This window comes from Opisthocomus hoazin, chromosome Z, assembly GCF_030867145.1.
Source record: "Opisthocomus hoazin isolate bOpiHoa1 chromosome Z, bOpiHoa1.hap1, whole genome shotgun sequence".
NCBI lineage: Eukaryota > Metazoa > Chordata > Aves > Opisthocomiformes > Opisthocomidae > Opisthocomus > Opisthocomus hoazin.
The window spans coordinates 64543382-64787634 of record NC_134454.1 but is presented as its reverse complement, the minus strand read 5'-3'; the positions used below and the strand labels follow the sequence as shown (position 1 = coordinate 64787634).

Sequence of the window (244253 nt, the reverse complement as noted above, 5' to 3'; positions counted from 1 at the left end):
CTCATCCTATCGCTAGTTACCTGGGAGAAGAGACCAACACTCACCTGGCTACAACCTCCTTTCAGGTAGCTGTAGAGACCTGTTGTAACGTCTCCCCTCAGCGTCCTCTTCTCCAGACTAAAACGCCCCAGCTCTCTCAGCCGCTTTTCATAAGACATGTTCTCTAGACCCCTCACCAGCCTCATTGCCCTTCTCTGGACACACTCCAGCCCCTCAATGTCCTTCTTGTAGTGAGGGGCCCAAAACTGAACACAGTACTCCAGGTGCGGCCTCACCAGTGCCGAGTACAGGGGCACAGTCACCTTCCTACTCCTGCTGGCCACACTATTCCTGACACAGGCCAGGATGCCAGTGGCCTTGGCCACCTGGGCACACTGCTGGCTCATGTTCAGCTGGGTGCCAACCAACACCCCCAAGTCCTCTTCCACCGGGCAGCTTTCCAGCCACTCCTCCCCAAGCCTGTAGCGTTGCACAGGGTTTCTGTGACCCAAGTGCAGGACCTGGCACTCAGCCTTGTTGAACTTCATACAGTTGGCCTCGGCCCATCAATCCAGCCGGTCCAGATCCCTCTGCAGAGCCTTCCTACCCTCGAGCAGATCAACACTCCCGCCCAACTTGGTGTCACCTGCAAACTTACTGAGGGAGCACTTCCATCCAGATGATTGATAAAGAAGTTAAACAAGACCAGACCCAAAACTGAGCCCTGGGGGACACCACTCGTGACCGGCCGCCAGCTGGATTTAACTCCATTCACCACCACTCTCTGGGCTCGGCCATTCAGCCAGTTCTTTACCCAGCGAAGAGTACACCCATCCAAACCATGGGCAGCTAGTTTCTCCAGGAGGATGCTGTGGGGAACAGTGACAAAGGCCTTGCTGAAGTCCAGGTAGATGACATCCACAGCCTTTCCTTCGTCCACTAGGCGGGTCACCTGGTCATACAAGGATATCGTAGAAGGATTGTTCAGTTTCAACACCAGCTGTGATATATAATCATTTATTATGTTACTGATCTCCAGGACCAGGTCTAAAATAATGAAACCTGTGTCACTACAGTACTTGTTTTAAGTATGCACTTTTCATGTTTTGTATTGAGAGATCAAACATGGCAAGTATATTAAAATAAGAAACGTAACTCCGTTGAAATAAATAGACCTACAACAGAGATTAATATGGTGCAACATCATAGTGAAGACAGCAGCTTTTTAATCATGATACCCATATGATATGCTTTGCAGGTTGTTTAGAAATCACAGTATTCTGGGATTGAAGCCAAACCAGAGACTGAAGTCTAAAACAAATTTTATGTACCAGGCAAAAAGCAGTTTTCCTCAGGAAAACAATACAAGATTTTAATAATAATTTAAATAAATTAGATGTATGTTAAGAAACAATATTAAAAAGGCACAAATCAACTGCTGAAGGTTGGCAGGTGTCCATGTAAATATCTACCACATTAGAAGCAAGATTCAAAAGTTTAGCAAGTAAACACTGAAGGAAAAATTAATACTTCTCTTAATTAAACAAATGCAGTATTTTTTTCCCCACTGTGCAGCATGCTAGTTCTGATGTTCAATCTTTATCTGGGTTCAGTGATGTTCATGTATGCCTTTATATGCTTTATTTAGTGCTTTTTAAGGGAGATATCAGTTGAAATTAAGTACAATATGCTTTTTTATCTATGTGTATGCGTAACATGTAATATACAGTACAGTATGAAATATAATTAATGTATCATAGGCACTGATACGAAAACATTAAGTAACTATGCAAACATGTATGTTACACCTATGAATTCCAACTTAAAATTATAAAGTACAGATTTTATAAATCTACTGGCTGATTTATTGCAAAATAAATATTTACATTTATATTTATTTGGGACAATCAAAAAATATGTCTACATATGAATAATCCCTGTGTCTTTTTCAGATGAGTTATTTGTACTGCGCCATTTTAGATTACTGTTGAAAATACGCTATTTGGTTTTGGTCAGAATTAAGGCTGTTATGATAAATGGTTATGCTGTGCACTGGTTAGATTAATGAGTATATTTGCTAGTAATTTCATTACTTCAGTGCTTTGGTTTTGTAAACTTTGTAATTAAACTTCTTTAAATACAGCTTGTTTTAAAGGAATGTCTAAGTTCTGGGTTTTCTTAAATTCTAATATTTTCTCTTTTGTGTGAATAGATACAAGTTTTAAAATAAATAAACAGGGTCATGTGTTTTGATTGAAAACAGTGGATGATGCCAATTAATTCTGCACCACTCCACAAAACTTTTTTTCACTTAGTTTTGTCTTAATCCATTGTACTCTTGGGAGCATATTCATGTTCCCCAAGTCCTAAATTAGTCAGTAAAGTTTTTGAAGGGTTTGCCTGATATGTCTGTTCCTGAGAGTTAGGTATTTAAGGAGGAATTTGATTATTATTACAAAGGTCTAGTGGATATTTAGCTGTGACCCAGTTTTTATCAGTGGCTGAAAAAAGTCAATTTAGGGTTAGTTAGTGGATCTGGAGGCAATACCTACTTGTTTCTTAACTTTGTGCATATACTGACATCCTCAAACTGGGTGACAGACAGATGTAAACTTTTTTCTCTCTTGAACTAAGCATTTTATACAGATGGTAAGTATTACCTCCGTTTTATTTACTTGACTTTACTAAATCAAGCATGCACTTAGAACTTACGAGTTCTCAACAAGCATATTGAGATTTGTACAAGTTGGGAAGGTCCTACTATGAGTTAATAAATAAAATATAACTTGCAACCTACTGTCTTTATTCCTGACGTTTCCTATGTGCACTGCCAAAAGTTGAGCAGAGTGCAAGAGCTAGCTGTTGGTGGTGAACTTAGTACAATTCTGTTGTATTACAATACAACTCAATACAATTCTGTTGTATTACATCTGTTTATTGTCTTCTTCAGGTTTATATGCCTGGTTCTGACTGCTTGCTTTTTTGTGGAACATGTGTCTGAACACCCAGTTTATTTGATTCAGGAGTTTTCCCATGCTTAAGAACTAAATTTCATCAGTTGGATGTAAATGATGCCAATAATTTATGGAAAAAAACTTTATGTAGTGGCTTTGCTGGCAAAGATGTGTGCCTATTGACTAAGAAATTCCAAAATCTTATCCCCTCAGAGCAGATTATTAAAGACATTACTATTCTGGGTATTACAAGTCTCCTTACACAAAATTATTGTAAAGTTTGCCAAATTTCAAACATATTTGGCAGCATGAGGAACATCTTCATGTACCATAAAAACTTTGAAATAAAATGTACTTGTGTTTAAGAGTTTTTACTCAAGAAATGAGAACATTTTTGTTAAGTTTAAAGATGACCTTAAACTTTACAATGTGTGTAAATGTGTTGTCTTCAGGGCTTTTCTGTGAAGCCTTACAATAGCAATAACTAAAAACATAGTTTTTACTTAAGTAAAGCAGCCTATAAAGAGTTGGACCTATGTACTTTGGTTCTGAAAACCCAGGCACCTCTCTGAAGTTGCTAGCAATTGTGTTACTCGTGAGCTATAAAAGTGACTTTCATTTTTAAATGCAGGCAGCCAAGACATGGACACGTATCTGTGTGCCCACACATAGTCGCTGAAGTCAATTGTGGGAGTCTAATCAAAAGTTAAATGTTCAGAATTGGAACAATTCTGACTACTGCAGCAGTAATCCACAGAGTTGCTTTTATTCACAAGTGTTTTTCCAGCTGCACTTGGTGTGTGTTCTTTAATGAGTTGTAATTCATATAAACTAACTTTTTCAATTTTACATTTGCAGACTTGTTCCTTCTTGCCTTCAGTTTTTATCTGGCATTTTTCAGGCCAGATAGTTTTTTAGCCAGTGTCAGAGAGGAAATGAAACAGGCCTCCGAAAGAAAGCTGCCAGCACTTTATCTATGAACAGGCTACCACATATCCATAATATATTACACCAGCTTGAGGCACATTCGGTGTTTGTTGTGAGCTATGTATTAGTACAGTTTCTTCTGAATAATTTATGATGTTGCTGTGCAAACTGGGTTAGTATTAGGAGCCCTAGAAATGTCAGGTTTCAGAATAATCCTTCTATTGGTAAAAGTATTCAGCGTGAAATACTATATTAAAGCAACACTGAAGCTAAGCTTTTGAAATCACAAAAGGCAGGAAATGCAGAGTTAAGGTTGCCATGGAAACAACTATACACCTTTAAGTAGGTAGTATGCTATGGTTTTAATTACTTCCTCTTTGTACAATTCTATATAGGTGTCCTTTTATTATGTGAATTCTAATTATATTGAATGCTACTTATAATACATATTAATTGCACTGGCTACTCCGCAAACATCAGAAATCAGGTGTCAGCTATGGCTGACTCTATCTTGCACTCTAGTATTAGAGTGACTGTATGATGTGTATCTAGAAAAGAATATTACGTCAGACTTATTGGCCAGGGTATTAAAAAGAGCTTTTTCTAAGTTAGGATTGCACAGTATGGCCTCCACATTACAGAGTATCATCACAAGAAGAGCAAACTGCTAGCAAACACTGGCAACTTACAGGAGGTAAACTAAAAATGGTACTTCATGGAAGTTTAACCAGGATGACGGTCCACTTCCTCAGCAAAGCATGAAAATACAGCATTAGTGCATTACAAATTTGCATTATTCCCTCCAGTACTTCATCTTGTACTTCACAGGACATAGCTCTTGCTCCTTCTCCTCCCATTTCCTACCCAACAGCTTGGTGAGCAATATGAAGCCTCTGGAAAGCTTGCGTTAGGCTACAAACCTGAAAATTCTCTGATACAATTCAGAATTCCTGTACCTGCCTGCTAAAGGGGAAGATTTATATGAAGTTTTGTCTTCTTTTAATTAGCTGTTGGCTGGACTGATATGCAGGGAATGCCCAGATGTTGAACATACGAACCTCAAGTCAAGAGACTTGGCAAGAAGCTGGCATCTTTAGTATGGTACCTTGAAAGATGTAGCAAACTGTATGGTAAGTTGCTCAGAAAAAATCCTCTGTCCATAAGAGCAATTCATGTGATGGCTGGGAGAATCTGTTGCAGGAGAGGGCACACTTGCAACTAAAATTTCCAGTATGTTCATTAAAGTTTGGAAGATTGCAGTCAAAATAGTATAAATAAAAGGATGCACTGTGAGAAAGAAGTTAAAGTAAGTGTCATTAATTTTTGTTTTTCAAACAGCTGGTAGCACTTTTAGCAGCACTCTTTGGGTAATAGTAAATATATTTCTAGAATTTATAAATACTACAACCAGTGAGCATGATGCTCATGTAAAGAAAAATCTCTGTATCTATCTACAGTATTCACTGGCAACCACTTGCTAGAAAGTCAAGAAATAGCTTTTAAATGCAAAAGACAGATTCTCACTGCCTCCTGACAGCTGGGGTGGTTGCCCCTCTGAGCTCACTGCCAGCAGGCAGAATTTCGTGGAGTGTGCTGTGAAATTCTTTAATGTACATGCTGCAACAGAGCCCCGGTCACCCACACTCTCCACGCCTACCCCTTCCAACCACCGGCACAGACCTGCCCAAGCACGCTGAGCATCTGTGGGGCCACCTCTCCCAAAGACCTGGGAAGCGGGGTGCCATGGACAGAGGCCATGCTGGCAGCCATGTCCCTGCTGGGTCCTCCTGCCGGCACCTCCGCACCCAGCCAGCTCCTGTCATCCTCCACCCTCAGCCCTCCCACCCTTTCTCCAACACTTCTCTACAACAGCAGCCCGACTCCTCCAGCCCTGAGCCCCGTGGCCGTGGCTGGGAGTCAGGAGGGGGTTGCTCTTCTCATCTGTGGACAGGCTGCCTGCTTCCCAAAAGCCAGTGCAGGTGAGTGAGGCCCGGCTGTTCATCTGCATGCCTTGCCTTGGTCTCCGTCAGGAAAGCAAAGCTCCAAACCCTGAGCGAGCATCCCGGGATTTCAGCAGCAATCCAGATGCACACTGCCATTCCAGCAAAGGACGCTTGTGCCACAGGCTGAAAGGCACTGCTTCCCTCGTGTCCAGTGGACCCGTCCCAGCCTCCTGCCTTTGAGCCTTCCTCCAGAAACCGTGGCATGAGCCCTGCACATTTCCAGAAGCCCCTGAACAACGGCTCAATGACAAAATGGAAACTAGTAATGAGTGGTGTCCTTCAAGGGTCCATACTGGGACCAATACTGTTTAATATCTTCATCAAGGATACAGAGAGTGGGATTGAGTGCACCCTCAGCAAGTCTGAAGATGACACCAAGCTGAAGGGTTCAGCTCTGCAAAAAATACCTGTAGTCCTGTAGTTACTTTATCCTAATGTGTATATATGTATACACACAGGGAAATTACAAAGTTTGCCTGTGCATCTGATGTCTGGCAGAAGGGCTTAGGTCACAGTGACACTGTTTAATTTAGGCCTGACTACTTTGTACAAACAATGTAGGCCTCACTAGTGACTATGCCCTTCAAGAGGAGCTAACAGACTGATAAAAGGGGAACATGCTGCCCAAAAGTCGCTGAAAGCTGGACGACTGCCAAAGATGCATGAAGTTAGCAAATATCTAGGGTCACTAGGAAAAAGGTAAAAGGCGGCAGGTGTTGATGCCATGTACTGAAGGGATATTCAAAGACATATATCAGCAGTGGCAGCCTGCTTCTAAGATGGTTTTAATTGTGCCTCTTCAGCTGTTTTAGTTTAGTTAAGCCAGGAAAATTGAAGGATGATAAGAGTGTATCAGTAATTTGATGGTCCAAGGCATATGAGCCAGCCATGTATTCTTCATTTTTCCTAAGAATAAACTTCAGATTTGTTCTCTTGCTGCTTGTTGTGAGGAGGAGGGAATTGGTAATCTGTGGTGTCTGTACTTTGTGTACAAAATTTGGGGAATTGTAATAGTAACAGAGCCAGGCTTTGAAGATTTGCAGTAGACCTCTCTTTCAGTTTAGACCTTTGGTAGGAGAGTCGTGCAGTTTGTGTCCACAAGGCATCTTCTGGATAAATTTGGTATTTCTGTGATGGGGGGAAAAGAAAAAAAGAGAGAGAAAAAAGCAAGTAACTGTATGTTGTGTTGTGCAGGGGATGAGCATCAGAAAGAAACTGCAAAAAGTGGATGGAGCAGGAGGAATGTCTGTATCTCAGCTGACAGAAAAAGCTGAATTGAGATGAAACAGAGAAAAGGAAAAAAAATGAGAAATTAAAAGATAAATACCTGCAGGCTACATTACTAGCCGCAACAATTGCAGGGACCTCAGCAAGAGGCAGAGGTGGAGGGTGGGGTTGGAAGCCTGGGTCTATGTCTGTTGTAAATCACCCATTAGGATCAAATCAGTGTGCATACCATAGGGAGGAAGGACATTGGAAAAATGAATGCCCAAAGAAGAAACCAGTTACCCAAGGGGGGTCTATACAGCAGGCTGATCTGATTATGCTGGGAACTTCAGATTCGGGCTGATGGGGACCAGCAGAGAACATTAAAATCTATATGCCTATTGTTGGGGTCACAGGAAAGCAAGCTTTGAAACCATTTCTGAAACTGACAGAATGTAAAACTGGAGGTAAAGTGCTTTCTCATGAGTTTCTCTATATGCCAGAGTGCCTCATTCCTCTTTTAGAGTGAGATTTTATTTGTAAATTAAGAGCACAATAACCTTTTCTGATAAATTGATACAATTACATCAACCAAAAGAAACTGCCTAGAAAGCACAATTTTGTTTATTGACTACGAAATAAGAGGAGGATCTCGACATCCTTGAGGGGATGCTGAATGCTATAATATCTACAGTATGGGCAACCAAGAGACAGGGAAGAGTGAAAAATGCTGTACTGGGAAAATTGAATTGAAACCCAGAGCACAGCCAGTAAGAAAGAGACAATATCCTATTAAATTGGAAGTCAGAACAGGTTTGGAGCCATTGATAAATGACTTTACTCAGTATGGACTATCGACAGAATGTCAATCTGAATATAATACTCCAATTTTGCCAGTCAGAAAGCCCTGGATAACAACTATTGGTTAGGGCAGGATTTAAGAGAAATTAACCGGATATCACAGAATCACAGAATCACAGAATCACAGATTGGTAGGGGTTGGAAGGGCCCTCTGTGGGTCATCTAGTCCAACCCTCCTGCCGAAGCAGGGTCACCTACAGCAGGCTGCATAGGACCTCATCCAGGCAGCTTTTGAGTATCTCCAGAGAAGGAGACTCCACAACCTCCCTGGGCAGCCTGTTCCAGTGCTCCGTCACCCTCAGAGGGAAGAAGTTCTTCCTCAGATTCAGATGGAACTTCCTGTGCTTCAGATTGTGCCCTTTGCCCCTTGTCCTGTCGCTGGGCACCACTGGAAAGAGTTTGGCCCCATCCTCCTGACACCCACCCTTCAGATATTTATAAGCATTTATTAGGTCCCCTCTCAGCCTTCTCTTCTTCAGGCTTAACAAGCCCAGCTCCTTCAGCCTTTCCTCATAGGAGAGATGCTCCACTCCCTTAATGATTGTCATAGCCCTCCACTGGACTCTCTCCAGTAGCTCTTCATCTTTCTTGAACTGGGGAGCCCAGAACTGGACACAGTACTCCAGATGGGGCCTCACTAGGGCAGTGTAGAAGGGAAGGAGAACCTCCCTTGACCTACTGGCCACACTCCTCTTAATGCACCCCAGGATGCCACTGGCCTTCTTGGCAGCCAGGGCACACTGCTGGCTCATGGTCAACCTGTCATCCACCAGGACACTCAGGTCTGTCTCCACAGAGCTGCTCTCCAGCAGGTCTGCCCCGAGTCTGTACTGGTGCATGGGGTTGTTCCTCCTCAGGTGCAGGACCCTGCACTTGCCCTTGTTAAACTTCATCAGGTTCCTCTGCACGCAGCTCTCCAGCCTGTCCAGGTCTCGCTGAATGGCTGCACAGCCTTCTGGTGTATCCACCACTTGTCTCAGTTTTGTGTCATCAGCAAACTTTCTGAGGGTACACTCTAACTCTTCATCTAGGTCATTGATGAAGTTGAACAAGACTGGACCCAGTACTGACCCCTGGAGAACTCCACTAGCTACAGGCCTCTAACTAGACTCAGCGCCACTGATGACAACACTCTGAGCTCTGCCATTCAGCCAGTTCTCAATCCATCTCACTGTCCACTCATCCAGCCCACACTTCCTGAGCTTCCCTAGGAGGATGTTATGGGAGACAGTGTCAAAAGCCTTGCTGAAGTCGAGGTAGACAATATCCACTGCTCTCCCCTCATCTACCCAGCCAGTCACGCCATCGTAGAAACCTATCAGATTGGTCAAGCATGATTTCCCCTTGGTGAATCCATGTTGACTACTCCTGATAGCCTTATTTTCCTCCACTTGCTTAATGATTACCTCTAGAATAAGCTGCTCCATCACCTTTCCCAGGATGGAGGTGAGGCTGAGCGGCCTGTAGTTCCCTGGATCCTCCTTCTTGACCTTTCTGAAGACTGGAGGTGACACTGGCTTTCCTCCAGTGCTCAGGCTCCTCTGCTGTCCTCCAGGACCTTTCAAAGATGATGGAGAGTGGCTCAGCAATGACATCTTCCAGCTTCCTCAGTACTCGTTGGGTGCATTGCATCAGGGCCCATGGATTTGTGGGTGTCTGGATTGCTTATGTGAGCCCTCAGAAAATCCTCCTCGACCAAGGGAAGGACATCCTTTCTGCGGCTTCCTCTCTTACCTCCAGGTCCTGGGATTCCTGAGGGCCAGCCTTAGCACTAAAGACTGAAGCAAAGAAGGCATTCAGTAACTCTGTCTTCTCTGCATCCTCAGTCACCAGGGCACCCGCCTCATTCAGCAGTGGCCCCACATTGTCCCTAGTCTTCCGTTTGCTGCTGATGTACTTGAAGAAACTTTTCTTGTTGTCCTTGACATCCTTTGCCAGATTCAATTCCACGTGGACCTTAGCCTTCCTCGTTGCATCCCTGCGTGCTCTGACAACATTTCTGTACTCCTCCCAAGCGGCCTGTCCCTCTTTCCACCTTCCATATACCTTTCTCTTCTGTCTGAGTTCTGCTAGAAGGCCAAAAGTTAGCTCTCCTGAAGTCCAAGGTTTTGATCCTAATTATCGCCCTGCTGCCTCCATGCAGGATCCTGAAGTTCACCATTTCATGGTCACTGCAGCCGAGTCTGCCCCCAACCCTCACATCCTCAACCAGTCCCTCTCTGTTTGTTAGTACAAGGTCCAGCAGAATGCCTCTGCTTGTTGGTTCCTCCACCACTTGCATCAGAAAGTTATCATTGATGCCCTGAAGGAACCTCCTGGACTGCGTGTGCCTGGCTGTGTGGTCTTCCCAGCAGATGTCAGGGTGGTTGAAGTCCCCCACGAGAACCAGGGCCTGTGACTGTGAGGCTGCTTTCAGCTGCCTGTAGAAGGCTTCATCAACTTCCTCCTCCTGGTCAGGTGGCCTGTAGTACACACCCACAATATCGTCACCCATATGAGGCTGTCCCTTAATTCTAACCCCTGAGGTCTCGACTTGTTCTGCATCTGCCCCCAGGCAGAGCTCTATACATTCCAGTTGCTCCCCCACATACAGAGCAGCTCCACCACCTCTCCTTGTTGGCCTGTCTTTCCTAAAGAGTCTGTAGCCATCCATGACAGCATTCCAATCATGCAAGCTGTCCCACCATGTCTCTGTAATTGCAATGAGATCTCTTGATTGCCCTGCGACCGCACGCAGATCTCTAGTTCTTCTTGCTTATTGCCCATGCTGCATGCATTGGTTTACAGACATTTCAGCGAGGAACTCAAGCATGCTGGATTCCCTGGAGGGGTGCAAGAGGATCTGCCATGTCCAAGCCCACCCTTAAGGTTCTTGGTCTTTTGCTTCTCAGCTTGGGACACAGCTGAGGAATATTTGTCCCTGTTCTGATTAGCCACTCTTAATCCCCAGCCAGATGGGATGGCTTGAGCATTGTGACTTTGCCCCCCACCCCCCAAGTCCTTCAGTTTAAAGCCCTCCACACCAGGTTGGATAGCCTGCTGCCAAAGATCCCCTTGCCTTTTCTAGACAGGTAGGTCCCATGCCTCTCTAGCAGGTTATAGTCATAGAAGGAAGTCCCATTCTCATAAAAAACAAAACCCTCACGGTGGCACCAGCCATGAAGCCAAGAGTCAATACCCATAATGCATCTGTTTCTAGCTGATCCCCTTCCTCCAACTGGTGAAATGGAGGAAAAGATAACTTGGGCACCAAAGCTTTTTGCTTTCAACCCCAGGGCTTTGAAATCTTCCTTAATTCTGCCAATGTTCCGACTCGCAGTGCCATTTGTGCCTGTGAAAGAGTAACAGTGGATAGCAGTCTGTGCTCTTTACAAGTTGTGGCACCCTCTCAGCCACACCTCAGACCTTAGCTCCTGGAAGGTAGCACACCTCACGTGCCTCCCTGTCAGGTCAGCAGATGGGTGCCTCAGTGCCCCTTAACAGGGAGTCGCCCACCACGAGTACCCCTCGTTTCTTTTTATGGTACCCGCTGTGTGCTGCTGGTTTAGTTTCCTCTTGCAGACCTTGCTCCTGGGTATCTACAGTTGTTAAAGTTGTTAAAGCCTCATATTTGTTTGTGGTAGGTATGCTGGAGTGTGGAGGCTGGAGCGGAGTCCTGCTTTCGCGAGTCACCAGGGTCCAAGGTGCCTCTTTCTCAGTGGTGGTCTCCACAGGAGCATGGATCTGCAGCCATGTATCCATCTCCAACTCAGCTCCTCTGATACTGCGTAGCCTGTTAACTGTTTCCGGCAGCTCAGCCACCTGACGTATCAGATCCTCAACCTATCTGCGTCTTGTGCAGGCACTTACCAGTGCTCCAGAAGAAGAAGGGTCTGGGCACTCGTTGCAAGCTGCAGCCTGCACTGACCGCTCCTTTGTTAGTAGTTCCATCTAGATGTCTGCATCACAGAGGCACTCACTGTGGGAGCTCTGGTTCTAGCTCTGAGGTGAGTGTCCACCATTACGGCAGAGACCTGGAGCTCTCCCCTTGGAGTCTACAGGAGGGCTGCAGGGCCCTCCCTGCATGCCCTGCCTGTGCCAACTGCTGCGTAAACCACCATGCCACGCCCTGTTTGCCCGCTCTGTTCACCGCGCTCCCAGCCACTCACCGTCCTTAAGGGCCGTTTAAATCCCCCACGGTTGCTGCTGGCAACTTCCACGCCAGCGTCAGCCCCGCTCGCTTGTGGGAGCTGCTGGCTCCTGGCAGCTCTTGCTGCTCTTTCCTCAGATTTCCCTGGCTCCAGGAACCCCCCGTGCACCTCAGTCGAGCACCCAGCCGCAGATTGGACCGTCATCACCGCTGCCTGTCTCACCGACTGAGTGCTGATGTTGATCAGTTGATGTGCATCAAGTAGTTCCCAATCCATATATTTTTTTATCATCAGTATCTGAGAGTAATGTTTGTCTTACAGTAATGGACCTGAAGGATGCTTGCTTTTGTACACTTCTGGAAGAAGAGACCCAGAAATTTTTCGCGTTCGAATGGGAAAGTCCAACTCTGCTGGACCGTGCTATCCCAGGGATTTAAGAACAGCCCTACCTTGTTCGATAATGTACTTGCCAAAGAATTAGAAGACTGGCAAGGTAGATGATATATTAGTAAGGACCACTTCAGTACAAGAATGCAGAAGAGCCACATTCAGTCTGTTAAACTTCTTGGGACTTGCTGGATACAGAGTATCACAAAAGACAGCCCAGGTTGTGCAAACAACTGTGGAGTACCCAGGTTTTGAAATTTCACAGGGTGAAAGAAAACTTGGATCAGAACAAGAACACGACTGTTTGCAGGTTATAGAACAGGTGTATTCCAGCTGACCAGATCTGAAAGATACACCATTGGAAAAGCCAGACCGGCAGTTGTTCACTGATGGCAGCAGCTTTGTGGGAGAATGAAAAGCTGGATACGCTGTAGTGACTTTGAACAGAGAAATAAAGGCTAAACCATTAATAGAGGCTAAGCTGTTCATACATTGGCACAGAAAGCTGAAATCGTTGCACTAACCAAAGCACTGGAATTGTCTGAAAATATGAGAGTGAACATACATACAGACTCAAAATATGCCTTTGGAATGATACATGCCCCTGAAGTGATATGGAAAGAAAGAGGACTGTTATCCTCCCAAGAAACTCAAACTAAACATGGGAAAGAAATTTAAATTTATTACAGGCCATTCTCAAGCCAAAGGAAGTGTCCGTAATGCACTGTAAAGACAATCAGAATGGACAAACAGGTATGATTATTGGAAATCAAAAAGCTGACGAGACAGCAAAAAGGGCAGCTGTGACAGCGTCTTTGGTGGGAGCTTTAACTCAAACTGGAAGAATCGTACTGGAGCCTCCAACATATTCAGAAAAGGACAGTTGATTAGCAAAACTTTTAAATTGTACCAAAACCAAGGATGGATGGTGGACAACTGATACTGGACAAGTAATAGTCACAACCCCACTAATGAAGGAATTAATAAAAAGACTCATCAAGAAACTTCTATGGGGGCAGACACAGTAGTAGCAAACATCAGACGATACGCTATAGGGTCAAAAATGCAACCAAGTGCGGATGCAATAATGAAGAAATGCCAGATCTACTGTGCAAATAACCCTAAGATCCAAAGAAAGCTACAGATGCGTAAAGTAGAAAGGGGAATAGCCCCTGGGAAGAACTGGCAAGTAGATTTCTCCGAGTTACCAAAATGTGGACAATATAAATACCTACTTGTTCTAGCAGACACATTTTCTGGGTGGCCTGAAGCTTTCCCTTGTCACAACAATCAGGCTAGGGAAGTTGTTAAAATTCTATCAAAAGAAATTATCCCAGGTTTGGGATCCAGGTTTATCCTCTGACAATAGACCTCATTTTATTTCAGAAGTAGTTCAGGGAGTGTTGAGGTTTCTCCGATTTAAGTGGGATCTACCTACCCCCTGGAGGCCACAGTCTAGTGGGAAAGTAGAAAGAAGGAATCAGGCTCTCAAGAGACAAGTTTCTAAACTTTGTCAGGAAGCCCACCTTACGTGGACACAAGCTCTTTTGTGAATTTGAATAGCCCCTAGGGTCAAGGAAGGAGTAAGTTGCTTTGAGATCATATAGGGAAAAGCATATCACACAAACATTTTAAATGTTAAGGGAGACCAAATGCATATAAAAGGACAGGCTGCAACTAAAGAATATATGATTTCTCTTTGGCAGACTGTGTCTTCACTACATAGGTACCTAAATCAAAAGGTTTCTTTTCCCTTGAATGCACCAGTTCAGCCATTTCAGTCAGGGGACACTGTTTATACACTGCCGAGTTTCAGCATCCATGAAAGGACAGGAATGACTCCCACACATTGATACAATGCACAGTCGATTCAATTTATTGCTCTGCTTGCGTGGTTATATACATTTTTCATATCTGCACACGCGATCACGCTTATTCGGATAGGCTACAGACATAAATCACGCGCTGTTCACGCACCCCATATTCCCTTATGACTGGTAACTATGCACTAACGCCAATAGCAACAGACTGCCTCCACGTCCTTGAACACATCTTGTTTTTGCTAACCCACACCATGTGCACTATCAGAACTTTCTCAATGGCTATTCTTAGCTGTCCTTTCCAGCAGCCTGTTCAGTTATGCTGTTTCGCTTAAGCGGCCCAGTCGTGCTAATTCTCAAGCTACATCGACCCCAACATCTCCCCCTTTTTCTTTTCAAAAAAAGCTATCTTATCATTGCCTTAAAAACATTTGCTCAATTTGTGTTAGTTGCATCACAAAAATTTTCTTCACAGTTGCCTCTAGTGCCTTTTGTGTTATGCGTATTATACACGGGACCAACATAATCACTACCATAATCATTACAACAATAAGAAATAACATTTTGATTAGTGACATTAACCAGCCAGAAATTCCCCATCTGTTTCCTGCTGCCTCAAATACTTCCGCAGCCCAAATAAATCAGAATGCAGATACAATAGTCTAAAGTCAAAAACCAGAAAACTCACCAAACCAGAAGATGCAAAGGCAGTTACTTAGTCCAGAAAAATCCATTAGATCACAAAAACCAAATCAGTCCATCAGGTCACATAAATACTGTTTTGGTTTCAGCTGCAGCCGGCAACAAAAGCGCCACGCGGCCGCCCCTCCCCCCGCCAGAGTGCGGAGGAGAATGGAAAGAAACAGGCAGAAACCGGTGGGTCGGGATAAGGGCAGTTTAACAGAACAGCAAACAGAGGGAACAGCAACAACAACGATACAGATAAGGGGAAAACACGACACAAACCGCACGACGTTCTCCCGGACAGCACCGTCGCCGCGCCCTCCCGAGCCGCGAGACAGTTCCCACCGCACCGCCCCCTCCACCGGAAACCAGCGTGATGGCACATGGTGTGGAATACCGGGCTCTGTTTGGCCAGGTGGGGGTTGGGTCAGCCCAACCGGCTGTGCCCCTTCCTGGATTCTGGTGAAAATTAACCCTGTCCTGGCCAAACCCAGGACAAATACAAACACCATAACATAAAATCACACATTTATGGTCACGACCACACACACACACACACACAGAGGCACACCCAGTTTTCAACATAAATCCAAATATTACAAAGACTTATGAACAGACAGCAGGCAGGCAACAAAAGTAATACTGGAAGAATGCCTTTGTCTTATTAATAGTCCCTACTCATAACTTTTTGGTACAGGGATCAGAGGTTCTCCCCGAGAATCCCTCGGTGCTGGCTGGAGGTCTTGCGATCCCTGGGACCATTGATGTTCAAGAGCAGGGTCCTACCTGGGTACCCAAACTCTACTACCAGAAAGGAGCAAAATAATTCACTCTCCAAAACTTAACCCCGGAGCCCTAGAAAGCAGGCACTCATATTGACACTCGTCAGATAGTACAGATAACAGCTATACATCGTTAGGATGTAGCATCTTTGTTACCCGGGCCCACTGTCTTTTTATCACCTCCCCTTCTTATTCCGTGTTCATTCAAGATGGGTTTCATCCATTTTGCCGGCACCCACTCCGTCTGTCCATTATGTGTAGAAATACAAGCATATCCCCTCCCCCAAGTGAGTAGTCATACTGGACCTTCCCAAACCCCTTTATCCGGGCGGAATACCATTACTAACACCACATCATTGTCATAGACATTTTTGTTTGTTCCCCTGTGCCGAACAGCTAGGGGGTCACTATGACCTCCTCTAACATTCAACCAATTCAGGACAAAAAGGGTTTTGTGTAGACAGTCTATCGGGGATTGCTCTCCCCCCTTTTTTAAAATATTTAAATGATCTTTTAGTAAGCGATGGGAATGCTCAACAATAGCTTGACTGGTGGAGTTGTATGGGATGCCCCGTACATGCTTAACACCCCACCGCTGAAGGAAACGGGCTACCACCTGAGACATGTGGGCTGGGCCATTATCAGTTTTAATTGTTCAGGTACTCCCAACACAGCAAAGGCTTGTGCCCAATGTCGTTGGGTTGCTTTGGCATTGGTAGAAGTAGCTGCTGTTGCCCAGATGGCAGCCGAACACGTATCGACAGAGACATGGATGTGTTTCAAACGCCTAAACTGGGGGAACTTGGTCACATTGTTTTGCCAAAGTTGTCTGGGCTGTAGACGTTGAGGATTTACACCACCATCCTGTATAGGAGTGAGTCTCGCACAGTCAGGGCAGGCTGCAACAATAGCACGCGCATCTGCTTTAGATAATGAAAACTGTCCTTGCAGCGCCGCCGCAGACTGATGGAAAAAATCATGTGCTGCTCGTGTAGCATCAAAGCTTGTGGACAGTTGTACGGGAGTGGCTGTCACTAGTTGGTCCGCACAGTGGTTACCTTCTGTTAGGCCCCCAGGAATGGAAGTATAACTTCTAATGTGAGCTACAAATAGTGGTTCTTGCCACTGTTGAAGCATGTGCCATAACAGAGTTATGGCACTGAACAGCAATGGGTTTTGTATCTTACCGATAAATGCAAAATGTAACCTTTGTACGATACCAACGACATATAGTGAGTCAATCACAATATTAAGAGGCTGTTGAGGCCACCGTTTCAATACTTCCACTACTGCTAAAAGTTCTAAAATTTGAGCAGATCCTTCCACCACAAGGGTGTGCGAGTACCAGTAGCCATGCAGTTGCCACACAAACCCAGCACGCTTCGATTTGCTGCTCGCATCCGTAAACACTGTCAATGCGTCTAGCAGGAAATCAGTCACAATATTCCATGGCAACAACCGTAAACATGTCTTAAACAATGGGTGATGCGGGTAGTGATTATCTGTTACAAACAGTTGGTTCAATACGGCCGCAGCAAATTCATCATTGGTTTGACAAAACTGTGCGACCAATTGGGATGTAAGTGGCATTATTACTTGGTGTGGTACAGCTCCAGCAATAATGTTTGCTCGTTGGCATCCTTTATGGATTATAGCCGCAATAGCCTCAATCCTTGTGGTCACAGTTCGTTTGAAATGGCTAGGACCGAAAATCCATACCAGGATGCATAATGGGTCTGATTGTTGCTCCCGCCATTGAGCCAATATCCCAATGATCTCTTCCTGAGAGTCATAGATATATAACTGGATCGGGGAGCCTTCAAGTATCCGGGAGATAGCACCGTGTGAAATCTTCTGCGTGACAGTTTGAAATGCTGCCTCTGCTGGTTGTGTTAATTGGCGTGGTTCGTGAAGATCCTTTCCGTCCTGCAATAGTTTATACAGGGGCTGTAAATCTGTATTGGTTATTCCACAAACATTCCAAATCCCTTGAAGGTCTCCCACCAACTTTTGGACGTCATTAAGGATTTTGACGTTGTCAGCACGTATAGTCAACTTTTGCGGCCTAATCACGGTTTCAGTTAAAGTCATGCCCAAATATTTCCATGGGGGTTGTCATTGAATCTTTTCAGGAGCCACCACCAAACCCCAATCTTCCAACATCCCCTTTAATTCAAGAACAATGTCATCTTGGATTGGACATCGTGAGGCCAATAATAAGTCATCCATGTAATGATACAAAATTAGTTCCTGGTGAGATTGTCGGAAAGGTTGCAGCGCCAAATCCACATACCATCGGCACATTGTTGGTGAGTTTTTCATACCTTGTGGTAGCACTACCCATTGGTACCGCTTCATGGGTGATGCTCTGTTAATGGCGTGTACTGTAAATGCAAACTTTTCACAATCATCTGGATGTAACGGGATGGTAAAAAAACAATCCTTCAAATCTAGAATCAGGATATCCCATTGTTCAGGTATCATAGCTGGCGACGGTAGTCCGGGTTGTAGCAGCCCCATATCCTGCATTACTGCATTAAGTGCTCTTAGGTCTTGTAAGAGTCTCCATTTTCCGGACTTTTTCTGAATGGTAAACACAGAAGTATTCCAAGGACTAGTGGACAGGACCAAGTGCCTCAACTTCACTTGTTCATCCACCAATTCTTAGAGATGGGCGAGCTTTTCAATAGACAGCAGCCATTGGTCCACCCAGATCAGCTTTTTTGTCAACCACGTGAGCTTCAGTGTAGGCCTGGATGCGCTCACTTCAATGGCCGCTGTCAAAAAGGCATCTGAATGACACAACCCCTTTGTGATAATAAGTCTCTGCCTAATAGCCAAATAATAGTATTCAAGACATAAGGGCGTGCTTGTGCCAGCAACTCACCATCTTGGTCTACAAAGGTAATGAACTCAGTACTCATTTGTGTCGCTGTTGCACCACCGATGCCTGTCACCATGCCCAACACTACCGTCAATGGCCATGACTCTGGCCATTGGGCCCTCGGGATTATAGTAACATCTGTTCCGGAGTCTAACAACATTTTCTGGTCTTTTAGTACAATGCTGTTCGGTCCTTTAATAGTGATCTTTCTTATGGGCTGTTCTGTGGAAAGAGATTGTACGAATGCCACCAAGGGGGGTCCACTTGAGCCAAAGGCATCACTTCCCCTATAGTTGGGGTCAGTTAGGGGGACCTGAGCAATAAAAGGAATCATTTGGGCAACTTGCTGCCTCGTTTGATCGTTAATGGTGGCGTGAATACCTTTAACATAATCCCTATTGGGCCTGTGAAATCTGCATCAATTACCCTTGGTAGGACAAAAATTCCCTGTCTAGATGCAGAGGATCGCCCCACCAACAATGCACTCAGCCCATGACCTAAAGGTCCTGTGGCTACCGAGGGGACGACATGCACCTTATCATCTTCTATAGTGATGTCTTGTCCCACAGCCAGATCGACTCCTGCAGAGCCGCTTGTGGCAGCTCGGAGCTCATCGAGACAGCCATAGCTGTGGGGAACTTTCTTGTCCTCGCGCCCCCCATCCTGGCGCTGCTCTGCCCGTTTCCCGACAAGGGGTTACCATACTTTTTAAACTGTGACCTGCATTGGGCTGCTTTATGCCCGAACTTGTCACATCCAGGGCATGTCCCTACAAATTCGTCAGCCACCACCTTTTGCTTCTTGATCTGAGGACAGTTTCTTTTGTAATGGTCTTCCTCTCCGCAAATAAGACAACCAGTTTTTGCTTTAACAACTCGATCCCCTTTCCCCATTTGCATGGCAGGTCGTAAAGCAGCGGCCATAGCAGCTGCATGTATTCTGGCCTTCTCTCTTTCCTCCGCTAAGCAAGGTGATCGGGAACAAGCCTCCACGTACCGACTAAGGGTAGACCCACTAGGTAGGGACGCAATTATCTGTTGACATTGAGTGTTGGCACTTTGAAAAGCTAAATCCTTTCCTACTGCACCTTTTGCTTCACTTGGCAGATTTGGTGCCGCATCTAATGCTTCCTTTAATCGGTCTATAAAGTGCATGTATGGCTCATCAGGACCCCGACGAATCTGCGTATAAGGTAATACAGGCTTCCCAATCTGTGGTAACTCAGTTAAAGCGGCCAGGGCTAAGCTCTGTGACTGTTGCAATATTGGAGGGTGTAGCGCTGCTTGAGCCGCCCCGTCGCGGAAAGCGCCAGTATCCATGAGCTGGTCTAGTGTAACTACACGTAAAGGACCATCGGCACCTAGCTGAAGGTTTTGTGTCATTGCAACCTCACATTTATCCCGCCACTTATCCTTCCACAACATAAAGGCAGTGGGGGGCAACACCAATTCTAACAAGGCTTGGGCATCAGCTGGCACTAACATCTGATTTTTTAAAAAGGTGGTAACCAGCGTCATAACTTGCTTGTTATCCAAACCATAGTTCATTACGGTTTTTTGCAACTGACTCACTGTTTTTCCAGTCAAAAGGAGCCCATATCCATTGATTCCCCTGCGTAAACACCAGGAATGCTGTTAAACTGTTTGGTAGCATTTGTCCTTCAATTACAGCATTTTCTATTACCCCCCTCCATCGTTGTCCCATATTAAAATTAGGGTCGCGTTTTGGGGGCGTCCCTTCTCCACTCTGACCTCCAGCAGCCACACCACCCCCCTCTGTACCGCCGGGTCCCTGCAGACCACACCCACTGCGTGCACAATCAGGCTTGTGAACACCGGATGCCCCCCCTCCTTGCTCTCTCCACTTCATGCCCCTCTTCCACACCTCACGTTCATCATCCCCCAGCCCCTTACCGTATTTACTGCGTAAATAGTGATCGGCGTCAACTAAGCTCATTTCCCCGTCTTCCAGCATGAGCCTAACCCAGTGCCGATGCGAATGCTCTGGCGGCGCACTTTCATTAATGCTTCCATTATCTGACCCCCCTGAAATCACTTCCCCCATTCTGTCTGACTCCCCACGTATCTGCTGCTCGACCGCTCGCAAACCGTCCGTTATGGCCTGGTGAGCCTTTCGATATGCCTGTTTAATCGTGGCGTTACGGGATCCTTTATCTAGTCGTTGCATCTCGTCCAACAGCTTTGTCATTTGATCCTGTTGCTTTCTCAATGTGTCCGTAAGTTCACTTTTATGAATCTTTGGATATAATAGCGATGTTGCTCCTTCGGGTGAGTCAGTATCCATTTCTTGAAAATCGGAGTCCAGGAGCGGCACATTCTCCGGCAGTGGTGGGGCTGTATGTGGCGCAGGTGCCCAGTCTCCCAATTCAATACTCAGTCCTCCCCAGAACTCAGTTTCACTAGGATGAACGGGATAAGCAGAAGGTGCCGTACAGGGATCTTGATACTCTCCAGCGGGCTGATTGATTGCATAAACAGCTCTCGTGGTGGCTGCAGCCACAGTAGCATTGTCCTTCATATCAGCAATCATATTTCTAACAGTTTGGAAAACAGGGGCTAAGGGTCACGCCTCTTTGTTTCCGACCTGCACAGAGTCCCACAAGTCCATCCCAACTCTGTGCCACGCATCTGGATCGAACAGCTGATCCATTGTTATCAGCCTTTGGCAGTGGCACCACAATAATAGTCCCAATATGTCTCCTTCAGTTAACTTAGCGTTGTTTCGATCTGCCAATTCCAACAGGCTTTTCAGCGCTGTGTTTTCTGACGCTGACACAGTGGAATCCATACTGCCGATGTTCATGCCCGCCCCGACGTGCCGCAGATCCGCTCCTGCCTCTCTTGGGCAGCCCGGCTTACCTCGCCAGCTGGCAGTCCCCTGCCTTCTTCGGCTGCGATAAATCCTCAGGGTCACCACAATGCCGAGTTTCAGCATCCATGAAAGGACAGGAACGACTCTCACATGCATTGATACGTTGCACAGTCGGATTCTTTATTATCCCGCTTGCGTGGTTGTATACATTTTCCATATCTGAACACACGATCACGCTTATTCGGATAGGCTACAGACATAAATCATGCGCTGTTCACACACCCCACATTCCCTTATGACTGGTAACTATGCACTAATGCCAATAGCAACAGACTGCCTCCACATCCCTGAACACGTCTTGTTTTTGCTAACCCACACCATGTGCACTATCAGAACTTTCTCAAAGGCTATTCTTAGCTGTCCTTTCCAGCAGCCTGTTCAGTTACGCTGTTTTGCTTAAGCGGCCTAGTCGTGCTAATTTTCAAGCTACATCGACCCCAACAATACATGGACCTGGAAAGCTGATCCATTGAAAGAGAAGTGGAGAGGACCCTATACCGTGTTATTAAAGACTCATACTGCAGTCAAGGTAGAGGGAATTCATTCCTGGATTAATGATACACGGATTAAAAAGGCACCAAAACCTGACAAAGATAAATGGACCTCTACACCAACTGCTGAAGAATTTGAACTTTGATTTACCAGAGACCTTCAATGAAATGTTAACTGTAAAATGGGACTTGCATATGTAAAAATTGAATACCCTGAGGCCAATTGTTTTTGTGTTCAGGATTAATAATTTTATTACCTATTGTTTTGCTGTTAATGTATGGAATGAAATTTTTCTCACACAAGAATAATTATGAATCCCTCCACCCCTCGGAAAACATTATTCATCTAACTTTGACGAAATGAGAATTGTGAGTATTATAATCATATGTTTAGTACCTGTTATCTGTAAAGGAAATTTAATCTACCCAGCCATTTTGGAGAATCCAGAACACAAGCAGTGTGACCGCCTATCTACCGTTGCCAAAATCAGTGGCTAGCCTCTTGCAATGGGGAATCTTAACTTTAGGTCTAAACCAAACATTTGAGGCCATGATAGGTAATGGAGCAGGAATCTTGTCTCTAGAAGAAAGTGGTGAAAAGGTGCTAGGACTAGGAAAGTGGGCAGAGGCTTTTAATCTGACATTTGAAAGGATAACAGATATCTGTTGGCATGTAAATGAGGCTCAGAATACTCACTTTGGAAAAGGGAGAGAATCCAGCCCAGGAAAAAGTGTACCTGAACCTTGTGAACGTTATTCCTGGGGAATGGACCTATCTCAGTTAAGGACCAGCAAAGAACAAGGTGAGTGGCACTATATGCAAAGCACACCTTGGTGTATTGAGTAGACTGGGGAGGAACGATAGAATCAAAAGGGTAGAAACATTCCAGATATTGAAGTATTGGCAAATATAATGACAAGAGTTAAGAAATCACAATATTTTGAATAGAACTGCACCTGAGTTTTCCATTGTTCCACAGACCGTTGTGGGATTCAACAGTTAGGTCCAGTTGCACGAGCCCTGCAATTAGGGTATTTCTGTAGCAATTTTTCTACCTATATCAATGATACTTGGACCGGTACTATAATCAAAAGCAAGTCTATTAATTGCAATAAAGAAACAGTACCTCCTATGGGTCATGCAATATGGGTCAGTGATGACAGCACCTGGACGACACAGTTGCCTCTAGGAGGAAACAATGGCAACTTACATTGAACATGTTAACTTTATGCCCTGTGTGGAGAAAGAGACCCGTAGGACCTCAGTTATGGGGAAAAGTAAGAAGGGATGAAGCAGATCCCTAGAGACATCCCTCTACAGGGACAAAAGTAGAGTGGATAACAGAGGCAATCTTGAGTCCCCAAAACACCTTACTTCAAAATCATGCATGGCTATACAATCTGACAGGACACATAGAGTTATCAGCAAATGCCACAAAGACAACACTGCAGGATTTGAACACCGAGCTACAAGCCGCATGTAAAATGGCCCTACAGAACAGAGTAGCATTGGATCTATTGTTGCTACAGGGACATGGAGTATGTGGATGTTTAACTTTAAATGATAAATATTGTTGTGTTCATATTCCAAACACTACTGAACATTTAGAGGATCAGCTCGACAAAATCAAGTAGATGGCAATGTCAAGTCGTGACCTTAAGGCTACTATGGAAATAGGATGGCTGAATAAAATACTGTGCAGGAGTTATGGTTTGGCTGCAGCCGGCAACAAAAGCGCCACGCGGCCGCCCCTCCCCCCGCCGGAGTGCAGAGGAGAATGGAAAGAAACAGGCAGAAACTGGTGGGTCGGGATAAGGGCAGTTTAACAGAACAGCAAACAGAGGCAACAGGAACAACAACGATACAGAAAAGGGGAAAACACAAAACAAACCCGCAGAACAGAGCCCGCAGAACAGAGCCGCTCTCTCCCGGACTGGCACCCGCGCTCCCGAGCCGCGAGTGAGTTCTCCACGCACCACCCCCTGCACCGGAACCCAGCATGACAGCACAGGGTATGGAATACCGGGCTCTGTTTGGCCAGGTTGGGTCAGTCTTGAAGGGCTGTGTCCCTTCCTGGATTCTGGTGAAAATTAACCCTGTCCTGGCCAAACCCAGGACAGCAGGCTTGGATTCTCCCTTATTGGATGGCTGGCAAATTTACTCGAAACTGTAATCATAATCATAGTCATCATAATTTGTATTGCTTTGAGTTGCCTCAAAAGGTTAATTGTACAAATGGCCACGGAAAACTATATGCTGTTGATGAAAAGAAATACTGAGACATATTTGACACATAAGAGATGGTCTCGTAGTCTCAAAGGGGGGAAATGATATTGGGCAGAAGGGCTTAGGTCACAGTGACACTGTTTAATTTAGGCCTGACTACTTTGTACAAACAATGTAGGCCTCACTAGTGACTATGCCCTTCAAGAGGAGCTAACAGACTGATAAAAGGGGAACATGCTGCCCAAAAGTCGCTGAAAGCTGGACAACTGCCGAAGATGCGTGAAGTTAGCAAATATCTAGGGTCACTAGGAAAAAGGTAAAGGGGCAGGGGGAGATCCTGACCACGGACTCGATTCAGAACCAAAAAGAATGCACGCCCTCCTGCAGCCTGCAAGCATGCGTAGTTAAAAAAAAGAAGGAATATATCTTTAAGATAAGTGTATAACGCGATGAACCAATCAGAATATAATGAGTAATTTCTTTGGTTTTGTAAGAGTGTATAGTCCTTGTGACTCTGCTAAGCAGGGTGTAGCTTTGTAGAATTATCACCTAGCACACATATCTGTGCAATAAAGACAATACCTCTGCTCTGTGTGTATATTGGGGTGTCACACACCAGGTAAACGAACCTACTTTTGGGACAACACCTCCTCAGTCGTGGAAATTCTAACCCTCAAGAGCCTAATGACACAACCTTTCAATGCAACCACTGAATGCGCTTAAAAAATTTCAACCATCAAAGACAAATCCCACCTTGCAGCATCATACGGTCCCGCGTGGACCACCAGCAAGATGGAATCATGTTGCTACTCAGCTAGTCAGGATAACTAGTACAATTTACAGTCCACCACTGTTACACAGACAGCACTGTGCAGGTGTGAAATGCAGATGGAGCCTGTGGGTTTCACTGCTGTGTCCTGATGGCAGAGGAATGACCTGCTGGGTCTTTCGCCTGCATCCGGAGGAAGCGCTTGCCCTGCTGAGCACACTGCCCATCCAGTTTCACTCAGGCAGCCACAAATCAGGCTTCAGATGTATTGATAAACTCATACATTTCGAGAGGGAGAAATATGCATTTTTATTTAACATTGAATGAACAATTACAACCCTCACTAAAACCAGTTATAAGGAAAAAAGAATTAAAAATTAGATTTTAACAAACAGCACTTTGAAGAAGAAAAAAAATACTTTGGAGGAAGGCTGACATCTTAAACCCCATACACACCAGTCAATCTAGTATAGAAGTCTCTTAAATACCACTGACTGTTCTTCATCAATACAAACAAACTTCTGCAAAATCATAACCTACAGAAGATCACTAATGTATTAGTGATTGATTTTATGAAGGGTTGGAACATGACTGCTAAAAGACAGAAAAAGAAAAATTCAGATTATTTTCTTGGTTTTGGCTTCTCTCTTTTTCAGGAAGATTTGATACTTCCTTAATGTAACTGCTCCAGGTGCTGGGGAATTACAAGGTGCAAGGATGACTGCGAGTGGTCAGGCTTGCAGGCTGTCCCTTCATAGCTTCTGCTTCTTCCATCTCTTTCTCCCATCTTCTTCCTTTGTAGATCTCTTGAGTTGGCCAGGCAGTGCACAGACGCAAGCTGACACCAGGACCATCCAAGAAGTGGCTAAGAATGGCACCTGCTTCGGGAGACCCTGAGGGTGGCGAGGCACCTGACAGCCAGCATGGAAGCTGAACAAGGGAGAAGACTGCTTTATCTGTAGCCACGAGCGTCCACGTACAAGGGATCCTCCATATGATACATCGGTGGAGATAGTCCTTCTCTAGGCTACTTTACTAGAAAGGGAAGGACAGCAAGTTTGTATCTGACCTCAGGCTACAAAACTGACTTGAGATGTGCTTTGCATTTCCAGTCCCGCAGTGATTAACATGGAATCACAGAATCACAGAATCACAGAATAGTAGGGGTTGGAAGGGACCTCTGTGGGTCATCTAGTCCAACCCTCCTGCCGAAGCAGGGTCACCTACAGCAGGCTGCACAGGACCTTGTCCAGGCGGGTCTTGAATATCTCCAGAGAAGGAGACTCCACAACCTCCCTGGGCAGCCTGTTCCAGTTCTCCGTCACCCTCAGAGGGAAGAAGTTCTTCCTCATGTTCAGACGGAACTTCCTGTGCTTCAGTTTGTGCCCATTGCCCCTTGTCCTGTCGCTGGGCACCACTGAAAAGAGTTTGGCCCCATCCTCCTGACACCCACCCTTCAGATATTTATAAGCATTTATTAGGTCTCCTCGCAGCCTTCTCTTCTTCAGGCTGAACAAGCCCAGCTCCCTCAGCCTCTCCTCGTAGGGGAAATGTTCCATTCCCCTCATCATCCTTGTAGCCCTCCACTGGACTCTCTCCAGTAGCTCTTCATCTTTCTTGAACTGGGGAGCCCAGAACTGGACACAGTACTCCAGATGGGGCCTCACTAGGGCAGTGTAGAGGGGAAGGAGAACCTCCCTCGTCCTGCTGGCCACACTCTTCTTGATGCACCCCAGGATCCCATTGGCTTTCTTGGCAGCCAGGGCACACTGCTGGCTCATGGTTAACCTGTCATCCACCAGGACACCCAGGTCCCTCTCCGCAGAGCTGCACTCCAGCAGGTCCACCCCAAGCCTGTACTGATGCATGGGGTTGTTCCTCCCCAGGTGCAGGACCCTGCACTTGCCCTTGTTGAACCTCATCAGGTTCCTCTCTGCCCAGCTTTCCAGCCTATCCAGGTCACGCTGAATGGCAGCACAGCCTTCCAGTGTGTCTACCACACCTCCCAGTTTGGTGTCATCAGCAAACTTGCTGAGGGTACATTCTAACTCTTCATCCAGGTCGTTGATGAAGAAGTTAAACAAGACTGGGCCCAGTACTGACCCCTGGGGGACACCACTTGTTACCAGCCTCCAACTAGACTCAGAGAGAAAAAATCATAGCCAGAATCTCCTATAGGTAAAAATTACTGTTGAGAAACAGCACCTGGGCAAACTGCAAAATGGGATTTTAGAGCATTAGCTGAGCACTGACAATATTGGAATCCCAGTATTCCAAAGCAGAGTATACTATTTGTAGTAGAATCTTAGGGCAGCATGAAGACCCGTCCCAGTCTCCTGCCTTTGTGCTTTCCTCCAGAAACTGTGGCATGAGCCCTGCACATTTCCAGAAGCCCCTGAACAATGGCTCAATGACAAAGTGGAAACTAGTAATGAGTGGTGTCCTTCAAGGGTCCATACTAGGACCAATACTGTTTAATATCTTCATCAAGGATACAGAGAGTGGGATTGAGTGCACCCTCAGCAAGTCTGAAGATGACACCAAGCTGAGGGGCTCAGCTGATACGCTTGAGGGAAGGGACGCCAACCAGAGGGACCTGGACAGGCTTGGGAAGTGGGGCCATGCAGACCTCATGAAGTTCAACACTGCCAAGTGCAAGGTCCTGCACCCAGGTCAGGCCAACATTGATACACACTGGGTGGTGCATGGGTTGAGAGGAGCCCTGCAGAGAAGGACGCAGAGGATACTGGTGGCTAAAGAACTGGATATGAGGCACCAATGTGCGCAGAAGGCCAACCGTATCCTGGCCTGCAGAAGAATTGTGGCCAGCAGGTGAGGGAGGTGACTTGCTGCCTCTGTTATGCCCTCGTGAGACCACCCTGGAGTCCTGCGTCCAGCTCTGGAGCACTCAGCACAGGAAAGACATGGACCTGTTGGAGTGGGTCCAGAGCAGGGCCACAAAAATGATCAGAGTGCTGGAACCCTCATCTCAGCCTCGTGCTTTTGCACCTTCCCCCAGAAACCCCAGCTTGGGCCTTTGCACATTTGCACAAGCCCCAGAACTTCATCCCAACTTCTGGGCACCCTCAAGAACATCTCCCATAAGAGGAAAGGCTGAGAGAGCTGGGGCTTCTTCCTGACCCCCTTCATCTGGATCACAGAATCACAAAATCACATTATGTTGGAGGTTGGAAGGGACCTCTGGAGCTCATCTTGTCCAGCCCTTGTGTTGAGTATCTTATCAATGTGTATAAATACCTGATGGGAGGCATTAAAGAAGACAGACACAGCCTTCCCTGAGTGGTATTCATTGACTAGACTAGATGCAATTGACACAAACTGAAATACTCTTATTTAGAGAGAGGAAGAAACGTTTTCATGGTGAGGGTGGTTGCACTGTTCTGCCATTTCTGAAAATGTCTGGCAGCTGCTTATGCCTATACGTATTCAACGTTCGTACACAAGAGACAAAGTTCAAATTTGTGGAAAGTATTTTAATCTTTGGTCATAATTATTCAATTCTCGATTATGTTGAAGATGCTAGCCTTCCTTTTAAGCTGAAACAGTTAAAGAAAAAGAGGGGGCATTAGTGCACATCAGGCATTTTGTTGCCCTCTCTGTCTGCTGACTGATCCTACATGCCACTGCAATTTCTACTGTGCTGTGTAGATCATCAGGAGAAAGGAAGGATTGTGCTTGAAAGGTAAGCTACAGAGAAAAACAAAGGAAGAAGTTAAAAAGGACACTTTAATTTACCTTAGGTTTACTTTCTCATTCAAACCTTAAAAGTGTCAGGAACAGATTAGCGAGGTCCTGAAAGGAAGAAATGGTCTAGCCATGTCTTCCAACCTTTTACTGTAGGGGAAGGATAATTGCCCTTTATCAGTTTTTTGTCTCTGCCCTGGTACTGAGGAGAGGAGCCACCAGTACTTTTTCTGTGGAATAATCCTGCAGATACTTTTCCCTTTTACACACACACTGCCCATCCAGTTTCAACCACCAGATTTCAACAGTTCTGTCCTCTCTATCACACCCTGTTTCACTCTCTCCTTTTTTGATTTCTTAAGCCTATATTATCTTTGACTTGCCACCTCCAGCTTCTAAACATCAGGCTTCTCTATTCACTGCCCTACCAGTCTGAAGCCTCTCTTCTACTCTTCAGCTTAGATTTTCCCCATCCTAGTTTTTCATTCAATCACTTTCCACACCTGTTAACATTTTTCAAGCTCATCTCACTGGATTTTAGCCCTGGGTCTGTATGTGATCTCTGTTTCATTTTTGATTCACTTGTTCCCACTCCTTTGCTGGTCCTTAGTCGTGGTTTCTACTTAGACTTCTGACTGTTTTCCCATAATGTGAAAAGCTGGTCTGACTTTTTTTCAAGGTGGTCCCAGTTTCAAAATCATCTTCTCTCTTAAGCCTGAGCTGCAGAATGGCACTGTAGCAATCTTTAGAGATTTGTAGGTAGCTTCCCAAGTGCGTGCAATATTTTTTTCACAGGCTAGCCTGTTGTAAATTGGACCAACCTGCCAGAGGAATGTAAGAAGACTAAAAGTGGGGAGAAAAAAAAAAAGGATAGTATATTTATGGCCAAATTCCAGTTTCTGCTTCTCAGCATGAAGATGTTAGTGCTTCTTGAAGCTTGGTCAAAATTTTCTCACATGGAGCATAAACTTTGTATATGCTATGACTTCATTCTCAGCAGCAGCTGAAGTCTAGGTGCATGGGAACTCTGTGGAAATAGTTGGAAATTCTGGATGGTCATCATGGAAAGATTTACAGAAATACAGCATAATTTTCTCCAAATGTAACTCATTGAAAGTCTCAGAAACACTCATGTCTAAGAAGGAAAACTCAGGCAGAAAATTAAGCAGTTTCTTCAAATATTCACAGATTCTATTGTTAGCATGTCTACAAGAACAAAAAATAAGTAGGGAAGATGAACTGCTAAAACCAGAAGCTAATTATTCTAAGGCAATCTCATATTCACTAGCGAATGAGTATTTCATATACTACAAGCTTTCAGACCCTGAGAAATAAAAATATTAACTTATTATTTCAAAGATAGGAAGAATCTGAAAACACAGACCATATAGTCTATAATGTAAAAATGACTGAAAAAAGTTTATCAGCATGTGGTTTCTCAGATGTAGATTCACAGAGCACACACTAGAAAAGAGAACTTATTGTGTGCAAGAACAGTTTTGCCAAGAAAGGAATGCTGTTGGAGAGATCCACAATGCCATTATCGCTACATTTCAAAACTCATAAGTAAAAAATACACTGGTTTGTTTCTTTTTTATGAAATATTTTCAGCATCTTCAGCTGAAACTGCAAAAATATCTGCAAGGATTTTGGGAAGCAAAGCTGAGTGATGTATCTAGATAAACTCAGAGTAATCAGACAGAAATGACAAGCTGACATAATTAGTCTACTGGCATAAACTGTGCTTTCTCTATGGACAGAAAAAACACTGGAGGAAATAAAAGCCACTGATAGACCTGACTAAGAAATGAAAGCATTACTCAGGGCTCAGTATCTTTAAAAAATTCCTGTAGGGGTTTAGTGCCACAGAGCTGTGTAGGAGATGTGCAATCTATTTCTGGTGATAAGATAATGAAATGTTAGAAGTGGGTGCCGGAAAACTAGCACTCACTGGCAACAGGACAGAGTTAGAAATATTGGACCATAAGGCATCTCAGGGAATTATGTCATACAGTTTCTTTCAAAAACAAATCTAGTCTTAGTTTGAGAGTACTGCATTTACTTGAGTATAAGGCAACACTTACGTTTCTTCATCTATTCCAGGATAAAAAATAGTGAATGTAAATTCCTCCAGAATCCCTCCAGACCCACATGATATGACAGTGAAGATTCCTCTAGACTGATAGAAATGCAGACAGAAACCTTGGGTTCAGGGAAGAGGATGCCATTTACCCTCTTCCCCTCTTATGAATTAAATGCAGATCCTGCAAGGGAAAATGATGGAGAAGTGATCCCACTCACTGAAAGAAGCATGTATGTGGGGAGGGAGATTTATGATGAGACAGGAGAAAGCAGGGCAAGGAAAAGGCCTAAAGGAGTAGGAGGAAGGAAGAGACACTAGACAGCAGCGATGGATGAGAAGTGAGGGAAGTGTGAGGTGCTGGCTCCCTCATCTTCAAAGGGAATAAATGTCCTCTGTTTCCGTAGGGAGTTTGGAATTTACACTCATCTGGTATTAAACCAAATGGCAGCAGATGTAAGGGAGCCCCAGCCGTACCCCAGCCCAGAGCTCCGGAAGAAGCAGTGTCTGCAGGCTCCAAGCTACCTTCACCTCCTCCCACGGAGGCACTGATGGCTGCCATCTGTGATTACTTTTCAGTCATTTTTTGTTTTGCAACCTGTCCTTATTTTGGAAGGCTGCTCTTGAAGCTACCAGCTTCTTGAAGATCAACCACCTTTGGGGTGCCAGAAAAAAATATTTATAGTGAGTTTATACTCATTTACTCTTTTGCCCTTTAATAGCTCTTTTTGCTCCCTTGCTTGTGTTAACCTCACCTAAAATGTTTGGAGAGCGTAATAGTACGTCATATTGGATTTTAGTCTGATAAACCAAACAAGCCATTTTTTATTTTTCTACTCCCAAATAGCAGCTCTGAGGTTCCCTAAACATCCTTAGAATTCCAGTCTGGCTTTGGTGCAGCTAGAATTCCTTTTTCTTTTTTTTTTTGTGTGCTGACTAGAGCTGACCAAGGAATTGCAGTTCAGATCCTTTGAGTGCTTTATCCAGTGAAATATGCTGTCCCTGTCTCTTAACAAGCATTTTTGTCCTTTCTGTGGGAATGGTAGCTCCTAAGCAACGTGCGATCAACCGGTACTGATCTGGTTTTGCATGGAGCAAACAGAGGTGCCATAGAAGGTTAGGCAGAATGCGGACCCTTGCGGTGCTCCTTACTTTTCCAGCCCCATTCTGCTGCTCTTCTAGGACTTTGGCCAGGCTAGTGGCCATGTCGATACTCAGCAGGCTTCAGATTCAGACAGCACAGCCATCTGGGTTTTTTCCATCTACGGGTATCCCAGCGGGAGGTTCAGCCCAACACTCCCTTCAGAGGTGTCGATAATGCTGCCAGGCTTACAGGTGTTGCCCCAGCTGGTTGGCCATTCAGGGCAAGGGTGTCAGAACAGGGTTTGGCAGCTCCATCGCTGGCTGTGAATATACGTGCCAGGAATATGCTACTTCAGAGCAGCATACAACAGCCTTTCTCCTGCACCCTTCTGTGCTTCGCCCTGCCTGAAGCCATCCATCTCTTGTTTGATTGTGGCATTGCTTGGAATCTTTGCAAAGCAGCAGCAGCCACTGACCTGCTGACAGTTCCCATCAGGCAGCACGCTCTGCAGCTCAAGACTGCCTCCATCAGAGTGCTCTGGGCAAAGAATTGTTCTAAAATAGGGGAAAAAACCCAAAACAACCAACTTAGAGCTGAGACTCTTGTCATCACTATTAAATTTCTCCACGTTATATTACTTCAGTCTTCCAGATGAGGTGATCCTGTATGTCCTGTTAATGTCTATGATTTAATCACCTAGCTTACTTTTTTTGTGCCTGCATGGACAGTTTGGCCTTAGCTGACGTGTCACTGTGTATTTGTATCATATATTAATTTGGGCAAGAAAGAGAAGTGATTTCAGTAAACTTGGCAAGCATAAATAAAGGGTTTTTTCCACAAGACAAGTAACATTAACTCAACCAAATCAACCTGGAAACTGATCAAAATCGTAAAAAGGTGTAATTGAGACAAAACTTAAGGCTTAGAGAAGCTCAGTCAGACCTGCAAGAGCAGTAACAATAACTATGGAAGTAATCAATTATGTGGACATTCTACACTCAACTGTAATAATCAATTAAGAGGAAAAAAAGATGAACCTTGAGATTTACTTGGAGAGATGCTTTCTTTGTCCCTACAGCTCTGCTCCCCCACCCGGGATGTTATCTGTCCGAGTACTCATATTTAATCACTTTTAGAGGAGCATGAAATATATAGGGCATTTCACAAGTCAGTGAAGACAGTCTTGGTATCCCACACAGGGCTGTTCCGGAGATAGCAGTATTTCTTTGCCCCTGAATGTGTTCACACCTGATTCTCAAGTGAACACGCAATTCTTTCCCCCAGGGCTCAGTATGTGTTTAGTTTCTTTCACATTTTTTCTTTTCTCTGCAGTCTTGGGGATTTCTGGTTTTCCACCCATACGGCGGGAAAACATACTTCACGCAAGCCAAACATGTGAACAAGTTGAAAGGCAGAGACAGATGGAGCCATCTCTGGGATATCTAAACAGAATACTGTGGACATAATGAAATACTAAAGCATTTGCATTAGCATGTGAGTTTGAGCTGAAAGAACGAAACCAACGCAGCAGAGTTACTCGTATGTGGGTTTAGAGCCTTAGTGTCTGTGCTCTTGACTGCATGCAAAATGTCATGCGGGACTTTTGGAAGCTAATGAATCCAGACTCCTCGCTACTTGGCATCAAGGAATACATTTATAAGCTGTGTGTCGTTTACTCTTGCCTAGTCTGCGTTCTTTTTCCTCATAGTCCCTTTCACTCTTACCACTTCGGTCACATGGGAGAAAGAACTGTTCCAGATCTTCATCTTTCTCCCACCAGCACTGGGGAGTGCCTCAGACAGTTTTACTGATAGAAGACTGTACATCTAACTCAATGTTTCGCGGAAAATACATAGAGCTTCACATGTTTTGGAGCCAGCACCTGAAACCCAAGCAAGAAATTACCATGGCGGTCCAGGAAAGTAACACCGCCTCATCATAACTGCGCGTGTTCCGAGCACTGCCCACAAATAACCTCAGACCATTGCCACTCAGTCTGAAAGTTCTTGTAGCTCGGTGCCTTTACTTGTGGTTGTGAGGCAGTGCATGAGAAACAGCAAACTGAGGAAGGTATTGTTTTCTCCCTTGTGAGACAGTCTGCCTCGCTGCTGCTGCTAGGTATGAGTTGTGATAGGTTTCTTACACTGGTTTTCGTTTGGAGAAGGTTTCCCTTGAGATTTGTCATCATCACTCTTCCCGTAGCTGGTTACTTTTATAGGTCAAAACGTGAAATAAAGCAACTTTTGAAAATGTCTGCCTTTACTCCGGGGAGATCAGATCGTTAGGTAAATCCTTTTGCTCTCATTCCAGCCTCCTCCTGGGATGCACCTGGTTGAAGAGGACGAATCTTTGCTTAAAGCCACAGCTGTGAGCATGCTATTGTTGGGTTTGTCACGTCTTACAATGCCGTAACATTGACTGGTAAAACTTGGGTCTTCCTCCATTTTTACGTGGGGATTGACACCTCCAACCTTACTGACATCTCCCTCTTACGCTCATGGGTAGTTTAATCCGCCTCTGGCGGCTACAGCACCGCTGAAGCAGGACAAGCCCGCAAAAATACCGAGAGCGGTGCTGGAAGCAGCGAGCATCCGAGAAGCACGTTCCACCCGGGGCATCCCAGCGCCGCTGGCGCCGTCTGCCAGCAGCTACACCTCTCGCCCACAAGCTCAGGGAAACCCGGAGAGCTGAAGGAAGCCTCTGCCGAACCTCCGGGGAAGCAGGCGCCCAGGAAGAAGGCGGGTGGGGCTGGAGCAGCCACCCGCGCTCCCTGTGTCAGGGCCGGGCCGGGCCGACGCCAGCGGGGCCCCGCCAGCTCCCGGCGCCGGCCGCCTCCCTGCGGCGCTGCGACCACGGGCGTGCCGGAACCCACATCCGGGGGCCGGTTTCAGAGCTACCGGTTCTGGGGCGTCGGCCAAGCAGGGGGGGACCGCCCGCGGCTCTCGGGAGCGACGGCGGTGGCTCCCCCCGCCCCCGCCGCAGGCGGCACCGGCCCGGGAGGCCGCACCGGCCCGGGAGCGCGCGGCGTTGTCGCGGAGACGGCGGGGGCGGGAGGAGGCGGTTCGGCCGCCGCCAGCGCCCCGAGGCCGCGCACGGAGGCGGCCGCGGCGAGCCCGAGCCCTCCCGGCCCCGCTCCCCCCCCCCCCCGCCGCCATGCCCTATTATGGAAGAGCTTCCGGCGGCGTGGACGGCTCTGACATCATCCCCCGCACCTCGGTGACGTCAGCGCCGGAGCGGTGCCTGACGTCAGTGCGTAGGGGAGCGCGGTGACGTGTGGTATTTAAAGCTCCCCGGGCGGAGGATGGAGGCAGAGGGCGCCGGTGCCGCCGCCAGCAGTACGGGGCTGGCCGCGTGCGGCGGCGTGCGCGGGAGCCTGTAGGGCAGGGCGCCGCGCGGCGGTTCGGCAAGGCCCAACCCGGGCCGGCCCGGCCCGCCGCTTCCCCCGGGAGGAGCGGGACGGCGGCGCGGGCTGCGGGCCGTGGCTGCGCCTGCCCACCGCGAGGGGACGGGCGGGCGGTGGCGGAGGTGTGAGGCGGGGGCGGGGGATGCGAGCGGGCGGAGGCGGCGGCAGCCCGGGGGCGCCGGAGCAGCCGGGCACCGCCTGACGCGGCCATCGCTCGCTCCCTCCCTCCGTCCGTCCCGCCGGCGGGGCTGAGCCCGCGGTCCCCGCCGCAGAGGAGCGCGGGCTCGGCGGCGGCGGCAGCCCCTCCCGCCGCCCGCCGGCAGCGACCGACCCGCCGCGCCCCCAGGACGATGCCCGCCCGCTCGCCGCAGCAGAAGGCGTGACGGCGAGGAGGGGGCCCGCCGCCGCGGGAAGGAGGAGCGGCTCCCCGCATCTCCGCAGCCGGGGGTGGGCGGGCGGGCGGACCGGGGGTGCCGGCGGGCGACGCGCGGCCGCAGTCCGCCGCTAGCCGCCTGGCGCCGGGAGCCCGATGCCAGCGCCGGTGCCGCGGCTCGCTCTGCCTCCTCGGGAAAATGCGTCGGTGCCCGCCGCGCTGCTGGCGGGGGTGCTAGGGGGAGCGGCGGCGTGGAGCCCTGCGCGCACCGCCTGCCCCATCCCGCTCCGCCTCTGAGACGCTCGGAGCCCTCGGCGGCTGCTCACCCTCCGGCCAGGAGCGCCGCAGCCGCCGCCAGCCCCTCGCGGAGAAGGCAAGCGCCCTCCCGTCCGGCCTGCAGGAGGGGACCCGTCTGTCCCCGGAGCCGCCGCCGCCCGGGGGCCGGAGCCGCTGCCTGCGGGCGCCCGGCGGTGCCGGCGGCCATGGGAGCCCGGCCCGCGGGGGGCGCTCCCTAGGGCGCGGGCGGCCCCGCTCGGCCCGGCGGCTGCGAGCCGGCGGCGCGGCTCCCCCCCCCCCCCCAGCGCCCGGGCCTGCGCGGCGCGGCGAGCCCAGCGCAGCGGCCGGCGCGGCGAGGAGCGCCCCGGGGACGCGGCACCGCCGGTGCCCGGCGCCGCCGGCCGCCATGGGGTAAGGATCTGGCGGGGGCCGCCGGGCGGGAGCTGGGGCGGGCAGGGGAGGAGGTGGTGGTGGAGGCGGCTGGAGGCGAGCGGCGGCGGGCGCTCCGCATCGGCCCCGGGGCGGGCGGCGGCGGTCTGCGGGTCGCCGAGGGGACGGTCCGTCGCGAGAAGGACCGCGCTCAGCGCGGCGTGGCGGGGCGAAACTTCGGGGCGGCCGCGGTTCGGTTGCACTCCTCCGCGGAGGGTGCGGAGCGACGCGTGAATCTCCCGGCGGAGGGAGGGAGGGAGGCTCTGAGGGAACCTGCTCTGCAGCCAGGTCCCCGGGTGCACCTGAGGCGTTAAGGCAGCGGGGAGGAATAAAATCTGTATTCCGATCACAGATGAATTAGGGGGCAGAGAAGTGACGTAGATACCTGTGAAAACTTCCCACGGGCGCATCCTGAGTAATTTGTATAGCGGGATGATGAAAAAATAATTGCTAAGGCCACGCTTGCCTGACAGCCTCTCAGTGGAATGGAAACCCATCCATGTTCGAGAGCAACAGAAACCTGGTGCGATCTGGCTAACTGCAAGGTGGAGGCAGGCTGTTGACGCGTTGACAAGGTGCCGGTTTTCTTAAGACTTTAAGACATGGTTCAGAGTGTAAAAGCTACAGATCAGGTCCTTTGTATTTTGGTCATTTGGGAATCTGAATGTGAAATTGTTATGTTAGTACGGAAGTTAGAAGTGTCTCTTTCCCCAAGCTGTTAAGGACACTTGAATTTCTCCAGTTTATTAACTTCCTAGCGTGTGGGTTGGCAACAGCTGCATCCTTGTCTTTGTCCTAGTCACTGGGGTTCACAGTACAAGATGTAGGAAGGAATGACTTCTTAGGCCAGCTTCTATTTTCCTGTTGTCTTCCCTTCCATTTAAAACAAAACCAAACTAGACCCAAACAGAATAAACCCAAGCTTGCGGCTATCTACGTATTCCAGAAAGTGATAATGTGCTTCAAAAACAATTTAGCCAAAAGGCTAAAGGATACTGTAATGTGTTTGGGCTATATTCTTGAAACTGCTATGCAGATGCAGAATTATGTAGCTTTTTAAATTCAAATAATGAAAAACATCTCATTTATTAAAATCAGTATTGTGTTTGTAGATATGTCAGTTAAGTGTATCATGTTACAAATACAGAGAACTGTTGGAAGAGGAGTGAAAATTCGTTCTCCAGATTTAAACTGAGCATTTCTGAAAACAAAACCCTGACTTAAACATAGAAGAGACTCCCCCATTTCATCGACTCCAGTACTGCTGATGTTTTAGTGTTGTAGCTTCTTAACAAACAATACAAATCCATATCTGTAGAGGGAGTTGAAATAATCCTAAATACTGAAGTTGTTGGTGTGATGAGTACTGTCATGGCACATTGAGGTCAAGAAGACAAAACTTGCTGGCAAAGACTTTGGATACTCTTAGGACAGTACGCATTGGGGTATGGCAATACAGAGTGCCTTTGCAGACCATCTTCTAACAAGGTGGACAAAACCAGAAGTGGGTGTATGTGTTACGGGCAGGCTCTCTGCTCTCTAAATGCGAGCGAGCACATCCAAGCCAGGGCCAACACCAACTGTGCATCTGTGGTTAAGTATGAGACATTTATTAGTGTTCAGAGCAGAGGTCTCGATTCAGTAGCCATTCTGTATTAGTATATAAATGCAGTTGCCCATGGATTTTCGAATATTTCTAGACCAATGTATACTGGACTCTTAACACTGCAGTTTTAAAAGTAGTTTTCTGATACTCTAGTAAGGCCTTAAAATTGAGTGCTCTAGAGGCACGCCATGAAACAGTTGATAATCCATGTACCTGGCCACACAAGGGTGTATGTACTAGACTTGGTATTCATTGCGTACTGCTATTCTGTGTAAACTTGTATACGGAGCTTGTAGTACCTGGCTGGTAGAGAGCTTACCTGTTCCAATGGTCAGAACACAGAAAACTTGAGATGGGGGAGAGGAATTAACTTGCCAAACCAGCAGTGGCTTTCTTAGTCTCGTGTGTTACAGTGAAGAACTGGCTGGTACCTGGGCCAGTGCTGCTAGTAAATACTTGGTTTGAGAAACTTGAAGCTAGAGAGTGGTCTATAAGGTGCAGTAGTTCAAGAGACTCTCGTCTTAGTGCTGTGTCCTGTATATCTGTGGGTGTCTCTCGTCTCATAGGAGCAGGTGAACAGATCAAGCCCTGGGGATTGTATAGGCCAGGCACATTGGATGTCCACTCCAGCTTCTCTACCTGCCAGTCTCCCTCTCCTCTCCTAGTTCCTCATCCCTGTTGCATAAAGACAAGTTCTCATCAGTAGTCACTGTTGAGTGATATAACCATTTATTTGTGGATTAATTCCTGGTTTATTAATGAGTAGTCTCTCTATAGCTACTTTCCTTTATGGCCTTCTGTGCTGTGGACAAGTATCCAGATTTATCTTACTAGCTTTTCCCTTCTCTCTTGCTGAATGATAAGGAATTACAAGGTAAAGGCTTCTGTCAGATGTGCTTGTCTCTGTCATGTCACGTTAATCGAGGTGTCTTTATAAAGACTTCAGCTTCTCTTCAGTTTTGTTGGACTATATTTAGTATGTTATCTTCATAAAGGTGGTTATAATATGTGTCAGTTTGAAATGGCAGAATTAGAATTCTAGGGTTCTTAAGTTGGCTGGAGAATATTGTGAAAGGTGAGTGTTTTAGAATGTATTTATTAGCATTCTAGTTGCCTAGAAAGAAGTATTTTATTTTAATTTTTGGTAGTTGGGAAAATATCTGTTGCTGATTGATCCACTCCTAGTTCTTACCCTTTTTGAAGGATGGGAAGTTAGTCAAATGCATTTGTTTAAAGCACTCAGGATGCAGGGTCCCATTTCGAAGAGAGAATACTGTAGCTGTAGGGCTAATTCTGAACTGTAGGATGTAATAATTTTTACAAATCCCATTTGAAGCTTTAAAATCTAAAATTCTGTGAAAGTCTATACTGTTTGAACATATGGGATAGACAAGTCTTGCTGTGGAATTTGCTTTTGGTTTGCTGCCTGGTGACTTGCTTTTTTACGTGTTTCCAAACCACAGTCTTGTCCTTAAACTTTTAAGTTTCCTTTCTCTAGCTGGGTGACAAAGACTCTGAGCAACCTGATCTAGTTAGCGGTGTCCCTGCTCGCTGCAGTGGGGTGGGACTAGATGACCTCTAGGGGTCCCTTCTGACCCAAAACTTTCTATGATTCTATGATTCTATGAAATACCAGCTATCACTTTTATGGGAATTTTGTTGGGAAACATTTATTCTTTATGATTGTCTCATAAGACTGTAATTTGATTTAAAGCTGTTAGCTGATTACCCTTTAAATCACAGCTTTCCAAATCTATGTCTATGCGTTAGTGGACTAGAAAGAGAAGAGCATTAGCTCATGATGTAACGCTAATGTACTCATAGTTTCTCATTGGTATAGGTGCCTGGGACATCATTTTAGCTGAGCCTGTGGTTTCCAGTGTATTCCAGATCAGTGACCATCTAAGAAATGCGAACACTTCATAAAGATTAGAAACTTAGTTCTTCTACTCTTTTAGGTATCTTTAATTTTGAAACTGTTGAGGCCTAAAGTGATTCCCAAGAACTGCTGTCTCTTCTAGTCCAGAAGTTATAGTTTTAAGAGGCAAGGAAGTGGGTGTGGTCTAGAGATACCCAATGAGGTTGAGACCAGACCTGGAACGGAACTCATGTGAATATGCATATATATGTGCACACAGAAATAAAGTGTGGTTGTGTTTTAACAATCTGCCCTTTGGATCTGAGACAGTCCTGCACTGGGGAAAAATCTCAGGCCTCCCCATATGTGTGGTTATAGTCTTAGTAACAGGAAACTGCAACAATGAACAAAGGGACAAAATATTCTGTATTATCTAAAGACAAAAATGTCCATCTCCCTTTTTTTTGTTTTTTTTTTTTTTCTTTTTTTTCCCCAAAGATGCCATGTCAGGTCGAAGTGTGTGTTTAAAAGCCCTACTTAGGTGAAAGCCTTCTGTAAAAAAAGTTTGCAAGAGCATGCCTTCTAGTTCAGGATTTTGTGCTGTTCTCCCTGCAAGGCTTTTTCAGATGTATTCAGCCTTAAAGGTAAGGTGCAGTGGGTGTGGAAGCATTGCACTATGAAAAATCCACTTTTAGGTCTAATTTTGATAATAGGTTTCTTTTCCCCATTCTGTTGTGACTGTTTTAGTTTTTGTTTTTTCCAAGACTGGGCCTTGTGTCATCCACCAAAATTAGTAGTGTGTTCAGGAGAGGGAGATTAGAGGGGAGAGGAGGCTAGAAGGAGCTGTGGTTTTATTCCACCTGGGCTCTGCACCACATGGTGTTGGGTTCTGTTGTGTCTACAGAAGAGCCCTAGCAGTGGTATTAATGTTGTCTGCTCCAGTCTGCAAAGTAATGGAACTGTGTTTGAATACTGTATAGGTTTTCTGGAACTACATCACAAATATGCTTCTGGCAACACACTGCATTCTGACACGCTTCTCTGGTGGCAAGCGGTGGTGAATGCCAGTCATCATAAAAAAAATTAGTCTAGGGAGACACTCTTTAAACATGCAATAGGTGATGCTGGATTGTCAGATACAAGCGTATATTTCCTGTATCTACTCATGGATTTTGGTGGGTGGGTTTTTTTTTTTTTAGCTACAGGTGTCAAGTTAGCTGACTTAAGGAGTCTGCATCACTTGTTTTCACTAATGGCTTTTATCTGAATAAAGAGGGAAGAACGTGAAATACATGGTTCCTCTCAGGTTTTTGTTATTCCTTCATGTACAGGCAAATGATTCACAGGCACTGTTTTGTCCATCTTTGTGGCTGTATTCTTTGTCAGCATCTTGATCGTTAAGTTTTCACTGAGCTTTCCACCAAGAAGTGGGAACAATGGAAGACGGAGGCTGCTTTTTCCTTTTGTCTACTGCAGCACAAACATTTGTGCAGTGAGCCACATCAGTACTCTGCCTTAGCTGACTGCATGGCTGCGCAACTGCAGGGGTTGGCACAAGGGGAGTGTCATTGCAGGTGGGATAGACCTACCTTTTGCTACAGCAGTGTCTATTTATTCTGGTGGGAAGCGTTCCAAAAGATTCAGAATCAGAGCTACCCCTGTCAGAGTTTTCTCCTCAGTTCTGAAGCTGAAGTCTGGAAGGGTTGTTTTGAGACTGTCCACTAGCTAGCTTGAGTCTCAGCTTGTTGAGAAATGGCATTTTTTCTGCTTTTGATAGTGTCTTGCATAGTAAATATAATAGATAATATTGCCGGGGTTTCGAATTTGGGGTTTTAAAATGCTTTTAAATTACTTATTCTGTAAATAGTATGCTATAGTCTTGAATCCACAGTTAATCTTGAAGCTATTCTTGTAACAGGACATATAATGAGATCTTCCTTGAATTTTGAAAACTGAAGAATGAGCTTTAAATGATCAACACTTTACAGTGAAGTGTTGGTGAAATAATTTATCTTTGACATGTATTCTTGCAGTTCCTACTTCTTGTGGCTGTTCATTTCCAACAGTCTTCTAGCCCTGGCTTGTCTGTACAGAAATCTAAAAGAATGTATTGTGTGATATTGGAGAAACCAATGTTTTCTCCAACACATGACTTACTGTGGAGTGTGCAGCCATGTCAGGGCTTCTTGGGATATGAAGTGTTTTCCATGCCAACAGAAACAAGCACATGGAACAATATATGCCGCGTAGCTCTGTTGTCAAATCATTGCATGCAGTAACTGAGGTCATCAGCAGCTATTTGGCCAATTGACTTTGAAACTGGAACACTTGTGCTTTTGCACTGGCCGTATTTTTCACTGACTTGTGTGTGACTAGAATAGTGAACCTGCAATTAAACAGGAACAATTTAACGTGGATTAACTTACTTTCATCTTCTGGATGCTGATTTCCAAGTGCTTTTGCGACATCCAAGAATATGACTGTCCAAAGTCAATATTTGTTCTTACTCTTTTACAGAACATAGAAGAATTTCCCTCTGCTTTAGCCAGCCTAATACCCAGGCTTCCAGAGCTCTCTGCATCTAGATGTACGTAGGAATGGTTTTCTTGCCAGGAGATGATTGGCAGTGCTTGGTAATAGGTGGTATCCTTCTGATTTGGGTCCTGTGTAGGCTTGGTTCTTTGGAAGCACTGCACAGCTCAGATGGCAGCATATCTACCTATGCACAATAATAAAACTCCCACGATCTTTGAGAAGTTTCTGAAAAAAGACACAGGTGCTGAAACACATGGTTAAATAGTGATCCATTTTGATGGGATTTCTGTGAAGTGCTAGACTCTAGATTCCCTAAGTTATCTGACATCTGAATGCAAATGCTGCCCATGTCTCTTACAACAGAACTTAGTGGGCCACTCAAAATCTGAGGTGGTTTTTGGTGGTAATTATGTATTTGGTGGCCTTAAATGTGAGGTACATATTTAAAAAAAAAATCCTCCCTTTTTGTCCACATTAATTATGAATTTTTAAAATTAGGTTGGAGCAAAAGCTAGAATAGTTCTGTTACTGGGATGGGTTGAAGGGCATTATAGGGGCCTTTTCTATAATATCTGTGACTTTTTGTTGTTAGCAGGATTTGAGCATTAATATTATTCTAGAGCAAAGTTCTTAGACAAAGGAAAACAGTCTGCTACTTCCCCAGTTCTTACAAAGAACAATTTTACTTAGCATGAAAATAGAGTAATTCTCTTCTGCTCCTTAGTAACAACCTTAAATCCTAGATGTAAAAAATAGTGCTGCTCTTGAGTGCGCAGAGGTGGACATGGTACTCTGCCAATCAGTTGCACTAATGCAGCCTTTACAGATAGGTCCCAAGTCTAGATCTTATAAAAGTTACCTTCTGTTACACCTTCTTGCTTGCCTTCTTGTCTTGCTATTTCTGCCACTGGCTATTGTTTTTGTAAAACTCAACACTTTGCTGACTCAGAGGACTTTGTTGTCACTTAAAGCAACATGTGTAGGGTGTTGCATATGTTTCTGGAATCATTTGGGAAAGAATAGCTGAACACCCTGGTGGGAGGATTCTGTCAAGGAAGAATATTATCTGTCCACACCATGTTCAAGTTCAAAGTCTTTTACAAAAGCCAGCTATTCAAACAGTTCTGCAACCTTGGAAAATGCTATTTATGTACCTGGAACAGAGGTTTGATTTGGTGTCCTGTATGCCTCTGGACAAATCCTAATGGGTCTATTTAGACCTTAAAAATCGCTGGCTTGATGATCCTGCAACTTGTGTATGACAGTACTTTTCTGAAATCCCTCAGGAAGAATATGGGTGGAATCTACCCTGTTATTAAGATACATACTTTTGTCTTCAACCTGTGCAAGTCCTGCTAGCTTCCTCAGTGTAGAGGAGAAATACTGGGAGGGATAGAATGTTAATTTCAGACTGTGGGTAAATTAACTGATTTTTGGAAAACTAGATCACTGAATGCTGCCTCATATGAGTAGTTGTTTTGCAGCAAAGTACATAACTGTGTGCTGCGGTTGAGAACTTGATGATAATGCACAGTTTCCGATTAGCATTGCTGGTTGCGATCACAAAGTGAAATTTGGTCTTTCACATTTGAAAAATGCATCTAATGTTCTTCTATGAGAAGCTTGTATTGAACAAGAAATATCTGTAGCCAGAGTGGCACAATAGCAATTAACCTTCTTTGTTGAAACTTGACAGTCATGGTGACCTGCTTATGTCACTTACACCTTAATGAAGGCTGTTGTGAAAAGGGAAAAAGGCAAGGATTCTGGTTTCAGATACTGTTATGCTTATGAACTGGTATGCTGGTATGTTAGAGGTTTGGGAAATTAGTGGTCGTGATCAAACTTCACACAGAGCCAATTAAGTGATGATTAAAAATTATATTTTAAACTTCACCTGACAGATACGAAATTTTACTTTAAATCATCTTGTCTTATGTGTATGCTGTTAATATTCCTGAAGAACTGTTCCTCTTCATTTGGTTGTAGACAATGAGATCTTTTTTGCAATTAAGGATGTTATTAGTACTTCATGGCATTCTGTTTACTAGGTTAAGCAGTGGTATATCGTAGTATGTATTTTGTTTCTAAACACACAACCTGTTACAGAGTGGGAAATGGCAGTTTCTGCTACATGGGCTTGCATTTGATGCTTCGGTTAAGCCTCTTTTGGAAATAAACATATGAGCACCTAAGTACTCCAGTTTGGGAAGACTATACCACGTTTAGCATACATGAGTAAAATTTTTTTAATACAGCTTTTTTTAAAACTGACTTTGTGATGCAAGTGTTCTGTAAGTAACTAATAAACCTGCTCGTTTCTGGCCACTGTTTATTTCATGGATACAGAAACACTAGGGCTTGGCTTCTTATGTTTAATATCTATTCTGATATTTATGCGAAGGAGTGGATGAGGGAGGCTTTTCTAGTTCTGGGTTCATGTGTAGGTTTTGAAGGCATTGAACCCTGTCAGTTCGTTGAGGTAGAGTGTAAGGAAGATCGTTCCTGTGCATAAAAAAAGGTCATAATGAAATAACTAACTAGCTTGTAACAAGCACTTGTTCCTGGTCTTTGATTAGACACTTCCTAACTGTAGTAGCACATATTTGTTGCTTGAATACTTTATTGAACTGTAGATCTCTAATGTAGGCAATTCCATGTAAAATACATAAGAAAATTCCATATTTTTTTTTCTGTCACACAGGCATTTCAGCCAGCACTTGTGCACAGACTTTATGGTGTGCATTTTGTTGCTTAGTTTGTCCAAATGCTGAGCAGTTTCATGAGATCTGATTTTTTTGTTTTAATTACACTTCCAACAAGGAAAGTAACTTCCATCTGGGTAAAGCCCTGGTACCTGCCTGCTATCTTGGGGTTAGAACTACAGTCAATGGAGATGCCTTTCTGAAATAGAAGCTACATTTTGAAGTATGCTTTGCACAGTGGTTGGTAATTTAGTTCCAGTACAACTAACACATAATACTTTGCCTTTGCCAGCCTCCACCAGCACACAGAAAGCAAGCGCGTGAGCCGTCAGTGAAGAAATGTTTCTTTACATTGTTTGGATAGCAATACCCAAGGGTAGTACTGATGCAGCCTTGTGTTTCCAGCACAGTTGTCTTCCCTATGAGCTGCTCATCCGTGAGACAGCCAAGTCCAGGTATGGCCGTTCCTCTTCAGCTGTTGGGGCCCATCCCCACGTCACAGCACTTGGCACAGTCCCTTGGCTGACATTTACTGTGCAGACCTGTGTGGCTGTTCCCATGTCGGCCTCTGTAGCAGACTGCAGTTTGCTCCGTATACAGCATGTGGTTGTACTGCTATATTTAAAACCAGATTGTGCCTTTTATGCTTGTTGTGAATCTCACCATTACGGTGGGAAGCTGCCTGACAGTGCAAGGCATGTCACTGGGGGAACAGTACTCAGGTGTCCTGCTTTAGGAGAAGTCTCAGAACGTGTTTGTTATATCTGTGGTGTGAACAATCATGGGAACTGAGATCTGTCACTTCCAGTTACAGCTCAATAAAGATGCAACCACTGCTTCCAAAATTCAGTAATGTTTACTAGGCTGTAAGTTATTGGAAGGGAGGGACTTGCTGGCATAGTAATGGCATGCTCAAAGTGAATTAAAGAGGCTTTATAGTTCCTGCGGTGCTCAGTGGGATGATTCAAATTGATTTGTTACTTATGAATATAAAATTAATTTGTTTACCTTTCTAGGAGTTTAATTCAGTTCCTTGATACAAATGAAATAATCCAATTCTCGTGTTGTGCACCAGTGATTCTTCTTTGAAACTTAGCATGCAGCTGTAACAGTCTGGATGGGACTGCGAATTGTTTGAAGATCAGTTGATGGTGATAGTGATGAAAGGCATGTTTATTCAGCCTGATTCATTCTGCTCACTTCATATGTAAGTTCTTATACTTCCACTGATGCTGATGGAACCATGACTTCAACTTTGCGGTATCTGCACTCAGCGTGCAGGTTGTGCTAATGATTTATTTCAGGGTGTTTATTTCTGAGGGTTAAGTGTAAAAGCTCTCAGAAATGACTGTTAATTGACAACTTCTTAATGTTGAATAAGGAGTTTGTGGGTTTTAGGCTGGAAATAAAAGAAAGGCAAGTGCCAGGCCCACTAAAGTAAAAAGCATATTCACATGCAGAAGCCATGTCCAAATTGGTAACTTGGAGGTGCGGGAAAAGGTGAGGCAGACCTGGTTGATGGGGTGAGGAGTAGTAAGGAGGTGTGATCATTTCTGTATGAAGACCTACAAGGAAGCAAAATGGAAGTTTAAAGCCAATAACAAGGATACTGGAAAAAAATTGGTAAGAAGCATTACAAGGAGGAATTGCTAAAGATTGTGGTACCAAGTGATGAAACCGTATTTTGCTACAGAAATAGGTTCAAGACAAATTCCAAGTGTCTTGCAATAACAAAGGAAGATATGTATTCCTTTGTTTTTCTGTTGTGCATAAGTTGCTGAGAGAGATAATCTTTAGAACAGCAAAATTGTGACCAGTATTAGTTGAGTGTTGTCTCTCAAAGTCAAATATGAGTGGAAAAACAGCAGTTAAACTTAACAGCATCTAAACCCACTCATTTTTAAATACTACCACTGTTTACCATATAATTGGTGATTATCTCAGTGGAAACACATGATGAATTGATTCTGTGATTCTGTCTTCACTTTATTCCTTTTTAGGTTCCAAAATTCTGATATGTCTCTGTGGTCAAATGCCCCAGCTTTATCTCTGTTGCCTCATACCTGTGAAATACAGCCATCGGGACAGAAATTCTTGTCATAGGCAATGATGAGACTTGATGAAGCGCATAAATTCACACTGAATGTCACCTTAGAAAATACTGCATTTACTTTGTTTTTGAACTCTGCTGTGTTTTATGGAACTTAAGCTAATGTAGGATTGCCACTCAGTTATTTCAGTGCTCTGTGTGACTGCATGTCCTAGTGCCAGCCCTCTGTTCTTGGTTCCTTCTTGCTGTGCTAGCTGTGCACAGGGACACTTGTCAATGCTGCTCAAGGATTTCATTACAGCAACTAAAATGATCTAACCAAACTTTAGAATAGGAGGTGTTGACTTATGGACAGTCTTGTGCTTTCATGTTGGTTCAAAGCAAGGATTTTCAGTCTGTTGATTGTTTGAATGTGGTACTCTGCATGGCACTTCTGCCACTGCTGTCACATGACCTTTATGTCCCAGCAAACATATGATTAACATCAAGGAGTCTTCAGGTGCTTGCAGGCTGCTGTTTTTCCCCATCTGTGCCTCAGCAGCAGCACCTAAGTTACCCTGTCTGATTTGGCTTAATTCTCACCTTGTTCAGTCAGCATCAATTGGTCTAATTAGTCATTTGTGAGTGGCATTAACAGCCCTTCTCACAAACTGATAATTGTTCTTCAGAGGTAACTACTGAACTTTAGATCTCAAAGAGTCCATGAACTAATATGAGGGTGTCTGTGAAACATAACAGGGAAAATACGCCAGATGGTAATAGGCTTGCATTCTAGAAATTGCAGTAGACTGAAAATCATGTCCCATCTGGAGCCTTCCTCCTCCTCCTCCATGCCCCTGGAAAGGCAAGCGCTGGGCCTGCTTGTAAAGCAGAGCACAGAGTCCTGCCTCACCAGTGGTGTCTCTGGATCCCAAAGCAACTTTGTGCTCTCACCCTCTCTGCTTCTGTTTTGGAGAGCTGTGCTTATTATGCTGGTAGAGGGATTTTCTTTCTTTTCTTTTTTTTTTCTTTAAAGCTGTGGGTCTTGTAATGGCTCTGAAGACTATAGATGCTGTCCCTGAGGACCATGTCTAGAAAATGCCTATTTATTTAAACTCAAGAAAACTGGTGGTGCAGAGGGCAGGAATCTGTAACTTACTTGTATGACTGTGTGTTAAAGTGCTCTGCAACACTTTACACTTACACTGTCTCTTACACTGTCACTTACACTGTCTCTGTAACAGTAGAAGTTCAAGCTGAATAGTTAAGTTCTTTATGTTCTCCCCTAAAATATTTGCATGAGTTCTGTTAATCTGACTGACACACAACTCCGTTGCACGGGAGATTTTAGATGTAGATTGCAAAGGAAAGATTGCATCTATAAACAGATTATCAAGGAACTAGGGGAATTAAAAAAACCCACCTGGTTGTCAATTGCTTTTGGACCTTTCTGAACTTTTTATCCTAACAGGTACGAATGACATTATTTCTTCCTTTGCAATGTATTGCTCTGTAGGCTTCATTCCTCTCATTTCTGTTTGTGTGGCAAATGTGGCAAAGTTGCTTTTCCATGCTGTAGAATGGAGAGAGATGAGTGTTTTTAGACCATTGCCTCTCTGTTTCTTTTTCCATATGCAGCTTAGCTTAGTTTACTGTATGTAAGGGCTGTTGCAAGAATGTTAACATCTAGACTGCTTTCAGAAATGGCTCATTAGCCTGTAGTTCCAGGGTTCTTTGTTCATGGAACATGACATCAGGTTGTTTTTTTGTTTGCTTCTGGTTAACACTTTCAGTGACTGGGTGTGGAAGACAGCTATAAATCTTAAATGTAATTGTCTAGTTGTAAAGACAGAAGAACTGCTCTCTTGACTTCCTTGACAATAATTTTTGGACAGAGTAAAATGTGGGAATAAACTATAACTTTGGATCCATTTTTGCTATCACAATTACTTAGTATTTTCACTATAGGTAAATATCTATCCTAAAATTCAACCTAACTTAGTTGAGCTGCTCTTACATTGTTAAAAGCTGATGATTAGTTCTCTCCAATCTCATAGTTTAAAAACAAGTTTAAGGTAGAAGTTGATTCAGAGGTACCCTTGTCCACTCACTTGCATGATTTAGCGGAATAATCACTTAGGGACCTAGAAAAATTCTGAAGATGCCTGTATCCCTGGAATAACTTGATGAACTGAAGTGAAACACATGAAGATAAAACTGAGTACTTGTCCTAGTTAATGCACTTCTTGTTATCTCATCTGACTCCCAAAGCTCTCATGTGATTCATGGTATGAAAATGAACTTTTACAGGTTAGGTGGAAGGACAGAAATGGAAAACCTTAGAGAGATGGACCTTCATGCAACTGTTGGAGGAACTTTCATAGTCAGTGATAAATTCTTGGTGTGGATGTTTCCTGTAACATTTTGTCTGTTTGCCTACCTCCAGAACTTGAGCAGCATGTAATAGCTGGGAGCACTGGAGAACAGGCATTTCTTAAAGCCCATGTAATTATAGAAGTGAAAGCAAATCCAATGTTTATCTATTTCTTCCTTTTTTTTAAAAATCAGTTTAACATTACACTATATATATCTTCCAGGTGCCTTTTTTTACTCTTTAGCGCAAGCAGGTCCACGTTCACTGACATTATACCAAAAATATAAGGGTTTTGTTGGGTTTTTTCCCTTGCTTTAGAATGTAAGCCTTAATTTTAAGTACTGTCTATTTTATTCTGAATATAGGAATTTGCATCTTAACTGACAGATGAAATTAAGTGTGTTCTGTTTTGATCAGGACTTCGAGTGCATGTTGACTCTGCTTGTTAGAGCTCAGCAGGAATGCCTTTACTGTCTTGGGAGCCACAGAAAGAATCACTGCTAGACTGCAAGCTGTTCTGTGCAGTTAGGAGGCAGACTTCTAACAGAGGTTCGGCATGGCAAGGACAAACAACTTGTGAGATACTAATTAGACAGCAGGATGAAATGCCTGAGCTACAGGTGCGATTGTGACTCACAAGTAAGCTGAATTTTACTGCAGAATCCTGTGCACCATGTCCTGTTCTTTCTCTGAGGAATGTGTGTAAATGCTCATGTTTCAGTTTTTGCTTTCTCCAATTTGTGAGAAAGCAAAACAAGAGTTTTTGCTGTTGATGTAGACATTAAGCGTATCTAGTAAGACCCATCTGATTTCACTGTATCATGGATGAGTACAACCCATTGCTTGTTTGGAGGAAAATGAGCGGACACTGTAATTCAGATTTTCACTGTATTCGGAGAAACAGTAATGCAACTAGAGAATTCACTTTAGTCTTCTCTACTGATATCTCAAATTTTCTCTGGAAGTTAAGAAAAGAAAAAATTTAAAACATCTGTCATGCAGTGAAGTTAACATTGACCTACCAATATAATGCATTCCATCAGTCTCATGAATTTTAACTTTAAATGTTATAGCCCTCCCCACCTGATGTTAGTCATGTGAAGATGGGGTAGACAAAATACAATTCTCAGTGTCTGAGCGCTTTTGCATTTTCTGGGCCTTATGATATGGTGAGGGCCAGGAGGGCTGCAAGGGGGTTGTTCCTAATGCAAGATATCGAGGGCAGAATCTGTTTGCTTGATGTACTCAAAGTATGCTAGCTGAATTAGTGACCATTTTTGTTATTAACACACTTTGTAATATCTTTGAGGAGGGTAGATGTGTGTGTATGTAAAAACACTGATAAGAGCATGTCAAAATGAATGCAATGTTAGATTCCTGAAGGCACAAAGGACAAAGAAGAGTATCAGAGACAAATATTTAGGGGACAGCTGTGTAAGAGACCCTATTCCTGATGGTTTGTAGAGTTTCACAGTCAGTCAGATGCCAGTGAAATAGGTTGAAAAAGTGTATTTTCTAAGAGGCAAGGTGCCAAGGAAGAGTTAATCAGGTCAAATGAATGACTTGCAATGAGGCAAGAAGGTAGGTCTGAGAGACGGATCAAAGCCAGGTCGCTTGTGTACTGGTCTAAAACTCACTCCATTCTCCTGTGCTTGGGTCTGCTGGCACAGGCAGTGTCCTGTCCTGCCGCCACCACTGTCCTGAGAATAAACTCATTGTGCCTGGCTTTTCTTGTCCTCTGTGGAGAGTGGGAGCCTGGACACTGGTTTGTCCTGTGCTGTGCAACTCTGCCAGCTTCCATCCTGTTGATGTTACTGAATTCGTGATACTGTAATCTCTGTGCTGTGCTACAGTTAATTTTAAATCTGTGCAGTGGAAGCAGCTCTTTACTATTCTAAAATTTATCCATAACTACTATCCTTCACTGGTCTTGTATGAATGGGAATCTCAGCCAGAAGAGGAATGAGTTGAAATTAACTTTCTCATTGCTCTTTGTAATTATGGGGGGTTTTTTTTGGTTTGGGGTTCTTTTAGTTTTGTTTCATAGCAAAAGCCTTATTTCCCAAGGTGTGGTGGTCCTAGCTCTTGCGCTTTTATATGATGACTGTAAATTTTAGGTGCTGTCTGCAGCTGTCTTACAGTGCCTGCTTGTAGAGTGCTCCTCTGCCTTTCTTCTCTGCTTTCCTCCTCTGGAAGGTCTCGTGTACGGTCTTCCTGAGCATTTATTTGAGATTAGCACATACAGAGTAATTTTTTCCCAAGTGGACTGTTTTATAGGATTACATGCTCATAAAGATGCCATCCACTTCAGTGGATGTGCCAAAGTGTTACCAGAAGGAATTGATTTCAGAAATGTTTTCTGACCTACATTTTGAAGTTACCTGCTTTCCTGACTTGCCTCCTGTGTCATATAGAAACTTTTATTCAATGATACAAATAGTTGTAAGTAGGCAGTTTTTCTACTAGTGAATGTCCATAATTGCTGACTTCTTTACAGTTCTGTCTACTTGTATGTGTCAAATTTAGCCTAGCTTGTATAAAACTACATTCTTTGCACCTAGCTGTATGCGTATGTGTTTTGCATATAATTCTCAGCAGGTAGTAAAATTTGGTGAAGTTTTGTTGTTTGTTTTGTGTTTGTTTTTTCTAAGCCTAGGGTTTTAAGGTATGCAAATACAGTGCAACTGTTCCACCTCCTCCCTGAATAGCTCTCAAATTTCAACTAGTCTTTGTAGGGACATTGACATTTCAAAGATAATAGGTTTCTGAGATTTTTGTGAAAATAAAGAGCCAGGTCATAAAGAGTGCTTGTTGAGGAAGCAAGAGCTCAAATCCTAATAGCCATAGAGGAATCTCTTGGATCAGATGTTCCCCCAAAATGAAGGTTTCAGGTGGATGTTCCCTCTTGTTAGACACTGGAGGTCCAGTTGTGAGTTAGAGTTTGGTTTTAGACCGATTTGTATTAAAACTATTTGTGCAAATAGTTAAAAAAACCCAAACCCAAACTTGGTAAAGAAGAGAAAAAGGGGTTGCTATCATCACCAACAGCTCATTATTGAATGAACAGAGTGTGAGACTGTGTGATATGCTATCTCTTTAGGATGACATAAAATGATGCAGATGTAAAATTGGATGAATATGAAGTTGTCTGTCACATTTCCACTGGAATTGGTACCATGGTATTTCTGTTCTATCTTGTTGTCTGCCCTTACTAAAAGTAATACCAATGCTCTGGAGTCTTTCCCTATACGCTGTTTTCCAGGGACTTTTACATGAACCCATCACAGAATCATTTCCAGTAGTAAACAGCTTTTACAACTTGGACGGTATCTTAGGGCGTGTTTTGTTTTCCCATTCACTGGACTAAAGCTATGAAGTCAGTTTGAGTTCTAAACCCATCTATGACTCAGTCCATTTAACATTAGTGTCACCATTGTGCAGTGCGGTTTGAGGGGAGTCCAGCAATGCTTTTGCTTGTATATGTTAGAAGCTGTTTCATTGATTCAGTGGTGGAGTTGTCATTATCTTTGAAAGTTATTTGACATCTAAGGAACTTCAAAAAGCTAATGCTTGAATAATTCTGCAGTATTTTCAAAGTCTGGTCTGTAATTTCACAGGATTGGATTTGCTTCAAACCATGTTCAGTATTTCTACCATCATTGAAACTTCTTTGTTCACGTTTAAGACTAGAGCTAGTGACCAAAGAGCACGGATGAAGAAGTACAGATTCTGCAGTGTGGACAAAGGTGGAGGGGAAGTGGCAGAGTTTACGGCCTGGGGTTTAAACCTTTCCTTCTGAAAAGTAGACAATACTGGGCCTCAGAATAGCTGTTGTACATATATAAAAATAATGTTAAAAACATAGGGTACAACTTACCCTTGGAAAAGCAATGTTGGAGCTGGCCAAGCTGATTAAGCCAGCAGGCCTGGCACCTTTTTTGTGGGCATATTAGCAAAGCTTTGTCTCCTGATCACCCATGACAAAACACTAATTTCATAGAAATGTAAATATGAGCAGATGACTAAGTGATTTTATTCTGAATTCCTGTATCTTATGTCCATTAAGTACTGTGTGATACCTGATTTCAAGCTGAAGCACTTCAGTTGTCAAAACTTCAGCTTCTTGAAAATCTAACGTATAATATGTAATGAGGTTTCTGGCAAAGGTAAATATATTTTTTACTTAACCTTATAGGTTTAATGAAAGGTTCTAGATCATTTTTCGCCCTGCAAGTCCTGAAAAATTGCTGGTGTTATTTGTGATGGTATGCTAGCTCAGAAGTGGTTAAAGATCTAATGCTAAAAACTTCCTGTTAAATGGGAATAAAACATCTTAGAGAAAAGCTTGAAGTCACTGCTATATCCAGTATTATGTAGCTATAGAACATATTCTTTAAAGTCAGCCATTGAAGTTTATAGGTAAATAAACTCATATATGTGTTCACTTCTAACTGAATACAGAAAACTTGCCAAGCTTTTTAGGAGGAACTTCTTAAGCTTTTGCTGACTTTGGGTAGGCCTGACTCAAACCCAAAATTTAATAGTGAATGTCCATAATTGCTGACTTCGTTACAGTTCTGTCTACTTGTATGTGTCAAATTTAGCCTAGCTTGTATAAAACTACATTCTTTGCACCTAACTGACTTTGGGTAGGCCTGACTCAAACCCAAAATTTAATAGCAAAAGCGGGTCTAAGAACGTAAGTGTAAAACTAGATAAACCAGTGGTAGTATGGGAGAGATTTTGATCTGGTTGCTGGATTGTAACTTCCACTTTTTTTACTATCTCAAAGCTTGGTTTGAGACATTAAAGTTGTTGTATGTGTGTATGTAATACCGAATACAAAATCTTAAGATGTACTCTTTTCACAAGTATGCTTAGCAAGTTTTGTTCAAGTACTGTATAATTTTAATTTTTATTTCAAGAGAACAGTTGTCAGTCACTTTCTATCCAGAAAAAGATGTTACTTCCCAAAAGTTTCCATGCAACAAGAAGCCAGTGTTATGCAATACTGTCTGACAAGCTACTGTGTACAGACTTCACAGAATTTTCCTTATTCCTAAAAATGCTCTGATTTTCTGGTGTTTTGAATTGTGTTTTCAGGGCTTGTTGACTCAGACTCCTGATAAACTGTTGGCCGTTTTTGGATGACATAGTTGACAAATTAGTTTTGACTATGGCTGCACTTTTAATCACTCCCATCATTTCTTTTCTGGGATCTCTCTTCAAGCTGCTTAGAGTAACAAAACTTGCTACAGCTTTAAAAACAAGCTAGGGAGAGTTTTTTTTAACACTGTAGCAGGGCACTGGAAGAAAGCTGTAGTCTTGGTATGCTGTCATTTTGACAAAGCAAAAAGATCTTTGTCCTATCCTAAATCCGAGGATAATCAGCAAATGCCTGATAGATGGTGCAGGGGATTCATGTTGACTGATAGGAGGAGAGATTACCTTGGATGACAGATGTTATAGAGGCTCAAAACTCACTATGTGCGTAATTACCACCTGCAAAAACATGCATGTGATGCCTGAGAGAGTCTGCAGTCCTTGGGACTGCGAGAGCGTGTGTGCTGAGCCTGCAGGCTGCTGTGTGGCAGGGTCCGTGGCTGTAATGGGCTGAGGGCAGCACGCTTTTTGTCTGATCTCTGCTGTGGGTAGGGAACTTGGAGCGTGACTGTACTCCAACTCTGAGCACAGGGATGTTGTCCTAGTTTTGGATGCACAAGGCATCATCTTCCTCTGAAACTCTGAGACTGAAATCTGAAGAGTGGGAGCTTGCTCTGTTTGCAGCTTGCAAAGATGATGAAAAGGACTTCCAAGGCATATTTTGTTGGACTTGCCTTGAAAACAGTCTTGTATGTGGACTCCATGTGCATCAAAACCAGTTAAGTCTGAATAACACAGTTTGGAGTTTTTAAGATCCATACTGGGGAAATAGAAATTGCTGAAATGATGGACATAAATATTAATTTTCATGGATTTCATTTCTCAATAAATTCTTCGGAGGTAGCAAAGCTGAGCTGAGTAGGAGGACCCTATCACACTGGACCTGCTTATTCATCCCCTTTTGTCCTGCTGGTGGTCCCTAGAGATTTAAAACTTTTAGTGTATTTGAAGACTTTGCGTATCGAAGAGGCTGTTATATAAAGTTTTAGGTCTGTTTTTTGTGTTTGTGGTAGGGAGGGAATGTCAAAACCATTTTGAATCAGGAAATTTAATTCAATTTAGTTTATTGCCAGTGAAGACGAAGACAAACAGTTAAATCAACACAGAAAACACACCTCGTCTTCCCTGTGGACACCTCTCCAACTCCTTCCTGGTCTCCCATCCCCTCACCACAGGTGGCCCTCAGAAAATGGTGGTCAGCATCTGTGGTGGCTCCTTTTTTTTTTTTTTTCTTCTGACTAAATTCCTTCATGGGCCACAGTCCCCTCAGTGTTATACCTGCTCCCGTGTCTGCTGTCTGCTCCTGTTTGGGCAGCGCTTTGCTCCAACCCGTGCTCGGATGTCATCTCCTGCGTCTTTTTTTTTCTCCATTCCCAGTCCTGCTCTGTTCCTGTATCTGCGCAGAGCAGTCCCTGGCCTTGTCCCACACAGTGCAGAACCCTCCCTACCAAAACCCTGTCAGTTTAGCCCAGTATGCAGGGGGGAAGGGGTGTGAGTGTGTGTGTAATTTTGCAATTTTTTTAGCATCATTAACACACCCTAAGGGGAGGCAAATTCTTTTCAGTGGCCTTATTATTTTTACAGTAACTAAAACAACAGAATCCCAGCCTTGAGAAGTTGTAGATATTATGGCAACGAAAATAACTTTGGAGTCATGGTAAACCACATTGTGGGGGAAGAAAGAAGAGGAAGGAGGTCTTCAGTGCTAGTGTTGGCACAATCTAGAAGTACCAGACACGTCAAAGAACAGAAACTTTTTTTAGAAAAAAAAAGTATTAGTTACAGATCAGTAAGGAAAGTTCTTTCTAACCTTCTGTGCTAACTTAAGCTTCTTTTGTGAAAGCCTTAATTAGTCTGACATACAGAAAAATGAAACATTAGGTTCTTATATTCAGTGTCTGCATTTTTTTGAAAAGGATGGGTTAAAATGGATAGAGTGGTCGAAGACACCGTTCATTCAACTATTAGGACGCAGGCTTTTCTCCTAAGCCTCGCCTAGGACTGATCACATCATGCATCAGTGAGTGGATTTCTGTATTGATGAAAAAACCTGGTGTGACTCTACCTGCTTAAGCGGTACTTTTGATGCTTCTTTAGTCCTCACATTGCCACTCAAGTCTGGGCAGACTTAGCACTTCTTTTTCGTCTGTCTTTGACCATTGTAAAGTTGCAGTCTAAGCCAATTAGGAACAGCAACATATTAGCCTTAATGTTTCTGCCACGCCTGAGCAGACATTTCTAATAGTCAAACTGTGTTACTATGGTATTCTTGTTAGTTTCTTTTCTTTTTGTTCAGCATCAGGATATTTCTGGAAAAATGAATGACTTCTCTTTGTAATAAGTGGTGAGTTCTTGTCTTAGTTCCTATTAGTGTCTTTAAGGAATACTAAATACTTTCTGGTAATGAACGAACAGCAAGAGAATGCTAAAAGAGGAAGAGAGGGAAGAGTAAGGAGCTGATGGGGGTATTTTAAGAGGTTGTTTTTTCTTATTTAAAGCACTTCTTCCTATCAGCTCTATATAGGCAAAAGTAGATTTAAAAATTTGCATATGTGTAAGGACAGATTATAAAATACAATATAATTTTTATGTGTGTTATTGTTTGGGCACTTATCAAGCCAAAACGAAAACTATTGTCCTATTTAACTAATACTGATACTCCTATAACTAATATTATTTCAGCTGAATTAAGTGAAACTTCCAGACTGGGAGGGCATCATGTCCTGTGTGGATAGTGGAAGTCTGAGTAAAGATTGGCTAGCTGAAGTTACAAATCTTGTATGTTTTATATATTACCTTTTGTTTGTTTCTGAATGTTCTAGCAAATGCAAAATTTAGCTCTATAGTACATTGCTACAGACAGGTACAGCAGCTTCGAAAGACGTCAGTGGCACATCAGTGACTGATTCTATAACACATTTAGTCCTGTAGACATAAGGTGCATAACTTCCATTTGTTTGAAGAAATAGTCATTACAAATATTCATCATCAAGTGTCAGAATGTTAGTCTAATTTTAGAGGCATCTGAAGTTTAGCATCTTTGTCAGAAAAAAATCCTCATTACCCCTGTAATCTGGCAAAAGCATGTTTTATCTATAGTTTTAACGAAGGGAGCTATGCTTTTTCCACAGAGTGTAGACAGCTTGTCATGCAGCAAAGCTGTAGTTTCAGTTAAAACATGGCAAGAAAAGACTGTAACTCTAGTTTGATCAGAAGCCATTAAAAAAGTGTAAGTAAGCTTCATTTTTCCTGTTCCATACCTAACTGTAACGTCTGTGCCAGACCTACACACGTGCCCTGTGAAGTGCTCTGGTTTGTCTTTGAGCAACACTGCCGAGCAGTCAGCAGGAATATGCAGGCCATCTCATCAAACAAATTGAGGGTGTTTAGCTGGGACTATGGAATATTTTTGTGCTGACAGTGCAGGAGAGCAGCAACTCAGGGCTGAACAATCGGACTTTTACTGACACTCACACTTGCTTTAGTTGTGTAGTTTTCGCCTACCTTTTACATACTAAAATTCTAACCTGTGGCATGTTGGAAGTACCAGTTGTGTGATACACTGTACTGCAACAGAACTCAGTACTGGTGCTGGTCAGATGTGTATTCATTAACCACACATTAACAGTTCGGATTCAGCGCTTCTTTTATCTGTTTAGTTAATGTGGTCAGAGCTTTTATTTTCTCCTTTCAATGTCAGTCTTCATCCAAATAATTGTCAGGCTTCTAAGATTTTTGTTTTGATGGGCTCTTTCACTTTCCAGAGTTAAAGAACTGGTTGCATAGTTGTAATATGCATCACATTACATTTGGATATGCTTAAATGGGAGGTAAATGCAAAATGTTTTTAATATTGAAGATAAGAACTGAAGTTTAAGTATGATTGAAGAAGTAATTGTAGCTATTTGGAAGAGCAATAGGAAATAGTGTAAAGATTCTGTTAAACAAAAGGACTATAAAAGTCACCTTTGCATAACCTTTGTTTGTGTGCAAGGGATTGGGATCAGGAAAACAGCTACCCAAATTCATATAGCTAGGTGATTTAGATGGAGAAGGTGAATTGGTGCTGAGGGTACACTGACATAAGTATGGGGAACTAGTATGTGCATTGATCCCCCTGGCCTGACTTGCTTCTCCTTTAGCTTTTACCAAAACTCTGTTTTGCTGTCTTGTGCCTGTTCTGTATACTTTCTGTCACTTCGTCGAACACCTACCATAGAAGAACAGCACATCTTCTGGCAGATGAGCTTCAAAGAGCTTTAACTCCCAGCTGAGTGATATGATTCTGCTGCTGAAAGCAGCTGGTCTCAGCTGCTCTTGCTGCCAAGCAGTAGAGATATTTCTGAGGGTTCGTGTGTACCCCTTTGTAATGAGGCCAGATTAAAACCCTTTGACTATGAGTACCCAAAATCCTAATTTTTTCTTTTGCTTTTATTTTGGGCAGAAAAATGTGTTAAAACTTACCTCTTAAAGGGAAATGAGGACAGGGACAAAGGATATGTTTCTTCACATCCTGGAAATGGGAGAAAACAAGAGAGTCCAGAAACTAAAAAGTTAATCTTTGGGATTTGATAACAACATTCCATGAAGAACACAGCCATCTTTTTGTCACCAAAGTGTAGCTAAATTTAAACTGACTAGCATCATGGTGATACTAAAATATTTTTAGATTTCTGTGCAATACTGTATGTCCTGGTAATGATCACAGAGAAAAGAAGTTGTAAATTCTGACATGCAGTAGGGTTTTTTACCTTGTATAATTTTATTTGCTAAGCAGTTAACTTTGAACCATGTATGTTATATATATTTAGCGTTGCTATGAAAATGTTCAGGTGTGAAGCTCTGAAGAGTGAGGGTTTCACAACTCATGTTCCTGGCCCTAATTAATGTTAGTTTTAGAGTAATTGCATTGAATCAGCCAGTTCAGTTTCAAATCATGGCCTAAAATTGGTTAGAATAACCAGAGTATTAAAAGATTTTTGAGAACATTGGAGTTTGAAGTCATGCACATTCTGCAGTGTGCAGTGTAATGAGATGAAGTTACACATGTATTAATGGCAGTTATATTAAAGGGTTAGGTGGAGGGTGAGGGCTGGGTAGATGATGAGATAGGGCTGAATCTGTCAGAGAGATCTGTCTTTGTCTGTACAGCTGGGTGCCAATTTTTGCCTTGAAAGGCTTGCATTTTGCTTGCATATGTGTATTAATGCACTTAATCTGCTCTATGCAGCAACGCATACAGAATCTCTTAGGAAAAGTTTATCATACAAAATGAAATGTGTACATCCCAGTGGGCTCAACAGGTAGATAACTCGTGTGCAACAATATTACATGCAAATTAATTCATTACTTTTACTCTTCGTCCTTCAGGGAACAACCCATCTTCAGCACCCGAGCTCACGTCTTCCAGATTGACCCAAACACTAAGAAGAACTGGGTTCCCACCAGCAAGCATGCTGTTACTGTGTCCTATTTCTATGACAGCACAAGAAATGTCTACAGGATAATCAGTCTGGATGGCTCAAAGGTAAGCTTTATTTCAGAAGACTTTCTTGCTTCATCAGTTTTTGTATTTATTTTCTAGTCTGATATCCGTGTATCTTCTCAGATGTTTTTGTCATTATCTGAGTAACAGATTACTGATATGTTAAAATGATGACGTTGTTGCATTACATGTTTTAAGTGCTTCATTATATGTTTTATTTGAAAATACTGTTTTCCATGTGTTCATATTTACTTTGATAAATCTGTTGCTGAATTTTAAGTGGTGACCTGTTACTTAGTTAATATTATGAGCAGGCTAAAAAGACATTCCCTGCTAGGTGCACTAAAAAATACAAATAGGGTTACAATAACCTGTTTTCATCTCCACATTCAATGATCTGCAATGTCATTGGCTTCAGCATTATGAAGGACATCTGTTCAGTGCCCGTAATCACTTAGTAAATCCTTTGTTACGTAATCTTCCAATTTTTGCTGTAGAGAATGTGAGGATTCCCTCCTAATAAAGCTTGCCATGAAAAGTTTTTATCCACACTCAGTTGATTGGGATTTGGGTTTTTTGGAAGTTTTGTTTGTTTTTTTTTTTAATTAGGAGGAATAATGTGTTGGACTGCTGTTGTAGGAAACCTTGTCTAAGAAATTAATTTGATGTGGAGAAAATACTTGACTGTTCCTTAGGTTCTACCCCAAGTAGGTATGAAAACAGTAATTTTACAAGCAGCATATCAGAAAACTCTGCAGTAAGGACATTAAAGATATACAGAGTGTAATCAAAAGTTGTAATCCTTTCAAGAGACTTTCAGCTTCTGGAGGTGCATGATATAATAATGGTTGGAACTGAAAAACTCTGTTACAGCATAGCAGTATTCACAGAGATTTTGTGGGTGTTTATTGAAAGCTGAAGAATAACTACCCTGCATTTCTTTAAAATACACGCAGTATTGCTATTTTACATGAGGAAGGAGAATTTCTGCCATTAAGGAGTATGTAGAAATAGAATTCATAGTCAGAGATCTCTATATGATACTACTTTAAGTGACTGAGACTGGTATCAAAACCTACCAGAATTCTTCGAAGCTTATAATTTTTTTATTTAAAACTTTATATATTACTTCTGTAAACAAAGACTTTGGGATGGGAACTAGATGCTCTATGAAATCAAGACTACCAGTTGTAATCTGTAGCACCTTAAGTGATCTGCACAGTTTACAAAATCCTTATTCTGGTATCCTCTGGGGTTCCTCTGCCTTTGTCCAAAGCTGCAACTCCTGCAAAGTGGCTGCTGAATTAAATTGTCAAGCAGTTGTCCATCAATTTATTTGTTCTTTGGTCTACTGCAGCGTTTCCTTTACATTTGCAGTACTATTGGCAAGGTATATTCATAGTGCAGTTTATCACTTTTATTTACTCTCTCTGTGATAGCTGCAATCCTAATAATGTTTTCATCCGAGTGTCAGATGTCTGACTAAGATCAAGGATCCCAATCATGATTAAGAATGACCCATAGTTTTAGGCATCACAACACTGCTCTGAAACATAAAGGTGAACAGCAGGTGGAACCATGGAAGAATTTCAAGGAAGTTTTTGTGTAATTTTTAGTTTTAGCTAAAGCTCCATTTTTTTTAACATGTCTGCGCATATACAATATAGTATGTACAAAGGGCTAAGTATAAATATAAAGCATTCTTAAGTTTAGAGTGCATCCAGATAGTGTCTCTGATACAAGGCATACAGCTGCGTGTCAGTAACTCTACTGGCATCTGAGCTTGTATTGTTGATTTGTCAGACAGAAACGTTAAATTTGCAAAGGAGAAAAAGCTATGCAGTTTAATTCTCCCATTTTAAGTTTTGAAATGAAACTGAACAAAGATGATTTGTGGGTTTTATTAAAAAATAAATTTTACATTGAAAATGTCTCAAATACACGTTGCCAGTGGCCAGCAACACTTGTCAAACCATACAGATTTTGAAGCTGTCATGCCCCCTCAGTTACAGTGGCTCAGGTGCTGAGCAGCAAGTCAGTAAGTGATGGCAACTCACACGTGTTCACTTAGACTGTAGTAAGGAGAGTTTGAGAGAGATGTACTTCAGATTTGAGTGATAATCCTATTTCTGTGTCATGCCCTTCCTCCTCTTTAAATCAGTGGTTTTCAGTAGGGTAGAGTATCATTCTTGGATCAAATCTAGCTTCTGTACTGATTGTTTGAAAGTCATTAAATCATTCTTCTTCAAAACAAAAGGACATCCCCCCACCTATGAGGGATGCTATTGTACATGGCAGATTCCCACTTGAATTTGCTTGGGGAGGTCTTTGGTGTATATTGAGAGAGAGGGGTTATTTTCTTCCTTCCGTATCAGTGGATCTATGAGCCAGATTCAGTCAAGACAGGTCCTATAGAAGCAAGTTCTGCTTATTTTTAATGCATTCTGTGGAATGTTTTGTGAAGCCACAGTCTGCTCTTAAAATACTGTGCACAAGAAATGATGCATCTCCCTCTAACTTGACTCCAAAAAAGGTTCTAGGACCATAAGGTGTTCAGTGTACAGGCCATATTTTATAGTCACGTGCAGTATCAGGAAAGCTGTTGCCCATGACAGGGAGATCCTGATGCAAATAATCTGATAGAACTGGAGGCTAGTTTCTGTAACCTCTTGAGTAAATATCTTTTATGCGACCTTTTTCTCCTACCACTCTAGGAATCAAGAGAAAGCCTGAAAAATAAAAATTATCATGCAATATGACATGACACTGTTGAGCAGTTGTTGCCAAGGCTTTCAGTTCTCATTAATCATATAGTCATTTCATAGCTCCTTGGAAAAATGCAGTTTACTACTTCTTTCTCATAGGTGAAGGAAGGAAAGAAGCCTTCACTATTTCTCCAGTGACAATGCAGACAGACACTAGGATTATTCCCAGAATCCCACTGGCTTTTCCGTTCAGTCTCTGGCAGTCACTGAGAAAAGAAAGGAGATCAAGTAACATGCTTCCTGCAGTACTAGTTAGCTCTCTGATAATTTTTTTCACAGATACAAGCTAGGAAAAAGACCCTAATAATTTGTCCTCATCTAAACCAAGAGAAGACCCTGTAGAAGAGTGATTGTCCAGTCTGTAGGTTCCATGAGCCTTGTATATATTATTTCTGAGTAAAGTCGCCTGTCAGTGTTAGTGCAATAGATGATCTTTAAATTTTAATGACTGTTGTAAAATAAACTAGTTACACATTAAAGTGATAACCTGTGTTTTGCTAAATACAGGTCTTAAGTAAGGCCTGTAAGCACAGGAAAGAAGGCTTTCTTTCCTCTGAAGGAGTAAACAAATACTGCATGTCTTAGTGATTATTGCCATCAATTTTAGCACAAGATAAAATCATATTTGACCACTGCTGTATATCTTGCAGCTGTTGGGTTTGCAGTCAATAAAACAAACAGCTGAGGACACATGCCCTATTTTTCATAGCTAAACTAATATGAGAGGAAAACATGAAAGCTATTTCATTATTCCAACAAAATCTAAAGATAACAAAGTCAGTTTTCTTAAAAAGCTGAATGTCCATCTGTCAGATTGACTCTGTACTGTTTTTAAGATATTCTTGTACATTTATACTAACAACATTCTTAAAAGTGGATGAAGTATTTGACACTTGTTATACTGGTAAGTCTACAGTGAAATCTGGCATAGAGGAGAGCAGTTAAAGCAGCACCTATTGGACGAGACAAGACAGGCGTAATTATAAATTCTAATTTAAAAAATAAGTATTTTTTTTAAGCTGAAGATATGAAGGACTCATATCTAGTATATTCCAGAAGTAGCTGACACTGACTGTATCTGTAGCATGCTCTAGCACTGCACTTTTTAGAAGTGTACTTAATTTAGCACATAAGAGATCTTGCATACTAATGCTTTTAGTTCAGAGAAGATTGAAAGCCTTGATTTCCTTGTAAAACTGGTAAATCTAATGAAAGGACTCTTTTTTTTATTTTTTTTTTTTTATTGCTGGGATCTGAATGTAGTCTTCTCAGTGAGAAACTTGCTGTCTTTGGACTAATATTGTCCACTGGAGTAGAGCATCCGTATCTTTCTCTGCTGGAAAATAAAGGGAGGAATCACTGAAACTCTTTCTCAATACAAATATTTGAAAAAAGTTTTCTTCCTACCTTTCTTACTTGCAAGGAAGCAATTTGACAGTCACTGTAACCCAGCCTAAATGCAGACTGCTGTCAAAACAGATATCCCATTCTAGTCGAGACAGCCTGTTCTGAGTTCTCTATTGTGCAGGCAGCCACATGGTCAGCTGAAGCGGTGAGCAGTCTCAGCTAAAAACTGGTTGGTTTCTCCAAGGTTTTTTGCTCGATTAATTTGCAGCGAGATATGCCACTGTCACTGCAGCAAATACCAGTCCTGCAGGCTTTAAACCTTGGAGGCCAGAAGTCCCTGTCCTCAGAATCAGCTTCTGCATTGAGGAAGTTACATCCATGACATAATATGCACACTCTCAAATCTGTGATGTAAGTTCAAATTAGTCAAGCAATGGATGGAACTAGGGCATAAGCAAGCTTGACAACATAGCTAGAGCTTGAGTTGGGAGGAAGACTCTTTTCTACACTGTCCCCCGGATATTTAATTTCAAACATGTTACTGTTGACAGCTTCCACAGCAAGAGAGACTGAGCATTAAGTGAACTTGCACAGCTCTGTTCTGGGCTTCTACCAGGTTATTGCAGAAGTGGGGTTCCAGGCTGCACAAGAAGGCAAGAACCATACAAGAAAACAAGAGGTCCAAAACACCACCTTTCCAAGAAGTCCAGCTCACTGTCTCACATTGTCTCTTCTAGCCTATGTGGCATAGACAGCTGTTTTCTGTGAGGTCAGTTTGAGGCCACAGTGCAAATGCAAGCCCGCTGGCTTTATCTGGGCGCCGAACCTTATGTCTAAAGAAAGGAAAATGATGTTTGAATTAACAGTGACTTCACTGACCAGCTTCTATATGCAAGTCTGACATGTTTTGTGGATAATTAATGCTGAAGATGGTTCTCCAGTTCTGATTGCACAGCAAATCCTGTCCTTGACCTGATGAGGCCTGTTTGATACCCTCAGCTACATCAAGATTTACTCTTCTAATTTAATGCAAGTATAGTGGAGCTGCCAAAGTCCCTGCAGAAGATGCCAGTTTTGTTAATCTGTGCTGCAGTATCTTTCCTTGTCTTTCTACATGTTGCGATACAATGTGTTCTTCTGAAGTTTCTTGCGATACTCCTCCACTTCATCTGAGAATCACCATATGCACATGGGATCTGTTTGTGGGCTTAGCTGGCTCCTCAGCTGTAAATTTTTCAGGCTTGTCCTGTAGAATTCAGAGAAAATTTTATGTTGGTGGTAGCTGTGCTCCAGTGCTACCCAAATCTCAGCAAAAGCAAAGGGTGCTAAGTAAACTCTGTAACTACTCACTTTAATATCCACCCAGAAGGCCATCTCACACGAGTAGCATAGACTGATTTGGAATTCTAGAGGGTCTTAGGCTTGGAAGAGCAGTACCTGGTCTCCTTCATGCTGAAGTTTCTCACTGTCGCTATCTTGAGAAAATACTGTTACTCTCTACACATCTTTACAGTTCCTGCTATTCAAAGAATGAAATAAAGCTTTTGTGATTCACAACAGAGAAGATGATCTGGACCCTGTGGATTTTGTTGCTGCTCTAGGATTCTTCAGTAATCACTGGTTTTAACCTGCCAGGGGTAAGGCAGGGATTATTGTTTCATGGAAGCAGGAAACATGCACACTGAAGTTCAGAAGATTCGCAACTTGGTACTGTAAGACAATTGCAGTAGGACACATATTGACAATAACCTTTGGAGCACAGTAACTGTCGTGTAAGAAAGATTCTTGCTGAATTGTTCTGCTCACAGTGTGTGCTATTTCCTGGGAAGTTTTAAGGACATTCATTTTCACGTGGGTGTTACAAAGCACCAGTGATTCATGAAAAGGGCTGTGAATTATTTAATAAATGTGACTGAAACTCTAAGTAGCACCAGACAGATGAGAAAGCGTGCCTGTATTTCACTTCAAATATACCCATCTTTGGGTTTATGGCTAGTCTTTCTTGCTCCTGTTAGCTGGTTATAAACTGTGCTTACCATCAGGTTTTAATTAGATGGAACCCATTTATGTCACTATTAGACTTTATCCTGACATACTTTAAGTCAGCTGGACAGTTCCATATTTCAGATTTAGAGTATGCTAGACAAACTATGGAGATACTGTTGAAATCCATGGTAAAACTTCTGTTGCTTTTAGTGGAACCATCATACCATCTAGTAGTTGCATATTTTGTTTACATTAGCAGAAGTTGTAAACCGGAGGGTATGCCTATTCCATAGATAACATATACCCGTATATAAGGATGTGCTTCTTCCTGCATATAAGAACTAGAGAAGAAAAATGATTCTAAGCTCTTCTTTTGTAGTCGACTTATCCCCCTGTCACTGTTAGGCATGCTTGCGTGTGTAGAAAGGAAAAACAGATTCTTGTAGTACAGAAACTTAAAAAGAAATTGTACTGCTTGTTTTATTGTGTATTTTCCAGTGAGAATCACATATGCAGCGGGGGTGGCGGGAATGCATCAGTGAAACTTACAGTGGAGCTTGAGAGGTGTTGCCTTAGGGGACAAAGAAATACACTTGTGAGACAAAAAAGGACTTTGCTAGTTCTTCTATTCTGCCTATTAGCCTAACTTCTATTCTTCATTAGCCTATGCAGATGCTTTAAAGGACTTCTCTTAGACTTGCTAACTAATAAATGAGTGCTTGCAATTGCAAACAGGCCAGTCCCCCCCAGCTTTTACTCCTTTTACAGAAAGTATGTGAAAATACGCTTTTGTAATTTTATCTGTGATCGAATTAGAAAACTGTTCCCTAGTTCCCAGTGTGTGTCTCATTCATTGTACGCGGATACAATATTGGCGTTTTCAATTTTGAAAAGAAAAAAGTGAGAACCACAAACCCTGTTTTTTACGACTGTTACTTTTTTTCAGGCAATAATAAATAGCACTATCACCCCCAACATGACATTTACTAAAACATCCCAGAAGTTTGGCCAGTGGGCAGACAGCAGGGCAAACACAGTCTATGGCTTGGGATTTTCATCTGAACATCACCTTTCAAAAGTAAGTATGACCAGCGGCAACTATTCAGCTAGTCGAGAGGCTTAAAAATATTTGATTCCTGCCTGTTGTATCTTGACTCAGTGCTCACTACAGTTGTTATTTAAAAATAATTTACAAAAAAAAGTTCTGTATTGATCCTTATAATGTAAAAAGATAAGACAAAGTGTGATACCTGCAAATTTTCTTTTAGCTGGTGGAGGAAAGGAAGGAGATGTTAGCTATCACAGTGTATGTTGTTAACATTTTCTAATTATTCATCTATTAGATTTCTTTTTTTTTTTTTAAACTTGTTCTTCCATTAAAGTTTTTATAAAGTTTTTTTATAAAGAAAGGAGGGAGATGTAAGCTATCACAGTGTATGTAGTTAACACTTTCTAATTATTCATTTGTTAGATTTCTTTTTTTTTTTAAAACTTGTTCTTCCATTAAAGTTTTTCGTGATAGAGCTTAAAGGAGGAGACAGTTTAGTGTTTCTTCTATATTTAGATCTTTTATGGTTGTTAGTAGTATTCAGGTGCATTTTTGTTTTTTAAGCTACAGTCACTTTCACTTTTCTACTATGTTAGTGCATCAAATTACAGATATTTTAATGTCTGCAGGCTTAAAGTAAAGCTAGCAGGAAATAGATTCAGTGTAAAAGAAAATTACATTTTCTTGTTGGAATACAAAAGTTGAAATGTTTACTAAAGAAACTGTGGCATGCATGAGGGTTTTTTTCTGGTCTACTTGTGCAGGAGGAAAGTACACCTTATTCTGAGGAAAGCAGTAACACCTATTCTCGAAGTGATGGTATAGTTCCTCTGAGCATCCTTTCTATGATACCTATTGCTGTTGATACTACTCTGGTAGATGAGTCCGTGAACCTGTACAAGCCAGTGTAATTTTTCTCCAGATGAGGAATTTCTGTTTGGTTTAAGAACATGTCTCTACATCAAGCAGAGAATTTTCATCTTTGAAATATACAAAAGATCTGGAACCCAAGTGCAATACAGGGAAGGTGTAGTACATGTTTAAGTAAGAAATAATGATTGGCTTGTTACTAAAAAATAATAAATTATGCCAGCCCTTTTTGAGAAAGTAATTGTCACTATCGAAGGGTAAGCATGGGCCACTTAGAAAATCATTAAAATGAGAACAAGTGCATCTGCTTTATTTGGACAAATGTTACACTTTTAAGATTTCTTCATTTCATAATCAGTTAGCTTTCATTTCCATGAAGCAAGAAAAAAACAGGAAACTCTGAATGATACTACTATTACATGTGTGTTTGTGCACCTATCATTGCTTCAGTGAACTTGGAAACTTTGTCACTCGCTTAAATTGGTGTGTGTGTCCTAGAGGCACTTGCTTACCAATGTGGTAATAACTTTTCTAAATACTTCAATGGATTAGCATAAATGCTAATTTAGTTTACCTCTCTCATAGACTAGCTTGTTTTTGTTAATTACAGAATGTTTCACTGGAGGCCAAGTATCATGTTGTAGTCAGGCATGCTCTGTGTTTGCCTGACTTTAAACGCTAGGTTGTCCTTGCCAGTGAAAATATTCTAGGTTCTTTATCTGTCCTATCCTTGACTCTTTGCTTGCTCTCCCCATGTGGTACTTGCTGTCTTCTTAATTGCAGTTATTTCAATCCCATTTTTTCACTGCCCTCAAATGGATGTCTAAGCGTTTGAAGTACACTCTTGGCTTAAAACTTTATATTGCTGTTGAAAAAATAATCTGAAAAGCTACAACAGATATTTTGATATTGAAGTATATGTATGATTAGCAGTTACTCAGATTGCTGTGTTTTATGTAGAACATGCAAATCTGTTCAGAAAAATACCAAGGCACAGACCTTTTCTGAAGCTTGTGGTGATGAGTCTTCAGGACCTTTTCAGCAAACCGTTCCTGTTGTAGTAGATCTTAATGATCAAACTGATATTCATGTGAGTTGAATCTGCTGATCATTGCTAGTAAAATTCATGAAGATAAAACTTCTTGTGTTATTTTAAAATTAACAAACATACTTAATGGGGGAAAGGAAACTTTTCTTTAGATTAGTCTGTTCAGTCACTGGAGTTGATAGATGTGTGATCTTGGAGTCAGAGAAGCTGAATTAGAAACCGTGGATCTGCTGTGTAGCTCTAGAGAAATCACATCTATATTCTTTTTCTTGTCTTGTCTCTCTACTCAGATTACTAACTCTGTTCTGTGATACTGGCATTGTAGTCAGGTTTACCACATCACTCTTTGCTACACTTAGCACTGTAGGACAGGATATCTAATTTAGGACTCAGGGTACTACTGGATATTAGTAACAGGGCCAACAAATAAACTGTATTAATTTTTTTTTCAGAAACAAGTTGCTTGTAGAGGTTACCCTAAAAATTTAATTTGGAACTTCTTTTCTGTATCTGATTTATCAAAATCCTGAACTGAACAGCCCTGTTGTACGTAATTTGTTTTGCAGTAGTGTTTCTGGGCCCCAATGAAATATTTGAAGTCCCAGGGAGCAAAAGACAGCCTTCAACCACAAAAAACTTAGTCTAGTCTGTGACTGATTTCAACAGGTTAATGAAGCAAAGAATCAGAAGAGATAGAATAAGCTGCTTATTCTCAGATCATTATCTGTTTAGCTTATAGTAAATGTTTGACTTTTGGACTATTTGTTTTTGGTTCATGTGCCTTTGTCCTCTGAAACTAATTACTAGGGTAGAGTGCAACAGCCGTGACTGCTTGCTGTACAATTATTGTGAGTGAGAATTAGCGGAGTGAGAATATCTGATAGAAGAAAAATGTCACTCTAATCAACTTCACATACAAACAATATGAAAGAAAATTAATTAGACATTTATGTATCTTCATTAGACCTTTTCTCAATAATTTAGACCACAAATCCACCTCAGGATTGTTCTGTCAGAAGTCAGTGATACCTGAAAGATGGTTCCGATGTTGAAGAACATTCCTTTCACAGGATCAGGATTTGCTAGCAGAGTCCCTCTTGCTGCTGAAGTAGGAGGAGCAGAATGTCCCATAATTTTCAGAAAAAAGAGACACCTTTCTCGTTCAGAATATAAGTCTGTGCTTTTGATAGTATCCTGAGGTATGAAAAGAAATACCCTTTTTCAAGTTTACTGTGTGTCTTACCCTTTGAATTAGTTGACCTGATTTATTCCATATAATTTAAGAGTATGCTGAATAGCAAAAATGCCACCACAGATACTTGTAAGAGTCTCTTGTGGTCTCCCTGCACAATTTTTCATCTTTCTTGTAAAATATTGATCCTCTGGAGATCCTTTCCTTCCATACCATAAGATTTCATCTTTGTTATTCAGAAATTTTATCATGAGATTGTTAGTATCCATCACCTGACTGTCTCAAGGAATTTCAGTAAATCTGTGAAAATTTCCACTGCATTAGCCTTGTTTCCTCTTTCTTAGAGTGTTATCTATTTATCTGTCGTATTTTTATTTTTACAGTTTCCTCCACTGTGATACAGATCATATTTACTACCTTGCATGTCTACAGCTATTTATTCTAAATCTTGGCATCATGTTTTCCATTTACCAATCCTCTGGTCTTAAAGCTGATTTAAATAACAGGTTACCTATCAGATTTTGAGATCTATGTACAAGTCTTAAATATTATCTAGGTCTGGGGATCTGTTGCCAATTTTATCATCTGTTCTGAGATGGTTTTTGATGCTGGATTAGCCTTTGAGGGTGGTATCTTTTGCCGCCTTCTATATTCAGGAAACGTATGCTTTCAAAGAACCTGATAGGTGAAATATAGGATACAAGTGGAGAGAAATGATATTTCCTCAAATACTAATAGCTTACTGGGAGCTTAAGACAATAAGGTTTTTTAGGTCTTGTGTGGCAAGTGAAGTTCTGATTGAAAATAGTTGAGGAGATGGTGTCACACAAAGGGCAGCCTTATACATGCAGTGCAAAACAATTTCTTTGTATGCTGCTGCAGGAAAGATTTAGAAGATCTTGGTGAAGCTGTCAGTGTTTTTTCAGAATCATTCCAGTCTTAAGCTGATCATAATAAAATAGTCTTCTGTATAAAAGCAGTAGGGAACAAAAACAAATGCTTGGCTACTATAGCAATTAGTGTAGTGTCAAGCTGAGATCTGTGAAGCCACATTTTTCTCCAGCTGGAGAAAGTAGGCCCTATTCTTAATAAATTGATTTAATCTCTCAAGTTTAAGGGTGCATGTAGTTCTATATTGCTGCTTTAGCTATTTTCTGGAAGAGATAGATGTAGCATAAAAATCAAGCTTCATACGGCAGTTGAATGTGCAATTTTTGAATTTAGTATTCAGTATACACAAGTGTCTAGTTCAATGAATTTGTTCTTTAACTTGATTGATGTCAATGAACGATCAAGAAATAAACTTAACTCAATATTTCCACTGCTGCTTTCCTAATTAGTTCTTGAAATTATGAATACTGTTAAAATTTGGGAATAAATCAGTGTTGTTTCAGTCATGAAAGAATGAAGCCCCTTGAAAGCTCTAGGCTAACAGTGACCGCAGTAGGCTTCAGAGCCAGATGCTTTGTTTTGAGGAGGAGAGTAAAACTTGAATCTGAAAGCAGCGGTGTAAGACAGCTTGTTATTAGCTATCTCTGAGGTGAGGTTTTTTAACACTATCAGCAACAGATCAAACTGTGTTGCATCATAATTTTCCTGACCTAGAAACAGTGTACATTATGTCTGAAAGGTACTGAAAGTTATATCACTGCGTAACTCACTTAATTGAATAGGGAGAAAAATTAAAAAATTCTTCTGACAGAATTTGACTTTGTAAAATGTTAAGTACAGCATTCTGTTCTGCATGTAATGTACTATTTCACGCCTACTCTTTTTCCTTTTTTCTTTAAACATATGTACCTTCAGTTCGCTGAAAAATTTCAGGAATTCAAAGAAGCTGCACGACTAGCAAAGGAAAAATCCCAAGAAAAGATGGAGCTAACAAGTACACCCTCTCAAGTGAGTCCTGTTGCCTGATTTGAGCCTAGTACTTCATGTCACCATTCTGTGATTCTGTGATCTGTGCTACTTACTGCATTGTATCTTACACACACATCTTGTATTGAAAATGAACGGGGTACTTCCCAGTTACCCTGAATCCTCTGAACAGTCAGCTAGAAGTGTCAAGAAGTGTTAGAATACATCTAATATGCACTAAAGAAGTGTCAAAAGGACTTGCTTTAAAATAAGATTGGCCTTTTGTTTATTCCCATTCCTTTCTTTGAGCTTTCCCCAGAAAATGAGTAAACATGGTGAGCTGTTGTGCAAGTAAATCTATAGAAAACACCTTTGTTTTTTTTTTCTTACAGTATCTATGAAACTTCAGGTGGTGTACTGTAGAGGACTTTTATAGAAGAATTGTTACAACACAGGTCAAAGTTAAACCAGCATACTATTTTTATTTATTTCCTGCTGTGTGTAGTATTCACTTGTGAAATGTGTTGGAGGAAGATGACAGATTCACATGCTGGTTCTGGAGTTTGGTTATAGTTAGCCATGATGTAAAAGAACACTTCATAAAAGGTATCTGAAAACGTGAACTGGGTTAATATAGGCCTAATAGGAGGATAAGTTAATATAGTCACACTTACATTAGTCATGCTTAAAATTAGTTTACTTGAAAACGAATACTGTGAATTTGCTGTGAAAAAATAAATTGCATGAGGCGTTTATGCCTCTCCATTCCCATCCCACCCTGCCCAGTCTTTCTGGCTCTGTATGTAGCTATTTGCTTTGTTTTAAGCAATAGTGAGACATAAGTAATTCCTTCTCGTGGAGTATGAAGCAGCTTTAAAACTGCAGCAGGGGCTCCCGAGTTGAGTGGGATTCATGCAGCTGAGTCTTCTTTCTTGAGACTTCATTCATTGAATCAGTGCATCTCTTGGGTGCTTTGCACTGTGATATTATGCTCTTGATCTTTGATGGAACAAGGATGGCAGGCAGTTTGCAACATGCGATACGAATAGTTTTATTGCTACCAGAGAGCTACATTTGGTGTCCTTCCAAGGGAAGACAGTGGAAACCACAGGAATATACACAATGAACCAACCTGATGATGTTTTCCCAGTAGGCATTTTACCGAAGTGCTAGGTTGGCTTTTGCTATTAACGGGAAACTGCTTGCTCTGCTTTAACAGGAGAAAAATAAGGCAGTCTTTTTTTATTAATTTTCTTGTGTGTCTCTAAAATTCTGATAAATTCCATAAACAGACACAGAGGTAATGGAAATAGATATTTCAATATTATAACCTAATATGTGCTTGGCTTTAGAAACAGTGAAGTACTTCAGCCAGGCCTCTAGTTACTCAATATTATAGGCAAAACAATTTCTCTGCTTCTCTTTGGCATGGTGATGAGTAGTCTGGACTCAAAAGTTAAATCTGACACTGTCTAATGGAGTGACTTACTGTTTGGCTTGGACATAAATTTGAACTACTCACTCAGGGACAAGATGCTTTTGCCTAGCAGCTGCCCAGGGTTAAAGCTTTTGCTTAAACTATATGAGCTGTTAATATTGTTCATTTTCTTATACAGATTTGCTTTTATACTTGGAACCTAACATTTTGTACAGTTACAGAAATGTTACTTTGAGTGATTCTAGAATGCACATTAGGAATTGCAGTTTAATTACTGCACACTTAGGAATAACTTCATATTTGGGCCTTACTTTTCATCTCTTGGCTTTTTGCTGTGTTGATAAGTTAGCATATTATTCTGAAAGATACAGTTAGTGCAAGTGCTGACACATCAGCATAATAGTCTTCACATACTTCATGCTTCTCGTTAGTTCCCCAGAGAGAAGGAAGTTGAATTAGGAACTTCAGTTTAGAGCAGAAGAGAAGCAATGGCTTCGTGGCAAACTACAGCACTTCCATGGCGCAGGGGCTCATTCAAAGAGAGTTATGATTGGGGGGAAGATGGGTGTGTGGTAGTGAGGAGGGAAGATGGGACCCCAGAGACATTTGAAGAGCACTTGCTGTCATTTTGATCATCTGTCAAAAAGTGGCTGCAAAGCAAGTAATTCAAGTGTTGTCTTTCTCAAGCATTTTACAGCTCTTCTTTCCCTTTTGCATAGTGTTCCTCTGCAGAGAGGTAGGGTAAAAGAGGAAGGAGATATTTTCAGTGGCCAGTCAAGACTTCACAGGAACCTGGAAACTTTTGACAGGGAAGGCATTGGGAGGTAGCGTGCAAAATGGTGAGCTCTGTAATGGTAATCCAGTTAGCTACAAGTGTCAATCCCTCTACTGTCTTGGACTTGCAGATGCACTACCTCATGAAATTCCTAATAGGTAGGAAGATACTGCATATCAAAACTGGAAAATATACATGTCAAACTTGAATGAAATGTTGTATTTCTCTTGGTACTGCTTAAATAAATGCCCTTATTGTTTACCAGTTAATTAAAGTACCAGATACAGTACATTGCTAACCCTCTCTGCTACACAATTCTAGAAGAGAAAAAGTACATGTGCTTTTTCTGCATCCAGTATGTCCCTACAGATTGAATCTGTATTAAAATATCTCTACAACTAGTGTAACAAAACCCCGCACAAGATGTTTGCTGTTCACTGTTGTTTGATGTAACCCTGCAAATACTACTGGTATGTGTGAGTTTCAATTCTGAATGTCCTGTGAAAACTTGCTGTGAAACTAAGGAGAAAGAGAAAACGAGATAACAATAGAAAAGTCTCAGAAATAGAAGATTTATTTGTAGTTCAAGTACTTACCAGGGTTAACCATGTTAAAACGTAGGAACAATCTTACCTAAAGTCCACTGCATTTAGGCTGCTTCTCTAAGGTGTTATGAGCTTTAGCAAAGTGTTGGTACTGTTTAGATGGCTATTTCCACCAGAAAAGTGCCTTAATGGCCAGGAAGTAGTAGTTTCATATCGAGTATTTTTTTAATATACTTTGTCATCTGATGGCTTGTATTCTTTGGCTTTTTTTGTGCTTGTGTGTATGTGAAACACGTAGTAGAAAGAAAATAATACATAGCCCAATTTGCAGTTACTTAATAGCAGGAGTTCCTTTTCCCCTAAGCTATGCTGCTGCTAATTTTAACCTTTTAAACTCTGCGTTTGTAACTGTTTCTTTAATGCTGCCTGCTATCCTCCTATTTACCAGCAGGTTTTGCTTTAATTTCCCAGAATGTCAGATAATGTATAAAATCACCGTTTACCTTGACTGTAGAAAGAACTTAGCTTGTCCAATGAATCACAAGAGAGATGCTGCTTTGTTATGTGTAAGTCCCACTGAGGGCATGGTCCTTTCTTGAAATGAAGAGGAAAGCATTGTTTTCATGTCAGAGAACTTGTACTTTTGACCCATCTTGATGGAAGTGGAAGAAAAGAAGGTTATCAGGAGTAGTCAGCATGGATTCACCAAGGGGAAATCATGCCTGACCAATCTAATAGCTTTCTAGGATGACATGACTGGCTGGGTAGACGAAGGGAGAGCCGTGGACGTTGTCTACCTGGACTTCAGCAAGGCTTTCGACACAGTCTCCCATGATATCCTCCTAGGGAAGCTGAGGAAGTGTGGGCTGGATGAGTGGTCGGTGAAGTGGATAGAGAACTGGCTGAATGGCAGAACTCAGAGGGTTGTCGTCAGCGGCGCTGAGTCTAGTTGGAGGCTGGTGACAAGTGGTGTCCCCCAGGGGTCAGTACTGGGCCCAGTCTTGTTTAACTTCTTCATCAACGACCTGGATGAAGAGTTAGAATGTACCCTCAGCAAGTTTGCTGATGACACCAAACTGGGAGGTGTGGTAGACACACCGGAAGGCTGTGCTGCCATTCAGCGTGACCTGGATAGGCTGGAAAGCTGGGCAGAGAGGAACCTGATGAGGTTCAACAAAGGTAAATGCAGGGTCCTGCACCTGGGGAGGAACAACCCCATGCACCAGTACAGGCTTGGGGTGGACCTGCTGGAGTGCAGCTCTGCGGAGAGGGACCTGGGTGTCCTGGTGGACGACAGGTTAACCATGAACCAGCAGTGTGCCCTGGCTGCCAAGAAAGCCAATGGGATCCTGGGGTGCATCAAGAAGAGTGTGGCCAGCAGGACGAGGGAGGTTCTGCTTCCCCTCTACACTGCCCTGGTGAGGCCCCATCTGGAGTACTGTGTCCAGTTCTGGGCTCCCCACTTCAAGAAAGATGAAGAGCCACTGGAGAGAGTCCAGCGGAGGGCTACAAGGATGATGAGGGGACTGGAACATCTCCCCTACGAGGAGAGGCTGAGGGAGCTGGGCTTGTTCAGCCTGAAGAAGAGAAGGCTGCGAGGGGACCTAATAAATGCTTATAAATATCTGAAGGGTGGGTGTCAGGAGGATGGGGCCAAGCTCTTTTCAGTGGTGCCCAGTGACAGGACAAGGGGCAATGGGCACAAACTGAAGCACAGGAAGTTCCGTCTGAACATGAGGAAGAACTTCTTCCCTCTGAGGGTGACGGAGCACTGGAACAGGCTGCCCAGGGAGGTTGTGGAGTCTCCTTCTCTGGAGATATTCAAGACCGGCCTGGACAAGGTCCTGTGCAGCCTGCTGTAGGTGACCCTGCTTCATCAGGAGGGTTGGACTAGATGACCCACAGAGGTCCCTTCCAACCCCTACTATTCTGTGATTCTGTGATCTATATTGAGATTGATTCATATAATAATACACACTTTATCTATATCTGGTATGTCTGCAGGCTTTGATCTAGAAAGAAGTTGTCTATTTTGGTACTTCTGAGACCACCTATGCACATAGGTACCCCAACTTGTGTCCCTTTAACTCAGTCTTAGGTAATAAAGCTTTGCAATGCTCTTATCTTGTTTATATAAAACTAAAGTACTGTCTCCCCTGTTGTGCCGCCTCCTATTTCCCAGACCTATATTCTATATTCTTTTAATATAGGAACTTATTTTGCTCATGTCAAACTCGCGGATGTTCCAGTGACAAGCCACCCATGGTCCATTTTCACTTACAAGCTTGCCTATGTATAAAAGAACAAGACTTCAGTCTGGAGTTCACTGAGCCGCATGAAGCAATAGCCTGAGAACTGTCACCCTCCTTCCCCTCTTCTTTTTTCAAACTCATCTTAATTAGGTTCAAGTACAGAACCAAACAGAGCGGTTTGTGCGGTTTGCTGTCTCACCCCATCAGTCTTACAACCAACTGGAGTCTGACCTCAGTTTTTCTCTAAGCGAGAATCTGTCCTCAGATATTTCTTTTGACCCCAGGCATTTGAGATTAAGACCTGTGTTTATTTCTGAAATTGTGTGGTGAGTAATTTACTGAAAAAAGTCTTCTCTGTGATTCTCAGGCCCTCCTAGGCAGACTGTTAGGAATAGCTATTGCCTGAAAAGTTTTAGAATTACATTTTTCAGTGCAAGGAATGGATTGGTTTTGGCAAAATGGTCATGGTTTATCACCTGTTGGCTTTTTCTAGAAGTACAAAAATTACTTAGAAAGCTTGTGGTAACAGTAACTTTCTGGGATATTATGTGACTTTCTATATTGAGCAAGTGTTTCACAGGTGTTACAGTATCTGAATCGGTCGCTGGCAGACTTATGCCATTGCCAGTCAGTACTGAACAGAGAATCACTATGAAGAACAGCAATGCAAGGGAAGTGTACGGAATACTTAATGAGAAAACAGTATAGTACTTAATAAGAAAACAAGCTGGAATTGGTTTGGTTTGTTGATGTTTTTAGAACCACCTCTTACTACTTTTCTTCTGTTCCATATTTAGTCACCATTAAAACGTGGCTTGAACTGTGCTGTGAAGTCTGCTTGTTTTACTTTAACGACTCTCTTGTGAGTGCATGCTTTTTGTTTGTAAAATTTTGAAATTTAAGGCATCTTTTGATGAATTCCCCTCGGTTACATTTAGTTTGTATACTGTGAGCGCTATCATTTTTATACTGCTTGACATCGCTGGAGTGCTGCATGCTCATTAGTAGGGGCAGAGCTCCTTTAGCCAGTGCAAATCTCTGACAAACTGCTAAGTAGCAAAATATACCTGAGTCAGACTCTCACATTTACTTGTCACGTAGAAAAATACTAATCCTCAAGTCCATGTGTAAGTCTTACTTAAAGTTCAGTATCCTCCGGAAACCTATATATGGTACAATAGTTGTTTTATACCACAGGAGAGCTGTTAATCCTTTCTTCTCAAGTGCACGAAATATCTGTTTGTAGCTGTCGTGAGTTAGAGATTTTAGGCCTTAAAATATAGAATTGATTTGCAGGAAGACTTAGCATTTTCAGTTTAAGCACTGTTTTTTCGATATAGTATCTATAAGTTGAGTGTTGGAACTAAGTTAACCTGCTCTGCCAGCTAGAAGGGAAGGATGTAAGTCTCTTTGTAAGCTAACCATAGTTTCTTCCCCAGCTCTGAAAAGTCTGGAGTGGATGTGTGAAGCTATAATGGTATGGAATAAAAACTTCGTTACATGTGAACAGATCGCAAAAATGTTTCTAAAATTCTTTTATTCTCTCGAATTACTGTCAAATGGGAGCATACTATCTGTAAACATTTGTAAAAATTTTGTTCAGTGTAAGTGCCTTTTTCTGTTATCTTCGGTGCTTTATTCATAGCCAGCTTCATTATAGTTGGCTGCAGATAAATTATTTATCAGGCAGGGATAGTTGTGAGTGTTTGAGAGCACTCATTAACCTGTATTATTGGTGGAAGAAATAAATATTAGAATCTGATGCTTCTCTTGTACGTGAAAAATCAGCCCATCGTGATTTCGCAGGCAGTGAACGTTTAGATATTATACAGGCTGTGATGTTTGTGTGCATTAATTTTTGTCACTTGATTTTCATTCACATTAGAAGTCTATGAAAGTGCTTTACTGAAAAATAAGCCTTCATGGAACTTGCACGTTTTGTTTTTCTTCCACTGAAATAATTTTTATGTATTCACACTTAAAACATTTTAATAAGTAGGCTTTGGCTTTATGTATCTAATAATAATGTTGTAGGAATTTTAGCCTAAAGATACAAGTCATGCAGATTTTGTAGGGTATGGTATGTATTTTTTTGTAATATCTAATGTAGTTTGGGGAGAGGAGGAAATAAAAGAGAAACTCTTGGGTCCTTAAGGTCTTTCGTTTAAAGTCAGTGGAAACTGATTATTGAATCAGAGGGTAATAATAGACAAAAACATATAATTTGTATAAAACAATTCATCTACCTGATTTTCTTGCCAACTCTGCTCTTCTTTCATACTTAATTTCAATTCAGTTTCAGTTCAGTAAAATTGTTCTACAGAAATCAAGATTTAATTTTGACTTTTAAAGTATTAACACTTAATAGTTTTGAGTACAAAATAACAAGATTCTTCCTGAAAGTAGGTAAGAATTTGCATATAATAAAATTACATTTATATTATAAATAACAGTTTATCTGTGGAATTAAATCAGTGTAAGCTAACTATTTCTGCTTTTTAATCAGTAGGAATCTAATAAGAAGGTGCAGAATGGAGACACTGGTGCATGTGCATTGTATAACTTGGTGAATGCTAGATGTAGTAGAACTTGAAGTCAGTATTAAAATGTTGGGTCATTCACTGATTCAAGTTGTAGAGTGAGATACATATCTCTCACTATATGAGAAATATGGCAGACTAAAAGCAAAATTTTGACAAATGTTGTGCTGCAAATGCTTAATGTAATTTAAAGTGCAATGAAAATGTTGAACAACAATTTTTTGGTGAAGGGACACCAGAAAGGTGTGGAAGGTGATGATGACAGCCAGATCTTTCTTTAAAAGAACTGAGTTTTTCCATCTAGTTAAGTCTCAGTCAAGGACAACATTTCCTGTAGATGATCAGTTTCAATATTGGCTTTCAAAAAGCCTTATCCTTGTAAACCTGCTGAAAGCTGCAAGTGCAGGCTCAAAATTAAACCATGATCTTGTAAGATCATGACTATCTTCAGATACTTTGCAATTCCTTCTGAGATTGCTGTTCTTTAGCTTCCTGTGCAGGGTGTCAAAGTTGGGAAGAGGAGCTGCTGGCCTTCCAGAGACTTTGCTTGTGCTTCAGTGTGAAAACATTAAATAGCAGTTTTATGTGTTCTCCATTAAGATGGTAGAAGGCTGTGTGGCCATAGGAGATGCTTAGCTTTTGGAAATAGCTGTAATTCAGCCAGTCCTCTGCTGTATGATGGCCCTTCCTTGACATCAGTTGAACTCTATTCGTGAAACTCTTCACTCTTAGAGCTAATGTTGCCACTTGATTACTGAAAGCCTACTAAGACTTTTTAAAATTGAGATGAGCTACTTAGCTTACATGACTTGCTTATCTCCTGCAAAAATCATTACTTGAATAAGAATATAATAGGAAAGAAAGTACCAAAATTAAACTGCATACAGGGACTAAAAAGCCTGTAATGTCCTAACTTAGTATGTGGGCTACAAGGGTGTACTTTTTTTGTATAAAAAAGAAGTACTTTTCTGTAACTACAAATTAGAAAATGGTGTTTGTTGGCAAAAACACAAATGTACATGTCGGCGTTATGAAGGGTGATTAAAACCACACCACTGCCGCCTGGTGGGAGGCAGCCATAAAGTTTTTCAGGTGTCCAGTTAAAGAGCAACAGCGGAAGCTGCCTGGGTGTAGCTGGAGCATTACCCTTCCCGGATAATACCGTGACCAGCAAAAGCTAGGCCAGGCTAATGTGCCTACAAAAGTTTTGCAAGGACTCCGCTCAACAAGTGTTGCTTACAAATGGCTTGTAGGTGAAACTGTGAACGTACCTCCAATGGCCCTTCCACTGTTTGCTGTGGTTAATAAGCAATATGAAAGCTGGATATTGAAACAAATATTAGAATTGTTTGTTTCACCATGTTAGAATGTAAAGTAAGAGACAAGAATCCTGGGTATCAATAGTTACCCATAGTGTAGCAAGGTGAGGACTGAATGTAATATCAGGTAAGAAAGAGGTCTGTAATGGGTAGAAGAGTGGATACTTGCAGATAACTCATAGGTCACTTGTGTTTTCTACAAGATGATGTGAATCTAATGGTAATATACTTCTAAATTAAATTCAGATAATGCAGCATGACCGTGAAGGATGCTGGAAATCTGAGCCTCACAGTAATACTGCCAAAAATTTGTGTATCATTTAAGAATGTTGGTGCTTATATGCTCATAGCCTTCCTGAGCAGGTCAGTTTGTAATTTTGATGTGTTGTTTGTTTTACTTAAGGAATCAGCTGGAGGGGATATTCAGTCTCCTTTAACGCCGGAAAGTATTAACGGGACAGATGACGAGAGAGCAACGCCAGAAGTGACGCAGAACTCAGAATCAAGGGCTGAACCAACCCAGAACGCATTGCCATTTACCCATAGGTACAGATTCCATTCCCGCATCCTGATTAAGTGATACCTGCCTCCTTCCTCGTTAAAGGGACCTTCTCCCATATTGTGTGGAAAAACCCCAAACCCACCCTCCCCACCATCCCCCCCAAACTGGACTGGCTTTCAGATTTACAATATAATCTTTTTTTAAGAACAAAACATGTATGAGAAAATCTCTTGGAGTAAGATTTGGGGGAACATTATTTTACAGTTCAATCAGCTTAATGTGAGCCCTTGAACACTGGTTAGTGCAGGTGTCCCTTTAACAGGAAGAATTATTTCCATGTCTGAGATCTTAGTAAAATTAACTGCTGCATAGAATATTCCAATTGAATTATTTTTGCACACATTCTGTAAATGACTGATAGGACTGGCTGTCAGCCTTTCATTGACAAGTTGTTGAAAGAAAAGGGACTCTTACAACACTTCTAGTGTATGAAGTTTAAACCAGCCTTTAACTGAACAGTTCTCTGACGGTTGAAAATATTTTTCAACTTATTTTCAAAATATGAGGGTAGTGTATTTCTGCTTCAGACTGAATTATAATTCATTGCACTAGGCATGCTGTGCTCTGTTCTTTAAGAAAGTTAGGACTTTTTATTTAATGATACAGCTAATGAGTTAAGATGGATATATCTCACCTATTAGAAATGATTGTAAATGGGTCATGCTCAATAAAACACAGAATATGATGAGACCGTGGAGAGTAACTGAAGCATTTAATAAATTTAGAGCTAGAAATACTAGATTTATTTTTTTAAATATTGTCTGATTCAGTTTAAATAGAGCTTAAGAGCTCTTCATCAAAGATTGGGGAATACTAGGACATCAGATAGGTCAGAATGATCAGAGAAGGAATTGGAATCGTGCAAGACTTCTCGGTTTTTGTAATCAAATAATACTATTAATCGTGTCTGGAAAAAATAATATAAATTTTCAAATGAGAAAAAATTATACTTTTGCACTAATTTTTTAACAGAGTTATTGTGTTTATTTTTATACTTCAGCTGTCACCAGTGCATCTATTATATGTTTTAGAAGAAAAGGTGGTTTGTAAGAGTGCTATGTGCATGTTGAAGGAGTATCACACATGTTGCACATCTACCAGTGTTCTGTAATGAGTTCATTTAAACTGTGTGTTGGAACTCTCTATTTTTGTGAAAAAGATTGGTGATAAATGGGACTGGTTTTGTAGAGGCGTTTCATGATACTCAGGTGGCAACTAGGTAGACATACCTAGCTACTTGTGCTGGTAGAAAGGGCAGGCAGTCTGCTGGCCTGATTTAAAAGCAAAAAAAAATATTTAAAGCCTTACACCGTTATCATTGGAGGCTCCCTGGCCTTTACATGTGTAAGGGGTACAGAAAGGGATTGTGCTCCTTCGTGTTTCCTGCCCTTCTGATGATGCTGTGTGTTGGTAGCACTCTATGTGCGATGGAGAGGAGCTGCTGAACTGAGGCAGTTTCCTGTGCACCCTGGTGACTCGTGTTGATCACTGAGCCTCTTCCTCCTGCACCCTGCATTTTGGCAAAGGTAAAGTTTAGCCAGTGCTTCTGGGTGAGGAGGGTGACACTGGAAGGGCATGAGTGTTTGTCTTCTGTGTGGCAATGCTTTTTACGTACTTGCCCTTACTCCAGGAGCTGTTGATCTGTCACTAGGTGCTTTTCAGAAGGAAAGGCATTGTGGTTTTTGCCCCAGTGAGTTCAGCGGTAGGGAACATGAGAGTCACTGAGGCTGGCTGTACTTCACTGAAATCACACTACCAGGGCAAGTTCAGTTCTTCAATAAACAGGAAAGCTACCTTCTGCTCTGGCATTGACAGTTCATACTTACCCTGTGAAGAACCAAAAGGAGTGGTCTTCAGTGCAGGCGGGAGCACAGGGAAGGCATGTGTGGAGCTGCACGGCAGGAGCCCAGGCAGCCATGGGGCAAGCGCTGGGGCTTCGTGGGCAGGATGAGGTGCGTGGCACTGCACGGCGAGCCTGGCTGGCGAGGTGGGAACTGCGTTGCTGCAGAGACGGTCGGCGAGCTCAGCCGAGTGCAGGTGTGTGTGTGGCAGAGGACAGGGGTAGAGGTTGGAAGGGGGCAGCTGTCAAAACAGGGATATAGCTATGAGGTTTTCATGTCTTTGTTTGAACTGGAAGGGTATGACAGGAGTTAACAGGGTCAGAAATTACAGGTCTGAACATCATGCTTTAGTCTCTATCTTACTACTTGTCATTTTCAGTCTGCACACCTGAAAAACGTTCAATTTGATTGTGTTGTAACACATCCTCGCTGGCCAGATGTGTCCTCTTCTGCAAGCGTTCTCTGCATGTTTTATGTCTTAGTGTGAGAAGTTGGGGCCTGTTATTTCAGCAGCCTAAGTGTAGACTACATCAGTATTTATAGTTATTGTCTGATCACTTGTACCCAAAAGCCGAAAACCAGCATTACTTAAGTCACCAGAGTTTTGTTATCAACACTCAAATTTCATACTATTTCAGTAAATAATTGTAAGTATTGAAATAAACACTCTCCGGTGTATGTCTAAAATCCCATTTATATCCCATGAGCATAATAGAGCAGAAGTCTAGTTTTTTCAATTTATCCTTGTCTGGAAATTCCTAATGCTGTTTGCAAGTAGTGGAACTCCAGTCAGTTGCTTGAGGGATAGGAATATTAAACAGTTACGAGCCTTGCACAGAAGATAAACTCTTGTAATTAAATATCTTGCCTTTTTTAAAACTATCTATGATGGTTAATGTTGAATTGTTGAGTAATATTACTTGGGAACTTCCATGTCCTGTAATATACTATAGCCTGAACACTGCTCTCATGAGTAAATGTTGCCAGAGCAAATGAAAGTAAAATGCAGCCTAAGCCTGGCATTAGAATTTTTAAAAATCTCGTCCGAGACACTGATCAGTCCTTCTCTGATTGATTGCTAGACCAGGAAGGCCCAAATGAAATAATACATAAGCTTATTCAGCCTTATAACAACAATTCAGATAGTAAAAGTGAATAGTGTATCCAGCGAACTCTGCGGTTGCCCCTTGGGGCTTTTTGGTAACTGTTTGGTGAACTTGCTCTTTCACCCTTGAAGAGAATACATTTGTTTATAACAAGATTTATTCCATTTCTGACGCCTTGTGAAGCTGATAAAACACACTTTCAGGAACAAAATATGAGAGGATTCTTCTGGGACTACTCTTGAAAGTCTTCAATTTTCTGTCAACTGTGGCTTGAACCTGTTACCTCATTTTTTCTTGTAATACATAAACTTGGAATTTCAATTACATAATGTTTTGATCAGACAATATATCTGTGTGTGTTTGTTGCTTGTTCGTTAAAATTCCTATTTTTGTATTCAAAGAAGTTTTTAACAGGGAATTTTTGACTCATTGCCTTAGTGAAAATGAACTTATTTCAAATCATGTTTATATCTTAGGTATGTTATTGTCTAGATAGCTTACCATTTAATAATGCTGCATGTAAATCCAATGCTGTACAACAAAGAAAAAACAAAAATCTTGCTGCTAGCTCATGTTCCTTCACTGAGTTTTCATTAAAAGTTGTATGCAGAAATCTGTTTAGTAGATTTTTCACTTTGTGTATTAAAACTGCTCACTTCTACAAGATTAAATATTTTAGTTACGTTACAGTAAAGGTACTTTGTGGATCATGATGAACTGTTAAGTTGGCTTTAAGGAAAACTCTTGAGTTAATGATTTTTGTGGAGTTTCGTTGATTTTATACTAAATCCTACTATTTGGATATTCTTTATGGGGTTATGCATAGCTTCCTTACCAAGTAGTCCTGGGGGTGTACGTTACATTTTCTTTTTTTAAATTCTTGGTCTTTAATATTATTTAACCTGCTCATAGGATAGTTTCTTGTGAGGAAGCTCAGAAGTTCTTTAATCCAAGCTCCTGCTCAAAGAAGGTCAGCTATGAGATCAGACCAGGTTGCTGTAAGCTTTGTCCAGTTGGGTTTTGAAAACTTTCTAGAATGCAGACTGATAAAGCCAGGCTTTTAAAAAAGATTTCTGTAGAACATAAAAGGCTGTAACTGTCTTCACATTGCACAGTACTATAACGAACTGTGACATTTTAGGGCACACCAGAGGAACTATGGTAAATTCAGTTTCTCTATTGAGAAAAGATTATTACTTTTTGAGGCACACTCAGAGAAGAAACTCAAAGGTGATATGTTCCTGCTGTGTCAATGTAAGCAAAGAACTGTTTAATATAGCAACTTAGACACAGGTCTTACTTCACCTTAACCAACGTTTGTTTAATGTTGTGAGGGTCGTAGCTATACTGTTCTTTGACCTCTTGTGCTCCACCAGCAAGAGCCTGGTGGTCTCTGGAAGAAGCAAGCAGGGAGGGATTGCTCTCCTCTCCTTCCCTGACCCAGTTCCTACTGCTTCCCGCACTCTTGCGCTTCTGCCTAAGCTGGGATCTAGCTCAAGTAGGCTATCCTTCAAAATAAAAGTTCTTGCTAGGAAATTATTTACTTGAAAGGAAAATCTTACCTTGTAAGGTGTTTGTGTATTTTTTTTCATGCCTCTGATTTTCCTAATTTGTGACAGTTTCTGAAAATTCTTGAAGGTATCTTTGGAATACATAGTAAACCATTACATGATTTTAAACCAGTAGCATGTCAAACACAGCATAATACAGCTCAACCTATAACATTTTCATAGAGATCTCTAATAATGGAAGGAGAAGTGGAGAGGACTTGTACCTGCTATTGGAAGAATGGTCATGCTGTAGGTGTTTCTTAGCTCTTCAAAATTGAGAAACTCTGCAACTAATAGAGCTAATTTTAGTGGCTGGGGGAATAGATGAGAGCCAAAACTAAAAGTAGCCTAACACTTAAGAGAGTCATTGCACCATCTCTCTTGTGCACCTAAACACTTTCTAGTTCGGAGCGTGTGAATTGCCTACTTCCTGCCATTTATTTAGTGAAAGCTCCAAGGGCTGATTCAGACTATGTGAGCTGAGTGTTTGAAATTAGATGATATGAATACCATCCTCAGGGACAAGTGAGCACTCTTGAAACTTGCCTGTCAAGTACGTTCATAGAAAATGAATGTAATCCTTCAGCAATTTCTATTTTAAACAAAACAAAACTGAAACACCTCAAAAACCAAACAAAACCAAACCAGAAACATACTATTTGTACTATGTGATTTTTTTTGCCGTTTAATCACATACATAGAAAAAAACAGCGAGTAAAAATGAAAAAAAAAAAAGGAACTATCTTGCTTTCTTTTTCTAAAATAAAACCGTTGTGTTCAACCTATCCAATGTAGGGATGACATTAAAAGATTGTTAATACTTCAGCAGCTGTAAACATTGACTCTGTGAATTGGGATATATGATACTTAACACTAAATCAGATTCTGTAGGGTGACTGGTTTTGAGGTTTTTTGGGTTGCATCCATTAATTCACAATCATTAATTTTGTTAGGTATTTTTAAGAATACAATTTTCTGAAATGTGTTATTCATTTTAGGAGTCTATTCTTAGCACACAGTGACTTCTTTTGTCATTTTTATGCATTGGTGGAGGAGCTATTCTCTTTATTGTAGATTTTCCTAGTAATTTAATTGAATAATGAACAACTTCTATTGTGTGTTTTGGTACCGTACCAGTGTGTCTGCTTGTTTAAATTTGTGAGCAGTGTCTGTGAGGTTTGTTTTATGGTATGGTTTGTACTTATATTATTTAGAATCTGCTGTTTTGTGAGTTGTAAGCTGAAACATACAATCATCTTTTCATCAAGAAGAATTAAAATTATAGTTGTAGAAGATCTTATGTAGACAGTTGATACGTTATGTTTTCTTTACTCCTATTTCCATCGGTGGTTTTGATATTGTTTAGTGTCATCATAGGAGACCTTTCAGCCAGTAAGTAGGGATAAGCTGCAAACTGAACTTTAACCTGGACACCATAAAGGAGTCCAAGGTATTGTCTTTAGTACACCAGAGATCTTTCTGGGTAGATTTTGCTGTAGTTAGGTCAGCATTTCCAACTATAACTAGTGTCTTTTCAAACATTTGTTTCAAAACTGAGAAGTATAATTAGTATCAAAGAGAGCAGACACCAAAGAAGTGCTGCAGGTCTCAATGCACTATACTCCAGAAAAAACACAATGAAAAATTTTGAGAGGATAGCCACTTCACAGAATCACTTTTTATTTTAAAATCACCTGTGGAAAGACTTCATACTTTGAGACTACAACTGTCCTGCCTTGTTTAGATTGGAATCCTCAGTGCGCACTTAACGTTTTTTTAGCCACCCATTAAAGAAACAGAAACAGAAAGCCAGTAACACCTGAAGTTGCCAGGGGAAAAAAAAATCCCACATAGGTATTGATCCGCTGAGTCTCAAATGATTATTTTCTAACATTCATGACCCTTGAGAGGAGAAGCCTTTTATGAGAAACAAAGGCAGAGGGGTATTTTGCAGGACAATCATATTTTTCACAAAGTCTGATCCCTCAAACTTCACTGTCTTCTCATTGTTGATTAGGAAAGCTGATGCATAAAAGTATTTCACAACCAAGATAATGTGAATCGTTCATGGCCATACCTTAAGCCTGGGATTAATTCTTGATAAGGAGGGGGGGGGGGGGGGGCTTTCTTCAGAGCCTGGGATTCTGCCTGTTTGTTACAAGACATCCCTGTGCCAGTCTGTTCTGCAGGTAAGAGTATCACACAGTTTGCACCCATCTGCACACACACGTATGCTTTGCCTCTCCAAAGAGACCTCCTCAAATTATGCCCCAACAGCCACTCAAAAGTGTGTATTTGAAGATAAAGGTTCTTTATAGCTAAGAACCTTTATTTCAAGTGCAAGTCTTAGCCCACTTGTCTTTACCAATACAAAATACAACACTCATGCAACCATCTATATGGGTAGACAAACACTAAAGAAACTTTTCCAGACTTGTTAATTTACCATTTTCTGTCTCTAAATGTACTCTGTAGTTATAATCTGCTTCTGTGAAACTGGAGAATAGTCTAGACTTGGGTTTCAGGATATGTATTCCCATCCACATAGAAACTATTGAAAAGCTTACACAGTTTTAGAGAAATGAAATTAAAGTTCACTTGTTGTCAACTTTGCATGATTTTGTAAAATCAGTATACAGAACATGGATGAACTTGTGTAACTTAACAGTCATTGTAGTCATGGTAGAATGCCTCTGTCATAGTCCTTAGAAGTAAAGGAAATTGAGGTGCTGCTGAACAGTTTTGAGTTCAAAGTCCATAAGCTAAAAAAACAGCTTTAAAAAAACTCAGAAAGCAAGAGAAGACTTGGCTTTTTCTCAGTTTTGGTGTTTTAAATTTGTTATAACTCATACCAATAATATAGTCTCAAAATACAGCCTTACTCTTTTGAAGCCCCCATAAACCTGCCCCCCCAAGCCATACTTCCTTGAAAATTCATGAAGTATGTGTTTTTAATGAAGAAACATCTCCAGTTGTTCAATTGCTGAAGTACTTGAATACCTTCACCCAGATTTTTTACGGTGATGGTGATGAGACACTGGAACATGTTGCTCAGAGAAGCTGTGAGTTGCCCCATCACTGGAAGCGTTCAGGTTGGATGGGGCTTTGAGCAGCCTCTTGTAATGAAAGATGTCCCTCCCCATGGCAGGGAGGCTGGACTAAATGAGCTTTAAAGACTCCTTCCAACCCACACCATTCTATGATTCTGTACCAGGAATTAGTTTCCTGCTTTACTTAGAAGATAGGAGCTAAAACTAAGTCACCTGAAACAAAAAACCAAAACAAACAGCTCCAGCAAAACAAAACAAAAAAACCAACCCCCAAACCTTTCAGTTAGTGGCTCTTTTCAAATGTGTTTCCAAGTCACTTGGCCCCTCTCCCCTGCATCAGGTATAGTGTTTGTTTTACCTGCTCCTCTGCTCTTTCCAAAGCTTGCTGTGTTGCTGTACCTCACCTGTCTGCTTTATTCTAAGAGAAAGGCTAAATGTTAACATTTTTTAGGCAGCAGGGCTAGATACAGTGGAATACTCAAGGGAAGCATTTTTTAAAAGAAAGGGGGAAAAAAGAAAAAAAGTCTGTAGCTGAGTACATTTTAGTGAAGGTGGAGGTCCATTGAATACATCTGATTGATGCCAGTTTCATCCTTCTTTTATGGACACCCACAAGTTACTCTGCCTTTTGCGTTATCTCAGGTGTAGTGGTGGGTCATGAGGTACAAGGACTTCTCGTATGATAAGCTGCGATAGATACCCACTTCTGAAATCTTACATATACTGTGTGGTTATGGTGTCACTGCTGTCTGGAATGCCTGATGATAAACACACAACTGTGAGGACAATATTAATGACTGAACTTTTCTTGAAACAGGGTAGAACTCATTTTTCTCAGACTTTCAAGCAGAATATAAATAAATATACCTTCATCCTTTAAGAACTCACATTGGAGATTAAGGGATCAATTTACTTTATGGATTTTTATATTCCTTTTAGTCTTTTCTGTATTACTCCCTTCTTAACTGCCCCCTCTCATTGGAGAAGAGGTACACTCTGGAAACAAATCAATCTGGCTAGCACCATCTTCTGCAGATGTTTAAGCTTGAGAGCCGGTCATTCATTTTATTCCCACTGTCATTTATAAGGATACTGTTGTGGGGTAGGGGAATTTACATTACACCTGACCTGAATTACAAGATGCCAAGCATCTAAAGTCGTGGTGAATTATGAATTGTGGATTTGCCTAAAATGCACTACAAGGATCCTTGGATTCATGGATTTTGCCATTTGTAAAGTGCTTAGATGGTGTTAATGATGTCCATATGGACTTAAATATTAGGTAATTTTTAATCAGTTACAAAACTTTCTCCTAGGGGATTGACCATGAAAGTCAGAGCAGTCAGAGCCAATGACAGCTGCCAACAAATATTTAAGTTATGGATCCTTTTCCTGTTGAAGATATGAGATATGTGTGCTACTGCGCCAAATTCTGCTTGGGTTAAAATGAAGCAGTGATGGCTCATGAGTTTAAGGTGGCTGCCACTCCTGTTCCTTTGCTACCTCTCTGCCACTGTAGTTGAAGCTTCAGAATTAGCAACTGTACCTTGAACAGCTGGTATGGGCTCCTCCAGCAGTCACACAGAAAGGACGATTGCATAGAGCTGCATGAACATTTCTGTCCCCTGGAATATTTTTCACTCCCAGGCGCATGTGGCATAGGAACTAACTGTGCTCTGTCTGTTCACTTCTGCAGTTCAGAGCTGACAAATAGTTGTCTGCATGGTGCAAAGAAATCGTGAACTTGATGAAACCACTTGCTGGTCTTAGGTATTTATCGACAGGATTCAGCTAAATGGATTACCTCTGCCCGTGTCTTGAAAGAATGCGTATTGAAAAACTAAACTTTGACAAAACAGAGTGAAGCAGTTTAGAAAACTCTTTGTATTAAAAATATATAGCATGAGTACAAAGTTAGTCTATTTTTTTAATCAATTGTTTCAAATTTAAATGAATCCCTTATGCAAAAAATAGCTTTCATCAGAGTTATTTTTTTCTAGACTTTATCTGGAATAGAGCTGACTGAAATTCATTAACTGTGTAGCTGTTTATTCTCTGAGGGCTCATTTTGCGTCCCTGCAAGAGAAGTATGACCAAGGACCAGGAGCTCTTAATTTTCACATGAAGTAAAAGCTTGGTTTCAAGTCTCATCCAGAAAATCCATGCTGTTTTGCTAATATGATACTTCTTGGAGTGTGGAATGAAGATTGCTAAACGTTTCTCCCTTATTTAGAGGTAGGCTTTGGAAGTAAACCTAGTTAATGCACTGATTCCTTTGGAGAACGCTGTGGCCTAGGTCCTTTGGGGGAGAACCAGCAAATTCTGCCACGCCCATGTGACACTGAGGTCAAAAAATTACACCTGAGGGTCTTCCGTAGTGCCTGATGCATTTCCTCCTACATAGGTGCCTGAGACCGATCAGATGAAGTGCCATCTCACGATACTGAACTTCTCATAGCTTTTGAACATCTAAACCTGGGGAAGATGGGTTTTGTTTAGAGCCCTCTTTACAAGGGCCAGCCTTAAATTGTGCCTCCTGCCAACGTTATGATCTAGAGTTGTGCTTCCTGTTTTCCATGGAGGCAACACAGCACCGTGTTTGCAGCATTGCTGACGTCCTGCCGTGGCTCCATGGTGGGCTGTTTCATTCACTCCCCCTACTTTCCAGGTCATGGCTCCTTCCCAGGTAGCGTAAGCCCCTGGAAGACTAGAGTAAAAGCTCATTGATCAAGTAAAAGTCCAAAGTTGCTTTATTGTAAGAAAGTGTCTGAATGCGCAGTGTTCAGGCGCCACATGAACAAGCTGTTATTGAACGTAATTGTGTCATGTCGATTATTTTCTGTTGTGTTGTAGTAGGCAGACCCCTTGCAGTGGAACTTCGATAGCATCGACCTACTTCCTGCAGACACAGGTAGAGGTTAGGGGCAGGCACACGTAAATACAGAAGTGGAATATTTTGTCTTTCAAAAATATGAAGTACTTAATACATTCTGTTCTTGGTGTAAGAGCTTGAAGAATAAAATGGAGAGTACAGCTACATGGAGATCAACATTTCCTGTAGTTTTCCATCAGCTTTATGCTCTAGGGAAGCTTTATGTACCCAAAAAGTAACATCTTTTGAGTTCCTTTAATATCACTGTAGATGCCAGCAACATTTTGTAGTCCAGGAATAAAGTGTTTTTTGTTGATTGGTGGTCTGATCATATAGCAGTGGGCTCTGCTGAGATGAATTTAAGTTGCTCAATAGCACTTTGGTGAGATGTGGACAACTGGCAATTCATAAGCATTGTCTGAGTATTTCACAGTGACACCAAACAGCCGTCAAGTTTTGTCTGTAATGAATTGGGTTGGCACAAGTCAGCAATGAACTAAAGTATAGAAGGGATTTTTTAATCAGCTCTTAAGCCATTTGGCAAATGAAGGAAGCTGGAGCTGGGTGAAGGTGCTGAAATAAAATGTCTGGGATGTCTAGGACTCTGTTTTCTCGAGTACATAATAAAAAAACATTATGTGTGGTCCATTTGTTGTGATGAACTTGAATTGTAGGGTTGTTGCCTTTGCAGATTTTACTCTGTGGCACTGTGGTGTAATGACGTTCTGTGTTCCTGTCATGAAATACAAAGGATTTGGTTCTGAAATTAAAGTTAGAATAGTGGAAACCATTCTTCTGGGAGACTTGAAACACATAGGAAATTAAGAAGTAATTTTATTTAAACAACATGGCTTAGACAAAATAAAACAAAACCAAAACCCTAAAACTGAGTTGACTGAATTGTAGCAAGTTACCCAACTCTGTAGTTTGCCAAAGGAAGGAAAAGGGTTTTTTTTCCCCTTACTATACTGAGAATAGGTATAGAAATAAGGTATGGCTTCATTGTCTGAAGCCAAGTGCTTTTTCATGTAGGCAATACGTTCAGATAAAGTTGGCTTGAATTTTAAGAGGATAGCTAAAATAGTTTCCTACATGCCTTAAGTGTGATCTTACTGATCACCGTATGAATGTGTCTTGCCTGTTCACTTTATTTAGGAAACACTCTGAAATTTAAAACTCATGTAACTGCATGACAACACTGATCATGTAGCACCTTCTTTCTACACTCTCCAGAGATTTCAGTATTCTTGTTTAACTCTGCGTTAGCACTTTAGGGATCGTTTGTGCTGGGCTTACGTTCAGCACAGTGGGAGGCTCAGGAAAACTTGCTTTTAAATGTCTTCAAGTCATGCTGTTTGCCCTACCCTTTTCCTAGTCTAGATGCCTTACCAGGGAAAGTGAAATAGAGCTCGCAATATTAGGAAACAAACGTGCTGAAACAGTGCTGTGTCACATAAACATAGCCTCGTGAAAGGATGGAAGCTGAGCATCTGTTCTGCTGTCTATGAATTCACAGCTAGCAAAACTCATGTGCAAGTTCATTTGTGACATGTTAAGCAAGGTGGGGTAGGAAGAGAAGTGGGGAGCCAAGCTTTATATTCTTGTTTGAAACCATTGTGTCAATTAAGTGTTGAATTGGGAATAGCGGGTCTATAAGTAATTATACTTTTAACTTCCAGCTGAGTTTTCCAGACAAATCATCTGACCTGTGCATTCTTCTGAAGAGAAGCTGAAGGAAACCTAAGATCACTTAGTCTAGACTGAATAAATAAGAACTAGCAACTATCAGTGAATTAAGGAAGGTTCCATGTTAGTTTTTTTCTTAAAAACTGAGTTTTTTTACAGTAGGGGAGAGAAAGAAACTTACATAGAGACTGGTTCTTCTGAGTATTAACCTATAGTTCATAGAAAAAGTGCCAGTGTCAGAGACTTTCCATGTATTAAATCTAATCTTTTTTTCATCCGTTTAATCTCTTTTTAGTAAATGTGAATCTAGGATCAACATAGTGCAAGAAATTCAGTCTTTTCTTGGATTCAGATTTGATTTAAACAAGGCAAATGTAGTAATTCCATTCTCTTAAAAAGCTGGATGGAAAAAGCAGGAGTTGCATATCCACTTAGAAGTGTTGCATCTTACGTGCAGTTGCTTTGTTCAAACCTATGCAGTCAATAAATGTTTTACTGTGATCATATAGTTCATAGGACTTACTGCTTGTTCTTCAGAGTACTTCTGACATCTCCATAGATGGTTTAGTTTGGGCTTTATATATAGGCTATTGACTCTTAAGTAATTGTATGGCTATCACAGGAGATAAGTGAAACTTAATTAAATTTGCTGTGCTCTCACATAGCTTCTGTTCCTTAATGAAATAAAATTATTTTGCTGTCAGCATGTAAACTGACAGTTCATCTCCTGTGCTAACTGTGTGATTAATGCATGTCATTGTGTTTACTGGGGTAAGCAAACTGGCAATTGTAATGCAAAAATGCATTGCACCGGTAGCAGTTACTTGAAATTGTAAGATAACCTAAGATGCTAGCTGGGTCGAGGCCAAATAGTCATAATTCAGAATCTTTTTGCAACTGCCTAATCACGTCAGTATTTCTGTAGGTCATTCTATAGAGTGTCTTTCTGTTGCTGGTAGTGGAGTTGTGAGGCCTTGGATCTGTGGTGATTGTTCTGCTGAGTTCAGTGTTTGCTGTGAAAGTACAACGGGAACCAGCTTTAAGGGGTCTTAGGGGCTGAGCTGTCTGGTGGAATCACTAACAGAAGGCTCAGCTAAGATCTAAAATAGGCACTTGCAAATCTTTCACATTCAGCCACTCGTAACAGCTGCTGTCTTCAGCAGAGGCACAGTACACTCCAGTTAAAGCTGTGACAGTACCTAGATATGCAGTCAGGGGCTTGTGCTGAGAATCTCCACCCCTTGCCTGTGGTGTGTGTCAAATTTACAGCCTTGGGAGAGGTCCCTTTAGACACCTCACTACTCAATGTGTGGCTGAAGTTCCTCAGAGCGTAGCTCTTGCTGTCTTCACTCTGTTGTTGCAAAGCTGAGAATCTCTGCTGAGCTCCACAGAACAGACCTGTAGCTGCAACAGCCTCATGGGCCACGTCTATATGGCTGGATAAAATGGGCCTTGGCACGGAGGGCTGTGCACTGAGCCATTTCCACATGGTGCAGCCGTGACGCTGGATCTCTTCTGCACCCATGCAGTCTCTTTGCGGCCATGAGACACAGCTGCTGTTTTGTGTGGAGTCCTTCTCCAGTTCCACACACCTGCAATGATTTGAGGGCTGCATTGGCACCCACCACAGTGGTATTCTCCTTGCATAAAAGTGCGGGTGTGCATTGCATGCCCAGAAGTGTTTCAGGTGGTCATGGGAGGGTTGCAGATCACATCAAGCTTTGGCAGACGGCAGAGATGGAAGGGCGCTAAACCTGACCGTGTGCAAACTGTGCTTGGCATCAGTCTGGCCAGCTGACACGGACTGGGGCAGTTTGCGGAGAGTGCCACCTCCCCAGTCCCTATGGCCTTCACTAGCTTGAGCGTTTCGGCCCTGTTTTACTCAGTGGCGGAGGTGTTGTCACTGGGACAAGAGTTGTTCCCTTGTCCTAACTACCACAGCATTTTTGTGGTGAAGCTAGGGAAATTTCTCAAACTGACCGAGGTGTAATTGAGAGCTTAGTTCAGTGAAACTCTTAAAATCAGAATAGCACTCAGTAACTGCGAGCCCAAGTGAGTGAAGAATACTCTCTTCTCTTCTGTTACATTGCTGAAGTGTGGACTGGTTCAATGGACACATAAATTGTTAGAGGCAGGATTTTTGAAAGAAACATAGGGTTTTGTCTAGCCAGAGGCCTCAGCAAAATTAATCTGTACTAATTCAATGTGTGAATTTACAGTTAAACTGCTTCAAATTCTTATGTGTACAAATGAGTTCCAGAATGAAAGATTGTTTTAGTGTCAGGGTCACTGTGTCCTGGTATCTGACTTGCTGACAACCACATCATCTAATTGCTTTCATAAAGTTACCAAGTGCCATAGGAGCCCAAGTCAATTTGACTTTCTTCGCAGCCAAATACCTAGTCTTTTTAGAAAATGAGATGTAAGATCCTAAATAACTTAGGTTGCTTTTGAAAATGTATTTTTGTTGGGATATTTGAAGTATTCAGCACCATAGCAACAGCAAGGAATAATTCCTAGTGCTTAATGCACTGAAAAAAACTTCATAAGTTGTGAAAAATAGAAGATACATAACAGGCGTGACAATAAACTACTTCCAGTGATACCAATAAGCAATTTCAGTAAAGGAACAAGGGCAAATCTTTTTTTACTTTTTCAGAGTATGTGATAAAATTATAGGTCTGCAAGGTCTCACAGGCATGAGAACAAAATACTTACAATGGTACTGATAAGCAATTTCAGTAAGGGAGCAAGAGAAAATATTTTTTAGTTTTTCAGAGAATGTGATAAATGTTAGGTCTACAAGGTCGTAATGTTTAGTGCAAAAAAAGCTAGAAATTAATTAGCTCTGCTTGCTCTTTCAAAGGGCTATAAGTTACAGGACAGAGTTACTGGTTTTGGTTTATGCTTTCTAGCCTTCATGAAGAGATAACCTAGTGTCTCTTTACTATGTAAAATTAAATGACTAAGACAAAAATGAGATCTTTTTAGAAGAATAAAATTATAATAAAAGTTGATCCTCTTCAGGGAAATCAGGGATTCTCTTAGTATGACTGTGATGATTCAGGTTAAACACAAGTCTTTTGCGTTGAGATACAGTGTACAAAAGACAGGCATAAAACTGTTTTTAATAGTGTAAATTTAACGAGAAACAGAGTTTACATGTCACCTATGTCAACACATCCAGCATACACAGACAATACAAGAAGCTTGGAAACTTGTCCCCCAGTTTATCATGGGTCATGATGGGCATCTAAGTCCTTGATTGATTAAGACCATAGCTGAAGCATTAATTTTGTGTTAATACCCAATCTTCTGCATCCCGCAAAGTGCCTTTCAGGAGCTCTTCTGTTGCCATTGACTCTCAGTGTTTCAGTAAGCAGTGAACACCACCATACTTGAACATGTTTTTCTCTAGCTCTGTTGTCTTCTGCAGGAATACCGTGCTGTGTTACCATAGAGAATATTTCTGTGAAATTTTACTTCCTTAAAAAGAATTTCATATCTGGTCTATTCCTCAGTGATAAGCTTTCATATTGAAAAGCGGTCGGTGTTGTGGTGTTTTCTGTGGGCCCTGTGATGAATGAAGGCTGTATTACAAAATACAGAACATGGATTTAGGAGGTGGGTCTAAATAGAGTATAGCCACCAATCTGCATTGCATAGTGGTTTGCTCTATAGTGGAAAGCATCTGTACCATTACTCAACCTCTTTGGCTATCTTCATCTGTCAAGTCTGCAAAGATACTGACCCTTCCCCAGAGATAAAGCTTAGCACAAGAGATGCCTAAGAACAGGTCTGCCTGTAACAGAACTGGAAAGACAACTCTGCTTCTGTCCATGGGCTGCACAAGTACTTTGGACAATTCAGAATCCAAGAGTGTGATCAAACTGAAAGACTACCTGAGTGAAAGATCATATATGAAACACCTTGAAAGAGAAATCTGTAATAGCTCCATAAGCACCCCTCTGCCCAATTTTGCAGAAAGAGCTTCTGCGTTCCTGTCTTCTAGACTGGCATAGAAATTGGAAGTTCAAGCATATTGTAGCTCTGAGTTGAGCAAAGGGATGTGCAGAACAAAGCAAAACAGTGTATCCTGGAGTGGGATAAACCTTCAACATTTGTAGAGAGCAATAGTCTCTCAGGAAAGTCATACCCTCACCTGCTGATTTCAGCCATTTAGCTGCCTTTCTCGCTTTTCAGTAGGTGTATGTGGCTTTGTTATTAGTCACCTCACTTACTTAAAGTGCGATGTGCTTCAAGGGCCTCCTTCATCTTTTTTGCTATGATCGAATTTGTCATTTAGGCAGTCTAAACAGCTGATTCACAACCATGTTTCGCTGGTTTTGTGCTGATGTAACTCCATTGAGATCATGTAGATATTCCTTATCCCAAAGGGAAGAACAGGTCTTTCATGCTTCGTTAATGTTCCTTCTTCTCTCCCCAGGGGACCTATCCTCCTTTTCTAAAAATTCTTTTGAATACTCTAATTAAGGATAAGGATCTCTTTGAATATTAATTAGTTTTTCAATGGCCTCATTCAAAATATTTAACTCAAAGCAATTTCCTGGTAATTATCTCTTGATTGTAACTTTGAGAGGATTTACCCTTTTTTAATAAATTCCAGTTTATCAACTAAGACTTCCTTTTGTATGTGTCCAGTTAATCACAGCTACAAGTAAGACAATAAGCAGTAGCTGTAACAAGGCAATTTTGTTTTGTTTCTTAAGTTTTCTTCTTACAACAGCTGTCATTCTTACCATAGCTTTCCCTCTTTTGCTGGTCTTTAATTATTGAACTGTATGATAGGTGACTGTGTCCCTCATGCACCTAATCTCGAAGTTTTTTGGGTGGCTGAATCCGCTAGCCCTGTACAATCAGACAGCTTTGTACGAAGACTAAAATGGCAGAACAACTCAAAACTTTTCATTTTTGCCTCTTCCTGGAATAATGAGATAGGACCTGATCTGCTCCACTGCTCTTTCTTCAGCGCTTCCCACTCATTCTGGGATTCCTGATTAGGTATAACTAAATAAATGATAAAACCCCTTTCTGTTTCCAATTTTGCTTTGAATATTCAAGAGAGAGCGAGAAATTTGTGTATCATTAACAAAGGCATATGGTACTTTTGACTAGCAGCAGGACAAACCCTAAAACCATCATGTTTTAATCCTTTCTGTCATAAAGTAAGTTTACACATTTAATAGATGGCCACAGAAGATGCCTTTTGAAATCTCTGAAAAGGGATGAAATTCTCAAAATACTGGTTTAAAATTTCTTCTAAATCAGGACATGAAGTGAGGAGCTTAACTCTCATTCTCAGCATGAATGAGAGAAGGATTCTTGTGAGCTTGTAGGAATACCTTGAGGGATGCTGCACTCATCCTCTGTGCCAGCAGAGTCAACATCTCCATCTAATAGGACAGTCACATCATTCCAATGTAGGCAATAGCAAGTGTAGCCTGTTGCAAAGATCTCACCTTTCTGGTCTGGGACCTTGGCATTATCTAAAGCTGATTTCATATGGAGGATTTCATAAGGACTTTGTGCGGGATTCCTTCCCAAATGCACAAGGGAGTTTTACATAAGCCCAAACATTTGCCTTACACTTCCGAAGAGAAGCTACGCTACCTGAGTTCACTGGAGCTCTTGGATTCTGCTGTAACAGAACCAAATCATTCACAATCCCCCTTTGCTTCCTTAAGCGTGAAGAGCTGCTCTGTAAGGCTCACCAGCAAGGCTGTCAGACAGGATCACCCCTTGCTGCCAGCACAGCTAATGCATTCTCACCAGCTTGGTTGACATATCTCTCCCACTGATTGGTGATGTTCACTCGACCAGACTCTTGGGCTGCTTCCAATGCGCTCCACTATTTAAAATTGGGGCAGCAGCTACAATGACTCCGCTCTGTTCGTGTTTGTCAAGTCTTATGGATTTAGTTACCATACCAGATGCCACGTTTTGTAGGGAAGGTACTCTGTTCTCTACTCAGCTGAATTCCTCCTTGTTTCTGTGATCCCAAGATACCACAGGTCACCAGACATCTGCAGTGCAGATCTTACTGACACCTGAAGGAAATTTACATGCTCTTGAGTAACTGTAGTTCTTTGAAACCATAACTACGCTATAGTAGGAAATCCAATTTTTAAATTAATTCATTTTATGCAAAGAATCCAATATTAAAAGCCATAAAATATTAATAAAGCAGAATTCTGCACACATTTCAATAAATCTGAAATAAATGTTAAACTGTGTTTTATAGTGTTGGTACTGCACACGACTCAGCAAACAATGAATAAGCAATACTGATTCAAAAAGTAGAAAACATCTCTTGATTTGAAACTGTTTTTGTTTCTTTGTTTCATGAAGGCATCTCTCAAAATAACTTCATTCTGAATGCAACTCATTAATGTGTGCTCCCCGCCCTCTGCTTTTGCAAGCCTTCTCCAACTGGCTAAATGTGGTGACTGGAGCTTTTCAGATTAATTTTCCTTAAGTGACCTACTTTGCAGAGAAAGATAATCATGCATTTATAGCTTCTGGCATTCTATTCAGGTCACAGATGGACAGATAGCAAAGCTGTTCCTCGGTAGCTTACTAGGGTTGTAACTAATCTGCAATGAGAAAGGAGATCGGCCTGATGTTGATTGGTCAGAATGCCCAAAAGTACAGAAGATCATTGATTCCTGCTTTAATTTTCAAGGGGTGTCACAGTTAGGCTGTATGATACTAGCCAGCAGTTGTTCTAGGAGTGTTTTGTGGTAGTGATCAAATTACTGGATGCCATAGATGTTAAATATCTGAATCCTTTGCCTTGACAGTGGAGCACCATGTGGTGTTCTGACTGTGGACACATCTGATGTTACACATGTACCAGACACTGTGGCTGGCATCGAGGAGGGGGCATTCGGGAGAATTTTCATCTTCTGCTCCCTAACAAGTGCTTACGATCCTGTGAACAGTTCTCATTGTAAAGATAATTTTCTCTGCAATCAGACCTAAACCTCTGTAATGTGAAAGTATTTTTTTGTATAGCATGATCAGTTGAGCCAATAAAACTCATATTTTACTATTATCCATTGGAGGCCCATTCTCCCTCTTGTATTTGGCACTAATGTAGTGATGTATGCAAAACAGCTGGTTCGCTTATTTTGAGATGTTCAGAAGTTTCACAAGGGAAATGACCAAGCTTTATTCTCTGTTGGGATATTTTTGAAAGTTTGGTGAAGTTTCTCAGGCTGAAAAACAGTCAGCAAGTAGGAGTGCAAAGGGTGTCTCTTTTTTTGAGGACTGTCTTGAATCTTGGAGTGTGCCAGGCACTCAGTGATGTTAATTCTGACAGGTCTGAAGAAATGACAGTTAGACTTGTGACACTGTCAGAAAAGGGATGGATGGCTTTCAGAACAAAAGAAAACATGTATGCAGGTTGAATTCTTGCACCACAGGACTGCAAATGCGTATGCCTGTGTACCCCAATGTGTACATACAGCTTTGCTCTTTGCACTGCAGTGCAAAACGGGAAGGTGTTCCGGTAGAAGATGCATTGTAGTTTGGATCACTCTGAGCACTGAGTAACTGTTCGTATTTCATGTGCTTCCTAGAGCAAATAATCTCAGAACACATGAGGAATGATTTGGGTTTAGTTTAGATATTTATAACTGTTAAGACAACCTGACAGAGCTGTGTGTGTATTTTGTATGACAGAATCTAATGCATCGAGGGCAACACCAATTCCTTTTAGCAAAAAGCCTTTCAAATAGGAATTAGGTACAAGGTTTTAGCGAGAAAGAGTATGCGCAGCCCTCCTGTACATATCCTGAGGGACTGCAGTGCAGCTGTTCCACTATCAAAATTCTGGCCATGGGCTCTGGCAGTTGTTGGGAGCACTGAATTTTCCACACCTGTCCTGCAGCTTCTGGATCTGTGTGTTCTCTCTCTCGCGTGTTAGCCACAGCATCTTCTCTTCCCAGGGAGAATGCTCATTGTGTCTGAACCCTGTGTTTCTCAGCATTTCCTCTGGAAGTGGTGTTAAATTTGAAACAATGTAGCTTTACAGAGACAGGCATCAATGCAGGTACACTTAGTCTAGCTTAAGAACAGACTGCTGTAGGTGTGTGCGTTCATCTGGTCCTCAAATAATTAATCTAAATCCAAATAAATCCAATTTTAACCAAAATAATCCACAAACCATAATTTTAATAATCTTTTTTAAGTTTTTTTTTTCTTTTTTAGTTTGTCAAGAAAGTATTTGAAAACAGAAAGTCAGCACTGCCAGGATTGGTTAAGGGATATTTTAACTAAATCACAACTTCATGAAACAAAAAATTCATGTATTTGGTTCTGTGTTTCCTGGTATGATATCCATCACATGGTTGTGTTTATGTCAGAGAATGTGGAGTTTTGTAAAAAGAAACAGTAAGTCTAGATAGTTGGGAAGTCATTGTGTGTTATCAGATATAAAGCTAGACTAATGTAAGTAATATGTTTCTATTTTATGGAGCCATCATACAGCCTGTAGAAGACACAGTAGAAATTATTTGTAGAAAAAATATATATGCTACAAACAAAAAACATCTGCATTACAATAGATATGTTCATGCTCGCTATGTGGATGTATGTCTTAAAGATAATAAGTATGATTGAGAAATGATACTGGTGCATTCCTGTTGAAAACAACCCATTTAAAAATAGGTAGCTCCAAAGATACTTCTAGCTTTTGAACCAGGGTAGCCATAGCAGTAATAGAGAATACATGCTTCGAATTTACGGCTGACATTACAGTAGACAAGCAATAACTTAAGAGCTCCTGACCGTTTTCTTGGCAGGGTAGTAAAGGCACTGGGCAAAGGTGAAGGTGAAACACGCCATGAATCCCCCTCGCATTGTTACTTGGCACTACCCAAGAGTCTGTCTTCTGGGATCATTGTGACTCAGAAGTTTACCTTGTATCATTGTGGGTATACAAATTATTGCATTGAAAAAAAATCCTTTCAGTTCCCTGTCTGCATATTAAATAAGGATCTTAGGTGATGAAACAGTTCTCACCATGAAACTGTCCTGGATACAAAGCTTTTAATCTGCTGCATTACATCAGTATAAAATCTTATGTGTATATTTGTTCTGTGGGGAAAGATGACTAGTAAGGCACATTTTGTAAACATACATATGTGTCACACACACAATTTGCTTCTAGTACTGCCGCAGCACGACTACTAAGTAGAACTACTCACTTGCATGAAATGGCTGGAATGGATATTTGTTTGCCAGATCAGAACATCAGGGAGGATTTCTGAATGTGACAGTGAACTAGATTTTTTTAGAATATTATTTTACAGAATTTGTTGATCTGCTGTGCTAGTGTAAGTGAAAAGTAAATCTGATGAGAGAAACAGAAGAGTAGACGTTGTTACAGAAATTTGTTCTGATCTTCTTTAATATGTGAGTCAGTGTTCCCTGATGAAGTAGGATTATCATTATTTTAGTTTAGTCATTTAATATTTAAAATTTCCAGTGGTGAACTTCTAATTAGTTGAATAGCTCATGAAATGCTAGAGCAATTTGAAAGAACCTGTATTCCTCTCCTGAAGGAACTTGTATTCCTATTCAAGGGGACGAAGCAGTGTATTTGAAAGGAAATGCTGGAGTGTGGAAGAATCAGACATCATGTTCTAGTGAAACAGTAGATATGATCTGAATGGGTAATGAATGTTCCTTGGTGGCTGGTTGATTTTGAACACCTAAGGAGCATTTATAGGAGTCATAATGCTTCTGGAATATGCTTTCATGGGGTGGGCTGTGCATATGCATAAAATGGAAGAAGGAAACTCAGTGGACAAAATGGTGGCAGAAGGTTTGATTGTTCATATGTACAAAGTTTGTATAAACCTATAAACTTACATGAAAAATAATAATAATTTATAATTAAATTAAGCATATTAAAACATACTATTGTAATAAATAATTAGATTCTAATAATTCCTCATAATGCATCACAAACCTATATAAAAAATCATTTTGGCCAGAATTACAGATCTTTGGTTTTCAATGATGTATTTAATAGTAAGCCATTTAGACAAAATGATTTTTTTCTGTATGTATTTTCCATGTAGGTGTGCAGCTTGTGTGCTATTAGCATTATACAAGTAAACACTAATGAACTATTTGCATACTAAGGTATTCACCTGGTGTGGCTGACGTTTTTCCCTTGCATATTGACTGCAAAGATGGGGTCTGTGGATGATGGCAAACTAATTACCTGTGAAAATTAAAGCCCTGTGTTTGCTGAGAATATAAGTAGACTGTAGGCAAGGATTGTTCCTCCACAGGCTACTTCAGTAAACCCCAACATAGGCTTCCTCTTTGCAATAAAGCCATGATAGGTCTATTGCTCCTTGATCTTTAGTCTCTTTGCTAACATTACTGAGGGAGGGAATATTAATAGTATTATGATGTTCAAATTCACGATCTTTGAGTTTGCAAGTACAAATTAAATATGGTATTTAATAAAGAAAGTATATTTCAGGGATAGAAGGCTTGCATTAAGACAGCTAAGCTGTAGTTCCAAAGCGCAGCATTAGCTCTCCTTACTCTAGCTGGTGAAAAATCTTTTTCTACAATACGTTTCATAAAGTAGTAGATTAAAAAAGCACTTTCACTCAGTACATATGTACTAAAATAGTGACTAATCATATACATATTCTACAGTTACACTCTGTTGCTTTTGGGAAGCTGATGTGGATTTCATCATCCTTAACATTTTATTTAAAAAAAGTACCATGTTGAACTGGGAGGATAGAGGTTGTTTTCCAATAATGATATACCTGTGTGTTCTGAATTTATAGTTGTGATGATCTGAGCATTTGGATTCTCATTTGGACATTCATAGGATTTTTGCATTATTCCACTTTTCCTGGATATTTTGAAAAAAAAAAAAGTGTAAGCTATGTTAAATTTAAAAAGGGAAGAAATTTCAGGGCTCTGACTATTCTCATTCTGTCTGTGCAGTTCGACAATCAGCAAGCATTGGGAGGCAGAACTGGCCACGCTCAAGGGTAATAATGCTAAGCTCACAGCAGCACTGCTGGAGTCCACTGCCAACGTAAAACAATGGAAACAACAACTTGCTGCGTATCAGGAGGAAGCAGAACGTCTTCATAAGCGGGTAAGTCAAGGCAAACGGCCAAGTTCCTTCAGGTGGAAGTACTGGAGGCTGTATTTGCTCCTTTGCAAGTAAAACAAATAAGTTTATTGTTGGGGTTTTAGGTTAATCATTGAGAATAAATTACAGATTAAAGCGCACAGGGTTCCTTGGCTGGGAAATTCTTTCCTTTGTAACAGTTTCTTTTCTGCAGAAGGTATTGTTGCAGGAAGAGTTATCTAACTTGTGATACTTAGGACATGTTTGCAAGCTTGCACTCTTCATTTGGCGCCAGCTGCATCACATCTGTTTCAGGACCTTCTCCATAGCACTACACTTTAGCCCACAGAAAATTGACATCAGATATGCAAGTTAAAGAAACTGTGTTGTGTTTTGCACATATAAAAAAGATGAACATCTTCCTCTCAGCCTTGCACCTAAAGAAAACTGACCATAGATTGTTATATGCAATTAGAGGTCTGCTCCCACTTTCATACAGGAGGGACTTGGTCCTGTTCCCTTCACTGTAAATTTTACACAGGCGATTTGGCTAACCAGAAATTAGTACACAGTGGGGGAAGGAATGAAGCATATGCAACGTTGAAGGCTGCATTATGAAAACAAGTATACAATATGTTCATTTCTCCGTTCGCATGTAACTCTTTATATATTGTATAATCTATTCACCTTTATCCAGAAGAATTTGTTATCATAGATTAGGACACACTTTTGTGCAAAGTGAAGGCAAGATTAGCACGTGTGTGGAGGGAAGATATCTTTGATGAAGCTGTATTAGTTTTGTTAATATCAATTATCTTAGAAAAGTATCAAGGAGATGTACTTAGTTAAGAAAATAAAAACAAACAAAAGCACTGCTTTTTTGAATGAAAATATGTTTCATGAATATGCTGACAAGAAGGGAAGTTTCAGGTAGCGAACATGGCAGACCTATTCATTTGGTTTTGTATGCTGTCGTCACCTATATACAGTAAGGTGTGGCCATTACATTTAGCCAAATCCTGCAAATTAGTAAGAGTTCTTTCAGACCTGTGCTGAACCAGTCCAACTGGAGGCTGTTAGCAGTCCCAAGCACACGGCTTGTATTCATCTGAGGGTGGAGACATTCAGCAGGCTGCCTGTAACCTGGGAATGTGGAAGAGTGGCAAGAATTCCCTTGAGCTTGAGAAACCTGGGGAAATGGCAGGTTGTTGGGGCTGTCCTATACCTAGACTGCAGACAAGGATCCTGAAGTCCCAGCCAAATGAGTTGATCAGGAAGAATGGCAGTTTCTGAGGGACTGCAACTGTGTGTGCCAGAGCTGGCTGGACGAAATGCATGAAGTGTAATTAAAACTGGTGCTTTTTGCAAAGTGCTTTCAGCTCAAGAAATCAGCAGTTGCTGGCAGAACTGTTTTTGCTTCAGATATTTTCCAGTCAGGCACAAGCTTGTCATGTTTGTTTGTACAGAGGGAGACTTTCACTTTGTCATCTCACTTAAGCTTTTCCTTTGGAAGGGTGGGAGTTCTAACCGGTGCTTCAGGTTTGTGAATAGATGATAATAGTCATTGTTGATAAAATTATTTAAATTATAACCTTGTATTAAAATTACTGCAGTGCAGGTGTTCAGGTGGATTTGACCACCAGATAGGCTTTACAGTGAAGAAATCATTGCTAAAACATGGACGTAATGAGGTGGCATTCTTCCTAATAAAATGTATTAACAGCTTTTCTTGCAAAACTGAGACAATACAGTTTGTGCCTAAGAAAGAAAAGAAAAGGAACAGACAACAACAGCAGCTGAATTTGCCATGAGGAGACCCAACAAGACAAGACAGGCAAAGATCCCTCTTTCTTGATATTACTCTCACCCTAGGTCAAATCTTATTTAAGATCTGTTATTGGAATTTTCAGCATGTAATTTTGCTTGCATCTGATACTACAGTTAACAGAAGTAGTAACCAAGTCTTTGTAGCTATGTTTGTTAATAGCTGATGGCTTTTCATAACCTTTGCCCAGCAAATTTCCTGCAATTATTTGGTATTTCTGAGGGAATGCAAAATCTTATGTCATCATCTACACTAAGCTCTTTTGGTCACCCTTTACATGCCTTTATTAAATGTTTCTGTAATCTGTGACCTTGAGGCTTGTTGGTATCTTACATAGGATACAGGAACGCTCTGTGCCTATGTCTCTCTGGGCTCGCTGGTAAATTAGGACAGGACAGTTCATCAAGAGTACTGCCCTCTACTGGAATTGCTTTTAGGAAAATACAGACTTTGCTAACCCAACAAATAGAACTCTCTAGGCAAAAGTATGCAAATCATGTAAAAAAAAATCAGGCTCAATCTGTTACCCACATAGTGCGATACAAGAGCTCTTCTAACCTGCATGTTGGAGACTGACTGTTCAAATTGAAATAGTGCCCCATTTCAAAAAGAAACTGGAAGTCAGATGCTTCTCTCTTGCACAGGTCAAAAATGTGCTGTTGAAATGGCAGATCTCGAGACTGCTGGTTATGGTACATGTGTTAGCAAGCAGTGTTAAGTCACTGTCTTTTGTTGTCTTTCTCTTAGCTTTATCCATTAAGCTCAGTATAAACATGTAGTTGCAGTTGATCAAAAAAAAATATTTCTCGAACTGGAATCTGTCTCACCTGAGATTATGTAGAAGTTACGTATCAAGTCCAAGATGGTCATCTTTTTTTCTCAAGAAAACTGACTAAGGTGTTGAGTTGAATTTGCTTCCGTAAGTGCTTGTCTTTCTCCATAGGATAATCATCTAGATAATCCTATAGACATACTTTTAGTCAGATTAAATGAACCCATCCTTAGTTCATAGAATCACAGAATAATTTAGCATGGAGATTGTCTAGTCCAATTCTCCACTGAAACCAGGGCCACCTTTGAAATTAGATCCAGCTCCAGGGCTAGATCAGGTTACTCAGGGCTGTGAATTAAGTCTCAAAAAGTGGAGATCCCACAGCCTCTCTGGGCAGCTTGTTCCAATGTTTGTCCACCCTTGTCAAATTATTTTTCCTAATATCTTATCTAAATGAAATTTGCCGTGCTGCAACTTGCATCTGTTGCCGGTTCAGTAGAAAAATGGGGTTTGATCCAAAAGAGACTTTGGTGAGAAAAGTTGAGTGGACCAGATTTTTAGAAATACTCATAGAAAATTTCAAGGAGAAGCAAAAATTTGGAAATTAGTTTGCATGTTCACTTGTAATGTAGTTGTTGTTTTATCTGGAAAAGTTGGCTGTCACAGCATCTTTGCCCACTGGAGAAGAAGAATGTGTGTAGATGAGATGTATGCATTGGAGGGATCATAGTCTTATGTAAAATAGACCATCCTCCAAAATGAAGAATGGTACTGCTGACATTAGCTGCTATATTTAGTTCAATTTAATAATATATTATGTGGTTTATGTATAATGTAATTGTGGTATTCAATTCTTACGTGCTTTAGGTTTATATACTAGTTCTGGTGCCTGAGTCATCTGTCTGCAAGCTACAGCAGACTCATATCGTCTGTCAAGCATGGTGTGTGGGGGGAAGTAATGCATATTGATTAGTAAACTTTGCATTATTATTATTATTTCCATCTTTAGTTTCTTCTTTGTATGAATAACCTTATAAATAGCCTTATTTACATAAATAGTTTCCTCTTTGTACTAAAAAAAATTATTGCTAATACTGTCTTACTTGTTGACTTCTTATGGTACCTGTTTCCTCAGTTTGAACTTTGTCATGTTTTATTTATAAATATCCTTTGATTTTACATTATATCTCATTCTTTTCTATGTATTTCATTCGTGGTGATAAACTGAGTCAACTTGTGCAGCATTTCCTGTAAACTTTGCTTTTTAAGTTGTTTTAAATTATTTTAAGCTGAACATTTTTTATTCTATAATTGTTTTCAAATTTGTCTGAAATAGTTTTTCTGTGTGGCACATTGTTTATGATTTTTAAAATTAAGCAACAAAGCTAAAATGCACCTTTTTTTGATTTTGATTGCATTTAAAAAAATTAATTTCATTTATTATCTGCCATTTCTGATGAAGTATAAAATCTACTTGTCTATCAGTTCAGTTTTTTGTATTAACCTACATTTATTTGCTTTCTCTGAAGCCTTTGTGTTCCTTCTTCCATTGGTTCTCTGCATTAATAATGCCTAGAGCTGAGACAAAACAGAATATAGATTCTGTGTGGCCAAGTGCGAAGTTATCAATAAATTAAAGTTCTGTGCTCTGTTCTGAAGTATTGTGAGCTTTAGTCAGAAGTACCATGCTTTGATATTTTGCCAGACATTATATTTTTCAGAAGTTTGCTATATGAGTGTATGGATTTTTGCCCCTCAAAAACAAAGAGACAATAATTCTTGGAAGATGTGATGCCCAGTCAAGAGCTTAACCTGGAGCTCTCAGCCTTCTCTCTTCTCATCTGCTCAGAAGCAACTTAACAACAACAATTCCCTTAAATGGGGTTGGGGAGCACTCCTACACACCTTGGATAGCTGTTTGAAGTCAGAACAGATTCATGAGTTTAGAACAGTTCAGTAACAGAAAGAAAAACCCTGAAGTGAGCTACTTCTGACAAATAGAATAGTGTTGGTGCTAACATTAATCCTGATACTACAAAAAGGAAAGGATTGAATGGTGATATGAATTAGGGAAAGTAACCTGAAGTTCTGTCTTTGTCATGTAAAAGATGAAAATGATGAATTTTTTTCATGCATGCTAATGGATAGAGTAAATCATCCTGTGACACTGGGCAATAGCACAGAGTAATAACACCAGTGCATGATAATAAGAGCTTCAGTCCTTGAAGATCATTCATCTGCAGGAAAAGAAACCTAAGATAAAAAGAAATGAAGGGAAGTGATCAAGCTCTTGGGTTTTCCTGAAAGAACAGAGAGGTAAACTATTGAATTTTAGCTTGTTATTATACCAGGATTTCCTAGGAAATAAGATAAAATCAGCCTATTATGTTCTGGTTCATTCATTCAGTGTATGAAATAAGTATGAGGGCATCTTATGTAGTCATGAAAAACCACCTGACAAATAATGGACCCTGATTTCACTACTGTTAAAAGAAATTTTAAAGGGGATAGAAAAAAATGCATAAGCATGCAGAAATAAAACCACAGTCATTTTATTGGGCTATATCTGTGCTACTTAAAGAAAACAAGAATCTATAAAAGCAGTTATTAAAGTCCACAGGAAGTATGGAATGCTTTAGAAGCCATCTGCTCAGTTTGTAGAAAATCTTTGCAGATCCTTAAGCAGTCTCCTCCATGTTTCCACCAGTTGCATTAATAATTGAATAACCAAAACTCAATTTTGAACATGCAGATGTGATAAAGTTGCTTGCTGAATCAGAGCCTGTATTGCGGGCTTCATACTTGCTGAGAACTCTTACTGTGTGACTACTGTAAATAACTGTTTGGTTGTATGTGGCCAACGAAGTATGTTATCTAAAAGTGGAAATATGAAAGAAGGTGACAGAAAGTGTGGTAACAAGAAATTTATAAATGGAATTTTGATCCAAAAATTTATTGGCAGTGCACTGTTTTTATGTGATGCCCATCTCGTCATCCTGCCTTTAAGACTGTGTCCCTCCTAATCCCAATGAATCCCAATCAAAACTTACATTATATTTAAATTTGGTTTGATTGATTAAAGAAAAAAGTTATCCAAGTATAACTTCGTAAGATACTGTAATTAGCATGTGGCTAGGTAGCAGCTTTGTAGCATTTGTTTATAATGAAAATAGAAGAGTATTTTGCAGCGTAGATACAGATAGCCTGGCAGTTTAATCAAAGCAGTGGGATTATAATTTTATTAGTATTTGTCTATGCATTTATTTGAAAGAAATGTGTATGACGATGGACCAATTCTGAGTGCACAAAAAATGGCCGACTAAGTATGCAGTCCTTTTGTCTGGAATTGCAAGCAAACTCTGGTTGCACTAGAAACTCCTGAAAAAGCGAAAAAAAAAAAAAAAAGGCAGCTCTTGCCCAAATGAGGTTATTATGTTAAATATTGACCAAATGTTCAAGAGAGATGTTCTAGGAGGTATTAGGGTTTTCTATAACACAGTAAGATCTGGAAAGACTAATCATTCTAGCTGTGATAGTTGGGTTTTAGAAGACGTATGGGAATATACTGACTTTGGTTTTTGAAATTACAATCTTACCTTAAAGAAGAGTTTATATTTCAGAGCAGACTATAATTATCTGCGTTAGGTTGGTTATCCTTGTTGCAGTAGAACTAGTTTCTAATAAGAGGAAATCCAGAGTAATAAATCGTTGAGAAATCATTGCAGAGGCTGACCACCTTCTTTGCATGATGTTAGGGGATACCAAGGGCAAAATATGAGCATTTTATTTCGGGGGATATGTATTTTTGTCGCACATGTTCATTTTTGCTCCTCCAGTATCCATTTCAGCTATCATAAGTTCCGTATTATTTTTTGAATGGTGTGTGTTGTCAGTCTTGACATTAGGCTATCAGAGCATTTCCTAGGACAGGATTTCTGAAATCCAGCACATACTCTCAGCTCCCTCTCTGTGTGTGATTCCTAATATAAATAATACATATCTAGCCTTCATCAAGATTTTCAACCTTTGGTTAATAATTACAGTTTACTCAAAAGATGGTCTCTTTTCAGACAGAGCAAGTGAATCAGGTTATGGTAGTTTTAGTTCCTGAAATCTTAATGTGAATTTGGGTTTTTTAAATGTGCAGTGAACTGAAGGCAAGTCCTTTTTGCCTTTTTCAGTTTGCCTTGATTTGTTTTTAGAGCAGATTTGTATTTAGGACCGAACACTGTTCAATTAGGGTTTCTTCTGAGAATTTACTTTCACTGAATGTGTCATGTACAAGATTATGATTTGAAAAAAAACCCAAACCACCAACCAAACTACCATCACTCTGGGAAAGGGGAAAAAAAGATTTCACTGAAGGGTCCCTCATCCCCGTCTTCATCTATCTAAAAAAAGCCTAAAAAAGGCATTAAGATCCATTTATCTGCAAGTTATAAAAAGCATACTTTGTGGAGGCAGGCCACAAAGTTTTTAAAATGTCAGAGCTTTGTAGGATGAAGTATATCCTATAATTCCAAAACTCCATTGGAGAATGAGGAAATTACTGGATTTAAATCCTCAGGATTAAAGGATGACGTATGTGTACAGTATTAGCTATTGCGTGTATTTCATGAGCTGGCCGGATAGCTGGAAAAAATGTTTGCTACTTAGGGTGCAGAGAAAGGGGTGTCCCCCGAAGTTAGTATTAGCATTATCAGTTACAAATAGTAATGGGTGGCTGAAGCTCAAAGCATTGATTTTAGTAAACTTCTTATATTTTCAAATATTCCTACTGAAGTTTCATTGCTTTTTCACAAAAATCAAGCAGATGATGGATTAGTCCTCTTTTGTCTCTGCAGAAATTAGTAACTGTGGAAAACATTTTGATATTTCCATGGCTTGAGGCATCAGTACCCACAGAGAAAAATGTGTCCTTTTCAGCAAAATCTTTAATTGTTTTCTGTGTTGAAAAAAGTAATATATTGTTGATAATGCACAAAACTCCCCCCTGTCCCCAGGTTATCATTTGATCTATGGGTAAATCTTGGAAAACTACAATAATTAATTTTCTGTCAAAAGTGATGTATATGAATAATACTATGGTGTGCTTTTTTTGTTCTTTCAGCAGCAACCTTGAAAAGTAATTTTCTTTGTTTTCTGTGTTTTCACATTTCTTAGCACAAAAAGTCTTTCTGAAGTTTTTTATTCTTGAAAGCTATACTGGAATTGTTTCTGTGATTGGCTTGTTTGCATGCTCTCTTGCATCTTACTGTCCACCATGAAGAACTGAGAAGCTTCTTCCGCATAAATTATGTGCAACTTTATGCAGTTATTCCTAGTTTTGCTGAGCCATGCAACATCATGTATTTTCTCCTAGTGGAAAGCAAAGGGCTGTTTTTTATTTGTAGGAGGTTCGTCTTCAATTATTGATGGAAAACAGTCACAGTTAAGATCCGTTTAGGGATGTAAGTCAACCAGCTAAAAATACATAATTAATACTCAAATTCAGTCTTGCATGTGAGCACTCTACCTTTTCTGCACCGTAGCCTGGGCTAGTAGACCTTGGATATTGCATTCCACAATAAATAGAAGGGATAAAAATACCTTTAGGAACCAACAGGTTAATTGTGTCATGTATATAAAATAGGCTACAGCTACACTGCAACTATGTTCTAATCTGTCTTTATTTGCATTTCTGTAGCAGCAGAAGTAATTTCCATGTGAAGTTTAGAAGGAATTTCATGATCTGTTGGTGGTGAATTTAAGATGCTGAATAAAAGCTATTGTTGTTTGAGATCAGAAGCGTACAAATTTAACTCAAGAAAGTGGTTTGAAAAACTGAAGCAACCTGCAGCAAACATAGCGTAGATTCATCTAGTCAATAATTGCTTGGGGAAGGTGACCACTCAAAATCTTTCTGTTGTTCCAACTTCTTTGCCTCTAAATGACGTTTTTACTTGTGAAGCAGTTGTCTGTGTTGGGATTTGATGCAATCACCTCTTTTGGTTTCTTTGTGATTTGATTTGGTTTGTTTTCCTGGAGAGATTCTTCAGTTGTCCGAAGCTCTGGGCAGTCACTGTCTTAGGCTCACATCAAGGTTGTTCTTCCTTGTTGTGTTACGTAGCCCGACACCTCACTCTTCCAGTCCTCCCAGCAGCCCAGAGTGTGCAAGTTGTCTGCTACCATGAAAACTTCTGCCTGGCATCCTACTCTATTTATAGGCTGTTCACTCTAGATCAGAATTTCCGGAAGACTCTAGAATGGCCTCTGCTGAGAAGGTCTAGGTTCTGCTAGAACAAGTTGCCTTGCTGTCTTGTTTCAGCTGGTGTATTTCTCACTGAAGTATGCAGCCGTGTACTAGCAGAGTTAGCTCACTAAATAGTCACTAAAAAGCCCTTTCAGACTTTTTTTTCTCTATGTGCAATGCTTACCTGGATGATAAATGCAAAATAAAGAAGCAGAGTCTAAGAACAATACTTTTTTTCTTTTTTAGTCTCAAATATGAAGAAGCCATGGTACTGACTTTTTTCAGATATGCAAGTCAGTTACAAGCTTGTTTAATCAGTTATTGTTCAAAGACTGTTCTTTCAGTCTCAGTTCTGTACTGGAAACAAGGCTTAATCACAGGTACATTGCACAATGTTGCTGTGCAGAGGCTTGAATGGTTGATTGAGCCTTGCTATTAAACACGAAACACTGAATGAGGAGATATCTCTGAAAATAGCATGTGTGGGAGGGTCAGACTAAAGCATTTAAGCTTCCTTTTGTGCCCCCTTCTGTGTGTAATGCATAAAAAGTAATTTTAATGATTTTTGGACCACTGGTCATGAGAAAAATGATTTCAATTTGTGCCGAGTTTCAGCATCCATGCAGGGACAGGAACGACTCTCACACATTGATACAATGCACAGTCGATTCCGATTTATTGGTCTGCTTGCGTGGTTATATACATTTTCCATATCTGCACACGCGATCACGCTTATTCGGATAGGCTACAGACATAAATCACGCGCTGTTCACACACCCCACATTCCCTTATGATTGGTAACTATGCACTAACGCTAACAGCAACAGGCCGCCTGCACGTCCTTGAACACATCTTGTTTTTGCTAACCCACACCATGTTTATTCTTAGCTGTCCTTTCCAGCGGCCTGTGCAGCTATGCTAACTGTTTCGCTTAAGCGGCCTCGTTATGCTAATTCTCAAGCTACATCGACCCCAACATCTCCCCCTTTTTCTTTTCAAAAAAAGCTATCTTATCATTGCCTTAAAAACATTTGCTTAATTGGTGTTAGTTGCATCACAAAATTTTTTCTTCACACTTGCCTCTAGTGCCTTTTGTGTTATGCGTATTATACACGGAACCAATATAGTCATGGCTTCCTCTACATCTCCCCCTTTTTTATTTAATGAATTTAAAGCAAGTGCTACATTGACACGCCTAAGCATCACTATTGGCTTTATGGTCCAGTAACAGCCCCGCTACAGTGCAACACTCAAAACAAACAGAAGAACACAAATGCTAATAAAAAGATATATAGATGTGAAGTGCATACCATAACCTGTATTCATATTAATCACCTAGGCTAAAATCAATGTATCTAAGGGTATAACTCATTAACTATATACAATACCTGCAGAACTCACCAAACCAAAGACGCAAAGGCAGTTACTTAGTCCAGACAAATCCGTTAGATCACCAAATAAATCCATCAGAACACAGAAATACAAACACTATGACAACCAACACATAAAATCACACATTTATAGTCGCGACCGCACACACACAAGCACACCAAGTTTTCAACGTAAATCCAAATGTTGCAAAGACTTATGATTTTTTTTTTTTTTTTTTTCAATGCAAAGACTTATGAACAGACAAGGACTTACAATAACATCCAACATTTAACAGACAAATTCCCAAGCCTCAGTTTCAGGAAGAGTACTCTCTTTTCAATTCTGTTTTAGGAAGGGCACCTTCCCTTCTCCCCAGTGATGTAGCCCAGTGCTGTGAAGCTTTCACTATGACTAGCAGGCAACTAACAGGCAGGCAACAAGAAACAATACTGGAAGAATTGTTTATTTTGTCTTATTAATGGTCCCTGCTCAGAACTTTTTGGTCCAGGGATCAGAGGTTCTCCCTGAGAATCCCTCGGTGCCGGCTGGAGGTCCTGCAATCCCTCGGACCATTGATGTTCAAGAGCAGTGTCCTACCTGGGTACCCAAAATCTGTTACCAGAAAGCAACAAAATAATTCACTCTCCAAAACTTAACTCCGGAGCCCCAGAAAGCAGGCACTCTCGAGAACTCATTAGCATACATTAATATCATAATCAGCTAGAACAGTTTGCAGCAATAAGGACACAAGGAATTCTACTGCTGTAATTGAATTATACACACTTTTTCCAACCAAGTCCTTGAATGTCAGGAAGATGGTTCTCACCGCGCTGCTTCTGGGCTGGCTGGGACAGGCCGGCGCACTGGGATTGGGCGGGGTCCAGGCTGCGCCGTGCCACCGGTTGCCTGGGGGGTCCGTGTGCCCCACCAGGTGTAAGGTTCGCTGACCCATCAGGTGTGGTGGTCGCTGGCGCTGCGGGCTGTGCTGTGTCTGATGGACTGCGCAGTTTTATGCTGGAATTCACCCTGCTTTGATCTCAGGTCGGGTACTCCAATTGCTGTAGAGGGACCCTGTTGTACACTTTCGGGGTGCCGGATTTTGCACCCCACTTCCCATTTCTCTGGATTTAAAGGATCATCAGGTTCTGGTGGATTTACCTCCCGCATTTCTTGTATTGGGTTAGGAATTTCGTCATATGTAGGGTTAAATTTCAAAAGACTCTGTCCTTGCTTTGGAGATAACAAAGGAGGAGTAGCAGCCGCTTCTAAGATAGTTTCTGCGGGTTTTAGAGCATTTAAAGCTGTATGCACTGATTTCCAAGTAAAGATTTCCTCAGAGATTTTAAACTGCAAGACTTTGTTCTTTCAAAATTCTCTGTAAAATCTTTCAATTGAGCTTTCGTTCCTTTCAGCTGATCATGCTTTTGATAGCTCGAAAAACAGGGGCTAATTGTTGCTCCTCTTTATTGCCGACCTGCGCAGTCCCCGATTCTCTGCCACACATCCAAGTCGAACAACCGATCTGTCATTGCTATCAGCTTTCGTCGGCGGTACCACAATAATAGACCCGATATCTCTCCTTCAGTTAACTTCACGTTGGCTCGATCCGCCAATTCCGGCAGGCTTTTCTGCACCGTCTTTTCCAACACTGACACAGTGGAACCCATACTGCCGATGTTCACGCCCCCCCGGTGTGCTGCGCATCCGCTCCCGCCTCTCTCGGGCGGCCTGGCTTACCTCACTGGCCGGCAGTCCCCTGCCTTCTTTGGCTGCGGTATCACGTCGGGGTCACCACAACGCCGAGTTTCAGCATCCGTGCAGGGACAGGAACAACTCTCACACATTGATGCAATGCACAGCTGATTCCGATTTATTGGTCTGCTTGCGTGGTTATATACATTTTCCATATCTGCACACGCGATCACGCTTATTCGGATAGGCTACAGACATAAATCACGCGCTGTTCACGCACCCCACATTCCCTTACGATTGGTAACTATGCACTAACGCTAACAGCAACAGGCTGCCTGCACGTCCTTGAACACATCTTGTTTTTGCTAACCCACACCATGTTTATTCTTAGCTGTCCTTTCCAGCGGCCTGTGCAGCTATGCTAACTGTTTCGCTTAAGCGGCCTCGTCATGCTAAATCTCAAGCTACATTGACCCCAACAAATTTGAAACAAGGAAATAGAGCAAGTAAATGCTATCCAGATTTTTGCCTAGAGCTTTTTCTTTTGTTACTTCTGTTTTCAACTGCATATTCTTTATGTCACATCGTTTTCCAGCCCATCTTACTCTACAGATTTTTTTCAAAGGGTCACAATACAATTTGCTTTTTTATAGGTCCATTCAAGAAGATAACATCGTGAAGATATATGACATCTTTTCAGATCCCTGTAGGAATGGGCATTTAAGTAAGACTGCGATTAAAGTAAACCCATTTTTTAATTACATTTGTTCTTTTTTTTTTGAACTTACTGGCTTTTCAACAAACAGTAAACAAAACAGTTGAACAGTGCATTCCTTTCTCCCATAAGCAGTAAGAGATGGACATCTGCCCGGAGAAAAGCTGGGCCAGAGCAAGACATCACAGCCCCTTTAGTGTTTGCAATTAATTACCCTGCTGACAGCAGTTGCCTGTGTTGGCAGGGTTTGTGAGAGCACTCCCTACTCCGCGCATGCAACATTAGCTGTGTTTGCCTAAGTGATTTCAGTAGATGTCTGGAGTTAGCGTGGACCAGAGCGTGCCGGGGAGCGTTCACGTGAGCCATGCTGCTGCCGGGGCTGTTGCGGGAGGTGTTTTCAGCCAGCTGCAATACACGCAGCCGAGAGCAGGAGCATTTCATCCACTGCAGCTCAGTCCACCACCCTCCTTGAATTCCGGGCTTGCACCAGCCACTGCATCCTCGCCATGTGTACCAGCCCAGAGGAAACCATGCAGAGAACAGTGAGGGGTCCAAGCGCTTCCTCAGTCACAGGATGAGTCACCACTGCACACTCACTTCTGAGGCACAGGGTGCTACGGCAGAGGTATTCTGGGGACTGAGTTTTCTTCTGTCTCTCTAGTTGAGGCTCATATGCTTTGTGTAAATGAGTATTCACTGTGCCGGTGCTTGGTAAGAGCCAGTGGGTATTGCTGAGTGCAACAGCTTTAGAAGAGAGATGGACCTATTTCACAAGAGGTGGGAGAGGGCCTGGCCCTGGGTTCCCCTCACAACCCTAGCCCTGGATTCACAGAGGCTTCCACTTCCAATTCAAGATGGGGTTCAGCAGAAAAGCTTGGAAATGTTTAAGAAGCTAAACATCAGAAGGGGTGAAGGCAGGCGAGGGGCATGAGTTTGACAGTTCCAGCAAAACTTCCTTAGGAGTAAGCTAGAGCTCTGCATAAACCCTCAATGCCAGAAATACAGGAACCTGCATAGAACTGTGGCAGCTCTGCTAGGTATTGAAAGGTTCTTGGTGGGGCAAGACCCTGAGCAACCAAATGTGACTTCAAAACTCTCCATGTTCTGAGCAGGGGGCCTCAACCAGATGGCTACTAGGGTCCCCTTCCAGCCTAAATCACTCTGTGCCTCTGTGACTCTTGCTATATCTAGGTGTTAGTTCAGACACTGTGTGGACATGGGTTTATCCTAGACAGCATATTCCAATTCTGCTTGCTTGGGTTTGTGTAGTTGTAGTGGTGAGTGCTGTAACAGTCATGACTGGTAGCAGTCACAAGGAATCTAGATAGATATATTTTTGTGTAATTGAAGCAAATTAAGAGAATTACCTAAGACTTCAGTTGTAATGCTCAGTGGCTTATAAAACTGCACAAGCTGCTGTTACTTTTTGCCATAGGCACAGATATTTCTTTTGGGACAATTTCAGCAACTAAGATAGTTATTTGGGGTGGGCTGTGGGGTGTTGTGTTAATGAGCTAAATCCTCTTCCTTCATTCCCCTTATCCCTTACAAGAATTTGCTGTAATCTCAGTTGTCTCCATATATAAGCCTAATGTGCAAAAATGTCTGATCACAGTTTTCCAGTAGCAGAAACGACTTGTCCTGGCTGTTACAGATGGGAAGTTCATGCCGTGTGACTCAGAAGGGAGAAGTTCATACAGATTTTGTTTTAATTTTCTTGTATTTCATCTTGGCTTTCCTTTGACTTCTCTCTGCACTCAGTAATCTACCGGTTGAGTCTACAAGTAGTTCAGAGCCTGAAATTACTGTCAACACAGTGGCTTCACTAGCTAGACTGCAGTGGTGCTGGAGGGCACTAACCATGATTCCTTGAGATGTTCTTTTACCTAAGAAGTGAAATTGTCCTGGAGAATGCCTGCCCCCTGTCTAAGGGCTACTTCTCCAGGAAAGTTAAATGAAGACTGAACAGTTTTCATTCCAGAATCTGGTAGCATTTTCTGTGGGATAATGACAGAAGATTGGCAAGAAGGCTTGTAAACATGCTCAAGTAACTTGCAGCTGGGGTGTAAAAAACCACATACATCATTGTTTAGTCTTGTGTGCTTGACAAATGGAATATCTGTGTTTAGATAATGTAGGCCTGTGATAGGCTCAAAGGCACCGTATAGAACAGGCTCGAGATTCCTGCCCTGCTGTGGGAAGGTTCAAAGCACAGTGGATAATTAGACCTGTGTGAATCCCTGTATAGGCAGAAGTGGCAGGTTCGGCAGCTCACAGTCTCCTTATAGCAAGGACCGAGCTCCATGGTGCCTGCCTTCCTGCTTTGCTTGTGTGCCTCTGGTGGGGTGCTGCGTCGGAGACCCTCCTGGTTTGCGAGGTAACGAAAAATCTGCACTCGGAGTTTCATCCCTAGTTTTGTGGTTGTTCCTGCCTGCTGCCTGTCTCACATGCTTCGTTCAAGGGAGGTTTGGGGCCAGATTTGTTAGTTACTGTAGATAGATGGTGCAGTTCTGTTGAAGACTGTATACTAAGATTGACAGGTGATACCTTCTGGAAAAAAAGAGTTGCTAGGTTTTAAATCATATTTTTAATATTTTAACAGTTTGTTATTAAACAAAAAGGTTTTAGTGGACATATCCACGCAGATGTGCCGTGAGAGAGTTCTCTTATATTTTGATCTGTAATGTGAGAGGTACATGAACAAAGACTTTCCTGTGTGGACTCCAGCTGCAAGGATTTTATTTCTTCAGTGCAGAAGCTATTCTTTGACAACTGTTTGTTTGTGAATGACAGGCTACTAACATTTCTTTGATTAAAAAATAAAATAAAAACGGCATGCTACTGCCAGGTATCTTAACTTATCCAAGGGCAGATGAAGAGCGTTTGCTGTCTGCTAATAAAAGGAAACTGCAAATCCAAATTGTGCCATTAGCTGTTGGCTTTGTGGCTGGGAGATGAGATCTGAAACTACAGGAAGTAAGAAGTTGGCAGCTGTACATTGGTGGATGAGTGTCTGCTATTACACTGTTGATGCCGAGTCAGAAATCGAGGCTGTGAATGTTAGTTGGCTCACTAGGAAGTGGGTAAGCGTTGTGGCTTAGCTGATTAAGATGGTGCAACATTAAAAAGTGTCAGATGGACAGGTTAGTTACAGAGACAGATCTGTGTTTAATCATCTAGCCATTACTGTTTCTGAAATGGTAATTCAGCTTCTTTCGTAAAATTTTCAATAATTAGTAAGTATAACTTTTGATTAGTGTTCTTTTCAGCCTGCAACATACTGAGTTTATTGTTTCCAAGAAGCCACAGCAACCATTTTATGCTAAACAATTTAAGGAGTTTTATCCTAAATTCGTAAGAACACCTTCACCATTTTAATCAACGTAAGTTACCCAGAACTAAGGGTATAGTTCAAATGCAGGTATTGATGCAAACAGGTAATAGTACCTTGAGTTTGTTGAAATTAATTCTGTATCTGTTGCTTCTACTTATTTCAACAGGTGACTGAGCTAGAGTGTGTGAGCAGTCAAGCCAATGCAGTCCACACACATAAAACAGAATTAAACCAGACAATACAGGAGTTAGAGTCTACGCTGAAGAAAAAAGAAGAGGTATTTGCTAACGTCTATTCTTGGCTTTTCTGTTACGTCATTTCTAAAGGCTTTCACTGTCAAGCTTGTGATGGCTGGTAAAAGCTGTTACATTTCCCATAAATGTTACAAAGTAAAATTATTTTCAGCTTCTTTGAAATGGTTAATGTTTTTCCGTGTATATAATTACATCAGCCCAATATAGAGCAGGGTATCTGAACAACAAAAAACAAAGTATCATGTTTTCCTCTTTGCTTTTACCAAGCATCTGTGCTTGCAAAAGTAAGTCATAAGTGGTTTCCACAGAGCAGTCATCACACTCATGCAGTCCACATTAACTAGCAAGGGAAGCTGTTGTAAGCATTTTTTTCCTTTTTCTGGAGAGTAAGGTTTGGAACAAGTAATATACATCAATACCTTTTTCAGGCCAATCTTGTTTTTCAGGCTATGTTAATATAGCTGAGTTTTATGATCTCTAAGATCAGCCCTCTCCTTAAACACATGCCAAATTCCCCAGCCTGAAACTTGGTGATATTTAGTGTGCCATCTGCTTTGGGCTGGACCAGCAGCAAGAAAATAAAAGGAACTGGAGTAACACCTGCCCTGGCACAGGTCCTAGAGGAAAGCAGGTTTGTGCCACAGAATGATTAATGATGGCCCCTTTATGGATGGGGAAAGGAGGTGGAAGGGGCCACATGTAAAGGACTGTTTTCCCTGTGTAAGACCAGATCCCTTGAGCCCTCTGTGACAGACGTGGTGGGCGCTGGTGTGCGTGTTTGGAGGGGCAGTGTGTCCTGCAGGGCCTTGCCTCCAGCGGGGCAGTTGCTAGGTGTTTCCAAGGAGGATGCGGGAGAGGCACAGTAGTTGCAGAATATCCTCCCAAAAAGTAAAAAAGTCTTTTCCAAACTCCCTCATGCTTAAGATACTAGCCTCACGTTGGTAATGTTTCCCATCTTGGTGCCGTTCACTTATGAGTTACGCTGAGCTGTTGACTGCAAAGAGATCTTTACAAAAGGAGTTCTGGGAGGTGAATATGCCCTTCCATGGGAAAGTACTTAATTAAGTTTGGTACCTTTTAGTTTAGTTAACTGTTGCTATTCTTGGATCCTGAAAGTAAGCTATGAAAATAGATTACTTATGAAAATGTTTCTGTAGCGTTCATTATTTTATCCGTATTTGTTATTTTTATACTTTATTACTTTCTTCTTGCTAAATTAAAGATACCATTTCTTTTAGACTCTCTTTTTACGGAAATTGATCATCAAAGCAGGCAATATTTTGATGCTCAGCTCTGCTGCTAGTGACATAAGCAGCTGAAAATTGGATTTTTCTCTTGGAAAAAGGGGGAAGGATAGATTCTAATAGGATTTTTAGTGCAAAATTGCTCCTCTAATTACAAGGACCCTTAATTTTCTAGGAAAAAATTATTTCAGGTCTTTTGTGTGGGAGAGGAAATTTTGGGCTTCTATAAAAGAAAATACTTATCTGTATTGTTGTTTATTCACAATGGATTTGCTGTTTTGGGACTGTGATTCAGGAGTATTGAATGCAGGGCTTAAACTTCGTGTGCTGTGACGGGCAGTAGCCAGCTGCCAGCTTTGGTATCATTGCAATGGCTTGCTCAGGAGAAAAAGCAGTAGACAGCTGACCTGCATTGAGGCCAAGCCAGGTAACATGCTGCTAGCAAGGTTGTTTCTTCTCCCTTTAGGAAATAGAAGGACTGAAACAAGAAATCGACAATGCTAGAGAGCTCCAGGCACAGAGGGATTCTCTGACCCAGAAGTTACAGGTGAGCTATAGTGCATCATCTTCATTTAGAAAGAAGGGAAAAATTATCATCAGGTGAGCAGTTCACGTCAGCAACTAGTGCTATATTTGCTGAAGGTGCCAGATAAACATGTAAGTTAGACTGCATTGCAAAGTGATGGGTTGGGAAGATCCTTAGGAAACTGCTAATCAAAATTTCCACCTGCTGTAAGTTGCTGGCTTTACCCAAGGGAATAGACCCAAATTTCATTTACAAGTCCACAGAGTACTTTCGGGCTAGGAGATGTCCTTCATCAATACGTGTCCTGGACAGGTGTGGTCTCATTTTCACTGCACTGTCTTGCCATAGGTCTTGTGTGTCATTGAAACTGTCAGGCTGTGTAAATCAGGTTGGGATGAGCTTGTATTCAGCTGTTAAACATGCCCTGAGAGAGCAAAGGTTCTTGTGTAGTAGAGACTTTAAAAACACGCTTCGACATTTTCTTGTAATTATTTAGAATCATTGTGTTTCTGTTGTTTTTTCTGGGTTGTTTCTTTACTGTGTATAAAGCTGGATACCTCAGCCTGCCAGAGTGAGTGTGCCCTCAGTGTACCCTCCCCTGCTACGCCTGAGCTCCTGTCTGTCCGTCGCTGGGCTGACTGGCCAGCACAGACTCACCCCCTGTGTGAAACCTGCCTTCTCAGTGAGGCAAACCTAAAGCTTGGGTGGGTTAGACTCTGAATTCAGACTTCAGATTGCTGACAGGACTAGAAACTCAGGCATTAAATAGCTGAAAGGTGACCCTTGCTATTCCGTGGCTCAACCCAAATCACACTGAAGGCAAGCCCCCTCAGGCTAGCCATAGCTTAAAATTCATTAAGCATTCCTGAAAATGCATTACATGAATTGGAAACTCCTTGAATATCATTTTAGCCTACAGAATAAACTACATAAGAACAAAATAAGTTTATTCATTTTTCCCCATTCTTAAGTCAAATTATTTGGAAAAAGTATGTTATTACTTAAAACAATCTTTAAAGATAGTTTTGAATACACCTGAGCTTGCCTGTTCCACTATTCCAAAAATTGTTGCTGGCTTTAGGCTAAAAATGTGAGTTTTCAGCTGAAAAGGAGCTTATCTGAGAGACTCAAAAGGGAGATTGTAATGAAAGTGGAAAATTGTTCTAGCAGTAGCATGTGCAATAATTTCAGTGATCACATGAAAAGTAACGAGCCAGGAATTAGCTATCCTTAGCAAGCAAAATTATGAGAGACTCAGACGAAAGATTAGAAAATGCTAAGATTTTAAAATAAAATTTGTACTTTATAAAGTCAGTACCTTCCTTTTGGTGTATTTGTACCTTTAGTAACCAAATGGATATATTGTGTATACATGTCCATATGTCACGTTGTAGGCAATCAGTTTCTGAAAGTAGTTCTATATGGCTCTATTCAAGTAAATTTAAAGGTCACTTAGGATCTGAGTTAAAATTCACCTTTCTTAAACTTAGAGCTTATTACTGACCTGATGCAGCCCATCTAAAACATCTGGAGTCTTTGCTTTGCTGTAGTCATCCTGCTTTGATTATGCTGGCCTTCTGTGAGCCACTTTACCCTGCATCTGTGAAATCAGTGAAATGGTGTTATCTTCTGTAGCTCCAGACTAACCATCTCACATCTGTTCAGTTAGTGGACTCATCATCTGTTTTCAGATTGATTGTCTCCAGGGTCCGTATCTGTTCATCTCGCTCTTTTTTCTCCTGCTTTATTTTTTCCCTCTTGTGCTTGCAAACGGATGAAGTAACTCTTAAAATATTTTGGAATATAGTGTGTATCAAAAACACTATACAAAGAAATCACTGTTTCAAGATGTGTTGCATTTCTGACACACTCATATCAGGGAATGACTTAGAAATCCATCACTGGCAAATTCCAGTGAAGAGCAGTATGTTGTCACTGTAAAGGGTAAGTATCGGGGCCCTTGTTACTTAATAATTTCATTAGCAATGTAGAGAAGACATATCAATGACTCATGATCACTATGAGTCTCAGCAAATCAGGATATCTTTATTATTATGACTGACTCCTAAATATAGCTGTTCTGTATGGTTTGACTATTTTATTTGGGTCTTTGCACTGAATTCCACAAAATATTATTACAGTGCAAACAGCAAACATAACTTGTTAATAATTTATTTCTTTTCTAAAAGAAAACAAAGTATGAGAAATTATTGTGTCCGCTGTAAGACGAGCTTGTAAGAACAGTGTAAAGTACACCTTGCAAAGGGTCTGAATGTATCGGAAGAGTCAGTTTATTGTAGATGAGATGAATGGCAAATGAAGTGAAATGACACAACTAGGGGAACATACAACATTATATGGACACCTCTCACTTCTTCCGATGAAGAAGCAACAGTTTTGAGGTAGACTGATTTGTAATAGGAAACTGCACATGAGCTAGACATGATCTTGTAATGCAATACTATTGCGAAAGTCATTAATACTAACCTCGGGTAAATATCTGTAAGGATCAAATGAAAAATTTGGGAAGAAGCATTTTCCAGAAATGAAAAGCAACAGCTGCTGGCATATTTCGGTTAGGTCTATTTCCCATACATCATTAAATATGCTAAGCATAAATTTGGGAAAATAAAACAGGAGGAAGTGTGGGAAAAAGTTTACCTGAGGAAGTATTTGGGAAGCTAAATGTATATGGATTAGGAAAGAGAAATCAAGAATGGAATAGAAATAAAACATGCAAGCTGAAAGTCTATACAAAAGAAGAGAGCGCTTCTGATTTGAAGAGATACAGAGCAAGGGCTAGCAACGGAGAGTTAGCCTTTTGCTGAATATGGATGGAATTTCCTACATCTAACATAAAGCTTTCGGTTTTACCTGGGTGCTACTGCCCTAACAGCTCACAGCAGAACAATTCCTCAGTTTAAAAGGGTCTGAGGAAGGCCTGAAAAATGATCTTCAGAGCTAGCGTGGGATGCTCTTCAGACCCAGACATCACAAAATAACACCAGATGTGTATCCATGGATTTGTTCCAGAGTGGTCCCTTTCATCACTGGCTTGGCTGCTTACAGAAAATAATTATCTCTGGGGTAAGAGTAGTGGCAAGGAGACTTCCTAGAGCACACACATTTGGTGAGCAGAAGAGAAGCAGTAACAGGAGAAGCAGGATGTGTGAGCAAATGTGGAAAAACATCAGTCGGTTTTGTGAGAGCTATAGAGGAAGGACTGTGTCGTTCCTGCAGAGCTGAGAGGACCTTGAATTTCCCTTTTTGTCCTGTACTGCCACAGTCGCTTGGCCTGAGAGAGTTTTGAACCTGTGCAGTCACTACACCAGGTAGCACTTGCCAGTACTCGGTTTGGAGGGCAGGAGCAGGGTCTATGAAGGAGAGCCTTCAGGGGCCATGGCTGGGTTATAATCACTTAGCTTGTTCATTTATAGCAGCAGCGGGGTAGCTAATCACTACATAAGCATGTATGTATTTTGATTTATATTGTTTCTACAAATACTCTTTTCAGCTAGCTTCCTTGAGGGCTTTGGCAACTGTTGTTCAGTGTTAAACTAATGAGACAAATTCTTCTCCTGGTCCTGGCAGCAAGGGGTAGTTCCTGCTCTCAGCTGTGCTGTTCCAGACCAGAGCCCAAAACTCTGTAATTTCTAATTTGCCCATTCACAAACAAGAAGTAAGGGAGATGTTGCAGTTCAGCTGGGACGTAAACCTTGGCGGCACAAGCAGCCACAGCTGTGAGGAGAGGCTCTGCCTTCCCCGTCTGCCCCACTGCTGGGGGTCCCGGAGCCATCCCCCACTGCGGAGGCTGGGAGCCGGCACTGAGCACTGGCCACATCATTACCCATCCCTCATCTGGCCAGGGGCGCAGCGGCCGGTCAAGGCTGCCGTCGGACCCCTCGCTGGTGGGAACGTGTCTTGGGCCACAGGCTTTATCAGGAGTCTGCTGTTTACACCTGTTACTCTTGGCTGCTCAGACACGTGCTCTGTATGGGCCAGGTTGTTTCTTGTGGTTAGCTGAGATCTCTCCAGTGTGGTCGTGAGTGTATTTGTTAGCTTTGAGGGCGGCAGAAGAATTGTAGCAGAAACAGTGGGAGGGCAGAAGGAGGAGTCGCTCGCGCTGGGAGCAGTGGCTGCTGCCGAATCGCCCTCCCTGTGGCTGCGTGAAACCGCTGCATGTGAAAACTCAGGGCAGGCCTGTGAAAGCTTTGTGACACAGAAAGGGAAGCGGTGTTGAGAAAGTGTTAATGTGTGTAAGTGTGAATTCACGATGCGCTTTTCCAGTGCACGGGGTGTGAGGTGTACTAAATAGACTGTCCCTGTGCTGCCTCTGAGAGTGTTTTTCACAACTGAAAACACCAAATTTGGCATGAATTTACGAGACGTGCAATGAATGCGACAAATGACAACATGCTATTCCAGACCCACGTGAGCGCTGCGTTTGTAACCCGACAGCAGAGAGGGCACCCCATTCGCACAAAGCCGAGCGGCCATGGCCCCCTCCGCTGTGGGGGTCCCAGGCCTCGCGAACCAGCGCCAAGCGTGCTCCGGACCAGATCCCCTCTGCTGCGTCTAACACGCCGACGCTGCGTCCTTCCATGCGGCATGGGGGCTCGTTTATGTTTCCATCTTAATTTTCAGGGTGCAAAGGCCTATGATGTGGGACTGGAGTAAGGCAGCACTCCTCCATCTGTAAAGCGGTGTTCTGGATGTGTTTCTGTATGAGGCCATTTAACGGGAACTGCATCCTTCACGAATTCATGTAGTCTAAATCGGGGAATACTTGAACTTAAGCAAACCTTTGAGATGCTGTTTTCAGTAGGTGGCACCTTTCTGAATGATAGAAGTAATAACTTACCTGAATAAGCATGTCACATCCATTGTTCACTGACTAAATTTTATCCCTCTCCATAAGTTTCTGTCCTTCAGATGAATTACTGAAAAAATGGAGGACCTGATAGTACATACACAATCGTAATAGCAGTTTGGGTTCTGGTTTTGACTTAGCAGAAACTGTAAAGGGTCACAAATTGTTTTAAAAACCAGTTGACAAAAATAGCACCTGAATACCAGCAGGAGGTTAGACTGCCTTCTGTTTGCAGACAACACATTAACATGTTATGTGTTTTCTCTGAAGGAAGTAGAAATTCGAAACAAAGACCTGGAAGGCCAGCTGTCTGATCTAGAGCAACGTCTGGAGAAAAGTCAGAATGAGCAAGAAGCCTTTCGCAATAACTTGAAGACACTTTTAGAAATTCTTGATGGAAAAATATTTGAACTAACAGAGTTACGAGATAACTTGGCCAAGCTAATAGAATGCAGCTAAAAAAATGGGATTTCAGTGCCAATCAGCTTAAAGATGCACTGTCTCTCTTCATAGGACTGTGTTGGGCTCTGCATCAAAGTTGCACAAAATTAGAAAATGCTCCTCTGAGAGGGCGTGTTTTAAATTTGAGTCATATTGCAATGTAAAATTTAGAACTCAGCTTGTAGCTATTTGAAGAAAAAAACAACAATCAAAAAAACTTGAATTACAAATTACCTCCTTGTACATTATTGGCCATAGATAACTTGAAAGATATTAACAGTAATTGAATGCAATCCTTTTCTAATAATCAGTGATGGGAGAATTTACAGCAGTGTCCCAGGTCATATCCCCCTTTTGCAATAGACACAGTATAGGTTATCTGCTGTTTTATTTATTTAAGATATTTAATTGCTATATTTTGTGCAAAAACTTAGTGATGACAGCCCTGTATTTTGTTGTTTTTAATAATTTCTCAGGATACTTTGCACTGTGGAGAAGCAGTGCCATTACCAATTTATTCTTTCCAGGAGTGAGAGAGAGTTGCATCTTTAATTGAAACAAAGTTACTATAACTGCTTGTATAAAGTTCTTCCTTTTGGGGATTTTTTGGTTGGTTGTTTGGTTGGTTTTTTGTTTTTTATATATATATATATATATATATATACTGGAAGATACCGTATTTCTTCATGGAGCTTACTCTGGTGTTCTACAATATTGTCCAATGTAAGGTTTACTTTTTCATATGGATTCCATGTAATTACCATGAGATACTATCTTCCACTTAACTGCATTTTGAAGCCAACCAATGATGGAAGGTGAGTCCTCCAGGAAAAAAAACAACAAAAAAAAAGGCAGAAAAGCCCTGAGAATTTTAAATGTAAAATTTGACATGCACAGATAACAAGGAATAGCCAGTTGTTTGTTTTCTGGCCTTGGTACATATGTTGAATATGTATGTTCAATTGACTGTAAACCTGTTCTGCAGGGGGCTTTTACAGAATGTCACATGAATTTCAGGTTTTGTGAATAATGGCTTATGGGGAGCACTGTTTTATTACAGATTGCATGAAGGGCATAGAGGTGTTACAGGGGATTACTGGGACACTGAACTTGTCCAGCCAAGAAAGGTGTTTCTAGAAGTTTTGTTGTCATAGCAAATTGAAATGGAGACGTGTTTACTCTTTTATGGGTCTTCATATCACATCTTTATTGAAACTACACCAGGCAATATTCTGAACTGTTCACTAAATGTTTAAAAACAGGAAATTGAATTCAGTTATCCTCAGTGAGCAGGTTTTAAAGTTGTTTTGATGTAATTTTAACAGACTTTTGGCAAACACACATTTCTTTATATAATAGATTTATTTGGAAAAAACCAAACTCTTTGAAAGGTAAGCCAAGTGTCATGTGTCTTGCATCAAAGTACATTCTTGCCATAAATTGCTTGTAATGTTGAAGAGGGCTTTTTTAAAATGTGTGAGTGAGTGTCAGACTTCAGAGTTGAAAGATGCACGGACCTTTGTTTGCTCCCCAAATTAATTTGAATGTTAAACATGAAATCTAGTTGCTTATTAAATTTGTACAACACAATTTTCTCCACTTAGAGACTGCTATTCAAAACTAGAAAAGTTTGTTTTCATGTGTGTGCTGTGTGTATATATCGTATAATACACACAGGCTCCCATTTATATTAGAAATACCTGCTTTATTTCTAAAATACCATTTTTTTTTCTTTATCAGTAATTTATCAGGTCTCCCCTGACTAGTCAGGAAAATGGTTTAGGTCAAATGCTAAACCGTCATGTACTATACTGTATGTAATGTACACAATGGTTAAGTTTTCTCCATATTTTTAGGGTATTTTCTCACCTATTTTATTTATTAAAGGGGTGGGGGGGAGCTTGGTTCAGAGTGCTACTGGTTGAAAACTTTGTGGTGAGCTACATGTTTCTCATTCGGTGGATTTTAGATGGTGGTGTGTTTATCTTCATCAGGTCCAGATGAGCAGATATGACTAGTTTTTAATTTACCTGGGGATGTTTGGGCCTGATTCTCCTGTCACTTGAGCTGCTGTAAACCAGATGTGTGCTTGATGTGATGTCAGTAACATTCAGTTGGCATAACATCTGTGGAAGTGCAAGGAGAATCTGGCCTGTTACTGCTCAGTGGACGTAATAAAGATGAAGAATAAAAACACAGAAAGTTGATGATGGAATAAATGTATTATTTTTAATGATATTATTATTGACATTTTTAAAGATATGATGTCATTTACATGTGGGAAAACAGTGGACAGAAATACTTCCACTTAAATTTTGTGAATATGTGTGGTACATGAGTATTTCTATGTATACGTACACACACATATGTATATACAGAACATGGAAAAATTTAGATGTGCACATTTTTAATATTTTCCTATTGAGATTAAATTTAACATTGGAAATTGATATTTGAGAATTTCTTTTCTCATAGAGTAGATAATGCTTCATTTCTTTTTTTTAAATAATACAATTACTGAGGGCTGCACCTTTGAATTCCCAAATAGTTGCCAAACATAAATATGGGATAAGGTGGACATACGTGCACATATAAATCAAATCCTATTGCTAAGACTATTTTTAATGTTTATGTACAGTAGGTGCGTGTTTAAAAATTGTGACCTAAAGTTCATACTTAGGTGGCTATACCTGCTGTAGCCTTTCCACTTGTTCTAAGATAAAAGTTTGCCTGTTTGAAACATTACTTTCCCAGAGACAGGTATTATACGTTGTATTTATCTTTGATGAAACTATGGGAATATGTATACTAGAAAACAATGTTGAGTACTGTAGCCTGAAAACATGACCATGAACTTGCACTGGAGGGAAGAGCAGTTGCATTGCTTATAACTTGTTATATGGCAACTACAGTCTTGTAAAAAAAAAAAAAAAAAAGGCAAAAAGAATTACCAAAAAACCTAACAGAAACACCCAGGAAAAAAAAAAAATCAAATACAGTTTTTTAATTTTGAAATACACTTGCTGTTCTCTGGAGAATGTACTTTTACTCTTTATTTTTTTCTTAAATCTTTTTCAAGTATGTGCAAGTGATAGCAGCAGCTACCTTAATCTTTCAGGTGCTACTGGATTTTGCATTAGCGTGTTATGTTGTGAAATCCTGACTTTGACATAAAAGATTTTTGTAAGCATATCCCCGTCTGGGTAGCTAGTTTTTGGAGTGTCTAGTTCATCTAGATCCATATGCCACAATGATCCAGAAATTGCATTTTTCTATGTGGACAAAGTAAAAAGTGTGAATTAATCTGTCTGTTATAGACTGGGAATTCCTTTTCCTGGCTAATACATCCAGGAAAGAAGAGAACAAAATGAACTGATAATGCAGAAATGCTGTTATAAGGTTTCTAAGAAAATACATTTTCAGGTAAAATATAAATAAATAAAGGGCTAAACCAGATGTAACACAAATAAGTATCGTTTAATGCTATCGCTGGCATTCCCAGTAGAATTCCTTTAAAGAAAACCCTGCAAGAATGAACAATGCATCAATTAAAGATGAATATTTTGGGATGTGTCTTTTCAGTTGTCAGTTGTGAAAGGTTTCTGATTTCTGCTCATTTTTCTACCAGTTAGGGATTAACATCAAGTTCACCTTCAATAAGAGGCTAAATCTCAATTCATTCTGTCATCTTTTATATTCTGTACTGAAGTGGCTACTGAACAGCGCTCTGTGAACACTGCATTCGAAATTCAAAAATCAAAACCTTTTTCAGAAATACTGCATGGAGAGAGGAAAGGAAAACTGTTGCAGGCCTTAATTCTCTGCAGAACTGTGGATGTCAGTAAAAGCAGTTAATTTGATTGATTGCAGAAATCTTGGATCTTGAGGCCAAAGATAATCTGATTAAAGATTAGGTCTGGATGTCAAAAGACAATTAAAAAAAAAGGGCCATCAAGAAACTCCATCCAAACACACGTGGTTCAGTCTCAGTGGCTGGACATGCCAGTTAAGTGCACGGCTATACACTGATTTTTTTCAGGAACTGAAGCTGACTCTGTAAAGCAATGTTCAGATTGTCTTGTTTACATTTTCTTAGTAATGCTGCATATGTGCACTACCTCTGAATGGTGCTAAGCAGAGAACATAGCACGGAATAACAGATATTTTTAAAAATCTCTATTTTTGCTTAGTAGCATTCGCTTCTTGTTTTACTCCACTTACTTCAGACAAGTAGGATTAATTTTCCCCATTACGTTAAATGTTTGGGAACAATGAACAGAGATTTGTGTTAGATCCTGGAGTCAGTTCAGTTCGTGTCCGCTCTTCTGGCCATGCAGCGTAGCCAGAAAGAAGGTGCAACTGTTTATATCACAATACCTGCAATAACTCTATAGATAGAAGTGTTTTTTCACACCATACGGGGTCTCGTAGCTTGCCCACCACAACCTCTCAGGGAGCTGTAGCTGCCGGTAGTGCCTCAGCGCTGCTGGCAGCTCATCCTCGGACCAAAGAAACACAAGCATAATCTATACCCACTTTCTCCCTCGTTGCCACGTCTTGCACAAGCAAAGCTCAGCTGCAGCGGTACCTCTGGCAGTTTGTGTCATTTTCAGATACAGGTGTGGAGAGGAGGAGTAACCATGAAAGACGTTTTAGATTTGGGGCAGGGGGAAGTGCAGAGTTGTTCAAAAGGATTCCCTCACATGGAACCGGTAGCTGTGCAATAGGTGAGAACGGTTTGCGTAGCCAAGGACAGACCGCTTGAACTGTCAGCAGCAACAAAAAGTTTCTTAGAGAGGATCTTGCTTTCCTTGGGTATTCACGTCATGCTAATATTGAGTACACCTGGCTTGCCCCAGAACTCTGCTCTGGTTACTGTAGGCTTCTCATGGTCAGCATTAGGTGTGTGTTTGGTGAAGTCCTGGCAGTCTGAAAACCCCATGACCTTTCAGCCTTCTCACAACTCTAGAGATTTGGTACCGGTATTAGTCATCAGTAGTGGCTGACGACACTCCCTGTGTTTTCCTGCCATCAGTTCCTATCACCTGTGGTGTTTGTGTAACACAGTTATCAGCTGGGTTTTGGGGTTTTCCCTTCTTTCTTTTCTTTTAACTTTGAAGTAGTTTCAGACCTTGTCTGTCCCTGCTCAGGGGATTCTCGATCTGCTCTCGTCCGAGTCTCGTCTCACTGCGTGGATCCAGCAGGCTGTCAGCCACTTTTGCTTCCACTAGATTGAGAATAGCAACCTAGAAGTTTTCTTGGAAGAGAACTTGCATTTCTGTGACTCTGGCAGTTCTTGAAGAGGAAGAATTTTTTTCCCAGTAGATCAAGAAGGAGGCAGAGCCCGGGACCTTCACAAACAGTACATGCATCCAGGTGCTAAGGGGAGAGGCAAAGCTACATTGACAAGGTATGTTTAAGTATAATCTACCTGTATGGATTTCCCCCTTGTGAGTTAAATATGGTCATGCAGATATTTGCAATCTTAAGATTGTCAGAGAGGGAACAAGACCTTTGAAATTCTCTCAGTCTGGATTGTATTTTGTTAAGTGATGACAGGAATTTTCTCTAAACAAAATGAAAGAAACGGGAAGCAAAATTACCTTGTACTTCCTTGCAAGAGAGACATCACAGCCTTTACCTGTGGATGGAAATGTAAAAATTAAATCTGCTTTCTCTGCATCTGATCATACTGTTATTTTTATAATTCTAGCAGTGTTGTTTCTCAGGATCCTGCAGCAAAGGGAACCAGAAACCCATCAGCGAAAGGCACAGCTCTCTGACCACCACTTAGTGGCAGGAGCCAGAATAGTAATGTGTAGCTGAGCAACTCAAGTAGTACCTTGTGTGAGCATCCTGCACTGAGCCCCTGCTGCTCCGCCTCACTGCTACAGCCTGCTAGCTGTGTGGAAGCTAGCCCTAACGTGGCTGCACTCACTGTCTGTCCCAGAAACAACCCTGGAGGGTTTGTTGTCCTTCGTTCAGAAGCTGCGGGTTCGAACTGTAGCCCCGCTGTTGCCAGCCGAGCCCTTTTGCTCCAGAGCATTCTGCAAATTTGGAGATGAGCTTGCAGTGGGAGGAAACAGGGGAAATCTCATTCTGCAGAGCTGAAAGAAGCAGAGTACTGTGCTGGTTCAATACGAGCACCTTTTCCACACCTCTTTGAAAGAAAAATTATGAAAGCTTCATTTGGGTTGGTTATTGCTATCATTTGAACCTACAAATCTAAACTTTTCTTATCCTATATTTGTTTTTCCTTTTTTCTGTCTGTGTTCTCTTCTCTTGCATAACGTGGCGCAGCCAAGCACATGTTCACAATAAAGGTAAGAAAGTCCTCAACTGCTTATGGAATGAGATTCAGAAACATGCAGTGTCCTGCTCACCAGGCAGGCACATCAGCAACCCAAGCAAAAAAACCACATGAAAAATACCTGTAGGTATCGTGTGCTGTCTATGTGCATGAACATCTCTTAGCCTCAGCGGAGGAGTCGGCCAGCTGAAGAAGCCAGGAGAAGAGGCAATGAGGAGGCATCGGGGATGTTATAAACGGGTGTTACTGAAGCATGCCACAAGGAAGTATCTTGAATCAAAGCTGGCTAAAACAGAGAGCAATGCAAGTATTTTCAGAAGACAGGAGTTTGTATGCTCTTTACTGATGATGACTGCATTGCAGAAATAGAAAATTCGTACAATGCGTGTTTAACTCCTCAAGTCAATATACAGTAATGTGTCAGGATTGGCAGACTGTTTCCAGGAGAAACTGAGACGATTTGCCTGCTAAAACAAGCGAATCATATACCGGGCAGCAAGAATTCCTGTCAAGCCAGAGGATTTCTGCTATCAGCTAGGACAGGAGACAGATCTTTTGCAAAGGAAAGCAACATTTGGAAACTTCCGTGAGAGAACCAGTACAAAGATGAGAGTAGATCTCTGCAGCTGCTGCAATGTGCCCGAGTCAGACTGGGAAATCTAGCTACAGGGCTTACAGTCTGGACTGGCAGGGCAGGCAGGTAGCAAACTGTGCTGTAGGTTCAAAGGTTTTTAAGGGATTTGTGACACTTTGGCCAAATTGCAGTAATGAAGCTGTAACAAGGACATATGTATCTAAAAATAAAACCCAGGAAGGAATTACGGCCTCACAGAGTGCGGTGGAAGTCAGCCCCGTGGCTGAGCAAGCAGCTACCAGGGACTCTTGGTATGCCCAAACATGCAGTCACCTCTGTAACCGTGGCAGAGAGAGGAGAGTTTACTTACGGCATAAAAGCAACAGATTATCCAGCCATGGAGGCTGATTTTGCCACTCGGGGGTAGCTACTAGGCGGCTGTGGAATTCACCGTGACATTTTAAGTCTCTCTTTTGATGTGCTGCACCAGAAATGGGAGCCGCCACTTGAGGAAGTTGCAAGCTTACCTCTGTGACCCCCCCATAAGCACAGGTCTATGTCTTATATTGGATAAAAGCTGGGGTGTAGCTACTTGGAAAATAGCTGGTGACGGGGGTGTGTCAAGGGATCAGACCTTCATCAGCGGGAAGGTCCTGACAGACACAAGCAAAGACATTCTCATTTGCAGTATTTCAGTATATTAGAATTTTTTTAAAGAAGCCCCATGACTTGCTATTGCAGTGACATGTTGATGGGCTAATGGAAGACATCTTGCTGTCCTCTTGGGAAACAGCTAGGCTCCTTCCACTGAGTGAGCTCCAAAGGGAGCAGGAGCTAAATTTTGCATTCAGTCACTTAACCAAGCTGGTACTGACAGAACCAAACACTTTCTTATTCAAAAGCATCCCTGACACCTTGGGCATCCATTAAGGACTCCAGCAGATTCGTGTATGTGGGCCTCAAGAGGCAGGAAGACTTTAGATCTGCTGGGCAGCTGAAGGCTGGGAGCAGAAGCCAGGGTTATCCTAGATGGTTGATAGCGCAGTCTTGACATGCTGACTGGGACACAGAGCTTCTGTTTAAAGTTTCTTATTCGAAATTGTAATTAAAAGCTGAAGACTTGAATTTTCTTCTGTGAAATGGGACATAGCATTGACTTGGAACTGTAACTGGTTTTGAGTATTTAAACGTGTTTTAGATACAATATATGTTACTTTGTATACAAAGCTAACCAAACCATGTCCTGGTAAGCAACCTGCGGCTCATGTTCTCCCTGAAAACATTGCTTGAGTAGACACCTTTTTTTTTTTTTTTTTTTTTTAAGAAAAGTGACAAACGTCATCTACTGAACAGAGATTTGCTGTATCAGTCAACCATGGTTTTAAGAACGCTACCTTTGACCGGGGAGAAGCCTGCACTCCTTTCCCCGGAGTGGCTTAAATGAGACATGCTTCAAGTGTCACTCGCTAACGTGTGGCTTTTCTTGATCCCGTCTGCAGCCACAGGCAACAGAGGCCCATGGCTCATGAACAGCCAGACCTCGCAAAGGCCACCAGGCTTGCCTACCCAGCGCCTTTTGATTTAAAGCTGAGTGACAGAGCAAGGTGGGGTGGGGGATGATGGAACACAAAAACCCGCTGTCGCTGAGCAGGTGGAAATAATTTGTTCATAGAGTGGTAGTAAGCAGGAGAAGCAGCAATGACCTTATGTTTCAACTTAGTTTGATATTAAGAGAAGCCTTCAACCAGTAGGCACTGCAGTGGATCACTTGGAGAGGCTGTGACCTTCCATCAGTAGAAACCTTCAGGAAACTGTTATGGGAATGACACAGGTATATGCACTTCTGCAACAAAAGGATAGGATGTGTGATTTTTTTTTTTTTTTTTTAATGCCAATTCAAGACTTTTGTTTTAACATGTCATTAGAAACTGAGAACAGTGTGCAATGGCTTCTTTGTCAAACTATATTTACAGGACTCTGTCCACTCCAGTACTCCTCTTACTCACAGCAAGTGAGTGTCGGGGAAAAACAAGGCCATCGCTTTATGATGCTTCATATGAAGTTGATCCATGAAACATCCATTGTGTTGTTTAAATTGTGCAGTTCACATGCATGACAGTTTGAGCATGCATTGATGATTTTGTATGCTAAGAGCTCAGTGACATTCCTACTGAAATTTAAGGGGATTAAGATAAAGTACTGAGGAAGAAACAGTGTAGTTAATATAAATGGCTTGTATGAATTGCATGATTCTTCAATTTTTCTTATTCCTGTGACTTTTAAACAGTAATGTACAGAGGGAGGGTGACGTAAATCAGAGAAGTTGTAACAGTGAATTTTGTATGAAAGACCATGAATGTGCTTGGCCTTATATACACAATAAGGGTCATACTGAAATGTCTCAGAGAAGTCAAGTCTGCTGTCTTCCACAGTGAGGAGAAAGAGTGAAAAGAAGGTAATACTGGTGACTTGTCTGTGGCACAAGCACCTCCAACAAACATCCCACAGACAGCACACAAATACAGTAGGAAGAAAGGGATAAGGCAGCAGATGCAGGGAGTGATCTTGAATGTAACTTTTGGTTTGGGTTGTTTCTTCTTTCCAGAGTTTTGGTTGATTAATGAGGAGAGCATGAACCCCAGCACTAATGCAGACAAGCAGCAGCTGTAGCAGCACAGATCTCTGCCTGTTTTTATCCACCAGCTCTTCCTGTTGAGGCAGTGTTTCAAGGGAGATGTGCTGTCTCTGAGCTGACGAAAGTCTGAACAGCGGCATGATAGCAGTGAAGATTTGCATACAGTTTACAGAGAGTAAGAGACAGAGAGTCTCAGTGCAAAGGGGGCAAGGGCAGGAAGGCATCACTGTGGGAACAAGTCAGGTCTGCAGCTCTGCAGGGTGGAGGGTTGGAGAGAAACTTGCAGCAGTCCTGTGAGCAAGGCAGGCTACGTGGCAATGCTGCTATAGCTTCCTGGTAAAACCTCTGGAATTGTTTTCTTTTTGTGTCAGCAAAGTGATGTTTGTACCAGTCAAACAGCTGACATCTAAAATTTACAGAGGCTGTTTTATCATTTGGTTAATTACATCCCTCTGTCCTGAACTGTAAAAACACAGTGGCAAAATTCTATAGCACTAAGCCTAGGCAAGTGATTGGTGACATAAGCATAAAGCTCAGGCTTTGGCGGTGGCAGTGATTGCTGGTGGTTTGGTGATTCTCAGAGATACTGTAGAAGTCCAGGATTTGTGTAAGCTCCCTCCTACGGCGGGAAGAATATGGTCTGTAAAAAAGGACTTCTCCCTACGATGGGAAGCAGCATTAAAAACCTCTGAGAAAAGGAACAGTTCATAGGTTTTGGAAGAAGAGATCTAACAAACTTACTTTCCAGATTTACCTCTCTGCCTTCTCCCCATCCCCTCTGCTAAGTATCTAGCGGTGTGAAACAAACCATGCATATGCCAACGTTTTTTCTGTGAGAAAGAGGTGGTGGGTTTATTTCTCCAAGTCTGAGAAGGACTGTGGCCCAGTAAATATTTATTTACAATGTACCCTTCCTTTACATCTGACATGTAACAAACATGAAAAAAATAAATCATGGTTCTACCCATTTCCCATCTCCTATGTGTTGTACAAACATTTAGGCCTTATTCTGAGCAGCATACCACTGCCTTCCAAGTATGCCTACAGATATATTCACTAATTTGCAACTCTGATGTGTGCGTTAGATATACTTCCAACCGGCAGGAATACCCATAAGTCATAAAAAAGCAGCTACTTGTCTGCTTTGGCATTGGCTTCGGTAGATACCAGTTGATGGTAGCAAATACTCCTAAACAGAAGTTTGTCCCGCAGAGCAGAACATGTGAAGGCACCCACACCAGGGTCACATGCACTGCCCAGGGCATGGTGGGGGCATTACCAACAGCCCTCTGCTACAAATACAACCCTCTTCTTTCAAAAGAAGAGTCAGTGGTGATCAAAGAACTTGCTTATTTCAAAACACAATTCCTACTTGTTCTACATGTTCTGCCACAACCCAGTGTTAACAGCACATGCCATTATTCAGAAGTGAAAACAGTAGAAAACATGAGCCAGACAGGCCTCCGACTTTGGTTAAGACACTTTGCAGTGTAGATTTGTACTGCAAATGCAACCTTTGTTTCACTATCAGAAATCTACTTTCTTCTTCTTTTCTCAGGCTGTAATTGCACTAAACACTTCCTGTTCCAGAAAGACACCAGTTATTTTTTTTTCTCATATTAAGGGACCAGTGGGACAGAACCTGTCTGCACTGACTTAACCTGCACTGTAGTTCTTGTACCAGAAACACAGGAGTGAAAGGAAAAAGATACACAATGGAAACAACTCTCTCTTGTAAGATTTATGTCTAGATAAATAACAACACAAAATGGCTATAGGAAAAAAAACAATGAAACAGTTGGCAACTCTGGGACATGATTGGTCATCTATTTTGGGATATTTCCCCTCCTCCGGAAAATAAAGTTAAGCTCTTCAAAATACTTCTGAAATACCCAAGTTCTTCATATACAATCTAGTTTGCTTTTGAAATATTGTACATATACCAGAAAAGCAGATAGTGGAGAAGTTGCATGTTTTTGATTTGAGCTTTCCCATTATCGTGACTTGTCTTTTTAAGTGATTGCAGGTGGAGGCTTGCTTTCTCCATGTAATGGCATTGCCTCTAGCTAGCTCCAGAGAGGCAGAAGACTGTAATAGGAAAGATAAGCTCTTAGTATTTCTGGGTTTAAATTTTTACCCTTTTCCAGAGCGTTTTTGTCTTTTGATTAACAAATGGAAAGTGTGTGTGATTTGTACTTAAGCACAACTATCCCACCTTTTTTAAGAGCAAGATTCTTCTATAATAGCTACATTGTTTATGTGACAGTTTACAAAGATGTTACCTAAACACAATTATTCCCTGCTGCAACACAGCTTAGGCACAACCATCTGCCATTAAGCAATGACAGGCAGCTTAAGGAATTAAAAGAACAACAATGGGAACCTAAATGAACTAGATATTAATTTTTTTTGTGGGAACCAAACTGTACTAAAAATATTTTTTTTAATGTTGGTAGATATTCAAAGTTAAAGCCAGGCAATGGTCAAATAAATATCCTTTAATAAAGAAAAAAGGAATAATTTTAAAGCACCAAAACTGTGAGTATGATGTTACATTGCATGTACACGAAGGTGAGTGCAGTACTTTTGTGTACAGGTTTAAATTTCTGAGTCATGATAATGAAAAACATGAAATACACAGCAATAAACTTGCATTGCAAAAAAGCTGCACTAAAGAAAAAGAGCAAAAAGCTGACAGTTAAAACTTTTTTTAGAATTAGAAATGCCAGAAATGTTTGCTTAGTTTTTTATCCCCCCCCCCCCCCCCCCTTTTTTTGAAACATACTTGTTGCCTTAATACTTTATAACATTGAGCATTTTTAGGCATAGTAAATTTGCAGAGTCGTTTACAATAAAATATGCATTTACTATGTCCTTTTGAATATAATGGAGTTAAAGAACTTTCTTAAAGCCAAGCACGATGTGCTAGTAGTGTTTGAGCCTACCAATAATATTGCACAAAGCTAGTGAATGGCAAATTTGTTTTCTTTTAATTATTTCTTATCTATTCAACAGGCTTAAAGAAGTTAGTTTTATTAAACTTCACTGGCTTCATTCATGCAAGACAACCTGCAGCCATCTGTATTTCTTAAGCTTTCATCTTACAATGATGTATTTGTATATACGTAAGATTAAATTCAAAACATACAGCAACCGCAGTAACACACTGGAAGATGTTAAGTGAGTATCCCTAATTCCATATTTCCCAATTCAGAAATCAAACATACGTTTCTACATCTGAAAATCAAGCCAGTCTATGGCAAAGTAATTACTGAATAGGTGACACTCTCCGCAATAAAATCTCTGCAGAGTTCAGACCATACTCACCACATACTCACCAAAACAGCCATCATCCTTTTCACTTGTTCCAAATGGACACATGGCTGGTTAAGAGCCTTAGATACCAGCTTGAAATAATACTCTATTACTATTAGAAACGCAGCAGAGTAAAATTAATTGCTTGGGCATTTTCCATATTAGAGGTACACCAGAGGATTCACATTTGAGAATGGAAAGATGACCTTTTCTGTCAAATTCTGAAGCTCTTGGTCACAGAACACAGAAGACATGAATTACAATAAAAATACATAAATGTCAGGTTGAAGATTCACCACAGTCAGAGCTGGGAGTTTTGGATTAATAATCAAACTGAACATGAAGTGCAGAAAACTGTATATACAATAGCCTCTCCCAAAAATATACTGGCATGCCCACCTCACCTTTGACCCTCCTAAAAATTTTAAGTATTTACGTATTAGGAAGCAATTAAATATAAATTCATTTTGTAGGAAAAATGTAAATTACAGTATATTTATAGGTTAAAAATAGCCATTGCTATACGTTTTACAGCACTGATAGAAGTATGTCAATTTGCTCATTACACTAAAGAGCAATTTGCAGTCAAGTTTAGGATGACCTACTGTCTGTCAGCTCCAGTAGCACTGAAATCACGCAACGCGCTCTCCCAGTAAGGTGCTTCTGTTTACTCCTTTTCTTTGCAAGAAGCTTCACTTGTTCTTAACATTAATTCTGTAGTGCTAAACATAACAACATATTGTCCATACTTATGGAATCATTACCAGAAATATATCCAGGTAATTTAATTACATAAGCATTACAATGAAAATAAAATCTGATCACACACGTGAGCAAACTTGATTTACAAATTACACTCTTGAAATTCAGTGCAACACATGGAATAAGGGTAACATTAACCAATAAAAGCTTCTACGTCCTCTTCTCAATAAGTTGCATCTTCAATAATGCATTTGTCATTACTTTAATATTAAACATTACAGAACATAGTGCTTATTCTCCAGATGATTCTTTACAAATAATGTAGTGAAGTATGTTGAGTTCTATCCCCAATGCAGCCACAAAAGAACATAATACATAATCATACTAATTTATTTTACAAGTGTCTGGTGTAGGAGCACATTGTCAGATTTTGAAAAAAAAAAACCCAAACAACTTATAAGTGATGTTTAAGGAAAAAAAAAAAGCCTTTATCTACCCTAGACAGGTAACTTATACAAAAACATAGCAAAGTGAATAAAATAAGACTATTGGTCATTTGTAAAGGATCTGGAACCTCTGTGAATGAGCGCACGAAATTCATGTTGATGCAAATTCCATCAAAACACTATTGTTTCGGTTATTTTAACAGAAATTGAGTATTTTGTTTCTTGTTCCCACTCATAAAAGATTCTTTCAGTCCTCACCATAAGCATTTGTACAATAAACTTTATGCATTCCAACTCTACCTCACTGGATCAGCTACACTACACTAAAACATTTTTACTTTGAACAAAGAAAGAAGTTTCTAAAAATGGAAAAAGCCTGAGAGCTGACAAACTGCTTAAGATAAATGATCAGTAACAGAACAACACAGCCACAACAATGAAGTCCAGCCACAAATCAAAAATACCAATAATAGGTATCAAGGTTTTTTCATGGAGGCTTTCTTTCCTTGCATATGTTTATATGGTTTTTTGTAGTGTTGCTTGCTAAAATTTCTCAAGGACCAACACAATTATTATAGCTTTTCTCAGTTGTGGAGGAACTGATCTCAAAGCAGGATTGATCTCAAAGCAGAAATTATTTAATAATTTCCTCAAGTTTCTTGTGAATGTACTTAAACTTTCCTCATTTGCTGCTGTAGCCATCTCACTGCAAAATTTCACATTACAGAGGATGGCAAGTTTTATGCATTACAGATTTTTTTTATCGAAGTGAAGAATTATGTGAAATTGTGACACCTAGTGACTCATGGAGGCTTTTTTTGTAGCAGTATGTGGAAAAAACCCTATTTACTTTCCACATTGAAGATGGCAGTTTTGAACTGCTATGCTCAGCATAACAATTACTTTTTCTGTGCGCATAAAATACATGTTCATATGAGAAGTCCATTTCTATAAACTAAAGTATTACAGGAATCTAAGATTTCAGCTAAATATAAAACAGATTAAGGACAGTATTTTTTCTCCATCACACACACATTTTTCAAGGCAAAGATGACGGATCATGTGACAAACAAATCTGAAAACTGTAGTACAGTACAGCATAAAGCTATTTAGATAAATCAGTGGTAAACAGTAAACACAAATGTTCTGCAAGGGGACCACTGCACCTATACTTTAAAAGCACACTATTTTTCTTCAGCTTGGAATTTTGCTAGTGTCCCATATGCATACGCTAAGGAATAGAGCTGCGGACTGGAAAACTGGAAAAAATGGACATAAGTGGCTCGAATCACCACTGTTAATTTAGCACTAAATTTCAGATTAACTGTACAATCTGAATTCTGCATCACAGTTCTGCTTTGTGCCACAGCCAAAAATTCATTTTATTACCTTGGTTTTAAAGTGTGGTGTGACTGGAAGTACAGACAAGTGTAGAGCAAAAATACACCACAGCTTACAGTATAGGCAATGTCAAATGATTAACTTTGAAATTGCTGTTATTGCTACATGAACACAGTATTAGATGTGACTGCAATCACGTCATGTGACTCTGGGTTCAGAGAAGCAGTTTAAGAAAAAAAAAAACCTGTGTAGTTTTAGGTCCTTGGAAAGCCAGTAGGAAGAAAAATAGCGACCTGATGACTAACACAGCTGAACTGACACAATTCTACAGTAACGCTCCTCACAGGTGCTTTGAAAATGAATATTCACTAGCTTTATACATAAGGCAACAAGGTTAAGAAAATGCCTGTTGAAAGCAAGGGTAAAGTGACATCCTTTCGAGATGTTTGACAGAGTTCTAAGCTCAGGACAGCCACAGCAAAACAAACAAAAGGTCCAAGAGCTGAGGTTCCTTTAGGTTCCATAGCCTACTGCTAAGGTAAGTTCTCCTGTTCCTCTTTATGTAAGTAAATGACAAGACGTGAAATCTCCTGTTACAAACATTAACACAGTACATGCTCCATTACATGACAGCAGCAATGCATAAGTCCACTTAAAAAAAAAAAACCACAGAAAAATCCCCCACAACAAATCTGCATAGCAGTTTGTCAGTCACAAGAACAGTGAATGGACCACACTACATAAAAGATAGGGACTCCATATTTCTCAAACACAGTGTATGTCATGCAAGTAAAAATAAAATGCTAGTGAAAATTCAGTTTTCTTAGAATTGTAACAGGCTGACTTTAATATCACATGGAGTTTCTAGATGGTAACAAAGCTACTTGTATCTCTGTACTGACGTACCTCTTAGTACTGTGGTATCATAAGAGTAGCTGCCTGCAGCCATTAGTCATGAAGTTTAGGATTACTTCTAAGTATTTCCCGCAGAGCGGGTTGTAACTCTCCTTTGAAAAAAAAAAAAAAAAACAAACAAAAAAACCAACAACAAAACAGTCAGGATCAAAAGGGAACTTTTTTTTTACGCCAGGAGGCTTTTAGGTATGAAATACAAACACTTCTGCAGCCACTGAAGGGAATAATGAAAACCAGCAAGAAAAGCATGATTTTCACAAGTGAATTATCTGTATGTTTAAGTCCTTCAATCTTTTTTAAAGAAGGCTGCTTAATCAAAAGCCATTTTAAACCAAAAGAAAAAAATAATTTTAAGTATGAAATTACAAAATACTGCTTCTTATAACAAATGATAAAAGTATAACTAACTTGGTTCAGCATAGCTAAATATTACTTCAAAAAAGCATGAAAATGTCTACTTTAAAAATGCGTCAGACTACATATGACCTTCTAAAAAGGTGCTGCAGTACATTTGCTAAATGTACCATGTTGGAAAAACACATTCTTGAATATGTACTGGATTCAACTCTTATTTCTCATTGTGCTGTGGTCACTTGTTACTTTCTTTCATACTGACATATACTTCTTCAGACTAAGAAGAAAAAAGTCCTGGTTGCACGTTACTGAATTTCAGCTACTGCAACGCAACTAGGAACTCTGCTCATTCTGGAATATCATGCTGCTACACAGCAAGCTTCTTTGCAAGGAGCTATTCAGTTGGATTTTCAAGCAGATGATATATTCAGTGCAGTGAAGGGGATGTTTTATAGCTGGTGTGATGCCTTGGCTGAATCCCAAAGTTACTCTAACAGCAAGTAGTGTCCCAACTCAAAATGCCCCCCTCACTTAACTGGCCACACATTACTAACGCAAATATAAAAAATGCTTAAGAATCGGGCATTCTTGATTATATAAAATGCATGTCTAAACAACTTAGATTTCTGCCCAAACCAGAATTTCCTGAACAAATTAAAGAAAAAAGTGACCCAAAAATTAACATTTCAGGCCATTTTTTCCATATACTGAATCATTTGCCAAAGAAAGACTATTTCTTTGCCAAAGAAAGCCTCCTGTGGAACTGACGGTCATAACTGCTGGCTCTGAATTTTCAGAAATGAAGAGGAAAAGCAATCTTCAACTGGGGTTTCTTTTCTCACATCAGTGGCTGTGAATCACCTGTTTGGGAAAAAAAGAAAAAGGAACATCTGAAAAGCTAAACGGCTGTACAAATACTCTCTGATTAACGTATTAGGCAATTCCAACATGCAATACTGATTAGCATCTTCCAAAGTTGTGATTCTTTTTGATCCCAAGTTAAGGACAAACTAAGTCTGGAGCCAGGACACACAGAGTATAACGAATGGTTTTTTTGCCTTCTGGTATCATTTGCAGTGAACACAGATTTGAAGAGGCCCCAAATACTGGATTAGGAGACTATGGGAAGCAAAACCTCCCTTCTTATCCGTTAGTCCATCTGCCACTCCCCAGAACTCAGGTTTCATGTTACTTACAGTACTCTTAATGTACTATAGTGCTTTATGTGTACCATTATGTACACACACACGGAGGCAGGCTTTGGACACTTTTGATAACCAGCAATATTCTGATTTCTCACACAGAAGCTACTCATCTTTATACTGCTTATTCAGCTATACTTCCAATACATCGAATGCCTCAAAATTTTTGTATGTGGTTTGTAATGTCTGTAAGAAAGGAACTGCTCTTAAAAGTCATAACTTTAAGTAGAAGTTAACTCAAAGCAGGTAATACAAGAGATGACTAGGATCTCCTGAAGAATTAGTTACTATTAGTGTGTCTTCAAATTTGAATAATTAATGAAACCACTTCAATGGGCACTGTTAATACTCCTTGCACATACACTGAGACACTTTTTGGCACTTGGTAAACATCCAGCATTATATCAGATTTAACCTTCATTTCTAAGACAAATAATTGCATTACATTTAGCCTGTAAGGATGTACATGTATTAAGTTCAACCTAAAATCTCTGTACCAGATCTTACAGCTAAAAATCAGTAGGTTGGTCTTAAAGCATGGTATTAAATGGATGACCTTATAGTAAAAAATACTATTCTACGATTTCTACAACAGCCTTTCATTAGACTGGTTACCCAGAATTTATTACACAAGAGTAAAATCTATCTGTTCAAGAAAGCACACTCATCTATGTGAAAAGTATTTATTCAGCTGCATTTCACAAAGGCTTCGTCTCAATCTCTGTTCTCCCAGATGATTCCACACACTTCCATAGCAGGGGCCCATTTTTCCTTTCTGAGCTGTTAGCTATTTTGAACAGCCATTTTCCAATCAAATGTGAACTATCTGTTAAATAGTTTCATCTTATGAAAACAGTCCTGTTTTCATAATAAAATACAACATTGATAAGAGAAAGCAGTTCCCAGATGTGTGAGAAACTCCAAGGAGCACACAGTCAGAAATCTGACACTGCATCCTGATTTAGGTCCAAGTGATGTCATGGGAGCTCAGCATTTGACAGGAGTGCATCCTTAAAAGAGGAAGATGCCCTAACCGTAGACTGCCAAAAAGGAGACAACAGTGCACTAACGGTACTGCATGGCAGTGATTTTGAACCTGCACTCTGAACTGCTTCTATGGGGCTGCAGAGGAAAATGTGTACTTATATTGTATGGCAATAAGACTTCTAAGAGGATACACTTTCAATGGAAAATGTTTAGGGGTCCACCAACTAGACTAAAAAAATTCAAAGTCACTCTTGGAAAATTCCTTCCTTCCTTTTTTTTTTTTTTCATATTTTAAAGGGACCCATAGTATTAAAGAGTATTCTTGCTAGAAAATGCAAACAAGAACCCAAAGAATAAGTCAGATTTACTAAAATAGTAAAGTTAAATAACAAATTTTAAATTTGCTCAGTTATCTAGGAAATGAAAAGAGAATAATTGCACTGAGAAAGCCAAGTCGATTCCCAGGCATGTCTTTTCTTACAGGTGCCACTTCATTTCTAAAGGGCTGTGGTAGTGGGAGCTTTCACTATGCAAGTATAGAAAAAAGTTACATCTGAGCAAAATTATTTTCACTTTGAGTTTCAGCAAGAGTTAAGTACACCTCCACTCCTGGATTTTCAACTCCAAAAGTAGCAGTGTATTTGGCATAGAATAGAAGGAGCATGCTGTAATTAAACAGGATTAAGTCACTAGTGTGCCCAATGGCTAGTTCATGAGGAAATATTTATTTTCCTTTTCAGAATTTTTAAATACTATTATTTGAAAATAGCATACCAATGGAACAGTTTGAGACATAATATTTCATAATCACAACAACATTCAGCAGATGAGGTGCTAAATCACCATCACTTTTTAAACAGCTGTAGCACTTTATCAATAGTCACTCTTCAGCTATAATAACTAACTAGGGTAGAAATGCCTGATTGTCATCCAAAAAGGTTGTCCTTTTCCTACTGCTAGCTGTGTTGCAAGGATTATAAATATTTATCTTCCATACTCTTGAAATAGCCTTTGATTTCTCAACAGATTTTTGACGTTCTTTATAGATTGTCACAACTCTCTTTTCTCCAAATTTTAAGTTTAATGGGAACTATCATTGACATTTAAGTTCATCCACGTGCCAGCAGCAGAAAAGAACCACCACAGAAGAACAGTGCCTTATGCTGTTGTAATCAAAAATCTTTGTGCTACTGATGCAGCCATGATTTTGAAAACTAATCTCTTGCCAATTTCTGGTTTCTTTAACTTCATCTGCTGAAGTCTAATAATCTGTACTTTCAGGCACTGTAGCTTAGTATAATGCAAATTCATGGGATTCATATGAGTAGCAGAAGTATAAATCATATTTGTATATCTACTGATTATAGTCTGAAAATTCAATTAAGTCAGAGAGTTTACAGATTGAAAGCAAACTATCAAAGAGTCAGTCACACAGGGTAACCAATGAGATTTCCATGTGTTCAGCAGTCAAATCTAATTGTCCTTCACTTGGAGCTATTCAGTCTGAAGTGATAAATTTTTACAAGGTCAGAAGTAATTACAAAGTAAGTACAAGGTGCATCTAAGAGTGATTGTGCTGTTTTGTTACTTAAAAGCTTTTCAAAGCTTTTTGGTAACCTGCAAACAGTCCCTTCAAATTTACTAAATAAAATAGAGCTTTTTATAGGAGCAGTCCTGTCAAGATTCAGCAAAAGTATTCAAACAATAAAAGGGTAAGATGTGCCTAAAAAAAGTTTTCCTTACTATAAACCTGAAATTCTTTTAAAAAGTCAGTGACACTAAATTCCTATGTGCATGCTTTACCACGCTGGACATCAGACATTTAGTCACATTCATGCTAAGTCTCCCAGAATGCACAACCTGAGGCGTAGCCGCTACTGTTATACAAAAACTGTTGAAGAAATTATTTTTTTTTAAATGTAGGTTAATTACAGGTTAATTTTCCCAGTCTGTGCAAGGCAAACTCTCCTCTTCATCCTCTGATTCAGGTGATGCTTCCTTAATTCGTCGCAATGCTTCATGGATGCTCCTTGTCAGAGGGTCAGTATCAGGCAGAATTGTAAAGGATTCTCTCAGAACATCTTTCTGCACTTTCTTCAGTTTCACGCCTTTCCTGATCTGTGCCAAGATGTTATTGCTATCATCTTCATCAGGAAAAGGAGGGAGACTTCTCTGCTCAACTTTTCTTAAGTGAAAACTGCCACGTTTCAAGGAAGCCAACACTTCATCCATCGGGGAACTCACTGCAGTAAATGAAAAGACCTTCAGTACTATTTTTATTAAATTTTATCAGTCTTCATTTATATTTCCTACAGACCAAAAAGTAACCGCATACTATTAGTGTGATAGTCCCATACCACAAGTATGTAGCTCAAATTTGGAGGCTAAAACAGTATTTATCTTCCCTATTACCAGGTCAAAACTGGTTTATACAATTACAATTTCTGGAACCACTTAACCTCCTATCATGCAGGTAGTAAAACTTTTTGAAAAAGACTGGTGTCCTGTTCGCAGTCAGGAAAATCAAAATAGCTACAATTAATCCAACACAATTAAAGTACTTATTACATTATCTTTCTTGACTTTCAAACTCAAGTAATGAGCTCTTATCTTAAGTATTGGACTGTGCAGTCCATTCTCAGCAGTTGGCTTTTGTGGCTGATTTTACCTATTTTATGACTATTACTACATGCCAGTGAGGGAGCAGCAGTATAACCAGCTGCACCACCACGCATTTTCCTGCTTCCCCGGATTGATGTATGTATTAGCACCAAGGCACAGTGTGCCTATATAAATTCCCTTGTTTTAAAATTAACGAAAACAGTAAAGTAAGAGTTAATACTTTATCACAAATCCTTCCTTTATCACCAGTTTGAAAATAGTTCTGTGCAGAAATAAAAATCAGGCTTTGGCTCTTTGAAAAGCTGCAAGTAGGTAAGACTGCATAATAACAAAATGCAACAGTTTGAAATAGCTCCCATACACCAGCACATACAATGTGCAGCACATATCAATCAATACAAAAGTATTCATCTCCAGGGGGGGTTTTTTGTATATTGCAAAATAATTTTTAAAACCTGTTTTGCATTTGTAAGTGGGCTTTGCCCATCAGGCCAGTGGCCCAGACAGTTGGAACAGACACAAGGAAAAGAGAGAAGTAAAAGAGAATACAGGACAGCACATGTGAAGGAAGAAGGAAGGATTGTAACACACTCATCTGTCAGAGACAAATTTCTGAAGCCACTTAGAGACCTGGAACACCTCAGGGAATACAGAGCAGCAGGTAGACTGCTGCTGCAGATATTAACAATACTCTCAAGCGGGAGGATATAATTTCATTTTATATTTGTCTTTTATGATGTATATCAAATTGTACACACAATACATGCTTTTTATAAAACTGCAAGATTAAATGAGTATCAGAAAAATAAATAACAGGACTACAGAAAAAGAAAAATTAAGCACAGCAGCATCAAAATTGATAATGAACGCAGTTGTTTCAAGGGTTTTCAGTCATTTAAGGACCATTCTAGAGGAAACACTCTTGTTTCTGTCTGATTGATCAACACAGTTCTAATTTTTATTTTATCTGGATGAGGGAAAATATCAATGGAGGGATGTTTTCTGTAGTTGTAATGGACAGACCCAGATAGAATTTTTAATAAAATGTTATTACAGCAGTATTACAGCAGTGCGAATCAGGGCCCACCTGAGGTACTTTTTCTCAGCAACCTGCAGTAAAATAGTTCAGCTGAGTGGTTTTGAAAATCCCATCTCTGATTTTCAATTAAAAACTTTGTTCCAGTATAGCATGTTTCACCAAAACAGCAGGATTATTTTATTCAAACATGGCTGCCATTCTCCCCATCTTATATATGGTATAAACAGTTAAAACAAGTAGCACAGACTCAACAAGTTGTAACAGATCTCCCTGCTCAGCCCTGTGTTCTATTCATTATGCTCAGTTTCCAAAAAAGTTTTTCATCTTCTATTTACTAACATGCTTTGCTCAACGATTACAGATTTAACTTCCAATTGTAGTTAAACATATATATTCTTACTCAGCTTTCAGTGGTACGTGAGGGTTTGTGGATTTTCGTATGAAAATTTAGAGAAACCTTGAAGGAAGCATTCTCAAGGTTTCCTGTGTCCCAAGACAAGTATTCATTTTACTGAGTCATAAATTATGTAAAATTCTGTTATTAAAAAAACACTGCACCCTCAAGTGAAGCATGTAGTATCTGCAGTTCTGGCTGTAAACTAGATAGGAAAAGATTCTTTTAGAAAATGTTCAGCTCCATTTTCTAGCTAGTCTAACATGGTGTATCAGAGTCAGTCTCACAAGTGTTTTCTGTATAAGCAAACAAGTATACCGCATGCAGTCGTAAAGGTCCTAAGATTTGAGTTGCCAACATTTGTCAGCTGAAAAGGATTTAACAAATTTCATATCAATAGTTGTAAGTGAATTACAGTACACACTTTTCTATAGAGCAACTCGAAATAGGAACTGATGTGCATTACAACTAAATACACAGAAATGAAAACATTACCTCTCCTTCTCTGTAAACCCTCTAGATCACCGGTCTTCTTAAGCTTCTTCTTGGCACTGACTAGCTGACTGCTGTCAAACAAATGTGCTGGTGGGACACCAGAAGAGTGCTGGACTCCCTTCTCCTCACTTTGACGTTTAACAAAGCTGTCACTTTTCTCTAAGGATTTGGTGGCATCTTCCTTGGAGGGCAAAGGCGGAGGTGGAGGAGGCAAAGGGGGAGGAAGCGGTACTACAGTGACAGTCTCTGGTTGAAGCTCATTACTGGTGAGTGGAGAAGTACTAATGTGAGGCAGTTCAGAGGTAACACCACTGAGAGGTAATGAGATATCCTGAAGTTGTTCTAAGCTTGTGGATTCCTGTACTTGCAAAGGCTGAATTGCATTTTCCAATTCCACCTCTTCACTTCTCTCTTGCATTTGTATGGTTGCTGGCAAAGATTGAGGCTGATCAGCACAGGACACTGAGCTGGCTGCACATTTTCTTCTTGCATGAGCCAGCCGTAGTCTGGTTGATTTAAGTATTACTTGCCCAGGGTACCGCTAAAGTGAGCAAGTTATTGACAATTAGGTAAGTACATGCAATGCACTATTCTAGATTTTAAGTACCTGTCATTACGGTTTGCCTTTCAGGCAAGTAGAATTCATCTGCTATTTTAATTCATTTTGCTCTGGATATAAAAAGAGAGCAAATATATCTTCACCTTTACGCAAAAATAATCTGTTTTCTTACTTTGATAAAGCCACAATTTACATGTGATTGGTGTAGTCAGGAATACATGTAGGTTATAATTAGGATTTCACTAAGAACCAGAGTATATATTCAAAACTGCTTTTTCTGGAAACTCAAGCTCAAAATTCCCTCTTGCTTTCCTTTTTTAAAACTGGTTAATGGCTTCCTCTGCAACAAAGTCCTCTCTGACCTAATACACTGGCCCTAGATGTGAATCATACCATTTTCAAAGGTATCTCTTGAAAACATAAAACATTGAGACTTTCCAAAGTATTTTTAATTTAGTTCTTAAATTTTCTGCCTCAATATCTGTCTTTGCATATTACTTTCATCTGTAGCCATTTCTATGCAAAAAATTAAACTGCTTTTGAAAGACAGGTCTAATACTTTTTATGCAGCTGTGGTAGGCCTAAAGCAGTAGAGATCATAACATAAACATACATAAAGTCAGTTCATTAACAGTTGCTGGTTAAAATAAGTAAATCTGCTTTAACTTACTGAAGCTATGCAATTCAAAAGCCTTGCAAATGATAAGGATATAAAGAGTGTACTGCTGAGCCAGATAGCTTTCCAGTAAAGAAAATTCTCATACCTGTATTTTTTATGCATTCAGCAAAATCAAAAAAGTCTTTGCCAATTAAAATGTCTTGGTTTTCTAGCACTTCCACCCCTTTCCTTATTCTCTCCCCTTCATTCCATTTTTTATCCACTTTCTGATACTTACATTGTAATATGAAGGGGCAAGTATAGGCAGGTGTACTAGCAATCAGTGGTAGTGGGGGTATGTCAGATGGTAATATTTTTTGTGGGAAATACCATTTAGATTATACTTCTTTTAGTAACATTTGCTAAATGTCTTGTCACAAGGTCTAGATGAAGAAATGCACAAAAGATTAATATGGCACTGGGACTGCAATGGCCAGAGGAATTCATTACCACCAGTGCAGTATTTTGTTGTAAATTTTCCAAAGAACAGTTAACTGCACAATGAAAGAGAATAGCTAACAGCCTAGTATAGCCCTGGAAAATATATTTTGGAAAAGAACAACAATTCTTCAGTTACCTGTTTAAATGTGCGAAGTCTGTCCAGTGTTTTCTGTCGTTCCTGACTAACCCAGGAGCTCTTTCTTTCCTCTTCATCTTGTAATTGATCTCTCTTCTGAGAAAATATATGGAAAACATGTAAATATTACATCTAATGATATGTTTAGCAAAAAAGAAACGAATTAAAATAACTCTAATTGTTAACAATTACCTAACTATCTACTTCTCAAACACATTCGTGAACTTCAAAACCTGGCATTTGTCTCCCTCTGAAAAAATATTACACATTTCATGTATATAAAGCTTAATAAAGAAAGACTTCAATATGGAATTGGAACATACAAAGACTTATTAAGACTTGAAAGATAAGAAATAACTAGAGACGTGATAGAACATTATACTGAAAAACGCCCCCTTAAATTAACCATGTTAGAAATTAGCCAGGCAGCAAACTAGTATCCTTTTTCTCTCATTCCAAGAACTAAATAACAATTCAAACTGCAAGGCTGCCCATTTAAAACAAGTCATATTACTACTTTCACAGTGCAAGAAATCACAGAACTCAGTGCCACAAAGTTTTGACTTCAATACTGAGCAAATTAAGTAAACACTTTCACTAGAGTTTACAACAGTAAATGAAAGTTTTGCATTTAGTCAACTTGTCATTACTTAATCCACCTTGATTTTCTGTTAATCTCACTTCAAGAAAGGCTTGAAGCTCTTTCTTGCAGCTAAGACAGTTGTATTTTTTCTTGTTTGGGAACCTTACTGCAGTGAAAGCACATTTGGATCCATCTCCTTTAACTACCCACCCATTCTCACAAAACTTCCAAAGTTACTACATCTCTGAAACAAAACACTACTCTTCAGTCAAATTTATTAAAAGCGGATGCTAGTTATCAGAAGGCAAAAGTCTTTGCATGCAAGTTCTGAATTTATAGAAGTGACAGAACAAGTGACTATAAAGAAAAAACCCTGAGCTGAAACTGCAGCTTTAATTCTTCAATGACTCACAGCATTTAGTACTACTCTTAAAGCTCATCTTCATAATTAAAAATTCTGATAATTTTTGTGAACTTTTATTGTCGTTCAGTCAAGACAAAAGCAGTGTTGGCCTGCCTGCCTTTTTCAGAAGGCGGCTAGTGGTATGGCGTCCTTCATAAAGAGCAAAATCCTGTCATTTGGAAGGAAGTAAGTATAGATGCATTAGGGAGAGGAAGATGAGAACACGCCTGAAAACTAGTAAACAGGAAAAGGTGAAGAGGAACAGAAGCATGTGGTGAAAATAAAACAACAGATCAATGGGGCAGAGAAGTTAAAACAGAACCATAAAGAAAAAATTATAGCAAGAACAAAGGATAGTTCTACCACCACACCTGTATCTTACATATGCAATCAGACCAAACTTTTCCTGAAGCAGTCTCAAACTCCAGGGGTTTTTTGGTTGTTTTGTTTTTAAATAAGAATAGTGAAAATGCAATGGGTATTTGTTTTCAGGTTGGGACACCCTTGAGGTTATCTTTTAAAATTCTTCATGAAAACCAGTGGCAGAAAACCTGCTTTACAATAATAATAGTCTTTGAGGCACAAGAACATTCTTCAGCTTTGTCAAGTCTTATTTTAAAAAGTGATAAATGGACTATAATCCACACAGCAAATTCCATTGTCTTATTGTAAGAACTGAAAAAAAAAAAAAGTATTTTTCTAAGTTTCTGAAACAGTATGCCAATACATACTGCCTTTCACACGTAACCTTTTAATAAAATAAATTATGCAGCTGACTTCCTGGACAATTGTATCAATGTTAAAAATGTATAAGGATGAAACAGAATCACTTTCACTAATCTAAGTGAAGCCTGAATTAAAGGGACTTGGATTTCAATGCATCTTTGTCAGTGATCTTTATTAAATATTGATACTATATCAACTCCCAAGACCTAGCCCAGAATTTGAATATTCTTTAACATGAAGTCTACTATGTTCAGCACAAGAGTCAGCCTAGCAAGCCTATTCTCTGCAATGAGACTGTGCAGGGAATCATGGAGCATACAGCTGGAACTGCTACAAGGCTTTTCAGGTGATTTGTTTTGTAGAAATAAGAAAAACAGCAGACAAACTTACTAAGATTGAAGAATAAATGTGTATGGCTTTCTTACTCAGCATACCTGACGCTGTACTTGGGTGATGTCCACAATCATCTGTGTGCACATGATAACAAACTACATGCAGTCCAACCCTAGCAGTAATCACTTAGACTGTGAACTTAGCATTAAAGAGCTGTTTTATTTGCTTGGGTTCAATGTCATCGTAACACAGCTATATAGTCTCCACTACCAGCATAATACGATACAGACATCCATGGTGCACAGGTCAGGGATACACAAAACCTTTTTCAAACAGCTATCACTCTGAATATGCTCCTAATTAATGTATAATGAGGAATGCAAGCTATTAATTAAAGGCTAAACAACAGCAGAAAACTCAAACTTACTAGCTGAACAGTATGGTGCATTTTGTATTCCTCCTCACTCTGGTGGTGCTGCTGGATCTTTTCACTATGCTTTGCAATACAGATCTCCTGTAGAGACATTAAATGTTATCTATAAAATACGAATTTCAAATACTAATTTACAGGGTATAATGTCATATTTAGCAAATAGCACTAAGAATTAGAAGCATAAAAAATACAAAGGCTGTCTCAGAAAAACTAATTTAACCAAGCTACTTTAACTTACAATAAAACCAAAAAATGGAAACAAAACCGAAACAGACAAAGCCAAACCTATTACTTTTACCTGTCAAAAGAATATATACAAGTAACAGCTGCTTGAAAAGTCTGTTCTACAACACCAGTATAAAAGTAGCAACACTGATTGGTCAAACACTACATAAAACAGGGTTGGACTAGATGACCCACAGAGGTCCCTTCCAACCCCTACCACTCTGTGATTCTGTGAAAAGCCTTGTGTAACTCCATGTATTTGTATTCATGGCTAATAACTAACTCTCAAATATACTACGTATTTCTGTTTATGCAACTAGGCAGCTTCTCATTTACCAGAGTCAGTTTGTCTTTTGCATGTACAATCTTCAAGCACAAACATTAAATTGTTAAAATTTCATGCATGCACAAGCAGGTTCACTTACTATACTGAGTTCATGTCTGTAACACCTGGTTTAAAAACAAGCATTTATTACATTGCCTGCAAATAAGCACTGGTTGAAAAAAAAAAACTGGCCATGTTACAACAGATGACATGAAACAGGATGACACTTAAACTTCAGGTAGGTATTATAAAAAGAACTGAATTAAGTATAAGTTACAAAGAAAAGGCACGTGCCAGAATTCATGGTAGCAACAAGACAGACAAGTTCATAGGACAATACTGAGGCCCAGGAAATCAGACAGTATGGGCAATGAAATTAGGTCCAGTACAAACATCACATCGAACAAAAACAAAGTCAGATGTGTAGCTGGAAACAGATCTCATGGCTTTGTAAGAGAGGGCTGTGTTGGGAAGCAGTTCAGAGTGTGACTGCAGCCAGAAGAACACCAAAGCGATGGGCTTCCCAGGCAATAGTCAGCTTGACTTACTGGGTGGAGCCAGACAGGAGCTCTGCCATTGAAAGCACTGCTTGCGGCAGCTGATGTAGTTATCAGCCATCAAGCAAGACACTACAGTAGTGACAGAAAGACACAAAAACAAGGACCGAAGGGATAAAAGAAGCCCACAATTTTGGACACTTGGAAATGCATAGAAAGCTATGTTCTTCTACAAGCTGACTATGGACACCCTGTGATCACAAGAAAAGGTAGCCAGTGTTCCTGTATATGACAGAAATACCATACTGTCTTGTATGTTTCTGAACAGTCAGACCATCAATGTTGCTACTGTATACAGGCAACACTACAAGAAGAGCTTTAAGTTTCTGTGGGAATACTGTCCCAGCTTCATCAGAGGTTTATATATATCGCTAAATACTGATGGGTTTTTATGTTTGTCTGTGGAGTTTTCTTCCCTGATGAAAAGAGTTTCATTATTACAGCTGGAAAAGTTAATCAATTTTATTTGTTATTGCAAAAGTACAAACTACCTCATTTCTGTGTTTCAAAGACACAGCAATAGCTTCAGAATGTTACTAGAGAATCTGAAAGACTTTTTTGTAATACTACTACTGATTTATTTTCCTAGTTTATTTTCTATTTATGTGTTAAGTTTGATTAAAAGTCTCCTAAAATAACGAGGAACGTATGTTACAAGATACAAAGTAGTATTATAAAATAATGAGAAAATGTATGTTAGGTTTGGTTTGCGTGTTTTGACATGTGTTAAGTACTTGGGGGCACACTTTTATGAAACATTTTAGCATCAGTATTTAAATCTTTCTGATTAAGAGTAATAATGAAAGACATTTTAAGCATAAAAACCATATTTGGTGCTGGCTTTGTACTAATAAACAAAGACAGTTTTTTTTATTATTTCATGTTATAGACACCTACAAGGGACTGAAAACATGTTGCAGCACAGGACTGGAAATCTGAATCATCTTAACTAATTATAGAAATGGTCTTTAAAAAAAAAAGGATTCTACTTGTAGACAACATTAGGTGTCTACAAACAAAGGATGAAGAAAAAACCCCACTGGGTGGCAGCATCAAAGAAAATGATCTGCATGATTATGGCAGATGACAAGTTGAACATAAACAACAATCTCTGGCAAAAAAAGAGATTACCATAATAGGGTGTCTAAGCAGTGATACAGCCTGCTGCACATTGGAAGTAGCCCTTCCCTCTCAACATTGGGAAGGCAAGAGCATTACGTACAGTGAAAGCCACACTTCAAGAAAAATGCTGACCAACTGTGTGGAATTGAGCACATCAAGAAGTAATGTTCATTTCTCTTTCAATCATCTGACTGATTTCACAGCATCAAATGGTATTTCTATTAAAGACACAAAAGGGGAGAGCTGAGAAACTATTTCAACCTTCATCACTGGATAAGCTACCATGTTTAAGACAAGAAACATACTATATACATAAAAGAGATCTGCATTAGTATTATATTTAACTGGTTCCAGTGATCCTTGCTTTCAGATGGAAAAGCATCCCAATCAAAAGGTTCACTTCTCATTTAGTAAGCTCAGTATGTGCAGAAACGATACTTTACTGTAAGCGTTCTGTGTAGCTATGCCCTTATGTTGTAATAAGAAGAGAAAGAGGAAGAATCATGGAATAAGAGGTTGGAAAAGAATTCTAAGATCATCAAGTCCGACCATCTGCCCAACAACACCATGCCTATTACACTATGTCCCGAAGTGCCACATCTACATGCTTTTTGAACACTTCCAGGGATGGTCATTCAACCACCTCCCTGGGCAGCCTGTTCCAATGCCTGACCACTCTTTCAGTAAAGAAATTTTTCCTAATATCCAATCTAAGCCTCCCCTGACGCAACTTGAGGCCACTGCCTCTTGTCCTATCGCTAGTTACTTGGGAGAGGGGACCAACACCTGCCTCACTACAACCTCTTTTCAGATAGTTGCAGAGAACAATAAGGTCTCCCCTCAGCCTCCTCTTCTCCAGACTAAACAGCCCCAGTTACTTCAGCCGCTCCTCATAAGACTTGTTCTCTAGACCTTCACCAGCTTCACTGCCCTTCTCTGAACAAGCCCCAGCAACTCAACATCTTTCTTGTAGTGAGCGGCCCAAAACTGAAGACAGTACTCCAGGTGCAGCTCCCTACTCCTGCTGGCCACACTATTCCTGATACAAGCCAGGATGCCATTGGCCTTCTTGGCCACCTGGGCACACTGCTGGCTCATGTTCAGCTGGCTGTCAACCAACACCCCAAGGTCCTTTTCCACCGGGCAGCTTTCCAGCCGCTCCTCCCCAAGCCTGTAGTGTTGCCTGGGGTTGTGACTTAAGTGCAGGACCCAGCATTTGGCCTTGTTGAAACTCATACAGTTGGCCTCGGCCCATTGATCCAGTCTGTCCAGATCCTTCTGCAGAGCCTTCCTACCGTCAAGTAGATCGTAGGGTACGATCCTTGCCCAGGATTGTACCTGCACAGCTTGGTGTCACCTGCAGACTTACTGAGGGAGCACTCCATCCCCTCATCCGATCACTGATAAAGAAGTTAAACAAGACCAGACCCAAAACTGAGCCCTGGGGGACACCGCTTGTGACCGGCCGCCAGCTGGATTTAACTCCATTCACCACCACTCTCTGGGCTCGGTCATTCAGCCGGTTCTTTACCCAGCGAAGCGTACACCCATCCAAAACATGGGCAGCTAGTTTCTCCAGGAGAATGCTGTGAGGAACAGTGTCAAAGGCCTTACTACAGTCCAGGTAGATGACATCCACAGCCTTTCCCTCATCCACTAGGCAGGTCACCTGGTCACAGAAGGAGATCAGGTTGGTCAAGCAGGACCTGCCTTTCATGAACCCACCCACTCTGTTTTTCCAAAGATATTTTTCTAGACATCTTCTACTACAGATTTTTCACCTTGACTCTCTGCTATAAATCTAGCTCCCTAATGAAACAGCTGTTTGTCCCATATGATAACCTAATTAATGCTACTGTGCAGCCAGCAGGGGGTAGACTGGGATAACAATAGCAATATACTGCACAAAAAATCCGTAACTAGCTTTCAAGAAATACAAATAATGAGAATGCTATTAAAATCTTATTTTTTAATAACTCACTCACTGTCATCAGCACAAAGGAACATCAGGAAACGACTGCTTAACAAATGCAAATAGGTTTGTATAAAAAATCCGAAAATAAAGAGTGTATACTCCTGGTAGTACAGTGAAAGAACACCAACCTCAGTAAAATCATACATTGAAGAAATGCTGGCTCAGTTATTCAGAATCATAATTGAATGAGATTTCTAACAAACCTTTAGCAAAAGCTAGATAAAGCTTCGGTGCAAATATTTGACAACATCATCAAAGAATAAAAGCATCAACTGCAAAACAGAGAAGGAATTTCCAACAAACAAAATGAATAGAGACTATAGTCACAGAAGTCTGTATTACATATAGTCTTCTACTATACAGCGTAACTGACTCCCTTTCAAGGAGTTGTCTCCTCAACAGAAAAGATTTTCAAATACTTGGGTAATGAAATGATCTTCCCCCCAAAAAAACCTGATGATAGAGAATCAGATCCTACTGTTTTCTTAATCATGGTATCTGCTGATAGAAAAGAGGCATTCTCCTAGGAGAATCTTCAGTTGCCAAAAACCTAGTAATGAGCAAGGATTGTAATTTCTAAATATATCACAAGACCCTGATATACACCACTTAATGCATAGCTCGGTTTTTGTTTTCAACTACAAAACTAACAAGGTAAAAAAAACAAAACAAAGAGAAAAACACACTCAAACTAAAACCTCCCCAACCCAATCCAAAACAGAACACTTGTTTACAGTTCTAAGATACTATGCTGAAACAAGCATGGTCAAGAACACAGTCAGAACTGCATTAAGCAGAGTCTCATCTCAGTTCAACAACAAATATATCTTAATTGAGAGAGATAGACAGACTTTGAGAAAGAATTACTACATAATATGTGCTTTCTCAATGCATCCTCCAAAACTCCAAATCCATCCTCAAAAAATTCTTTTCTCCACATTCAGTCATCACTGCACTCATTCTCAGTATTTAGAGTCTGCTTTTGCATCCCACCTGTTTCTTTGTTCTGCATGCTTAACTTAAACTGCAAACTCTTCAGAGCAAGAACCCTTTTTTCCTTTGAGTTCTGTAAAGTACAACTACCCATATTTGGCACTATAAATGGTGTTCCTTAACAATGTTTTGCAGTATCGCTAGGATGGTCACTCAAGATACAAAGCTTGTTTATGTTTGAGTCAAAGCTGTAAGAGTCTTGATTTTCTGGTAATTACTAGCAAGCTTAGTAGGGCTCCGAGTTATACAGCAGGCAGTAAGAGCAGTTATAGTAAATACCACTAACAGAAACATCCATCAAAATGGCTACGTTCTCCTCCACCCAGTGAGTGCTGCAAAATGGCACACAGCATCACATTCTGCCTATTCTTTTTGCTCAAATAAAATTCTTTGAATTCCCCTTCAAATTTAAATACATGCTATTCTAATTCTTTAGAAGCTGAAAGCTAAGTATCTCACTGCAGTACTCAGCTGCAGATAATGCTATGCTGGGCAATGAAATCAGTAGAGAGCTGGAACTAGTTCTGAGAGCACTGTGATGCTCAGCAGTGAAGTTCCACATGGAGACATCACCTCAGGTCCTGAAAGCCGTACAGCCACATTCTTCCAACAACGTTGAACAGATATGACTACTACTCCTGCATGCAGACCCAGATTAGCAATACTACCATATACAACTCTGCATCATGTTTCAGCACACAAGCAGACACACTGCAACTAGTGTTACAGCCTAGAACTAATTCCTTCGTCTTCAGCAAGGTATTTTATCAAGGCATAACCTTGAAACAAATGAGCCAACTGAAGGTGACTAGTTTATTATACAGACAAAAACGCATGCTGAAAAATCTTTACTCCTGCTTCACGGTTGCTTCTCAACTTGTTAACTCCTGTAAGTTAAGTAAGGAACAGCAACCAGGCTGTCACTTTTAAACAGGTTCGTCTACTCCATGAGATGCCAGCAATGTCTATTCATATTCAGAAGAAAATAGCATAACTATTATAATGTAGCCTATGTTAATTAACATAACATGACAGATAGGATCTTTCCCTTAGAGTACTAAAAAGCCCAGCTTCTTCATACTTTTTCTTTTTACAAACTCACACAAAACGAACTCAATGACTGCGCTAACTACTTCCCATAACTGGCTAACAAGAGACATTTCTTTATAATAATTTATTTGCAGTCTTCTCCTTACTGTGTTAATCAGAGACAGGACAGTGACTGAAAAAATACAAAAACCCCAAAACATAAAAATGTATCAACTACTGTTTTGTTTCCTCTGTTCTGCTTCAGATTCAGGTACTAAAATACATATATTAAGTTACGAAGGGAAGGGGCAAGACCTGAAGGCTTTATTTTCAATGTACTAGGATTGTTTATATAAAGGGGTCATTTCCCACATGAAGTGACACAAATGGGAGCACACAACCACACCAGCCCCTGACCTCATCTACAATGAGGTCTCAACTGAGACTTCTGCACAGCCTTAAAGTATATAGTATTGAGCGAAACCTATTTTATGACAAAAACTACAATGATCTCTCAAAACTTTGATCTGCTCTACTCATTAAGCCATCTCACTTAATAATTTATATTGATGTAACCGCAAACTGCTACAGAACAATAAACAAGTCATTCTGGAAAAAAGGAATGAACATACTTACATATATTTGATACACAATTTCAAAACATTAGCTATATCAAAACAATTTTCTGCACAACATCCCATCAGGTTGTGCATGAAAAAGGAAAACGGCTCTAAACTGCACACCTACTTTTACAAACTAAGAATATATACTTGATTTCATATACAGCTGCTGAATATAGAGTATCAATGACATATGACGTAAGTTTAAAAGGATAAGGTAAGAGAATGAAAGTAGAACTCAGTGAGAAAATACTCATTAAAATTCTCTTCTGCAAATATATATAAAACTACTCTCTGTAAAAGCATGCATTCTAGCATGTACTTTCCACATGAAGTACTCTGATTCGTTAAACAGTTTATTTTTTTACTTCAAAGTAATTAAAGGTTTCTTTAAAGCTAAAAGGTAAACTGAATCTTGCATATATCAGTTTAATATTACATGCTATTGTATTTGGTACTCTGTAAAACAACTTTTAATAAGTAGTAAATATAAATCATGTAATTGCTGGGAGACTTGGAAGTTGTATCTGAAATGAAACCTTTTGAAGTTTTATTAAATTCACTAATTATGCTAGAAATTTGCAATTTAATAATACCTTCTTATTTCTGAGGTAGGCTTTCTTGGCTGAAATACGTCCACGCCTTGCTTCCAGCTGGCGGATTTTTTGTTGTAACTTCTGCAGCTCCTCTCTTTGCAAGTGTATAGATGTTGCTGCATCCTCTTTTTCAAGCATGGCTTCCATACTTTCGTAAGTGTCATAATACACCACTTCATCTCTCTTCTCTGTTTTAAAAATGTTAGCAATGAAAAAGTCAAATCAATAGTTTGTATTTGATTAACATTTTGTTTTCTTCAACAACAACCCTCCCACTGAGTTGCAAGATCTAATGTAGAAGAATGTTATAGTCCTTTCAGAGAGCTATCGAAAATCGAAAAGTCACAAGAAAAACACTACACAGCAAAGCACTGTAGGGCTTTAAAGTTTATATGAAGCACAGCCTGGTGTCCAGGTAAGCTCGGAGTATTAAAAAAAAAACTACATCTCTAAATGTGCACTTGTGTCTGTAGCCTAACTTGATCACAATGTCCATGCGCATCTTCCCCAACAGAAGGGAATCACGATGTGCATTAATATCCTCTGGTCTTCACTACAAAGTTCAGGATATACAGACTCTTTCTGAAGTCTTTGGCATGACATTTCTCTGCCATAACCAACTATTAATTTCATGAAGGGGAAATCACACAACAAAACACCAAAAATCCTCTCTTATGAGGTTTTTGACCTTCCAGTCACTGCTTCTACTGAGAGGCAGCAGAAGGAGCGTAACTTCAAGGCAATCCTTCAAAGCATTGCAGGCCTGTAAAGGAGGTCACTACTAAGTTTTATCAACACTCATGATTTTTAGCCTCCTGAGTGAAGCATTCAGTGTAACACTGAGCTCATCTCTGAATGCTGCCTTCTCATCTCTTGCCAAGGAAAGAGTGACAATTATAAATCCTTGCAGAACATTGGAATGAAGAAGCAAAGGCCTCTTGTTCCTTATTTCACTGGCATATGAAGTAGGACATTTTTGTGATACATCAAGAGGGATATGCATTACTGCTGGCTGAAACAGGCAGATACAGCTGGCATGACTGTCAAGTGTCTACTCTGCAGCACCACCAAACCTTCTCATTTCAACTTCATCAACTACATTGAGCAAGACCATAACTTCCTCCTACTTCTGCTTCTAGATTACTTGGGGAGAGGGGCAGGGTTTTCTTCAGTACACTGTCCATTTTAAAAGCTGTTTTCATTTCATGTTATCTGTGTGTACAGTCTCTACTGCAACCAAAACTCTGCTTGTCAGGCTAATTTCAGCTCAGCAGAAGACATGGCAGGACCAGAAAAGAAAGCACAGCACTGTATTAGCCTCAAAAGAAAAACTAATAAAAACAGACCTACTACAGTCTTTAATGTTCTGTTAAAAAAAAACAAACAAAAAAAAAAACAACAAAAAAAACCCCAAAACAAACACATCAAGTTTCATCCACAGGTAAACCTGCCAAGTCACTAGAACCCACTTTGAGACATCAGTGAGTAAAAATCAGCCTCATGGCTAACAACAATTGTATTTTACCATGCATTTATACAATGGGAGAATTTACATGCAAATTTTATTTTAGAACACCTTCATGCAGAGTTAAATACAGGAATTTACAAGTGAAACCCTAAATAGCTCAGCTTCAAACCAGTCGAATCTACCAGTTCTAAAACATATGTTAAATTATGTTTTACTCTTCAAAAAACTCAACCTTGGCAACTCTGTTGCAACCTCTATCAAACATTCCCAGAGTTTCCTACAAACAGCTTTTGAGCTTTTGAAATGCCTGTAAATTTGGTAAGTGCTTAAGCTTCTAATGACTCCACGATTTACAATAAAACAATTAGAATTACCCCTTTATAGATACAATCCATACCACTTGCACTTGTTCAACCTACCCTACAACCAAAGCAGGAACCTGCTGTCACATTCTTTTGTCAACAGCAATGTGTCCACCACAAAACCATCTTACAAGGATGTACAAATAGTTTGCATGGATAGTATAAGAACCTTTAAAATTCTAACCTAATAAATTCACATTTTGTGAATTTTAGTGTAGGTATTTGGTCAATGACAGTAAAAAACTACTACTGCTGTTTGTAATATGACAATCTGTTATCATTTGATTTTTCAGATCCACTGTGCTGAATTTGCAAAAGATGATGTTTTTCTTCTAGCTTACAATTGACTGGCAGTCAAATCAAATCACACTCTCGAAAAACTCTGTTGGCACTTCATTAACAGTACTGCTCATGTCCCCCAAACCAAACCAGAATCCAAAACTTTCTGAAATACCTCTGCAGAGCTAATACAGTTAAAGACTAAAGAATAGCAACAGCCTCTACAAGTCACTAAGACACATGTATTTCAAACCATACAGATATTCACAATCAAAAGGCTATTACTTTACTTTTGTAACTACACTTTAAAAGGCAAGTGTAACAACAAATGCAACACAGCATTCCTTTCTGTTTGACTGCATAGGAAACAACACATATTAAAAGACCACTACATGTTTTAGATGCTTTCATTCAGATTATGTACTGAACAGTCTTGAAGAGATGTAGCCGCTTCAGTGTCATTCTTCACATCAATTGTTCCATCCCCTGCACCTAAAGTCTGAAGAGGCAATTTCATCCTTTGAACGAAATTCTTACACACTGAAGAACTGTATTTTTCTTTTTCTGTCTGAAAAACAGTAATTCCTTCTAACACAGACAGCTGTCTTTAATAGGGGAAAAAAACACTTCTGGATTTTGTATCAAAAAATACTTCACAAACTTAAAACAGCAAAAGCAGCCAGAACACTGAACTACTTTGTTGCCATGGGGGAAGGACAGGGTTGGTTGGTTGCTTAGCTGACTGCGACTTTTGTTTTATTTTGGGTGAGGTTGTGGGGTTGGGGTTTTTTTTGAGATTTCTGCAGAAAACATTAGTGACAAGTTGTACTGACCTATGGTGTTTTTACAGCAGGCTTAATGTCTGAGGGCCTTTAGTTTTTACTATCACTACATCAAAGAGATAGGATTTTGATCCACATTCCTTCTCAGCCTCTTGTGTTTAAGGGATTTCCTTCGGTCCACAGGTAACCAAATAATACTGGGTCTTCAGTATCAAAATTAAATGTCTGATTTCCCAAGTGCAAAAACTATGTATCTCTAACCTACTAACTAGCTCTCAGAGGCACCCGGTGAAAGCTGCCACATTTCTTTAAGTCATTTACAGAGTTTTCAATCCTCATCTTCTATACACGCAGTTACAGTTGTTGCCATCACAAGCCTAAAAGGAGATTCACGTCACAGTGAGAAGAATCTGTGATACCTATGTCTTCTCTTTTTCCAGAGGTAACTCACAATACGATCCAGCTTCAAACCTCTCTTCTAAGTGACTTTACTATCCATAACAAAATTTGCTACGCAAGCCCTACGCACTATATAATAAAACAGAGCTTGTGTGAATAAAAACATTAACTATAGAAAGGTCCAAAGGTCAGACCTGCGATTCAAAAACACTGCATGATTTACCTGCACCATTTCCATAGTTTGTGAGCACACAAGGTACAGCACAATCTAGAAACATAAGATTTGCATCACTGCTCTAAATCAGCAAGATGGCAATATAACAAGAATCAAAGTTTAGCTGAAGCACTCTGATTTACAGGAATGCATTTTGAAAACCAATCACTTCAAAGAAATGAATAATACCAATGCAAATTTTTAATGAGACAAGTCCAGTAATTATTTCCTCCTCCCTGAATTTAGTTTTCCAAAACTGACATAGTATCTTACATCCTTACTTCCAAACACAGGCAATGGGAGCCAGATCAAAACTTCTGTATGTGTATTTACACACCATATGAACAGGTGTAAATTTTAATTTAACAGTACATATGTTGGAAGATCCAGCTCTTACACATGGTAAAGAAACTGTTCTCATTTCATTCTGACAGGCTTTACTAGACTCTTACGAAGAGAATTATCTTTTACAGATTACATCTTAATTAAAATGCATAAAGCACCTGACATCAGTCTTCTGATGCTTTCAAGTTGTGCTGTCAGCAGCAGCTCTTCACATTTCAAGATCTCAAACTGCACTTCATATAACTGAAGCTGTAGATCGTAATAATCAGCTTCTAACTGGTCCAAATGGGCTATGGCTTCTGTACCACCTTTCAGGCTCTGCATCTGAATGGAAAAAGAAAAAAACCCAAACCTAAAAACGTGACTCCAGGATAACGAGGAGAACAAAACCACACACTTTACGGTTACAGCTAGATATGGTCTGGTACACTAGATGTAACATGTTAAAATTGAACTCATCAAGACATGACGATAGGTTTTGATCAGACACACAATTTCGTATATCTCTAATATCTGACATTTTCTATATGGCAATAAAAAAAATCCATGGCATTGGACTATTCTTCATGACTGTCAAAGTGACAAATCATACAGTGCATAGCATGAAACATCCCTACCATTCTTTTACTCTGTTACTTGAATCTATGAAGGTACACAATGAAATCAGTATTTTCTCATCTTCAGTTCAAAAAGGCTAAAAGTTGTTTTGCTAATGGCATCTAGAAAACTATAGTTAAAGCTGCCATTAAAGCTGAACTGAGGAAAAAAAGTGAAAGGTGGTGGAAAGAGGGATAATTACATCAATCGATCCTCTTGTAATAGCAACTTAACAGAGGAGCTTCAATTGTTTCTGGAGTACTTCACAGGAGAAAAAAAGACCTAGACTAAAATATTTATATACATCTTAGTACTTATTCGTGTCATATGTTTGACACAAGACAACCAAAGTGAACTCAAATCATCCTCTTTCATTCAGCCAAACAAGATTTAAGTGCTCAATACAGTTAGCCATTCAGACCATATTTAAGAAATCCTGACATGCAAGGGAATCTTACATGCTGTCTCACTTTGGAGGGAATTCAAAGGCATGCAGCTCTACAACCTGCATGCAGGAGAGTTAGGGCCACATCTCAGTTCTCTACCTGCTAAAAAAAATATATCTCTGACAGTTTCTCTCAGATAACGGATAAAAGTAATTCTAAATTTTACTCAAGATTTGTGATCTATCTACCTTACCGTCCTGACGAAGCATGGTCTGGTTTCTATATCAGACATTGAATCATTAAAAAGGGATGCCTACCAAGCAAAAATACAGCACCTAGCAAACTACATATTTTAAAAAAAATATTCACTAGTATGTTTTTATGTTATGGTGGTTTCTTTAAGGTTTAAAACTGTTTTCTGTAATTAACAGCCAGGAATGGGCTTCCTCGTTTTTATTTCTCACATGTTTAAATATAACTATACTGAAACAGAAAAGTATCTGCACTGAATTAAACCAAAGATCCATCCTGCCCAATAGCCTGTTCTGGACAAAGGTTAACTACAAATACTGAGGAAGATGAAACATAGTAGGCAGTGCAGCAATTTCCCCAAACGTCTCACCAGCCTCTAGCACAGCTAGCAGCACAGCTTCAGCCACAGTACTGTCCTTTATACAAAACAGACTTTCTTACTGGATCTTAACTTCATAAGTTTTTTCCTATCCTTTTTTTTAGCCTGTATGCTTTTAGCACCTGCGTCATTACCCATTGACAGGGATTTCACCGCTCAATTAAATTCTAAGGAAACAGTTCTGTATATTACATTTGTTTCCATGTAAGATTGATAGACAGAAGACCTGTGAATGAATTCTGCTAAGGTCTATTTTAAAAATTTCTTCTACTACATTCTGTATTTACTGAATGCATTTTTGTATAGCAACTATTACCCTGAAAGGCTTATTAGTCCTTAAGTGAGCACCATAAATCTCACAATCAATAACTGTGGTTGTACAGAGAATAATATATAATTTATACGTTTCAGTCCACTGTGACACCAAAATGTCATCTTACACCATTCTACTACTCTGTTTCCATATTATTAATTGTGACCAGAACAGTAAATGATGTAATGATGGCATATTTGGAGTGAATTAGAGGCTAGTTATCAAGAGGCAAGGACTGATTCTTTTGAACATTCTAGTTTTTTCATGCAAGAGGGATAATGTTCACTGGTCAGGCAGGGTATCCTGGGTTTTGGCACTTTCAAAGGATTTTCTCACACCACAGCAACAAAAAAGTGATGGGGGTTTTTTTGTTTGCCTTTCCCCCCCATCCCCTACCACCAAACTAAGGCAATGTCATTCAAACTTATACCAGAACTAAGAACTTTTGCTTTGTCAGTGAGTGTGAAATTCACTCAAAATTACACATTTTTTTTCTTTAAAAAAAGATGTTCTCAAATTTAAGTCCACAGACTTTGTATAAACACTGCATAGAGACATAAAGGAGCCATCTTCAAAAGTACCAGCTAACCAAGTTATAGCAACTCAGTTTTTCATTCAGCTGTGGTGGTATCTGCCTGATAAAGGACCTGTCTGACAACCAAGACTTAGCCCTACAAGCACACATTACAGATGCTGTCAGCCATCCGGTCTGTTTTAGGGGTACACCACCACTATATTCAGTTTTCTGGTGCAACAGCAATGTGAAATTAATATTGTTGTATGGTTCTCAGGCAGATATCCTGATATCACAGACCCTCATGAAAAAGAAAAATGAGGGACCTTTAGTTTCCACCACTTATGTTAAAACTTTATGTAAGACACTATATGTGTGATAATTCACAACAACACCAACAGTCTTGGGAAAACTTCAGCATTTTTTGTTAAAAATGTACCACTGGTTCAATTCTTAACGTTACAAGTTGCTATCTAGCCTGTACTAGTAATTTGCTGTATCTTTGGTAGATCTCAGGCTGATCAACACCGTGAAAAAAACAGGCAGAACTTCAACATGTGGACGTTACAGGAAAGAAACATTTTGCAGCCGGACAAAGAACTAGAACTGAGAAGATCTGAGTTCTGTTTCCCCCTATGCCACAACTTCCTGCATTAACTCAAGAAAACAATTTAATCTCTCTGGCCCTTACAGTCTTTGTTGTCTTATTCATACTAAGTGAAGAACTTAAGCAGGAACTTGGGTATAGTACTAAGGTAGAAATACGTTATCTATAAACTCACACATTGGTAATAAGGACATAACGGTTAAAACAGAAAGCCTGGGACAAGAACTATGAATGCAAAAACTAAAGAGTAAGTGACAAAATTAATATAAAAATAGCCAAACATGGACTACAAAAGTGAGGGCAATTAAACCCAGCTTTCCACCACCATGAAATGCTTTCAGACAAATCTAAAATGAACTGCTTTCATAAACTGAGTTCTTAAAAGAATCTCTATGTTATTGTTGTTCTTATTCTGCTTTTGCGAAAACAAAAACAAAACATAAAGCTTTCACAAAACTCTGTGTTTGTTACTCCCATTGTAAGTCTGTTTCAGATACTCCCTCCTAGCTGCCAGGAAATTTCTTGAATATTCCCAATGTTTTCACAGGCAGATAACACCATTTCACCAGTACTGCACAGCAACATGCACTGCTCTTGACTAATCTTTATTCCCACTAGTACTTTTGTAGAGAGCAATTTTGTATCATCCCAGCCTTCACTTTATTTGTCAAAACAAGTTCAACTGCTCTTGTACAACAGATGCCGTTCCTGGCATCGTTGTGGTAGCCCTCCCTGTAACTCCTCCAGTTAGAACTAATCTTTCTCAGGTGATCAGAAATGCATGGAAGAAAGGTGTCAGAAATCTCACAAGCGCATGTGCAGTGACACTAGCACTTTTCCCTTTGCTGGAAATACCTGATATAACATACTGGACAGCATCCGCTGCTGTACCACTGTGTTGCATTGGTGGCTCAATCACACTGCTACCAGGTTATAAGACCACTGTCATTCTCATCTACTGTCATTTACATAGTAATTAACCTGCAGCTCATGGCAAAAACTTGTATTATTTTTCCCTAGGAATACATATTAATAACCACTATTAAATTTTCCCTTACCCAGACTTTTAAGTAATCTGCTATTGTTCAAATACAATACAAAGTCATGTTTCAGTCCACTCCATGTGAATCCTGACTGTTCTCTAGTTCCAGTATTGATTTTAATTCATCATTGTTGCTGTCTGAGTAATCTCAGAAGAAGGGAATTAAATTCAAAAAAAACTCCTCAGGTCTTGAACTGTGAATATGGAAGCTCATCCTCAAAATGAACAAAAAATAATTTTAAAGAATTTTTAAATTATTTTAAGGGAAACATGGAGCACCCTGAACACTGATACAAGGCAGGCTCTCAATCACACCTAGCAATTTGTGGAACAAAAGTATTCCTGCAAGCAAATAAGTATCAGGAATCAATTATAGTCAGACCATGATACTACAGGATACAGCATTATAAAAAAAAACATGAGGTTAAGAGGATCACTCCTGTGCAATTAGAAAGATTACAGACAGTAAAAGAAACATCTTTTCCCCTTGAAAAGTGTGTACCATTGGTTTTATAATCTTTTTTCTCTTCCAGCACTAAATGTTCAAAAATCCATAGACAACCTGCTGAACACCAACAGTGTCCTCATAAACAGTCAGATCTGATCTTTGCTCTGAATCGTCATTCTTTCTGTCTTAATCCTGAACTCAAACCCTTATAAATTAGTTTATCAAGGATTTTAGTCTTTTTAAAGGACTATCCTGGTTTTATCTTCTACGCCTAGAAAAAGGTAGCTAAATGGTTTGCCAGAGAAGGTATTTCTGTTCTGATTTTCTAATACTGCCATGAGTCTGTTTTAAGTGACCATAAATAATTCACCTTTTTCTTTCTCTTGGCAAATTGGAACTAAGTGTCAGTAATGCACCAAATCCTTCAAACAAAAAAAATCTCTTCAAATGCTGGGATCTGCACTTTTTAATACTCTTTTAAAGACAGATTACCCAGTCATTCTTGGGGGGGGGGGGGATATATGTTCTAATAATATTGTTTCAAAAGAATTACATGGTATTTTGATAACTATTAAGTCCACAGTAAGTTAGCATTGATAATCAGTAACTTGCTAACAATGCCTCACTGCATTATTAAAAGACTAACTATGACAGCAAGTTTTGTCTCTAGAATTCACCCCTGTACTTCACCTGAGGTGCTTTAAGTTTTCTGCTTTCTATTTTCTTTAAACACAACGACCACTTAAAACACTTTTTATCCAAAGTCTTTTTGAACTTTTGATTGAACTGGAGAATATTATACACATTTAAAATAATATTACAGAAAAAAATTTTTGTCATTTTACGACAAATTTTAGTTTGCCAATTTGAACACTGAAAGTGAAGAAAGCAAACACACTCCCAATCTGTTATTAAAAGTAATAATTCAAACATTTTTAAATAAATCTTCAAAGATTTCCCAATTTTAGCTTCTTTCTTAGTCTTTCCAAAAAAAACTATCACAGAAAGAAAAAGCTTGAAAAAGATATAATGAAATCTACCAAGGTGAAACATGTTTTTTGAAAAATATTACATTGTATCTGTACAAAAATCACTGTCCATTTCTTACAGAAAGAAAAGTAACTTTCCAGAAAGAGCTATTCATGCCTTCTGAATAGAAACCTTAATAAAATTCTTATTTTTGCCCATGCATCCAACTCAGGTCAAAGTAAAATTACAATCATGCAATGCAATATATTGCTTAAATACTCAAAGTCACTGGAAACAAATATATCTTTGATTAAGGCTCAATGTACAGGAAATGAAAATATTCTTAGAATTACGAAACTACGAAAAACATTCTTAAAAAACCCGAGCAGTACTTTGTTGGAATACGATTTTGCTTATGAATATATGACAGAACATTTGTGTAAATTAAAAACCATTTTTTAAGTGTATCTTTAGAACTGAACTGTACACTTCTAAAAGGAAAAAAGAGAAGACTCATTATTGAATCCTATATATGCAAGACAGAACTTGTTGGAATTTAAGTCTCCAGTCACTTCCATTTGTCCAAACTATTCTACATACTTGGAGAACTACAAAGGATTCTCACTCCTCTGATTTAATGTTTCTGTTTACTGTCATGAGGACAAGATTTGGCAACCAATCCACAGCAGTAGACTCTGGTCTACCTCAAAAGGAAAGTTTTCATCCTCCCCCTCAAACAAAATTCAGAGCAACAACAGATAGAACTTAAGAGTTACAAATCAGGAAGATTAAAAAGTACAATATGTAATTTGTGTAGGGTTTTTTCTTTTTTTCTAATACACAGATAGTCACAGGGCTAACATTTTCAACTGTCAAAAAAAAGCAAGCTTGTAACTAACCTGATCATGTAACCTGGTCATTTTCATATCATGATAAATTGGAAGATGTAGTAGTTTTTTGATATTTACAGTGTGAACACATTTTAGGAAACAAAAAAGTACCCAACACTAAATGAAAACTACAGAAACAAGGTCATTTTTACTGTCCCTCTTAAAAATCAATCAGTAAGTTCAGTATAAATTTGGCGAAGAGGGAATCAAGTGCTAGAGAAACAAGTATATTATTTCCCACGTGTCTCCTTTTCCTGTTCACTGAGAGCAAATTTATATATCCAAGCACAGCAGGAAGGTCTTCACTTCTTAAGTTTAAAGGAGAAAATGTATCTTTTCATTTTTTTGTTGTTCTTGTTTTCTTTTTTTTACTGTCATCTCTTCAAAATACACTAGCTAATGTAATCACCAAATATTTTCTTTATGGTAAGACTCAACCCTTCTTCTCAAATATGGGGTTTCCAGTCACGTTTGTCACATCCAACTTTGCATACTTAGGGCTTTTACATTCTCAAAGCAAAAAAAAAAAAAACAAAAACAAAAACAAAAAAACCCATATTTCAGAACAACAGCTGGTCCTCCTATTTCCTCATCACCATGCTTTGACTCAGAGCTCTCTATACCTTGTAATACACCACCCCAAAGCACCGTGCCCACCCGTATCCATCAGATGTTCCCCATTTCTTCATCCTCAAAAGCCCCAAACTCTCAGTTCATAGCCTTTCACCCCCCTGTATACTGCAACGAACCTCTCCTTTTCCTGTGCAGCCCCTAATGCTTTTGCACACCAAAATAAACAACCACTCATTTACCAGACTGAGATCTCATTCAACGTAAATTCACAGAAGTTCTCCACTGGCAGAAAAGCAAGATGGGCTATGGAAAAGACAACGCATGGCTGCTCTAAACACGTGAACATATTCAATATAGTATTACCAATTAGTATGGCTGAGTTCGCTCACCTACTCTTAGCTAAGGATGGCAACAGCCAGATACTCAGGTTTCCAGACAACTCTTGGCTTTCTAAATAATAAGAGCATTGAAATGGAGAAAACTATTTTTATTTTTGTGCTCTCGGTCTTGCATGTACTCTCTCTTCTTTGCAGCTGTCTTCTACAGAAGCTCCTAAAATAGGCACATAGTCTATCAGGCTCACAAACCTACCAATGTATACAGTGCTAAAGCCATTACTTCTCTTGATAACCTTTTCATAACAGAGTCACTGGTTTAGTCAAATTTTGCTGAAACATTTGAAAAGTGCTCTAAAAACAAGCAACTGATTGGAAAGAATGTAAATTAAAGTTAGTATTACCGAAAGTTCTTAGCACCGAATATCCTTCTGATATCAAATTTTAAAAGCAGATTTGTAGCATTTTTGCTTTTGTGAAGGTGTCATAAAACCCAGTAAGCATGAGTTTTTTCTGCTAAGACATTTAAACACAGTTTAATGGATGCACTCTTTCCTCAGGAAAGCAGGAAAGCTACAGCTAGCACAACCCGCTCTGGAAGACTGGCTTAATAGTTAGAGTAAGCAGAGATAAAGAGAGTGCAGTACAACAGGCTAGTTATCTGCAAATTTACTAATGTTCAGACACCTTCCACCTGGAATGTCAGAACTATTCTGAAAAGGTGGTAATACCTCAGAGCTAAAGTGTGCAGATCACATAGCAGCAGATTTCTGTCCTATCCCTTCTCTTCATTTTACTCATCTCAGTGGACAGCTGTAAACCTTAACCGTAAAAACTGTCTTCCTGGTTGACTAACCGGGAAAAGGTAAACAGAAGACATAAGTAGCACGAAACCCACCACACCTATATTGCAACTCCATTTGTCTAACATGGTAGTAGAAGTTTAAATACAGATTTTTATTATTCGAAGCTGAAAAACAATTACTTTCAAGTATGAGGAGTGGGCTGTTAGTGTTCTGATTTTTTGGTTGATTTTTTTTTTTAAGTATATCAACACTCTAACGTTTGGGTTTTATCTTCATGTTTTATTTTTCTATTTATTGGTATGAAAAATTACCTCCTCTTTCAGCGCATGTTTCTTCTGCTCCAAACAGATTTCTTTAGCACGCATCAACTGCAAAGTCTCCTTAGAAACTGCATACTGAAGCTTTTCCATACGTTCCACTGCTGCTGCCCATGCTGCCTTACCAAATTTTTTCTGGTCTGCTCGCATTCGATCATACACAGCTACAGAAGGGAAGAAAAGGCAGATAGCTCACCAGTCTACTCTTCAGACCACTAGTGATTCTACTGCAGAGACAATGCACACATTTATATCCAAAAGCATACAAAGTTCTCTTAGCAGGGAGCAGTCATTCTACATAGTACTAACATTCAAATCCAGGATATAAGTACTCTTAGGATTCACATGAATATGCAATCAGCTATCTGTTGATCATTTTATCATTATAATTCCAATTTTTGTTATCCACAGAGGGACCACTCTAAATATGCAGTACCTGAACATACACTACATCAGAATTCTTGACTTAATAAAAATACCTCATTAATGCTACCTCCTAGTCTTAAAAATGCATCCCAAGTTTTTCCCACTTCTGAAAGCACCAATTATCAGCTACTAAAGCCTCCAGCTTCCCTTTATAACTTCTACAATGCAGTCATAATTTTAAACAAATCTGCACAGTGAAAAAAAAATGACAAAACAAAAATTTCAGCTTGACTTTAAGCGTAATTCTTACAGAATACTGAATTAAATTTAAATAACATCTAACTTTTAACTTAAAAATGCAGGTTGCTTCACAAAATTACTTCAAATTAACTAAACAAATTATAATTTGATCTTCATTTGCAGATTTGAATGAGAATCTTTTCAGGAAGACTTCACAGTAGCAGAAGTTCCTTGCCCGATTTCAGATTTTCTATTCCTGAGCCCCAGACAACATCTAGCCTGACACACTTGAGAGTTTTTACCATTTTTAATATACAGAATAATCACAATACTGTGCACTTAGCTTTGCAAAGCAAAAGCCATGGAAGTCACACAATCAAAAGGGTAGTGTTCAGTTCCCAGGTGTTAGAAAATAAAGAACACCTTTAATTTCTCATGTGTTTTTCCTCTGCCATTTGTTACTATTTTGGTACATAAGACCACCCTGTGATCAGCAAGAGGCCAAAAACCCCAAACATAACAAAACAGGCTAACAACCTGTATACCAAAGGTCTATGGTTATAAACAGTCTCCAGGACTTTCAGTTCCCATTGTTTTTTTCCCCCAATCCTGACAGCTATACATAAAAATAGCATGTGAACAAAACAAAAATAACCATAAATAGATATTCTTTATCAACTGGGGTATTTTACTTCCTGCCTTTGTCATACTAGAAAAGGAACCAAACTGATTAAATACATCTAGAATTTGCTCTAATTAAAATCATTCCAACACCCCTGAACTGGATTAGTCATTTTTTCAAAATAAGGTGGAGTTTCACGTTGTCCTTAACTTGGGTTGTCACTAAAAAGAATCATTTTGCAGCAATTGCTTCTCTTGAGGCAGATCTAGGAGTCATGCAGGGAGATGACAGGAAACATACCCATCAAAAAAGATTTTCTCCCAGGGGTACAGCTCATTTATCTGGTTGCACAATCACTATCACCAAGGCAAAGAAACAGGAAGTAAGGCAGGGAAGACAGTGGGACATCAACTGTGCCAGTGGCAGCCCACAGTCAAACTAAAAGAAGTGACATGAAACCACATCCTTAGGTGTGTTTGCCCTAATAAACTCATTATTTAAGTTAAACGGTACAAGGGTGAGAGCATGGATGTACTTGGCATGTCACATGACCCAGTTTTACTGGCTTCAACTCTTCTGCAAAACTGCTGGGTTTCAAGCATAAAAATGCCAAGATTATATCCATGAAGATTTCTGAACAACAGAGCAGCTTTCACTGAGTGGTTTAACTAAGCTGCTGCTTAATATTTAGAGCTATAAAAAAAATTACTGCAAGGCAGGGAAGACAGGAAACAGAAGTTAATTGAAAGGTAATAAACACTTAGTATGACAGTCTGCTGTATCCAGTACAGAAGACAGAATCCATCAGAGACTCTACGTTCCCTAAATCCTGTGCAAATGTATAAGTGCAGCTAACGCAATCACATTGAGAAAGTGGTTGTGAAACTTTTATCTAAGATTTCTATACTGCTTACTTATGATGATATTCTGAAAAGGCTTATTGGTGAAAGATTCAGACAGACACAGAAGAAAAAAAATGGGAATAAAAACTGCATTTTTCTCATGGAGGACTGATGACAAAAAAAAGTCACAGTACAAGTTACAGAACACGGTAAACAGTAACTAAATTTTTAAAGATATTTATTTGATGGATAGTAGAAAATAACTACCTTTCTGTGTTTTGGCTGTTATTTCAAAGTATTTAACTGTAAGATCTTGAATAGAAAGCACAGCCATGTGGGCTTTTCTCTGCCAATCGGCATCTTCTTTTTGCAGACTCTCAATTCTTCTGGGGCCTAGGTAGTCATTCTCTATCGAGATCTGAAAATAAATCAGTCCATAATTAACACAATTAATTGTTGCTATTTTGCCAACAGCAACCAGTTTCACAGTGGCTAAGAAAAAGGAGAGAAAACTACCAGCAAGTCACCGTGGTTTCTACTCAACAGAAAAAAACTCTTTTAAGTGCTCCTTTCTGTTGAAAAAGCACATCCACGGTTTTATTACTATTCTTACTGAAAGCACAAAAAACTCAAATGTAAATTTTATTTGTCAGTATCTTTTTGTTAAATATCTTGTTAACTTCAGATAACAAGCATGCTTCACCCAGGCTTTCTTCCAGCCTAGAATATTTCATTCTGAAGAAAACAAATGCTCTTCAGGCAGAAGCAAGCTGGAAACAGGGGATGTGTTAGGGTAGTGGTAAGTAATGATCAACTTTTCAGTATTTTTTGTTACAAACACAATTTCCTAGTGCCTGGGAGTTCAAATATCTTTTCATTGTCAAGGTCAAGGCAATTGTATTTTGAAGTGATGACTATGTGAAGCCAGTAAAAGGTCTGGAGTTTCTTTTAAAAATTCACAAAAATACATCTTTCTCTCCCAAAACTGGAAATTTTCACAACTTTTAAAAAGTCATTAAGTAGTCCCACTACAGACAACAGACTGTACATTGCAGAAATTAAGTATTTAAACCTGCTCCTGAAACACCAAAGCCTTAATTCTGAATATTTTTCATATACATCAGTCAAGAAGACATGTCACTAGCATAGACAAAACCCCCCAAACTCAAAAGTGCTCATAATCTTTTAGGTCCCCAGACATTTTAACCCAAAGTTCTAATGCCTCAAATATTAATCTTGATTTCATAAAGCTTCCATCTGGTCTCAAAGAGCCATTCCACTTTATAATTGAACTGCAAACAATAGGTTTTTAAGTGACTGTTCAGGATATACCCCTACATATCCATGAATCCCCTATATTAGATGGAAGATTTTTACAAGTAAAAATACGATATGCCTTCTAAGTAATTGTTCATTTCTTGAAAAATGTTTGAAGTAGTTTAACAAGGTATTTTAATCTAACACTTACACATTTCTAAAACCCTTAGAAAGGCAACAGGCAAAATAAAAATGTGGACAAATAAGTCAATAATAATTTTACTAGATAGGTTCTAAAATGTAATTTGATGGAGTACATATGTACCATGATTCCCACGGGGAATACTTCTGAGTGGACAAACAAGAATTTCCAAATAAATGTCAACTTGTATGTATATACCAGTGAATGATGACTGGTGAAGTTAATGCTTTCCATTTACCAACAACTCTGAAACAGAGTTCATTTGAGAAGCAGCATAAAAAAACATGCAGTTAAAAGTCTTCCTTTTCTATTCCTTGGTAAAGATGAGGTGATTTGATACTAGAACTGACGCAGGATCGCTGAGCGATATGAGTAACATTCTTGTTAGGTATCATTTCTAAGAGAGTAGGAAGCCTTGAAGTAACATTTCCTTTATAAAGTTTTGCCTGCATTATTCACACATGGTGCAAGCTAGAGAGATTTATGACAGCACAATACAATCGTACCTTTGTTCCCTAGAGCAAGTCTTTACAAGTAACAAAAAAGGGAAGCACGTTTTCATTAACTGCAATCCCAAGTATGTCACCCATGCCATCATTCACACTGAGGGCTTTCGCACAGCAAGGCACAGAAAACCCAAGCCGCCTTTGCATTGGCAATATCCATACAAATATGCCTATTTATGTGCAACCATAAGCAGACGGTCACTATCCTGCAAAGCTTCAGAAACTGGGAGAAGAAGAAAGACGACAGCGTTGTAAACTTTTACGATGGATGGACCAGTTCAACCTGGTACAGTTACTGATGTGTACCTTTCCTTTCCCTTTATGCATCTGTTCATATATACACTCACATTTAAAATACACCAAGCACCATATTCCACAAACGACTACTGTCTGGAAGGAGGTCCCCAAGTAGCTGCATGAACAAGAACAGACCAACGTCATGCCTTAAGGCTGTGGCACCAGTAGCATGCTTAACAGAAGTCCGAAAGGGACAGAAGCACCTCCCTAATGCTGCTTGAGCTGACCTGCCCTGATTGCTTAGCAGTCTTATAGCCTATACCTATACAGCTTGTTATCTAGAAAGACAGTCAAACTCTTATTGACCATGAACATGAATAGATGAAGATTCTTCTTGAAGTGTCTTGCAGCACAATCAGAAGTCCAAGATACAGTTAATGTTCATGTTTGGACTTTGCAATCTGCAGCTTCAATAAGGGATACGCACACAATGTTAACTTTCTGGCTCTGAAGTCATTAAATGATGGAGGAGGGATGTGCTTGTTTTGGCTGGGACAGAGTCAATTTTCTTCACAGTAGCTGGGATGAGGCTATGTTTTGGACTTGTGCTAGAAACAGTGTTGATAATACAAGGATGTTTTAGTTATTGCTGAGCAGTGCTTACATAGAGTCAAAACCTTTTCTGCTTCTCAAACAGTCACCTGAGTAGCCAGGGGGCAAGCTGGGAATGCTAAAGCTCTGACAGAATTAAATCTGGCCAGGCATGTCAAAGGGAACAAGAAAGCCTTCTACAGGTGTGTCAGTGATAGATGGCAGACTCTAGGGAAAATGTGGGCCCTCTCCAGAAGGAAGCTGGAGACCTGGTTACCCAGGATGTGGAGAAAGCCGAGGTGCTTAACGGCTTTTTTGCCTCAGTCTTCAACAGCAAGTGCTCTAGCCACACCACCCAAGTTGCAGAAGGCAAAGGCAGGGACTGGAAGAATGAAGAACCACCCACTGTAGGAGAAGACCAGGTTTGAGACTGCCTAAGGAACCTGACAGTGCACAAGTCCATGAGGCCTGATGAAATGCATCCGCGGGTCCCGAGGGAACTGATGGATGAAGTGCCAAACCACACTCTATCATATCTGAGAAGCTGTGGCAGTCTGGGGAGGTCCCCATCGACTGGAGAAGGGGCAACATCACCCCCATTTTTAAAAAAGGACAAAAAGGAAGACCCAGGGAAATACAGGCCAGTCAGTCTCATCTCTGTGCCTGGCAAGATGACAGAGCAGATCCTCCTTGAAACCATGCTAAGGCACATGGATAACAAGAAGGTGATTGGGGACAGCCAACATGACTTCACCAAGGGCAAATCATGCCTGACCAACTCAGCAGCCTTCTATGACAGGGTTACAGCGTTTGTGGACAAAGGGCGGGCAACTGACATCATCTACTTGGACTTGTGTAAGGCATTCAATGCTGTCCTGCATGATGTTCTTCTCTCTAAATTGTAAGGACATGGATTTGACAGATGGATAACTCGTTGGATAAGGAACTGGCTCGATGGATGCACACAAAGAGTTGCAGTCAATGGTTCCATGTCCAGGTGGAGACCAGCAATGAGTGGTGTGCCTCAGGGGTTGGTACTGGGGCTGGTGCTGTTTAAGTATCTTTGTCAGCAACATGAAGAGTGGGACTGAGTGCAAAGTTTGCTGACGACACCAAGCTGTGTGGTGTGCTTGATATGCTGGAGGGAAGGGATGCCATTCAGAGGGACCTTGACAGGCTGGAGAGGTGGGCCTGTGTGAACCGCATGAAGTTCAACAAGGCCAAGTGCAAGGTCCTGCACGTGGGTCAGGGCAATCCCAAACACAAGTACAGGCTGGGCTGAGAGTGGCTCAAGAGCAGCCCTGAGAAAAAGGACTTGGGGGTACTGGTGGATGAGAAGCTTAACATGAGTCGGCAATGTGTGCTTGCAGACCAGAAGGCCAACCGTATCCTGGGCTGCATCAAGAGAAGCGTGGCCAGCAGGTTGAGGGAGGTGATTCTGCCCCTTTGCTCCGCTCTCATGAGACCCCACCTGGAGTGCTGCATCCAGTTCTGGGGCCCCCAAAATAGGGAGGACATGGATGTGTTAGAGCGGGTCCAGAGGAGGGCCACGAAGATGATCAGAGGGCTGGAATACCTCTCCTATGATGACAGGCTAAGGGAGGTGGGGCTGTTCAGCCTGGAGCAGAGAAGGCTCCAGGGTCACCTTAGAGCAGCCTTCCAGCACCTGAAGGGGACCTACAGGAAGGATGGAGAGGGACTTCTTACATGGGTGTGTAGTGACAGAACAAGGGGGAATGGCTTTACACTACAAGAGGTCAGATTTAGATTAGATATTAGGAAGAAATTCTTCACCATGAGGGTGGTGAAACAATGAAATGGGTTGCCCAGAGAATTTGTGAATGCCTCCTCCCTGGCAGTGTTCAAGGCCAGGTTGGATGGAGCTCTGAGCCACCTGGTCTAGTGGAAGATGTCCCTGCTCATGGTAGGGGGGTTGGAATTAGATGATCTTTAAGGTCCCTTCCAACCCTTGCCATTCTGTGATATGGCATTGTGCTCAGCAATAACAGCAGGCAGCAGAAGGAGGACAGGGGGACATTCAGAGTGATGGCATTTGTCTTCCCAAAGTAAGCGTTAAGCATGATGGAGCCCTGCTTTCCTGGAGACGGCTAAACACCTGCCTGCCAACCGGAAGCAGTGAATGAATTCCTTGTCTCACTTTGCTTGTGTGCACTGCTTTTGCTTTACCTAAAACTGTCTTTATCTCAACCTGCAAGTTTTCTCACTTTTACCCTTCTAATTCTCTCCCCCTTCCCACCACGGGTCACTGAGTGAGCAGCTGTCTGGTGCTGAGCTGCCAGATGGGTTTAAACCACAACAAAGGGGAATACTCTCATTGTTTCAAAAGGAACGTCCACTCAACAGGTGCAGACAGAATCTAGGTGCCAGTGGGGAACAGTCTTTGACAGGTGAAAAAGGCCAGCTGTTTCCTTAAATGTGGCTAGCTAGGAGCTGAGGATGAACCTTAAGCTGAAAAGCCTGCTCTCTTCACATTTGAAGCTGTTGGACCAGAGTACACTGCTTGTTCCAACAACCATTTAACAGCTATGCCAGCCAGAGGCAACTGAGGTCAAGGTGACAAATTCAGACTAAGAAGGTTCAATAATAAGAAGAGCTGCAAATGCTCAGAAGATCCAGGCTCCTGAGCTGATTCCTGGAGTAACAGTCCTCAGCCACAGTGACCTCTGCTACTCTTTAGATAGTCTAGTCAATTTCAGGGTAACACAGTGTGGCCACTTGCTGCCAGCAGAAGGCATCTCTGACCATTTGTGGGGCAGCAGGGGTCAAATAAATCAAAAAAATTCAGGGAAGTTAACAACGAGCATGCCAGAAGCTTGGCATTGGTATTGCAAACATAGGCAGTCTTCTACCTACAGCAGCTGACACCCTCATGCAAAGGGGAAGGAAAGCAATCAAGTTGCTTTAATATTTCACTTCATGACTCATTCTGGGAAAAGTAGACTTGTCAGAAGGAGACTCCAGAAAGGTATTCAAGGAACACAGTATGCACTGTGTCTGAGAAGACAGATCCTTGCTTCCCAGCTTTGTTTCTACTAGGTCAATGACTTTCTAAGTGGCAACAAATTTAAGAGTCCCCTTTGGTACCTTGGAAATTGCAGTCTCTGGGGTCTAACTGTCTGATGCTCCCTGCTTCTCCCAGCAGGCTTGCTGTTTCCTGCTCAAGCTCACTTTTCTGGGCTTGCCTGACATACACACCCTCTGGCCTCTGAGAGCCTCTCCACTGACCTGAACATGCTCCAGTGCTGCTGTGGGAAAAACAATCTCTTCCCATCCAGCCAGTGTGTTCCATCTGATTCAATTTCTCCATCAGGGATTGTAATAAAGAAAACTAAGAGTTGTTAAAAATACAAGTGTAAAAGAAAATACTGCTAGCAACCTTTCCAGAGGTCATTCTTTATAATTAAAACCAAATAACCGTGACAAACTAAAAGATAGAGGGCACATGAACAGCCACTTTCTGGCCATGTACCTGGCACACTCTGCGGAAACATGGGAAAAACAGACAGCCATATCCTACTGACAATCACCAACCACTTGAGAGAAGAATTATCAGTTTTAAAGTGCAACCTACCCAGAAAATTATCATAATCTCACAGTTCTTAATGAAATTTATGCTTGTAATCCTTTCAGGGCAGGACAGATCAGAGAAATCACCAGAGAAAAAGAGAGATGAACAACTGAGACATAGTGGTAAAATAAACATGGTCTCCCTCACCAAATGGCTGTCTGAGCATTACATCCCAGTCCAGTAAAGTGCCACCACAATAAATATATACCAATATCTATTAAATCATGTAATTAAATTTAAATAATATAATTTGGGTACATTTATATAGAGGATAGAAATTATTTAGAGTTGTATGTTATCACAGGAAGTAGAAAGTAAGCCCATGAAAAAAAACAGTAGTTTATTTAAGGGAAGATCATAGCTGTAAGAAGCAGAAACGTTGGGAAGGAAAGACAAGGAACCTGCCTCTGGAGGTCGCAGCTTATGAAGAATATACAGCAGCTTTCCCACCCACCTACAACATCTTTACAATGGAATTGACCACTCTCCCTTTATCCTAGCTAAGAATTTAAAAAGGAAAAAGGAAACATATGTGGACCACTAAACAGCAACATAAACAGGCTCATGAGTTTTGAAGACTTTGTTTTCTATATTGTCTTGAATAATTAATCACCTTAATGTAAGACAGTAACTCTCATTATGGAATTAAAGGAAACTCTTCTGTGCTTCTGCATTCCATTACTGTTTGTAACGCATGTGTAACATGTTTATGCCTCGTTTTGCTCGCTGCACACCTTTATGATGGCAGCATCTTTTGTCTTTGTAGTACATAAAAGAGCACAGGTCATTTTATAGACTGAACAGAATCATATTTTTTAAATTACTATTGTCCAGGCTACATACGACTAAAACAAGGCACTGAATAATTGAATTGGACAGAGCGAGGAAGGAAACACTAAGAAGTGCTGTCATCTAACTGACACTTCTCTTAAGCATACGTATCTATTTTTGACACAGTAAAAATTTATTTTAGTTAAAAACTGGGAAACTCCGATATAGTTGAAGTCTTTTCTAATCTAAAAGGCTTTTCAGTTCCCTAACAGACTCACTTTTTGGTCTGGAGGTTCCTTGTTTGGACTCAAAGTTCTGGAGAAAGTGTGGTCTGACAGAAAAACCTCTCATCTTACACCTCGATCACATCTACAGTTTCTCTTCTAGCAATCACTTTCTAAAAAAAAAACATTCCAGATATTCTTCCTAAAAAATCCTATATTCTCTTTGAGAAGAATCCAAGCCTCATAGTAAAATTGGCTTTTTTTTTTCCTGACAATGAAACTCACTTTTGAAGACTTTCATGTTTTGCAAGTTTTACAACTTCAACACATCATGTAAACATCTATTTCCATCAGCTATTGCTTGCAGACAAACAGAGCATAAAAGAACATATTTCTACACCATACGGATACTTTTCTGAAGGAAAACTATTAGTTCTTCAGAGGAAACAAACTGAAAGGACGTCCCCAATCTGGTCTGTGAGCAAGTGAGGATGAATCTGCGAGGCAAGACTCTTCTACCGGAAACTTCACTGGAAAAGTTCACAAATTGTTGTTGAATTTTTAAGGGAGTGAAGTAAATTTATTGTAAGATATGAGAAACAGGTCTGCAACTACAGGATTTTGTTACGTTTTTATAGTATATGCCTCCTACATAAAGAAATACTCCCCAAGGGTCTTCCCACGTTCTTTCTGAAGACAGCTGGGACAAAAACAGGTAAGGCTAACAAAGCAGACTTAGGACAGGTCACATTATATCTTAGGCAGGGATCCGTCACTACTCTTCAGCTCCCTATGTTATCCTTATCCTAGATGGACTAGTAATTTGTAGAAAAGGAGAAAAACATGAGATGCAACAACAGCAGGTTGGTTAATTCTAAGAACAAAAAAGTGAGTTGAGAGAGCACTACAGATGGCAGAGGCAATATACAAAAAGGAAACAGCTTCATACACAAAGGAGTGTTTCAGCTCAGACACTGAGCTACCTTCCTTTGACACATTCCAGCAGGCCAACCAACCAACTGCAACCAAAGCCTGCTGGACGTATGAGCAATCATGTATGTATTTTAGCTTCATCATCCATTCAGGGACTCGTCAAAGTTAGTCTTACAGGTTTTAACTCTATTCCCAGCCGGTAACACAAACTCAGCACAATTTCCCAAAATGTTGTAATTCCATACGCACAGCCCCAAATATATTAAGTGAAAGCACTCAGCTGTAAAAAGGGCTTTACAGTTTTACTGGTTTTATCCTAACGAATATTGACATAGACTTTAATACATGCAAACTAACTTGGACTGTATGGACTAGATTCCATAAAATATCTGGAGCCTGGGACTAGCAACAGAAACTAGAAGGGTTTTTATTATCTTAATCAAGATATAGAAGAATGACATTCACAATTCTTTAAAGACTATAAAGGGAGTAACAAACTAAAAAGCAAACAAGATGTTACGACATACAGAAAGCAGACTGAACAATAATGTCGCTGTACTGCAAAGTGCCAAGGTGAATGTTTTTTCTGGAACTATTAGGAAGTATTCAGAAGAGAAGAACCGTCTAAGACTAAGGTTATGGCAACAGTAAGAGGCATCACTGGGATTGTTCAACTTTTTTTCCCCAGACAAATAAGAGTGTATATAAATGAGCATTAAAACCACTAAGTTAAAGTATTTTATAGTGGTAGTCGACAGAATTAAGGCTAAATTGTGCACCACAAGTTATGTCTTCCTTATTTATCCACATATATATCACAAAACCTTTGTTTACATTTTAGCTTTGTTGACTGAGCTCCAGGCTAAAAACAGTTCACCTTCAAAAACAAAGCTTTGTTGGGTGTTTTGTTTTTTTTTTTTTGTTTGTTTTTGTTTTTTTTTTTAATAAAACGTATTCTACTAGTTATTTGACAACTTTGTTCAAGCAAGTGGGCTTGAGTGTTTCTGGACTTTCTAGATTCTGTTTGTGGATGAAAAGGATAAGATGGATTTTTAAACCTTCAGTTAAAAAAACCTTAATATATACTATAGACAAAACATTAAGCTCACCCATCAAGAATTCACCAAAATATGTTGGACAATTTTTATGTACAGATATACTGAAAAAAGGAAAATAATAAGGACATAAGTATTAGACAAGAAGAAATCATATTAAACACATATAAATACCCATGAATAGAGATACTGGAAACATCTGTAACAACCGTGAACCCTACAAGATACAGTATAACGTCAGCAAATATAATGACAGCTTATAAAAATCATTTTTTTCACAGCACTACTAAAAAAATAGTACTAGATTTCAAACTATTTACAGATTTAGGTAAACACGGACTTGCAAAATTTACTGTCATGATCAAGTATTTCTGTCTTTGAAGAGCTTACGCCTCTTTCATTTCCCTCCACAGCGTGCATAACATTACATCAAAGTCTCTTCCTTCTTTTAATTCTCCTTCCCCATCTCCAACACCGCAAAAGTAAAAAATCACACATCTTCAGTTTTAACCCTCCTTTACCCTAATCCTTGCAGGAACACACAATTTAGTATTTTCCACATATTTAACATCTTTTCAGAGTTTCATCAAGATGCCTTTTTGAATGGACACTGATTCTGCATTTCCCTAATCTCAGCTCAGATCCAAGGCTGTCCTGGACCTTGCTTCCAACTGCAATTGTTACTAGGGAGAATTAAAAAAACAAACAAAAAAAAGAAAACATTAAGTCACAAGGTATGGATAAATTGATAACGCCCAACTTCTGGTACTACATGGCTTAGAGGCTTCCTGAGCTGACGGCTAACCTGAATCATTGTTAATAGCCAACGATGGGTCTGTCTTTCTGGAACAAATAAATACTTAGTGTTCATAGTTAAACTGTGGAAATTCTTACCACAGAGCATGTAATGTATGATTAATAAGAGTTTAATTGTTTTTCCTTTATCTGCAGGCTGTTTTAAAGCACCATGAGTTCACTGAGAGGGCCCTATTTTTATTTTCAGAGAACTTCAAGATACATCTCATACCTTTTTCCTCAGGAGTAACAATTCATTAAGTACATACAAATGTGCATGTATACTTTTGGAGGTCACCATCACCCTTCTGCACATGTATTATTTTTTATTTGTTGACAATTTCACCTACCATTTTATTAACCAGCCCAGCCTTTTGTAAGGTACCTTTAAAAACAAAAAAAAAAAAAAAAAAGAAAACCACCACACAAACCCATCAACAATAAAATTTGGCATTCAAACATAATCTACAATTTTCTACAAGTCTTATTAATTAGTTTTACAGCTGAACATCCATAGCAGTTTTGTACTCTATTCACTCTGCAGAAAGGCAGATTTAAGTGATCACATATATGCCACGGTATGAGGCTGCTGACTACAAAACTAAGAGTTCAGTTTCCTCACCGATTCAGACTACTAGCCTGCCTTCCATCCGATCGCCTGTTTAAAGCATGATTTTTTCAGAAAGCCTGTAAAACCCTGATTTTAAGTCAGCAAAATGTTTTGCTATGAGTTCAGACAATAATCTAGAGGATTTATAGTTCAGAATGCAAACAGAGACTGGCATACAACCCTTCTGAAACAAACCTTGAGACTATAAAGACTACCACAGCATAATTCATCATATTACACCAGTTTCTCAAACAAGAAAGCAATATTTTCAAAGTTTGACCTTAATTCGCAAATCCAGCCATTCTGCATAAACTTAGATTGCCATTTCTTCCCTACTCTACAGGTTTTTCAAAAGACAAGTTTATTTAATTATGATTTCTGATGACGTGAGGACACATCTTTTAACAGATATGCTAAAAGAGACTTCAGAATTCTTTGAAGTATTTCAGACTCTCCACTGAGTACTACCTTACCTTTTTTTACCAGATGTTTTTCATCAACTCATTGTCAGCAAGTCACTAGCCTGTAACTACCAGGGGGTGTGGTTCACAAAAGTCAGAGGAATGAAATAATGCTGTTTGCCATGCAAGTAATCTATACATTTTATATCAGTGCTGCTTTAGTGTTCTCCAGTGTGCCTTGTGGAGCTTTGTTTTCATGCTTTCCACTGCAGGACCACCATGCACTCAAAAATATTATATGAGGCTCAAAAAACTAAAAACGCACAGTTCAAAAACCAGTTCACCGAGACATCAGTTATTGAGGAGCCAATGATAAAAACATGGATTTAGTAATACAGAACTCATCCATTCAATGTATGGGAGCAACACTACAAACTAAGAGCATGTAGCCTTGACATCCACTCCCAAAACATCTTCAGCTGATTCTTAGACTTTTTTTAAAGTATTCTCAAAGTATTTTTAAGCAATTCTATTTTGCTAGCTATCCTCATCACTAAATTTATCTTCTCCTTTGACCTTGTTTATACCCTGAAAATATTTTTTAGCCAACAGTTAAAATGTTCAACGCAACACAATGTATTTCTAAGTATTTCATTTTACACAAATCAATGCCAAATTAGTTATAAGGCTCACTGATGCAATTCACCATCAAGTATTAAACCAACAATTGAATCTGCATACGGTTGACCCAGAGTTACATTTTCAATTATACCAGTATCTGCCTAAAAGAACTTGAAAGGGAAGCACAACGTAGATTAGTAAAGCATTCTACAGTTTAAAACAAAAATGATGAATTATCAAGCTATATGGTGCTCTAATCTCTTATTTCCAGCACTAGACCTCAACATCAGTGTATTTGAAGTCCTTAAAACCCCCTCAATTTCAAGCAAATTAACATCAGTGAAAATAATGAATAAATCTACAATGAAGCTAAGGGTGTTTTTAAATATATTTAATATATATTAACATTTTAATATTCTCATTTACTGGAGATGAATTGGGAGGTAATGATGGCTGCAGTCTCTCACCTGCGTTAAGATAGTAATCAGTTCTCCCTTAAGCAAATCCAGTCCAACTCAGACCTTCAAGAATGCTTGTGTCAAATTTTTGCTGGCATCTACATGTAGGTTATGAAACAATTTATCCTACATTTTATCTCTAGTCTAATACCAAGCACATTAAAAAAAAAGAAAAGCACAAAAAAAGAAAGCCTCCCACTGATTTCAGCTGGGTTTTGATCAAACACAGTGACTACTCAATGTGACTGTGAAGTACGGGCCGCAAATGTAACACCGTAAAAAGTAAAAGTAGCAAGGTAATTTCTTTCTCTCTATGAAGGCCAGTGAACACAACTGTATATATGTAAAAGGCTTTGCGGTCTTGCACACAAAGTTATTCTTCTGAAAGATTTTTTTTTTTCTTTTTAAAATGACCAGACTTGGTATCCTCTACCAAAGAACAACTTAAATCTTAAAGGGTTTAAAGCGTGATCATACTAACCTGTCAGTAAGTTTTATGACCAAATATCAACTACTAACTGGTCCCTCCCTTCCACACTTTCAGAAGATGACTGCACTATACATGGAAGATCTGACAAAATTAAGATTCAACTGTCTGAAATCAAAGGCACCACAGCACAGGTATCTACTCTGCTCTTCCAAATTTTGGAACAGTATTTCACCTTCAGGTTTCCAATTACTGGTGCCTACTACTTCCCACTTTTCTGCTATAGCAATGTGTATTCTTAACATACAAAAAATTTGCTAAATTTTGACAGGGAAATGATCCATTTTGATACATGAAATATTTGTGGATATAAATGTGAAACATTTTTAGGATCAAAAATATTCCAGCTTTTTTTAGTTCATTAGAAGTCTGATTTCCAGCAAAAAGAGCATCTTCACACCCATTTAGAATTCCAAATCAATGCTAGATAAAATAATCCATAAATACTGTTTTCCCTGTGATTTTATGTTCATACTTGTCTTCCAGATTTTAAGAAAAATACACAGACAGCCCACAACATACAACACAGCATTTGAATATAAAGCTTCACTTGCCCGATGCCTGTGTTACAGCTGAGAGTCTGAAATCAGAAGAAATGGACTGGTAACCTGAACAGTGAAATTTACAAGCTGAAATCACAGGCTGAATGTCTTTACATATCATTTTATCTAAACCAGCAACAGTCCAGAAATAACGACACTTAAAACTGCCCACACAAATTCAGCACAGATTTTATGTGTATATAAATTATAATACTATTTTCAACTTCTTTATTATACCTTCTCCAGCATTCAGCTAACATAATTATCATTCTAACTGTTTGGCTGGCTTATCAATACAAATTTTCACACTTACCTTACAAAATATGGTCACACTAGTCACACAGAACATCTCTAGTAAGCATATCTTACATTTGGTCTTGAAATGAGTACAGAATTGCTTCTTCGATAAGCATTTCTCAGTTTGGTAATACCACTTATTGCAAATTAGCTTCTATTTGTGTGCTCCCCATAAAGGCCTTGTAGCGAGCTGGCCTATTCCCATATCACATATATAAAAAAATGTAAGTCCCAAACACTGCTGTGCTTGCAGTGTCCAGTTTTTTTAAGAATGCATGGTATCTGGTAAGTATTTTGCCGTGCTTAGAGGGAGGTCCCCATGGATTTGGGCAAGACTTACAAATACTAAGCATTTCTACAAACAAAACAAGTTTCTGAAGCTGGGAGCACAAAAAACTGAGAAACGTATCACCACTGAATGCATTGTTCTAGGGTCAGATGACTAGTCCATAATTAGGCAGAAATCTCAGCAGGAATTCATTTTCCAGAGAGACATTTCCTTTCATAATAAGCCATCCTTTTCTCCTTCCATAATCTTCTACCTTTTTCATTATGCTTTCCAAACGCAGCAATATTCAAGTGCTTCACAACAGAGCTTTGACTCCTCACCCACAATAAATGATCCATCCTCCACACTAAATGAGGCAAAATACACCTGAAAAACTAGCACGTAATCAAGTTAAAATATAGAAAACAAAACAAACAAAACCAAGCAACAACAAAAAAAAACCAAACTCTTCCATCATGTCTATCATTGACAACACTGATCTGCATTTTCAAGCTTCTAAATGTTTGAACTTTGTTATGAACTTTCATTCTGGATTGGTTTGGGGTGGTTTTTCTTTGCAAAGAAGGAATACAGCTCTACTAGTCTAACAATTCTCCACTGAGTGGACAGAATTCCACATTTTGTTTCTCCTTTCCATCCTATAGCCTTGTCTCTTGCTAAAAGTTTCACAGCAACAGCAGAAATTTAATGCCCAGATGATATATTTTTCAATTTCTATGCTTTGCTCCAAAAGGAGAAGACACTAAACACTCTCCTCAGAGATCACAGGCAAGGCAATTAACTTCCTCCTAAACTCATTCTGAAAGTCAACAAAATCAAACTGATCAAAACACCTATTTAAAAACCCATATTCTTAAGAAGCAAGCTAAAACAGTTTCCCCACAAATGAAAAAGATACCTAATAAAGACCTAAAACTGTTAAACAAGTTACAGAAGGCACATGTAATCTTGACTAAACACTGATATTTGTACTCAAGCTTAATTATCCTTGTAATTTTTTTCATTTTAGTAACACATTCTGCAAGTTCTTCCTTTCTTATTCTGCCCTACAACCAAATTTTACCTTTCTCCTTGTCACTCTTTCCATGTAAACAGTATTACATGTTCACAGCTACCCTTTCACTGAGGTAGTAAGCATCAGAAATACTTCTGTTATACATGAAAACGGAGCTAACCCCCGCCATGAGGGTTTAGAAACCTAAGGATCTTTGTTCCATTATTAAGCCTGCCAGAAAGACATATGCAGCAAGTTAACACAAACCATTTCATGCAGAAGTTCTATTTATAAAGTTACCCTAGCTACGCAGCGTAATACATATTTTGTCATCATAGAGACAAGTACTGCTTTCTCTCAAACAATGAAATGAAAAACAAGAGATGGCATCTTTCTCTACCACATACTACAGACAACCAAGTTTTATAACTCAAAAAATTGCCAAGTTCGAGAAGACAACGTACATTAGATGCAGTACAAATAAATAATCAACAACAGAACATGCCTCCTAAGTTTACCAAGGTTATTATTTCACGAAAAATAGAAAAATCAGGCATTCTAGAAACAGAAAACTAGGCATTTTGATCTGGAATTCAAGAGATCACTGAGGTTAAAAAAAAACCCATACAACTTCATATTTCCTACTCAATACAATATTTAACTTTCTTTGTTTGACAAGAACAAAAAAAAAGTTTTTCTCTGCTACAAATTCAAATAAAATGGGAATTATTTCACCATGCTTTGATGATGGCTTTTTATTAAATGTAGTGTTCATGATCTTCAACCACATAATACATCTGAAAAGTATTCATCCCAGTTCTCTACGCAGCAACTTTTATCACTCAGGGGAAAAAAAGCACTTTTAGTTCAAATATCATCACATTATCTCACTGAGTTAGCTTCAGATTGCTGAACTTTCCGAAAAATTATTTTAAGGACACAGCAATAGCTCAAAATATAACTAGTTTTGGAATCGTAAATCTTCTTGCCTCCCTCCTTCATTCTATATTCAAAACCAGAGAAAACCACAATATTTTTTAATCAAAACCAGTAATAACTACGTTGGCTAATTGAACAAGGTGCCAAGCTGCGATAAATTGACATTTGCAATACAGATTAGATGAAACAGACCTATTTTAGCTTCTATGCTACAACATATACATACACATGTCAGAAGAATCAAAAGGCTACAGTCTGAATAATCTGCATAGGAACTAATCATTTCACCAAAAGTACTTCCCAGATGCAATAAAGATGACTTATTATTTTTGATAAATTATTTAACATTAGAATTATTTTTAAATAAAACAAACATATGCATTATAAAACAGTTTTACCACAATGCAGTATTCTTCAGCTGGCTACACTTTTTTAGCTCTTAGGAAAACATACTGTTGAAGTGTTACAACAAATTATGTACTTTTAATACCCTTCCATGTTTAACTGTTTCACAACATCAGATGAAAAGCTACTGACTTCTCATGGTTTATCAGATTATCTCAGAAAACTAAAATGAGAAGTAATTCTGTTCAAAGATTACAAAGGAAGTTAACAATAGCACAGATATGTACATAATGCCTCTATTTTACGTATTAGTGCCGTGGTTTAACCTGGCAGCTAGGCACCTGATAGCCGCTCACTCACTCCTCCCCCTGCCTCAGTGGGATGGGGAAGAGAACGGACAAAAAGTAAAAATCATGGGCAGAGATAAAGACAGTTTAATAAGACAACAAAGGAAGGAATAATTAATGACTATGCACAAACCAGCAATACACAATACAATTTTTCTCCCCACCTAACAATGACAGGGCAGCCTGTCCCCAAGCAGCGAACAGGGAACTCAAAGAAACTTGTGGAGCTCACAGAACCCTGCCTCCCAGCCAACCCCCATTTATATACTGAATATGACATCTATAGTATGAAATATCCCTTTGGTGAGCTGGGGTCAGCTGTTCTGACTGTGTCCCCTCCAAACTTCTTGTGCACCCCAGCCTACCCACTGGTGGGGTGGTGCGAGAAGCAGAAAAGGTCTTGACTCTATGTAAGCACCGTTCAGCAATAACTGAAACTTCGCTGTATTATCAACACTGTTTTCACCACAAATCCAAAACACAGCCCCATCCCAGCTACTATGAGGAAAATTAACTCTACCCCAGCCAAAACCAGCACAGTCGGTATTCCCCATAATGACAAAATTCTGAGTTTCACCTACTGCATTCAGCAATGAACTTGAACAGTCAAACACAGCAAGTTAAATAGGTGATGATGATTAGCTACGTATGTCAGAGACATTCTCACTCTTCAAAATCACTCCTCTCAGTGAGGAATCAGAAAAATAGGGTCAACACCTAGTGGAGTAACCATCACTACATACACAGCAAAATAAAAGTAGGAAATAGTAAATAGCAACTCAAAAGCATGATTTCCACATTAATAAGAACTTCAGTTACCTTTACCATACCTTTATCTGCTGTCTTCTAAGCATCGCAAGTTCCCTCATATCTCGGAATGGCTGTAGTAAGTACTGGTAGAGCTCTGTGGTAGCTTCTGCAAGACTACTGTAGGCTTCATCTTCCATTTGATACAGTTCAAGCAGCTCTACCATGCTTTCCGTGTTCTTATGTTTTTCCAAGAGCTGTAGAAAAAGTGCCAATTTTAGTGAAAGTATTCTAACATTCCTGCTAGAAGTGACAATCATCTAAAAAGCACTGTTTAGCCTATCCTCTTCTATTATCTTCCCTCTCCCACAAAATCATCACTCAAACAAAGAATCAAAAAAAAAAAAATCAATCTTAATCCCTATCTGTACCTTAGTAGAGTATGAGCATGTCTCTGATAACCTGATTTTTTTCTTTCCAAAAATCTCTGGAAGGTAATGAGTATCACCACAAAGACAGCACAAAATGCAACTTAGTACAAGAATCCATAAAGTAGTAATCAGATATGCTTCTTGACACATATCCCACTTTCAGGTGTCAGGCGGGGGGCAGGGAGGGAGTGATTCGAAAGGAGACAAAAGAGAAGTCGCATTTTGATCTTTCTAGGTTTGGGGGGATTTTTTAGAGATTTGGGGTTTTTTTAGGTTTTTTTTTTCTTTTGCCTGTCTGTACTTTGGGCCCACAGAATTCCATTATATCAGTGCAGCACCAGACACTGAGAACAATCCATATGAAATAAATCAGTGATCTGCATTTCTGGTAATTCTACCTTCCAGTTTATGATTTCAGCCTAGACAGTTTTGGCATGAAGTTTCAAATGCATGAAGTTTCCATTAGATTTTTTTTTTTTTTCAAAGCAAATTATTTAAGTATTACAAGCTTCAAAAAGATACTTAAAATAATTTATGCTTTAATTCATACAGGAAAACACAACCTCAAAGTCTGTCCATTCCTTTCTTTAGTTCTTATGAAGCTGAAAATTGATCTGTTTGAACAAATTTGCTACAATGTATGTTTTTAATTTCTATGCTTGTTTTGCATCTATTTTGGGCATTTTCCTGGGCAGACCTCACATGTTGCTGGAAATCTTTAATCATATCTAAAAAAAAATATTCAACTCGTTAACAAAAACTAATCTCATACAGACATGTGAAGTACTTGATATATTTACAAAGACAAGATTATCTGAAATTAACTTCCCTCTTACGTAACTTCCAAAATCAAAGTCTCTTGTCCTTTATATTATCATCTCCACTTATATTCACAGTCCAAGTTTATTTGAACTTAACAGATTAGGAACATTATAGAATAAGCACTTCATATCTTCTATCTGTTGATTCAAGTTAGATGCCAAGTCTACATTAAATATTGTCAGTATACTCAACTGCATCAAGTATTAGAACTTGAAAACAAAATAGAGAGAACTGTAGATTAGAAATTGAAGCTTTGGTCAACAGTCCTTTGGTGTTTGGTTCATTTACACCCCAAGACAGTCAAGACAAGTCTTGATTCCCGTAGCGTCTACTCAGTTTGCTGCATTACATTTGTATTACTATGCTGTGTTTCAGTTAACCTGACCAGATAGGAAAAGTTTTCTCTTTCTTTATAATATAAAGTTTCCTTCTGAAGATCCTCGTAACCCTACCTAGGCTTCCCTTGAAGCAACAAAGATCAGCCAAGATTAGAGAGAGGACACAGGACAGAATGCAGAGAGGCTCGTAGTAGCTTTATTTACATGTTCACCATTAAAATGACACTCAGACAACAAGCCAGAAAGATCATTCCCTCAGCAAGGCTTAGCAGAGATGAAAGGTCTGGGAGAGATTGTGTAGAACAGATGTGACATTCTTCAGCAGCATGAATCAACTTACTGTATTACCTAAACAAATTCACCTAGGAAATGGTTCCTATTGCAAGGTCACTTGTTACACCTTTCTGCTCTCTTCCAGCAGCACATAACATTTTGTGCTAGTTGAGTTCTCACTGAGAGTATTGGCTAGTGGTTTGTGGCTTGCAGTCTGTAGGACTGATATTTTATGAACTTTCAAGGTTAAACACACATAATGTAACCTGCAATTACAGCGACAGCAGATATCCCAGATGCTCTTGGCTTTGAGTCTTAAGTCCCTATGGATTTCATGCATTATTCCAGCCCGCTAGTTATTTTAGCCATCTAGTTCACAAAGCCACCTTCTTCCTCAGCCCCTCTTGCTTGTTGCTAGCACCTAGAAACAGAGTTGCCACACTCAAGCCTTCTCGTACTTCCCTCTGGCACTATCAGAAACCCCTCTTGCAGTCCCAAAGCTGTAATTACCCCTGTTACAGTACTGAAAAACTAAACCCCTCTTCTCAAGCCACCCACTGGCAAGAAGGGTCTCTATTATTACCAGCAGCTCTACAGCAAACTGTAATGTTAATTTCCTTTTAGTTCCTTAGGCTATTAGTATCTTCTTAAGTAAATTTACACCTTTGTTTCATCATGAAACCCTACTATTCTACTAGGATACAAATCCTACAGGACAACAAAAAATGACAAAAATCAGAGAAAACATCATAATTTAAAGGAGTATCTTAAGTAACTTCATTCCAGGAACAGAACAGTAAAATGCAAGGCTTTTTTTTTTTTTCCTTTGCAGACCATTCTTAAGGCCTATTTAATAGTTCTGATATTATGGAATACAAGTCACAACTTTGCAGAAGTTCGAGTGCAAGAGCTAGGAAATGAAGGATCATTTCAATTTTATGGCCATCAGTATAGCATAAAGACATCATAAGGACACTAAAAGCAAAGTACCTACTTATAATTAATTGGTTTTTCAGTAAAAATCATGTCTGTCACTGGAAACAGTATGAATAAAGTAATGAATTATCATCACATTCCTGTGCATACAGAATATACGTAAACAGGCATCATGTCAAGGTCTTGCCCGTGTCCCGTTCTGACCGGTCTGCTGCTAGGGTTAACCCAATCCTAAACCCAACCCTCAACTTCTTCAGAAATACCAACCCCCCCCCCCCAAAAAAAAATACAAGCGAGGACAGGTTATTCATACAGAATGCATATATACTTAAATCATTAACACAATGTAAGCAACTTTGAGGTCTTTTCCAATCTCAATGATTCTATGATTCTACATACACAGTTTAAAGGAATACAGAAGGGTCAGACTATTCTCTCTCACTTTTTGGAACTGACACGATTACCAAGCACCAAGTCTTCACCAATACAGTGTACTACGAACAGAAGACTGACAGTGGCACTGACAGGAGACAGATGGTGCTAAGCTGGCTGCATAGAGGACCTCTCCCACTTTGCTCTATAAAGCAGCCCTGTGGAAGCTTTCAATGTAGTCAAGCCCGTGTTCTGGATCAAAGTCAGCTAAAGTGTTTTTATAGCTGGCTGCCACCCAGACAGTATTCAGACTATCAGGTAACAATAACTCTGGTTCTAGCAAGTTATTAATCCATTGAATTAATATCATAAGACAAACCAGGCCCTCCACAGACTCACAGGTAGTTTAAGTGTGTATGTTCCAATTTTCATACAGGCAGTACTAGATGATGGACTGTATTAAAAACACAAAAGATCAGCTAATAATACCTTTTAGTAAGATACAGACATTGGTCAAGCTGTCCAAATGCCTAAATGAACCCCGAACCTTAAAACCATGCTGTTTTCAAGGTGTTAGTATAAAATACATGAACAATTTTTGTGGTATGTTTTATGCCCCACTCATGATTAATTCTCAGCACAGACATCCAGGGTAACTGTTCATTTACTTCAACAGCCTTGGTATGAATTTTTAACTTTCACAATTTTTTAATTATATTATTTAAAGAAGTAGGTGGGTGAGGGTAGAATAATATCCTGTACATGCCTGACTAGTGCTATACCCATTGAATACTGCATTTATTTTAAGAATCATGTTTCACAGATGTTACATTGTTCACAACTAAATGAATCCATATATTTTAGGCAACTATTATGCAGATAGGCTCTAACCAGCAGGAAACATTTTTTTCAGTTTAACAGCACATACATTTGAACTGTATAACAAAGATTATTTCTGTCTTCGGTGTTTTTTTTTTCAAATATTCTCTCCATAAAGCTTTAACAGCATTACAGTAGACAGTGTAATTTTGTGGAGGTTGACCTCAGTTGAAAGAACAATCCAAAGCTTGATTTAATCATTGAAGAGTCAAGTCTTACATTTCCTTTGCTATTATTCCAAAAAACTTTCCATTAGTCGTATTTTATTTTACACACATTGCAATATGACACATACATTTTTAGCTAAAACAGGCCATGAAGGTATATTTCAGTCTCTTACTAAGCTTCTTCATATTTTTGGAATCATAGAAGTTACAGAATACCCTATTTTTCCTATGAATTTAGGCTTTCAGAAGCCTCACAGTATTACTTGCCATTTCCAGAAAGAATTCTAAAGATTTTTAATTGAAGCAGCATATTTAACATCACAGGTAAAACGAAGCAAACTTGTTTTCAGAGAGAAGTACACTACTGCAGATAGAGTAGTTTTTAGATACTCCATCCTTTCCACTGAACAGCAGTCCTAAAATACCAAATCCTCCTGCTGATACGCTTGAAATAGTCTGCAATGAGCTCCAGAAAATGCGTTCCAACGAAGTAAAGCTCCAGGGTAAGTAACATTTGTATGCAAAGTTTTAGCAACTGAACTTAGACTACAATTTCTTATATCTGAACATGCTTAAAATTTGCTTCTATTATCTCTCTTTCTAAACTATCTTTAAACAACTAAAAAAACCCCTTGTTAAAAGCAAACACACTCCCACGTCCTGGTAGTAAGCAGGAGTCTTCAGCTGCACAAAATCTGTACTACAGGCAAACTGCTTTTCTCTCTTACACACATGGTCCTGTATTCAAACATCACCTGTTGTGGTTAGAAGATTAAGACTTGCCAGGACATTTGGCCTTCTGTTTGCACGACTGCATTGCCATCAGCAATCCTTACCTTTGCAGTACAGAAAGACTATTCGCATTATTGTAGCAGTTGAATGCCCCAGTAACAGACCAAAGCCCAAGTCTGCAATACAGACCTAAAGTATATTTTACAGTTGGGATGGAAGTCATCGAAGAGAATATAAAAGATGGATACGGAGTTGGGACAGCATAAGCAAATAAGGTAATACTGCCCAACATGAGAATTGCTGGAACCAGCACTACATCTCTCCAGCCTCTTAAGATTAAAAGATACAAACAAGTTAATTTCATAGTAAACTTATTTGGAAACCATACAGTTTATAATTGGTACATAAAGCAATCATCCACCTACTGAGCAGACAAATGTCCATTTTTTTCAACCACGCTTCTGAAGATAAGAGAATTGGAAATGTAAACTAATGCTTTGCAAAGATTATTGTCTGGATTTTGGGGGAATTTTCTAAATGGCTATTTACAGAAGGACTGACTTAATTAAAATAACCAAAACAAATGCACACAAAAACCCCACATAACAAACAAGTTCAAAGCTTGCAGTTATTCTAAGAAACAAACAGCAAACACACACGCACACAAAACAAAACCCAAAAAGATACTGGGAAGTAAAAATAGGGTGTTTAAAACAGAAGAAATAAAAAGGAACACTTCCATAAGATGTGTCTGCAAGGCCTCTGAAGAGCTGCTCATACCCAGTGAGCCACATTATTCCTCTTTAAGCCTTGTTTAAGACAGTCTTTTACTGGCCTGCAGAGAGCCTGTGTGCCTCAGTATTCGTGTGCGGAGATGTATTTGGTGTAGGTAGTAAGGTTTTTGTAGCAGGGGTCTACAGGGGTGGCTTCTCTGAGAATATGCAGAAGCCTCCCCCACGTCCGACAGAGCCAAGGCCAGCTGGCTCCAAGACGGACCTGCTGCTGGCCAAAGCCCAGCCCATCAGCGATGGTGGTAGCACCTCTGTGATAACATATTTAAGAAGGGGATAAACCTGCTGCACAACTGCAGCCGGAGAGAGTAGTGAGAATACATGAGAGAAACAACTCTGCAGACACCAAGGTCACTGCAGAAGGAGGGGGAGGAGGTGCTCCCGGCACCGGAGCAGAGATTCCCCTGCAGCCCATGGAGCAGACCATGGTGATGCAGGCTGTCCCCCTGCAGCCCACAGAAGCCCATGGTGGAGCAGATAGCCACTTGCAGCCCACAGAAGACCCCACGCCAGAGCAGGTGGATGCCCAAAGGAGGCTGTGGCTCCATGGAGAGCCCACGCTGGAGCAGGTTTGCTGGCAGGGCTTGTGACCCCGTGGGGGACTAACGCTGGAGCAGCCTGTTCCTGAAGGACTGCACCCTGTGGAAGGGACACACGCTGGAGCAGTTCAAGAACTGCAGCCTGTGGAAGGACCCACACTGGAGAAGTCTGTGGAGGTCTGCCTCCTGTGGGAGGGACCCCACACTGGAGCAGGGGAAGAGTGTGAGGGGGAAGAAGCAGCAGCGACAACATGTGATAAACTGACTGCAACCCCCATTCCGCATCACCCTGCACCGCTCAGGGCTGGGAGGTAAAGAATTTGGGAGCAAAGTTGAGCCCGGGAAGCAGGGAGGGGTGCATGGAAGGTGCCTTTAGATTTATTCTTATTTCTCATTATCCTACTCTGATTTCATTGGCAATAAATTAAATTAATTTCCCCAAGTACAGTCTGTTTTGCCCTCGACGGTAATTGCTGAATGATCTCCCTGTCCTTATCTCGACCCACGAGCCTTTCATCGTATTTTCTTGCCCTGTCCAGCTAAGCAAGGGGAGAGACAGCAGCTTGGTGGGCACCTGGTGCGAAGGTCAAGTCACTACGAGAGAGCATGCCAGACGGCTAAGACCAGCACACTGCAGATTGCCTGGCCTCTCTTTACTCATATGAGTTATCTTCATTTATACTTTGGTTAACAGCTCCTAGGACAGTACCAATTACTTCTGTCAAGCTCATTTACACTGCCTATCAAAATGCACCTCTTTCCAATACACTACCTGTAATACAAGTCTGTAGAAAAGGAAAAGAACTGAACTGGGTAAGAAAAATTGAAGTAGTTTTTCAATGTAGTCAAGTGTGCCAAAACATTATTTCCACATATGCATCATTACTGAACAATGCAAATTCTCTCCTCCCACACAAAATTCTAAATAGAAATCTCAGCAGAACTGTATGTATATGTATATATAACTTCTTGGAATATCACAAGGCTCAGGCTTAAAGCTGTCAACTCCAACAACAACGTATGGTACACCATATCTCTTCTGAAAGCTCAAGAGGCAAATATCAACAATTAAAAACTATGCATCTCCTTTACTGTAAATAACACAAACATGCATATCATCATGGTAAAGCTGCTTTTATTTTAAGATGGTACTTCTCCGATTACCTTACCTTACTGTGTGATGTGGCTGTGCCACTGCTGAGTTACACTATCATGCCAAATGAGTGCCTATAAAAACCAGCTAGTTGTTTGATTTAGTATATTACTTAGAATAGCACAGCCACAAATAAGCTACAGAAATCATAGCAAACAAGGGCTAATTGCACAGAAGTGCTCACTGTACAGGAGCGCTAGGGTTTTTTCTGCTGTTAGTAACACAGAAATAAGTATTTACATTGTAACATAATTTGATGAATAAAATAGATCTGTTTACTGTATTTCAAAGTTATTATGTCACTGTAGGACTCCCTCCCTTTGAAAAGGGGCAAAATATCTAAAAGATAAAGTCAATAACGAATCACTGATCAGTTGAAACACAGTAACTCTAAACATAAAGACATCTAGGCAACACCTCACCCCAAAGGCTTGGCAAAGAGCTTATTTCACATGTGTTCTAATGCGTTTAAGTATTTTTTTTTTCTACAGGAGTCTGATCGAAAAAAACCCGGAAGCCAGAGGAGTGAGAACATAAGTTACATAAATGTTCGTGCTGTGCCATAAAATACATTAACTTTTGGTCCACAGACCATCTTCTTCTGTGCTTCTGAACTATGCTATTAGTCAGGAAAACATCTGCAAGAGGCTCAAAACTGGTAACTGTCTTAACAAACTAATATTTGCACACAATGAATGCATTTACTCTTAAAACCCGTCTTTGTGTAAGGTTTGCAATGTCAGGACAGAGGCCTAGACAAATACCCACTCTGCTAAAGAGCAAATGTTCTTTTATGAAAAGAAAGCTGAACATTCAATGGGAAGAAAAAAAATACATCTTAAGAGGTATAATCAATTGCACTCTGAAGTCAGCTCATGGGAATCGTATCAGCAGCACTGAATTAGTACTCTTACCGGTTTTACAATGCACTTGGCATGGTAGCAGATATTTTCAAATGTCTGACCAATCTACTGCTGGACTTTTAAAAAAATCTAATTCAAAGTGGGTAAAGCATTGTGACAACACCAGCTTCAAAGTACTGGTACAGGTGAAATTACTTTTTAAAAGCTGAGATGAACTAACAGCTTGTTCCTATCGAAAGAAGATTCCAGTTCCCATCCCCTCTTCCTTCTTTTCTTCCAACTCCACCTGGTTCCTTGTTCCTTCTGCTCTCAGGTGCCCTCTTCCTCCACTGCACTGGCATTGGTATTTCTCAGACCCTTCAACAAACTAACTGAGCATCTGGCAGAAAGCTATTTCTGTAGTTTCTCTTGAATTAATTTACTGAGGTTTACCGAGTTGAATCAGCCCACCACAAGGACAGAGAAGCACAACATGAAGGAACAAAAAGCTGAAGGGGGGAGGACAGAAAGCAATAGAATCCCCTCCTTTCAGCACTAGCAAGCTGATGATCCAGTTCTCCAGCTCCCTTCAACAACATGGGCGACGAACCTCCTTTAAACCCTGGACAACAGCTGACAGGTAACTCATCACAGAGAGGGCTGTTTTTCTCAAGGCTGGTATAGTTTAACCCCTTTTCAAACTCTACAGCGCCTTATAAAACAGTGAAACCACAGAAAGGCAGGTTTCAGAAGGAAACAGCATCACACAAGCTAAATGCAATTTCTAAGTTTCTAAGCTAAAATAATGGGGGGCTGGGGGTATTTAAATGTTGAACACAACATCCAAAAAAGCCCAACAGAAAGAACACATTTACAGCGCACTACTACTACAAAAAGGCCAAACAAGACAGCAAGAAACTCCTGAAATCCCACGACACACACTATTTTTCCTCTTTAACAGCAAGTATCACGCAAATAACAAGCTATTAAATCCCTTTCATACCAGCACAACATTTCAGACAAAAGCTATTTATGTTAGTATCGTGGGAACACAGACTTGTATTTCGTGGCGTTACCTGTCCAGGTTGGTTTTGTTCCTATTTTCATGGAGAAATGAAGGGGAAAGGATACACAGTTTAAATGTTCGGGAATAGTAAAATCCATGCATGACAAAACAGCACGATAAAACATGGTTGAAGCAATACAAACTATTTACCTATTCAACTCTTCCAGAGCAGCTCCAATATTGCAAGTAGTTTGGGATTTTTTAAACTCCTCCCACACATTGATATTTTGCTGAATTATACTAGTCTGAAGTGACAAAATGGTGCAATTCAAAATTCTGACATCTGACAATTATAAACACCTATCACATTACTGAAGGCTGAAAAATTTGGGCTCTGAAGCCACAGTGCTACTAGTAGAAAATTATAAACTTCCAGAAACTTCTAAAACTGTTCGATAGATTTTCACCCTCAAAAGTTTCAGAACTGAATTAATACATTTGTTTCTTTTTCTTTTTTTACACTTCCTTATCATCGATGTAAAGCACACAGTGTTATTTAAAGTTTCATAGGGGTTGCTTGTTTGTTTGTTTTTGGGTTTGGGGTGGTTTTTTTTTTAGAAAAAGAAGCCTTCATCAAAAGTAGTTCTATTTTAAGCATGGGGTTCAACTAGAAAATCCAGATGTTGCTTCTAACATAATAATCTATGATTCTAAGTTATTGAAAAATCTTTTACAATACTGTCTCCCTGAAGTAGCTCAAAACTAGTCATGATGGAATGCTGTTATGTGAGAAACTGTGCTACTACTAATTTTAAGTGACCCACATAAATTGTCTGCAAGCCATCACAAGCAAATACTAATTATTTTTTTTTCCTCTTGAAAAATGTTTAAATCTAGTTCCTCACACCAATATCACGGCATTTTTCCAAAAAAAGGTTATATAAATATTTGTCTACAAATACATTTTGGAAAGTACTATAGCAGTAGCATCAAACAAAAAATTTCATTATCATTTATGAAAGCAGAGGTACTCAATTTACTTTCAGAAAAAAAAAGGTTGCTGAATGACTGGAAGTGTTTTATAACACCTTTCCAGAAGCAACTCATTAACAAAAAAAGTAAATTAAGCATTCAAATTCATCTGAATGGGTAATGTTTGTCTGCCACATATGTAACCAAAAAAAACCACATACATTTGAGAAGTTACACTATAGAAATGACAAACGGAAACAAGTAGAAAGAAAGGAAACCCAGAGATAGGGTCTTAACAGTAAAAGGTTTTTAACCAAAAAAAACCTCTGCCAAAATGCTTGCAGCTGGTGAGCAGAGTCACAGGCAAATACACCACCAGCATTCTATTTACATCTATTCTGAATGGCTCCATATGATGATTTTCAAAAACTAGCTTGCCAGGGAAGCTGTCTTCACAAAACACCATCCCGCCTACAACTAGAAGAGCTAATCTAGAAGTAAAACCCAAACTGCACAAACAAGCCTCTAGTAAGAGGTTACTAATAATAATGGACATGGTTGACAAGGAAAGTAAACAAGGAGACGTGGAGATGTTTCAACTTCAGAACTACTACTGTGTATTAAAATTCTTCATGAAGTTTTCAGACAAACTAATAATGGTTTGGTTTCCATTTCAGGCCCAAATTCTTCAGAAAATGGAAACTGGGCAAGTTTCAACAACAAACTAATTAAAACAAAAACATATTTCCCTTTTTAGTTTATACAGCTTATGACTGGAGGATACTATGAGATCATCCAACCTTCTGCCTAACAAATCTGGATTACTTTATTTTTCTAATCCTGTTTAAAGTTATGCAAGGGCTTCAACAACTAAAAATTAACCCATATTCTAGCAAACAGCACCAGCAGATTTCTGATGAGATCATACTATTACTTCCTGTAAGGGCACAACAATTCTTCCTTTATCATCCTTGAAACATTCTTGCATGTTTGCTGTTAAACAGCACTGCACTTAAAGCAGGTATTTTCAGTGAACTATCCAAGATCTTTGCTCTGAATGGTTACAGTGGTGTTACACATTACATGGATAAACCTACAGTCACTGTTTGCCTTATACGCCCCCCTCCCTAAAGCACCATCACGCTGAATACCAGCAGCAGGGCAAAACTTCTGGACACCCCATTTTATAACACAGTAGACTGCTCGCAACAGCACAGTATCTTATTTACAAGTTTTTCCTACACAGCAACTTAGCAATAACTTGTGACATTTTAAAAATAAACAATTTATTTTAACTAGGGTTTTTTTTCTTCTTTATTTTCTGGAAAAAGAGAGAAGAAACAATGCAACTGTTCTATTACTAGTACTCCAGTCACCCCAAATCGCAAAAGAAGTTCTAGGTACAGGTTCCTCTACAGAGTTTAATACATGTTCATTTGCTTCTGTTGCTTTTGTATGATACTAAAAAGAAAAAATACATTTTGGCATTACAGAATCACCAAATGTTAACAGCCAATTCTTCTCTGGAGAAAATAAAGAAGGAAGAGGACTGAGCCTATTTAGAAGATACTCTCGACAGCTAAAGCAACAGGCTCATCATCCCACAATCCAACCTTACTCTACTTCTCTGTTCAGCAGACAGCAGTCTTGAGCAACAACAGCTCAGATACATATTGACTGTCAGTGATGTTATGTATCTTCAGAATATCACCATTCTTCCCTCTCCTCCTATCCTATCTTCCTTCACGCTCAACCACATTCCTTACAGCAAAGTTTTCATGTCTTTAAATAATAAAGAAGTTTTGCAGATGTATCTTCAGTTGGACTGTGCCCTCACTTTGACTAGAGTTCTCTCCCATACAGCAATATCGTGGTGGACTGCCACGGTATGTTTCTACTAGTAGGAATGTTAAAAGTACCTCCTCAAAGAGGAAAAAATGTAGGTGTAGCCATATCTGAAAACCTCTGCTTTTCAGTACCTTCGTCAGCTCTGTGGTAGCACATATATAAAGAACATAAACCTCACTCATCATCTGTAAGCAGTGTCTTCTTATATTACAGAAAGAAATGCAAAAAGATTAAATTATTAGAATTAATCTGCCTTCACATTCTAAACCTGCCAGTGTAGTATCTCAGCCAGCAACGGAGAACAAAAAAAGTTACTGGATTAAGCCTTTTAAAAGGCATTGACTTGAAGGTAGGATATTCACTTGCAGAGAAAGAAAATAATGCTGGAAAAATGGAGAAAATATGCAAGACAACAAAGGTAAACACAAAGAAAAGACAAGTCCTCACCACCTCTAAAAGCTAAGAAACGAAGTGAGCTGCGAATCTTCATGAGCACAATGGGTTACAGAGTGTTTATCACACAGATTGTTTGGATCTCTCCAGAATATTCTGGCACATGAAAATGCTGCAACTGAGTATCAACTAGAGCAACTTTAAACAAAAAACAGAGGAAAGTCTACCTCTACATCTAGGGAAACACAGTTATTCAAATTTTGAAGGGGAATACCATAATCTCATCAGCAGAATACTCCCCCAACTACATGACACAAATTGTTCCCCAGCCCCAGTTTAGACAGTTAAAACAGAGAATATATTGCATTTTATTTCCTTTTATCTTCCCAGGTATTTGGATAAGGAAAGGAACTATGAGACTGGCAAGCTGTTGTCTTCAGTTTCCAAAAATTAAGTCTAAACTTACTATGGGTCACACTGAACAATATTGCCATGTTCTACAGAATGTACTTTTATTTTTCACATAAGACTTAAGTTCTGTCAAGGAAAACTTAGTTTTTCAAGCAGATGTCCTTTGCCTTGGGTACATGTCACTTGTCCATGTTTTGAAAAAGTGTACATTATTTTAAGCATTCTACTGTCTTCAGATACAGCCATAATATTCACCATCTTCAGCTAGCTCTTGTCAAAATAACAAGGCATTAATAAAGCAGTGCATGAAGTCTACCTACACATATATGCCATAAGTGCAGTGTAGAAAGTGGGAAAAAAAGAAAAAAATTACTTCAAAACAAGTATCACACTAAGACTGGGAAAGAGACAACACAAAAAGGTCGACAAAAACAAAAAAAATCTAATTAACCTACAAACACAAGTCTAAAGTTCTGAAACAATTTGCTGCTACCTATATAACAGAAGTAAAAGTGAAAGGCAGTAGAAAGAATGAAACACTTGCTCAAGAAGACATCAAATGGAAGAAGGATAACAGATAAAATATTTCCAATTAAACAGTAAATAGTTACTTTGCTTAGAACTTAGAAGGTTTTAATACACAGACTAAAGAGAAGAAAATACTACGGTAACGTGGTCTAATGTCCTTTAAATACTGGATTCCTAGAAGCCATTTTAAAGCACGTATTTTAAAATCGTACGTAATCACATTTTAGACTTTCAGCAACTATGAGCCCACAATATGATTAAGCTGTTGCATATTTAATCAACCTTGCTGCTATAAGGGTCCAAGAATCTCACGTGATACAGCCCTCTCTACCTTACTTCCACATCTTCCAGTAGTACACGTCATCATCAAGTGTTTAACTTGTAACATGGATTTACCTCTATAGAACACAATTCAGAAGCTCACTGAAACACTGAAAACAAAATATCCAGCTGACTTCGATTTTTATTATTTGCTGAAATGGGGATGGGGGAACCACTCCACACTTAGTTTTGCTTATCTGAAAATGTATCACAGTATCCTTACTATTGGGTTTGATTCTTGCAGAATGAGTCAGGTGGGAATTTCCAATGCCTAAAACAATGAACCTTTAAAACAATTTATTAGCTTAGGACTAGTTCGTAACAACCAGAAGTAACCGCTAATAACTCCAGCAACAAATTAAATAAGTAGAAAGATTATGGCTGACAAGGATAAACACAGAGAAAATACCTTTGGTTGGACAGCAACAGAAGTACTAGCCAGAGTACTAATACCATGTAGGTGTCTCCTAAGAACTTTGAGCCTACTTGCCTGTTCTACAGAGCATGTCCTACAGCTGCTGACATATGATATTTTGGTTAGTACTAACTAATTGTATTTGTTCAGTACTTAAATAGCTTAGTTACAAACTACTCAGAAGTAAATCACAACAGAAGTAAATTCAGTTTTACTGGAAACAAGTGTTCATACTACAAATAATGAGTATGTAAAAACAAGCATTCAAACAAAAATAGGTTGGATTTCCAGAACGCTCAGCATTAGTCTTAACTCTGCTCTATACACGTTGATAGCAAAAAAATTCCACATAATATCTTGGCTTAGTCCTCTGCTCTCAAAGATAAATCTGAACCCATGTTCTCTCCTGAGCCACCTTATGTATCTTGTAAATCTATTTACTGCAGTTAATATACAGGATTCAGTTTTCTTTGCTTCTTGCACAGAAAGATGTTACACTGGTTTTGATGGAAACACTACTGCTAGCATTTTTGTGCATTACTGGAACACCAAATACTTTTTTGTAGTGTTTTATATTATTTACATTTGCATTATTTTTGAGTTTGATGTTGAATCTCTCTTTAAATCACATTGTGCCTAGCAGCAGATCACTGAACAGAAACAGGTCACCTTACCTCTGGAAAACTTGCATTTTTGGTACAGTGCCCCACTAGGCACCATATTCACATTTATTTTATAACTGAATCCACGTGGCCAAAAGAAAGGAAACAAAATTCTCCTAGTTACCAAAATGATCTTGAATATTATTTTTCACCAAAATACTAGAACAAATTCAACCACTGAACCAACTCCTTACAAATTTGTGATTTGACCATCATACTTCATTCATGCAAAACAAAAAACGTTCTTATTAAAGCTGTGCAAAAGTAATTTTTAAAATACTGTACCCATACTGATTTAAGAAGAAACTAAAGTGACCATTCAGCTTTCTGTCAAAAAAACTTACATTTTCTTCTCATACAAGTTGTTAATGTAATGAAACAGACAAAAGATTTTTTTTTTCCCTTAACCTTTCCAGCCCTTGAATCAAAAGCAAATCAAGCCAACCAACACAAGGTAGAAGTTTTCAGGGGTATTCTTGTGCTTAGTAAAATATTCCACTGTACAGGGGAAGGAGATTAATATCAGTAGGTTCTCACTCTCAAGGGAATCTTAAGTTAGCCACAGAAAATGAGATGCTCTCATAATTTCACTATGCACCGAAAAGTGTTTCTGAACTTTTGTACTAAAGCAGCTCAAAACAACACACACAGAGATGCAAAACGGTCTGTAGTGTCTGTAGGCAGACCGTTAGAATTCATAGATTTTTACAGAGCAGCAAGAAAACTAAAACAAGTCTCTGACTAGTTTTACAACTGGCATTCACGATCCTGTAGACTATCATCCACCAAATTTCAGACTGCCATGGCAATTAAGGAACAGGGAGATTCACAGGTGTCATTAATTCAATGCTGAAGTAGGCGTGTAATGTAAAGACAGGCTTCCCAAACTCACAACTTGCTATGCAAGAGCAAGTAAAAGGAGAAGCACACAATGGAATATGTTTGTTGGCATGACTAAGCCACCAAACCCTCTTAATCATAGTTTATACTAGCACCACTTTTTATTCAGGAAAACTGTGATTATGTTCAGCCTTTTGCCAACAGAGCATTGACAAAGAGCTACACCACCATCTTTGATATTACTATACTTATTATTATACATTATTATGTACACAAAAAATTTACAAGCATGTACGCTTAGGGTAGAAAAACTCCTCCCATGTTATAGGAGGAACATAGACAGGAAACTGGCAGGAGCAAGAGTACAAAGGCGAACTTTTTCTGCCTTCTAGACACAGAGTTTAAGATTCTGGAAATACTGGCCAAGAACCTGGAATCCCAAATAAAGCTTCAGTGGCATCCTCTCTGTTGGATTCAGTGGGTTTTCTTTAGAGTATGAAAAACCTTTACTTCAGAAATACCGAGCAGTGCCCACCATCCATTGCCTTATTTACTTAGAATTGCAATGACAAACAACGTAAGTATTTGCTTAATATAAAGACGTTTCTTGTGCACCAAGTAAACCACTAACAGGTAAGGAAATGAGAAACCCGAGAGCCAAGAGGGAGAGCGCAGATCATTCTGTTGGTTTCTTTTCTTAAACATGAACTACCTTTAGTTAAAGAAGGATCAATTTACACAACTGACAGTGACAGAAGTACAGCTGTACTGACTTTAGCTACACTATTGGTTTGGTTACCACAGAAAAGGGAGGTTGTGCTGTAGTCAAATACACACACAGGCTCTGCCATTTTGCCTGCAATAAGTTCTGAACATTAACAGAGAATATGATGTCGTAGTTTAAAGATATTGACGGATAAAGCTTGCATTGCCTATTCCTAACCAATTTATTTTTTTTGCCAGTACTACTGGTGCGAACAAAATACGAGTCGAGATTCTCCCAGAAAAACAGTTCTTGCTCAGTAATACCAAACTAGTGTTTCCTCAAAAACACCACATGCTTTGACTTAGGTACCCATTCTCCAAACTCCACACATGTAACAGGAACTTCTCTTGCCCTGCTCGGCTCCTTCTAAAAATTGCTGAGCTGAAGGCTAAGTCAGTCTCAGCACACATTGCCAAGCATTCATGTAGTCAAACAAAAAAGTGGAAGACAACATGCTTTCATATTCTTTGGACTAAAACTACTGCAGAAGACTAACAGACTAATTACCAGTTGTATACCAAAATTTGCAAGGATTAATTCAGACTTCTAAAAAGCCACAAAAAAAAGAAAAATCACAATGACATACCCGAACACAACAGTTTGGAAATAAACTTCTACCTGACAATGCTACACGTGGATGCTCTTATCGTGATTTCATCACTGATAAAACAATTTTGTCATACTCTGTAACTTCAGTCACTAAGTAAAAGCTCGGCCTGAATCCTACAAAGACTCAAAACTATGCCATCAAAGCAGACAGCAAGCAGATAAGCTCATATTCCACCAAGGAAAAAACATTCACCACCACACATTTTTGAACACACAATATTGACAGGATATAAGCGGGCAGCTGAAGTAGCCAAACTTGACCTCTGTCCACACACTAGAACTCCGATGATGTTCGCAAAAATGAAAAATTCCATAGCCTGATTCATACACATAGTCACACCCAGATAGATCCTGGTACGTTCTGGACCAAGGCCACTGGAACATAAGAACAAATGTAAAATACTCCTTTTACAGTGGGGAAATCTGGGTCCTTACATACCTCAGTCCACAAAGATGTGGAAAAAAAAAAAAAAATCACATACACCAACGCCAGCAGTTAGTTAGCAGAAACTCCTCAACTACTTTTGTCTAAACAGTATACAGTACAAGAAGGAGAGATGGCGTTTCCTGAAACACCCAAGTCTTGCCAGACACAAGCAACAGCAACGCAGTAAATATTCACTTGGACCAGACAGCTCGCTTTTTAAAATCCAAACTCTAAGAACTCACCAGCTGAACAAACGTTGTAGTTACTTCAATTCCACTGGAAAACATCATCTTACTTGAAATACCAGATTCAGCACCCAGAGCCTGCAGGAACCTACAATGTTTTGGCCTTAAGCACCCAAATTGTACTGTCAAAATAAACACCACATGTTGCAGCTCCCATTAAGCAGAAAAAATCAGACTCCAACACATCCTGGTGCAAAGCAATGCAAGAACAACACTCTGGGAGCAAGACCTTGCCAAACTGATCAGATACTTGTTCACAAACATCTACCTTTGGTTGCACAGAATAAAGCACTCACTTGGACGACTAGGGAAATCTGCACCTTCTTAAATCCCTGCCCCAGGGACCTTGGAAAGGTCAAGCTTCGTTTCTTAGTAAGATTCTCAAAGCTTTGTTTTGGAAAAAAAAAAGAAAAAAAAAAGAAAAACCCACTAATTATACCACCTTCCTGCACTTTCTTTTTTGTCCCACGGCTGGATCAATTCTGCAAAGGCAGAGGAGAGCAGCTGGAGGGAACAACTAGAGAAGACGTCACATAGCAAGGAAAAGGTAACACGCGGGTGGCGACACCCGGATCACGCAGCAGCCTCACCTCCTGGATTCGCTTGCGGGCCCGCTGCAGCACCTCCTCATACCCCTTCTGTCGCAGCTCACTCAGGCTTTCGTAATACTCTTCGGGGTCGTCGGTCTCGGTGAAGAGCACCTGAGAAAGGATCTTCCAGCCGCAGGTATCCAAGCTGTGGACCAAGTAAACTTGCAGTTTGTAGCAAAGCGCGTCCATCTCCTGCTCGGACAGCTCCGGGGCTCCGAACAGCACGGACCACATGCCCGAGGGCTCCTCTGGGAAGCCGGGCAGGTAGGGCTCCAGCTCCGAATTCACCGAGCAGAGCTGCTGGTGCACGGCCCGCAGGTCCTGGAAGGAGAAGAGGCCGGCCCAGCTGCACTCCTCCCCGGCGGGCTCCGCGTCGGGAGCGGCCGGCTCGGCTGCCCGCGGCGGCGAAGGCGGCAGCGACAGCGCGGCGCCGGCCTCCTCCTTCCCCAGCTCCAGCACTTCTATCTCCTCGCCGGCACCCGCCGCCTCTGCGCCCCGCGGCGGCCTCCGGGCCGAGCTGCTCCTGGCGCGCAGCGGGCTCCGTGGCCCCGCGGAGGAGCCCCGCGCCGGGCCGGCGTCGCTGCGCACGGCGGGGCTGCCGACCTTCGCCGGGGCGGCTCGGGCGTGGGGGCCGGCGGGGCCGCCGCCGAGCCGGCGGAGCTCCCGGGAGCCGCTGCGCTGGCGCTGCGCCGTGCGGTTGTGGCAGGTGATGGCGAACTTGCCTTCGATCTCGTTCCAGGCCACGATGAAGGCGAACTTGTGCTTCTCCCGCTCCTGGAAGGCGTGAGGCCTCACGGCCACCCAGTCGGCCTCCAGCGTCTCCTCCAGGGCGAAGGCGGACATGGCGCTGCGCGGCTTCCCGCACGGGCGCAGCCCCCCGTCCCGTCAGCAGCCGCCCCCGCCCCGCGCCGGCCGGCAACGGTTGCCCGCAGCCCCGCGCGCCGCCTCACCGCCCACCATCAGCCATCTTAGAGCCGAGGGGACGACGCGCCGACTCCCCGCCGGAGCGGCTAGGGAGGTGGGAGGGAGTGAGGGAGGACCGAGAGGAACCGCCTCCTCCCCTCTGCTCGGAGCCCGCCGCCGCAGCGGACAATGCCCGGTGGCCCCGCTCAGGTACTTCACGCACGTCACGTGGGGCGGGATCTGTTTACAAGCGGCGGCGGCGCTGCGGCAACATAGTGCCGGCCCCGCCCCTTCGCGTCACGAAGCCCCGCCCCACGCCCCGCGGCGCGCCTGTCCCATTGGCTGCCGCCCTGGTTTCTCCGGCGGAGGGGGATGGGCGGAGCATCGCCCCCCGCCCCGCCCCTTCCCCACCGGCCACGCTCACCGTTTCCCGCCCTCCCTCCCCCCGGCTCCCATGCTGGGCGGGGGAAGACGATGCCCCGCCCCTTCCCTCTGACGTGCTATGCGGCCGTTCCGGCGCCGCGCGCTGCATGCTGGGAAGGGCACGTGCCGGACCAGGGCCGTTAGGGGGTGTGGCCGGGCGGCTGTGCGGGAGCGGGGCCGAGGACGGCGTGGCCTGGGGGAGCGGCGGTTCGGGGCTCCCGGGGGCGGGCTGGGGGGCCAACGGCCTCTGGTCCGGCCAGCTTCGGAGGGCAGCGCTGGGCTGGCCCGCTGCGGCTTTGGCCTGGCGTTTGCCGCCCTGTCAGCCCGGTGGGGCACGCCGGCCTCGGCGGTCCTGCGCTGCAGCTGGCCTGCCCACTCGCCTGCGGCGGCCTGTGCAGCCCCCAGGCTGGCGGAGGGTTTTTAAGTGTAGAGGTCCATCCAGGCGATGGATCCTCTCGCGGGAGAATGGTACCTGCAGGGGATTTGTTTCCGTTTTGCCTGTGACATGGTTTTCTGCATGGTTACGGGGAAGGATGTGGTGCCTCAGCAGCTTATTTTAGTTCTATGACTTAATTCTGATGCTTCAGAGATCGTTTAGCAAGAGTGTTTAACGTCGTGCTGCGCAGCAAAGGACTGCGCGTGTGGTTTGGCTGCAGAAAAGTGCAGCATCTGTGACCGGACCTGGTGTCAAGGGCATGCTGTGGAATAGCTGTCTTCAGCAATTGGATACTTCTACAACAGAAGCTAACTGCGCTGAGACTTTACGCTCATGTCTGCGGTGCTCTCCGAGGTTTTCAAGTGTATCTCAGAGCAAATAGGTTACAGTAAGTCAGCACGGACAACTCTCATAAGCGTGTCTGAAAGGAATGATGAATTGCCTGCAATTCAAGGCCAAGGGCTGTTTTCCTGGTGCCCTCTGGGATATTCCATTTCTGCACTTGTATAAATGAAAAAAAATTACTTCTTACTGAACAACCCTAAAATACTTGCATCAAAAATAAGATCAGTAGACAATATGCATTGGCTCATCTGTGATACTGTTGTCCTGCTCCAAATCAGAGGAAGCACTGGGGAAATAAAACATTCTAAATTGAGTTTGTCAGAGAAGCAAGAGTGAGTCACAGCTTTTTTCTAAAGTTGTTGTATTGACTAGCATCCTGTTCTTGGAGGCTAAAGTATTTGACAAGAGCCTCCGCCAATCCAGACATTCTCTGGTCATTAGCAAAGCAACCACATAGACGCAGGAGAATAAAGATCTTGAATACTCAGAGTCACAGCTGTTAGAAAAAAGGAGGAAATTATGGCTCAGCAGCTAGAGGAAGGACCATATCTGCATTCTAAAGCCATGTGTGCTGTACATCTCGGAGAGCAGCATTCTTTTCTGTTACCGTAAATTTAGGCATCAGATCAAAGCACCTGTGAAGTGACCTGGAGGATTGGATTATACCCCATGTGGAAGTGGCCAAGCAACCAAACAAAGAGTACATTGGTGGGGGAAATATAGTATCTTTCTCTTAAGTACTCAGAAACAAATTTTCAGTAGGTGAATGTAAGCAGCAATTCAATTTTGTCTTTAGTAATGCATGAAAGAAAAAAAAAATAAAAATAATGAACATGCAACAGTATATGTGTATCTCCAGGCTGACGAGAATTGAACATGGATTCAAAATTTCTCATCAGCCAAAGGATCGGTGTTAGTATTTCAGGTACATTACTGTAGAGGCCAAGGTCTTTGAAGCAGTATTATCCTGGCTATTCTCAGATAGCCAAGGGGCAAGCCGGTACGATTTAAAGCGGATAATAGGTAAATGTAACATTTGGGAGCTGGCTGAAAACTAGGCTGAAAATCGCGTAGCTACAATCAAGATTCTGATAGACCTCTTTTCATGCAGCAGAAAAGCTGTGCCATCAGGTCTCAGGACATGATATATTTTGCCAGAATTGTACCCTTACAGAAAAACCTGCAAGGAAGTAGCAATTTTTCAAAATCACATTATCAAGGAGCACTGAGTAGCCTTCATGGTAACTTTTGTGTTGGGGGATGTGCATAACTTTTCATTCATAAATATGCAAAGGGCAGGGTTTTCAGATGTTGGTGAATTGTTCTTAAGGGTGGTTAAAGGAAATACATCACTGATTTCTACCAGATAAGCAATGAAAAAATTAAAATTACATTCTTAAAGACCTAAATTGCCTTCCGAACAGGGCTTGTGGTGGGGTGTACTCTTCATCACTAAGCAGAATTGGGGTAGGCAGCCCCCAGTCAGCCTGACATGCAGCTGATTCCCACACTTCAAAAGCATACCAAGTTTGTGGCAACTGAACGAACTACTGGGGAGCATCTCTGAAGAAAACCCAAGCTGTCTGGAAAGAAGCAAACTGCTGCCACGCTGCTGCCAATGACATAGCACTTCAGCACATGAGGATCCCATCCTACCATGGAAAATGCCACACAAGAGGCCTAGTTAACCTTACCAACAGGGCTGCTGGAAGGAGCAGTTGCTCAGCCAACAGGCTGGATTATTACGTTTTATAGAGCCAAAGCTTTCTGAGAGCTACAAGCGTCTTGTTGCTAGTGAGCTGAAATGTAAGGTTAGGAATTCAACTGATGTCCAATTTTTTTGTAAGAACAGGGTCAAGCGCCAGAACTTTTAAAGCAGGGAGTACTTTGAGTCATTGCTATCCGTGGGTGGTTTCCAAGCAGTGATTTTCACTGAGATCTTGAATTAGTAAGCCAGTGAAGAGTAGGTTTACAAACTTCCTGGAGTTACTCTGTGCTTTTTCTGCCTTGCAGTGTCATTTCCCTGAGCCTGTATCTGCTGGTTCTCAGCCATGATCTCAGTTCAGGTTGGTGTTGGGAGAAGAAGGAAACTACAGAATCCAAATGCAGCACAAAGGGTAGCCTGCCTAGGCAGGTGTGTACATAATAAATGCAGAACGGGGCTGGTGATGAGATGAAACACGTACTTAACTTGCGTGTTCATGGGGAGGATTAGTAATTTCTGGTCATAAAAAGTTGGGTCCTCTGTGGACTGAATAACCTGAACCACTGCAAAGTGATTTCACCTAATGCTGTCTGAATTGTCTCCTGCGTGCTGATGTTGTGAACAAGAACAGAAATACTCCTCTAAGTGTTTGTACAAGCATTCCAGCACCTAGCGTGTGACTCCTACAGCATTCTACAGGATGAACTGAAATTATACTTTTATGGATCTGAATCTCTGAACACCTTGGATAAACTAGCTTTAGTACAAAGCGTTTTTGAGAAAACCAGGTCTCATCTGGGAAGCCTGATTTAAAGTTTGATTCATTCCAAACGACTGCTGTGGCAAAATGATTTCTGTCCAACGACAAGACTGTTGTGTTCTCCATTAACCAGCTGCTCAATTCCTTACAGTAGCCGAGATGAAGGAGGGAGGATATTCAATAGTATGCTTCAAAGTACTGTAGAATCAGTAGTATTTTTAGGTGTCCTGAAATTGCTGTTAAGTATTGTGCTTAACACAGCTATGTTGGACAAGCATTTTTAATTGGTTTCTGTTGATAGTATGATTCAAATTTTAATGTGGGCAAACCAAATAGCAATGTCTGTTTGTTGTTAGTAGGAGTTTTCTTTCTGGCAAAAGTTTTAAGAGTGTTTTTGAGAGTATGTGTGAAGTGAGACAAGAAGCTGGCTGCATGAAAGCACTGTTGACTTTGTGATGGCTTAGTAGCAATGAAACATCCACCCAAAAGCATACTTTCTAGTAATAGTTGTATCTGCACTTGAAATTCTGGAGGTGCCTACTCTCAACAGCTTTGATATAAAAGATTTGGTGTAGTTTCCAAGGACAAGGAATTGCATTGTACAGCAGAACCAGTATAACTGCAGTGCGTGTGAGAGCCCATCCATTTTATGGAGGAAGACTGTATACTTTTGATATTTATGCTAGCTCTAAACTGGAGAATTTTATGCAGCTAAATATTATTGCAGTTGCAGAACACATGGAGTTATTACAGTGTGGTAAGCTTTACAAATGTGTGATAAACCAAATATGTAATGTAATCTTCCGCTTACTGCTGGGAGGACCCTGTACTTTAAATAAAAATCCATCTTTCCTTGGAAGGAATCATTCATAAACATTAATCTTCTCCATTTTAGCCAAACAAATACACTGGCAAAGTTAGTTTTTCTGTTTAAATGAATGGCAGAATGAACCCAATGGAGTAAAAATTATGTTGGTAATACTCAAGAATCCCTCTTTGAAAGCTCAGATGGTGCAAAAACGTAAGTTTACAATTTAAACTTGCCAGCGTAGTGGGAAAATTCTAAGTTTAACTAATAAGAATTTTACTAAGTTGCATGAAAGTTATCAGTAGTCTCTGTGGTAGATAAAGAACAGTTTGGAGCAAGTCAGACAATTAGAGCAGTCCTGTCTTGCAAGCTGGATGAGTTCAGAGTGATAGCACTTTCAGCTCTCTTTAGTGGTTTGCAAAGCAATTCATCAACTTGTTTGTTTGCAGAAACATCGTTTTATGTGCTCCACCCAAGTATGTGAGGATAGGGAAAATGATCCTGATGACAGAAGGAATAATTTGTAGCTTTGAAAAATACAAAGTTTTTTGAAGTATTTGATTCCTATCTTCATGCAAAAATGCAAGAAATATTTCTCATGGAAGAAAAATACTTTTTTTGTCATGTTTAATATCTCATCATTAAACAAAGATAATTTTATCAAACAGTTCCCCAAAATCATATTTTCTTTGAGGACAAGAGTGAAAAACTCCGGTTTAATATTTTGAGATTTTCTCAAAATACTGATCTATAAAGAAAATGCCTACTTGGCTCTGAATACAGTGTACTGAGCTGTGCAGCAATATCGAAACTGTAGTGGAGCACTGGAAGCTCAAGGAAAGAGGAAGCAGTATGTTTAGCCACATCCACAATTCAGCTCAGTCGAGCACATTTGTAACTAGGCAGGGAAGCCACAAACCACAGAACAAGCATCGAGTTATAACAGACGAAATAGCTACATGAATCTAAAAAAAGGAAATTATAGTTCCTGTGGCAGTGAATACAGTCTGCTTTCTGATTATTCAGTGGAACAAGAAAGCAGTTTAGATGTTTTTAAATAGTCTTGGAGGTTCCATCTTCTCTGTTGCTGATATACTTGTGGAGAGATCGATAACCCTGATGATCCTGGACTGTCTGTAAGACTGACACAGGCCTATACTAAAACAATTTCAATGTATGGAAAAAGATTTATCTGAGGAAATCTGGATTGCCATTTGGGAGAAAAGAGTGCGTTGAAGACCACTTAACTTTCAGGCACTGCATTGGCTTTGTGTGGGTTTTGGTAGCGGGAGGGTGGTGTGGTGGCTTGTGTGAGAAGCTGGCAGAAGCCTCCCCCACGTCCGACAGAGCCAATGCCAGCTGGCTCCAAGACGGACCTGCCACTGGCCAAGGCAGTCAGCGATGGTGCTAGCACCTCTGTGATAATATGTTTGAGAAGGGGAAAAACCTGCTGCACAACTGCAGCCAGAGAGAGGCGTGAGTGCAGACACCCAGGTCAGTGCAGAAGGAGGGGGAGGAGGTGCTCCAGGCACCGGAGCAGAGATTCCTCTGCAGCCCATGGAGGTCCACAGTGGAGCAGATCTCCACCTGCAGCCCGTGGAGGACCCCACATTGGAGCAGCTGGATGCCTGAATGAGGCTGTGACCCCATGGAGGCCCTGTGCTGGAGCAGGTTCCTGCCAGGACCTGTGGATCTGTGGAGAGAGGAGCCCATACTAGAGCAGGTTTGCTGGCAGGACGTGTGACCCCACGGGGGACCCACACTGGAGCAGCCTGTTCTTGAAGAGCTGCGCCCAGTGGGAAGGACCCACGCTGGAGAAGTTTGTAGAGAACTGTCTCCCGTGAGAGGGACCTTATGCTGGAGCAGGGGAAGAACGTGAGGAGGAAGGAGCGGCAGCGACAATGTGTGATGAACTGATGCAACTTCCATTCCCTGTCCCCCTGCATTGCTGGGGGGGGGGGGGGGAGGGGGAGAATTTGGCGGTGAAGTTGAGCCTGGGAAGAAGGGAGGGGAGCGGGGAAGATGCCTTTAGATTTGTTCTTATTTCTCATTATCCTACTCTGATTTCATTGGCAATAAATTAAATTTATTTCCCCAAGTTGAGTCTGTTATGCCTGTGATGGTAATAGCTGTACTTGTCCTTATCTCAACACACGAGCCTTTTGTCATATTTTTTCCCCCCTTGTCCAGCTGAGGAGGGGCGTGATAGAGTGTCTTGGCAGCCAAGGTCAACCCACCACAACCACGTACCTTACTTTTTTAGTGTGTGATCCAGGCATCTCCCATAAACACGTGAGCTGTTGTGCCATTGGTCTGAGGGAGGAAGACTTTGAATGCTGGATGAGTCATTCATATTTCCAGTACGTTTCCAGGCCATCTGACCCCTGTAAGATTCTGCAGAGTTTATGTCACTGCATCATACACTGGCTGAGGTGAACAGACTATTGAGTGCACAGTGAATGCTGTCCTTAGGTCACAGTTTGGATGGTAAAATTTCCAAATACATGCTCTAAAAGGCTAAGAGTAGATCGAGTAATGGACCTAAATTACTGAATTACATGATTGAGGGATAAGTGTGCCATTTCTAGCCAACAGTCAAAGTCTAATCTCAAATCTGATAAATTTAATCTATTAAGGTGAGAAAAAAACTGCACTCAGCTAAGAAAGCACCAGGATTTGTTTGCATTGTTTATGACTTTCAAAGCTGTCTTTCCAGACAAGGGATTTGATCTCCAATCAAAATTCAGGGAGTGACAGGGAATTTGTCTTCTGCTGTCCTCCTTGCTTTCTCTGTATTGCTTAAGATTCTAAGCATGGTCAGTTATCAATGTAAGTACCTGTGATTTCTAAAATCACAAGAACACTGTCATAAATTTTTTTTTGTCACCAAAATGTTCTGATGTTTATCATTCTGCGCCTGATTCATACAGGTCAGGGAAACCCATGGACACTTACTGATTTCCTTTATTATTCGCTCACTGTCTCAAGGATGCCTAGTGCATTTTGAGTCACTTGCTAGCCTCACCAGAGAAACTAGTGGATCTTCAACCTGTATGTGATCTTGCTGTTTCGGCTGTATTATTCTAAATACCCACCTTCTTACATTAAAGCTGCCTTGTATATATTTGTGCAGTATTCAGTCACAGCTCTGGCTGCAGTGTAGACATACTGAAAGCCTCTGAAGAGCAACATCTTAGAAATTTCATTTTCTTTTTTGATGGACACAACAGCAGCAGAGTACACTAAGACAGAGGCAGAGTTGGGGCAGAAGCTGAAACAAAAGCCAGACTAACACCAGTATTAACAGACTTTGGAACATAAGAAATATCAGACTTGTATGACGTTTACTAAGCATGGAGTATTTTCCTAGCCATTTTGAAATTCTGTCTCCTAGTAAAGCACAAGTCAGCAGACTACAGTGAAGTTTAAAGTCTTACCAGCTTTTGAGCAGAAATAACTACTGGATAGTTTGTCAGATATGTGTTCCGGCATTTTGGGATCCAATGAGATTGGAGACAGTTCAAGACAGATTACAGCCTGCTGGGTAAAGAAATGCACACTAGTGAGAAAGTTTTGCAACAAAATTCTCCAGAGCATTATGGGAACACTCCACACAATGGCACAAATTCAGCTTATGGAGTGAAAAGTCACAATAATGCTGCTGATGGTACAGGAAAGCCTTCATCCTGAACTTTCATATCAAAGCATGTTAGGATGAGACCCGTACATCTAGGAGATCTGAGGTGTTCTCCTCTACACATCAGCAGAAGGCCTGACATTTAGCTCCACTTATGAGAGAAGTTCTTATCCTGATTAAACTGTTCTGAAGAAATATGGATAGCATCAGCTGCTCTCTGTAGAAGTAGCTACACCCAAATCTGCTACATACTTGAGTCCGATCCAGTTACTCAGTACAGGAGAAACAGATGGTATCTTCACCTGGTTCCATCTTCAGCTGAATTGCCATATGATCCCACTGCCAGCACCAAGGAAGGGAAACAGTCCTGATAAAAAGAAGTCCGAATCTTCTGTTGAAGAGCCTCCATACTTCCCAGTGGATGGATGAAATCCCTCCTAAAATCCAGGTGGTTGGATTTTGAAAAGTAGCAAAGTCCAATAGAGATTTTACAGAGCTAGAAGTTGTAGTGTAAACAAGAGTGATGAAAGGGAGATGAGTTTTGTTTCTTTTTGTAATGTCACTGGGCATTACTGTTTGGCAAGCCTCTAAGTAGGCATTCTGCAGTCATCAAGAATGTGGGATGGGAGAGGGCATGGTGTTAGAAATAACACGCATTTCTGTGTCCAAATAATGTTCAGCATTTGTGAAAACTAGTTGTTTCTCTGATTCTTTTATTACTGTCACGCAATTGCTGATGAATAGCTGGGCTGAAAGAAATTCAGGCTTGTAAAAAAGGAGAACAGCTTTTATTTTTAGAAATAAATATTTTTCCTCTCAAGAAGTATCTCAAACTCTTCGCACAAAAATTCACCTTCTGACTGTGGGCCCTTCAGAATAGAAACAATGTCCCTATTATTACTTTATAAAGTTGTTTGTAGGCAGAAATGGAACATGGCCTTTTTAACTGGAATGAGAAGATTACCTGTGTCAGATTTTATGCTACTATTCTCTAGCCCATTTGATGAGTCTTACTGTTTTCATTTTTTACATTTATGACTCAGGCAAATAATTTATTCTATGAGCAATAGAATATTCAAAACTCTGTTCTCACCCTGCACCCCCCAAAGGTGCCACCCCATATGGGTAAGCATCAGTATGTGCTATGACTCATCTAAAGCTATGTTAATACAGGTATGTGTGTCTTAGTTGGTCGGTCAGCTGATACAACGCATAAGCTGTGTGTGTATGTGTATGTTAGTGGCACATTTTTTTGAAACTTGTAAAAAACGCATTTACCCATAGGCACTTCACCAGTTGAACCAGATGACCTCTTGAGGTCTCATCCAATCTGAATCATTTTGTGATTCAACATTGTGAAAATTAATTTACCATTAGATACTTCAGCAGTTGGACTCATCCAACCGGAATTATTTTGCAATTCAGTGCAAAAATTGGCCAGCACATTCAAATATTGTTAGGTGTGGAATGGCAGGCACATGGACTGCTGGGTGGCGATTGCATAAGCCTTGTTTTCTCGAAAGATCAGGCTAGCATAACATATACAGCAGTGGGCTCCGAGGCTGGCACTTCAGTGTTGGTAGCTCAGGCTCTGTTTCTCATATTACCAAGGCTTTTCAGCATCTGTTCAAGAAATTTGCTCCATACCTGACATTACTGAAATGAAACCTAATGATAATGTAAGCTATTGTATCATTTAACAATCTCCTATTTGGATTTAACATAATATAACATACATAAGACAAACCAATTTTTATTATGGTGTTGTGTATTTGCTTTAAGGCTGTGGTCCTGTCTTCTTTCGAAGAGAAGCTGATCATCTGTAGGAATAGTTTTTATTAATGATTTCTCCTGCGCTTGTCGTTAATTACCAGCTGACGCCTTTTCCAGCTAGTCTTTATTCCTAGAATTGCATCATATGACAAACACATCTTAACATCCTTTGCTGTTGATGCAGGATACAAAGAATTGTGAGTTGTTATTCAAGTTGCTGTTGGTAATTTCTTGTCATCATACTGTGGCAAATCTTTTCTGTTTAATTGTATCAAAGCTATATTCTGTATATTTTCTCCTTTTGGAGATACTCAGGTTGTCGTAACCATAGTTATTAAAAAAATGTAAGACAATGTTGAAAATAAGGGAGAGGTGTCTTTTATTAGACAAATATAGTTTGGGGAAATCATGCTTTTCTTTAAATATTGTTAATTGATACTATCCGTAGCTGTTAAATTCTATTCTTTTTCCTTTACACTGTTTACAGGATCCTTTTTGGTAGTATAAGGTTTGTTTTCTCAACGATTGTGTTATTTTCTGTTTGCTGAACACTGAAAGATGGCCCTGTTTCTTTTGCTTTGTAATTCCTTGCTTATTTACCGGCACAGAAAACTCTTTTATGTATTAATCACTCTGTTTCTGCTTATTTAAAATATCAGTGTTTCTTCTGTAATTAACAACTACATTCTTTTTAATGGATTCCTATTTTCTATAAGACTTCACAGACTTTAATCTATTCTGTCTTTTGATCACTTTCAGCCAAACTTTATGTCTGTTGACAGAAATAGATCTACTGAAGATCTTCACCTTTTGCAACTGATTCAATTCAGCTGCAATGTATTCTGATTTTATTGGCTATGTCAGAGGAGTTTAATGTCTTGAATCAAAAATACGTATCGCCTCATCTCTTGCTTCCTTTGCTCCAGTGAGACACTGATCATTTTCTTTTAGGAATGGATGTTTCACTGGTGACCTCGTTAATAACAGGAGACTCCCCATCTGGTACCTTTGTTTAGCAACCCTTCATTTTAATTTCACAATGGTACCAAATGTATTTTATATGATGATGAAAATTTTTTACTGCAAGACCCTACTTTTAATATGTGGAACTGCAAAAGTTTCAATGCCATTTCAGTCATCAAAAGTTTAACTTCAATGCAGTTGATTTGTAATTCTTTATTACAGCTATCTGAATGTGAGTCTCACAGTCCCTCAAATCTGCATTGTTATTACAATAATATTTTACAGACATGTGTGTGCTTAACTTTACTACCCTGAATTGTCTCACTGACTTGAACATCTTCCATTTGAAGCAGTATGGCAAATATTCCACATAAGCTATTTCTCTTGACATGTTTGCCATCAGAGCAGGCATTAAGAAGCAGGGGAAGGGATCTGGGAAAAGGCTGGTATAAAAGGGGCAACCTGCAATGGGGCGTAGGTGGTGTCATCATACTTCTTGTGTTAAACTATTACTGAGAGACTGGCTTCAGTGTAAATTGACCACAGCTTTTAAGTGGCCGCTTGAACAGAACTCAGTGTAAGCTTACCTGGCTTGGGTAGAGTCAGATATTGCTGCTTTTATTACAGAATCAGGAACTATGTCTGGGAAGGACCTCAACAGTTCAGGCAGAACATCCAGTCTCCCAGAGCATAATCCACTGCAGGTAACCTGTTCCTGCCAGATGTCCCTGCCATCTCTTTTCCAGTGTGTCCAACAACAGAGATTCCTCAGTCTTGTTATGCGAACTGTTATATCACCAAGTTTTCTTTGTGATAGGAAGGTGTTTCCTTGTGTCTAACTTACATACCTTCTGCAGTTTCAATACTAGGTGAGGTCCTTTGGCTCTATATTAGCTAGAATCTGTGATCTTAGCAGGGAGTAATAAATTGGGGAGAGGATGGATGCCTGGCAGCATGCAATGCATAAAGAGTCTTTCCAAGGAAAGCGGCTACACAGAAGACAGTGCAGAGTGACACTGTAAGAAGGAGATGCTGCAGTGGCTGCTGAGGCCAGAAGGGAGGGGTAAGGTGCAATGAGGTAACAAATTCTACCATAATTGTAGGCCAGAATCTTGAAGGCAAGAATATGAATGTTCTGAACTATGAAAAGGCACTCAGGCCTCATCTCGTCATTACTGGAAGAACTGTATTTTCTCAGGTTTATGTAACCAAAAGTAAAGACTGAGTTTTAGCATAGAGGACTGCCTTTCACTTCAATAAAGAAGATCAGGGTAAGAGCAGCACTTCTGTGGGGAGAGCAGAGATGGTTGGGGCTCAGTCAGTAAGGATGGGGAGGTAACCAAGGAATGGCACCTTAGCAGTGAGAGGTGGAGCACTGGGAAGAAGAAAAAAACAAAGAAACAATGGCACAGTGTTTATAAAGTCATCTGTGGGGGATGGAGAGACGATAGTGGCATCCTGTATTAATTAGAATCTTTAAGCCTATTTTACTGGAGCAAATGAGTCAGGAGGGTCAAAGTTATCTATTTATACAACCCACTGTACAATACTGAATAGTTAAAGTCTGGCCATCCAGAGACACCCAGATGTCCCTCAACAAACATAACACATTTTAAAAAACCCAGAAGTTTAAACTTTATTAGCCACAAAGAAAAGAAAAAAACAGGGAAAGCCATTGAGGGAGATTTTGACCACATCTCTTAATTCTTTTCTTCATAGCTGCAGTAGTGGCTGTTGGTTTTGGTTTGTGTCTTACAAGAAGGGAAACTGTTGTATTTGGCAGTCTTTTAGGTGATATTAAAGATGGCAACAACTGTTCTTTTTGGAAGAAGTTAAGACGATGAGCCAGAGCTGCTGTTATTAATGTTGTGATAAAAGCCTGAATCTGCCTCCTCGATGATAAATTAAGACAAGCGCACACAAAAGGGGAAAGGGGAAAAAAAGCTAAGTTAGAAAATGCACCTTCTGTTTTTGCTCCTGACATTAATTTATAGCAGTGTTGCTAGAGGAGACTGAGCATAGCACATGGTGACTCCACAATTTGGCTTTTACGAGCATTAAGCTGTTTAAAGGCATTGCTTTACTCTGCCTTCCTGTTTCAGACTTGCATCAGTGCTGCCAAAAAGAGTGATCTAGCCATTGAAGACGTAAACTGAAGTCATAGGAAGAGGAGCAGAAGGAAGACAATATTGCAGAAGAAAAGGGGCAGAAGTGAAAAGATGTGACGGCAGGAATACAAGTTGTCTCCCAGAAGCTGCATTTGCTGAAGCTGGAGGAAGAGGCGGTGTCATGCATGCATCCCTTTAGGCACTTTGTAGTCAGGGTGTTTCTTAGAACTGAGGAAATGAGAGCCAGAGGGGTCACAGTGGATCTACTTGTCTGCCACACAATCTTTTCATGGCCCTTGGATGGGTACCTGGTGACCTTTTTAGCTTTAATCTTCTGTGACTTGTATAGATAATACTGTTTTACAGCCTGCTTCCTCTGCTCAACACTGATGTTTTCTGTCAGTCTTTTCCCTGTCTGAGCTTCTCTCAAGGCACGTGTTTTTGAATATCAGATAATCAAATAATCTGAGCTGCTGTTTCTATTATAGTTTGAGAGTCATGAATAGCTCTTCAAATACCGTGATTTGCCATGCTATTGTGTTTTCTTTAAAGAAACATTACACTTTCATTTGAGCTGGAATGGATACAAGGTAAACATCAACTAGCCCCCATGAACTATTTTCTTCCTTACCTTGGGAGGAGAACCTAATTTTATAAGACAATTATAGGATGGTTCAGGTTGGAAAGGACCTCTAAAGATCATCTAGTTCAACCCCTCTGCCATGGCAGGGACATCCTTCACCAGATCAGGTTGCTCAAAGCCCTGTCCAACCTGACTTCCAGTGATGGAGCATCCCCAGCTTCTTTGGGCAACCTGTTCCAGTGCCTCACCACCCTCATCATAAAAAATTTCATGAAAGTTTATTTTGTTTTTATTTTGCTGCTTCTCTTTTAGGATTGAATGACCTCACTACCTTTCTTTGTTCCCTGGAGTTCAAAACAATTGGTCTGGCTGGGCTTCCACACAGGAGCCCAAACCCTGTGTTTCTCTTCAGCCAGCAGCAAATGTTCTGTTAGCCTACATTTAATGATATTTCCCATCCTACAGTCTATTTAGCAGTTCTCATCTTTACAGCACAGTTTCAGATTAACTGCATATCTTCTTCATACTACCTGAGCTGACTTTCGTACTTTGGACAACTTGGGACATGAGTTTCTGCCCCTCAGGCCAGGGCCTTGTTGGCGGTCTGAGGCCCTTCACTGCCCTTCACTGCAGGCAAACCCAGATGATTTTGTATGAAAAGATTTAAAGAAAACCAGACATTTTTTCAAGTTTTGTTCAGATTTCCTTTTCACTGTAACTGGAAGTAAAAACTGTTTCAGTGACACTAGATAGAAATGCAAAGAAAATTTGTTTTGTTATACTTCTCCAAGATGAGAGGAAAACTTCTTTATTTCATTATAAAGTTGAAATTTTGGGAATCTTTTAAATAATATAAATGTCTTCCTTGTGAAATTCTGAGCAGCTTCAAATTTATTTTGCTGGAAGACAGTGGCTTGTAAAGGGCAAAGAAGCAATAGGAGCTACTGTGCCTTCAACCTACAAGACAAAAGGACTTTGGGGCCCAGGAGGAATTAGGGCTAAGGACTGTTTTGTAATTATATCATCCACTGCCTTGAAAGAAGCATTTTCTCCAGTGTAGCCACATGAATACATTTATCACCTATGAACTCTGTCAACGGGAGCAGCTCAGAAGGTGTGGCTGTAGAGGGGCAGGAAACTGCTGGGTGGGAATCTACAGTGATGAGTTTGTTGGAGACAGACTGATGGCTCAGAAATGCACTCTAAATTTTAACGTACTGTAGTCAAAGATGGAGGTGTGAAGCAAGCTGATGAAAGGTTGAAAAAATGTAGGATGGGCTGTGATGCAAATGCATTTCCATGATGATGCATCTTTACAGTTGTGAAGCACTGAGATCCTTGGGAAGTACACAGTGAGTGTGGAACAGCAGTGAAACAGAAAAGCTTTCAGAGCACTGCAGCAAGAGGTAATGTTGTGGGTTTGGCCAGGACAGGGTTAATTTTCACCAGAATCCAGAAAGGGGCACAGCCGGGTGGGCTGACCCAACCCCAGCCTGGCCAAACAGAGCCCGGTATTCCATACCATGTGCCGTCATGCTGGGTTCTGGTGGGGGGGAGCTGGGGGGGGGGAACTCACTCGCAGCTCAGGAGCGCGCGGCGCCACTTCTGTCCGGGAGAACGGCTCTGTGGGTCGTGCGGATCGTGTTGTGTTTTCTCCTTTTCTGTATCGTTGTTGTTCCTGTTCCCTGTGTTTGCTGTTCTGTTAAACTGCCCTTATCCCGACCCACCGGTTTCTGCCTGTTTCTTTCTGTTCTCCTCCGCACCCCGGTGGGGGGAGGGGCGGCCGCGTGAAGCTTTTGTTGCCGGCTGCAGCCGAACCAGAACATTCATTTGGCGCCCAAGCGTGGGGCAGGGATAACGTCAGGGCTGATCAGCGGGTGTTAAAACAGCTTTCTTAGATTTTGTTATAATTTGTTGTACGCATTTACTGTGTTAGTTAAATAGTCGCCGGTAAAAAATGTTTCTGTCTGTGATCAGATGGCTGTGGTTTTTGAATCCGTACTTGCAGTATGTTTTCCCTGTGGTGATGTTCATTACCTCAGGGAAAAGGATCAGGATTATGATTTTATTGTACTGTACGATGTCGCCTTATGACATGATAGCATCACTGTGCATGAAATTAGGCTTGTGTTTGCATGCGGCACTGCGGTCATTTCCGTACCTCGGATCCTATGTCTTAGAATTTGTTAATGAACAAACCCAATCTGTGGGGAAACCGAAGGGGATACCTTCCCCCACTCTTTCATCCCCCCTCTCTCTCTTTCAGGCTAGTCCTAACGGCTTTTGAGAATTTCGAGTACCCGTGGGATGCTCAGGCCAGCACTCTCCTTTTGTTCTGCCTCCTGAATGGGTTTTGGGTCTTGTTTAGGGTTAAACAAGTAGTTAAGAACATCATGCAGAGACCTGCCCCGGGGCTGGATAGCTGTGAGTGGCTGGGTGTGTGGGACAGCATGGGCAAGTAGCTAGGGCAGTAGGCACCTCCGGTGTCTTTGAAACTCACCCCTGAGCAAGTGAAGGATCCAGACAAACTAGTAAAATATCTGCAAAAAGTGTGCTGTCACCCTGGGAACTCCAGAGAGACACAAATCACTGCAACGTGCTGGGGTCTGGCGCACGCCTACTGAGCCCTGTTCAACCTGATTCAGTGCTCTAAAGGGAAAGAGGGGGAGCAATAGCGGCAGGCACTGCTAGTGGCGCTGCTCCCCCCAGCTGGCCCTGCAGCCGCTCCAGCCCAGCAGGCAGTCACAGCCCCCCCGACCAGCACCACGGCTGCTGCAGCCACTGGCGTTGTCCCGGCTTCCCCAACGGGCACGGCAGCTGCTCCAGCTCCAGTTCCAGCCACAGGCACAGTGACTGAGCCCAATGACCAACCTGTGCGCCCCTGTAAAACTAAAGAAAGACGCAAAGAGAGCAGATCGCTCCGGGAGGGATGACGATGAGCCAGGGTCATCGCGGGAGATATAGAGACAGAGATCATCACCCGGTCCCTGTCCCTGGGCGAGCTGCGAGACATGCGGAAAGATTTCAGCCGCCACTCAGGCGAGCACATTGTCACCTGGCTGCTGCGGTGCTGGGATAACGGGGCCAGCAGCTTGGAGTTAGAGGGCAAGGAAGCCAAGCAGCTGGGATCCCTGGCCAGGGATGGGGGCATTGACAAGGCCATTGGGAAAAAGGAACAAGTCCTCAGCCTCTGGAGGAGACTTCTGTCAGGCGTGAGGGAGAGGTGCCCCTTCAGTGACGATTTTGTATGTTATCCTGGCAAGTGGACCAATATGGAAAGGGGTATTCAGTACTTGAGGGAATTAGCTGTGTGGGAGATGGTTTACTGTGACACAGACGATGAGCAGGTACCCACAGACCCAGATGAAGTCCAGTGCACAGCATCTATGGGGAGGAAGTTTGTGCGGAGCGCACCATCCTCATATGCCAACTCACTGGCAGTTGTAAACTGGAAAGGTAAGGAGGCACCAACCGTGGATGAGGTGGCTGTCCGACTCCGGCAATATGAAGAAAGCCTCTCTTCCTCCCTCGTTTCGGCCATGTAGAAATTGTCCCAGAAGGTCAAGCGACTTGAACAGGGTATTTCCTACTCCCCACCTGTACGGGCCCGCATCTCAGCTATTAGGGGCAAGCGTTTCTCTGCTCAGGAGAGGGAATACAGAGGCTACATACCACGGGGCACCCTGTCGTTTTACCTTTGTGACCACGGAGAGGACATGAGGAAGTGGGATGGAAAACCCACCTCAACTCTGGAGGCACGAGTGCATGAGTTGCAAGGTAAAACAATCACCAAAGGGGATTCTCTTAGGAAAAATGCCTCTCCAGTTTCCAGCAGCCAGTTCTCCAGACCAGGTAGACAGTTTGCTATTGATTCCGATCCTCTGGAAGGGACCTCCAAGTCATTTTTACAGCAGGTGAGCAGCAAATTCTCTGACCAGGATTACAGGGTCCCTGCCTCCAGCCAGGTGGAGGAAAGGGACAACCGCGTTTATTGGACGGTGTGGATTCGGTGGCCTGGCACGTCAGATCCACAAGAGTATAAAGCTCTAGTGGACACTGGTGCACAGTGTACTTTAATGCCATCAGAGTTCAAAGGGTCAGAGTCCATTTGCATTTTGGGAGTGACAGGGGGGTCCCAAGAGCTGAGTGTATTGGAGGCTGAAGTGAGCCTCACTCTGGGCAGGACTGGCAGAAGCACACCATCGTAACTGGCCCCGAGGCTCCGTGCATCCTTGGGATAGAATATCTTAGGAGAGGGTATTTCAAGGACCCAAAGGGGTATCAGTGGGCTTTTGGCATAGCTGCTGTGGAGACGGAAGAAATTAAACAGCTGTCCATTTTGCCTGGTCTCTCGGAGGATCCTTCCGTTGTGGGGTTGCTGAGGGTTGAAGAACAACAGGTACCCATCACAACCACAACGGTGCACCAGCGACAGTATCGTACCAACCGAGACTCCCTTCTCCCCATTCATCAGCTGATCCGCCAGCTGGAGAGTCAAGGAGTGATCACCAAAACTCGCTCACCCTTTAATAGTCCCATATGGCCAGTGACAAAATCTACTGGATAGTGGAGACTGACAATAGACTACTGTGGCCTGAATGAAGTCACACCACCGCTGAGTGCTGCCGTGCCAGACATGTTAGAACTTCAATATCAGCTGGAGTCAAAGGCAGCCAAGTGGTATGCGACTATTGACATCGCTAATGCATTCTTCTCCATCCCTTTGGCAGCAGAGTGCAGGCCACAGTTTGCTTTCACCTGGAGGGGCGTCCAGTACACCTGGAATCGACTGCCGCAGGGGTGTAAACACAGTCCCACCATTTGCCATGGACTAATCCAGACTGCACTGGAAAAGGGTGAAGCTCCAGAACATCTGCAGTACATCGATGACATCATTGTATGGGGTGACACCATGGAGGAAGTTTTTGAGAAAGGGGAGAAAATAGTTCAGATCCTTCTGAAAGCCGGTTTCGCCATTAAGCGAAGTCAAGGGACCTGAGCAAGAGATCCAGTTTTTGGGAATAAAATGGCAGGATGGGTGCCGTCAAATCCCAATGGATGTCATCAACAAAATAGCAGCTATGTCCCCACCAGCCAGCAAAAAGGAAGCACAGGCCTTCCTGGGTGTTGTGGGTTTTTGGAGGATGCACATCCCAAATTACAGCCAGATTGTAAGTCCTCTGTACCACGTGACCCGGAAGAAGAATGATTTTGAATGGGGCCCTGAGCAACGACAGGCATTTGAACAAATTAAACAGGAGATAGTTCATGCCATAGCCCTTGGTCCAGTCCGGTCAGGGCAAGATGTTAAAAACGTGCTCTACACCGCAGCCGGGGAGAATGGCCCAACCTGGAGTCTCTGGCAGAAAACACCAGGGGAGACTCGAGGTCGACCCCTGGGGTTTTGGAGCCGGGGATACAAAGGATCCGAGGCCCGCTATACTCCCACTGAAAAAGAGATTCTGGCAGCATATGAAGGTGTTCGAGCTGCTTCAGAAGTGGTCGGCACTGAAGCACAGCTCCTCCTAGCACCACAATTGCCGGTCCTGGGCTGGATGTTCAAAGAGAGGGTCCCCTCTATGCATCATGCCACCGATGCTACGTGGAGTAAGTGGGTCGCGCTGATCACCCAGTGCGCCCGAATGGGAAACCCCAGTCACCCAGGAATTCTGGAGGTAATCATGGACTGGCCAGAAGGCAAAGATTTTTGAGCATCGCCAGAGGAGGAGGTGACACGTGCTGAAGAGGCCCCACTGTATAACCAGCTGCCACAAGATGAGAAACAGTATGCCCTGTTCACGGATGGGTCCTGTCGCATTGTGGGGAAGCAGCGGAGGTGGAAGGCTGCTGTATGGAGCCCTACATGACAAGTCGCGGAAACTGCCGAGGGAGAAGGTGAGTCCAGCCAGCTTGCAGAGGTGAAAGCCATCCAGCTGGCTTTAGACATTGCCAGTCGAGAGAAGTGGCCAGTGCTCTATCTTTACACTGAGTCTTGGATGGTGGCCAATGCCTTGTGGGGGTGGCTGCAGCAATGGAAGAACAACAACTGGCAGTGCAGAGGCAAACCTATCTGGGCTGCCTCATTGTGGCAAGATATTTCTGCCCGTCTGGAGCAGTTGGTTGTAAAAGTCCGTCACATGGACGTCCAAGTCCCTAAGAGTCAGGCCACTGAAGAACATCAAAACAATTACCAGGTGGATAAGGCTGCTAAGATTGAAGTGGCTCAGGTGGATCTGGACTGGCAACATAAGGGTGAACTCTTTATAGCTCGGTGGGCCCATGACACCTCGGGCCACCAAGGAAGAGACGCGACATACCGATGGGCTCGTGACCGAGGGGTGGACTTGACCATGAACACCATCGCACAGGTTATCCATGAATGTGAAACATGTGCCGCAATCAAGCAAGCCAAGCGGGTAAAGCCTCAGTGGTATGGAGGACGATGGCTAAAATATAAATATGGGGAGGCTTGGCAGATTGACTATATCACACTGCCACAGACCCGCGAAGGCAAGCGCTATGTGCTCACAATGGTGGAGGCCACCACCGGATGGCTGGAAACCTACCCTGTGCCCCATGCCACCACCCGGAATACCATCCTGGGCCTGGAAAAACAAGTCCTGTGGTGACATGGCACCCCCGAAAGAATTGAGTCGGATAACGGGACTCACTTTCACAACAGCCTCATAGACACCTGGGCCAAAGAACACGGTATCGAGTGGGTGTATCACATCCCCTACCATGCACCAGCCTCTGGAAAGACTGAGCGGTACAATGGGCTGCTAAAAACCACTTTGAGGGCAATGTGGGGTGGGACTTTCAAAAATTGGGATACCCATTTAGCAAAGGCCACCTGGTTGGTTAACACCAGAGGGTCCACCAACCGGGCTGTTCCTGCCCAGTCAAAACCTCAGCACGCCGTAGAAGGGGATAAAGTCCCTGTAGTGCACATGCAGAACATGTTAGGGAAGACGGTTTGGGTCAGTCCTGCCTCGGGCAAAGGCAAGCCCGTCCGCGGCATTGCTTTTGCTCAAGGACCTGGGTGTACCTGGTGGGTAATGCGGAAGGATGGGGAAGTCCGATGTGTTCCTCACGGGGATTTGATTTTGGGTGAGAATAGTCCATAAGTAAATAAATTGTATAAAGTTAATTGTTAAATAACCCTGTCACTGTCTGTTATCACTGTTATAATTGTTATGTGTTGTACCAGTAGTATCATAGTAAGAATCATCCAAATTAAAGAAGGATGGACTTTTTGATGAAACCTAGCAGAGCACAGCGATGATGGAACTGGACCTGGTTTTCAACAACTGGCACCCAGCAACTTCATCGAGATCGACATCTCCAACCTGCAGACTGTGGGCACGGGCCGCACCAGATACATCAGCCGTGAGCTCCGGATGCAGCAAGTGACCGCCCATCACCACACATCACCTCTCCTGCCACGGAAGACCATTACGACGGATGGAGCCTGAAGTCATGGATTAAATGAACTCAACAGACACTTTAGAGTGATGATCCATAGACTAAGGGAATGGTATCTGGAGACAGGAGAAGTGGTGGTGATCAGCTGGACAATGGGGGACCTGGTCATGACGTAGATGGTATGGAATAAGGGGTGGATAATGTCCTGGGTTTGGCCAGGACAGGGTTAATTTTCACCAGAATACAGGAAGGGGCACAGCCAGGCGGGCTGACCCAACCCCAACCTGGCCAAACAGAGCCGGGTATTCCATACCATGTGCCGTCACGCTGGGTTCCGGTGGGGGGGAGCTGGGGGGCGGGAACTCACTCGCGGCTCAGGAGGGCGCAGCAGCGCCAGTCCTGTCCGGGAGAACGGCTCTGTGGGTCGTGCGGTCTGTTCTGTGTAATCCCCTTATCTGTATCGTTGTTGTTCCTGTTCCCTGTGTTTGCTGTTCTGTTAAACTGCCCTTATCCCGACCCACCGGTTTCTGCCTGTTTCTTTCCATTCTCCTCCGCACCCCGGTGGGGGGAGGGGCGGCCGCGTGGCGCTTTTGTTGCCGAAACCAGAAAAGGTAAGCAGTTCGTTTCATTCTTTCCTCCTGTTCTACTTTCCCTGCTTTAGTTTCTTCCTAATTTGGTTATTATTTTCCTCTTTTCTCTCTGATTCCATCATCTGTATTCTTGTTTGGCCTTCTTTGGGTGCCCCAGTTGAAATCTAGCTACACTTTTGGATTACAAGAGGGATTTTCTCTACTATGTTTTTCTACTACATTACTACTACAGTATAATTTGGCTTTAAATATTTTTGGTGTATGAAAAAATTAGATGGAAATTTTGACCCTATAATATTTTTGAAGTTCCAAATTGTTTTCTCCCTTGCTTATGAGTATATACATTACAGAAATAAAGATATTTTATTTTCTTATCTTCTTCCTTCAAAAATTCCTAAAATTTGAATCAAAACAATAGTCTTTGTGTCTTTGTCTTTGACCAGCTCTTCTCAGCATACTTTTTATTTCCATTTTTTTCATTTTGCAATTGACACCACCAATTGCAGAGGTTATTTCGGATTTCGAGCTAAATTTCCCAGTTCCTGTGAGACATTTTGTAGCCTTTTGATTCCAGTCTGGAGTCACCTTTATGAAAAGGGCATCATTTACACGTCTTGTAAGCTCTTGCAATAACAACAGGGAGGAAAATAATATTCTGAGTATATTCCAGTGTTCAGCAAGTACATAAGTTTGTACTTCAATGAAAGTAATGTCTGGAGCAGCACAGATACCCTAAAATAAAATGTAATATATAGGTCTGGTGATTGCATTGTTTCTTCTTTCTAACTTTTTTTTTCTGGCTAAAGGAAATCAGGCAAATTGCATGATTAATTTGTTATATATGTGTGGTATATTTTCTTTCCCATTATACTAATTTCAGTAAGTAACAACTTCTACTGTTCTCATGAATGCTGTCGCTATGTGCATTCAGTTTGCTTCTGGATAGACAGGTAAGACAAGGAAGGAGCAGTTGAGACCAAAATGGCAGTCTACATTCTGGAGGAAGCAGTTTGCCTGCTAGGGAAGGCGCTAAGGACGTCCATTTGCATCAAAACTGAATTCCAACCTAGGTTTGGGGTTTTTTTGTCCACAGTTTTATATAGACATAAAGTACATTGTGCAACTTTCATGAATCAAGTAGTTGAAGACATTCTTTATTTCAATTTCAAAAGCATACACCCAAACCCCAGAAATTAAATTAGTTGCAGATACATTCCAGATAATATTCTGATTTTAGATTTTAGTTCCAGCTTCCTCTACAGCTTCCCAAATCTTCTACCTTAATATTGTTTTGGCATGAATAATACATCAGTTTGGAAGGAATCGTGGGCTATTTCCGGTAAAAGAAGTAAACGAAGATGCAGCTAGGTATTTTATAATGCAATCCAGGGCTTCTAGAGAGGCTGAGGATATTTCTTTGAGCATACTTGAACTCAAGTAACAGGGGCAAATTTCTCTGTTCTCAGTTCCAAGTCTTTTTCAGCACAGACAACCCAAAAGCTGCTTTAGTTTTGTTCGTGGTCACGTTCCTGCCACTGTTTAGCTGGTTGTGTCTTGCTTTTTTGCTGACTTGTTTGCATCTGCAGAGCTCTCCCTTCACTGCTGTATTTTTAAAAACATGTAAGGATATGAATGCCTACACACACACACAAACACACACACACTGTCTTGCATTCAAATCACTCCCATACATCTGCACTATTTCCCACAGTTGGGGAGGACCCATGGGACCCTACAGCTCAGCTCTTGCCCCATCCTCAGCATGGCTTAGTCCTTCTGTGACTGATTTGCTGCAATTTTAGCTGTTACTGAACAAAGAGGTCCCTCTAAATTGTTTCCTGAAATAGGCTGCGTGGAAGATAATTGTCATGCCAGCAACTTCAGCGAAGTGCTGCAATTGCCCACAGATCAAAGACTCATTTACTGGGAACTTAGCTGATGGCGAACTACAGAATATTCTTTATGGCTTTATCGTAAGAAACTGAGTACAACACAGGGGTTTAGTTCTGATTCTGGTATTGCTCTTCAGTGAGCACTGGGTTGTCTAAATGCCACATATTTTAATGACACTTTTTAGAAAAATTGTCAGATTGACTTTTCTAGGTTTTTTTTTTTTTTCCCCACTGGTTGTCTAGTGAATTTGATCATTATTTTCATTATGTAAGCCTGAAGTTTTTATTGAAGTGCAGGCAGACAGTTTCTAAAGATAGACTTTAGGGACCAGACTGCCAGTGTGTTATTAGTTTCTGGAGGTACATGAATGGTTATGGTGTGTTGAGACTGAAGTACAACATTACCTTGAATTTTGCTACAGGTAGTCTTGCTTTGGCAGACTCTTCTTATTGTTTAAAGTTTCAAAAGTCAAAAATTCCTTTGTTCATTTTTAAATTTTGTTTTCTGCTGCAATTTTAAATTTAAAAGGGATGTCTTGTAGGTTCTTCTCTGCTCATATCTGCCAGACTTTATTTGTGACACACATTTGAAAGGTATATAGGGAGTTTTCCTTCCCTAGCACAGAACACTCCTTATGGCTGGGTTTACCTTTTTGTCTGGCTCTCAAATTAAGTATTTTTGTCAGTGCAACTTATCAGCTAGCTTGAAACTGCTTAGACAAGCAGTCATTTAAACTGTTTTATTTCCAGAGATTTAGCAATAAATATAAAATGCGTATTGATCTTTGGAGCAAGTCTGTCTTCCTTTTGATGAAGAGCTTTTTTTTTAACTTATACCAGTAAAATGATCTGTTCCGTTGTGATGCTCCTTACAATGAAACACACAAAGTTATACTTTCCATGCAATGATTTTATCTGTCATGTGTAAGGACCTTGTATTTTATGTACTTATTCACTTATTATTACAGAATTTACATTTTAGCTTTCTGCAAAGTAATGAACAGGCAATTTTTAGATTTTAGGTTGGATGTGCTTTTGTAATATCTGTGCTTTTGTCTTGTTTCTTTCCAGGTTCTGTCTTTGAGCGCCACTCAAAAAGGTATTACAGAGTTTTGCTTATTGCTATCAAAGACAGAAGCCTCTGAGCCAGTGAAGGATTTGTTTCATGCCCTGTGTCACAATTTTATTTTGTAATTGTTAATATGACGACATAGCGATATGAGGTTTAGATTGGGTATTAGGAAAAATTTCTTCACTGAAAGGGTTATAAAGCATTGGAACGGGCTGCCCAGGAAAGTGATTGAGTCACCATTCCTGGAGGTATTTAAAAGACATGTAGACCTGGCACTTGGGTACATGGTTTAGTGGTGGACTTGGCAGTGTTAGGTTTACAGTTGGACTCGATGATCTTAAGGGTCTTTTCCAATCTAAATGATTCTATGGTTCTGTGATTTCCAGGCTGTGTTTATATCAATTGTGATTTAGGACAAGACTGGTCTGGCCTACCTGCATGTGTGGGAAATGCAAAAGGGTTTTGGATGCCTTCCTTGCTCCCATGTGTTGCTACCAGTAGAGTAAGTAGAGCATGGAGCATAAGCAGATGCAGGTGATTGGTTGATAGTAGCGGAGGGGACAAAGACAGTACTATAACGTACTGCAGAGCTCCTGTATCGTCACTGCTTCCTATGACAAGCTGCTTTTCTCCTGACAGAGGTGGGCCAGGTGGTGCTCGAGCATTAGCTCTACCCTGGTTAGACTATGTAGCAGTAAAGTGGCATACTTGCAAGACTACTTTTTCTTTCCCAGAGTAGTGCGGGGAAGTGAAAGGGAAGACTCAGAGGACTGTAGAACTCTGATGAAGTGGTTCCCAGCCTGCTGGTAGGAATAATATCTACATACTGCTCCAGTTGAGTAGGTTGTCAGGGTCAGAACTGTCTTTTGCTTCTTGGAAAAAAAAAATCGGAAGCTGAGATGGAAGGGGACTTTTCCCAACAACAAGAGAAATTTTCCAGTGGTGGCATCTGGTTCATGCTTTCTTAGCAAAGTCAACTCTGCTCTACACAAATCTTGGCTACTGTGTTCTGAGGCCTCCAGGGATTTGACCTGTTCCCAGCAGAGAAGGGCAGCATTTATATATTTCTGCAGTATTTCATCTACCCCTGTCCTTCGGTCTGTTCCATCTCTCACTGTGGCATAGCCATCACATGCCTTCTGTCCTTTCACTAGGAGTAAGGATGAGGATAAGATGGGTAACTGTAGAGGCCCTTTACTGATTATTGATTTCTGTAGAGGGAAAACTATTTCTGTAAAAAGTGGTCCGTGCAGGGATGTGAGGACAAATAACTAAGGAACAAAATTTCCTAGCTGAATTAAGGTACTTTCTTGTAGGGAGTACTGTCTGGTTCTCCCACCAACACTGGGGGATCCAAAATTGTTTCCATCAATTGTTGAGAAGTCTCAGAATGCATCATCCTGACAGGATGCTTCAGCTGATAGAGATGGCTGAGGACATAGTCAGCTTCCTAAAATAAAATCAGAGGCATCTAATCTTTCACTGGAAAGTTTGAATAGATCCTCCTGTTCTTAGCAAACCAAATATGGGGGGAGGGGGGCGAAGTAAGTCTTTATTTTCAGCCATTTCTGCAGTAACTGAAAATATATTTGCTACATTTTCTGCAGATTTTTAAGTCTCCAGTCAGGATCAGTAACAGGCATTATCCCAAAAGATATCAAAATAGTCCTACATTCACTGACTGAACTCCCAATGCTACAAGACCATTTGTACAGGCAGATATTCGTGCCAGCATTAAGATTCTTGCAGGACTGTGTCCTTAGACTAGAAGTAATATATCAAATAGAATAAAAGAAGGGAACCAGTGAAATACAAATGGTCTTACCACACATTTGTTTCTATTGTTAATATAGATAGATGAAGATGTTCATAGAATCTAAAGGACTGCATTTTTGGCTTCGGCACAACAAGCTGTTTTATGTATGAGCTGTACGTAATTATTCTGAAAACAAACTTTGCTTCAAGAACATTTTTGGCTCCACTGTGCAATAACACAAAGGGCCTTTGTTATGCTCTCAGCAGAGTAATTTATGGATTGCAAAGGACTTACCAAAGGACAGTTTCATCTGATGGTATTCATATACTGACTCAAATTTTAAAGTAGGGACTTATATTCATAGAAATCATAATTACTAATATGATCAACCAGACAAAGATTTATGAAACTAGAAATGGCATTTCTCTACAGATTCAGACCTGGAACAGCAGTAAAGAGTGGGGTTTCAGATCCAGGGCTCTGAATGAGCCAGAATGGAAAATGCAACAAAAGGCTTTGCATAATTCACATCAATTATAATCATCTTCAGTTGGATTGAAAATGAGGCTCTTGGTCTTTTAAATGGAAAAAAAAAAGTCACAGAGAGCAGAGGGAGCTAAGTGGCTGTTGGGAAAAAGGAATCCCAGGGCAAAGTGGGTTTCTGAACATCTGCCAGAAGTTCCTACAGAACCTTAGGAAACTAGGTAAGGGGACTGTGCTTTCCTCTGACTCACAGCCATTACACTAAAGGATTACTTTCAGAAATACTGATTTCCCTAAATTTTTCCTGCCTGACCTGTGGGAGTTGGGAAGCATCCAATATCAACTTTCTGTTCTACTTCAAACTCAGCAGGACTGTGGACAAGCTCTTTAGGGCCATATTCAGACCACTAGCTATCAGTACAAACCTTTGGAACTGCAACTGCTGTGGCATCTAGGTTTAAGAGTGTACCGCTCAGCAACTGAGAGCACCACTTATACAAGACTGGAAGACCCAGTTTCCCTATGGCATCAGTGGAGGAGGTATTTATGATGGTTAAATTAACTTACACGAACCAGTCTGAATGTAACCCTTGTTCATTCTTTTGCTTTGGCTTCCCAGCTGTGAAATAGATGGTCAGCAGTTATTTACCTCACTGGGTTCCTGTAAAACTAAACACTTTAAAAGACTGTAAAACACTGAGATATTGCGAGAAGGGAGGTTATATAAATGTAATCCAATTATATAAGCTTCTTCAGATGAATTGCACTTTCGTTACCGTAACCTTCTGCAACGTCCTTGTTGTTTATTCATGCTATTAGTGGTTGCAGAAACTAGATGTTATTTCAGATGAGGAGTTCCAGTCTTACTTTCTTTCCTCAGTAAAGAATTTAGTTTTAGTCATGCAAACTGCTTGCAGGTCACATTGGCTCTATCCATAGTTGCAAGCACTGAATGCTTCTAAACATCGGGTCCGTTTTTCTGAAGAATTGCATCATTTCTTTACTATAGCATCTCCCTCCTTGACATTTCCAGGATCCACTGTGATCTATAGCTACCACCTGACTCAAAGTTTGTTGATACCCTTTGGGAAATGACAAGAAACGCTGTTTGGATGAAAGGAGGTACATGTGGTATGCTCAGGAAAGAAGTAGACCAACTTGGCGTCATAATCAGTTCACTGTTTACAAACTGTTCTTTGACACCGTGCTCTTCTTTAGTTATTAACCAAATAATTGATTGTAACAACTAACTGTTAATTTAGTTATTAACCAAAAGCACCGGATTCTAAGCAAGTCCTTATTGTTCTGAGTGATCTATGGCACTGTTCTGTTGTTTTCTTTAGAAACCGCTGAGGGGCAGCAGGTTTTCAGACTGAAAATAATGCTGTCATTCTTTTGTAAGGAAATCTTGAGCTAGGAGTATCACACATTTTATTATTGTAATGAATTCTATGCATCAGGTCACTGAATATTGTAACAAAAATGTCACTGTGTGCTCCTGTAAATGAATGTGATTTTTGCTGGTTTATGGAAGCTTGATGTATATATTCTCTGTGAGTAGAAAAAACCTGAAGAATGTCCCACCAGATGTGTCTGCGAAGCACCTTTTATAGCTGGAGGGTGCCCTTAGGATTGGATTCATAAGTAAGTCTATCACATGCACAACACATTTAGGCACTACTTTTAGAAATGAGGCCAGGATATTAGGACAAAAGAATGAGAAGGGCTTTGATTTATTACCTACAACTAACTAGCTGAGTAATGGAATCACAGAATCACAGAATGGTAGGGGTTGGAAGGGACCTCTGTGGGTCATCTAGTCCAAACCTCCTGCTGAAGCAGGGTCACCTACAGTAGGCTGTAGAGGACCTTGTCCAGGCAGGTCTTGAATATCTCCAGAGAAGGAGACTCCACAACCTCCCTGGGCAGCCTGTTCCAGTGCTCCATCACCCTCAGAGGGAAGAAGTTCTTCCTCATGTTCAGACGAAACTTCCTGTGCTTCAGTTTGTGCCCATTGCCCCTTGTCCTGTCGCTGGGCACTACTGAAAAGAGCTTGGCCCCATCCTCCTGACACCCACCCTTCAGATATTTGTAAGTATGTATAAGGTCCCCTCGCAGCCTTCTCTTCTTCAGGCTAAACAAGCCCAGCTCCCTCAGCCTCTCCTCATAGGAGAGATGCTCCAGTCCCCTCGCCATCCTTGTAGCCCTCCGCTGGACTCTCTCCAGTAGCTCTTCACCTTTCTTGAAGTGGGGAGCCCAGAACTGGACAGAGTACTCCAGATGAGGCCTCACTAGGGCAGTGTAGAGGGGAAGGAGAACCTCCCTCGACCTGCTGGCCGCACTCCTCCTAATGCACCCCAGAATGCCATTGGTCTTTTTGGCAGCCAGGGCACACTGCTGGCTCATGGTCAACCTGTCGTCCACCAGGACACCCAGGTCCCTCTCCGCAGAGCTGCTCTCCAGCACGTCTACCCCAAAGCTGTACTGATGGATGGGGTTGTTCCTCCCCAGGTGCAGGACACTACATTTGCCTTTGTTGAACCTCATCAGGTTCCTCTCTGCCCAACTTTCCAGCCTGTCCACGTCTCACTGAATGGCAGCACAGCCTTCCGGTGTGTGTACCACACCTCCCAGTTTGGTGTCATCAGCAAACTTGCTGAGGGTACATTCTAACTCTTCATCCAGGTCGTTGATGAAGAAGTTAAACAAGGCTGGGCCCAGTACTGACCCCTGGGGGACACCACTAGTTACCAGCCTCCAACTAGACTCAGCACCGCTGACGACAACCCTCTGAGTTCTGCCATTCAGCCAGTTCTCAATCCACTTCACTGATCACTCATCTAGCCCATACTTCCTGAGCTTCCCTAGGAGGTTGTTATGGGAGACCGTGTCAAAAGCCTTGCTGAAGTCTAGGTAGACAACATCCACAGCTCTCCCTTCATCTACCCAGCCAGTCATGCCCTTGTAGAAAGCTATCAGATTGGTCAGGCATGATTTCCCCTTGGTGAATCCATGCTGACTACTCCTGATAACGTTCTTTTTCTCCACTTGCTTGTTGATGACCTCCAGGATAAGCTGCTCCATCACCTTTCCCAGGATGGAGGTGAGGCTGACCGGCCTGTAGTTCCCTGGGTCCTCCTTCTTGCCCTTTTTGAAGATTGGAGTGACATTCGCCTTTCTCCAGTCCTCGGGCACCTCTCCTGTCCTCCAGGGCCTCTAAAAGATGATGGAGAGTGGCTCAGCCATGACATCCGCCAGCTCCCTCAGCACTCGTGGGTGCATTCCATCGGGACCCATGGATTTGTGGACGTCCAGATCGCTTAAGCGATCCCTCACAGAGTCCTCCTTGACCAAGGGAAAGTCATCCTCTCTGTAGGCTTCTTCTCTTACCTCCGGGGCCTGGGATTCCTGAGGGCCTGCCTTGGCACTGAAGACTGAAGCAAAGAAGGCATTCAGTAGCTCTGCCTTCTCTGCATCCTCCGTCACCAGGA

General features: G+C 40.8%; 2 protein-coding genes across 5 annotated transcripts; one reads left to right on the top strand and one right to left on the bottom strand.

Annotated features, from left to right (window-relative positions):
* The first annotated feature begins 36260 nt into the window (after positions 1-36260).
* On the top strand, positions 36261-138661 carry HOMER1 (homer scaffold protein 1). Of its 3 annotated transcripts, XR_012761858.1 has the most exons (10): positions 36261-36328; positions 59987-60143; positions 67146-67277; positions 72164-72256; positions 81487-81629; positions 104755-104911; positions 120995-121105; positions 122793-122873; positions 133314-133573; positions 134464-138660. XR_012761858.1 is itself a non-coding variant. In XM_075410625.1 (9 exons), exons 1-9 carry the CDS (start codon positions 36324-36326, stop codon positions 133392-133394), a joined length of 960 nt encoding a protein of 319 aa, XP_075266740.1. In that variant the 5' UTR covers positions 36261-36323; the 3' UTR covers positions 133395-138661. The 3 variants fall into 3 exon arrangements, 2 of the variants coding, with proteins under 2 accessions (XP_075266740.1, XP_075266739.1); XM_075410625.1 differs by having other exon boundaries at positions 133314-138661; XM_075410624.1 differs by lacking the exons at positions 133314-133573; positions 134464-138660 and adding an exon at positions 127993-130908.
* Positions 138662-140436: 1775 nt separating this feature from the next.
* JMY (junction mediating and regulatory protein, p53 cofactor) lies at positions 140437-214216 on the bottom strand. Of its 2 annotated transcripts, XM_075410622.1 has the most exons (11): positions 213101-214216; positions 194876-195049; positions 177823-177973; positions 175480-175649; positions 167216-167381; positions 163209-163396; positions 155761-155847; positions 153289-153384; positions 151495-152035; positions 148877-149187; positions 140437-145616 (listed from the first exon to the last, which is right to left on the bottom strand). In XM_075410622.1, exons 1-10 carry the CDS (start codon positions 213941-213943, stop codon positions 148880-148882), a joined length of 2724 nt encoding a protein of 907 aa, XP_075266737.1. In that variant the 5' UTR covers positions 213944-214216; the 3' UTR covers positions 140437-145616; positions 148877-148879. The 2 variants fall into 2 exon arrangements, with proteins under 2 accessions (XP_075266737.1, XP_075266738.1); XM_075410623.1 differs by lacking the exons at positions 140437-145616; positions 175480-175649; positions 177823-177973 and having other exon boundaries at positions 146459-149187.
* Between the last annotated feature and the right edge of the window lie 30037 nt (positions 214217-244253).

Excerpts from the sequence above, each read along its gene's own strand:
- JMY (XM_075410622.1), bottom strand. The coding sequence starts at position 213,943 with ATGTCCGCCTTCGCCCTGGAGGAGACGCTGGAGGCCGACTGGGTGGCC. Across the intron at positions 167,382-175,479 it reads AACATGCGCTGAAAGAGGAG|ATGCAGAGCCTGAAAGGTGG; the intron begins GTAATTTTTCAT and ends TTTTCCATTCAG. Across the intron at positions 155,848-163,208 it reads CCTACCTCAGAAATAAGAAG|GAGATCTGTATTGCAAAGCA; the intron begins GTATTATTAAAT and ends ATGTCTCTACAG.
- HOMER1 (XM_075410624.1), top strand. Across the intron at positions 72,257-81,486 it reads TAACAAGTACACCCTCTCAA|GAATCAGCTGGAGGGGATAT; the intron begins GTGAGTCCTGTT and ends GTTTTACTTAAG. Across the intron at positions 104,912-120,994 it reads CAGAACGTCTTCATAAGCGG|GTGACTGAGCTAGAGTGTGT; the intron begins GTAAGTCAAGGC and ends TTATTTCAACAG.